At 47.0% G+C, this 249,545-nt stretch overlaps 7 protein-coding genes across 59 annotated transcripts in view; 4 read left to right on the top strand and 3 right to left on the bottom strand.

Annotated features, from left to right (window-relative positions):
- Nucleotides 1-2,235, top strand: part of sgpp1b (sphingosine-1-phosphate phosphatase 1b) — a 13,173-nt gene extending 10,938 nt beyond the window's left edge. Inside the window, exon 3 of the mRNA XM_048974079.1 lies at nucleotides 1-2,235. This exon is cut by the window's left edge and continues 981 nt beyond it. The gene's annotated coding sequence lies outside the window, so the exon portion shown is untranslated.
- A 144-nt stretch (nucleotides 2,236-2,379) lies between these two features.
- On the top strand, nucleotides 2,380-7,221 carry wdr89 (WD repeat domain 89). The gene is made up of 2 exons (XM_048974083.1): nucleotides 2,380-4,880; nucleotides 5,151-7,221. Exon 2 carries the CDS (start codon nucleotides 5,177-5,179, stop codon nucleotides 6,371-6,373), a length of 1,197 nt encoding a protein of 398 aa, XP_048830040.1. The 5' UTR covers nucleotides 2,380-4,880; nucleotides 5,151-5,176; the 3' UTR covers nucleotides 6,374-7,221.
- An 827-nt stretch (nucleotides 7,222-8,048) lies between these two features.
- Nucleotides 8,049-21,709, top strand: ppp2r5eb (protein phosphatase 2, regulatory subunit B', epsilon isoform b). Of its 3 annotated transcripts, none has more exons than XM_048974081.1 (14): nucleotides 8,049-8,464; nucleotides 11,270-11,430; nucleotides 15,353-15,549; nucleotides 15,665-15,766; nucleotides 17,375-17,467; nucleotides 17,689-17,819; nucleotides 17,899-17,958; nucleotides 18,550-18,658; nucleotides 18,906-18,959; nucleotides 19,049-19,099; nucleotides 19,385-19,504; nucleotides 19,703-19,830; nucleotides 20,358-20,459; nucleotides 20,635-21,709. In XM_048974081.1, the coding sequence occupies exons 2-14, from the start codon at nucleotides 11,274-11,276 to the stop codon at nucleotides 20,732-20,734; spliced, it is 1,404 nt and encodes a 467-aa protein (XP_048830038.1). In that variant the 5' UTR covers nucleotides 8,049-8,464; nucleotides 11,270-11,273; the 3' UTR covers nucleotides 20,735-21,709. The 3 variants fall into 3 exon arrangements, with proteins under 3 accessions (XP_048830038.1, XP_048830037.1, XP_048830039.1); XM_048974080.1 differs by having other exon boundaries at nucleotides 8,050-8,464; nucleotides 11,267-11,430; XM_048974082.1 differs by lacking the exons at nucleotides 8,049-8,464; nucleotides 11,270-11,430 and adding an exon at nucleotides 14,136-14,532.
- Nucleotides 21,710-36,972: 15,263 nt separating this feature from the next.
- On the bottom strand, nucleotides 36,973-75,721 carry LOC125708113 (potassium voltage-gated channel subfamily H member 5-like). Its single transcript, XM_048975634.1, has 11 exons — nucleotides 75,131-75,721; nucleotides 70,787-70,910; nucleotides 69,040-69,146; nucleotides 68,570-68,698; nucleotides 67,038-67,153; nucleotides 64,647-65,039; nucleotides 58,365-58,794; nucleotides 49,577-49,776; nucleotides 48,633-48,885; nucleotides 46,600-46,796; nucleotides 36,973-39,919 (listed from the first exon to the last, which is right to left on the bottom strand). The coding sequence occupies exons 1-11, from the start codon at nucleotides 75,201-75,203 to the stop codon at nucleotides 39,038-39,040; spliced, it is 2,904 nt and encodes a 967-aa protein (XP_048831591.1). The 5' UTR covers nucleotides 75,204-75,721; the 3' UTR covers nucleotides 36,973-39,037.
- A 9,442-nt stretch (nucleotides 75,722-85,163) lies between these two features.
- gphb5 (glycoprotein hormone subunit beta 5) lies at nucleotides 85,164-86,685 on the bottom strand. Its single transcript, XM_048974210.1, has 2 exons — nucleotides 86,512-86,685; nucleotides 85,164-86,052 (listed from the first exon to the last, which is right to left on the bottom strand). The coding sequence occupies exons 1-2, from the start codon at nucleotides 86,683-86,685 to the stop codon at nucleotides 85,861-85,863; spliced, it is 366 nt and encodes a 121-aa protein (XP_048830167.1). The 3' UTR covers nucleotides 85,164-85,860.
- Nucleotides 86,686-91,445: 4,760 nt separating this feature from the next.
- On the top strand, nucleotides 91,446-187,337 carry syne2b (spectrin repeat containing, nuclear envelope 2b). Of its 50 annotated transcripts, none has more exons than XM_048975648.1 (134): nucleotides 91,447-91,572; nucleotides 95,586-95,725; nucleotides 99,098-99,159; nucleotides 99,773-99,868; nucleotides 99,966-100,043; nucleotides 100,158-100,250; nucleotides 100,647-100,834; nucleotides 100,959-101,158; nucleotides 101,258-101,358; nucleotides 101,477-101,566; nucleotides 102,969-103,085; nucleotides 103,286-103,423; nucleotides 103,514-103,678; nucleotides 103,773-103,885; nucleotides 103,979-104,147; nucleotides 104,674-104,770; nucleotides 105,203-105,402; nucleotides 105,509-105,673; nucleotides 105,779-105,916; nucleotides 106,020-106,121; nucleotides 106,219-106,395; nucleotides 106,732-106,890; nucleotides 107,177-108,181; nucleotides 108,266-108,400; nucleotides 109,433-109,626; nucleotides 110,255-110,342; nucleotides 110,862-110,938; nucleotides 111,058-111,181; nucleotides 112,069-112,220; nucleotides 112,322-112,472; nucleotides 112,572-113,167; nucleotides 113,514-113,684; nucleotides 113,848-113,998; nucleotides 114,377-114,535; nucleotides 114,671-114,838; nucleotides 115,839-115,940; nucleotides 116,024-116,227; nucleotides 116,303-116,510; nucleotides 116,796-116,908; nucleotides 117,333-117,535; nucleotides 117,664-117,771; nucleotides 117,870-118,164; nucleotides 118,286-118,630; nucleotides 118,943-119,287; nucleotides 119,564-119,908; nucleotides 120,221-120,565; nucleotides 120,841-121,185; nucleotides 121,503-121,847; nucleotides 122,165-122,509; nucleotides 123,879-124,223; nucleotides 124,478-124,656; nucleotides 124,737-125,052; nucleotides 125,182-125,346; nucleotides 125,649-125,996; nucleotides 126,275-126,411; nucleotides 126,501-126,642; nucleotides 127,362-127,535; nucleotides 128,472-128,525; nucleotides 128,728-130,071; nucleotides 130,595-130,759; nucleotides 131,150-131,305; nucleotides 132,028-132,269; nucleotides 132,519-134,583; nucleotides 135,044-135,378; nucleotides 135,459-135,603; nucleotides 136,536-136,736; nucleotides 137,304-137,563; nucleotides 138,135-138,294; nucleotides 139,854-140,009; nucleotides 140,087-140,227; nucleotides 140,419-140,601; nucleotides 140,793-140,930; nucleotides 141,196-141,381; nucleotides 141,474-141,596; nucleotides 141,701-141,883; nucleotides 142,738-142,833; nucleotides 142,949-143,095; nucleotides 144,124-144,219; nucleotides 144,365-144,463; nucleotides 145,517-147,136; nucleotides 147,182-147,259; nucleotides 147,440-148,120; nucleotides 148,295-149,056; nucleotides 149,752-149,913; nucleotides 152,740-152,889; nucleotides 153,503-153,613; nucleotides 155,309-155,436; nucleotides 155,578-155,704; nucleotides 155,834-155,938; nucleotides 156,460-156,585; nucleotides 156,720-156,923; nucleotides 157,123-157,224; nucleotides 157,901-158,020; nucleotides 158,100-158,300; nucleotides 158,664-158,837; nucleotides 159,105-159,236; nucleotides 160,209-160,405; nucleotides 160,788-160,920; nucleotides 161,076-161,258; nucleotides 162,134-162,277; nucleotides 162,476-162,652; nucleotides 163,523-163,678; nucleotides 163,772-163,927; nucleotides 164,055-164,225; nucleotides 164,497-164,630; nucleotides 165,172-165,379; nucleotides 165,786-165,968; nucleotides 166,128-166,247; nucleotides 166,322-166,476; nucleotides 166,674-166,821; nucleotides 166,953-167,047; nucleotides 167,598-167,829; nucleotides 168,224-168,418; nucleotides 169,853-169,978; nucleotides 170,727-170,882; nucleotides 172,565-172,723; nucleotides 173,740-173,906; nucleotides 178,521-178,683; nucleotides 179,288-179,475; nucleotides 179,645-179,795; nucleotides 179,945-180,127; nucleotides 180,656-180,793; nucleotides 180,874-181,068; nucleotides 181,166-181,421; nucleotides 181,551-181,619; nucleotides 182,123-182,253; nucleotides 182,628-182,754; nucleotides 182,850-183,061; nucleotides 183,604-183,813; nucleotides 184,141-184,269; nucleotides 184,563-184,754; nucleotides 184,877-184,960; nucleotides 185,326-185,366; nucleotides 186,065-187,337. In XM_048975648.1, exons 2-134 carry the CDS (start codon nucleotides 95,638-95,640, stop codon nucleotides 186,273-186,275), a joined length of 29,094 nt encoding a protein of 9,697 aa, XP_048831605.1. In that variant the 5' UTR covers nucleotides 91,447-91,572; nucleotides 95,586-95,637; the 3' UTR covers nucleotides 186,276-187,337. The 50 variants fall into 50 exon arrangements, with proteins under 50 accessions (XP_048831595.1, XP_048831598.1, XP_048831600.1 ...); XM_048975660.1 differs by having other exon boundaries at nucleotides 147,614-148,120; XM_048975672.1 differs by having other exon boundaries at nucleotides 148,019-148,120.
- Nucleotides 187,338-193,374: 6,037 nt separating this feature from the next.
- Nucleotides 193,375-214,512, bottom strand: LOC125708125 (estrogen receptor beta-like). 2 transcript variants are annotated; one of them, XM_048975689.1, is made up of 9 exons: nucleotides 214,298-214,512; nucleotides 204,346-204,851; nucleotides 202,508-202,686; nucleotides 202,297-202,413; nucleotides 201,053-201,358; nucleotides 199,965-200,103; nucleotides 196,653-196,786; nucleotides 195,561-195,744; nucleotides 193,375-195,318 (listed from the first exon to the last, which is right to left on the bottom strand). In XM_048975689.1, the coding sequence occupies exons 2-9, from the start codon at nucleotides 204,774-204,776 to the stop codon at nucleotides 195,081-195,083; spliced, it is 1,728 nt and encodes a 575-aa protein (XP_048831646.1). In that variant the 5' UTR covers nucleotides 204,777-204,851; nucleotides 214,298-214,512; the 3' UTR covers nucleotides 193,375-195,080. The 2 variants fall into 2 exon arrangements, with proteins under 2 accessions (XP_048831646.1, XP_048831645.1); XM_048975688.1 differs by lacking the exon at nucleotides 214,298-214,512 and adding an exon at nucleotides 209,798-209,941.
- Nucleotides 214,513-249,545: the final 35,033 nt, after the last annotated feature.

A 249,545-nucleotide genomic window follows, 5' to 3' on the forward strand; every position in this document is an offset into this window, starting at 1 on the left:
TATTCCCCATGTGTCAGAGATAATCAACCTGAACCTCCAGTCTGCATTCAGATGAGTGCCCTCTGTTTCTGGGCAGCTTCAGACTTGAGAGCTGTGGGTGCTGTGTTCATCTTGCAAGCCCCCCCCCTCCCCCTCACTGCGCCAAGTGGGCTGCAAACGTTCACTTCCTGTGGATCAGCCGAACCACTTACTGCAGCTGGAGCTCCGTGAGGAAGGGCAGATGCAATGCTGAGAGACTCACGGACAGCATAATACATCACTTACATGTATACATATAATATACCACTATTCTGTGGAGTTTTTTTTTTTTTTATTGCTTTAAAACAAGCAGAACCCCCCCCCCCACACACACACACAAACCTCCCTCATAAAGAATGCCAATGTGTTTGGTTTTGGAGAACAGAAACCAACAGTCAGCCCTGCTCATCGAGCTCTTCCATGTTTTTTCTGCCTCTGGGGAAGGAACTGTGTGATGGGAGGTGTTGGTTCAGGGGCCAGCGGGGGCTGCGTGTGTCAGTGGGCCTCTGTGTACAGGTCCTGAAGGCCCTTGGCATCAGGAACAAACCCACCGACTTTACCGCTCATCGTGCACCGAATCAAAAATGCACGCTAGGCTAAAGCTAACCTTGCTGAACTTTGAACAAAAACAACAGCAAACAGAGATTAGGGTGAGCTGTTTGGACATGAGCAGATTCTCCCGTGGTGGGGTGGGGGGGGCTGCTGCCTTATTGTACTCCCTGTTTCCAGTCCTGGAGGAAAGGGAACTGACTTCCCTACTGAGAAATGATCTCAAGCTCCTCCACAGTTGTACCACTGTGCTAGCATCTTTTGAACTGTATTCATAAAATGTGTATTGAAAGGAGAGCTTTTTACTATCCTTTTTCTGATTCACCAATTTTTGTCCGTCCCTCCATAAGTATATAGACCCTGGAGGAATTTCCCTCTGTCTTCCCTGATTGCAGTGAATTTAGTCATAATTATTTTAATTTCTCAAGCAGCTGCGGCCGTGTAAGTCTTTTCTGTTTGCCTCTCTGCAGTTCCACATGACTGACTTATCGGTGGGAATATGGACCAAAAAAGATGATCCTTTGCTGTGTGCGGCTTGGATTAGACTGTTAATCTCACAAAGCCCAGTGCCTTTACTGTAACTCGCAACATCCAGTCGCGCGAGTGTCTTGTAGTCCTCTCTGAGGAGCTTGTGTCAGGCAGTGGACGGGTGTGATTCAGCCTCGTGTGTTTTCTTCCAGTGCTCATGTATTCAGTTTTGTTCTGGGAGTCCAGCTGTTAACTCTGATAACTAAAATTTAATTTCTGTTGTAGGGCTTTGTTTTAAAATCACGATCTTAATTCATACCCCTATATGATCGTATTCTTACATGATAACAATTTTGCCGTGTTTGCATTAGTGGGGAGATCCATCGCATTGAACCAGGCTCTCTCATTTCCTACTGTATGAACTGTATCAACAGATGACAGGACTGCATTACACTAAAAGACGGACTGTATCCAGGAAGAGCGGCCGGGTAGGAAACAAATCCAATGTGTGCAACGAGGTGAAAGAAAATGCTTTGACAACAAGGACAAAATGATTCAGACTCGAAGACCCATCTGGTGATGGTGAGGAAGAGGAAAGAAATTTTTCAGAGCCCAGTTCAAGCAATAACAGGCTCGTACTGAAAAAGGTGTCACATTCGCTTGTGTGGATATTTTTTTTTCTGATTAGTGCAATGAATTTGTAGCGAAAACATTGGTTCGAATGTGGTATAATTAAGAGCAGATGAGGTTTAAGTTTAGTATTTCTTGTAGTTGGAAATGAGTTTTGTTAAAAACCGAGTGTGCCCTTTCTGTTCCGCAAAGTTGATGTGACTCCCATTTCAGTAACAATCATATTGCTTGTTCTGTCTTAATAAAGACATTATGTAATGCAAATAATAATAAAGAGGAGAGATATGTATTAGGCCTACTCAAAAACCGTGAAAGATAATTGCGATCTTGATTGAGTGGAAAAAAAAGTCACGATTCGGATTTTACCCAGAATCGTGCAGCCCTGCTCACTTTTTCCTCTCCACACTGCGAATGACAGAGAACAAGGGATGGAATGCAGCTCCTGTTGTTCCATTTTCTCCTTTTATTCCATTGGCTTCTTTTCCAGCAGTGGAGTGACATGTTATTCAATGGGTTTTTCATGTGTCCGCCCGCATAAATAAACTTGCACAAATAAAAATGCACAATACATGTCAGCTTAAATTGTGGTCGTTATTCCACTCGTTTCAGCTTAGCGTGTGTCTCTGTCAGGGTGACCGAGACGAAAATGTTCTGTCTGTTTTAATGCTGCCTGCGGCCCTCCTGACCGCTCACTGCTTTGCCCCTCCATAGACGTCATGCTTTAGTGGGCAGATGAGGCTTTTTCAAGGAAAGCGGTTCTTCTCAGTGCTGTTGGCTCTGCTCCTGCATTTCTTTTCAATCTTTTGTTTTATCCACAGACGAACATCAGTGGGGAGTTGGACAGTTTTATAGTGGCTCTTGTTTCCCCACCTTTAGAAGGATTTGGTTCTATGTGTGTGCCATGATTTTAAGAGCAAATGAAAGTGTGGCAGCTTGGTGCACATCCCTTAATGACAATGTCTGCTCACTAATTATCTTGTGAGTTTCTTTATAATCATCTACAAAGAACCTGGAGCAGCTCAGGCCTACTTTTGTCGCTGATTATAATACTCAGTGTATGTTGGATGAGATTGGGAGTATTTGTGAAGATTGGGTGTGGTTCAATGCTGACGCGTGTGCTGGCCCGGCTTGCGTCCCTCTCCAAAGCTCAGATCCTCAAAGGCCACACCTATCCCCCTCTACTCCGACCCCCCACCCGAGGGTGTTTGGGTTTTGTTGACGATGGATGGAGGGCCTCTCCCCAGTGTGGCAGACTCAGGCAGGAGTGTTCCAAAAAGCCAGCCTGTAGCACTCAGCAGGTGGCTAACTGGTCAATGTCGCCCCCTTTTGGCCAGTAAAACAGCTACTGCACTGAGGATAACTTTCTTGTAACTCATAACTGCATCAGTATAGAACAAAAACTGGTTTACCAAACTGACCTAAGGGAAGGGAGGTGGAGTATCGTTACACAGCTAAAATGGAGGTCCAATACTGCAAACCCCCCCTGTGCAGCTGGGGGACTCCTTGTAAGAGGAGCTTCTGTTGGCCTTACAATGACAGCCCTGTCATTTGGCCCCTCCCCATCTACGCGTCACACATCCGAGCTCCGCTGAGCTCGTTTGGCCTCCATCTCATCAGGCATCTGCGTGGAGCACCAATGGGGGGCACAGAGCACATTGTCCAGCGCGCCGCCTGTACAAAGACCCCCCTGTCAGTGGCTGGGCTCTCCATACTGTCACTGCCTCCTACTTGCTGCCAGGACCCACATAGCATCATTACGGAAGGAAGAATAACTAAATAAAAGTTACCTACTATGTCAAAATAACGATAAACGTTCTGATTTTGATGTGTAGTGTCTCAATAGACAGCAGTGTTGCTTCACACTTCCACGGTTAGGGGTTCAAATCCCACATCTGCTTTGTGTTCGTGGAGTTTGCATATTTTCCCGGTAGGTATCCTCCTGCAGCACAAAGATAGTTTGGCAAGTTTCTGTCTCTATGGTGTTGACATATGCTTACGTGTGCAGGTGTATGACCTGAGATGGCAAGACTGGCATCTTGCTCAGGGTGTACTACAGCCATAGGCTCCAATCCCCTGTGACCCCACTTGGGATAAGTGCTCGGAAGAGAAATGGATGAATATATCGACCTTTCCTTGAAGTGACCTTTAACCATCACCTTCAGCCAGACATGCTAGTTTCCCTTTTCCTCGGTGTGGCTTAATCACGTTTATGACAGACAAATGGCTCACTTATTCATTCATGTAATGATTTACTGTTTTCTCAGAATGACCAAGGTCTCCATATTTCAGTTTATACACATCACATTTTATGGTATGCTCTGTAAAACATGACCAATGCCTAAATCCTTACTTAAGGGTTTATATACAATTATGGTTTATATGCATATATGCAGTTTTACAACTACGTTCAGACTTACTTCAATTATTCTGTCCTGTGTTTTAATGGTTATTTTTACATTGCGTTGTGACCCTGACCGAGATTAGAAGTTGAAAGATGGATAATTTTTGTTGAAAAATAATAAAACCTGCAAAAATTAGTCATTGCAACAAAGCCTTGTAAATCTGTAATAGGTTTTGCACTACCCGATTACGTCGGTTCTGGTCTCCATTCCCACTCTGTCCTGGATAAGTGGTTTGGTGATGGAACGACAACATTGCCGGATTAAATAAATTTGCAGTGTTTTGCTGCCGCCTGGCGTTTAAGTCTAGCAACTGAATTATATTTTCTCGTTGATTCTAGGTATTCGAGTATCCAGTATCGTTAACAGTGTAGCAGGGAAAACTATCCGCAGGGAAAACATTAGGTAGTTCACAAACCGCCGTGTGAGACGCTTACGTTTAAAAGGATCAAAACCTTGGATATGTATTTACCGTTCACTACCAGACTATTAGGTATAGGTCAGTGTGTTGTCTTTTTCCGTAGTTATATGTGTTATACCGAAACTGATCCTTCGTATAAATACAGTAATTTTAAAATAATGTGTTAAATAGGAACTCCGTAACCTTGACGTGAAGTTTCACAGGGGAGCACTAAAAATGTGACACACTGCGTAAGAAGTTCGTGGATTGATTAGTGAAAACCATGAGCCTCAGATAAGGGGAATGTGGGATTTTATTCAGTTATTTTGGAGGCCAGATGCATAAAATTTTATGGATTCAAGACCTTGAACCTTGGTCGTTGATTAACGCTTCATCAGAAACGTCTAAGATTAACGGTAACGTACTAGCATAGTAGTGTCTTCGAAAGTCATTGCTCTGACAGCAGACCGATCGTTGACATCACACGTTCATATTAGTGTTATGAAATTTAGTATTTTATTACGTGTTATGGCTACCACCGCGTCGGAAGGTCCTGCACTGTAATGCTTTTATCTTTATATTTTATATCGCATGGTCGTTCATTTTCATATGCGTGTGATAAGCAGACAGTTCATACTCAGTTAAATGAAATCCTGTAAGTATTGACCGATTTTCTCCCGTTTCAGAATAAGTGAGTAAGATAAGTGTCACCATGGAGAGCCTGGAGGTTAATTTCGATGCTCTATCTTTGGCCCGGCGCCTGCAGCCCAGCAAGCCCAGCTACGTGCTGGACGTAGCCCTTCAGACAGGACCTCCTTCTGGGGACAGACTGATGGCTGTTTGCTGCTCCAATCGATTGGTCCAGCTCCACAGTCTGCACAACCTGTGTCAGCTGCGAGAGTTTCAGGGTCACACAGGTACCATTTGTGGGGTGTGTTTCTCCCCCACCTCACCCAGCCTCCTGTTTTCTGGCTCTGCTGATGGAACGATCCGGGCCTGGGATGTACGTTCGCCCACCGGGAAAACCGTGCAGGTGTTTAGCAGCTCACAGTCGTATCCTGTGTGCAGCTTTGACGTCAGCTGCGGCGGCGTAGTTCTGTGTGGTGGCACGGAGCAGCACGACGAGGACAGCTTCCTGTTGTTTTGGGATGCACGTGCCGTGAAGGGTGCAGATGGCGGCGGTGTTCTGGGTGTGTACTCAGAGTCCCACAGTGATGATATCACACAGGTGTGCTTCCACCCCCGCGATCCCGACCGCTTGGCCTCGGGTTCCACCGATGGCCTGGTCAATGTGTTCGACCTGAGTTGTAGCTCAGAAGATGAGGCGCTTCTGGCCACCTGTAACTCTGGTTCCTCCGTCAGTTCTGTGTCCTGGGCGGGCCATGACTATGGACGTCTGCTATGCTTGAGTCACGATGAGGGCCTCTACCTGTGGGACCTTAGCCAGCTGGACACGGAGGAGCCCCTGACCGTGCTGAACCTCCCTGACGCCCGCAGTTCCACCCCTCTCCCCACCCAGGCCACCCTGGATTACTTTGTGGGAGGGGCCTGGGTTGAAAGTATGGAGAAACTGCTGGTGCTGGGTGGGACCCGCCGTGGGGAGGTCCACCTGCTGCACTGTGCCGACCAAGGCCTGGAGCTACTGAAATCTCTGCAAGGTGGCCATTCTTGCACTGTGCGCTGCTTTGCATGGGATTCTGTCGGGAATGCTCTGATCACTGGAGGGGAGGACTCCCAGCTGCTGCAGTGGAAGCCTGGGGCAGAGGAGTCTTCGCCACAGGGGAGGAGCACCCTGAAGAGCCTGTCTGGTCTACAGATCAAAGCCAGACCCCACTCAAATCTCAGGAACAGGAAAGGCGGCCATTTAAAGAAGGGAGCGGAGAGTGTGTGCAGTCCTCCAGACACATGAGGGCACTGTGGTACAGCTGCTCTTTTGGGGCAGTGAGGAAGGAGGGGGGGTCTCTGAATGCGGGAGGGGCATGACGCTGTGATGCATACAAGTAGGGTACTTTACCTCAGTGGTTTTGAACTTAAACGGGGGTCATGTCTACAGAACATAGTGCCTCCCACTAGAGGAGAAATGGACAGAGAAAGTGGCATTTGTCTCATCACTCCAGTGTCATGTGATATGTCCCGCCCTCCTGGACTGGCACTTTTAGATGTAATGGGACAGCTGGCCTCACTGTGCCTTGTGTCAGCATGTTGGGGGTGTAGAACCCTGAAAAATTAGCATGTCCTTTTAAGACCAGCTTTTAACACCCTGGCATCTTTTTAAAATCAACTTAAATCTTTTAAATTGTCGTATTTGTCAATGGGCTCTTTCATATTTTGTTTTTAAAGTTCTGGCTTTCTGCCCTTTGTTTTGAAAACACCCACTTGCTTTGCACAGGTCAAGGTTGGTGACCTTGGTTTGACCCCTGTGGACAGATGGGGGCCCTCAGCTGTGTAGGGCCAGGAAGCTGGTCGTATTTCACACCAGGAAGGTGACGCTAATGAGCCAGTAACCCCGGGCAGACTGTGTGTGCCGGCACTGCTATTCTCTGCCTGCAGGCTGAAATATGCTTTACATCTGGGGGTTTACATCTGGGGGGTTACCATTTGTCCTGTGTAGAGATTACAATGGGCTGTGTCCTGGTTGGTTGGGGTATGGGAGGGCTGACATTTATCTTCTCATTTGAATAAAAGTACGTCTTGAACACCGTGTCCTGTTGGGCTAAAAGTCTTTTTTTAATTTAATAAATTGTCATACTAATCCTTTTTGAGTTTGTGATATCTGGTCTGTGATTATTTTATGGCTTTTGCAAGAAATACAACGTAAATGGAAGGCTTTCAAAATAAAAATGTAAAAGAAGCACGTGTCGTGTGTCCCAGCGAGACTGGATGAGTGCAACAGCCTGGAATGCAGAGACATTCCCATGACAGCTCACACACGTCTTCACCAGGTGAGGTTCTTGGGTGTGACATATAGTAACATTTTATTATGCTCATAATAAATGAACACAGGAATTTCTTCTTAGTCAGTTACAAAGATAAAAGTATTTTGTTAACGTGTCAAGGTCAAAGTCAGTCTTCTTTCTAATCTTTAAAATCCATTTATTGTCTTATTTGTTGAAGAAGTCCGGTTATGTCAAAGCATTAAGAATTTACTTTATAATAATGAGTCTATAAAATATAGTCATCTGATTAACGTTAGGGGGCAGCCTAATATATTCTAGGTTGGTCACTGTGGTTTTCCGGTTCCGGTTATGTAACAGTTACAGTTTGCATTCGCCTTTCCTGTAATAAAATCCCTGTTTAATCTCCCAGCCGAACCATACCGCCTGCCAGGGCGATTCGCAGCCTGCATTTTCCCAGAGCGTTGGGACGGAGCGGAAAGAGAGCGAAATGAACAGTGAAATGCGGGGGGGCTCCGAACGAGTCGAGCCTCATTCCATACGGGGAATGTCCCACCTTCGCCTTCGCCCAATCTCATTTCTAGTCATCTGCTCCGCAACCGAACGCAGTTGTCCATCTGAGGGCGCCCCTGCAGATGATGGACGTGAATGACAACCAATCAGAACTCGCAATTCCTTCAAACTACCCAATAGCCAGCGCTCATTAGACGAGGCCGCGTAGTAAGGTAGGGTGTAGCTGTGTTATGTGTGCCATGGACTCAGCCCAGTAATATTGACAATAGGGCGAAAAGAGATCGCCCCGAATTAAACAAGAGTAAAAAAAGAGGAATATAAGAAAGAAATAAACGAGCGCTAGTGCTGCGCTTTCAGCAAGCTATTCCGCCAACGAGCCAGGCACGTGATTGAGCTCGCTTCGTCCTTTTATATGTTAATGGGACGCGGCGGATTACTTAGTTAGGAGGTAAAAGGTGCTGGCGGGTCTGGCTGTGTCGGAAAGGCCGCGGGGAGGGGCTGACCGCACCGGACCGAGAAACACCTTGGCGTAAATACCACGAAGCAGGCTCGCCCGCTGCCGTCATCTCCGCTCCGAAGCACGGAGGATCAAGGTAAAGCTGAGTCGCTCCGCCGGCTCTCCGTACGCGGCAGCCGCCGGCTATCACGCTTCGTCCCGTGGAAACGTGTGCGGCTAGCGAACCGGAGGCACCCGGGGGGTGGGTGAAAGCGGCCGGAAAGGCTGCGAGGATCGATGTCAGACATAAGTGGGTTATCCGCCTGTCTGGCTGAGGGACGTTTGCTTAGGCCTGCAGAATGACCCGTCGATTCACTCCCCACCTTAGAAAATGGTGCTTAAAACGCGTATTCGTTCCGGTCTTGGGGGTGTTAATGTCCGCTTACTGCGGCTTTTTCTTTTGCTTTGTACGTCCTGCGCCGCCAGTGTCTGGCGGAGGATGTGCTTCTCCGGGCCCCGCAGATTTGGCCCAGGATCCGGCTTCTTCCCCGGTTCCGGGACTCCTGGTTTTGCTGCATGGCGCCTGCCGTTTGCTCTCACATCCCCCCGGACGCGGTATTTAGCCAGCGCACCTCCAAATGTGTAACGAGATAGTTCGTTTAGATTATGGTATGCTCGTTAGACCGTGTCCAATGTAAATATACAATGTCTTTGTGTAAACTCTGTATTCAGATTAAAAATAAAAAAAAATTAAAATAAATATATATATATATATATGGCCGGCTGATCTGGTGGCATGTGTGTTAACCCGGAAGGAGGGGGCCACTACGATGTCAGGGTGCCTGTCATTGCCGGCCACCTCCCACGATACCGGCGTATGTGTCACCTCGGGGATTTAGGTACCATGGGAAGATGTGCTGCTTTTTCACATCTCCTGCGTTGCATTTTTGCACATTACCCGAGTTACTGCAAACGCGCCGGAAATGCGTGTGATGGGTTACAGAGGGTGAAGCAGCCAGTGGGCGTGTTGCATTGTGTAACCGACTTACCTTGGGTTGCACGTCGGGCTTCGGTTCAGGTGTGTACACGGACTGTTTGGCCCTGGCTCTTTGGTATTGGGTTGTGCAGCAGCCGAGGCGTTTGCAGATATGAATCGTGCCTTTGATTCCGGTTCCTGTGATTCCCCGGTGCTCCTTCAGAGCCGCCTGAATCGATCCCAAACTGACGATGGTGGGGAAAAAAAACAAGCCGTCTGAGCTGCTTTCTCCCCCGATGGTTCTGTCTGCCTTCTTCCAGTGAGAACTGGCTGCTTCTTAGTCTCCTCTGAATATCATTTGGTGTCATGGACAGCAGGTGGCGTAGTGGTTATGGGCCTGTTACCCAGAAGGGTGTACTTTAAAATCCAGCGCTTAACCCATACTGCTATGGAGTTTCTGAGTGTGTGTCTCTTTTTTGAAGTTGTGTGCAGTTTTTAATAGTGGCCAGGCCATTTGGATAAGTATCAGCTCTGTGACAGATGGTATTGGTGATAACTTTGTTTATAATGGTGTGTTTCCTGCGTATATGAATGCTTACTCAGTGTGGGATCAGCTGATTTGCAGGCATGCAAATGACCCCCCCCCCCCTCCACTTGCAAAGACCTGCTTTATGACAGGTGCTGTAAACTGTGTCCTCCTACTTGCTGGGAGGTTTCCCGCTGGTCTCTTTAGGGACAGGCTGTGATGTCCTCTGTTCTGTCCTATTCTGGGCTTCAGAAATATCAGATTCAGTCTCATCACTCTGACTTGTCAAGGTTCAGCATTGGGGGGTCTGTTAAATCTGGATTTGACAGCTTTACCCCTATGAGTGGGGCAGACCCTGTTTGGGGTGTGGGGGTATCCCATCGCTAGCTTCCTCCTAGCCCTGCATGTCTTGTGACCAAGCTCCTGCTGTTTCTGGTTCTGCCCAGGAGCCCCACTCATGGCTTCTGATCCCACCACCTGTGTGGAGGTTACCTGGGCTCTTATGTAATGGCGGTTGACAGACAGGTGACCAATTGTCAGCTGATTGCCACCAGTGCTGTAGCGAGACCCGGGCATCCATCTCCGCACGGGGGCTCGTGGAATCCCATTGGATCGCAAAGCGCTCTGCTGCTGTTGCCCCCATGGGCTACTTGCATGTTTGGTTTCTCTTTTGCACAACGTCCTGTCGATTCCCAGTCACGGCTTTGAACTTGGGACCCTGCATTGGGGGTTTTATTACGGACTGGGATGCTGATGTTTCCTGGTTGGAGGGGGTTGGTGTCCACAGAGGCCAGCGAGCGAAACGGAACGTGGCCGAAGGAACGTGGGATGAAGTCCCAACCATATCGTCTCCGTGCATGTTGTGAAATGGCGTTTAGTGGCGTCACCTGACTTTCTTGGGTCTGGAACCGCAAGGTATCCTTTGGACTCCTGAGAAGGAATCTGCTGGGCCTTGCTTCTCTCAGTGGAGCTTACAGGAGGCTTTCAGTGTTGCTTCTGGTACCTGGGGGCAGATTGCATTACAGGCGTGCAGCCCGAGAAAGGGGGTGTGGGGGGCCTGTGCTCTGCAGCGCTGTCTTTCAGTGGACTGCATCTCTGATCCAGAGCAGCGGGATTGTGGGAAGGCCGGAGTGAGGTGCGTCCTGCTGCCTTAATATTCCCACATTAAAGGCCTTTCCCAGTGCTCTGGATCTGTATGCTGTGAGGGTCTCTGATCCCAGGCCTTAGTTACGGGGCTGTTGGCGCTCTCATGTGCCATGTGCTGCCGTCATGGAACATTCCATCAGCGCCCAGATGCGTGTCTCTCTCCCTCCTGTCCACCCCCTTGGGATCCAGAGAACTGGGGCCAAATCCACCAGAGGCTTACGCTGTCACACTAGTTATGGGCTTTTATTTGCACCAGTGACTCTCTGTACGTGTGGATTGCTGTCACTGACCCCCCCCATCCCTTTTTCCAGCAGGGCTATGTCCTCAGCAGCCACCTCGCCTCCATCGGTGGACAAAGTGGACGGATTTTCTCGGAAATCTGTCAGGAAGGTGAAGCAGAAGCGGTCGCAGAGTTCCTCGCAGTTCCGGTCTCAGGGCAAACCCATTGAGCTCACGCCGCTGCCCCTCCTCAAAGGTAAGGCCAAGGAGTTGGGGCGCCCCCTTGTGGTCGGAGGGTAATTTGTTGTGTACAGAGCGGTGAATCGGTGGCTTGATGTATTAATGTCCAGTAAATGTGTGTGTAAGTTCGTTTTCTCACTGGCTCATTGTTAGGGCTTGTTTAGCTTGTGTCCTGTTCATATTGTATATAATAGTACTGGATTGGATCATTGTGTCGTGTATTTGTCTGTAACATCAGTGTGTGTTTTGGGCTATTTAAGCAGAAACCATGTAGCATTGCCTCTCCTTCATGCCGCACCCAGGTGCTTCCATGTTTGTGGGATTTGATTTCTGGCATTGTGTATCGTGCTCACTCGGGTATTCCCCTTCTGGCCAGCAGATGGCGTACTTCTTAAAGCCTTGAGCTAAATCCTCTGCTAGCAGTAGATGGCAGGAGAGTTCTGGACCTGTACATAAGATGCTAGCTGGTTGAGATGGTGTTCAGCTGCAGCTGCGTTGAGCACCATCTTCTGCGGGGTCACTGATTTGGCAAACTACCAAGGCTGCCCTCCTGGCAGATTGCCTAGGTTCTACGTGGGCTTCAGCCGGCCCTGTGCGGGAGTCGTGGAGGTGGGAGAAGCTGGGAGGGGAGAAGCTGTCTTAGGTTGTGCCCAGTTGGCCGGACCCTGGCATCCCAGTCACTGTTAAGAACATCTTCCCGCTTGAAAGGTGGTAGCCGCTCTTCCGTGAGCCTTTGTGTTGAGCAGGACAGCCTATGCATAGCTGGGGGTCTGAGGATGCACTTGGCTCTGGTAATGACAAGCTGGAGAAGGATTTGATGGTCTTCAGGTCACTCCTAGTCTGGTGTTTTTCTCCCTGCTAGAAACTCCATATGGTTATTGTGGTTGGGCACAGTGAACCTGCTCCTGTTCCCTCTTCTTTCCTGTTGAAAGCCCCAGTTCTGAGTGTGTTGATTCTCTGCCACACACTCGCTGTCTGTCTCTGAGTCTGGACTGATGTACCAAAGTGTAGCCTCCTGGTGTCAGATTTGTGTGTGTGTGTGTGTGTGTGTGAGGTGGGGTGTTTGGCTGGGAAGTTGCTCTACTGCCCCTCGTCCTCCACCCCAAGTCTGCATATAGTGGATGCGGTACGGAGCAGATGGAAGTGTGTGCCCTGTGTGTGAGGGAACCTGGGGGCGGAATGGGGCGGGTGCCGCTCATGTTGATCTCCAGAGCCCCACCCAGCCCTAGGAGTGGCTCCCCCCACACAGGCGTGTCTGTAAAGCTATAGTCCATTTTCGTCTGGCAGCCTACCTTACTGCAGCCATGAGTGCCCCCCCCCCCCCGTGACCTCACTGGCTTCGTCTGTCCAGATGGCTGTCACCCTGACCTCATAGACTGAAATAAAAATGCATGATGCAGAAATAGCATTTGGAATCATAGGCCCAGCAAGCAGAGGGACTTCCCCTTTTCCCAGAGGGCAGCTGTGCCTTCTCCCCACCTCTCGTGGCCGTAACCAGAGCCCCGGGGGTCCCTGTGAGCCTAGAGAAGCAGGTGGTGGCTCTACACCGTCCTGTACCTCGCTGTGCGGCACCAAGGCTGTTCCCAGTCAGGTCCCCCTCCCCCCAGCTGGACTGCTACTCAGGTATCTGATCTGGTGTTTCACAGCTTCAGGAGAGAAGTAACTTCTGGTTACTGAGTCTTTTCAGCTGGAAGGCTGAAACACCAGAGAGGGTGCGTGTATATACACAAGTTCCAAGTTGATAATTTGTGGGTTAAGGGGGCGTTTCTGCAGGTAAAGGCAGGCCCAGTCCGATCACTCCACTGGAACCCAGTGAGGGGCACAAAAACAGTGTGGCACAGCACTGAACACAGCCCAGATCTGTTACCCTGTGGTCTGTCGCTTGTCTCACTGAAGCCAGACTCTGATTCCCGGACAGGATAGCCTTTGTCGATATACGGGTGCATTTGCTGTGGCCGATATGCCAGTTCCCAGTATCCCTCAGCGTCTCTCCCATCCCCGATGTCCGCGTCCTTTTCCGGATTCCCGACAGCAATACGCTTCGATTGCATTTGTCTGCAGACGCGACAAAGCCTTTGCTCTGTGGGAAGCCCGAGGACGGCCGACAAAACACGTTACCTGGAAATGCTTTCAGCAGATTTCCGTGAGAGCGCCGCCCTGCCAGGTCGCCCGCAGGATACAGAGGGAGGATGTTTGTAACTTCGGCGGGTCACGTGACCCTACATGCTTACATCTGTTTGAGTACAGGAAAGCATTTGTGAAAGTAAACTGATTCTGTGGTCGGAGACGGGCTGGTTTTGCTGTGCCGCTTCTCAGCGTCGGGCCTTTTCTTGATGTACTTGCATGCCTGTTTTTGTTCAGGTCGTGTCCTTCGTTGCCGGCACGGCCTGTCCCGGTCATCCGCTGGCCTGCCTTTCCCTCTGTGCCGGTAATCTAACCCCCCCCCCCTCCACTAATGACACTCGCATCCACACCCTTTTTTCCCTTCTGACTAATAAAATAATTATCATGATCCATTGTGAGGGATCCCCTTCCCAGCTCGCACTCCCCTTTGTTCACCTCGATGTCGCCATCTGGTGGGCGTCGCCTTCCCGGCACACGTCCCCGGAGGTGTGGCGCTTTCTGTTCTCGAGGTGCACGAGGCTCACCGAAGTGAGCGCTTTATAAATTCTGAACGGACTCCCTGTTCCCTGCTGCTCCTCCGCCACGGGGGGTCTGTCACACGCGCAGGACGGGGATCGGATGTCGCACGCGGGCTGTAGTTACATCGGCTTAGGGTGCGGCCGTCCAGTCGAGGCTGGTAGCCTATTGCAGATGGTCGGCAGTTGGCATCAGGCCTGCCTGCCGTCCTCCTCGGCCCTGTGGCCCATAATGCCTCAGTAACCTGATCAGGGCTGTGCGTAGAAAGCTGAGGCACCAGAGGACCGTACGATCAAAGGGACCGCAAAGCCACTCCACGGGTTGTATTGAAAACACGGGCTAACAGCAGCCTAGTCTAGCCTCTGGCCTGGCTCTGCCGCCTGCCAACCAGCTGTTGGGCCCCTGCGTAGGAGCTCCGGAGTCAGCCCACACTGCTCAGTATGCTGGTTTTATAACGACTGACAGCTCGGAAAGGAAGGTACGCTGATATGTCTTTTAAGATGGTTTTTCTGTAGTGTCTGACGTCTTTAGTAATTGGGAATCCTGCATGTACCCATCTGCCAGGGAGTAGAGCTGGGAGCCCTTCGCACACTGGTAAGCGTTGGGATTTTTGGTGGGAAGGTTGCACAGAAAAGAGGAAAGGCTCCTGCAAGTAACTGAATTCCTCCTCTGGAGGGACGGCGGCTATTTTTAGCGGCGCACGAGGCCGTCGGGGATGGGAATCGGGAAAACCCCACAGCGGGACCGGTAGTGCGCGTGTGCAGCCGACTCTGCGTCATGCTGGAGAAGCGGAGCCCAGCTGGGTGGCCGCTTGGTTTGTTTGCTTGTCTGCCCAGCAGCCGCCCGTAACCCATCAGCAACTTGCTGCGTGCAGTCGGGGGACCCTCCCGGTTCGCTCTCACGGAGCGAGTGCCTGGTGGGGGAGACTCCGTATGCGTTGATAGAGATTTGGTGGAGTCCTGAGGGCAGGAACGAATGCTATTTTGGTTTCTGGTTTCTGTTGCGACCGCATTTTCATTGTGTGTGTGTGAGAAGTAGGATCTGCTTTGGGATTGAGCCTTTGCATTCTCATATTTGGTTCCTTCGCTTGAAATATATCTTTACTACGGGAGTCAGAAGACTGACGGGTCGGTTCCCCAACGCCTGCGGCACTGTGTTGCTTCATCGTAGCTCGGTAGGGTCGCACAGGTTTTGTATCCTCATATGTCTTTTCATCCTCCCTCCCCTGGTGCTAGCTCCGCCTCTCTGGTGCCCCCTGCTGGTGGTGACTTGTCCCCCCCACACCCTTCTCCTCACAGATGTCCTGGCCCCGGAACAGCCGGAGCTGTTCCTGAAGAAGCTGCAGCAGTGCTGCACTGTCTTCGACTTCATGGACACGCTGTCGGACCTCAAGATGAAGGAGTACAAGCGTTCCACGCTCAACGAGCTGGTGGAGTACGTGACGGTCAGCCGGGGCTACCTGACGGAGCAGGCCTACCCAGAGGTGGTCAAAATGGTGAGACCGCAGCAAATGCGCTGGGGCGAGACCTTAAGATTATACGCCAGGGGAGCCCTGTTCCAGACGTGGCTTCCCTATGATGATCACAGCTCCCTTGTCTTCTGCCTTCCAGGTGTCCAACAACATATTCCGAACCCTCCCCCCCAGCGACAGTAACGAGTTTGACCCTGAAGAGGACGAGCCCACGCTGGAGGCCTCCTGGCCACACCTGCAGGTGCCTCCACTGATCACATGCGTCTCGGTTTGTGATTTGCGGATAGGCGATCGACTGTTCTTCCTTGGAGTGCTCCAGTCTATGATGCAGTGGGACTGTTTAAAAAAATTATGCTTTATTTGCTCTTTGTACAAGTACATTTGAATGTGTTTTTGTTTATCCCACCTTGCTGCTCTTTTAAAGCTCATGGGAGATTTACTTGCACACAAATGTCACGAGGGAAGAATGAAAAATGACCGTTTCATAGGGCAGTTGCGATGAGTCCAAGCAGCTAGAGCAGGTGGGATTAAGACTTCTGATTGGTTGGTCCCACTTTTTCTAGTTACTTGGATCCACCTCCTCTGCAATCTGGTTGTTTTTGAACCAATCATTTCCCCTTCTGCCATCAGAACATTTTCGTGTAAGTAAAATTCCCATGAGCCCTTTGAAAGACATCAGCTGGGTTGGAGTTTGCCTTCTCTGTCTGTCGCTCAGCTCCTTGCCCTTGCGAGGCATCGTGTGGCTCAGTGGGTTTGGGGGCTGTGCCTGTGATTGCTGATTCGCATCTCTGGGTTGGCAGTGATTTAACTATTAAGTCCCTGGAGCAGGTGAGGTTACTGGCGGGGCTGGATGATATGGCAAAATATTTTATCACCATAAAATGATATAAAAAAGGTATCATCTTTTCCTGTCAGTCAGTATTGTTAATCATCACACGCTCTGTTTTTGCTTGAAGTTCTCTTACACCTGAGAATTGTCCTTACACAGGTTCTGAAAGGTGGCAACAAATTTAAAAGACTGCAAACTGAAAACTAATTTTAATAAATAAGTCTGCAGAAATACACTGTCATAGGGCATGACGGTAGAAAACGCTGACAGTACGGTGTGTGCTGCGTGGTTTGACTCTCGCTGTTTGTTTTACATCACATGGGGGTTTAACATTGCTGGTGGACTTACCACCTGTCCCCTTTGTAACCCATACAGGCCGTTATTTGCCTGCATTTTTTTTTCAGGTTGAACCTGGAAACCCTGACTTCTGTTTTGTGCTTGGAAGCATTTGCATTCTTTATCTTCTACTGTATGGCAAAGCGTCAGCTGGTAAAATAAGTTTGCAGTGTTTTAGTTGGCACCAGTATCCAGCAGAGTTTGCAGTACACAGCGCCAGACTGTTGCGTGTCAGACGTTAAACTGTAAGAAGTACCACACAACACCAGATTTACCTTGTTTATCCGCAGTATTAATGTTTTTTAAAAGGTGCCGAGGCTGCTGAGCTGTCACTTTCTCTACGGAAGTTTCCTTGCACTCATCTTTTCTATGACGATAGCATGCGGCGTGCGCTAACTCAAGCAACCTTACTGTGCGTTTGTTGCTCATAGGTTGTCCATTCTGAAAAGGCTACCATGTGATTGGTTGGAATTGCACTATGATTTAAGCTGACGTGTGCTATCAAGCGATGTTCTTTATTGACAGTTTGAATGTTATTTGAATTATTGAAATATCTTGAATGTTTGTTGCATCACTTAAAACTAATGCCCATAAATGCTCACCCCAGAGTGTGGCGCCCCCTGCTGGTGTTAGGTAATGCTGGCCCCCGTTGGTGTCCTGATCCCTCCCCCTCTCTCTTTGCAGCTGGTGTATGAATTCTTCATACGCTTTTTGGAGAGTCAGGAGTTCCAGCCCAGCATTGCCAAAAAATACATTGATCAGAAATTTGTGTTACAGGTGAGTGAGCAGGTGCCTCTCTGTCTGTCTCTCTCTCTCTCTCTCTGTCTGTCTCTCTCTCTCTCTCTCTGTCTGTCTCTCTCTCTCTCTCTCTGTCTGTCTCTCTCTCTCTCTCTCTCTCTCTCTCTCTCTCTCTCTCTGTCTGTCTGTCTGTCTCTGTCTGTGTCGGCGCCCCTGCTCCCATTGGTCCACATATTGCTCAGTTGGCCCCTCCCTTGCAGCTCCTGGAGCTGTTTGACAGTGAGGACCCCCGGGAGAGGGACTACCTGAAGACAGTCCTGCACAGAATTTACGGGAAGTTCCTGGGGCTGCGGGCTTTTATACGAAAACAGATAAATAATATTTTTCTACGGTAAGAGCTGCTGCCTTTGCATGTGATTCTTTAGGAACCCGGCTGCCTCTGACTCTCATTCCTGTTCCCACCCCGATAGTTTTGTTTATGAAACTGAGCACTTCAACGGTGTGGCTGAGCTGCTGGAGATCCTGGGAAGGTGTGTGGCCGCGCTCTGGAGGAGGGACATGGGCTGCCCCCCCCTTTGGGCTTGGGCTTGGTTTCCATCTGCTCTGGACGTTCAACAGCGTCTGATTCTGGGCAGAGAGGTTGGGCGTGAAGTCCGCTTTCGGACGTCTCGATCGTTCATTGGCCAGGGGAAGAGCCTAAGATTGTATGTGATCCCCTTTTCTACCGTCTATGATCAGAATGATAACAAACATGGCTTGCGGATTTGAAGGACGGTTAGCTGAGGAAGTCCGGAAATACCGGCATTTTATAGGGTCTCTTGCTAGGGGATTATAAAGACTCCCAGGTGGCTGTAGACAAGTAAAATGTTTGTAATTACAATGCAATACAGCTCCCTGTCTTAAGAGCAGCTTTGCTCAACAGCGCCACCCCAGGCCTGTCATAAAAGTGCATGGCAGCCAGGTGGAGTGATGCAAGAGGTTCGATCACCCGGAGAACGTGTCCACAGTAGGTGGAAAGCAGCACTTAGCCACACTTGTGGGTGAGGCAGGGGGTCACTGGGGCTGCTGTGGCTGCGGGCAGCCGTCCGCTCATCTGCGTTCCGCCCTCCCTGATCCCACAGCATCATCAACGGCTTCGCTCTGCCGCTGAAGGCCGAGCACAAGCAGTTCCTGGTGAAAGTGCTGATCCCCCTGCACACGGTCAGGAGCCTATCGCTGTTCCATGCACAGGTATGGCCCCGTGGGGATGATTTTGCAGGGCTGGGTAGGGGTTAAGGTCCTCATGCTAGGATTAGAGTTTTCCCCATAGAAATGAATGGAGAGTCCCCACAATGATATAATTACTAACCTGTGTGTGTGTGAGAGACCCCCGAGCTTTTCCATGCAGTGGCCGTGTCGCTTGTTGGCGTGTCTTTGCTGTACAGTCTAGCGCCCTCTACCTTCCATCTTATGAATTCTGCTCTCTTCTCCTACCCAGCTGGCCTATTGCATTGTACAGTTCCTAGAAAAGGACCCAGCACTCACAGAACCGGTAAGTACCCCACCCCTCTCATCTTAGGACCGCCGCCCCCCAAATCCAGCTTAGCCCCTCCCTCTGACCTGCCTCACATCTCCCTCCAGGTCATCAGGGGCTTGCTGAAGTTTTGGCCAAAGACGTGCAGTCAGAAGGAGGTACTGTGCATCCAGACCGGAACTTCAGGTCCATGTGGGATTGTGGGATTGTATGTGTGTATGGGGGGGGGGGGGCATGCCGTCCACACGAGGCACTTAACCCAGCTGCTGCCCGAAGGGGGGCTTTGAGATGCGTTCCCTGTGGTCTTTATAAATGCTTTTCGGAACATGTGCTTTTCCCACAGCTGCGACGGGGCTGAGGTAACGGCCTGGGATACCGCTCTGTTCTCTGTCAGCATGTGTGAGCCCCCTGAGGACCCCACCCTGTTCTGTTTCTGACCTCAGGTGATGTTCCTGGGGGAGCTGGAGGAGATCCTGGACGTGATTGAGCCCACGCAGTTTGTCAAAGTCCAGGAGCCGCTCTTCAAGCAGATCTCCAAGTGCGTCTCCAGCCCACATTTCCAGGTTAGACTGACCTTCTCCCCGAAGAGCTGGACTCTGCCCCAGCTGGCTCAGATCCCTGCTGCAGGTGCCCGCAGTGTGCCTGTTACCCGAAATGCTTCTCAGCCGTCCACACATCATGTGTTTAAACCTTGATAGCCGCTCTGTGGGCTATTGGAGGTATACAGTAGGCATTGGTAAAAGCCCCTCTGTCGCCCTCAGGTGGCAGAAAGGGCTCTCTACTATTGGAACAATGAGTACATCATGAGCCTGATAGAGGAGAATTCCAGTGTCATCCTACCCATTATGTTCACCAGCCTCTACCGGATCTCCAAAGAACACTGGAACCAGTGAGTAACTCCTCCCACCTCCCAGTATCTGCCTCTGGTTGGCTGCTGCTGGCTCCCCGCTCGTCTACCAGCCCCATTCTCATGACATTGTGGAAGACATCACCTAGAAGGCTATGAATAGGTTCCCCGGGCTTCCTTGAAATGTGACACTGTGAGACATTTAAAGATGGATTTCATGCACGTACCTGCCGTCTTCCTTTGGGTTGTTACTATCACAGGAATGGGTGTTAATATTTGCTGTATTCAGAGTTGCTGATGCTGACCAGTGTTGTGGATTTTCTTTCTGACCCAGTAAGTGTGCTGAGTTCCTGCAGGCGTGTGTGTACTTCACACGTCGGCCTCTTTCGATGTATCCAGATTATATTTCACGTGTTGAAAAGCTGTAGAAATGGCTACAGGTGAACATGCAGCAGGTAGCCGGTCCCCACTGGCCCTAACACCTTGTATCCAGTGGAAACCGTGACTGGCTCCTGAACATCTTTGCAGCGCCGTGTGTTTTAGCTCCGTCTCTGTTGCCGTCCTGCCAGGGCCATTGTGGCTTTAGTGTACAATGTGCTGAAAGCCTTCATGGAGATGAACAGCACCCTGTTTGACGAGCTGACGTCCACGTACAAGTCGGACCGCCAGCGGTAAGGAGGCACTAGGTCGATTCTGTGGGTACTGTGTGGGGGAGGGAGACGTGGTCGAGTCGGTGTGGGGCGGAAGCTTGTCGCCGCAGAGGGGATCAGACCACCACTGCATGTGACGTTTGTTTGCACGGAGGATTTGAGGAGAGACCATGTCATCCTGCTTTCCCTTCCCCAGTGAGAAGAAGAAGGAAAGGGAACGAGAGGAGCTGTGGAGGAAGCTAGAAGACCTGGAGCTGAAGCACGGCCTTGGCACCGACGGGATCATCCCCACTTAACACAGCGCCTCCTGCAGGCAGACAGACAGAATGACAGTTTGCCCCCCCCCCACCCCATATTGTGCGACTTAATTTACCATAGATTCACATGTCTATTTCGTTATTTCAGAAGCACTGTAAATATCTTTTTCTTTGTCCCTTAAAATGGTAATAAACCGAAATAACAAAAAAAAAATGTAAATGAGATGGTTTAAAAAAAACCTGAGAGAAGCAAGTTGGGCTGTAGGACTGGAGTTTGAAAACATCCATAAAAAAATTAAAGACAAAAAATAAGAAACGGGAAAAGCAGCTGATGGCGGCGCACTCCTCTGCCTCTGACTCTCAGTATGCCTGCCTGTTCACTGCTGTGGGACGTGTCCTGCGTAAGATGCCATTGGGGGCCACCTTGGATGCATGCTCCATTCCTTGAGCGCTTATTACCACACAGAGACTGCTGCTGGAAAGATGAGAATGGAAGGCCCCCCCCCTGCCTCAGGAGAGAGACCCTTGTGTTTGTTTGGGATTAGCGCAGTCTGCATCATCACTGCATCATCACTGAAGTACCCCCCCCCCCCCCCCGTTCGCTAAGGGCACATGGATATGCTCCAGTCACCCCACTCCTAACCCGCCCTGATCCTGGACTTGCTCCTCTGAACGGGGTACCGGTCTGGTACTGGCCCCACCTTTTGGGATCCTGCGGAAGCAGAATGTAGTAACAGCAACCTTGTGCCCAAACAGATCCCAGGTCAGTGCCATTTCATCAGCAGGGAACCTACAGAAGAGGAACTCGTCGTTCCCAAATCAGTGGTGGTCTGTCCAAGACTGGTATTGTGAAAAGAAACACTACTTGTGTCAATTCTTCACAGTATTAAAAACCTGTATAATGTTATTGAATGCAGTACATTGATATCTTGTATCTTGTAGTGATTTAGTTTCTATTTTCTTAGGAACTTTTGGAGGAGTATCCCGTATATAAAGTGGTATATTGGAATAAGAGTTCCTGGTATTTATGATTCTGTATTTTTCCTTTTTTATGAGTTCTTTTGATCATGTGAATTATTTTTAGTGGGGGGGTGGGTGGGGGGGGTGGGAGGTCACCAGGATTTGGGGGGGCATCAGCCGACTTGCAAAAAGTCAAATCTGCTTCCCGTCCAGACTTACTGTGTGCTTTAAGAAGGCCCAGATAGAGTAATTTAAAAAAGAAAGAAAAAAAAAAAAGTTGGCTAAAGAAAAATGTCTAATTATTTTAAAAAAATAAAGAGATATTAAATTAAACCTGTTTTTGTGATAAAACAAGGTGCCTAATAGTGTTATTTATGGGCTGTGTATCTTCTGACCACAGTGCTTATGTGAGTGTGTGAGAGGGTTTGGGACTGTCTGGGCCCTGCTCTATAATTTTCTAATGTATTTTTATATTTCATGTATTTGTATTTTTATAAATCCCTCAAAAGATAGAATAAAATAAACGAAACAAAACTTTGAAAAATGAATGGTTCCACAACATTAGGGAGTTTTGCTCTCATCTTGTAGCTAAAAGTGAAAACTGCAATTAAAGGAAATTTTTGTCCGTCTTCTAAAATCGGTGCTCTATAGCTTTTGTGGGAATAAAGTTAAGATTTTAGTGAAACGTCATTATTCGGCGTTGACCACGTGGTGACGGCATGCTGTGACCAAAACTTTTCTTCTGCGTAATTGACGTTTTAAATTTGAACATTCCGAAATGAAACCGTGCCAATATGGTTTTCCCCTTAGCATGCTGCCATCTCGTGACCAAAAGTGAGAATTACAATGATGTGGTAAATTTGTTTATGTCTTTTTAACTGAATAAAACGATTGTATTTTTGTCTGGGAGAGGCCGTCATGCTAACTGTAAAACCGTTTCGGAAAATGTGTTTTACAATGGGGAAAATTATATTACTCAATTTAAAAATGCTCAATAAAAAGTAATTAAACTTAGATAACTAAGTTTTGTGACCGTGCAAAGCTTAATTTTTTTGTTCCATTTGTATATGCACTTGGGAGTCAGTCCCTGCGTACTGAAATCCATCTGAATTTAATAACTTTACCTTAGGAGTTGATTAACATATCAGACATCGGCGAAGACTCCAGGGTGCCGATTTAACGAACTTCCATTTTGCGCGAGCTGGGGCCCTGAGCTATAACCGAGGATAGCGTTGCATTATTCCGCTCTTCACGATTGTTTTTAGTTGTGTTATCCGACGAAAGAAACTTTGACGGTATTAGTATGTCTTGTTGCTTTATTATGATGCAAAACCTGTAATGTATGTAAAATTGCAAAAAATCATAGTATTAAGATGTTCCTAAATTGATGATGACCATGATACCATCTCGTGACCAAAAGTGAGAATTGCAAATTTTGGCCAAAATCTTTTATTATTAAATAAAACTGCACTGTTTATTCTTGTAGGCGAAAGCACAGGTCTATTTCCCACATTTTTTAAAAATGTTTTACTTTGGACTATGTTTTCTAACGACATAAACGCCGTTATTCAAATTTAAGTGTAGAAACGTAAGAGATGGAAATAGTTTGTTTTGCATTTTACTTTGGTTGGCGAGAACTGTAAAAGCGCAAACACCTGAACAATCAAGCTCATAAACCGTGGGAAAACTGTTATGCGTTCAGCATGTTGCCCTCTCGTGGACAAAAACGAACACTGCGGTTTTATGGAAGTAAAAAATATTTATCCTTTAATTGTAATTCTCACTTTTGGTCACAAGATGGCAGCATCCCGAGTAAAACCATTTTACTTGGTCTGTTAGTGTTATTTTGGAATTTGTTATACAACAGGGAGAACCAACGTTATTCAATTAAAATGTGCAAAACAAAAAAATGATATTTTACAAACTCACCCAAACTTCAATTTATAGTGGAAAGGTTTGTTTTTGAAAGGGAAAAACTTGCGGCTCTGTTTTTTATTTTTTTATATGACAACTGAATTCCTCCTAAAATGTCAGTATAGGATTTAAAAGTTTGTTTTATAAATGTTCACTTTTAATGCTTGGTTGCTGGAAGAAAAGGTCATCATTAAAGATTCATAAGTTTTCATATCAGTACAGAAAAAAAAATCAATGATCCATACAGCTAATTTTTCATGGCTTTTGGTGAGACTGAAGGAAGAAACAAAAGTGGTTTTGTCCCGGCTACCTACATATTGACAGAATGTAAATGCATTGCTTCAGTCTGTCACATTCTGTGTTTTCCAGTCTGCAAAGGACTGACATTCACTGCACCATGTGAAGACCTCAGTAAAGACAGGACCTGCGCATTTGCTTCCTGATGTTATCAACAGCAGGCTGCCTCTCAGGTATTAGGCCAGACTGGACTTTGGCCTAATGATGTAATGATGATTATCTTGGAATCTGTGTGGTCTGTTAGGTAAGGAGAGGAGAGGTCAGTTTGTTTTTATCGTTGGGCATGTTCTCCTTCAACTACATCCATTTGATTTGTTATAATAATCATTCCTTCTTCATAAGCCTAGTATATGTTGATTCTGTCCTCACTTGGGATGTATGTTTTACATTTGATAATTTATTGGGTCCCTTAAGTGATGCTCATTACGCAGAGGTGAGTAGTTCAGGTCCACAAAGCAAAAATCCATACCAGGATCAACCGACCATAAAGAGTCACTGTCACAGTTAACTCAACTGGTTGGTTGAAACAAAATCTTGGTCTGGATTTTTACTTTCTGGACCTGAAAGTACTTACCTGGCCATTCATATTGACATCACTTAATGACAGAGTGAACAGGGGTGTATGGCAGGGTGATGCTGGTTTGTAGCTGTTTCAGGGTCACTCCCTGCAGCCTTATCACATTTGGGATCCAGTAATAGCAGTCAAACATCCCCTTTGCTTCCCTGTGGGTGGAGTGGTTGTTCTGAGGCTAGAGCTGTGTTTCAGCAATTGGAGGGCTGCTGGTTTGAATCTCATGAATGCCAGGAGTGATGATTCTTCATTGGACCCTTGAGTAAGGCCCTTTACCTGCTATTGTTTCCTTCAGGGCATGACGTTCATCTACATCCAGCTCTGCAAGCTGGTCCTCCAGCTTACAGGGAAAATTTTGGGGTTGGTGGCAAGATTGGCCCTTCCGTCCGAACTAGTGTGATGTTGTGGTGACACACCCTGGGTGTGGCATTGTGCTGTATCAGTGCACACTCCTCACCTCCTCCTTTGCTTCCTAGCAGGAAGGTCTCCACACACCACGGGGGTCTATAAGCCGGTGTGTCCCATTCTGGTTCTTGGAGACCACCAGACAGTCTATGCTTTTGCTCCCTTTCAGCTCCTGGAGCAAAAACGAGATCTGTCTGGTGGGGAGCTGTGAGGGAGCAAAAATGTTGACTGACTGTGGGTCCCCAAGGAGCGGATTTGGGAAACACTCCTTTAATTCATTGTGTAATGTATCTAATGACCCCTGCTCTCTACCTCTACATGAACCATATTGAGCCACCCTAGATTAATCATACAACGACTTTGTCTCCCTCGCTGCTGCATCCCATTGCTTCTAACAGGCCTGACTTCCCTTCCTGTCCTCACGCAAGGCTGCCGCACAGCATGGTTCCAGTGCTGCTCCTTTTGAATCTGTTCCACCTAATTTTATGCCGTAAAGCTGATTATACACTGGCTATTTTCAGGTCCTTTTTGCCATCAGCTGATGCTAGCAAAGGCTCCCTTAGTATATTTTGATTTTCTTTGATTGCCACTGGCTTCCAGTTAGAGCAGTGATCATGTAACTGTCTCCTGGCTCACTCACTATGTCATCAGTCCCCTTTCCGTGAGACGTCCCTCATCACCTACTATTGGACCACATGCCAAAAGTCTTCATTAAATCTGTGTTTCTACCATCAGGTTCCTTAACTCCATCACCAACCTCCTGTGCTTGGGCTGCCACCTGCAGAACATTCTGGAAACCCGCAGCATCAGTCTCCGGATGTAGGCAAGTGGCGTCATCTTGACACTTTTCGCAGTATGCATTCGCACCTGTGTCCAGGTGATGCTGTTACTTTGTGGTTTTCACATTTATTTTTAGCCTTTCTCCACGTCGCCTTGATGTACCCTGTATTACCTTTTATTAAGAACCAGGATAAAAACGATGGACATGTACCCTGTGGAAGGCGTCCCTTGTGCCTCAATGGAGTAAATCCCAACATGACTGTCACCCACCTGTGTTTCTGTGAACTAAGAACAAAAGAACATAAGATCAATTTTCCAAGGCAGCAATGTCCTCCTTAAGGTATGGTGACCAAACCTGCACATAATATTCTAGGTGGGATCTTACCAAGGAATTATATAATTGTAGCATCACCTCCCTTGACTTAAACTCCACACACCTAGAGATGTAACCCAACATCCTATTGGCCTTTTTTATTGCTTTCCCACACTGGCGAGAGTGGGACATGGAAGCATCAACATATACAAGAGATCTTTTTCGTAATGAGCTATTTCTATTTCAGTGGAACCCATAAAATATCTGTACTTTATATTTATGCTCCTTGCATGGATTACCTTACATTTATCTATGTTAAATTTCATCTGCTAGATATCAGCCCAGTCGCTAATTAAATCAAGGTCCCGTTGTAGCCTCTTTGCTGCTAGATCAGTATCTGCTACACCACCCACCTTGGTGTCATCTGCAAATTTAACCAGTTTACTGTATGTATTGGTGTCAATATCATTAATGTTAGGAATAACAGTGGTCCTTAAATTGAACCCTGTGGTACCCCACTATGAGCGCAGGCCCACTGTGACATTGTGCCTCTAATAACTACTCGCTGCTTCCTGTCTGTTAACCAGTTTTCAATTCAAAAAGCATCTATTGGCTCAGGCTGTTCTGTTCTGGTTCCTTGTATAACTTACTCCCTGAACTGCGTACTTCCTATTTTTGGATTCTGATTTAACGTACATTTTATTGGATGAGTCATTGAAATGCGATAATTGCTTTAGAATCTGTCCCTGTGTTGTGAGGCATGGTGGGAGTTTGCTGTAGGTTGTCCTGGCAGTTGTCACCAGGCGGTACGTCAGGCTGCCCTCCTTAGGTTGTCGTGTGGTGAGTGCGGTCTATAAATGACAGACAGGGTGGAGTTTTTACAGAAAGCCAGGTTAAACACTTCCTGCAGAATAATCACAGCCATTTAGGGTCTCACTTCATTGCAGCCTGAGCCGATAGATACTTTGCTCTGACTGATGTAACAGATGGACCAATCAAAACAGATGCAGGTTAATGACTTTGATTTAGCAGGCAGAGGGTAACGGATGCTCAATGTAAGTCAGGGACCCCGAGGGAGGAACGAGTGCGTATCCACATGGCCTGTACGATCACAGAGCCGCTTACAATGGCTGTACTACTGAACATTCAAGGCTGCAATTTTAATCAATATAATATTTGAACTGAGAGGATATGTGTAAGATTGCATGCAGAACAATGTATGAGATTATAATGTTAGGCCTGCACTAAAAACTATAGGTATAACCGTCTGTCTCTAAAGTTAAAAGAAAACAGCAAATGACTGTCTGGTTTGTTAGTTTCCTGCTGTAACAGGCTCCTGCCATGACTGTATGGCCACACCCCTCATCAGAGAGCCGCCCCCCCCCCCCCAGCAGACACTCCCCTCGCCCTGGTCAGCCTTCCTGGTCCCTGACACTCTCCTCCACTGCTTGGGTCACACTCTGCGGGCCTCCGGTGCACCTTACAAACCTCGCAGCTATCTCAGCCGCGCTTTTCCTTTTGTGCGTATTACACTGATACTAAAGCTGTCAAATTATTTTTTTTAATTTCACACCTACAATTATGTTGCAATACTACCCAAAAAAAGACCTCGTGATCTGTATATTCAGCTTCCTAAATTCGATCCTCCTGTTAAGCTATTTGTTTTCAATAAAAAGAAAGCACATATTGCGAATTACAATGTTTTTTATCCGATGAGCTGTCCGGCAATTTTTAAACACAAAATGAACCAAGTAACAGTGATTTCTCGCCCTTCCCCTCCGTCAGCTTCCCCGTGAGACGCTAGCCGAATGTTATGATTTTAGCTGTGAATTTTGGGATTCTTTGCAACGTCATGACTAATGCTTTCTCAAAGTTTATAGAGAGGAAGGAATACTATATTTTGCTCGTACTATTCACAAACTCGGTTACCAAAATTAATGCATGCTTCATCACAAGCAAGAAGTAACATGTTTTGACTTAAAATGAATGTTAATGCTTTTACTTTGATCGTACTAGTCGATACTTAATAATGAGCTTAAAATGCACCCCAGTGGTCCATGTCCAGGCATTCTGTAACACGGTGTGAGTGCGTGACTCCATTCTGCTCCAGGATGTTGACGTTGTTACGAGAGGGAATGCGGCAGCTCCTTCCTTTTTATAGCTCCTCCTGAGCTCCTCCTCCATCAGCAATCACCTTTCCATAAAACTGCCCAGATCTTTGCAGCTGTTTGTGGATCTGTTTCCAGCCAATGAGGTCACAGCACAGAGATCCTGCCTTTCCCTCCCGGGCTGGGAATCACCGGTGCTGCCCGTCCAGGCCACCGTCGTCCTCCTGACAGGAGCCAAGCTGCTGCATGCTTCACCAGATCAGCAGACTTCAGGGCTGCTTTGTGGAGACCCACATCCTGCAGTTAGGCTGGCTATCAGTATACCTTCTCTGACTGACACCAAAATGTCACATCCCACAGCAGGAGCTGACAATGAAATCAAACGTCCACCCCCATGCAGCAGAGATGCACCCTTCGTGGGGGTGTGGAGGGACCCAGATTCTGCAGGCGGCCAGGCCTTTGACAACGATGCCACCACATGTCACGACAGCAACGAAGACACCAGTTAGCAAGCAGGGTGACACCGAGGGATTTTCAGAGAGTGTGTGTGTGTATCATGTCAAAAGCATGTGTGACTGGCACCAGAAGTACGTAGGGGTGACACCATGACTCACTCTGATGACATCACTTCTGTGGGCGGTCAAAGGACAGGGCAATGAAGAAGAACCGGTCGGCATCTGAGACAGGAAGGATTGCTCTGGTTGTTTCCCAATCTGGTCTTCATGGACCCTCAGACAGTCGACGTTTTAGCAAAAATGTGGACTGTCTGGCATGGAGCAAAAATGTGGACTGTCTAGCAGGGAGCAAAAATGTGGACTGCTCATGAGTCCCTGAGGATTGGATTGAGAAACACTGCTCTGGGCAAACTGGTAAAAAAGCTTAGTGCTCAGCCCTGATTGCTCAGATGCTGTATGCATGTGCCACATCATAATGCCCACTGCATCTGCTAGCCAGTGAGGGAGCTCAGCGGGAGCCATGTGATGTTAGGGGCGTGGTCACCCAGTGCTTTAACAAATAGCTATTGGCTAGATCTTTGATAACAAAGAACTTAAAATGAGTTACTCATATCATGAAAAGAAGCAAGGCAAGCAGATTTCTGTTAGAATGGTTGTGGTAAAGCTAACTAGTTTCCTGACCCTGGTGGCCGTAGACCCAGTCAGGAAGGACATGATGAATGGTGGATGTGAACGATCATGTGAGGGTCAGGGAGCTGCTCTCTGGGGGTCACTGTATGCCAGGGTGAAAGCACACGGGTTTCATCATTCCCTTCAGTCTTATAATACCTTGCTAAGCAAGCTCAGGGGAATGGCGAAATCCTTTTTTGTGGCCCATCTTGTTGCTTGTAAAGGAGCCTGTTGCCAGGGAAACGAGCTGGCATTGCCCCCTCCCCCTGCTCCCCACAGTACCTCTCTGTAAAATGTGCGGGAACAACCAGTGACTCGCGTATGGCAGCTTGAAAGCACCTCTGCAGAAACAGGAGTGTGCAGAGAGGAAGGCTGTAATTATTGCTAATGAGGACATAGAGGTTCACAGGTGAATCGCCTGCAGACGCCCTCTGCCTCTCTGCTCCACCTTCTGGCTGCGGCTCCCTGAGCACACAGAATTAGCAGAGTGCAGTATTTACTCTCCTGAATGGGTATCATCTGTCGCCTTGACAAACCCTGCTCCCCTCTCTCCAATGACATGCTCTTTTCAGACCTTGGCTTCTCACCCATCAGAACACAAAGGAAGGTGACTGACACCAGTGGTCTTGACAAACTGGAGGCCTGACGACCCGAGTCATCAGTGCGACAGGCAAGTCAGCACGGTTGTTGAGATGAATCCTAAACTACTGCCCTGTAGTTTATTCTAACATCTTCTTACATGCCCAGTTACTTGTCCTAATACTTATTTTAATACTCTGTCGTCTCGCTATTACCCATAATACAGTACTGCCCTGTGGTTTACTCTGATGTCTTGTTACTCATCATACTGCCCCGTGGCTTACTCTGTCATCCCGCCGTTACTCATCATACTGCCCCGTGGCTTACTCTGTCATCCCGCCATTACTCATCATACTGCCCCGTGGCTTACTCTGTCATCCCGCCGTTACTCATCATACTGCCCCGTGGCTTACTCTGTCATCCTGCCGTTACTCATCATACTGCCCCGTGGCTTACTCTGTCATCCCGCCGTTACTCATCATACTGCCCCGTGGCTTACTCTGTCATCCCGCCGTTACTCATCATACTGCCCCGTGGCTTACTCTGTCATCCCGCTGTTACTCATTATACTGCCCTGTGGCTTACTCTGTCGTCCCGCCGTTAATCATCATAATATAAAAATAATTCCAAGTATACAGTGTGGATGCTTATTGATTTCTCTTCTATAAATAATCTGTGATTCTGGTAATTCAGGGAGAACTGCCAAGTCGAGGTGCCATTACTTCTCACTGTTCTTAAGCCACAAGCATAGTAAATACAATAAAAATGACATGTAGGGAAACCATTGACATGGAGGCATGTCCTGATCCAGAAGGTGTAATGTCACTTACTGTCACCTGCTGTGACATCATCAGTTGGCGCCTTTCACTGCGAGGTCTCCCCGAATGAAACTTCTGCACATGGCTTAAATACAGCTATCTCCAGAAGACAAGTGAGCCAGGGGGAAACTATGCTTAGTTCCATTGACCAGTGAGCATGGGGGTGATGGGCGGTAATGGAGGGTTCCAGCACCTTCGGGGTGTCTGTTTTCTTGTCGGGCACAAATTGCAGGCCAAGGTTTTGGAAGAAGACCCTCATTATTCAGACATATAAAGAAGTTTAGTGCTGCACTACTTAAAGATATGTTTGGCTAAAAAAAATCGTCAGTGTGGGAGAACAAGAATGAGCAAACAGGTGTAACTATGAAGTACAGGTCCCTCCCCAGTCATGGAGCACTATGAAGAGAGCTGTTTGTCCCCCCCAGAGGGATAGTAAATTGAGTTCCCTGGGTTTTGTCAGAAAGGACTTAAGGTTCGAATCCTAGGGGAAGTCCTGCGGCAGGTTTAGTACAAATGGTGGTAATAAATAACCAGCTGCGTACGAGTAAAGATTCCTAACTTTTAAGGAGGAGGGCCACTTAAAACGAGAATAAACGGCTGTGACAATCCAGTACTGCAGGGTGACAGCCGGGAAGTTGCGGCCTCTGTTCTGACGGCGGCTATAATTGGAGGACCGACGAGATGCTGCGCCCACAGAGTGCAGCCGGGGCGTTCCTGTGCTGACTCTGCGAGCGGCGTTTCAGGGGAACTGGGTGTGGACTGTCAGCTGAATGTGAGAGATGTGAAGATCACTCCAGGTCAGCTGAGGTCAGTTTGAGTGACCCAACTTTACATCATCGGCAGGAAGGAAAAAGACAGAGACTGCAAATGGCCGACTCTGTCACCCTCCGACTCTCTCACCCTCCGACTCTCTCACCCTCCGAGACTCTCACCCTCCGAGACTCTCACCCTCCGACTCTCTCACCCTCCGACTCTGTCACCCTCCGAGACTCTCACCCTCCGACTCTCTCACCCTCCGACTCTGTCACCCTCCGAGACTCTCACCCTCCGACTCTGTCACCCTCTGACTCTGACACCCTCCTTCTTTCCTGTCCTTCCTCTCCTCTTCAGTTCAGTTCTCTTCTGCCCAGTAGAAGAAGCTGATGCTTATCCAGAATTACCTACTAGCAAGATGACATGGATTCATCTTCTCATGGTCTGAAACCAAATCTCCAGCTCTTGTCAGGTAGAATAACTTTAGTTGAAAAAGTGAGATTTTGCCAACCACAAGGTCTCCCTTTAGTAGATTTTGCTGACAGGGCACCTATAAAATACTGGGCCCCCTTGAGTCCGAGTATCCATGTGAGCTGTCAGTGTCCCCCCCCCCCCACACCCCTGGTACTGAACATCTGCTCCTTTAGAATTCACCACCCCTCAAGCAGTCAGACACAGTCCCATCACCCTGAGAATTCCAGATAGCGGAATGTGTGCTCATTTAACACCCACCCTAATCGACCCACCTTTCGACATAACAGAGGGTGGTATGTTCTGCTTCAGAAGAGGCTGTGAAGATCCCGTAAAGATGGCGGCGTCAGTGAGGGCAGCCGGAGCAAACTGCCGTCCCCCCAGCGCCGCGCCCCGTCGGTCTGACGTCCCCCCGAGCACCACCCCCCGTCGGTCTGACGTCCCCCCAGCGCCGCCCCCCGTCGGTCTGCTCGTTGGTGCTCATTAGAAGAGGTCGACCCTTCATACTGAAGAATTGGGCAAACATTTCTACAAAGAGTACAAAGCCAGACGCACTGGATGAAACATTAATCACCCTCCTCAAGTGAAGCACTGCATAAATACAGAGCTCAAAATATCTGAGCATAATGTTGAATATTTATAACGTTATGTATCTATGTACGGTCTGCTGTAGGAAAACTCGTCTCTAGGTCAGCAATGCAAAAATATACTGGATGGTTTGGCTCAGCTATGAGAGAATATTCACACTGACGTAATGAGATGAACACAAATCCAAGTCTGAATACATGATTATCGTTTGTTTCTGTTTGCTGTGCTATTAGGAACAGATGGGATTCGCCTGCATCTATCGACCATGGCGGACGTATCGGAAGTCAGTGGGCTGAAGGAAAAAAATATAAATAGTTTGTAGAGCCAGAACAGGTTTGTGTTCGGCGAGAAGTGCCGGCTAGGATAGAGGCTCATTTTGCGTTCGACTGCTTCTCTGATCTGCAGCAGCTTAAAAGAATGCTTTCCGGAACTCTCTCCAGGTCGGCAACCGCTCCCGTCCATCACCCTCCCTGTCCTCAGGTGGTTCCATGTTGACACCTGGCCTCAGTTTCAGGGAATCCCCCGGTTGGCGAGCCAGAGAGCACCCTTCACCGCCTGTCGTAATGCACCTCTCCGATGAAAGACAGCCTTTCTCTCTGAGAGGCTTGACTCAAAATAAGCTACTGCTGCATTGTGGCAAACTCCCTGTGAGTCAGCAACACCCCAGCAATTATAAAAAAAAGTCATACATTTTTAGGGGTTGCCATCCCATGCTTAATAAAGACATGGTCCTCACTGGGTGGCAAGTGAGCATGACAACTGGGCTACAGTTTAACTAGAACCCGGCAGCGTGACAGACGGCACCGTGGTGAGATGTTAACAGTGACAGCAGTATGGCCTCTTCTGACACCCCTGTGCTGTTTCACTCGGCCTCCCTCGGCGAGTCGCGGAGATAAGAAGCTGATAAGCATCATGAGAGGAGCCCAGAGAGGTTGGGTCAGGCAGATGGGAAAGACGCCCCTGAATCTTAGACACGGTTCCAGCCTCCGTGTGACAACGACGGAAGCGGCGGTTCGACTCACGCAGACTCGGTGGGCTTGTAGTGAGCACATGCTATCCTGAACGATTAAGCAACCCGCTCGAGGGTGTTACAATGAACGGTGCCCACACCTTATGTCCATGTTCCACGCAGCGTAACAGGCGATAATGACCCATGTGGCCGAGATGTTTTGCAGAGCGCAGTTGATCGAACCTTGTCATCATTACACGTGAACCCTGATAGGTGACCCTGTCCCTCACATTGACTTAATGGCCAAATATATCTCATGAAGCCTCTATGAACTGATGACTGATTGCAGCGTGAAATATCTTTGCTGGAGCTATGGTGAGAGGAAGTGCTTAGAAACACAACAGACGCTTGGCACAGCTTCCTGGTATCCCAGAATTCCTTGTGCTATCGTGTTCCTTCTATGTCTGTGTCAGCCCCTGATAATTCAGAAACTAGACTTGCAGAGCTGTGAGAAAATAAGCCCTCCTTTTCCAGAGGTGGAAATTCCAGGCCCAGAAAGTAAAAATCCAGTCCGAACTTCCACCTCCGTCCTTTTCCAGTTAAATGTTGGTCTCCTTGCGGAAATAATAAGTACTGTGAGGAGCAGTTGGAGCTGATTGGTTAACGGGCTTTCTGATTGGCTAACGGGCTTTCTGCCTGTCCAGCACACGGACACCACTGCTGCTTTTATGGGTCTTCACTGGGTCCAGTGCACCATTATTATGGCACTTAATGTGCAGGCCTGCTTATCCGGGCTCTAATCCCATCTGACAGCTTCTGTTCCATGCATCGGGCAGGGGCTGGAGGACCTGTCAAGATGTCCAGTGGAGGAATGGAAACGTGGCGGGGGTGGGGGACCAAACTGCTCAATGGCCTTCATGCTGAAGCCCTAAAATGGATCTGGTGGAGGTGTCCATGGGACAGCCAGCACGGTAAGGAGGAGCGTTATGTAACCATACCAGAGGGCCTAGCACAGGTTTCTGGTTCCGTATTTGAGTTATCAGTGATGCCATTCCCTGCCTCTATCATGAATATTCATCATGTGTGATCTTCAAGGACCTTAAAGGGAAAGTTATTCCTGAGTCATATACACCTGCCATCTAATTTTTACCTGCATTAATCCTAATGTCCACGTCAATTTGTAAACACATTAAAACCGCATCAGGATTTTGCCCTTAACATCCATGCAGCTCTGTTCACATCCAGGGCTGACTTGATCCACCTCACTACTTCTCGCCTTCCCATCATGCAGTTCTCCGGCCAATCAGGCTCACGCGTGTTTTCCTGTGGCAGGTAGGAAAACCAGGTGCACTGGTCTGAATGTGCCCCTGTCAGCTGTATGGCCAGAATCACAAAATACAAACACCCCCCCCCCCCCCCCGTCACCACAGTGCATGCATTCCCATTGTGGTTCTGGTTCTGTCTGGATGAGCTGCACTTCACAATTACACAGCTTTTGAAACACAGGCTGTGCACTAGCCTGGACCCCTGGCTGTCTGACTGCTCTCCCAGTACTTTGTGGGGGTTCTGCAGGTATGGGACTGAAGAGACCAGGAAAGCCAGCTGTCAGCATGGGCCAAATATTTACTTACATTTATATTTACAATGTTTTCACTCATTGTGGTTCTTCTATACCATTAATGGTTTTAGCATTAGCTTGTTTTTAAGGCCTTAAGAGTCACTCTGGTTTATAATGTTTTCCCATGCAAATCCCCTGAATATACTCTCAGCCATAAAAATGCATTATTTGATGAAATCTGTCAGAGACCATCTCATTATCTCTCTGTAAAAGAGTCAGGCTTCGCTTAGGGGCTGCTGATAGCCATTAGCCTCCCTAAAGTGCTCCTGGTCTCCTTGACAGGTAGAACCGCAAACAAATTCTAGTGCAGGCGATCAGAAGATAGGCCACAGTATTACACACAATTGGTCTGTAAACTGCAACTTGAGAGCTCCTCAGCACCTGAGCAGGAGGAGGGGCTTCCACAGCAACGAATTACTGAACTCAAGGTGGCCAACTGTGGTCAGCTGGCTGGAGTTAGATTTTTTTAAATTCTTGACACAGATCTGCGTACACATGCACCTGCATTTACATGTATGTAGAGGTTATATTCTAGAGGTTTTGCAACCTAGCCCAACAATTTTGATGCAGCTAATTTTAGGTTTATAACGGAAAAATATAGATTTGGCGTAAGATTTCTAGCGTGAAGCGTGAGAGCTGGCAGCCCTCTGAACTGCAAACACCATCTATCATCATCGGTTTTTGACATTTTGACTGACTGAGAAATATGGTTTAAGAGGATGTTTAAAATACACCACTGACTGGGGTAAAAAACATATTTCGTATCCAGTTGAGTCAGCATGTAGCTCCCAAGGCTGTCCTCTGAGTAAGGATCTTTTCAGTCTGTGTTTAAGTTACTGTGGATTTGCCTCCTCTTCTCCAATCTGATCTCGTGTTGTATGGGTGTCTTTCCTGGCCAATGGCATCAACACTACCTGGCGGAGATGCTCAGATGAGACACGGGCAGAGGGTCTATCTGCCTTACCTCTCCTGCAGGGCTGCGTCTCCACCCTGTCACCCATCACCGAGCAACTGACGCCGAGGCAGCAGGAATCAGGTGTTTCATTGCGGAAGACATGCCCTTACTTTCCATAGTGGTATTTCAAAGGCAGAACGGTTTGCTTTTCAGGTTCCTTAGCAGCAGCCCAAATTAAACAGTGGAACAAAACAGTCACTCACCTTAATTAAACACGACGCCTGCTTGCATATTATTTATTATTAGTCGAAGTAAACCCATGAGCCTATGGCGTCTGAAGACTCTGCAAAGTGTGTTATTCGTGTCAGATTAATGGGTGATGAAGTGAAGACTATGACACAGATCTCTTACCTGTCCGTGTTTGTTGTTCCTTCTGTGTGTATCTTCAAAGATAAACTTCAAAATTCAGAGCTCTGTTCTCCATGCTTCTTGGAGCAACATGACTGACGCTGACTGAATCAAGCTCAGACAAATACCAAAACTTGCCTCCCAGAAATGAATTTATTGTGCTGAGACTCAAGGCCCGGGCCACAGTGGAATACATCAGGGTGCCCAAAAGTGCGCTTCCACTACATTTAGGAACTGGGAACTTTTTAGGGACTCGAGAACTTCTGTATGAATTGGGCCTGATCGTAGTTCCTGGGAGTTAGTTCCTGGCCCCTTTTTAAAGTTAAATATGCAGAAATATAGTGACAGCGTTACTAAAATGTTTCCATATGAACAAATTCACAGCCTTAACTGAGTGTCAGCTGCTGAGTCTCAAATCCTGCTCATTTTCTGCCCCGATTCTCCACAGGATGCAGAAAGAGCAGCTGTTTTGTTGACCCTGGACAGAGAGGATCTGAAATGTGCAGATACAAGCCAATGGAGACAGCTACCAACCTGCCAAAGGACCAGTCCCACTTCACCCACACAGCCACCAACATGCGACACATACCGGATAACACTGGGTATGTTTCAAGTTTCAAGTTTTATTATCACATGTGTTCAGGGACCACAGCAAAGTTCTTGTAGCACAGTTGCAGGGGAGGGGTGCATGGTGTGCAGAACAAACAGTATTTCAATACAAGACAAGACAGTGCAATATAAGGATAAGTAATGCAGCCTGGGGAAGAGGATGTGAAGAATGGCAACAGAACAGTATATAATGTTGATAAAGTGCCCCCAGCAAGGTAGTATACTAAGCAACCTGATGACTTTCTGGCAGTGTGGGAGGTTTGGGAGATACGGGTGGTGCTGGAGGTTCGGGTTGCGACGCAGTACATTTCAGAGGGCAACAGTGTGAAGGGTGTGATCTGGGTGGCTGGCGCCCCTGATGAAGGGGCTCAGCCCTCTTCTGACAGCAGGAGAGGTAGATTGTAAGCCTTCTAGAGAAAGCAGCTGGCATTTAGAGACTACGAGAGGAAATTGGAATTGGGGAACTGAAGCTGCTGACTGCCTCAATGGGATTTCCATGAATGAATAATGGGGAGTGAAGGCCTCTGATCTTCCTGAAGTCAGAGATGATCTCCTTTGTCTTGTTGACATCCAGGTGGCGGTTGTTTCTCGGGGCACCTTACAGTCGGGTTTTCTACCTCCATCCTGTAGGTAGCCTCTTCATCGCTGCTGGTGTAGACAGTGACGGTGGTGTTGTCCACAAACTTCGCCCAAGTCAATCCCCACCTGAAAATCGTGCCCCGTCCCTCAGTGCTTGGCGAACAGTGATGTTCACCCAGGGCTTCTAGCTGGGACAGGAGTAGACAGTCCAGAAAGGGACACACGAAACCTGATGTAGTCTGTCACTGAATCAGCATAGTCATCCATATTCATGTAGGACTCATTGAAAATGGACTAATGTCCAGTGCTGAACTTCCTTCATTGCTGGGCTGGACATGGATCAGTTCCTGCTTGTGTATGTGGGATACAGAAGCAGATGAGGAGTGGTCAGATTTGTGAGAGCATGCAAAGTGCTTTTGAATTTGGTGTAGCAGAGGTTGAGAGTCCAGTCACCTGGGGCAAGTTACATGCTGGTGGTATCTGAGGAGGACCATCTTCAGGTTGCAGTGACTGAAGGCCCCGGTGATGATAGAGATCGCTTCTGGGTACTGGTTGTCTTGTTTGCAAATGGTGGCATACAGCTCTGAGGAGCACTGAGGAGAAAACTGTCAGCAAGCACAACGGCCGGCAATTGATCGTCAGCTACTCCAGCACTTCAGACTATCAGGACTGGGAAACTGCTTCCATTTTGATGCACTGGTCATCGTAAATGAACACATACATGCCGCCTCCTTAGTCTTGTGGGTATTTGCTATGGTGCTGTGTGAGTGGTGGCTGGTGATGTTCTGGGGTTGCACAGCTCTGTCCGGAATGTTTGGTCCCAGCCGGGTCTGAATGAAGCAGAACACACTGCACTCCTGAAGGTCCCTTTAAAAGCCAGTAAAACAGTGTAGTTTGTCCCGTTTGCTTTCCAGAGACTGAGGTTATCCATCACAGCCTGATTAGCATGCTGCTTCAAGGCCCCCCCCCCCTGCCCCACCATTCCTCCAGGTCTGCCAATGGTTGTCATTGTTTAGTAGAGTTCAAGTGTTCCAGACAACACCATCCAGTGATTTGGGAATGTGAGGGTTTCCTGCAACTTTATATGTGATGTCCAGCAGAGTGTGACGGTCATAAACAATGAAACAAATAGTTACACATGTAAGAACAAAAACATACAAGAAAGGATGTATGATGGTATGGCGCCGTCATGAGAATGTGGGTACAAGTACAGCTTTGTTGATGGAAAAGTGTGAAAGCATGGAGCAGCTGAGCATGCCGTTGGGTGTGTTCACTGGATCGGTTTTATCAAGCAACCTGCACAAACCCTGAGGTTTCTTCATGGTAAATAGGCTTCTTAAATCTCTGGAAAACAATCATGTTCATACGGATACAGTATAGAACAAAAAGTGATCTGCTTTAAAATCCTTTTGCATGCAGCCAACTGCATCATATACAAGCAATAACTAGTGTCTTTGCAGGCCAGAAACCAGCTGGACATGCCTGTTGATATTTACTGTTCTCTTGCTCTCCGTATAAAAGTCACAGTTCTCATTTTTCCTCGTGTCCTTCACAATCGTTCATCTCATCCATGGGAGAAAAAGAATTCTTGCTAATGTCGCCGCTAAAAGAGGCCATTGTCCCAGTCGGAGTCAGGCGTGGCAGGCTGGGACACGGTGAAGATGTCCTGCCGACTGTTCCTGGTCCTGGGGTTGGAGGGCTGGGCTGGCTGCCTCGTCTCAGAGAGCAGCCTCAGGATCTCCGCTACCTGGGACTCCAGGGTGGCCAAGCGACCTGCCAGCATCTGGATGTCGCCCTTGAGCTCTAGTCTGGCCTCGTGCAGGGTGCTGTGCAGTTCCTGCTCGGGGATGGTCGGGCTGGGCTGGTGGTCCTCAGATATGAGGGAACTCGGCACCTCGCCAGATTTCTCAGTCCTGGTGCTACTGCCATCACAGCAGTCTGTGCTGTGAAGGGGGCTCTTTCCCCGACTGTCCTGCAGGGAGAGCTCCACAGGGCTGACCCTGGCAGTGCTGTTCCAGCCCCCCGTCGACTCCTCAGGGGATGTCGTAGCACTGCGAAGGCGCGTCCAGCCCCGGCTGCTAGCCGGCCTGCTGCAGGAGGGGCTCCGGGCCCCAGAGCAGTCGGATCCATTGAGACTAAGGCTAGGTTTCAGCTCCATGATGTCACGGTTGCTCTGCTTGTCCAACTCTCCGGCTCTGATGTAGGCCAGCGAGTTCTGCATGGGCGTGATCTGGGACACAGTGACCACCCCGGTGTGGCCTTGCATAGGGTACAGGTCCCGATGTGGGTGGAAATGCTGGTCCAGATGGTTCTTCTCCACTTCCAGCACTGCACCCATCTGTGTCCGGAGCTCCTTCTGTTGTTTAAACTTCTGGAAGACCTTCCGGACAGGGTGATCCACTGGGATGGTCAGGGTCACCTCATTCTTCTGCCGTTGACGCTCCTCCTCCTCCTTCTTCACATCACTGATCTTCCGGAAGATTATCTGAGTGGTGGGACAAAGACACAGAATGAAACAAGAGCTCAAAAAGAACTCCTCAAAGCTTCCTGCCCTGAAGAGACATTAAAGGATGACACCCAAAAATTAGCTAAAAGTGGGGTTGGGAACTTTATATACAATCATGGTTGTCATAGCCCAGGGGACTGCAGTCAGGGGTCATGTAACACACAAACGTATTTGTTTTAAAGGGACAGTCACAAGCTGAGGAACAACAAGGTCATCCTGTGTGTTCCTATCGTCAAGCACCATTTACTCACAAGGCTCAAAGCGTAAGATTATGCTACCATTACAGTTTTACTTTAATCTGCTGGACAGGAAGAGCTGACAAACCAAAAACAACCCCTCTGAATAAGGTGCACTGAATGACCTTGCAAAGTTGCATCACCAAAGTGTCCTAAACTGATCTGCTAAGTGGCAGCATCGTCAGGCAACGTCTCATGTCTCCACTGATAGATGGCCCACGCAGGTTTTAAAAGCCCTCTGGATGTTAGGTAGTCATGGCTGCGTGACAATTCCCAATATCAGTTAATCATGATCAACTACTATTGCCCCTATATAAGAGACCAATGACTCCAGTATCTGGGCGGAGAGGATCATCACTGTCATGTACACACAACGTTCATCACCAGTCAAGCTTTTCTGCTCGCCCCATGTGATCCCAGGTGGGGCTGCAAACACAGCTCCCTCAACTGGGAATAAGGTCAAGCGGAACCCGCGGATAAGTTCTTGTGCGCCCATGTGGAGCCAAATATGGCAACAGGCTCCATGTCTAACTCACATAGTGAGGAATCGCATGGCCAGAAACTGGAACAAGCCACCATGTCATTTGGAGACATGTGGTTAGATGCTGGGACATCCGGTCACACCTTGGTTTTGAAGGAAATGTGTAAGTAGGTCAGAGAGATGGTGATTACACGTATCCTGCTCACTAGTAGAAACCAGCTCTCGTCTTGGGCCTTAAAAAGACTGCAATAAACAGCAATGTGCAATAGTCACAGAGCTACTCCAAGGGTGGCACTAGAGATTTTGAGCCCCTTGAAAACATATCATAATGGACCTCCAACACAGACTAATCCAATTATCTTCCAAATTATTTAGGGTCCCTTGGAAGTGTCCTAAGAGCAGGTGAGGGGTTTTGTTGAGGGACTTGGACCCCTGACTAGGCTGCAGTGAGCTTCTCTGGGCTGGGCTCATCCATGCTCACGCCGCTCAGGCAGACGGGTAAGTAGGATGCTTGTTAGAATGCAGTCCTCCTTCTCTACTTTGTCCATCTGTCCTTTTACTGACATCATGGGCTGCCCTGTTTAGAGCAGACAAGCGGCCTTCCCCCGCATGCTTACTGACACGCTGTTCAGGTCATGTGATGACTGACATGACCAGTATGCAAGGCATGGGCATGTGTGTTCCTCCAGCAGTTTCAGGCTCTTCAACTACGGTTCTGAGGATGGGGAGCGAGCCAGTAGGATCAATGCCACTCAATACTGATTGATTCAGCATTAAGCTGCTTAAACGGCTTAAGCAATGTTTAAATCAAGAATGGTTTGTGAGAAAAGACGCCGGCTTAATTTTCAGAAGTATTTCAGAGAGATTCACCAAAGTAATTGGATTAATTGGAAACAAACAAATAAAAAAAAATACATGCAATGTGAAAGTGACTCATCTAAAAGACAGAAGTATATGATTTTCTGCTGTATCTGGCCTCAGGAACGTCCCCCTGAAGTCGGCAAGCAAACTGGGACTCCTCTTGCCTTGATATCATTTTTCCATATCAGGGAGAGAACAGGATCCAAATGTGTTACAGCCTTGCAGCACTTTGCAATGTTCACAAATGGAAAAAAAAACATTTTCCCCGAATTAAACTTTAATATATTCATACATTTTTAATAAGAACTTTTATATTACCAACATAGCCTAAAAATAATGTCACTCAAAAACTATGGTTGATAGCAAAATTGAGTGCATTTCTGAAATCAGCATAAAAGCACATGAAAAAACACCTGTCTTATTCTTTATTTTTTTTTCAGTGAGTAGAATTTTCTATGAATCATTCCTCTGCACCAATATACACGGTGGCACGCTTTCAGTTGGCCATGCAAGGCTGGAGTGCAGAGCGTCACCCGCAGGGTAACAAGCTGCCTGAGATCAGTCGCCCTACTGGTTTCCAGTGCTCAATGATCCCAGGCCATGCGCCATAATGACAGGCCAATTAGGTAACAGCCCGTGTGGTTTCAATGGCAGGGGCAGCGTTAAAATCCGGGAAGCACCTGATGATGACAGCATGTTCAAGGGGTGGGGCCAGGCTGAGACAGGCAAGGGAGGAATTACTGCAGTAAGCAAGGTGGTCTAATGTAACCAGAGTTGGGGGGTGGGGGGAATTAAAATCAGCAGCCACATTCTGGGACGATCCGACATGCTACCCTCTAGCACCCCCTACTGGCACCCTGCATCCCAATCTAGCCAAAATGCTCTTCTATCCTCTCAATAATTTGAGCAGCATAATCAGCTGAGTCTGCTTGACAATATGGCATCTGTGCAGTGAGTGTGGCCAGTGGTGAATCCTGTACTATAACAGCTACAACCTACAGCATGTAGCACTCATGTTGCTGCCCCGACATTCAGCATGTGAGTTCCCCCCCCCCCCCCCAGCCCTGACTGACATAGAGGCAAAGAGAGAGCAAAGGGGGGAGGACAGAGGAGCCCGGCACCCCAGCGCTCCTGCTGTTTGCAGCTCTATGCAGTGTTTCCCACGGAGACGGCCTCTCACTCTAATTTAATGTCAAGTGCTCTGAGCAAACAGCACAGTAGGAGGCCAGTGCCTCAAAAACATGCCACAGTGAGTTACAATCCGCTGTCTGGGCATTAAAATGAGCAGCGCTCCCACATTATCCACGGCTGACAACAAAAATGGAGGTAAGATTACTGGAAGCCAGGTAATTAAGTCTGCTATATGGCGCCATGTCGTTTTGAAACCGAAGCTCTCAAATGTGCAATTTCTTGCGAGATCTCTCTTGGATTCCTGTTTTTTCTGTCATCCACCGCGCCGGACTTCAGTGACTCAGTACTGTCAAGAGAGTTGCCAGAACCTCACTAGGAATTTCCGGAACCGGTTCCCCTCACCTATGCTCCCCGTCTTCGACTGAGACCCTCAGAATGGAAAAGTGCAACACCCCCACCTCGGGGGGAGGAGGGAGTTCCGTGCATTAAAGGTGAAATACGGCTCTCGGGCTGTGCGAGAGGGACCCCCCGACTTTCCTGTGGTGAATCATCAGTGAGCTCACAGATGCATCAGAAATGCGTGTATTTTAAAAAGGTTTCCAATCCCCACCCATCAGTCGACCCACTTCCACCCAGAGGTGGAGCGGCAGGATAGATATGGTGCTGCGCTCCCTGAACAGCATCTGAGTATCTTCGAAACTGACTGGCCCTCATAGCTTCTCCTCTATCTGCTACGGGCTCCAGGCTGAGACCCACTGGCAGTTACCGTATCTCCCCCTCCCACTCGCATCTCCATGGGAACACACCTCACTGCGTAGTCTCGCCCAACAACCATCCACTACTGTCACTACTGTTGCCAGTACTGTTTGCTTCTAAAAGAAGGACCTGTAACGGTATGGTCTGGCAGAATGGCAATTTCTTTTCACCTTCCTTCACAGGGATGGAGAAGCAAGTCTGGACACACCTACTCTAAGCTGACCTCGCGGTTATGTAATTGCTGCGACGGATAACCAGGCCCCCCATAATCCCAGGCCTAAACCCTATAGAGCTGGTTTGAGATGAGCTGCATCACAGAGTAAGAGCAAAGCAGTCTACTTTACTCAGAACTTGTGGAAACTCCTTCAGGACGGTTGGAGAAGCTTTCCAGGTGGCTACATCTGGCAGCTGGCTGAAAGAACACCAAGAGTCTGCAATGCTGTCATTTAAGCAAAAGGGGGCTATTTTGAAGAAAATGTTATTTTGTTGGACACTTCTCTTGGTTGTCGCAATATATAATATGTATTACTTCAGTGCCTCAAAACCTTTTACTATAAGGTAAATAGCATAGGTAAAATAGAGACAAATGCATTAAAGGCAGGTATTGTACTCCAGTTGAATTTGCAGTTTGGGCTATGAAGTCCTTCTTGCCATCATTCACTATCCAGGAGACCCAGTGGACGTCCTATTGACACATTTATGTGGAAGCAGCTGAAGATCTGCGAGTCGTGGTACATTTGATATACATCTCCGGTGCCATCTTTTCCATTACGCTGCGGAGTAATGGCTGAGAAGCCATGTGGCAGCCACATGGTGACTAAAACACAATCCAAACTCTGTCCCCGGTACCATCATGGTGAGCAGGGAGTCTGTCCTCACATCAGACAACAGCCAACACGCGCAATAAAAATCAATCAGTGCATCATTGGTGGACTGAAGAAACTGGAGAGAAGCTTCTAGAAGGGCTGAGCATTGTAGTACTTAATTGCATAGCAACTTGTCTGAATTTGTCTGCATTCCTCTAGTACCCAGTCTGATCCATGCATAACTCTTTTCATTACTGAAACGTCCTGTCAAGTGTAACTTCAAAAGCTTCCTCATTATTGTAACTAAGCAAGCATTTGTGTAGAAAACTGGTTATGCAAGGTTGTTACACAACCAGGTACAGGGAATTTATTCTGAATGGTTTTAAAATCTCAACTAGCCTATAATTGCAATCTTTGTACAGGTTAGGCTAAATGATCGAGGATTTCCCACATCACAGCTGCTGTGTCCATTTTCCTATAGAAAGGAGAGAGGCAACTTCTGAGACAGATTGACCTGCTGTGCCCTGTATTCTGGGTACTCACTCAAAAAACTGGCCCAAGTTTTGATTCACTATTTACGAGATGGGAATGGGGGAAAATGCGCAAATGTTCCATCAGTGACTTTGTTCTCTGGGTCTCGTTCCTCACCAACTTTTATTTGCTCCTTTACTACATCAGTCTCCATCTTTGTTCTTCTCCACTGATTCTTGTTGCTGTTGGCCGACAGCCTCAACAGCTCTCTGTGCTCGTTTGAGCAGCCTGGAGCATCTATGCACTGGTGAGCATATCACAGTCTTCAAGTCATATGGACTACCACCACTCTACAGAGTAAGTCTGTCTTTTACTACAGGAAAACCCCAGTATTTGGACGGTAATAGCCAGGGAGGGGGACTACCTGCTCCCCAGTAATAATGGATTACCTGGAACAAGAGGAACCTAAGTTCCTGCTGGCTCTGTTATCTGGCAGACTAATAGCAGCATCTGCCGTAAAACAAGGCTTAGAAGTTGTGCAAATATGTGAACAGGTAGTGTGAAAGCTCTCTGCGGGTGCTGGACAAGCTCCCACGTTTGGACTGGCAGTAATTTCGGTCTCATTGAAAGATGGTTTGTGTAGATGAGGTACCATTTGCAGCACATTTATGGGAGGGAAGCAGGGACACTTCGCCGCACATGCTAACTCAGGCCGAAGCCGCGGAGCCTCTGCTAAAGAGGGGCATCAGCTAACCTTGTTTAGCAAAATCTTAAGCCTGGAGTTGCCACATGGGATCGTCCCTTATTGAAAACTAAAACTCAGTCTGTCATGTTTTTTCCCCTGGGCCTCACAGAAAACAGCAGGGGGTTCGGTAATAACTCATATCCCAGGGGCATTTAACCATATTAATGCACCCCTGGACAGGAGAGCCCAGGGACTTGTGAGGGTGCTGGTTTGCCATGTCTGGGGGCTCACAGTGTTCTCGTAGAACCCAGCCAACACCAGCTTCTTTAATCAGACTCGGGTCTTCATTTCTGATCGCGATGAGGTGAATGAAGTCGGAGGCCTTTGAGGTTAGATGTGCGTTATGTGGGTAGGAAGGAGGTCAGACTGGGTCCCAGGGGAAATGGAAAACACGCCCCAACTGCAAGCCATGAGCTGCAATGAAAACCGTTTTCTTTCCATTTGCAGTATCTGTTTGCTCAAAGACCTATGAAATGGAATTCATTCCTTTATGCTTGGATGAGGAAATTCTGGGTGTGTATGTGACCACAGCGATTAAAGCTTCTCTGGTAACAGTGTAAAACAAAGGTGTTTTTATTGCAGGGATGATTTAAGTCAAATTATATATTGGGGAGTACACGTTCCCCCCCCCCGGTTCTTACGCCCCTGCTCTCTGACACACATCAGTTTCGGCAAACATTACTTCACAAGCACCATGAGAGAGATGTCACCCAATCATATTCCAGTATAAATTTACATATATTCCTGCAACTACTACCCCTTTCAAAACGGGCTAGTTGGCACCTACGTGACCAAACGGAAACCCTGTTAAAACATGACGGATACATGAATCACCTCACTAATGCAGGCTCCATTGTGTGAACCCTAAGTATGTCACATAAGCCGTAGTTCGTAACACCTCATTACCGTAGTGCTCTGACTAACGATGGTATCACTAAGCCTCTGCTGCCACAAACACAGGCTTTTTGATAAATTACCATTTAGGGGTGACATTGATTTTCCTAGAAAGACACAGGGCCAGACTGGGAACAGGTGAGGAGCAGAACGCAACAAAATATATTTTCCTTAAACCGCAGTATGTCAAATCGATGCAGCTCTGCAGGTAACCCAAACACACGCAACCTGTAAGGAAAGGTGTGTATGTGAGTGAGGGGGGGGGGGGGCTGTCTTACCCTTTTGCGCAGGTTACAGGTGAGGATCAGGTTTCGGGAGAAGGAGTGAGCGAAGGCGGTGTAGAAGTCCAGCACCTTCAACAGCGCCTCCCGGTGAATGACGTGCAGGTCACAGTAGGTCAGCGCCCGGACGTTGGCGCAGGCGTGGGCTAGGGTGGTTTCCTTCCAGAACAAGTCACCGAAGACGTCCCCTTTGCCTGGTAGGAAGATAGCGGAGAGGAAAGAGGGAAAAGGGACAGAAACAGACTAATGAGGGTCTGGATGCCTAGGTCTTAATCAAGGCTGAGCTACTAGTGCCTGCAGCCCACAGACCCCCTATCCCTGTACCAACCATAGCCTTGCAGTGTCTCTAGCTGAAAGGAACTCCTATGCTTTTAATGGGAATCAGACACCGTCATGTGCTGCTTTGGCATAAACTCGGCTGGTCAACCAGGATGTAGCTCCAGACTGACATACTGAGCTCATTACAGCAGATGGCTACGGCTGATTACAGGTGGTGTGCGGCTCAGCGGGTTAGGATCAGAAAGATTTGACTCCCAGAGTTGGCATAGTGATTTTTACCATTGGGTCCTTGAGCAAGGCCCTTAACCCATTCGCTCCAGGGTGCAGCTGATCCTGCTTTCTTAGTTGTGTGTCGTTGCGGATAAAAGTATCAAATGTAAAGGGATCAGATGAGAAAACTCATTCATCCCGCCTGCATAGAGTGATAGAGGCAACACTACTTTCCTCTTACAAGAAATGGTCCTTATGATCTGCATCATGGCAAAACCTCCAATTCATTTCTGTCATTTCTGAGCAGAACCATCAATTATTTTCAGCTGTATTGAGTTCTGCAGGCTTATTTTGGCCATGGCTCCTAAACTATTACAGATGCACCGATTGTATCGGCTAGCTATCGGTATCAGCCATTACAGCATTGGCCAACGGTTAACAATGAGCCAACAGCTGATTTACTGCCACTTGGTTTATAATTCCATGATAAATCCGAAAACAATGCAGAGACCAACCCCAAGGGTCTCTATGGAAGCGCTTCCCCCAGTGAGATGCAAATGAATGAAACCCAGACGGATGAAGACAGTCCAGCCATGGAAATCCTGTAACTGTTACACACTGATGTCAACGGCCTCTCAGGTTCTGACAGCTTGTGCATTTAATTTTAAGGGCTTGAAAACGTGCCGTAAAATCAAAAGCAAAGTGAAACATTTATCGTAGGAAGAGCATCAGGCCTTGGAGGCCCACCACTAAAGGAACAGCCCTCTGCAATCCGGTCTCTCCCACATGCCTCATCGTGCACAAGATCAACAAACCACAGGTGTCTCTTCTTCACGATGGCCTTTTAATGTCAGAGAAATGAGGATTGCTGACGTGGAACTGCCCTTTTCCACACTGCTAGCAGCCAACCCTCCTGCCCGCCCCGGTGCTGGCCACCTCCCCTGAGGCGACACAGACTCCAGGCTGGTGGCCATTAGCGCTGCTGATCGATGTTCTGCCCTGCGAGGTCCACCAGGACCACCGCTAACAGGTTTCTGATTGATGTATCAGTGCCAACTTAGCTGCCTATAGCCCGATGCTACACAGCATGGCTGCACCACTCCAGGAATGCCAGGCAGCCACATAGCTGCCGAAAAGAAGCCCCCCCACCGCACCCGGAGATACACTATCAATGAGATGGTGCTGGCTGAGGAAGAAAAAACAGGCCTGGAGCCTCAGGTACACACAGGACAGCAAGAGAGCTGATAACCAGACATGGCTGATGAGGAGCAAGCTATGGTGATGAGAAAAGCCTATTAGATCATTGGTGACCTCGGCACCTGACAACGTTAGACAGTGGTCCCACCTCCTCTGCAGTTTCGGTTACCCCGTGGTGAACTGCCATCTGAAAATGGTATATTTTAAAAACATAGTACACATAGTACTATCCCCGATTTCAGAAATCTGCTGGGGGCCTTGGAACATATCCCCCATGGATAAGGAGGGAGGGCTATTGTACTAGGTGATACTACAGTGTTTTTTCGAACCAGTCTAGCACGTACCAAGAATGGCGATGACCTCATCGTCCTGGATGACCTCCAAAGAGCCAGACACCACAAAGCACAGTGTGTCCACGCTCTCGCCAGCGTGGAAGAAGAGGTCGCCTGGGGCGCAGTGGACGGTCTGGAACTCCACGGCCAGCGAGCGGAGGCAGCCATCGCTGGCCAGGCGGAAGGCTGGGTGCTCGTTGAACACCTTGCGGTTCAGGTGGACGCAGATGTCTGCTCGCATGTCTTTGGGGCAGGTGGTGAGTACCTAGGGAGACGAAGGCAGAGCCGGAGTCAGGGTAGGCTCACCATGGAAATCGCACCAACATAACCTACCAAAAACGGCATGCAGCATTTACCTCTTGTGAAAAAGGAGGGAATGATCTTGAGCACCATGCATTGTACACCGATCAGCTGTTACGGCAACGTACCAATTTACACAAAGCAACAGCTGTCCACTCAATTACCCACAGTTCACAACCGCTCATTTCAGTTGTTAAGGGAGTAATGAATCACTTTTAGATCCACTTATCCAATGCCATCAGAATTTCTTAAAATTCCAGGATATATAATTTGGCAGGTCTCAGCTATGCATGCTGGTACGCATGCTGCTTGTGAGGCACGCCAGTTACCCCCACGCTGAGTCCATTGCAGGCACGCTCGCTCCATTAAGGCTGTTTATCTGCGTGAATACCTGCTCCAAGGCCTCCTGCAGACCTGCCTTCTGTGGACTGGTGAATCAGACTGCTTTACTGGAGCAATAGCAGATTCACGAGCCTACAGTAAATAGGGGATTGAGGAGGCCTACATGCATGTACACACATGTGAATGCCTCTAAATTTGCATGCTTCTATTTTTCTTTACAATTTCATATCGACTGACAGTGGCGTTTGATTTAGCCGGAGCTAATCAGGAGTGAGTGACTGACCCTTAGGATTCTCGCTGATCCACTCGCCTACCTTTTCAGTGTCGATGCCCTTAGTCATGGCCCAGGTGGAGACGATATAGTCCATGACCCTCTCGCTCAAGCCCTTGGGCACCTGGTAGAGTTTGAGGAAGTCACGTGCGTTGTTGAGCACCTCATGGTAACGGTTGGTGTGGGCGTACATTTGCTGGAAGATGGTGGTCACGTTACCGAAGATGGTGGCATACAGGAGGGCTGCAACACACACACATCCTGGTGACATATGGACCCCTCTAGCCTTGTCAGAAACTTGTGGTTTGTTCGGATTTAGCGCTGCAACCCATATGACCCAGTGTTGGAAGTTACAGTGGAACACCAACTTAAGGAAGGGGCACCAGATTTTTTCGATATTTCGATATCAGCTACTGGATATCATCACACAGCATTTGCCAGGCTTGTGCACATGTTTATGTAAAAAATTAAATGATGTGCACATCCCTATGCGTCCTGCTGCTCACGAATGATGTCAACTTCCGGACTTTGTTGTTTGCTTGAAGTTTAACGAACTTTAGCTTCGCATTAAAAAATTTTTGTTGAAAAAGACTTGTATACATGTATACTATGACAAGTGTGTGTAGATTGTGAAACAAGAGTTAATTGTAAGGTTGCCATACACCTGAGTTTCCCTGGATGTGAATTTTTGTTTTACAGGGTGGTCAGGGAAAACTCATTGATATTCAATAGTGAAATGCTACCTGATTGGCCGGTAAACATGAAATGAAATCACATTAATATTCATCAGAGAAGTGCTGCCTGATTGGTCATTGAACGAGAACATTCATTAATATTCATTGATAATAGATCCCCAGACACGTCCTCTTTTTCATATCACTAAATACATTATCATAGCGACTGGTCGAGTGCAACCAGGGAAACTCCGCCCAGATGTTATGTGAAATGGTAACAACCAGCAAGTTTTGAATATTGAAGTTAAAGAGTCATAAATTGCATGAAGGATGAGGACCAACATCAATCTTTCCAGTTAGGAAACAAAGCAAACTGGCCGGATCATTCGGTTTCCCTGAGCTGTTTACTGACAGGCTCCAGGCATCGCTCCCCTATGCAACATTACCATGGAAACATGACCCAAAATAGTTCTCAAAATAATTCAGTCTTTTTCTAGCCAAAGAGAAGGGAAAAACAACAAATTAACACTAACTCTAATGAAGCTGACAGCTGTTTTAGCCACATAATTTGGTCCTGCACTAAGTTTCAAATCTAGTCATCTCCTACGATAGATGTGGACAGTACCTGTTATTTCAGCACAGTAAAGCTCAGAGTCACACTGTAGTAATGCAAGTAATACTAGGAATGGCCAAGATCTTATAAGTAATTGTGAGAATGGGTATGATAATTAGTCTTATGTTGTTATGGTTGCAGGTTTTTTGTAATAGTTCATCTGCTGTCATTTACCCAAGCATAAAGGCATTTCACGTGAAGCAACTTGACTCTGACAATTAGCTCAAAAACATCAACCCCCAGGGGAAAAAGCTGACGTTGGCACATGAGTCATCAAAAGGTTCCATAAAGTCCACAAACAACAAGTAGTCACATGGCCTTACCCTCCCTTACAACAGGATGATGGGCCCAAGACCCTTATGGTCACCTTTCAAAGAAGCTACTCCTGATTGTATCTCAGTGGTATCCACGTGCATCAAAGGTGTGCCGACTTGTACTCATGAACTTTCCCAAGAACCCAAGAACAAGCTCTCTAATCAAAATTGCACCCATTCAGGACCCAATCACCTCATTCCTGTCCAATCAGAGAATGCAATCTTGTCCGGCCCATTACTAGCCAACCAATCGCTGCACCCACAAGTCACACTTTCAGTTTGAGTATCTTCAATGCACCACTGAATTCTTACTGAGGCATAACCAATGGAAGGGCCTTAAATTCCAAATGAATTCTGTAGGGTGTCTCTGTAGAAATACTGATCAGTAATATAATACTTGGGAAGGGCACCTGTTGGTATCTGGTCCCTGGGGTGCTGATCATTTTAATTATGATCTTCATTAGTCTTTCTGCTTCATCACTGAAGCGTTTGATTGTCATTTGATTGGTTTGCATAATAGTCAATTTGACACTGTGGGTGAAGATGAGTAAAATATGACCATTGGAAATGGACTAGAGCATGTCAGTATATCCGGTGTGATAAAGGAATCCAAGGTCAGCATAAGAAAAGCATTGACTGCTGCCGAAACAGAGAATACAGAGAAAGATCAATTTGAGTACAATGGTGGACTGAGGGTTGCTGGGAATCAAACTGTGTTCTGTATGTGCTAGTGTTGCACCAGCATAGCAACAGACGCATTTGGTCTGTAAGTCTCCCGAGGACCCAACCCAACCCACCTGACCGCTGCCATGCCAGGTAACTGTCTGTCAAGTCCAGCCACCTGCTGCATTTGATTGCCACCACTGTCACCCTCGCTGAAAATCTGCCGATATGAAAGTTCACGAGATTCCCAGGAGAGAAATTGCAAAGGGAGAGGCAAATCATTGGCTTTTCATACACAGACCGGGTCGATAGAGAATCAGATCAGAAAGGAATGAGTCAGAAAGACTGAAGAATGGCAATTACAGTGAGTACAATAATTATGGACATGATGAGAGGATCGCTGCTGAGTGACACCTGTGTAATTACTCCCCGGTTAAATATCAATCTCACATTAAATATTTGCTAGCGTGGCGTCATTAAATGGTGCCCCTCTTGCTGGTTCTGTTGTTCAATGAGATGCAGGTATAGTAACATAAACAGCGAAGGACTGGCAAGGCAGCCAGACTCAAGGCTTTGGGTCAAAGGCACGGGACACCAAACAGGCTGGTCTTCACAGGTCGCTGCCCCACTTCTCTCCCCTATAAGGCCAGCTTTGCCATCAACAAACAGGGTGAGAGACAGAGTTCTCTGAAAAGCAGATATATGCGGGAGATCTTATTGATGGAGTCGAACAGAAGGGAAGAAGAAATGAAGTGAAACTGACCCAAGTAAATGTGGCTGGTTGCCTGTTTCTGAAAATACGAAGCTCTGACTTTATTAACCGTAATCACAAGTGGGAACGTCTTACATTAACTGCCCCTTCGTAATGCATTCGTAATGCATTCATAAGCAGCATATACACTACCATTCCAAAGTTTGGGGTCACTTAGAAATGTCCTTGCTTTTGTCCATTGAAATAACAGTGGATTGATCAGAAATACTGTGTAGACATTATTAATGTTGTAAATGACTGGTCAATCTTAACTGGTAACGGCTGTTTCTTAATGGAATATCTACATAGGTGTACAGAGACCCATTGTCAGCAACAATTAGTCCTGTGTTCCAGTGGAATGTTCTGTTTGCTAATGCAAGTTTATCATTTTAAAAGGTTAAATGACCATTAGAAATCCTTCTGCAATTATGTTGGCTCAGATTAAAACTGTTGTGCTGATTAAAGAAGTAATAAAACTGGCCTTTTTTGGACTAGTTGTCGTATCTGGAGCATCAGAAATTGTGGGTTCGATTACAAGCTCAAAATGGTCAGAAACAAATAACTTTCTTCTGAAACTCATCAGTCTATTCTTGTTCTGAGAAATGAAGGCTATTCCATGTGAGAAACTGCCGGGAAACTGAAGATCTCATACAATGTTGTGTATCACTCCCCTCACAGAGCAGCGCAAGCTGGCTCTAACCACAATGGAAGAGGGAGGCCCAGGTGCACAACTGAGCGAGAGGATAAATATATTAGAGTGTGTAGTTTGAGAAACAGACGCCTCATAGGTCTTCAACTGGCAGATTCATTAAGTAGTACCACAAAAGACCAGTCTCAACGTCAACAGTGAAGAGGCAGCTCTGGGATGCTGGCCTTTGAGGCAGAAAATGCTGTATCTGAGAGTGGCTGAAAAAAAGAAAAGACACTGGACTGAGGAAGATTGGGAAAAAGTGCTATGGAATGACAAATATAAGTTTGAGATGTTAGGGTCGCGAAGAAGAAATTTTGTGAGAAGCAGATCAAATGAAAAAACGTAGGAGGAGTGATTGTTGAGATCTGTCAGCAGTCAGCTGGTGTTCTGTGTATAGTGGAGTGGCCAGTGCAGACGCCAGGTCTCAACTCTATTGAGCTGTCATGGAAGCAGCCTGACTGAATGGTACGTAAGAAGCGCCCATCGAGCCCATCCAACTTGCTTGGGAGATGCTTCAGGAAGCGCGGGGTGAAATCACGTCAGATAACCTCGACAAACTGACATCTGGAACGCCTAAGGTCTACAGGGCTGTAATTGCTGCAAACGGAGGCCTCACTGACCAAAGCGGAGTGTGAAGAACACAATTACTATTTTAAAAAAATTATTACTTCTAACAGGGGCGGCATGGTGGTGCAGTGGTTAGCACTGTTACCTCACACCTCTGGGACGTGGGTTCGAGTCTCTGCCTGGGTCACATGTGTGCGGAGTTTGCATGTTCTCCCCATGTTGTCGTGGGGTTTCCTCCGAGTACTCCGGTTTCCTCCCACAGTCCAAAAACATGCTGAGGCTAATTGGACTTTCTAAATTACCCGTAGGTGTGAATGTGTGCGTGAATGGTGTGTGAGTGTGCCCTGCGATGGGCTGGCCCCCCATCCTGGGTTGTTCCCTGCCTCGTGCCCATTGCTTCCGGGACAGGCTCCGGACCCCCGGCGACCCAGTAGGATAAGCGGTTTGGAAAATGGATGCATGGCTCGATTAATTCTAACTTTATCAATGACTATTTCCTGTTTATTTAGCTATGTCTCTTATTCAAACTTATTTCATGTATGTTTTCATTCAAGTGACCCCACACTTTTGAATATCTTAAAGCATTGCAATAATAATTCATTCAATGAACAAGACATGACAGCTGTAATATACATTAATAACAAACATAATAATTATATAATGTTTGTAATTGATGTATATTAAAGCTGTTAAGGTATTTAGGATGTTTAGGTGTACTTCCATGCTGCTTATGAATGGTCTATGAATGCATTATCAAGGCACACTTAATGTTCTACGAATGATTTATAAAAGCATTATAAAGGTGCAGTCAAGTCTATGAGACCATACCCTAACACAGAGCACTCTTTCTGCATACAGGAATACTAAAACAGATGAAACTGACTGCTGTGAGCTGGGCCTGGCTGTGCTGGTAAAGCTGTTACAAAAGAAAATACTGTTTGAGTTTGGTTCTTCTCACGTGGAGAAAATGTTTTGAGGGCAGAACGAAAAGTGATTGGTTCAGAAAGATAATAAATCAGATTGGAGAGGAGGTGGATCCAAGCAACTAGAGGAGACGGGACCAACCAATCAGAAGTCTTGTCACCTCCTCTGCAATCTGATTGGTCATCTCTCTGAACTAATTATTTTTTTCGTTCTGCCCTCAGAACATTTCCGTGTAAGGAAAACTCCCACGAGGTCACCGCTGACACTGCTGACAGGATACTAAGTGAGAGCACAGTGTTTGTATTTAGAAAGGATGCCTTTTGTTTGGTATATTATGAAAGAAGCGAATGGGCTGCTGTACCTGAGAGGTCTGAGTACCGTGATGTGACAGCAGGCCTTTGTTATCTACTAAAGTGACACAAAATGTATGAGATTACAGCACGGCACTTAGCTTAGCTACATCAGTGACATGGCCAGGCTCTCTCATTCACAGGTTTAGAGAGAACCTGCTCTCGGGGCCGTGGAGATTTGCCTCATCGGGGCTGAGCAACAAACAGTAATGATGGCTGGGGGGAAGACAGAGGACCAGCCCGTAGATGGACAGCAGACCACCGAGTCACATCAGATCTCCCTGGGAGATTTGATTTCCTGGTTTCTTTATGTAGGCCAACAGCAGCTGTGAGAAGCTGAGGAGATACCAGGTAGTATTTTACAGAGTCACACAGTCACCTGAATATTTCTAACACCATTAACCGTTAATTCAAGGTAGTAAACAATAGCTTAGATGTAACCAAAGAAACACGGCACACAGCAACTTAATTATTCCTGTAAACTCTAGCTACATACAGTAATGTAGCTCTATTCCGTACTCTACCATCCATCCATCCATCCATCCATCCATCCATCCATCCATCCATCCATCACTGGTCCATTCTCTACCCAAACCCAGTATTATACCCCCTCTGTCCTTCAGGATATGCAGGTTTTCGTTTTATTCCATTTATCTGGCTTTATTTGTTCACTTTAAAGTTTTTGGGATACTTTGGTTCAACCAAAATTCTGTCAAGAAACATTATGACTCGTATCATGTAATAATACCTCTGAAATGTATGTTACAGACTAAGACAAAGCGCCTGCCTCCCTTTGGTTCTCCAGAGGAAGTATTGGACTCCCTAGCTTAAAGGGAAGTCCCCACCGGTACTGGCCAGCCCCACCTCCGCCGGCACGAGGCGCCGCCCAGCAGTAACACCCAGCAGGTATGAATCAGCGATCATTCCTGTGCCGACCATGAAACACATGCGCCCGGAGGATCTTCAGGAAACTGAATGGCTGAAGCATATTATTAACAAGCTGAGCACATCACTCTGCTCAGGAACAAAGGCGAAGCCGGGCCAGGCATGACTCATCAGCAGCCCCTAGACTAACGTTTGTTCACTTTTACACCTCATCAGACATTTTCTTCCCTTGTTTCCCAGAATCCCACCATTGCTGGCAAATGGGTAAGATGCAAACACACCCTTACATGCTTCCAAACACTCACCCAGACACACAAACGGAAACTCACTCTAATAAAAGTACATAAATAAAGAGCCCATGACTACATAGACGGCTACTCAGCGGCACCGTAGAGCTCCGTGCCCACATATGCAAACACACCTACTCATATCGCCGTGATGCGTCACAGTGCACCAAGCGCTGAGGCTGAGACATAAAGGGAAACAAACGGCTGAGCGAGGGGGCAACTGAGATCAATGGACACTGATTCAGATCCACATTGATCGGTTGAGAGTCCATTTTGGCTGTTGATCTGCATGGTTGGGAATCTCACACTATCTAGGCCGGTGTTTCTCGGCCTGGTCCTTGGGGACCCCCAGGCGGTCCACGTTTTTGCTCCCTACCAGGAGCTGGGCGGGAGCAAAAACATGCACTGTCTGGGGGTCCCCAGAGACCAGTTTGAGAAACAATGTTCTAGGCTGTGGGCCTCGTTTGACCCGTCAAGTGTACGATGAGTTTATCTGCGGATGGACCGTTGTGGGGGTCACTGGGCTACATTTCCAAACATGTCTGCAGTGTGATATTTACAGGAGAGTCTCGATTAACTGCTATCTGATTGACAGGCCCTGTGCCTCATGCTACCCTCCTGCCTAATGGAGACGTCCTTCTCTGTGTGGCTGTTTACCACTTGAGTTAGATGACCTGAATGAATCCGAACAGGCCTTTGAGACGATCCTTTAGGGTCAGTTTTGGCTTCAGGATACTGAAATGCCCTCGTTCCATTAACCAGAGTCACGGAGATAATGGAGACTTGCAGCAAGGAGGCCAACTGCAAGGGTAGACTTTCTGAATCCTCTGAGCCGTGAAGCTAATGTTACCGGTGTATTTATTTAAGCGCCTATGTTTTCTCATGATAAGAGGCCTGTTGCCTTGCTGCATACAGTACTGTCTGCGTCTGCTCTTCTGATCCCTTTGTAAACTCAGAATGGTGATTCAGCAGACACTGACTGCTCCGAGGGGCTTCTCTTGCCTGCATCTTCATGCCCCAGAACACTTGGGCTACCGCCTCTGCCAGCCCCAGTCACCTGACAAGCCATGGTCACGGAGGACAGCTGGCGATAGCAGTGTCTGTGAAGGTGTGCCAGACTCGCAGCATTGGGGGGGCACACCTTTCTGCAGTAAGAAGCTGGCGGTGATCTGGGTGGTGTAGAGAACTACATCAAGATCACAGCAACTGCATGGGCTCCAGACCTGTCTATTCATTGATGACTGTCTATCCCAGGTCCTCCGTCAGAGAGGCTCTGTTCCCGTTTCAAGCATCTGCTTCAACTGACCTACTGCCTACCAGTGATTAAAAGGAGGCTCACTGATCCCCTTCCCAGGAAGGCAGGGCTGAGCATGGCTGACAAATATGCAGAAACGTAATCTGTACATGGTGCATTGGCCTTTCACGTGACTAAGGAACTTTAAAGTGAGGAGGGAACTTTAATGTGTGCGAGAAGGGTCTGGCTGCATCTCCCCTGTGAGGCAGATTCACCGACAGACTGGAAATCCACTGCTGTCAGTCAGAGTACTCAGCCAACCGGTTGGTTGAAAGTAAATCATGGTCTGGATTTTTACTTTCTGGACCTGAAATTGCCACCTATGCCAGGTGTCATCTCTGAGAAATTGATTGATAGCTATTGATTTATTGCGGCTACCATTGCAAATGGAGTTAGAATTAATCAGGTATACGCCCTCCTGTAAATTGTAAATGCATCAAGTCCATTGTTTTAAATGTTTCAGGATAACTGGACGAGTGTAGCTATGGTTTTAATAAGACTGCGGGGCATACCTTTACGAGATGATAATGTGTAATGCATGAAGAACTATGGTATAAGGGGTTTATCTGCTGTTTTCAGAAGTACCAGTTAAACTACCTTGAGGGGTCCTCTCAAACCCCAAACTCCATCCCAGCTCTGCTCCTGGGATATGGCATGCTGGTATGCTGTCCCCATGTGGACTGGAGTGGAGTGGCAGCCACCTTGCCACCCTGCCTCTGATCCCCCCCCCCCCCACCACAGAGTAATTATCATCCCCTCAGGAGACACCCGAATAAGTGTTGAAAGAACGTGGAAGGAGAAAATAAAGTGGTATTTACAGCCGATCATCATCATGGCCACGGAGAAGATCTTCTCGCCGTCAGTGGTGGGCGCGATGTTGCCAAAGCCGATGGTGGTGAGGCTGGTCATGGCGAAGTAGAGGGAGGTGATGTAGAGGGAGTCCTTGCTGGGGCCGCCCTCCCACCTGCCTGAGCCACTGGAGTTGTAGCGGTAGGGTGAGCCGATGCTGATGGCCAACTGGTACAGCCAGCTGTCCTGCTTGATGGTGTTGGTGTCTTCGTCGATGACCTCATAGTCGCCGATGCTGTACCAGATGCAGGCCAGCCAGTGGGCTACCAGTCCAAACACGCACACCAGCAGCACCAGCACTGCCGCTCCGTACTCCATGTAGTGATCCAACTTGCGGGCCACTCGGCCCAGCCGGAGCAACCGGACCACCTTCAGGGAGCTGAACAGGCTGCTCATACCCTGTGGGGGAGTAAGCATGAGGTCACATGGTCAGTGTCAACTGACAGCGCAGCACAGAAAGTAGAGGACGGCAGTCACACATCCACCTACACTCGCGCTAGAATCACTGGGTGGATAATGAGCCATTTACCGGATCTCACCCTTCCAGTCATTCCTGTACCCGTCCGATTACAGCCTGCAATGTTTGGACCCAGTGTGTGAGCTGGGCTTTGAGTTGCTGCAGATTCCTGCACGGGGAGCATTGCAAAGGTAAATTAAATTTACTGGTTGCAGCTTCACCGACACAGCCAAATTAGAAATAGTACCCAGCATGCATCTGGCCGATGTAACGCAGCTCAAGCCAGCTCCCAGCATGCCTCAAACCCGCGAATGTCCTGTACAGCTGACATAGAGAGTGCCAACATGTGGCTGTTTCACTGGCGTGCCTAGGCCGTGCTGGGATATCTATGGCCCACACACACACGCACACACACACACACGGACACACACGCTGTCTCTCTAAACAGAGACACATCACATCATTATAGCACTAAAACTCTTTTTGTCTCAGCTGGATTTGAAGATGTCCTACATCCCATTGACTTGGAACAGGTCCGTCCTAGGCATTCACTGGCAGATGCCCCCATTATGTCTAAACTCTGCCTTTTGCCGCTATTGTCTGAGATGGCTTATGCTCTTGTGAACTATTTCTCCGTAAGTGCTGATGTCTGGCCAGGCAGGCCTAGAAAATTGGACTGAAATGGTGATTTATTTCTTTTTGGTTGTTAAGGGATTTCCAGACAATCATCGGCACCGTCCTCGTTGTTAATTTGTGGATAAAACTGCGGACACATAGTGATCGCACTGCAATTCTGCCCAAGAACCAGAGCCAGACTAGAGCGCTGCATGCTGGGAAACATTTGCACACTTTTCATGTCCACCAAGGCTGTAGCGTGAGCCACTAAACAATGTGCATGACGGCACCAGTGAACCACAGCTGAAGTGTGGCTTCACCTATCCTGCTCTCCCGTAATCAGCGCACTATTTTTGCCCCATTCTCCTAAGCGGCGGCAATGTCGAGCAGACAAAGTGGAGGCAGACAATAGCCCTGTGCTAATATCTAATTAATGCTTGAACGGGAAGGCCCAGGGGCACGGTAAAGACAGCACAACGCTCCGCATTTAGCCTAAGACTCACAAAATAGTGTGCAAGCTATGAGTGCTTCTACAGTGGCTCTTAATTACCAGGCACCTATTTAATCTTAAGTATGTGAAACGGGGATTTTTGTGGCATTGTAGACGGTGTGTCTGATGTTGCTAAGAATGGATGAAGGACGTGCTGAAGATGCAGCCTCAACAGGCTGCCTGGCCGCTCTCTCTCACGTAGCAACCTCGGAGCATGTGCCACGGGTGAATTTTCACACCACTCACATGTGGCCAGGACTAACAAGCATGTAAGCATGGCGGGCTACGGGGCCAATGCGCACCCGTGGCAGCAAGGAGTCGCGCCAGACCCATAAAGGGAAAATCGGCCAATCGACTGTACCCGGGCTGTTAAGTACGCTAAGGTAATGAATATGAACTGATTGGACGAGGAATGAGATGGAGACATTGCCAAGGATCAGGGCTTCTGTGCCAAGGATCGGTGTCTGGGCAGATGGAGGTGCCATCGCTGCTTCATTGCGTTGCTCTCGGTGCACAGCTCAGGCAGACCTGTCGCTCTTGCTGGCTTTCCTTCATATGATGTCTGTCTAAGACGTTTCTACAAAAGGCCGGTGCATGTGCAGGTTTTTGGGATTGCCTTTAGGTCAGCTGTTCAAACCCAGGTATGAAGACGCTTCAGCCAATCATTTCTGATCTAATTAAGGAGTTGCAGTGAAAACCCATATACCCAATAGCCCTTTCTGGATAGTATAGGTCTAAGTTAATACCAGCTGAGATGAGCAGAACAGGGTAGGGCTGTCACGCAGACGCATCAGTTACATACACACATTTGCTGCATTCCCACCCTCCCCAACCACGCTCAGCCTGTGACCTGTAGGCTCCTTGCAAGTCTAATCCCCCTGTGGTTCTTCATTGAGATTGATGGTTCAGGTCCAAAAAGTAAAAATCCAGACCAGGATTTTGTTTCAACCAACCAGTTGAGCATGAAGAGTCAGTCACAAACAGGGAGTGACATAACTGGTACGCAAGTACGCATTCACCTTAAAAAGCGACACGTGCGGCGATCGATTGTTGTAACAGAGTGAATGCATACGTATTTTATGTGTGTATTTTATTGTATGTTTTATGTCATATCGGCGCAAATGCACATAAAATACTATACATTCACGCTGTTACAACAATTATAAGCTTTTTAAGGTGTGTGTGTACTTGCGTACCAGTTGTCAATCCCTGGTCATAGAGTGCGCAACTGGTTGGTTGAAACAAAATCCTGGACAGGATTTTTACTTTCTGGACCTGAACTATCCACCTCTGGTGATTCAAATCATTGCTCAGATTATGGGACTCTGGCAGCCCGACTCAGCAGCACAGTGATGTCAAATTAGTATTTCCATTATTTTCCCAAGGATCATTGCATCCAAACAGTCACTTTATGCTGCATTACAATCAGCACCTTGTTTGGCCGCCGTATTTTCGAGGACATGCAGATGTACGTGGGCAGCTTCAGCTGTAGCACTAGGGGAACGATCTGCTGTGAAAACCTGCACATATAAACACACACAGGCAGGCTTCCAGAAACAGAATATCAGACACAGGCTCTGAGCACGACCAGATGGGAAACGACCAGAACTGATTTTATCTGGCAAAAAAGACCTTCATATATGAAGAGCAGAACTCTTCTTAAGCATTGTCAATGGAGCGATTTGCTGGTGTCCATACAAAGGAGCAACACCGGGCCCCTGGCACAGCAGGGTGGCGGAGCTGCTCATGACAGCGCTCCACCGGCCAGCTCTTTTTCCACAAACCGCCCTCAGCAGGAGGTTCTAGCTGGGGCTCCACAAGGAAGAGTGTTTTCCAGTTGCCACAATGTTTGATCATATTGATTTCCCATGAGCCTCTGCACTCCATGACATCTGCCTGCGTCTCCTGAAGGCTCCTTTCGACACAGCGGGTTTCCGGGGGCACAAAGGGGGGAAGAGAACGGACTGCATAATGGCTGTTCACGTCTACTTACTGACCAGCTCTCTCTCTCTCTCTCTCTCTCTCTCTCTCTCCCTCTCTCTCTCTCTCCCCCCCCCAACTGTCTCTCCCTTGGTTTCTCGTCTCACAAACACAGCCGTCCACATTTGTGCTGCTGTCTTGTTGCATCTCATCTTTCCCCCCTTTTTTAACAGGGGAAGAAAAATGCAACTCCATCCCTAAGGCTACGTCTGGTGCAGGCTTGATGGCTCAGACACAAGAATGGCTCCATTATCCTCAAGTACAGTAAGTACCCCTGGCACACCACTGGCCAGTCACTGTGTCACTGGGCTCCAGTCCAGCTGGTGTCACACTGACCAGTGTCACATGTCCATACCTCAAACAGATGAGCAGAGAAAACTCCGGTAATGTGACCAGTTAGTGCAAATTGATACACACATTATATTTACAATAATCCTTAAGAAAGTTACACAAATGTTTGCATGGGCACCAGACAACAGATCTTGACGGTTGCAGTTGGGACCCTGATCTTCCAGTCAGATCCAGGCTTGTCGGATCCTGCATTTTGATTATTCCTCATTTTCCAGCTATCGGAAGTGAAATTTCCAAGATGACCGTGGCAGTTCATGTACGGTTCCAGTGTGTTGAAAAAGGGTTGCAACGTACCAGGCCAGTAATTAACTCTAGAAGGGCTTCCGTTTCTCTCTCTGGCCTCATGGGTTTGCTCTCTGTCCGCTCTCTCCCACAGATACAGCAAATGAACTTGTACATGTCAACTGCAGGGTGACCACCTGACCCATGTTGGGGGGATGGGTTGGGCTATGACAGGGTTTGTAAACTATCATGTCAACCATTTCAATTAAAAGGACCCAGATTTCACTTGAGCGCCGAGTTCTTGCTGTGTGCTGATTGGTCAGTCTCCTATAATCAGGCGCGTGTCACTGACGTTAATGAGAAACAGCTGGACGAGTCTTTCGATCAAGGAAACACACCAGTAAAGGTTCAAGATGAGCTAAACAATTTTTCAGAGCATGGGAGCCTTTCAGTTTTAAAGTAGCTTGTAAAACCTGAAGTAGCTTACAGTGTCCCTCCTGACATGGGTTAGGTGGTCACCCTAGTCAACTGTCACTCACTGAAGGCTGTGCACTGTGCAAACGCAGTGTCAGCCCATCGAGGCTGTGTGACCACAGATCACGCACTTAACATCCATGGTTGCATTACTGTATATTTGCTGCCAGGGACTGATAAATGGCAGATGTGTGTAACCTTGGAAACCACCAAAGCTTGCGCGAATCGCTAGCTCTCTCTCCCTGCTTCATTAGTTGAAATGCGCGGCTCAGGTGAATCGTCCTGTGAACAAAGGCAGAGTAGCTCCAATGCCGAGTTTAGCTGGAAATAAAGCCCAAAGGAGCCCACTGTGATTCACCAGCATGAAAATACTCGGCTGTTTGCATTTGCATAAAATGATGATGAGTGAAACATGGGAAGTTTCTTCCAGCTTGATTTAGCTTGATTTCCGGATGCAAGCGGCCCCAAATGCCATTGTGTCAGGCTCACCCCTTCATGCACATCCATGTCTGAACTCCAGGTGAGGCCAGTGATAAGCAAACACCCAGCCACCTTTCCTTGGCATCCCAAGTCAAGCTAACTTGACCATCATGAATTCCATTGCTTTAAGACCGTTACAGTCGACCTATCCTGAGATTCTGCATGGGCAGTTGTAAGGGTTAAGTAAAAGGACAAAGCCTTGCATGGAAAATATACTCATCAGCTTCTTAAAGGTCATACTGAAACAATGGTCTGATTAGCATAAGCAGTAAATTCAGTTTTTCGCTCCTCACCTTGCTACCCACAGCTCTGCACAGACCACACCGGAGGCAGGAAGGCACGTCCCCTCTACCGGTTTGAGTTACTCAGCTGCATGTTTATGTGTTTGTTGGTCTTTTGATTGGTTGAGATCAGCTCTCCCATCACGATTTAACGTGACGCTGTGATGCTCCACTAACTCCGGCGGTGCAAACTGCAGCCTTTCCACAAGACATTGGTTAGCTAATCTAGTTTTTCCCAACCCGGTCCTTGTGGGCCTCCAGACAGTCCACGTTTTTGCTGCCTCCCAGCTCCATACTGGGGATCCACGAGGACCAGGTTGGGAAACACTGAGCTAATCAATGGAAATCATATCACTTCTTTATATCGCTTCTGTCTCCTGAATCGATGGGTTTTTTAGAGCATGGGATTGGCCTCTTGACTATAAACGTCCAGGGAAGAGGACACAGTAAGACATATAGAATGACCTGTGGTTTTTTGAGGTAAAAGCTCTTAGATCGTTTTCTATGGATTTCAGGACACCTAAACAATGGCTGAAACACATTACCAGCAACAGGGAGTAGAACTGGCCATAAATCACTCTATTTGACGATATACATCTCAGATTTAGGGGAACATGATGAGGCGAGTGCAGCCTCTGTTTTTGTCTTACTACCACAACCCCATAAGATGAAGAATATTGCAGCTACAATGCAGGGCATATGCAAAGCGTATCATTTACAGACGTCCTTGGATTGATCCATTATAGCGGTAATTTTAAATCCATCTGATGAAAGCCTTTCCTGTGGTCACCAAATAAGCACAGGCCGAGAGTAATCTAAGTGCTGTGCAAAAATATAAGTATGTAAGTAGCTGCCCACCCTTAGTCCCTCGGAAAAAAAATAAAATAAATGGATGTTTTACCTCATCCACGTTCTCAAAGGCATTAATGATGTCGTAAGGCAGGCAGGACAGCAGGTCGATGACAAACCAGGTCTTTAGGTAGTTCATGCGGATGAGCTTGGGGTCCGAGATGATCTCGCCTCCAGGACCCACAAAGGTGGTGTGGAAATTCAGCACGATGTCCGCTAGGAAGATGACGTCTACTATGCTGTCCAGAACCAACCAGGTGACGTTGTTCTGCTTCGTCTTGAAGGACACGTTGTAGGGCACCATGATGGCTGTGTAGAAGGTGAGGATGAGGATGACCCAGTCCCAGGTGGCCTTGAAGAGGCAGTAGTGCAGAATGATGTGGGGGGGCGTCTTGGGTGCCTCCTGTTTATACTGGGGGAGGATGTCAGAACCCAGCTGGAGAACCTGTATTTTGGGAGACATTGATTTTTGTCAGCGATCATATATCCACCATGACATTCATCCATCCATCAATTCATTCAGTCATGTTCTGTGTTCATTTATTCACTTAACAGTTACAGCATTATAGTCTTAAGTTTCTACACATCTGAGGCAGGGGTGACATAGCCTAATGTAGAAATAGCAAACCACCACTGCCTGCAGCCTGAGCTTCAATAAAAGTGTCATGTCCTTCCAACCACTTATCATTCTTACACAGACCCTTCAATGTCTTCATACTAACGATTATTTGGCGGGCCAAGTTTGCCATTGTCCTACAATGATTTTGCAGAAAAACATGCCCAAAGTCACTTGGAAAAAGCAGACTTGGTAATGTGTCCATCTTGTGCTGCTGCTATGGTACAGAGTGGGCGTGTTTGGCGTACAGGCGGGGGCGCTGCTGGTCTGATGTCTCCATGCCTCAGGACTCCAGTGGCAGCGTAATGAAGTAAGTGGTGGTTGTATTGATACCAGCACATGAAAAGCAAAGGGCTGAGGCAGGGTGCAGAAGTCATTAGCCATCCTCCCTCTGACAGCTAAAACTCTGCTCTCTTACTGAGTTCCAGGACCTCGTGTGGAACTCATGTGGAGGCTTTCAACACCCAAGGAACTCTCAGAAGTTCTCTTGGCAAATTAGCCCCTGTGCTAATGGTTGGGACACACTTTTCGTACTATTCTCAACCCATATAACTCAAAAATAAGAATTTATCTGTGGACGTGTTGCTACGGAGTTTTATATGTAAAGCAAGCTGTGCATAATGGCTGTAAGACGTTATCAACTGATATTGCTAACAATGGCTAACAATTAACCGGGCTAGAACTGGATTTCATGATTAGTCGGATTATTTGTCGGATTTAAGGTAGTTCGGACTAATTGTAAGTGAACGGAGATAAAGGCCATTTAAACTACCTTAAATCCGACAAGCAAAAAATCTTGCTTTTTTTATGTGGGTCCATGGTATTGCTACTTTTGTGGCAAATGGAACGCACCATTAGCCAGTATCTAAGGTACAGTAGTGGCTGACTGGCGAGGTGAGAAGCAAGTGAGCTCCTCCCACTGTGACCTTTCACATCAGGGCACACGGCGACCTCGCGCTCAATCAGACAGAGCTGACACTGACGTTCTCATTTCCTTGTAAGCGGCACGATCTCGTCGGCAGCTGCCGCCCTCCCCAGCAGGAGTCAACAAATAACGAGACCCCTGTCTCATTTCACACAGAAAAGAGCTTTCTCTTTTAAACCCTGTTATGAGACTTGACATGCAATTGGACAGGAGCTGGGGAGGCGCCAAATGCCGTCGTGAATGACGATTACCCACAAAAATACGTTTCTGGAGAGAACCTAAGAGGACCGCCACTTGCTGGTACTCCAGGCTGAGCTTAATCTCCAAGTGTCGTCTAACAGAGGTATGTGAGCTGTGCAGGTAACAGCACTGCACCTCCTAAGAGTCCCTGGGTCACGCAAACGGAGAAGGGGAGTCCAAGGGGACAGATTCCCACACAAATAACACTTTTAGACATGTGTGACATGAGAAGGCAAGCAGATTTTGTAAATCCACGTTCATGATTCGCTCTCCGTCCATTTTCTGAAACCGCTTGTCCTAATTCAGGGTTGCGGGGGGTCGGGAGCCTATGGGCACAAGGCAGGGAACAACCCAGGATGGGGCGCTGACCCATCGCAGGGCACACTCACATACCATTCACTCACACATGCACGCCTAAGGGCAATTTGGCAACTCCAATTAACCTCCGCATATTTTTAGACTGGAGGGGGAAGCTGGAATACCCAGAGGAAACCGCATGATTACACGGGCAGAACATGCAAACTCCACAGAAAAAGCCATAGAAGAGCCTCAAACCCTGGTCCTAGAGGTGCGAGACAGTGATGACCACTGCACCACCCTGAAGGGCAGCTTCATTTATCACAGATATATTGCTCCCTGGGAATCCTTGCGTGCGTCTTTACCTCAGCCAGCCGCGAGTGCTTGTGGCTGACCTCAGTCTTGTTAATGGGCGTCAGCTGCTGCATGGCGCTGCGGCTGTTGGTCAGGGCCCGTGTCAGTCGTGCAAACTTGGTCCATCCTGCCAAAGACAACCGGCGTCACTCCGACTGCTGGGGTAACTAATCGGCATCGACTGAGTGGCAAATGCCCCCACAGGACACCTGAAGGAAGGACACCCTGATTTACATAAAGTGAACCACGCTGGTGAGCAAATTAGTGAAAAGTCAGGACGGGTGGTTCCTTTGTGGACTCAGCCTAACACAACAGCTCCTTGCTGCGCAGCAAACTATTTTGGAGACAAATGCTGTTTCAAGGAAAGTGCTGTAATTTTCTATTTATTGCGACTGCGGCAGAGTAAAAATCCAGTTATGTAAAAGCATCCCAAGGGGGAACGGAGGGTGTTTTTCCTGAAGCAATCAGCAGGAGGTGCCCACATCATTTGATGCATGAAAGCGCAGCCCCTAACGGGATTCCTCATTAAAGGATATCGGGAGCTGGAGTTTATACCGCATGAAAACTTCGGAAATCTTATTAAACCCCATTGCAGACAGATAGGAAGAAAGCCTTTCGCCGCAGTTAAAGTTGAGCACTATATTCGGTAATGGCTGAATTACAGAGGATGTGGGGAGGCAGGTACCACTATCAACTAATTACACACAGGACTACTTTGCTTTAAAAGTCCAGCTGCCTGCATGGCCTCAGTCAGACCAGAGTGTCTGGGAGCAAGCGATGTGAGATACGTCAGAGAGCCGTGTGTCGGGCTGCTGAGGGTCAGTGTTCACGCTGCCTCTGCTGATTACATCTATAGTGTCTGGAGAAGCTTGAGGAACATCAGAAGATGACAAATTCTTTCCTCGCCACACTTTCCTGCCCCTGTTAGGCAGCATGTCAACCCATAGAGAGAGTCGGGGTAGGATGTTGCTATGTTACTCTCTTATATTACTGGTCTTTCTGTTACTTTGTAACACAAAAATCCTAGCTTGTGTGGCCTCCCGTGATTGTGATGTAATTAATCTACCTCCCTATTGAGACCAAAAGGCAAGGTGCTATCCAATGCAGATCAGCTAAGAAAGACCGAACAATCAGGCTGTCACAAGCTAGGATATTCAAGGAACCGAGTCATTCATCAGCATCTCCTGGTTCCTGCCCTTTTATCTTGCGACGCCTGCCTGGATGTGATCAAACATGCTCTGCTGCCTTAGACTCTGTAAAACGGCTGGAATCACACCAGGTAGGAGAAGAAGGCTGAGGCAACGGAATCTAACACCAGCCATATTATCTGCCCTTTAAAAAAAAAGTAGGTTTCAGGGTGGTGCTGAGGGCAGGACCCCATCGTCAGGCAGCTGCACCATCTCAGACGGATGAGCGCCAGAGAGCCGACCCTACCGTCTACTGCAGACTGCTGGTATCTGCCACAACACTGGTGATGTTTTCAGCAAGTATCTTTGCTGCTCTCCCAAGTGAAGTTTCCCAAGCCTGTAGAAGCAGGACCTACCCTTGGTGGTCTCGTCCTCAATGGGATGCTTAAAGAGCGTGATGTCTTTGAAAGTGCACAGGAACAAAACCACCCTGTCATACTCGTTCCTGATGGGTGCGATCTGCATGTAGAACCAGACAGGATTCCCTGGGGGGGGGGGGGGGGGTGACAGATAAAAGAAGAATGACAGACTGAAAGGGGGATTTGTAAATATACCGTAACACTCACACAACGTGTATGGAAACATACAAACTGAAATCAGCTCCTGACAATGCACAGATCCTTTGAAGAAGAAATGTACAGAACAGTTATATCCAGAAACAACCATCTGTTCCATAAGATCTGATAATAGAGATGATTGTATATCTAATTTAGGAACACAAACCCAGAATAAACTCCTAGTAGGAACACAGTTGGGACACAATAACCAGAGCGGCTAAGGCGAGACGCTCTTGCGCACGATCCATGGCGCGGCTCTCGCTACTCACTGTTGGCCCTGTATAGCAGGATCTCGAAGCAGCTGGTCTCATGATTTTCAAAGGTCTCGCGGACGTTATCTATCGTCTTCCTGTCGGTCAGCTCTCCGTACATAAAACTGTGGGAGGAGGTAGAAATATGTGAGGCAGAAGGTCAAAGGGGCGTGGGGGTCACAGGTCGTGATAATGGTGGGGCGGGGCGGTGATGGAGCAGTAAATATAGTACGATTTGGGATTGTGGGACTGTGGGATGCCGGGGGACTCAACAGCGGGCATGTAATCCTATCGAAAGTTGCGTCAGAACAGCTTGCAGCCCGACTGCCTGAAAACCTTTATTCCCTATTTGGAAATTCATTGCCCCACCAGTGTCGCGTGACGCCATCTGATACTGAGGGAGATGGATCCTGTCCGATCTAATAGGCTTCCAGGAAGCTCCAGCAGGAGAAATTAATCAGCTGCTTCCAACAGGCAGCGGCATGGGCGCGAAGGCAGACGCGCGGGAGACGGGGCCGCCGAGAGCAGGATGACGTCGCCGCGCTGATTTACTTGAAATCCGCCGCCTTTAATTTAGCGCTCCCACAATGCCGAGCGAGCGTCTCGGTTAAGCTGCGCTGGCAGCAGTGTGTCGCCACAGACAATCTGTCCGATCTGTAAAGTCTCAAGGAGCTCTCGTTATTTTTTATTTCATTCAGGTGATTTTCAACGAAAATCCTGTTCCCTTTCTTTCCAGAAGGTCTGGAACAACAGACTTATTGTGTGCTTGCCCATGGATACAGGAGTCCAGTTTTATTTTATTATGGTCACAGTGGCCATACCGGGCACCTCAGAAATGGTGAAGGACAGAATTTTGGAATTTATAGGAAAAGGATTAGTTTTGTCACTGCATGACAGAGAGAGAGTTTCGTTTTCTTCCCAGAACGCTTGGTGACAATCAGATCAAATCCACGTCACTTTGTGTGTTAAGTATCTACAGCTGCAGTGTCTGGATTGCAAGATGGTACCAGTGAGAAAGACAGTTTGAACGCAGACTGCATAACCTCACACAGTAATGTCACACAGATATAAACCACTCATGTGAAACAATAATTATATCATGCAATATGAAGCTAATGACACGTAATGATTGAAGTGAGGTGAAAAGGCTGAAGATCATTTAGTAGATTAATAAAAATCCCGCGAGGTCCCCATGACAACAGCAAGCGAGGGCCTGTTTTGGCGTTGCGAGGGCAGTGACACATTGGCACACGGCCTCTGGGTGTTTCCTGCAGCATTTGCCCACTTGGCCTGTCTTCCAAAGGCAGTGAAGGTGCTCAGACATGTGCCAGTTTACGCCGCAGCACACTTAAGCCTGCAGCCGCCTGGCTGCCGTTTTGCTCGTGCCGTCATGTGACCTCGGGACCGGCCATCGCAGTGCCGTGACTCCTTGCGACGGCGTACCGGGTCCTCCGGGCTTCCACTGCTCCTCTCCCCATCGGGTGGGGGCAGCTACTATTCCCGTTTGTGTGGCATCCCTTGGCCAATTAGGCCGCACTTATGTAAAGCCTCACCTCGCCGCCACTCCGCGACGGTGGCAGTGGAAGGAGACGGATTAGCGGTAACAAAGCACGACGGCTGACTAACGAATCAGCTCACAGAAAACACACACACTGAGTGCGACACACAGGCTTCACTCACTGACGTGTTTACATGTGGTTCTACCCACCAAACCTGCCTTTGGTTTAATCCTCCCTAATGCAGTGTGGGAGAGGTGCGCCTTTACCTGCACGTGCTGCTCTTCTGCATGACTTCCGCCCGGTGGTACCCTGACAGCTTGCAGAAACTGTCATTGCTGTAGACTATAGGCCAGCCAACAATCTGGGCATTTCCCAGGAGGAAGCTGGTTTCTGAATGACAGGGAGGAGAGGGAAAGCGAGGTTACAGCTTCCAGGGTGATCAGAATTGTTGTCACGCAGGCTCTGTAACACGCAGGCAGACTGCGTCTCCCCAGCAAAGCAAGAGTCAGAAGACGAGCTGTTTGATTAACTTTGAGGATGGGGCTTCCCAGGGAACCGTGGTCATCGTCCCCATCATCTGTAACTTAGAATTCCCTGCTCTTCCACTGAAGATAAGACCACCACAAAAAGTAATGGGACGTGCTGTTGGATTCCATTCCATTCCAGGTGCTTGCCATCTTCCCCACCGTAGGGAGCCACATGCTCAATATCGTCAAGGGCAACGCAACGCTGTCACTAACACTGAGACTGCAGTTTGGCCTTGTATAGTAACACACTGACCCACAGACCTGGGAGCCTAGAGGGGCGTGGCAGCTGCAGTCGATCGAGGGTCAATGAGACAAAACAGACCCAAGCGACTGGGAGCTGGCTTTGCTATGGGCTGCTGTTTGACATAACCCCCTTTGCATTACTCACGAGTGGCCCGATGCGCACTTTAAAAACTCCAAAAATAGCCCCATGTCAATGCGTTCTGTGGTGGGGGGCTGTGCTAAAAACCAGGCCGCTCTTTGTTCCACTAAGCTGCTTTTCCACTGCGGTAAGAGACTGCAGCACCTTGTAGCAGGACGATTAAACCAGGTTAAAGGGACGGGTTGGGCTGGACAGAGCAGCAGAGCACCTGCGGTATAATTAGCACCTTTCCACTGTTACACTCCCATAGCAACACTCACCAATAGCAGCTCACTGTGCCAAGGGTCAAAGGTCAGGGGTCACCGCATTCTGCTTCCCACTGTTTTCCCACTTCGCTCTGCACGCCATAGGAACCAGCAATGGCTTCATGGCTTGCACACCTTTAGTTGTATAACTCAAGATGGCAAAATGTTTTTCACGGACAGCAGAACCTGAAGCTGACAGTCCACAAAGTAGCAGCTCCAAGTACCAGCGAGGCCGTTTGCGTACAGCGGCTCCTAGCTGGGACACTGGCCTGTTTAAAGAAAGGTGCCGCCCTGCTGGTTTCCAGGGGGATTTGCCTCTAATGCCCTTTCTGGCAGACAAACTCTGATAAAGCCGCCTAAGATCGCAGAAAGGAAACCCAGAGTAGATACAAACAAATGGACACTGTGTAAATGTTTGACACACTGAGGCAGATCCTAGGCTGTACCAGTCTTCATGCTCTGACAGTAGCGAGACTGAAACAGCCTTAAAAACGTCTTTGTAACAGTGGCGAAAACAGAGACGGGAGGATCTGTACCTACAGAGTCTGATTTATCTTGTAATCCTTCTAAAGCACCAGATCTCAGCCAACCAGGGGCTTCGACCGCAGCCAGTCACACAACAGCTGAGAGGCCGTCCTACGCCGCATCACACACTGTGACCACGAGTCAGAGTGCAGTAAAAGATTTACATGGGGTGTGGGGAGCCACATGCTTTTCAGCTCCCGCCAACTTGAGTCCGGCGTGGGTTTTCAGAGTTGCCGTGGTAACCAAAAAATAAAGGCGAGGGAAGGACGGCAGGCACCTGGTGGCACGTTGGAGACGCCTTTGCACTGGGGAACACTGAAACTGTCATGTGACATTTTGTCACCTTCCACACAGTGCCACTTCTGGTATATTCTGTTCCTCAACCCTTTCCTGCTGCCTTGTGGAATGGTATTGTCTTTAAATTTCTGATACCAATCCAACTTCAGTAAAACAGTAGGCTATTACTTTTCTGGCACCAATATCACCTCATGAGAAGTGGTATAACCTTAATGTAGTAATCATGCTTCCATCTCTGCTGACAGGAAAGGAGATAATCATAACTCCGTCTGTGAAGCCGCTGTTAATGCACTACGTTTGTGAGAATCAATATTGGCGCAACGCGTGAGGAAGCACTTATTAAGCTTCTGGATAAGGAACCGTCAAGCCGGAGCGGAATATTTACCGTGGCAATTGCTGTCGGCGTGGCCGGGGTGTGAGGCGATCTGAACCGTGCAGTTTAATGAGCCTGGTGCTGGAAATGAAAGCGGCCCAGTACGAAACTCAGCGTTTCCAATACTGCAAGCTTTCCGCGCCGTTTGCTGGCTCAGCTTGCGTGGAAACACCTCCGCAAGTAATCAAGAGTTTAAACTGTACGGACATTTCACAGCATCGGCAGGAGTCCAGAACAACCATTGTAATTACACAAATCTTAACGAAGATATTTTATTAACTGGATTTTTCTATACGCCTGCTATAGGCTATAATTACAAAGTAGTATTCTTCTGTTTAATTTTGGAGTGCAATTTGAATAGAGTGCGCGCATAATCATAAACTGCAATTATAAGGCTTTTAAGATAATAAATTTAATTATATATTAGGAGGCAATAAATGGTCGATTCCCAAGTGTATACAAAAGTAAAGAAATGTATAGAATAACGTCAATACTAGCTACTGCAAAATGCTTTAATATATGGGCTAATTATGGTGCTCAGTCCCGGTGGCTTAGCCGCGCTGGGGTAGCAGCCCTGCCCAGATTGCGTCCAAAGCTGCCTCCTTGCGGCGGACCTCGGGATAACCACAGTGTGTCATCATTTTATACAGGTTACGCCAAATAACTCAACGTATGCACTTTGTAATACGCTACTACTAAAGTACAGCTTACATGTAACACAGGCTATTTATTAAATCTGTACCGTTTTAATGCTTACACAAACAATGCTATAATTGTTACAAAATTCTTTTATCAAATATACGCAGTTAAACAAGACTATCATCGTGCAAAATAACCACGAACCATTCGTAGAAATCTAAATATTTCCATGGAAAACAATAAAATTAACCTCTACGTCTGCAGGGTCTCGGCGTGTCCGCCAGCGCAGTCGGCAGCCCCCATACCTCCGCAGACACCCACTCTATACCACCCATTTCAGCTTGTTTATGAGCAACGCAAAGTTCTCACCTTTTCGGGTTGCACACTCTGAACATCTAAAATTTCCGATGCGTTATTACACTGTTTGTGAATCATGTCTTCATTCATCTAAAGTCACATTTAGCGGGGTAGGACGGTTATTATATTAATATAAAGTGTGTCTGCGGTACATACAACGTGTTGACTACTGTGCCATTTGTCAAAATAGGCCTATGGTGATTTTCCCTAGTAAACAATATTGATTAAGAATTTTTATGAGGAACATGACAACTGAAATAATGTTGTTGTTTTTTTTGTATTTCTCTGCTTAGTATAGGAAACCCTGAGCAAAAGTAGTAAAGAATATTCCGTTTTCAATCTATGTTTACTACCGTTCGGGAACCCAGTTCAGACGTTCTATTTTACAGCTTTTCCTTTACGTTGCTTTAATTTTTCAATCTATAAAACATTTTAAGCAAAATACTGTTTGCGTTGTTTGTACCGAGAAGCACAAAAAAATACTTAATTTTAATATGGTATGGAAAAGTATCTACGTAGCCATGTAAGTTCTTGTCTTAAGCCTACACTTTTATTAAAATTACGCATTCGCGTGATTGCAGTTGTCACCTTAATATTTGTCATTTTAAAACAAGTTTTGATCCATTTTGGTAAACAATTGTATTCTTGAAAGTTTAGTAATCCTGCACCTACAATAATCAGGCAATTCGCAGAAAGAAATCTGTTAAAACACTTCAGGGTAAATTTTGTAACGAAATATGAAGATATATATATATATATATATATAATCAAAACAATACATCTATAACACGCCAATTAGGCTTAAGGATGACAAGACAGTACTACTAATAAAATCGCACGACGAAGTACAAAATCACTCCTTCATCCAGATTCAATATCGTAAGCACAATCACAGGCTTATATTTCCATCATAAAAATTAAACCGAGCGCAACAGTCTTGAGCCCCACCTCATCCTCCAGAACTGCATATGGACCTGTCACTTCAAACTACGCTGCTGCTTATCAGCCATCTACTGCTCAGCATCTGATCTCCGGTCAGGTCAGTATTCACTTAACCGCTGTCCATAATTTGTAAGACTGGCAAAGTTTATCAGCTGCCGGCAGTTTATGACGTTTATTGAGCACCAATGAAAAGATGTAGGACACATATACAGCCGTGACTGGCTTCTAAAACTAATTATAGGCGATTTACATTAATCAATGGAAGTTAATATTTCTCCATTCGTCTTCTCGTTTCATGTAAACTGAAAAGCTTATCTTCTTACCACTTGAGCGCCTGACAATATTTTCCAAAAAAGTGTTCTGAGGTGCGACCAGCCCTCTCTTTCCCCCGGGCATTCTGCGTTTGGACAGTGTTGGTCAGGATGGCTGATCTTGCAGGTGAAAAAGTCAAGATAGGTATGTTTCGGCAGGATGGAGAAAATCATGGTAACGTCGCACCGCGGCTGACTCCGGGTCTCCGCGCCACCAGCTCTCCGAAGCTCTGCAATGTACTCGACTCGACAGGCGAGCGCGCATGCGCGGCGCGCTTTAGCTGAGAAATTCCCAGAGCCGGAACGACATCGTTAATGGGGTTCACTGGTCTGAACCGATGTTTGAAATTTCAAGTTTCAAATTACAAGTTTTATTGTCACCCGTATTTGTGGAAATTCTTGTGCCACAATTTGGGGGGAGGGTTGCATGGGGGGATAGAACAAACAACGGTAAGCGTGATAGTAAATAATACATATGTAGTGCAATATGTGGATGGGACAGTTATTAAGATTATGAAAGATATCAAACGATATAAAGTGCTGGCAAAGTGCAGGAAGTAAATTAGCAAAATTGGTACAATACAGATACAAGTCGTTGCGTCAGTGGAGTAGGATGAATAGAAAGTTGAGATTTCAAATCCTGTGATTAGTAGAGTTGTCTCACCATTGGACCCTTGAGCAAGTCTCCAGTTTCTCCAGGGATTGGCTGACCCTGCTTATCGATTATATGTGGCTTTATTTACTGTACAGCACTTTCGTTCAGTGCTGGTCATTTAAAATGGTTTATACAGTAAATAAAGTTGGATTGGATTGGGATTGGCTTTGGACAAAATAATCTGCTAAATAAATAAAGGAACCTGATGGTTTGTGGGAAGAAACTGTCTCTAATGCAGGTGGTGCTGGCAGTGGTGCCTTAGGATCACAGTACAGGACTGGTCCTGAGGATCCAAATAAAACACCTTGTTGGCAACCCCCCCCAGGCCGACACGCGGTGTTATGTAGGCGCCCCCTCGGTCCAGCCGTTGATTCCTCAGCAATGAGGATCCAGCGAGCCGGATCACCCTCAGGGAAACGCGCCACATGGCCATAGTGCCGTAACTGACGTTCCCTCACAGTGCAGGTAATGTGCCTCATTTGGGATTCCCTGAGGAGTTTCTGAGAGCTACCCAAGGAAGACACACAGTACCAAAGGAGTCCAGTCTTCATCTCCGCTTACAGGACAGTGTCCATGTCTCACAGTCATACAGCAAGACAGGAAGTACCAGAACTCTAAAGACTTGGACCATCGGCCCCTTACAAAGCTACCCAGAGAATTACACACGCTGCTCTCCCATCCATCATCTAAATCCATCTAAATACTTCATAGGAAGAGTCACCACATGAATGTCGCTGCCGGGGTAAGTGAACCTCTCCATGAGGTTGACACCCTCTATGCAGACAGACGCACTGCTCACAGCTGTGCCCAAGAAGTCACGATGCATTTTAAGGCAAAACAGGGGAGAGAATCAGCTGTATCAAAGCAAATACCCAGATCACTCCAGAGAAAAGTATAGCACTGTATAAATAGGGTACATTAATAAATAGTAGATCTGAACAAAAATCTCTATTAAATAACAGTGAATATACCAAATCACCATGTGCATGCACACATAACGGAGGATTCCCTGTCCAATTTCTAAAGTGTATAAACAGGCTGTGCTCATTCATTAAAAACAAGGCCTATGTCCCACTGGGGGGGGGCTTATTTCCTTTTCCTTGTAAGTACTGATCCATCGGCACAAGTTAAATGGGTCACATGGGGCTTGAGGGTCTTGGGTGAGCCTACAAATTGCCATGAATCTCAGTTTAAGTTGTCAGATTAATTAGTATAAATATTGTTTCATATGCAAAGGATGAGTTTTGTCTTTTACTTCATGCATGAATATTAAGGTCACATTTATTCATCGTAACAATTTAGTTCCCTTAATGATCGCTTATTGATGTTATAAATCTAAATTTAATATGAGTTGAAGCATAGGCTTCCTGCTGTCATGTCCTGCACGTCTGACCCTCATGTCTTCTCTGTACTGTGGCCCTGATGAGCTGCACCTGATGCATGTTACCCCTTATTAGTCCTTGTATCTGGTCATTAACATTGAACCGTAGCGTTGCCCGTGCCCGTTCCTTGCTCCAGTCCCCGGTTTTGATCCCCTGTGACCTTTTTTATTTTCCAGTTTGTTTTTTAGTTCAATAAACCCCCTTTTTGTTTTGCCGCAACATCTGCCCTAGAATCATTCATTTCTCAAGTCATAACACCTGCTCAAGAATTCAAGGCATTTTATTTGTACACAGTCAGACTATAACTTGCAGGGAAGTGAAAAGTGGGCAACTCCACCATAATAAATAATGTAAGCAAAATGAAGACAATGAAAGTAACAATATAATAAATATGTAATAAATAAGAAACAGAAAATTATGCTGAAAAATAAAAGACCAGAGACACAGTTGAGGGGCATAAATAAGGAGAGAATATAAAATTAGAACTGACATTTAAATATTGAGTACTGTAATGTTTAGAGGATAGAAGCTTCAGAGCTCCTCAGTTCTCACACCCATGAAGGTCCTACGTCCACGACCCACCCTAGACATTGCGGCCCTGTTTACATTTGGTTTTAAAATGCATCTTGGGTGATAGGATTGCAAGCAGGCAGCCGAGACACTTGGCTGTTTCCAGTTCGTCTCCAAGATGTCCAGCTGACAGCCAGTGTTCAGATTTCATTACTGCCTATGTTACTTACACTATAAGGTCAATTGGTCCCATGCACAGTTAATGTGATGTCCTTGTCAGGGACAGATCAGGACACATTAGTGTTTAGACTACAAAAGATATGTGGTCAAATGTGGCCCAGCCCACCTTGGCAAGAGGTTGTTGGTCATATTTAGTGCTGTCCGCTTGTGATTTGCTTGCCCGAGACAATCCAATGCAAACAGGGCCTAATTGTTTTCTTAATTCTATGTGTTTGACTGAGCTTCTCTGCAGTTCCAGAACCCCATCCTTCTCCGATACCCAAAGCTAGTTAACGACGGTTTTCATTTGCCCAGTAGGTGACAAATATCACCATGTGTCAATTAAGGAATGTTTTATGTTGAACGGACCAGCAGAAACCATAAATATTTTGGGAAAAGGTGGTTGAACAGCATGCGGGAAACAGGAGCTGCGACTGTAACACTGCAGAGCTGTCGGTCGGCCGTAGGGTCAGAGAGCGGTGAGTTATAACACCAGATCATCTTTAACGTGGGGGGGGATGATGCTCCAACATGAAGTAACAAACTAACAAAATAAAGGCTAGAGTTACCCTTTAGGCATACTGCTGGGTGCACTGGAAATGTGAAATCACTGTGATGCGTCTCTCTTTACCAAAGTAATGTTATTTTGGAACATTATTTATTCATTGAGAGCACCGATATAAAGTGTCCTTTAGTTTTGAGGTAGTTTTAAAATGTGATTTTAAACAGTTTTTTTTTGCCAATTTCGTCATACGGTATACTTTTTTGTAGGACATGTGTCAACATCCTACAGTATAAAAATTCTAATCTATGGCATAGTGATCTCAGATTAGTTGGAAAAAAAGTAGAATAGTCGTGTTTTTCGGCGTTTATGCTATCTTCGGCAGATAAGCAATGTATTAGTGTTTAAGTGAATGAGCCAGCAAATGTCACATCGATCATCTTTTACTAACTGATGGAAGAAGGAGTTTTCCTCGGTCACTTCCCCCAAGCTCATCCTGCATGTTGTAGAACCGTGTCACCTGACCGAAGAACTATTGACGGTGAAGAGGCCAGTCGCACCTTGGCAACAGCTGGGTGCCATCACAGCTGCAGACAGAGTCAGACAGTGGGTCCCACAAGAGATGGAATTCACACAGCTCACCCCCCCACCCCCCACCCCCCACACCCACACACACACACACACACACACACACACACACACACACACATGGGGCAGTATTAGAACACTTTAGTTTAATATTGGTAGTGTGGATACAGACATGTGCATAATCTCGATGCCAGTCACATGAGAAAATGATAATTAGCAGGCCAGTGGGAATGAAGAGCTCATACTTAGGGAGTAGAACAAGCAGAAATGGGTGTGACCACAAGGGGGCGCTGTTAGTGTTGTGTTTATGTAGACTGCAGTTTTCTGACCTTGTGTCACTGATTAAATATTAGACTTAATTTAATTTGAATTAAATCCAATAATTGAATACGTCACATAATTTTAGTGGTAAACAACATTTTTCCCCTTTTTAAAACTAGCTCTTTGCTGCACGTAATTTCCAGTGTTTTACTGCAAATTTTAATTATCACACTGAAAGGGCCAATACAGACTAACTATTCAGAGAGGAAGTCTGTTAACGTATGAAAATTTTAACTAAACACTGCCTCCTAATCTCCCAAGCAACAGCCAGTTCTCAACGCATGAGGCTGAAGTTCCTAGTATTACAGCCAGGTGCTTGGGCCTGGTGTTGCCATGGAGATACCTGCTGATGGCGATCACCACCGGCAGCGTCTGTACAAGATATACACACGAATTACCATTAATGTCACCCTATTGTGTTTGTAGAAGCTGCAGAAATAATCATTTAAGCAATGACCTATAGCAAAGCAACTGCCAGCCATATGAATAACAGGTAGAACTGTGTACTGTGTAGGTGCTGTTCCAAGTGAGGCCTCCACTGTCAGTTATTACTTTATCAGCTAATCTTCTTATGTCAAGGCTTCAGATTAGTCTTGCGATTTGCCAGACTAATAGCTTTGCACGTACGGTTTACTGAGTATGTAAAACAGGCCAGACTCGTGTCGAAATAGTTTCTTATACTGTCATTGAAAGTTTCGTTTCAAATAAGTAAAACTCCCTGAATAGCAAAGCGTACAAAAAGGGGGAGGTTACTTACAGTCAAAGAGTGACGCAGAGAGCAGGCTCAGCCCCACTCCCTCATCGAGCCACTGTCCTCTCAGCCGGCTGTAGCTTCCTGCGGCCTGCTGACCAGCAGCAGTTAGCTGTGCTTCTGCTTCTTCACCTGGCTGGTAGCTGGCTGCAGATGTTAGCGAGCCGGGCTTGTACTGGCCGGCAGTGCGGGCCGGACTGTGCTATAGTGATGGTGACTCCACCCGCTTACTCAGGTCAAGAGGCTGTCTCTGTGCTCCTCAATAGAGTTCCAAGTTGTGGGACTAGGGGGTATATGCCCTCCTGAGGTTTTTAGCTTCAGTTCCTGTTTTCAGCCTAAGAGGAAAGGTCTGCATCAGACCCACCATTGTTAGGACGTGGCCCTGTTGTCCTTCCTCGGAGGATAGTGGTCTGTCTCTTACGCCCTGAACGGAGTGTCTGTGGCTTGACTTACGAAGCCTGACCAATAGGTGCGTAGCGCTAACAGCTGATTTGCTGTCTCTGTCCTGTATTGAGGAATCTGATTGGACGGTAATTTGTCTAGAATTACCGTAAACAGTACTGCTGCTTAAATTATGAGTGTTTGACACAAGAGAGACTTGATTGGGCCAAACTCAAAAAATCCAGCCGCGCTATTTGTACAAGGATCTCGATTATTATTTTGAAGCCGCCTTGGTTTTCAGTGCCTCTCTGATACTGTCAGTCAGGGCTGTGCTTGTGTGCTAGGTGTCCCCATAAGCACTGACATGAAGCAGAGACTGGGAAAACGGAGCAATAAGGCCTAATTAGTGGCTTTGGCTTTCAAATGGGGCACCCCGTTTTAATTGTGCACGGTACAGTGAGCAACATCTCCTTCTCCTTTCAACGCAGCTTAAAAAAGCACTCTCTCTGTCGCTGGGCTGAATGCGCGTAGTGTCGGAACACACGAAGCCTGCCTGCATTCCTGGCACGGTGTAGTTTTGGAGTTAATAGCAAGAAAAATTCTTTTGGCCGCGATAAGTAACAGGGGAGTAGATATTTTTAGCTGCATTTAAGCATTCAAGCGCAAAGATGGGTAATTTCAACACAAAGAATGCTTTAAAGCCCCCAGGCGTTATATCACTTTTATTTTGCCCTCTGCAGTGTCTTTTTAATGACGCCTCAGTGTCTGATGGTACCTGTGTTGACTGGACTGTTTGTCCTCATTCGCATACTATATAAGCAAAAACCAAATTGGGACGGCTTAGCTGAGTGGGAGGTTTGGTTCCAGTAAAAGCAGCCCAAAACCAGTGTGCTGCCTAGCAGGTCAGATAAAAACAGCCTTGGGTCTGGTGACTGGGACCTTACTCTCAAGCATCCCCATCACAGTATGCTGAATGGAGCTCCTATCTAAATGGGCTGAGCTGTAACTGGTTGCAGGGATGCCTGTAGGTCACCCTGTGGTAGGGGGGTGGCTGGCATTGGTAAAAGTTGTTAAGCTGATGCCTGTGGGCAGTCTTGGCTTAATGGTTAGGGAAGCGCACTTGTAACTAAAAGATTGCTGGTTCGAATCCCTGACCAGCAAGCTATCACAACAACACTACATATGGGTTAAATGTGGAGGGCACATTTTGTTGTTGTGGTGTGCCAGCGATTACCACTGATCACCAAATTCCAAAATTCTGAAGATGCGTCCCTGGGCAGTTGCCCATTCATTCCTAGGATCCACAACTAGACAGATTAGATCCTTCTCTCGATGTGGAAGGTTGGTCAAGAAGTATTAGGGGCAGATGAGTGCTTTGACCGTAATGACGTGTTCTCGTCTCTCCAGTCGTCTGTCTGATGCGGCTTCTCTCCTGGTGGGCAGTTCTGAACCATTCTGGTCTCTGCATTAGGGAGGAACATTGCTGAGAGATGCACCAGGGCTGGGCCTTTGCTGGTCTGCCTGGGGCAGAGGAGCCCAAGGGGGGAGAGGCAGGTCAAACTCCAGAACCTGCACGGCTTCACCTGAGAATCGTGGCTGGCAGCTCTGTTTTTATGCGATATCCCAGCCCGCACTAGCCTCCTCCCGCTCTGTCACATTGGCTACATCAGTGTTCATTCATTCAGCTGCCACGTCCCTCAGCCTCCCGTCCATACAAACAATTCTCACCCGCTCCCATTCCCCGTATCGCTTTTTCAGCACCATCTGTGAGTTGGCTGTTAATTAAAAAAAGTAATTTGCCTGCAAAATTGGTTTTCCGTCGCAGTCGAATTATGTCACGGCGGCAGTTAGAAGCGTTTTGTGGTTTCAGACATAGAAGTGGTCTTACAAACCCTGTTAATGATTTTTTTTTTGTTCTAGGAACGTTTACTGAGCGTTATAATTAAGATATGGAAATGTTCAAAGTGTCCAGTTTTCCTGATGTTTCCGGAACATTATCCCGCTGCTACAATTAAGAATAATAATGCATAAACAGATAAAAGGTATGTAAGAGCGGTGGGTAACATGGTTGAGCTGCCCCCCCCCCCCCCCCCCCAAGGGTCTTTGGTTCGAGGCTGAATGCCATGTTTGTATAAATATATCATGCTTTCATAAACTTATATTTTATAAAAAACAATATCGTTTGACATTAATTGCATTTAAAGGATGTTCAAGTAATGATGTTATTATACTAACATTGACAGAACCCTTATTAAAATATAATACATGGAATTGAATGTTACTGTGAGAACGTTCTCTGTCTATTTGGAGAGGACCTTCACTTTGGCTTAAGTTCTGGGAATGTTCTCTGTTATTGATGGGGAAGGCCAGAATCTCAGGGTTCTCCAACTGCAGGTCCTGGAGAGCTACTATCCAGTAGGTTTTCTGTCCTACCTGGCTTCTGATGAGCCACACCTGCTCCTGGTATGTACCTGAGAACAGGTGTGGTTCATCAGAAGCCAGAATGGACGGTAGCTCTCCAGGACCGGAGTTGGAGACCCCTGGTGTGGAGTCTGTGTTGGGTTTGCTGGCCAACTGCCTGCCCAGTGCAGCATCCCCATGGAGACATGTCCCCTGCAGTGCCTTGACCACGGCATTAATCAGTTACATCAACCAGGAGTGTATCATCTACTTCTAGAATTTCTCTTCACTGCCACAAGCCGATGACTGCTAAAAATACCAAGTCGATCTGGAAGCCATCCATAAGCCCACGCTTTGGGACACCAAGCAATTGATCGAATGATCATTAAACAAGAGCTAAGGAGGATCTAGACCTGCTCTCTTGGGGTTCCTTTGTGTCTCAAGCAGCTTTGGTTCATGGGAGGGAATGACTAATCATAGCCTGTTGTCCATCAGGCTTAGCGCCACTGAAAGTGATACGGTAATTACCAGCGAGGTGCAAATGTGATGGAAGGAGACACATGGAATAGCATCTGCCTCCAAGGGGCATCTGGAATATTACCAGATTAGAAGTTCTGAGTTCTCAAAGAGAACCAAATGGAAAACTTCAATTCTGTATGGGTCCTGCTAGTGCAGTTGCACAGAGGAGTTCAAAATAACTGGGCCTATGGACAGGTAGGGCACTCAGAGCGTGAGGTAGAACTCTGCCATATTTAACTGATCTACATACCTACGAGAACTGGGTCCAAGCAGCTTAAAATTTCCTCTGCTCTGGCTCTGAAATGCTAGCTGGCAATTTGCACAGCACTGGACAGCCACAGTGGAGAGTTAGCAAAGTGTATGTGGTGGGGGGGGGATAGTCTTTTTTTATGTAATCGCCTTTGTCTTTTTTTATATAAAATCTTCACATGCATTGTCGCCATCCTGTTTTAGCAGTTTGAGCGCGATTGTGCTGTAATGTACGGAGCTGGGCGTGTGAAGCCATGTTCCTCTTCTTTTTGGACGTTTGTTCAAATTGCAGGAATCCCTTATAATGCTTGTAGAGCAGAAGCACCTTCGTCTGGATCCATTTAGCAAACAAGCCCGGCACGAAACCCTCGAGTCGGACAGTTTGTTTTTACTCAGGTATTGATCGCACACCGGGAAATCGATGGCATGAAGGATGAAGCTGTAGGATGCTGACATATCCCAGCCTCTCCCTGTGCTGGAAATGTTTCTCAGTTCATTATTTGGGCAGAAAGTGACCACCTCCCTGGCTGCACATATTATCTGCATGTTCTGCTGCTGATGGCACGCAGAAAAATTGCAATATTTATGTCTGAATGCTGTAAAGGTCATGGGGACCCACAGATGGTCCACATTTTTGATCCCTCTCAGCATAAATGTAGACTTTCTGACCGGGAGCTGGGAAGGAGCAAAAATGTGAACCAACTGGGGGGTCCCCGAGGACCGGGTTGGGAGACATTGTAAAAAGGAAAAGCGAAATTATAATATGAGGAACACTTGTCTGTGGTGCACAGGAGGGCTGGACCAGAGTGAAGCATGCAGCTTGTATTACGCCGATGTATCAGGCTATAAATAGATTAGCGTGAAGTTGTCTTTCTTAAGTGATCCCTTAAATGCATCCCTGGACCAACCTTTTATCAACTCAGGTGAGGAAACTGGGACTTAGTTTCTTCATTTTATGTGCTGCACTAGCCTCCACCTAGTTGGCTATCTGTGACAGCGTTACGTCGCCAGGTGACAGACCCCTGCTGACCAAAATTCACTTGCCTGGTATTTTTCCCAGTGTTAATAACAGCCTGAATATCCATAATTCCCATAGCAGTTGCTGAGTTCAGCCCCTGACCACACTGATTGTTATTCTGCTTGCATCTGTATTTCCCCCAAAACATAATAAAAAAATAAGAAGATAATGAAGAGGATATAGTTTGGACGAAAAACAGACATGTAGGGGTTTCGGATTATTATTATTAGTAGTCAGAAATACAGTCAATGCCTACGTTTACTGGTTCATCTTTGTCAGCTTACACCATGCCACACCCTTCGCACTTAGTCAGAGACATACCTCCTCTCTCACACTCACCACTGTCACAATCACTCCAGGTTCGAGTGTGAAGCAAACGCGCAGCGCATTCCCCTGGGAGCATGTTTCCATGCGTCGCTGCACGTCATCACACAGCCCCTCAGGTCGAGCCTCAGTGACTACACAGGCTCACCCACGGGCATGGATTTCCTGACGATGCTTGACAGAGCTAAGCCCCTGAGCAGTGAAGGAATAAGTCCTTGCAGCAGTTATATATTTTATGTGCATTTCCAAGCTCTTTGCTCATGCACATTTGCTCGTTTTACAGCTTTCGGTAGCAGAGAAAAAGATACAGTACAGTAGATAGATCAGAAAGCAGAATCATAAAGAGAAAACTGACATGTGAGGCAGTGATGGAGAAACAAGGCTTAATAACACATAAGTGGATCATCGTGTGCTCTCAGTAAGCTTGTGGGAGTTTTACGTACACAAAAATGTTCTGAGGGCAGAACGAAAAATGATTGGTTTAGAGAGGTAACCAATCAGATTGTACAGGAGGTGGGTCCAAGCAACTAGGAGAAATGGCACCTGACATCTGATTGGTTGGTCCTGCCTCTTCTAGTTGCTTGGACCCACCTCCACAATATGATTGGTTATCTCTCTGAACCAATAATTTTTTTGTTTGGCCCTCAGAACATTTTTGTGTAAGTAAAACTCCCATGAGCTCTCAGTAGCTTCCTGGTTCAAATTACTTCCCATTGTTTACTTTCTTGAAGTCAGTTGGATTTCAGGAGGCTGTGACATATGGCAGGTTTGAAGCCCTGGTTCTCTTGACACCATCTATGAGCCCTTTGAGAAAAATGCCAGTGTTTTTAGTAGGATAGAGTCATAACTGCCTGTCTTCGCCAGAATGGACCTGACTGACGGTGACAGCGCTGAGCAGTGAGGCACAGAGAGAAGCGACGTCTTCAGATGGCGGTGATGCATTCGGTGGTCCTGGTGACACATACGCCGCAGTCGCATCTCAGGGCCACAGGATATACGTAAAAGGGGTCCACCTTAGCGGAGCAGTTGGGGAGTTTGATGGTCACCAGGCGGGTCTGATTGTAGGTGCACACACGCTGGTGTGATTCGATGAATGGGGGGTCCAGAACTGGCTTCTACGTGGACAGGAATACAGAGAGTCACATTTACACATTTCAAAACATCTCCCTCATTCATCCCCAATACTGTAGTGTAGCGGTGGGGAACCTGATCCATGGAGCGCTGGTGTGGGTGAGGTTTCTGGGATGGCCTCTCAGTCAGCCAATAAAAAATCTGCACCTACATCAACCCTTCATGGAACAGGTTCCCCTCCCCTGTCGTAGTGTCTACATGTTAGAGGTGGATACTTCAGGTTCAGAAAGTAAAAATCCAGACCAAGATTTTGTTTCAACCAATCAGTTGAGCATAAAGAGTCACAGTCACAGAAAACTCAACTGGTTGGTTGAAAGAAAATCCAGCTCTGGAATTTTATTTTCTGGACCTGAAATATCTACCTCTGTTACTGGCTCCAGGCTAAGCAGCTTTGTATACCACAGATTTAATGACTGACATCCTCCTATCAGCATTCTCCTCACCTCCCAGGTTTCACAGCGCCCCCAGCAGGCATCAGTGGTGATGTGCAAGCCCCCACAGCCAGGTTTCTTAGCCAGGAAGGTGAACTCGCGCACTGCACAGCCAATGAAGTGCCGTAAACTGGCGGTTGGGGCTTGTCTAGCCATCCCAGGGCTGAGGGCTGCCAAGAGCACCATGCTCCACAGGAATGTGAGACGCCACCTGCAGATGTGGAGGCCATACTGCGCAGGATGAGAATCCAGACAACAGGGGCCGTGTCACGTCACACTCACACAATGAAATGACCCTCTGCTCATTTTACTTTGCCCTGAGCCTTTGCATTTACAGCAACAGTAAAGAAGAGCGAATAAGCATTTTCTAGTGCTCTGGGCTCTACTATATAAAGGTGTGAGATGCACTAATCCCTAATAATGTCATTGCGATGGTCCCCAAAGCTCCAAGGCTCATTATTTTATGTTCCCTCCAACACAAAGTAGTGATAAATCATCAAGATCAGTTAACAGCAACGCACACCATCATCACTCAGCTGTAATGTGGCTGGTCTGTAACGCATCAGTCTGTTTCCACAGCTAACATCGCTGGCTCTTATTGGCCTGATGAGTGACAGAAGACACAGGCATTCGGCTAATCGGCGTAGCGACAGCTGGTCGGTAGCTTTAACAGAAGTTCGTTTATACTGTCAGAATAAAGGGTGCAGCCCTGGTACAGTTATGTACCTTAAGGTACATGGAGCATTAATATACCCCAATGATACGAAAATGTTCCTCAGAGTCTATTACTGTACCTTAAAAGGTACATTTTCTTACAGCTATGGTACAATTGCTAGACCCTTGAGGATTCAGCCCCAGTGACAAGTAACTGTACCCTCAAAGGTACAAATTGGCACTTTTTTCTGGCACTCCAGCAGGCTGCCCACTCCCCTGACCTCGTGTATTTCACCTATATCTGTAGCCGTATAAATGGTTATTAACATAAAAATAAAACAATACCAACTGCATTATCCACAGAATAGTGGGGCTCCCTGTCTGCACTCACCAAGGTGTTGCACTCCCCAGGGTGTTCATCTGTGGTCCAGAGCCCAGGGCAGGTTCTGCTGAACTGGATCTACTGCCAAAGAAGACCTGGCTGCAGACTCGTTCCCCGGCTTTGTTCCTGCAGTCGGGGTAGTGTGCCGTTTTATACAGGGGTGAGCTGTCAGTCAAGGGACATCCTAGGGCGGCTGTTCACAAAGGATAATAGTTTTATTATTGAACTTAAAAACACAGGAACATGCTTGTGCTTGGCTGATCTGATCACCGGCAGTGACCTCACTCTGCTAAATACCTCAGGTCCCAATTGCATTCTTCTGATTACAGTAAATGCCTTTATTTAGAGTGACATGCTGAGCTTTAGTGTCAGGGTAGCTCAGTGAGTAGCACTGCTGAATAGAAATTCCAGGCTTGGGTATCCTCCCTTCTATTTGATTTAGTTTCCATGCTCACCTTATGTTGCAAGAGTTTCCTGTGTATGTGCATGCATACACCCTGGATGACTGCATGCATAAATGGAAATGGATGTACGGTCGGACATGCTTAGAGTTTCATGCTTCATTTCCTGAAGCTACTCAGGTCTTGAAGCATGGAAGTCTGGAGCCTTGAAGCATGGATGCTCGTGCAAGGGAATCATAGCTCGATCCCTTCATGTGCTGTCGCCAGTGGCATCTTGCTGCTGTTGCATCTGCAGGGCCTCTGGATGTGGCATGCTGGCTCAGTTTGAGCATTTCAGTGGGACCACAGGCTCCTGACCAGCCAGTGTTAGAACGTGAAGGTATCTGGCCCCTTAGGCAGAGGTAAAAGGTCTCGACCACACTTGAGTGTGGTGTGTGGTTTGTGCGGAGTCTCCTGCCCTGCACTCCCATGAGCAGTTGAAGTTCCACATGTGGTAGCAAGCCCCAAACCCCCCTACTCTGAATCTACATTTTATTTCTACTCCCCCTTATTCTAGGCAAGGGCTCCCTCCCTGCCTAATCATGCCCTGCAGCCCTCCTTCCACTAGGGGGGCCTACCACAGCCATCCCCAGCATAACATTGCTAGGCTCATTAGCTTAATGGAGAATAAGCAGCACTTTTGTTTGCAACCAGCCAGAGGTAAAAAAAAAAAACAGAAATCCTCTATGCGTCCCCCCACTGAATGGTGCCGCCAGCCCCGAGGGTGAGGCCTGCCGCCTGAGGGGGGGGCTCACTGTTATGCTGTCAGTGGTGGGTCACCTGGAAACTGAACGGGCTCCCAGACACAGGGGGAGGGATCCAAGGAATCGGTGCCAGAGCACTGGGGCTGCCTTTGCTGCCAGGTTTGCCTGAATAACAACGTCTGCATGGCACCTGTGCCATCGTCAAGTTTGCCCATGAAACCACAGTGACAGATCTGATCACCTGCAAAGAGTCAGTGAGGATGACAACCAGCAATACAGAACAAGTATTCATCAACTTCAGGAAACGTGGTGGTGAACACACCCCTAATTTTCCAGTAGGAAGGACTGGCAGCTTCAGGGTTCCCTGGCCTCCACAGCAATGAGAACTGAACATGGTCACGTATCACCAACAAGATGACCCATGAGCTGAAAGAGAGCTGCTTCTTCTACAGCTTCTCCAGAAGCGCAGCATAGATCATCCTAACCTGGGTGGTCGCAGCTTGATACAGCAACTGCATCACTCACAAACACAAGGACCTTCAGAAGGTTACACAAACAGTCCAGTCTATCACAGGAGATGGTCTGTGTTCTGTTCAGGACATAATGTGAAAAGTGGTGCTTGAGGAGGACCCACAACATCTTCATGGACCATCTGGCAGGCAGTACTGGAGCATAATGATTCTGATTTTTCCTAATATATTGTATGTTTCTTCCCTGGTCTTTTCATGTAAACATGCCAAGGTTCAGGGTTATAGACCTTTACATCATTCTGAAAGTGGTGTGGCAAGTTTCCATTGAAACACTTTAAAATTATTAAAAGACCATATGACAGGGGTGGTAAGTAACAAAGTACTGTAATTAACTACTTTTTTCAAATAAGCTTTTGAGTATCAATTTTATTTAGAAACATGACTTTTACTCCACTGCTTTTGAAAGACAAATACTGTAGGTTCTCGTTACTTGAAACTGATGCATAGCTCTGAAGGCAGAAGAATTTTCTTTTCTGAAATGTGATAGACAATGCTGTGTCCATCACAAGAGAAAAACTTTTCACGATAATCTACTCCTACACTGTCTCAGTCAAGGTGCTGTTGGGACACACACACATAAACACACAGATTTGTAATTATATCTTTGTGGGGACTCTCCATTCATTTCTATGGGGAAATCTGTAATCCCAATATAACAGCCTTAACCCTACCCAACCTTAACCTTAACCATAAGTAACCAAACAAAATTTGAGGCATTTTACTTTTTTGATTGCATTCACAGATCTTTGTGAAGACCTGAAATCTGGTTCTCACAACGTTAAAAAAAAGCTGGTTTTTATATCGTGGGGAACATTTGGTCACTGGAACATTAAAAGTAAAAATGACAATGGCTCTAATTTTGCTGAGTCGTTTTGTGTTTTATGGGCATTGAAGCATATTCCACAAGCTTTTTATTCAACAGGTTCTATAAGCAAGTCAGTGCAGGTTGTTTCTGGTTCTGTCAATGTATTGTGGCAACAATAAAACGATGCATTGACATTACAAAAGAAAATGACTTTTGAATACTTAAGTATTTTAAAAGCAAGAAATGGAATTGTGTGCTTAGGCCAGTTCAGCCCTACGTTCACCAAAGGAATACGTGGCCATTGAAAAGACGATTGGCACGTTCGCTTGGTTATACTGACCTCTAGTGTTCATTTTTTAAAAATCATTAATTAATCCACGGCTAAATCAGGCAAATATGGTCGTCTTTAGTACCGGGTTACTCATATTTTTAGTACAATATTACCTATATGAGCAGGCATATTGCGGAAAATCTATAGCTCCTACTGAGCTGTTAAAGCATGAGGAAAATTTGATATTGACGCACGTGCATAATTGATTTACTGACTGAAAGAACCTTGAAAACTAGCAAACGGTCTAGTACAAAGTCAAGGTTTCATATAAGCGCCGTCTATAATAACTGTTACCTTGAAGCGTTGTCATGGTCACATTAGTCTGTGTTTCATTGCGAATAAACCCATTAATTATTAACACGTTTATTTCAAGTGACTATTTCAGGGTTGCCAACCAGTCAGTCAGCTGGTTTTAGTGAGTTTTTCAATTCGAGACGAGTCTGCACACATATGCACATGCATTTACTTGTACGTAACAGTTTTATTACCTTATAAATAGTTTGTAGTGTTTACAAACTACCGCAACGCCTTTGATGTAGCTGATGTGAGGTTTATAACTGGATTATATAGATTTGCCGTAAGATTTCTCGCGTGAACATGAGAGTCTTAGTAACTCTGCTATTTTTTTTCTGTTTAGACAGCTGGATATTTTTTATAAAGTAAATTGCGTTTAGAGGTTGATCGAAGGGTATAAGACCATCTTCCCTGCTAGGAGTTAAACGTTTCACCTATTAGTGACAGACAATTGCCCCCCCACCTCGTACAGTACAGCCTGCGAACAGCAGGTACGAGGGCTGGGAATTAAGAAAATACAGGGACTTCCATAACCAGATTAAACAGTCTGTTTCGTGGCTGCAAACAATTTATCAGTTTGTTAAGGGAAAAATAACTTCAGACAACAATTTATTGACGTTTAGTAAATGAGGTTATGTTTCCTCAGTAACAGCACGATCCGGCATCAGATATCCTGAGCCCGCCTGACACTGGAGCTCGCAGGTGGACGGCCAGCGCTGGTATCCGGCTCCTCGCTGATATATTTAGCGGCCTCCGCCCCCATGGAGGTGTGGGACTCTCCAAATTCGGCCACGGTGGGTGGGACTGTATGTGTCAAACATCCAACGCTGGCAAATCCAGTCCACTCCTTTACAAATCATATGGTTTATAGCTTGGCATATGTGACCGATTTGGTCAGCCGGACTTCGGAAACTCTTTCTGCCTTTAATTTCTGTAAGTATTCCTGATGGAGGATCAGAGGTGCTTTTCGATTCAGGTGTTTGTTTAGTGTTCTGGAGAACCGAGATATACTGCTGGATTTCTGTGCGGGATTAGCCGGGTCGTGACGTCAGGCCAGTTATGCAGACTGGGTTTAAAGTTTCGGCCTATAAATATAGCGATCTGTTTTTTTGTAGGAACCGTACTAACATGAACGTTTGGGCACTTTAATTGTTCGTTCAGTTCTACATAGTTATTGCTCCACTGGTATTATCTGTGACTCTATAGACGCAGATATGAATAATGGATTGAGAGTGGTGCTTTTTCCCCAAGGGCGGACTCGTCACCAGGACCGTGTGGGTGCCGGTGGGCTATTCTTAGGGTGACAGGGTCACATCATTGGCCAGTCCGTGCCACTGAGGGGTGCCTGGCATTAAGGTACAGCAGCACAGGAGGGCGCACAGAGGTCAGAGAGACACAAAACACTCTTCTTGTTGTTACGGATCTGATGTTGGTGACGGTTGCATTGTTTTCTTTTCGCCCAAATGAAATTGTGTGTATGTGTAGAACTTGTTTAAAAAGTAGATGGATCAGAGAATGATGTGCATTTATAAAGTGCCTGCCGTTATTAAGGGAGGTCACGTCCTTCGCCATTTCTGTGTGTCTGTCTGTGTCTTTGTGAATATGTGGGTGATCTTATAATGTTTTTTGGAGACTGGCTCTACCAGTAGCCCAGGGTGTAACAAAAATGTTGGGGGGGGGGGGGGAATCCCACAGTTCAGACTGAGCTGACAGGGGAAACTGTACACCGGATAACCTCTGAACCCCGGTCACTAGGCGGTGACAGACTCCGCATCACAGCTGGGCAGATGTGGCCCGGTGCTGCTTGGAGTCCGTGAGACCTCCTTATATGGGACTCCACGGCGCGCAAAGCAGATGCCCTTATCTTGAGTGGGTCCTTGTTTTTGTGAGTCTCATATTTCCTACATTCTGAAGGGCAGCAAGTTAGGGCGCAGTGGTTCTGTAAAGGGTCCAACAGCAACACCCTACCTGCCGATATTTACCCAGACAGTCTAGGATCTTCGGTGAGCCACAGTTAAAGTTTACTGCTGCTCTGTGTCCCTAACCTGACTTAAAAGGATGTTATTGTTGAATCTGCTAGGTGAGGCTTACATGCTGCTGAACCCATGAAGACTGCAATAGCCATGACTTTATAATGTATGGCTAATTGCGATGTAACTACGTCTATATGTGATTTTGTGGACTTTCTCATACGTTGCGTTGAGTTCCAAGGTCATCCGTCTTTGGCGCCTATGACAGCCGAGAACAGGTATCATATCAGTACTCAGTTGTCTGCGAAATGAAGCTGAATTAAATAGACAACAAAATATACATTTATCATAAGGGTGTGAATGAGGTTCTCTAGTACAACAACTTTCATTGGGGACGGAGTGGGATGGTTTGATGGAGTGGATCCCTGTCACTAGGGTCAGTCACCATTCAGCCGTGTAAAGAACAATCTGCAGCCTTCATGTTCTTGTAGCTGTGGAGTAAGAGTGAGGATCATGCAAGGCGTCACTCCCAACCCCACTATGATTGAGCACTTAAGACTAAAAATATCTGTAAGGAAAATGGAGCCAAGTCACTCTTGGGCTTTTTAATGCTTTCGCTGCCAGCTCTATGTTGGCTGCCCTGCTCATCTTTTATTAATGGGCCTGTAGCTCTGGCTACTCCTTATGTATTGCCATCACTCAGTTCAGTTTATTTATTAATCATTTAAATTAATTTGTTGCTTTAGCTGCTCCAAAGTGTTTAATGCAGCAACGTTGCAGTTCCACCTGAAAATGTACATATTATACTGTAGCATTACAGTTGGGCATGAACCCATCCCTAAATGCAGAGTAACAAAAGGAAAGAAACTCCAATATATATGTTTCACTTTATCCGGACGTGTTGGTGTGTGTGGGGCTGGCCTGGTGGATCTGGCATCACGTTGCCTGCTCAGTAGTCCCTTGTTTTCCATCCTGGAAATGGCATAGAACGTGCGGAAGTCATGATCAGTGCACAGTGAGTTTCTTGTTGTTTTAGCTGAAGTGGGAGTTGTACTACAGTAACCCTGTGAACCATTTGGCATTACAGCACTGCCACCTTTGCTTTCCCAGCTTTGGGAATGTAACAGGGTCCTGTGAAGGTCTTACCCTTGAGCATTTCGCAGGGATTGGGCAAGCGGAACAATGTATGTTTGTGTAACGGAGCTGAAATGTACTATCTTTACCCTGGGGGCGAACACCACTCACCAAACTGTAGTCTGTATGATGCTGAATATCAGCACTGACCAAGCAAATCTTGAAATGTTTATACCCAAATGAAGCTCCAGCCAAAAGAATCCATCCTTTCAGGGGCTGCTAAAGGCCTGGGGGAGTGGAGCCCCCGCCTCTTCAGTCAGGGCTTTGTGGACACATTGGTGTGGCGTGTGAATATTCATCTTCTGCCCATTAAATCGGTATCTTCTTTTAGTAGTTAGTGTTGTTCCAGTCCACTACAGGCTGCCCTTGTCAGGCTCAGTCTTTGCTTAGGAGTCACGAGTATGATGGGTGACTTTTATTTGGGGGGGAGTGGTGGTGGTCGGGGGGGGGTCAGGGGGTGGTGGCACTAGCAACGCTTGGGTATTAAAACAGCTGACTACAAGTTCCAGATACCGTAGATTCCACACATCAGAGAGGCAGAGAAGCGAGTCACGCCTGTAACTCAGGGGTGAGTGTGCTTGTTTATGCGAGAGTCTCTCTCTGTCTTATCAACTAAATACGGGGAGGCTTTTTATGGAGGCTGGTGGGATATTTTCATTTCAAAATAATGTTTACTCTGCCCTATTATAAAAGGGGCTACATCATGGGGTAATCAGTTAACGTCCAGGTTAAGTGTTGGTTTTTTGCGAAGTGCAAATTGTGCATACTTCCAAATAAACTTTTTGCTGTGTTTGGCAGGGAGGCAAAAGGCACAGTGGTCTGAGGAGTGTATTTGAAACTGGGAAACTATGGGTTGTGAGCCCAGCTTTTAGAAATAGGTGTTCTATATTTAGTCAAATGGAAGGATGTGAGCTGAAAGAATAGGCCTACTGCAAATACTGGAAATCATTTTTCATTTGGTGCATTTTGACTTCAGGCTGTTTTTCAGAGCACCACATACAGTATCACACAGTACACTAGGGAGGAATATAAAATGTCACCTTTAATCATCTTGGCAAGAATGGAAAGTTACCTTTTTTATTATCAGTGAGCTGGTTTCCCTGTGGTCCTCATTACATGTTGCTCTGTGGCCATTTAACACCCTGTGTCATTCACTCTTTTGCTTCATTGTTACTCGTCTAGCCCAACATTAAAAGTATTATAACGGTCTGGATCCTGAGATGATGTTTCATTATGCAGTGATTATACACCTTGCCTCATATTAAAATATTTGAAATTTTTGCTTCAGATATTTATAAAACAAAAAATGTAGTTGAAAATTTACCCAAAAAAAAACTATAGCCAAATAGAACGTTCCTACCCATACAGTCTGTCAGTTAAATAGTAACAGAATATATATTTATCATTAGGGGGTGAATGAGTGAGTCCAAATTAAGGGTGGTTTTTAAAAACACTCAATACATAATCTTGAAATGGAACAGTCATTAAAATTGCAAAGTTTGTAAAAATGTTTTGCCGAAACTTACAGGTGGTCTCAACTCGACTGCCACGATCTTTGCAATGTGATATCCATATTAAAATTGCACATTGTGCACTTCTAGTTTACGGTGTTTAGTGCACAGTGTTCTCTGAAATTCTGTGACCAAATGCTCAGGAGATGGTGAATGAGAGCACTGATTGGATATATGAGAGAACTAGAGAGAACCAATGAAACAGCTGGTGAATGTGTTCATCCATGTGTGGTATATGACACACTGATGTGATACTGCATTGTGTTACCTGTCCCCATGTTAACTTGTCTCTTTGCTCCTGTCTGATTGCACGTTTTCATGTCCCTGACAGGCATCCTGCAATGCACTCTGGGACTTCTCTGTGATCTTGTTTCCCTGGAAACATGGCATCGGACAACCGGGCAGGACATGCTGCTGAAGAGGCAGCTACTCTCCCGCTGGACATCGACAACATGCACATGCTTCTGCAAGGTGAGTCTGAGAGGGAGTACAATGCATGGGGGGTTTCTACTCAAATGCGTCTCTAGTGTAGCCTCTGCTGGTACCACAGGCATCAAGAAGGTTGAGATGTTATCATGCACAGGTCATTGGTGAACCTGGCACATACAGCTGCCTGAGGTCATGGCTAGAGGTCAAATTGCAGGAAATAATCTTTCTAATCTTTGGGGCTTTGTTTAAAGACTCAGAGCCACGTCTTTTTAAGTTTGTCCCACTGGGGGTCCATCAAAGTGCTGCCCTGTTATGCTCATTTTCACTGTTCAGAATGTTATTTTTGCGTTGTACTAAAATAGATTTACATGCTTCAATGTTCCAAAAACACATAATTTTTCTCATACTGTACATCGCTATTTACTCTGTCTATAACTCTGCCTTGAAACACTCCACTCCCAACAAATCCACCCACGATGACATTGGAGAAGAGTGGTTTCTGCGATGAGAGGCTCTGGGCCTTAGACTTTGCAGACCTTTCGCATCTACATAAAGCTATATAACAGACTAAAGCAGTGGTTCTCAAAGTCGGTCCTTGGGCCCCTCTGCCCTGCTTGTTTTCCTGCTATCTCAGCCCCACACACCAGTCCCAGCTGTCTTTCAGCTTCTGATTGACTGAACACACCTGATCCAGGTAATCAGCAGTGTGTGGGGCAGGGATAGCTGGAAAACAAGCAGGGCAGTGGGGCCTGAGGACCGAGTTTGAGAACCACTGCACTAAAGGATAGGGAAAAAGAAAAGCGCAGTGGGACCCTTTAAGTGGATTGATGCTAGGCTGTTAGCTGTCCTTCACATGCTGGATGGTCACGTAGCTCAAATGTTCAAAGCCCAATACAAATTCATGCTGGGAAAATGAGCCTTTCTGACTTTATGGTTGGAAAACGGGGGATAAAGAGCATGTGATGGAACAGGGATGAACACCAGACTGATAAACCTGACAACTGATAACATGTAGACTAAAATACCATGTCTCAGATATATGCATCACCATCAAACAACCACTTAAGCAACTCTGAACTTGGATGAGTAAAATGACAATAAGTGACCATCATGTAGAGAAGGCCATGTTGGAGTTCTGTCCATAATCAATTCAAGTTCTTATTGAACTCCATCTCAGGGGTTTTCTGTTATGCGTGTTATAACCCTCAGAGCTTCCAACCACAGGATGATACCTTAATCAACAAACACATAATGCTTTTAGAATAAAAGAAAAAAAAACTTTCTGTGTTGGGGAAGAAAAGGATCTTCTTCTTGTGCCCAGTGGATCTGCAGACCATTGAGATGTCACTGTTAATATCCATGAGACAAGTGGGATCCCGGTGTTGGGTTTCATGGAAGAGCTGCCTGAAAATAGCTCAGAGCGTGACCCCAGCAAGGGCACATAAGAGTTGGCGGGTAGGCACTTTAGTCGAGACCCTGTCCTCTTTCTCTGAATCAAATCTGGGGAGCTTAGGAAATGTCGAAGGTCTGACATGATTTATTAATTTTCCAAGACGCACGGAATATTTCAGTTTACAACCTGTAATCACGAATGGTGTTATTGTGATTTGTTTTTCTGGTCGTGAACAAGTTTCATCCTGAAGGTGACCTACAAGCCAAAAGTTACGTATGTGATTAACCAGTTAGGTGCTTTTGGTAAGCAATCCCTAACCTCTTAGGGTAACATGCCTTCAGTAAGTAGTCCATAACCTGTGAGGGTTACGTACCTTCAGTAAGCAATCCTTAACTGGTGATGGTAATGTGCCCTCGGTAAGTAATTCCTGACCGGGTTCCATAACGTGTGGGGTAGGCTGTCCTAGCAGCTCATAGATGCCTGCCACTGGCATGTAGCACACCTGGAGCAATTTTGGGTTTTGCCATTGAAAAAGAATGCAGGTCACTTCAGTCACACTAGGAGACCTAGGGAAATACTCTTTTGAGTGGTTACCCTGGGCTGTAGTTCCAGTCATAGTCTGGTGGTCAGTGTCGCCACTTAACATCTCGTAAATCTGTTGTTCGGCACATTCATATTGTGCACCTGAAGCCCAGCTGAATGTTCTTTGTGTAAATAGCACTCGCCTGCTATGTTACAGGCTGTGAAGAACCCAAACTCAGTGCACCTCGCACGTAGTGCAGCGTTGTGCCAAGCAACAAGCTTGTTGTTGTCTGCTTGCCATAGTTAACAACTGGTGAAGTTCATAAATTAAGATAATTTAGGGATTGTCATTAAATGCTATATATGTAATACACACACACACACACACACACACACACACACACACACACACACACACACATCTATCTCTATCTCTCTATCTATCTATCTATCTATCTATCTATCATCATCTTAGTGAATATCTCCTTTGTACTTGAACTTGCTTGTTTATCTGATTGCAATTCTCGGTGAATTATCAGAGATGAAATAGAATACGTATTTCACCACAGTCCTTAATCCCCCTACAGAAGGTCCACATTATTTTATATGCCAACAATCTGCTCCTGCAAAAAAAATGAAAATCATGCGTTTACGACTCGATACATAAAGCTTGCAGGTAGGCTTAAGATGATCAGAAGTGTCTCATCGGCTTCCCAGGCTGGTTGAGGGCACGTCTGAACCTCTGAGTAATGTATTCGCAGCTGGGATCCGCATCTTAACTTTAGCCCAGGCTCCAGTCTGCTGTGAAAAGCGGCTTAAGGATCAAATATTTTTGTCGCACTCGCTCCTCTTGAGCAAAAGCGGCGACAATCTCTGAGACGCCCCAGATTGTGTCCTTGGCCTGACATTTCACTACCCCTGGTTCCGGGTCTCTGGAAGGGACACCTGGGCCACGGGAGTTTCCAGAAGACGGGAAGTCGGGAGGCACGGCAATGGGTTTGCAACATGATGAAATGCCAGATGGCTGTCGCTCTGTGAGAGACATTTCAGAGCTTGTTGAAATTGACTTGCCTGTCAGCTCTGCTGCTAAAGAGAGTCTAATCAGACACTTGTAGGTTACATGGAGAGCAGGATCAGTTCCTGCCATCTTGTGCACATTGAAATGGCACTTGCTCTGGTATTAGCCTGTAGATCTGATGCAATAGACATGATTCAGCCGTTGGATATCATGAGGATAAAAGAGTTATTAAGTTAGGTTTTCTCTCAGGGTTACATTCCCGACCAGGAAGGATTTCCTATTTCAGTGCAGGTAAACGCATATCTACAGCTGTGGCAGAAAACAATTATGCAATTTATTTTCCGATTCCCTTGTAACAGCACAAAAGTTTTCAGGATGTTTTAGACTGTCCTCTCTGTATTGAGACCATTAAAAGCAATACAACTGAAAAGTTGCCGAGTCCCCCTGAAATGCCAGACTCTGATAGTTTTGTCCTGCACAGTTGAACAGGAGCAGATTCAGAAGAGAACATTCACCAACTGGATCAATGCACAGCTCTCCAAGGTTAGTCCCAACCAAAAAGAAGCATAATACCTTTTTAATCAGTTACTAAAGAAATAAGACACAGAATCATGAGATCAGATGACTAAATTGAGATGCTTTCTTCTGCTGCTGTATCAAATACCAAAGTTGTTTGTGAAAGACTGAGTCGTTGGTTTGATTAGTAGTAGTCCTGCATGGACCCCCCCTACTCTGGAAGGGGTCTAATGTGCATGTGACAGGGGCTGAGATATTAATAGAGTTCTAAGAGCTGAACATGCAAACCCAGAGCAACAAGAACCCCACCCCTTTGCCGTTTAACTGTTCTAGTAATACCTAGTAATGACTGTGTGTGAAAGAGTTTGATTTTCCCCTTGGCCCATGTAGCGTTACAGAATGCCATTTCTACTGGAAATGTATTTAAAATTTATGACTGGGGCTGCCTTTTCATTACCCCACACAGAAAATGAGCCACTCTGCCTTCTAAATTTTGTGGCAGTAGTAATTTCTGGACCTGCACCTTTTTCCAAATTTATCTGGGGTGGTAAAATGGGTTAGAGTTTGGAAGGATTGTAATTCTGCAAGTGACCTGATGGTGGCAGTCTAATGACTACTACTAATATCTGCTGTTCACCAGAGGAAGCCACCATGTGCAGTACTAGACCTGTTTAGTGATTTTCGAGATGGGTCTCGGCTACTGGACCTGCTGGAGGTTATGAGTGGTCAGAGGATGGTGAGTTCTGTGGGAGCATTGGGAGCAGGGTCCTTTTGATCTTCTTGGAAATAGGGACTGGGCATTTCCATAGCTGACCCCACTGTGCTGCTCCTAGAGTCGGGAGAAAGGCCGAGGTTTCTTCCAGGAAAGAAGCAACATCGAGGCAGCCCTGTCCTTTTTAAGGAGGAAATCAGTGAGTCTCACTCATTCCTCTGGTTTGATTCAGCTGCCATGGATGTCCTGATGGTTATGGGCATTAAATGTTACAGTGTGAGGTCATTCTTTGTGCTGGCTTGTGTGGTTGCAGATCAAACTGGTAAACATCCACATTCCTGACATAATTGATGGCAAGCCCTCCATCATCTTGGGTCTTGTGTGGACCATCATCCTCCACTTTCATGTGAGTGTTCTACTGTTGGTTCACATAATGTCCCTTGCTTGTGCAAATGGGGGAACAGCTGGAACAAGTAGTCAGGTTTCCTGTAGCTTAACATTGGACTAAATGTCTTGTTAGGGTACAGACAAACTGTGTAACCTTAGGTGTTTGTCAGGCATCTTTTTGACCTCCATAACTCTATCAGATTCAGGGTGCAAATTATATGTACGCATTATCTGCAATGGAAATTAACTATAGCACTACAAGTAATGTGTAGATCTCGAGGTTTTATTTGATAAGAGGTATTTTTTAAATTAATATTAGACCTTTAGTTGGGGGCAAAAGCAGCCGTTTTCTTTATATGTGGAATTGTGTCCCCATAAGTGTAACCCTTGTGTCTGGCTTTTCATGCTGCTCCAGATTGAGGAGCTGGCCAGCACGCTGTCCTTCACCTCACGCCAGTCCTCCATAGAGTCACTGGCCAGCCTGGACTCCAGCTCGGTGGCCAGCAGCGGCTCTGCCCCCCGCCGTGGCTCTCCGCTGCACACGCGCTTTCGCATCTCTGCCAAGAAGGCCTTGCTGCTGTGGGTCCGTGAACAGTGTCAGAGGTGAGCCCCTTGTCCTGGAAAGGTTACAGTGTTCTATTCGCTTCTTCTATGTGACGCCCAGCAAACTGCCCATGTCCAGCTCAGACTGCCTGGTCGAACACCTTCTGCTTTTTGTCATCGGCAGGGCCGGTTGTACCCTCAACGTCAAGGACTTTAAGTCCAGTTGGCGGAGCGGTGTGGTCTTCCTGGCCATCCTACACTCCCTTCGTCCCAACCTGGTGGAGCTGTCAAAGGCTTGGAACAGAACCAACAGGCAGAACCTAGAAGAAGCTTTCCGGATCGCGGAGAAGGAGCTGCAGATCCCCAGGCTCCTGGAGCCTGCAGGTAACCACAATGCATTGCACCTGGACTGGGGCTACAAAGATGGCTGACATTTTGTGACTCCATATGCTAACACTTGTTTCTGCTTCTGTCCTTATGCAGATGTAGACATTAGAGACCCAGATGAAAAGTCCATAATGACGTATGTGGCTCAGTTCTTGCAGTACTCAAAAGAAATGCCTGTGTCGGAGGAAGAGATGCAGGTATGTCTTTTGTCTCATGACAATAAGATATATCCCTTACTCCTCAGAGCCACCTCTCCCCCACTCTGTGGTTGTGCTCTCAGTCTTTGACCTTTAACCTATCTCCATTTCTGTGCAGACACATTACTTGACTCCTCCTAAGTGCCTCTCTCCTATCAGCCTTCCCACCCACTTCACCCCTGCTGTTGGTGCCTCCCCCCTGCGCCAGGTAGATCACCTGCATGGAGGCTGCTTTGCAACAGCATGTCATGCTGCACTGGATAAACAGATATACAGTCTTTGTGCTAAGGCATTACTTTTTCCATTGTGTCTTGTTCACAAGAAAAAGGGGGACAGCTCCTTTTGACCTTGTCAAACAGCGTTATGTTACTATGGAAAGATATGCTGCTCAGTTCTGTATTGTTTGAGGCAGGTAATTGTGTGGCATTTGTAATAGTCTGCTGTAGCTGAGGTGGTATCAGATGTTTGATCCAGGAGGACGGCATAGTGGCTCATTGTGAAGCTCTGTTGCCTCATACTTCCAGGTTTCAGTGCTGCACCCTGCTTAGTGTTTTTCTGTGTGTGTGAGTTTCTGTGCTCTCTCTGCATTGTGTGATTTGACTCTGGGTATTCTGGCTTCCTCCTGCAGTCTAACATATGCTTAGATTACCTGTCAACTCCAAATTGCCTGAATTATGTGATTGTGTCCGTGAGCCTACATTGTTGTCTTTTCTTCTGGCCTGGCTCCAGCTAGTACTGAATAAGCGATTGCAGGATGGATGGATGGATGGATGGATCAAAGACTATTAATTATTCTGTACCGGAGGTATATGCACAAATAGATAAGACCCTAGAATGGGTGTAATGTGTTGAACTAAGACTAGTGTCTCAGCACGAGTCCATGCAGCTGAGCCAACAGGTACTTAAAAATTCAAATAATTTCCTTTTATTGGGTATGATGTTTGAGGTCACTTTGGAGAAAGGGATCTCTAGTATGGAACGAGATTGTTTGTTTGTTTGAATGGTAGCCTTTACCGCGTTGTGGGTTGTTGACACAGGTCTGAACATCTTGTTTGTTGCTATCTGTCATGTGCCCTACCCTGATTCATCACCCCCACCCCCCTAATTCTCTGATTAGGCACATCTGCTTCGACACACCCTGGTCAGAGCATCTCCATATCATATAAGTGAATCTGACTCCAGGCATTCTGCTCCAGGGGTAAACTCTCTTTATGTCCATCCCACAGCCTGCTGCCCATAACGGCCGTTTCCCTCCCTCTGGATTGTCTTACTGCTTGTCAGTTTTATTCTTATTCATCATTGTTTTCTATAATTGCTTGGGTCAAGTGTAGCGTTCCCAAAAGTGCTGCTATGACTTTGCATCCATAATCCCCAGTCAAGTAGGTGATCATCCATTCATCAGAGATGGCTTCCTCTTAGGAAGGAATGGTGCTGGGTCTTGCCCACTTACCATGCAGAACTTCTACCTCCAACATTTTATAATGCTTGTTAACCCACAACAGCATTTGCAGCCTAACCTCCTAGAAAGAAACCTCTAGGAAATTAAGGTGAGTTTTGTAGGGCAATTATGCTACTAATATGTTCAGCCAATGGTGTTTCTGTCCTTAAAGCAGACCTCTGCCAATGAGAAGGCCAGAGAGGTGACTGGCTGGCTGCTGCAAGCCTATGAGGAACTTCTGGAGGGGTGGGATTCCACGGAGGGAGAGAGCTACGCCGAGAGGTACCACGTAAGTGTCGCAGAGGATACCATATATAAACATGTTGAAGTGAAGGGAGAAACACAGGTCAGCATCACATTTAGAATAAGTGAAATGTAACCTCTGAAAGATACTGTGGAGGTTGATCTAAATAGTGGAGGCCTCTGTAACCTAGCAGCCATTGATGTGGTAGGTTATTGGCTGACTGCCACGGCTTGTGCCACCTTCAGGTCTTCCAGACCTTCTTGACATCTTTTAATGAACAACGGAGGCCAGTTATGCCCCTGCTGACCGCCATGCGCCGAACCCCCCAGCTGAGCAAGGAGCAGCGTGCCCTGAGAAGTGCTTGGGACTCGCTGGCAGAGAAGGTCAGTTGACTGTATACTGGCATATGTGGTGGACATCCTTACTACATTGGTGCATGTGTTATGTTTGACCTGAGTGCCTGGCATCTGCAGCTGCGGAAATACAAAACGGAACTGGACCTGAACCTGCCTGCTCCCCTGGACTCTGTGGGCCACTGGCTGCTTCGTGTAGAAGAGGTGCTGGCGACAGAGATTGGTGATGCCCAAGACCATGACCAAGCTTCTCAGGAGGCTCGGAACAAGCTGGACCTTCTCAAGGTCTTTATTTCCACCTTCTTGTTCTTTCTTGTCCTGGTATTATCCATCTAGCTGGTGTTCTTGTTGCTTAGCCTGAACTTTTGTCTTCTGACAGACATCATTGGAGGAGATGGGTTTTCAGCTGAGGACTGTGAAGACTTTCCACAACATGGATGAATACGGAGCTATTTTGGTGCCCACAGACAAGCTGGATGAGCTGAAGAGAAGGTTGTATTTCAGTAAATGTACCACCTGCCCAGCCTTCAGCTCAATCTCATTACCCCAGTGTGATGGTTCTGTTACACCGTGCTTCCCCCACAGGTTCACTAGTATAAGGGTTACGGCCAAGTACCACAGCATCAAGCTGGAGTACCAGGAATACCGGCACATGGTTCTGCATCTGCTGAGCCGCATCACAGACAAGCTGCGGACCTGGAGGAGACCCTGCGGCTCCCAGGAGGCTGTGCGTGTGCTCCTGCAGGACTGGCATGTAAGTGACCGTCAGCAATTTGCCACGTCAGTCACCACTGTGAAGGAGCGTAGTGAGTTTTGCATTTGGCATTATTTGGCATATACCCTGAGTACGTTATTTTTAGATATGAAGAGTCCCACACCATTTTTTTGTTGGGTCTCAAAGCCCATGTGGGTGTTTGTGGCTTCAAAGGAAAAAAATCTGTTGCTGCAAGTGAGCGATTGTTTGCTGTGATTCTAGGCAGTGAGGTGGATGCGAGTGAGACATTGTGTTGAAGAAGGAATGTTTTGCGTTGATGTGCTTTATGGAACTGCTCAGAACAGCCTCAAACTGGCCACGCTTGTTCGTAGATTTAAAAACTGGGGTTTGTGGCAGAAGTCATGTGACGTGAGAGTCAGTCTTTGGTATTAATGTAAAACAGGCCAGCGTAGAATGCGGCGAAAATGCAAGTGACAGCGGTGGGGGCGTTTGGGTTGAGGAAACTTCAGCATTGTCAGCAGAAGCATGAAGCAGAAGGCCTTGTCTGCCCTGTATGTTTTCTAAGGACACTGTGGAGAAGGAGGATCTGCTTTCCCTTCTGGAGGCCAATCTGCAGAAGCTGAAGCTGATAGCCAGCAGATACACAAGCAAGTCAGCACTTGGTACGTGTGTAGAGTCTCTGAGGTGCTCCTGCGTGTGTCACACACTGTTCCCCGCGCTCCCTTGCACATCCATTTCAGTTAACATTTCTCAAAAAGTGACTCAAGCTGCTTGTACTGATTTTTGCTCAGTAAGCACCCTCACTTATAATAATGAATGACCTGTCTTTGTCATCTTCAGAGAACTAACATTTCACACTGAAATGGACGTTGTCAGTGTCCTGCTTGTAATTATAACAAGGCTCCATTAGGGATGATTGCAAAACAGGAACAACAAATGCAATCTCTGACAGGGTAGAAACTATATAGTGAGATTTACTAGGTGAAACAAGTGGGTCAAGTGTGATGTTGAATGATAGTTTCATCTTAGTGGTAGTAGGTTTGGTGGGTGATTTTGTTCATGCATGTTTTTTGTTTGCACATGCTGTCCCCTAGCTGCTGACAACAAACAGATCAGCCAGCAGGTGAAGGAGGCAGAGACTGAGGCTACAGCAAAAATGGAGGAAGTGCCAACAGCGAGGGCCTTCTTGGGACGTGTGCTGTCTGCATGGGACTCTTACCATGAGGCCAGCAGCTCTATACATGCCTGGCTGCAGCAGGACACTCAGTCCCATTTCCCCTCTCAGACAATAGAGGTACATATGGCATGATATGATAATTCATGCTTGGTGACACAGACGTACTGTTCTCTAGGGAAGGGGACGTCCTTTGGGTCAGAATGTGTGTTTCTTTGTTTTTCAGGGGAGCCCTGAAGCGACAGCCGAGTGGAGGTCCCTCCAGACGCAGCTAACCGAGGTGGGGGTTTTCCTGACTGAGGTGACCGATCCGCGGACGCGCCGTCTCCTGGCTGACGAGCTACATAAGGTTAACACGCAGTGGGCTGACTTTGTAACGAGAAACGAATTGGTAAGTATGAAACATGTCCTTCCTCGAATTCCAAGCTAGGCCTCTGATTTGGGCAGCTATGTCCCCTAATTCCAGTTCTGGCTGTCTCCCTGCTCCTTCACTCAGGCTGCTGTTTCCCAGCCTGGCAACAGCCAGGAAAGTCCCCAGGCTGTTCAGGCCCTGATGCGGGAAGCTGCCCAGCTGATGAAGGAGCCTGTGGAGGTGTCATCCGGGCCCCTGCGCACATACCGAAAGAGGTTGCAGGTACATATGAGAGAAGGCTATAATTCACATGGTCTCCTTACCAGTCAGCACCCTATAAATCCGGAATGGGTGGAACTCACAGATCCTTATGTCTGTGTTCTAGTTTATGTTGAAGAGGTTTGAGAAGGTAGACCTGGATGATCTTGTCCCATCTCTAGACTGTACTTCTGAGATGTTGCAGAAACTCAGACTCTCCCTCCCTGAGGTACTGGATCAGTCCCCTGCATCCGTTTCTTTGTTTGAGCTACTGTTACTCTTTATGTAATTAATCATGTTATTGGTGTCTGTATATGTATGTGTAGGTGATGCACACAATTTGTGAGGCAGAGAGTGTCTGTGAGGAGCTGCAGCGGAGTGTATCTGGACTAGACAGCCGGCTGGCTGAGTTGCAACTTTGGGAGGCGGAGGCCAGAGAACTGTACTGCCACCTGCTGGAGGGGGAGGTCAAGTACAGCAGGGGGCAAGATCCCAGGGCCAGGGTAAGCTTCCTTGAGTGCAATTCCGATCTTCAGAATTAGATGTGTTTGCATGATTAATTTTCTTTTTTTTTCTTATTTTAAGGCAAAGCCAGTACATTATATCTTATTGAATCTATAGTTAAATGCGGCATTGGAAAATTGCATTGACACAATTTTTTTTGTACTCTGCCCATGAAATTTACGATGTGAGTGACAACTGAGATGTAAGAGGTCTACTTTGTGAGATGACATATAGACTGTGTTCATCGCGGTTTCCTTTTAGCCCTTTCGTAATGCCGATTCCGTGGGGTCCCACACTTCGTCCCTTCTCAGCACTGCTTCTCTGATATCCACCAGGACATGATCTCTCGTGGACTGCAGCTGGAGGGTCAGGCGGTGACGGAGGAGCAGGACCTGCAGGTCATGGTTATGTCAGCGCAGAAGAACTCGCCATTGCAGTATCTGATCGCAAGTGTGATGCAGGATAGAGTGAGAGCGGCTGTGGTCCAGTCTCAGGTGCTGATTACAGTCCTCATAGTTTCTCTACTCTCAGCATTTTTCAGTGTAATCTTCTTCTGCTGTTTCTCCTGGGTGTTGCAGTTTTCGTTAGTCCCAGTCTCTTCTAATGACACAGATAAAACAGCTATAAGACATACTCATCTTCAAAGTTCTTGGTAGGATGAACCTTAAGAAAAAGAACCTTAACACTTACCACCTCTCTTACTGGGTTCTATCACTGCTGAGAACATCAGCCACAAATTATAATACAGCTCTTCACAGAAGGATTTCTCCTCCACCGCAGGAGGCTGTCGGGCTGCTCAGCTCTCTGGGATCCAGGCGAGACAGGAGTCCCACCGGAGATCAGCCACCACCTAAGATTTTTGTACAAATGTGCACTGAAGAAGGATCAGAAATGCCTGACCGTGTTCAGGCACAGACCCTGCAACCCCAAGCTCTGCCACAGGATGAACCCCATCTTTCTTATATATCTGGAGACCATGCAGAGGCACAGGAGGAGGCTCAGTCCACATCTGACTTTAGTACTCATGATTCCACAGAGCTCCCACCACAGGTCCAAACCTACTCGTATTTGCAGGGTATGACTGAGGCTCAGCTGCCTCCCCAGCTTCAGCCAGAGCCCATTCAGCCTAGTGTATTTACCCAGACCAAGAATCAGCAGCAACCTCAAACTAAATCTCAAGCCCAAACTGAACCCAAAAGTCCTCAACGACAAATTAGCACCAGACCCTGGGCTAATAAAAACCCCGAGAGCCAGGTCCACACTGCATCCTGGGTCTGTAACCAGACTCGGTCACCCTTCCCAGCTTCCTCCCAAACTTTGTCTGAAGGCCAGACCCAAGGTTACACTCAGCCACAGTTGCAGTCTGCACCTTGGCGCCACATAGAAGCTGAATCATCTTTCACAGCTTCTTCCATAACTCAAGCTGAAGCCCCAACACATGGCTATAATCAACCATGGGCTCAGGCTCAGTCCCAGGTTCCACCCAAATCCTTAGCCTTAACCCCACTTGGAGCACAGGCCCAAACCTTGTCTCAGCTATGGATTCAGAATCAACCTGTGGTCCAGGACCAAACCCAGTCCCGGCCCCACTGTATTCCTGCCACCAGGGTTCCAGTTCTCGCACAGGCCCCTCCCCGGGCCTACACAGAGGCCTATGCTAAGGCACAAGCGCTCGCTAGGGACAGATTTGAGGAAGCCAAACATTGTCTACAAGACCACATCCTAGAGACTATTATGGCATTCAATGATAAAAGTATCTCTGAAGAGGAAATTATAAAAAAGGAGGTAGGTGGTAACGTTTTAATCCCTTAAAAAAAACAGAAAGAAAAGCACCAGTGATATTAGAATGTGAACCCACTGTTCCCACAGGAGACCCTGAGGACACTGGACCCTGAACTCTTGGAGGAGTTCTTGAGGGCAGCAGAGGGTATGGAAGCCTTCTGCACCGAGGCTCAGCTCAGAGACCTGGAGTTCTTCACGCAGTCGGTCCAGACGCAGTGGGAGGTAGGGGTAGCCCTACATTGTGCACTGCTGGTCCTACTATAGCAGTGTTCCCCAGTCCAGTGTTCTGAGCAGTGTTCCCCAATCTGGTCCTTGGGGACCCGGAACAAAAAATGTGGACTTTTCTAGCAAAGAGCTCAGAGGGAACAAAAAACATGGACCAACTGTGGGTCCAGTGGACCAGATTGGGAAACACTGTGCTGTAGCAACCAGGAGTCAAACCTGCTGAAGCCAAAGAGAACATGGCAAGGCTGCCCTGTTCCTGTAACTGAAGGGACCTTCTGTCATCTCTGCATAGAGGCATGAGTAGTGTCGGCATGCAGAATGCCTGATTTTGTTACCTTTACTTCTTCGTGCATTCATGTTGTCATGTTCTTAGCTTGGGCTTGTAACATCTAACCAGCAATAAATGAATTCAAGGGTGACGTATGTGAATGAATTTTAATGTCAGAAACACAGACATGCAGCCACAGAAATGAAAAACTATGAAAGGAGGCTGAGTAAGCATAGTCAGTATTTTGCAATAGTCAAACTCTGCAGACTTCCTTCCTTAAATTTGAGCCCTAAACGTTTTTTTGCATTACATTTTAGACATAGCCGCCTTTTGGAAGCATTTTGAGATATGAGTGTCTTAGCACTGGTACTTTGAGATGCTAGATACACGTTAAAAGAGCCCCAGCGCAGCCTCTAGACACTCTCACAAGCAACAGGTACCGTAAGTCCTCTTACTAATGTAGCTGCATGCGCAGTGCATGACTGGTGTGAGGGCTGGAAGTGAGCATGGCAGCAGTGTGATGTGCTACCAGGTTTGGCACTATAGAGCCTGCAGAGGATGAGGTGGTGCTAGAGGTAGCTAAGCAGGTTTGGGGATCAGGTATGTGACCTAAGGGTTACATTGCATTGTCAGTTGCCAGATCCAGGTTAGTTTTAGCAGTTTTTGGTTGGGGAAGATAATGCTGCGGGGAGGGGTGGCTGGTGGAGGTATTTTGGAGAAGGGAGTTTTAATAGGACCTCAGAGATGTGTGTCTTTCCCAGGCGTGTCTGTCTGCAGAGGGCAGCCTGGAGCAGGCCGGGCGGCACCTGGAAGCCTTGCGAGAGCTGTGCGACACCCTGAGCCCAGAGGATGCACACCGCCTGGCCCAGGCCCAGCTCCGGGAGTGCGAGAGGCGACTGGCTGCCATCCAGCGCCAATTCAGCGGGGACAGTGACACACCCTCTGCAGGCTTAGGGTAAGTATGCGAGATGGGAGAGGAGCAGAATGGGGCCAGCAACTGCACCCTGTTTAGCCTCAGCTAGTGATACCCCCAGAGTAGCCAGCAGGTGCCATGCTGGTCACAGAATCGGACTTGGAGCGAAGGCGACAAGCTTAGCTTTTTCCTCTTGTGAACAAGAAACTTAAGCAAGAAATTTAAGCTTTCATAAAAGAATAGGCAAGTCTTGCATAAATGGCTGTAACGGAACAGAGCAATGTAAGGTGATGTTTCTTTTTGTAATAAATAAGGGAACGCGGCAGTCACCATTGTCTTTCATTACGAACAGAACATCATCATGAGGCTTTCAGGAAAGCAGGGCGTGTCGAGGCAACAAAAAAAAATAGACGAGAACCAGGGGAATTTGTGTCAGGGAAGGCTGGAACTTGCTGTTACACTCCGTTTTCTGGAGATAATTTATCAAGGTTGCAAGATGCATGGTTGTTGCCTGCTTAGGAAGTCGCCAAGCGATCACCACAAGCTGCAAACATAAAGAGCATGCTTTCACCTGAAGGGGATATGGCTTTGAAGAGTCTCTTCGTAGCTCCAGGTTGAAGACAGACATCTGGCAGTGTGGATCCTCCTAACTCTTATTTACATTTATCAGGTTCCCCACAGCGCCCATGGAAAGCGACCCGCAGCAGAAAGTGTCTGTTCTGACTGCCAGTTCTCCATGTAGCCCTGTCGGCTCAGAGGTACCATCACAAAATTCATTTCTAGTTCATTACATTTTTTTAGTTGGTATATTTTAAGCATGTTGTTGATTTAACTGTTTTGATATGAGATTTTAAATTGACCTGATGTCACTTTTATAGATACAGTAACACTTGATGGAGCACAAATGATTAGTAATTCAGTTTCTACCGAAGTTACAGATCATGAACAAATATCATCTACTGGGGATAAATGACACATCTCGATTTATTAATCAGTAGTTCCTTACTAGTTCCTTCAGTAGTTCACAACGGTTTACAGAATTAACAAATATGGTAGCAAACATAATAACTGCTTGGGATAAAGCTTGTGTCACGAGTCATTAATGATGACAGAATATGAGATCGGTGTATAACTAAGACTTAATTTGTGGTTAATATATAGGTAACAGCATAATACCATATCATTTGTACGCCATCAAGTACAGTGTTACCATAGTTACTGTCTGCTCATGCTTAGATGTGAGCAAACTCGAAATTTCTTTTGCTCTATTTTTTCAGATGACTGCTGGTTTAGCAAGCTTTGAACAGAGGCATCCGACTGAGAAGCTGGCTTCCAAACAGGAAATGCTGAAGAAGTAGGATTAATTTCTGTTCTGTGACAAGAATGTAACTCGTAGAACTTCTGTATATGGTAGAATCAGTGTTGTCAGTGGTGTGTGAAGTGAGACAGATAGCTAAGGTGTGTCTTCCACAGCTATCAGGCTTCCAGGACCGCACTCCAGGCTCAGCTGGCTAAAGTCCAGCAGCGTATGTGGGCGGAGCTTACACCAGGCCCCGCCTCCTTATCTGGCTTGCACTGCCTGCTGCAAGAAGTACAGGTGTGTTCTCTCCCCTCTGTTACCTTAGCCATATCATATTTACTGGAACAAATGAATTTGTCTTCATTTCAGCCAAGAATTAAGATTTTTTTCCATGTGTGAGTGGTCATTTAGTGAGTATAATTTTTTTTTTATGTGGGGGAGGGGAATTATTGGATTGATTCAGTTCAGCTGAGATGAATGTCACCAATAGACTGAACAACTTGCCCAGGTGTCTGCAGATAGCTGGTTGCAAGGAGTGGTTACAACCAAGGCAGACAGTGGTGGAGAACGTTGGCGTACAGCCCAACCAATACCGTACTGACTTTGATATTTGAATATTTAAAAATCTGATGATGTCCTGGCCAATATTCATTTTTCTCCAGAAACATAAACATAGGGAAAGTCTAACATTTGTTATTTGTAGTTATTTAAAAGTTCTCAGCAGGAAAACATGACATGAGGCAGTTTAAAAATAAACTTTTTATTTTCATAAATAATACTTTGAACAAAAGTACAATTAAATATATTAAAGTTTTGATAAATAAGAGCCAAGTGCATAAAAACACAAATGTGTATTGCAAACAGGGGAGTTGCAGTGTGCCCTCTGGTGGACGAACTACACAATGACAGCACTCAAAACATGGTTGTCGTTTATTGGTCATTATTAACACCAGTACTGATTTATCTGCAATTAGCTCATATCTGCTGATAATATCTGCATTCTGATTCATCAGTCGGGCTCTACTTTAGAGAATTAATTGATAAACTGCAAACTATGAACATGACCTCTGCACTGTGGAAGTCACTGCTGTAGTAGCAGTATACAGTATACACATTCTGCCATGTATGGCAATGTCTGTAAGTTTTGACAATGATTTAATTATTTTTGCTTTCTCCTGCTACAGAATCTGAAACAAGAGACAGAAGAGCTCTGGGCGGATTTCAAAATCCAGTCATCCCATTGTTCCCAGTTAAAAGAGGAGGGGCCTGCCCTGGAACAGGACCTGCATCAGCTGGTGCAGCAATGGGAGAAGCCAAAGATTGTTCTTCAGGAGAGGTATGGACTGGGAGCATGTGAGCTGGGACGCCCGCAGAGCTACTTCCCTTTCGTGTCTTGCCTTTAAGTGTCTCAAGTAACACAGACATGTCCCGATCTAGAATGAAATCTCTCAAGGTGGCCCTGGGACTGCTGGACTCAGTGGAGGGCAGATTCAAGCACATCGCTGAACGTCTCCACCACTTCATAGGGAGGCCCAGGGACATCAGTGCTCTGAGGCTGCCTGATGATAACTCCCTGCAGGAAGCGAAGGTGCCTCCTTGAAGAGAAACCAGGAAAACTGTTCAATGGCTTGATGTTCTGCTCAGCCTGGATTTTACGTTGATAAATGACCTGTTTCCCTCTGCACAGGAGCTGCAGGAGAGCATTCAACATGAGATGGATCAACTATCAAGTTTACATCGTGACGGGGGACAAGCGTTTCACAGCTTATATCCCCCGGATCGCCGCCCAGTAACTTTCCTGGCAAAAGGATTCAAGCAGAGTCTGGACCAGCTGAGGCAGCGTGTGAAGCAGTGTGAGACAGCTATACGGGCTTTGGACCGCTTCCTTGTGTCACTCCATGCTCTGGACCAGGACATTGGCACTGTGCAGACGTGTCTCAGCGACGATGTGGCCATTATACAGGACTGTCGTGCTCGACTGGCTGTGCTCCGGCAGAACATGCAGAGCGTGGGGGCCAAGGCGCCTGAGCTGGACCAGCTTCTGCAGGGGGCCCTTATGGTTCTGAACCCGGCCAGCTGTGCGGACGCTGTAGCAGCGCTGCAACGGAGGCTGGAGGAGGCAGACACAAATCTGGCCGGGAGACATCAGGAACTGCAACGGGAGCACGAGCGACGGGGCCTGGGGCTGAGGAAGAGGACCCTAAAGGGGGCGCTGTACGAGGTGCAAGCCGCGGCTGAGCGCCACGGCCTGAAGGAGCCCACGATGCCAGCTGTGCAGCAGAGGTATGTGATTGGCTCGAGGTAGCCATAAACAAATCCCTTTACAAAGGCAGGGCCATGGCTGTAAACTGAAGGTCGTACATAGTTTCAGATTTCACCCTTCCTGTTTTTAGTAAGCACCTGTGCAGTGAGATTTGCAGTGATCATAAGGTGATCCCCTGAAGGATCAGTCACAAGGCAGGGCACACCATGGAAGCATTTGTTACGTTACTGTCATGTTTTTATAACTGTGTAAGGGTTTTATTCTCTCTCACCATTGTTTGATGAGCATTTGCAAATCCTTTGAGGGAGCTTGCAGTCACATGAGGCCAATGTGAAAGAATAACTTAAGATCGATCCCGGCTGGCAGGATGCGGGCCCTGACTGACTTGGAGAACCTGTTGGCTGCATATCAATCCGAGCTGCAGAGCCTGCGAGATGCATCCGCGCAGCTGACGCCCAGAGTTGATCAGGAGGCCTATGATTCCATGAAGGAATTGGAGATTCAGTGGAAAGACTCGGGGAGAGCAGTGATGGAGCGGTGAGTGTTTAATAGGAGGGAAGGTGTGCAACATGGAGGTAGATGGAATCACAAGGAGCTCATTTTTCAGATAGACTGGTTAGTGCACTGAGACATGAATATCGTACCTGTACTATCCAGTACAGCAGGCAGCTCAGCTGGAACTGCTCTCTAACTTGCTCAGGCAGGAGCAGTGCCGTGTACTGATGGATCTCCTGAAGAAGTTCCAGAGTTGTCGCAGTGGCCTGAGCAACACCCTTCAGAGGGCTGAGCAGACCATCGGCGAGCAGGCCTCATACATGGGCAAAGACAACCTGCAGCGTCTTATCGCCACGGTACTGGCTGGTGTGGTGATGACCTGGCAGACAGTATGCTGTAGTGTGAACAGAGTTTTCTGTCAAATCGCAATATGTTTTATTCAGCACTGGATGGCAGTGTTCTTTACCTGGACACAGATGGCATAGCGTTAACTGCCTGGCTTTGCAGTTCTCAAATTAAAGGTGTTATTAATAATCATCACACAAGAGTTTCCAATATTAAAAGCAGCTGTACCCACTAGGAACTTATGCTGATCTTCCAGAAGAGCAGTACCTGATAAAATAACATCCGGGTTTTAACAGTCTCCATTTGCCTAATGTTACCTTTCAGAATGCTTTGCTCCTTCAGATTTTGTTGAGTGTGAGTTTGTTGAATTTTTTGAGTGTTTTACTTAGGTCCATGGTATCAAAGAGGACCTGGGGGCCCTTGGGGAAGGAGTGGAGGAGATTCGGGGAGTTTGCAGACAGCTGCAGTGTCATCTGAAGAAAATACCTGACTGCGCAGACGCCCCGTATGAGAGCGAGGCCAATGCACTGGTGGATCGCTGGTTGGATGTAGGTGGTTTCCTTACCTCAATGATTGAGTATGAAACACATGTGCTATGCTTTATGCATTCTCCAACGGAAAGTGGAGAGTTTGCATTGGTTCACTTTAATGGCAGATTGATTATCACAGCTCTGTTGTTTCAGGTGTCAGAAAAGACGGACACACACATGGACAACCTGCGGGTGGCACTGGAACTTTGGGACAAACTGCTACTGATTGGGAGTGAGGTGGACAACTGGATGGGGAGCAAATTAGCCATGTTTGCGGAGTCACAGCCCTTTCAGAATGAGCAGGATGTCGTAACCATGCAGGTAACCTGCTGCATGCCTCTGTAGTTGGGAGTCTGGCATGATTATTCACTTTGAAATTAATAAGTTGGCTAATAAACATTTAGTACAATAGAACCTTGGAACTCGATCTCCTCTTAACTCGACCAACTTGAACATTGAATGGGCCTGTTGAATTTTTTTTCGACTTGTACCTCGACCGGAATCTTGGAACTCCACGATTCCTTCTAAAACTCGAACGGGTCGAGACGCGTTCAGCTGCAATCATTCGGACCTCGAGTGGATCTGTTGAGAAAAATCTAGGCGTAACTTGACCGACAACTCGGAACCTGACAAAACATGACAGACCTCCTAAAACTTGCCTGGATCGATTCGCATTTCTCTGATGGGCTGAAACGAAGGCAAATGAGCTTACTGGGATGAGCCTACTGGGATGCTGATGCCTATGACTTGCTGTCATGGTACCTCTCAACCAAATTTTATGTGCAGCTGCTGTGTTCCCGTGCTTTGTCTACAGTACGTTTAGTGATACAGTAATCATGGCACTTAACAAAGTGAGCAGTGATAGTAGCAAACCAGAGAGGAAAGTAGTGAGAGTAACTGTAGAAATGAAAAAGGACATTATAGCAAGACTTGAGGGTGGTGCATGTGTGTTTGCTCTCGCTTTGGAGTGTGGGATTGTCATTCATTTAAAGTTTTATTACTTTTGTATGTGTGCTTTATCATGTGTGTATTAGTTTTATATTATTGTTAATGCTTTTATCATTAGGTAGGTAGGTATATAGGCTCAAATAGGCAGTCATATGGGGTGGATTAAATTCATTCATATTACATCTTATTGGTAAATTCGACTTGGACCTCGACCAAATCGCAACTCAACCAGCCTTCTGGAACGAATTAAATTTGTGTTCCAAGGTGCTGCTGTTTCTCAGATTGAGTGAGTGGCTTTTACAAGTTGTCCTAATTCATAAATTCTTGTATTTTCTGTGTAGTTTGTAATGTTAAGAGCTCGCTATGTTCCTAGGTTGACATTGTGAGTCAAGAAGAAAGTATCAACCATTTTCACAGGAAGTCTGCTGAGGTACAGGAGCTGCTTCAAAGCAAGGAGCCACCTCTGGAGTTACAGGTACATACTGATAATATGCCTTTGGAGCTGAGATACGCCCTTCAAACCTGTCACATCCAAGAACGATGCCTCTTTGCTCCCAGGTGATAGAGACCCAACTACGGAAGAAGCTGGAGCAAGTAAAGGAGCTTTTCTCTGAGAGCAGCGACGTCTTTCGGGACCTGATGGTGCTGAGGGAGAGGATCGCGGAGAGGATGGCAGAGTGCCAAGCGTCCCTGCGGGCAATCCAGTCTTCCCTTAGCATGCTCAATGCCACGGATGAGCTGCAGACACTCAGCCAGATACAGGTACATACCTTCCACTGCTGTACCCTGTGATTAGCGGTGACAGACACTGCAGTGATGTTGCTCGTGCCCTACCAGGTGCTGTCCACGCAGCTGCGGACTCAGATGGAGCAAGCGGATGCCTTACTGCAGGAAGTCAGCCTTATGGCCAGTGTGGCCAGCCCTCAAGCTTTGGAAGCCCTGGCTGCCGATGGAGTCCGGCTCAAGGAGAGCGTGCATGCTACCCAGGAGCTGATTGGTCAGAAGAGGGAGCAGGTGGAGAAGGGCATCCTGAAGGTCATTGATGGTGAGAATGCTTTTGTGCAGCATTTGCAAGAACCTGGGACATGACAAAGAAAAAAAATGATCCCTTTTATTAATTCCATTATGACTTTCCATTACATAATTAGTAGTTTTTATAACTTTGCCAAATTTTACATAAAAATTAGCCTCCAGGTGTAACAGTTAATGAATCAATTAAAGTAATCTCACAGTTCATAAAATAATTAAGGATGTAATTATTGTAGCTTTGTAAAACTGTCATTAGAGTGAGAGGTGCAGATGCTGAAAAGATGCGCTTTGCCCATTCCAGACGAGTGTCAGGCCTTTGACCAGTGGTTCCAGGACCTGCAGCTGTCGGTGAATGAGTACTTTGAGAACCCGGAGCAGAGGCAGGACTTGGAGGCATCTGTTGAGAAACTAGCTGTGAGTTGCTCCTGGTTCTGAACAGGTCACATCTCAACTGTCGTCTTACAGTTAACATATTTTGCTAGTTGGATCTGAAGGTAGGTGTTTTGAGGTTTGGTGTGTGGCTCAGACCTTCCTGTGACTGGAAGGTCACCAGTTCAAATCTCATTTTTGGTGGAATAGTTACAGTGCATCTCCATTGGCGTTTGAGCAAGGTCCTTATAAATAGCTGACCCTGCGCTTGGAGCTTCATTCTCGCCCGTATATATATGTGTGTGTTTCAAAAGAGGGCAAGGTCAGATATGTGGACACTAGAGAATTACAATATACCTATATGCACACTTTTGCAAATAGCAACTAAAGCATAATTCTATTGTCATTGACATGAAGATGAATATTTCCCCTTTGTATATACCCGATTAATTCCGAATTTATACGTCAGGACTTCTTAGCTTACCAGGAGGGGGAGAAGAGACTCAACAGTCTGAAGGAGCAGGTCACTAGAGCTCAGGAGCGGCACCCCCGGGGGCAGGCAGAGGAGCTCCATTCCTGGTTGGAGGAGCAGGAGGAGGAGCTGGCCACTTTCCGAGCCCACTGTCAGGACCGGCACATGCAGCTGGAGACCTGTTTACGTACACTTAACAGGTGTGTTGACGAGATCAAAATGGAAAGTGCCCTTGGGATGTAATTAGTGACGGCAGGGAGAAAAACCGCTTTTAAGAACCTTGGCTTTTCATAAAGGCAGCTTTCTGAGCCTTGGGTCTGATGTTCAGTTTGCAGGAAGAGTCAAGTCATCTCAGTGAATGGCTGCAGACCAAGGAACACAAGTCAGCACGAGGCTGCGAACTTAGCCATCTACAAGAGGAAGTACTCGGTCAAAGGTAATGGCAATAATGGTGATCACTGATTTACTATTATTGTTATTCATGGTTGATTACCTGTGATGATGGTACTACACATGGCTTTTTCCTTGGTACAGTGGCTCTTTTGAGAATCTTGCAGACCTGGTTGAGTCTGTGCGGAGGCAGGGCCTGCGAGGTGACCGTCTGCTGAGGGACAGTAATGACCTGCTGAACCGGTACCACAGCCTGCAGACCAAGCTGCGCAATCAAGTTGAGGCAGAAAATGCCCTGGCAAAGGAGATCCAAGCCTTCCAAATTCTTGCTGATAGCACTCGATTCTGGATCAAAACCCTGCAGCAGCAAGCACATGACTTCAGCACAGACGGTGAACGTGACAAGGTCCAGACTGAGAAGCAACTACAGGAAGTTCAGGTACAGATGAATATGTCCTCCTAAGCCATAGTATAGTCCTCCTACAAAAATGTGCTCTTCAGACGGTGCTGCTCTGCATTTTTGGACATCTTGCCTTCTCTCACTGGGCCTCTTTCTTTAGGATCTCCTCAGTCTGAGGGCGGAAGGAGATGCCAGGCTGCAGGACCTGAGGAGCAGTGGGCAGGAGCTGTCAGAGCAGCAGGATCTGGAGGAGAGCAGGAGGACTGAGGTCCTGCAGATACTGCATGATGCAGAACAAGAGTGGAAAGCAGTCATGCAGTCTGCAGAGGAACTGCGTAGTCAAGTAGAGGCACAGAGAACCCTGGTCATAGAGAGCCAGGCCTTCCAGAACCTGGCAGATGGAACTTTGGCCTGGATCAGAGACCTGCAGAAGCAAATGGAGGCTCTGAACAGAGGCAGTAAGGGCAACCAGGCAGAGATTGAGGAGCGACTGCAGAGAGTCCAGGTCAGGGGTCCTCCAGTGTTGGATAAGGGCCAATCAATACATTGCTTGGGTTTGATGAAAAACATGTTTGCAAGAAGCTCTTGTAGCTGAATTATTTTTAACAGAAATTGTTCTTTAAGGTAACCTTGTCCCTCTGGAACTTTCTTCTCTTCCTTTATCCTTGAGTGATTTTACATGACCCTTTTGAGGGTGAACATTCTTCCAGGACATCTGACATGATGCGGTCCTCTATAACAGTGTGCAGATTGGAGTGCATTGACCTCTCCTCATTTGTGGTTTTCTCATGTGTCCTCACTGGGCCTCCCTCCTCAGGATCTCCTCAGTCTGAGGGCTGAAGGAAATACCAGACTGCGGGACCTGAGGAGCAGTGGGCAGGAGCTGTCAGAGCAGCAGGACTTGGAGGAGAGCAGGAGGACTGAAGTCTTACAGATACTGCATGATACAGAAGAAGAGTGGAAAGCAGTCATGCAGTCTGCAGAGGAACTGCGCAGCCAAATAGAGGCACAGAGAACCCTGGTCATAGAGAGCCAGGCCTTCCAGACCCTGGCAGATGGATTTTTGGCCTGGATCAGAGACCTGCAGCAGCAAATGGAAGCTCTGGACAGAGGCAGTAAGGGCAACCAGGCAGAGATTGAGGAGAGACTACAGAGAGTCCAGGTGAGGGGTCCTTCAGTCTTAAATCAGGACCACATAATAGATTGCATGGGTTTTATTATAAACATGTTTGACAGAAACTCCAATGGATGAATTCTTTTGAAATGATTTTTAGCACAAAATGTTCTTTAAAGCAACATTGTATCTCTGGAACGTACTTTCTCAAAGTATCAAAATTACGGTACCTGGTGTGGTGGAAAAATGCTAAATGTGTGCTGATTTGGAGTGCACTGACCTCATCCCCCTTCTGTTGTGTCCTTACTGGGCCTCTCTCCCCAGGATCTCCTCAGTCAGTGGGCTGAAGGAGATGCAAGGCTGCGGGACCTGAGGAGCAGTGGGCAGGAGCTGTCAGAGCGGCAGAACATGGAGGAGAGCAGGAGGACTGAGGTCCTGCAGATACTGCATGATGTAGAACAAGAGTGGAAAGCAGTCATGCAGTCTGCAGAGGAACTGCGCAGCCAAACAGAGGCACAAAGAACCCTGGCCATAGAGAGCCAGGCCTTCCAGACCCTGGCAGATGGAACTTTGGCCTGGATCAGAGACCTGCAGCAGCAAATGGAAGCTCTGAACAGAGGCAGTAAGGGCAGCCAGGCAGAGATTGAGGAGCGACTGCAGAAAGTCCAGGTCAGGGGTCCTCCAGTGTTGGATAAGGGCCAATCAATACATTGCTTGGGTTTGATGAGAAACATGTTTGCCAGAAACTCTTGTAGCTGAATTATTTTTAACAGAAATTGTTCTTTAAGGTAACCTTGTCCCTCTGGAACTTTCTTCTCTTCCTTTATCCTTGAGTGATTTTACATGACCCTTTTGAGGGTGAATATTCTTCCAGGACATCTGACATGATGCGGTCCTCTATAACAGTGTGCAGATTGGAGTGCATTGACCTCTCCTCATTTGTGGTTTTCTCATGTGTCCTCACTGGGCCTCCCTCCTCAGGATCTCCTCAGTCTGAGGGCTGAAGGAGATACCAGACTGCGGGACCTGAGGAGCAGTGGGCAGGAGCTGTCAGAGCAGCAGGACTTGGAGGAGAGCAGGAGGACTGAAGTCTTACAGATACTGCATGATACAGAAGAAGAGTGGAAAGCAGTCATGCAGTCTGCAGAGGAACTGCGCAGCCAAATAGAGGCACAGAGAACCCTGGCCATAGAGAGCCAGGCCTTCCAGACCCTGGCAGATGGATCTTTGGCCTGGATCAGAGACCTGCAGCAGCAAATGGAGGCTCTAGACAGAGGCAGTAAGGACAACCAGGCAGAGATTGAGGAGCGACTACAGAGAGTCCAGGTGAGGGGTCCTTCAGTCTTAAATTAGGACCACTGAATAGATTGCATGGGTTTTATTATAAACATGTTTGACAGAAACTCCAATGGCTGAATTCGTTTGAAATGATTTTTAGCACAAAATGTTCTTTAAAGCAACATTGTATCTCTGGAACTTACTTTCTCAAAATATCACAATTACGGTACCTGGTGCGGTGGAAAAATGCTAAATGTGTGCTGATTTGGAGTGCACTGACCTCATCCCCTTCTGTTGTGTCCTTACTGGGCCTCTCTCCTCAGGACTTCTTGAGTCTCAGGATTGAAGGAGATGCAAGGCTGCGGGACCTGAGGAGCAGTGGGCAGGAGCTGTCAGAGCAGCAGGATCTGGAGGAGAGCAGGAGCACTGAGGTCCTGCAGATACTGCATGATGCAGAACAAGAGTGGAAAGCAGTCATGCAGTCTGCAGAGGAACTGCGCAGTCAAGTAGAGGCACAGAGAACCCTGGTCATAGAGAGCCAGGCCTTCCAGACCCTGGCAGATGGATCTTTGGCCTGGATCAGAGACCTGCAGCAGCAAATGGAAGCTCTGAACAGAGGCAGTAAGGGCAACCAGGCAGAGATTGAGGAGCGACTGCAGAGAGTCCAGGTGAGTGAGCCAGGAATTTAACAGAATTCATTTGAGTGTAAAATACCAAACTTTGGCAAGATATCATTTTTAGTGTCATAAAAAGTGACTGTTGTTTCAGTTTAATCATAACATTGGGATGATCGTCTGTCCCAGCTGATGAACTTGGTGTCCTTCAGGTTGTGAGTAAGGTGCTGTATAAATAAAACTTATTACCATTAATATAAAGTCCTTTACAGGTGAGGTGTAAGATGATGCACCAGAATAGAACTTGTGAGGAGTAAGTATTTTTCTGGTGGCCAATAAAAATGATTCTCTCCATGGGCCTCCCTCCTCAGGACTTCTTGAGTCTCAGGATTGAAGGAGACGCAAGGCTACGGGACCTGAGGAGCAGTGGGCAGGAGCTGTCAGAGCGGCAGGATCTGGAGGAGAGCAGGAGGACTGAAGTCCTGCAGATACTGCATGATGCAGAGCAGGAGTGGAAAGCAGTCATGCAGTCTGCAGAGGAACTGCGCAGCCAAGCAGAGGCACAAAGAACCCTGGCCATAGAGAGCCAGGCCTTCCAGACCCTGGCAGATGGAACTTTGGCCTGGATCAGAGACCTGCAGCAGCAAATGGAGGCTCTAGACAGAGGCAGTAAGGGCAACCAGGCAGAGATTGAGGAGCGACTGCAGAGAGTCCAGGTGAGTGAGCCAGGAATTTAACAGAATTCATTTGAGTGTAAAATACCAAACTTTGGCAAGATATCCTTTTTAGTGTCATAAAAAGTGACTGTTGTTTCAGTTTAATCGTAACATTGGGATGATCGTCTGTCCCAGCTGATGAACTTGGTGTCTTTCAGGTTGTGAGTAAGGTGCTGTATAAATAAAACTTATTACCATTAATATAAAGTCCTTTACAGGTGAAGTGTAAGATGATGCACCAGAATAGAACTTGTGAGGAGTAAGTATTTTTCTGGTAGCCTATAAAAATGATTCTCTCCATGGGCCTCCCTCCTCAGGACTTCTTGAGTCTCAGGATTGAAGGAGATGCAAGGCTGCGGGACCTGAGGAGCAGTGGGCAGGAGCTGTCAGATCGGCAGGATTTGGAGGAGAGCAGGAGGACTGAAGTCCTGCAGATACTGCATGATGCAGAACAAGATTGGAAAGCAGTCATGCAGTGTGCAGAGGAACTGCGCAGTCAAGTAGAGGCACAGAGAACCCTGGCCATAGAGAGCCAGGCCTTCCAGACCCTGGCAGATGGAACTTTGGCCTGGATCAGAGACCTGCAGCAGCAAATGGAGGCTCTGGACAGAGGCAGTAAGGGCAACCAGGCAGAGATTGAGGAGCGACTGCAGAGAGTCCAGGTGAGTGAGCCAGGAATTTAACAGAATTCATTTGTAATGCAGTGAATATTGTTTCAGTTTAATCTTTTGTTTATTATTTACTTTTTATTAGAGTTTTCAGCCATTAGCAGGATCATAACAATAAGAGGATAAACAGAAACTAGGTTTGCACCACATGAAGACAGAATGCAAAGATTAAAAATTGTAAAATTACAATATAACACAGCGTCACTACTGGAAAAGATAAAACAAATAAAATCACCCTACGACCTATTCAGAGACGATAAATGCTTGCCTCATTACCGATAATATTTATCTATTTTCCCCCACTTGTTAAAGGACATTTTTTCAAATTCAGCCACTTTGGCCAACTCAACAATCCTCCCCTGAAAGGATGGATTAGCCGCTGATTTTCATCCCTAAGAGTAACTTGTCTTCCTATTCTAACAGTAGTGTGAACCCGTTCAGCTACTGGAACAGGACAATGATCCAAAACTGAAGGACCCCCAAGAATATAAAGCTGATGACTGAAAGATTATGAATTTCAGTTATTTCCAGTAGGTAATCATGAACCATAAGACTGTTTTCAGGCCCTGCCCAAAGGACATGTATCAAGCTTCCTTTACATTTACATTTACAGTATTTGGCAGACGCCCTTAGCCAGAGCGACTTACATAAGTGCTTTAAGACGCTGCGATGAATTTTCCCGATACTAGCTCAATAAGGACCCAAGCTATGAATACCATCTATCTGAATACCATCTATCTGAATACCATCTATCCGAACACTGTTGAGAAAGTGCAACAAATTTTTGTATTTTTTTTTTGTACACATGCACACACACACACACACACACATGGAAAAGAGCTGAGTGAGAATACAATTTACAATTTGACATCTCCAACAATCACCTGAATTCTTCAGTTCAACCTTAAATAATCTACTAGGCGTTCAATAAAATAGATGAGGAATCTTATAGTCTAAATCTAACCATAAGGTTTCTAGACATTCTTAAGAGATTTTTTAAAATGTTCTCTCATTGTTCCATGACAGCCTCACCCGCACTGTCTTAAGAGCTGCAGTAGCTTTATTTTATAAATGATCTAACAGCAGTGAGTAATACACAGATATATTATGACTTTTGCCATAAATATTTTACATTTTAAACAACCACTCTGCTGCCTGTGGGGATGACCTGCGCTAAAAGCTCTCTTTAATAAATGCTGCAACTGTAAGTACCTAAAGAACTGACACCTCAGTAAATCAAATTTCTGGACCAGCTGGTCAAAGGACTTTGGTATTTCTTGCTCATGCTTATCTTCAACTGTTAACATTCCTTCGTCAATTTTCCCAAGTACATATGGGGCTTTTCCCCCGTTTCCCTCCTCAGGATTACTTGAGTCTCAGGATTGAAGGAGACGCAAGGCTACGGGACCTGAGCAGCAGTGGGCAGGAGCTGTCAGATCGGCAGGATCTGGAGGAGAGCAGGAGGACTGAAGTCCTGCAGATACTGCATGATGCAGAGCAGGAGTGGAAAGCATTCATGCAGTCTGCAGAGGAACTGCGCAGTCAAGTAGAGGCACAGAGAACCCTGGTCATAGAGAGCCAGGCCTTCCAGACCCTGGCAGATGGAACTTTGGCCTGGATCAGAGACCTGCAGCAGCAAATGGAGGTTCTGGACAGAGGCAGTAAGGGCAACCAGGCAGAGATTGAGGAGCGACTGCAGAGAGTCCAGGTGAAGCGTCCTTCAGTCTTAAATCAAGGCCACTGGTTGTATTTATGAAATATTTTTCAATGCTTCACATTTCTACTGTTTAATTGGCAAATGGAGTAAGTTTCCTACTCTAGAGTTTTATTTTTTTCTCTTCTCATGACCATGTGTGGTTTAATGTGACCATAAGGAGGAGCACTGTTCTAAGATCACTGACTTTGATATCGTTCTTGATATCATGGTTATATGACCACTCCTTGATGGGCCTACCTCCTTAGGGTCTCCTCAGGCTGAGGGCTGAAGGAGACGCCAGGCTGAAGGAGCTGAGCAACAGCGGGCAGGAGCTGTTAGAGCGACAAGGTCTGGAGGAGAGCAGGAAAAGTGAGGTCCTGCAAGCTCTGCATGATGGAGAGCAGGAGTGGAAAGCAGTCATGCAGTCTGCAGAGGAACTGAATAGGTACGTGCATCATCGTAAGCCCTGACTGTGCGCTCTTATGGGAAGAAAATTAACTGTGTGTTGTTTCACTGGCATGTCAGCCTTTTTCAGGGTGTGAGTGAGCGCCTGCTGGCCTGTCGGTGCCAGAAGCAGCAGGCCCAGACCCGCTTGGAGCAGCTCCAGAAGCAGACTGCAGGTGTCCCCCGCTTGTTCCCTTGGCCCGGGCTAGGGGATCGCCGTTTGGCTGCAGATCTGGCTCAGTCCCTGCTGGACTGCTCCATGGCGCTGGCTCCCACGCTTTCTACCCTACAGGCCCAGGGGGTGGAACTCTTTCAGCTCACTCATGATCATAGCTGGATCGACCCCTCCTGGGCTGAGCTTGTTGACTCTATTCCTCCTTTGGTGAAAGACCTTGAGGTGAGCGGTTTTTATCCAGATCCCCCCAAAAGCTGTACCTTGAAACCTGACCGGACAAACAGTCGCGTTAGTCACTGGAAGGGGGTTCTAGCGTGATCACTGGCAGGATTTTGTGTCCTTGATACGCAGGGGCTGTATCACGACCTGAAGGAGGGCATCTGTGTCGAGCGGGAGTGTGCCCAGCTCGTGGAGCAGCACAGTGCAGCCCAGGACTGGCTCCGTGACCAGGTCTCGGCAATCGGTGCCCTGTCTGACAGTAGACAAGACCTGCAGAGCATGGTCAATACACTGAAGGTGAGCCATTCTGCACCACATGCAAATGTGCAAACATACAGGCATGTATGGAGGAATGACCAGGCTGGGCACTATGCCAAGCAGTCAGAGGTAGATCTTTCAGTTCCAGAAAGTAAATATGCAGACCAAGATTTTTTTGAATTCTCTGTGACTCCACTGGTTGGTTGAAACAAAACAGGATTTTTACTTTCTGAACCTGGGCTATAGACCTCTGAAAGCATAATCACAGAATATTTTGCTTTTGTATGAACAGTGTTAATGATGTGTGTGTTGCCATCCCCCCCCCCCGCCCCCCCCCCCAGGCCTTGTTGCAGACTGCAGACAGGGAGGAGAAAGAGTTGAGGGACCTGGAGGTTGTGAAAGACTCCCTATGGGGTGGCTGCAGCCCCAGTGGGCAGATGACCCTGGCTGCGGAGGTGGGCCACCTGCACGAGCTCCAAGCCTCCTCTGTGGAGGCGTTGCAGGAGCGGCTATGGGAATGTGAGGTCCGGTTGCGGGAGCTGGATGAGCAGTTGGCCTCAAGAGTCCAGGCCTTGAGAGAAGAGACCTCCAGCCTGCAGAGGGTGCTGCAGGAGCAGAGTGAGCATCTGGCTTATAGGGGGCAGCTTGCAGATCTCAGCCAGGTCCAACAACACTGGCAGTGTCTGAAGGTACGTTGTGGATGCGGTAGTACACACAGTTCGGGTTGAGAAACCCCGCTGATGAGTACAGGCTAGGCAGAACAAGCAGGCAGGCCAGTGTCAGCCATCTTTACAGCCATGTAGGTTTTATTCGACATACATTGTTCATCATTTTATTTAACCACTGAATAGAAGGAAAGATGCATGTGAGCTCTTAGTTGCCATTAGCAGGGAATGGCTGCAGTTGTGTCACAGCAGAACATGTCCAGCGAAACCTCTTTCAGTGCTATGTGGTCTCTATCTTACAGGACTGTGAAGGACATCTGGAGGAGCTGGGAAGGCAAGTGGATAGACTGCAGCTAGCTGTGGGGTTAGAGGGTGCGGAGGGAGAGCTTCCCATGGATGTGGTCACCACTGTGGCTGCCCTGGCTTTGGAGCACGGCAGGTAGATGGAGTCTCATGAGAGCCTTTGCTGGCAAACAGGCCGTCCACATGCAGATGCTCTTCTGTGAAACGTCTATTCTTTGTCTACAGGCTCAAATCCATGCTCACAGAAAGGCAGGCTGACTGTTCAGGGGAGTCTGCTCGCTGTGTGACAGAGTCTCTCCAGGCTCTGGAGCAGTGGGTCCAGTCCACAAGCACAATTCTGCCCACTGAGTCGGCACTCTCCATCCAGGTGAGGGTGCAGAGCCAGCCTTAGTGCTCTGGTGTCGGATGGTATGTGGTCAAATAACTAGTCTTTAGATATTTTATCAAAAATGTAAGGGCATGCCATGCCAATGGCAAAGCATTCTGAAAAGCAACTACGGCCAATGGGAAAACGATCTGAAGAGCAACTATGGCCAATGGGAAAGCATTCTGACAAGCAACTACGACATACAATGTTTTTATAGATTGTTTAAGCCTGAGTGACTGGGGGCATTGACCTTATAGAGGAGCAGACTAACTGGAGCAATGTATGGGAACTGTGGAATGGGAAACGCTGGTTGCCATGGCATCGTCACGTTGTGCTTGGGTATTACAGCGTCTGGCCAGAGATCTCTGACAAGGACTGCAGTCCAGTTATTTGTAAAAGCACACACAGAATTTGGGAAGGTTTATCTGTGACTTCAACTCCATGGAACGCCATTTCCAGACGTTTGTTAAAGTCAGACCTCTTTGATTGATTATCTGTTTTTCTTTGTTTTTATGGATAAAGTTAGTCAAAATGTATGTGTGGTCTTTATTTATAAGTAAATGTTACAAATAATAAATCAAAATGAATGACAACCTGCTAAGGTTAGTCATAGTCGGGATGTTACAAGTACTGAACAGGTCTAAGCAGAAGATGAGGGCTGGAGGCCAAGAAATCCAAGTGTGAGCTATTCACACATGTGAATGACGTGTCTATGACAGGCGACTCTCAATGACGGAGAACAGCTGTTGAACAGCCTGCAGGGCGCACTGTCACACAGCCCATTCCTGATGAACCTGCTGGGTACTGACAGGGCGGGCCGGCTGGAGACGGCAGGAAACAGTGCCCTGAAGGAGGCCAATTCTCAGGTTCACGCTCTGACTCAGTGCCTTCAGGTGAACAGCTGACAATCACAGCTCGCCAGCATCACGTCACTGTCAAGTTATAATTTTATTTATAATTTGTACCCATCTAAATGTGTCATGAAGGCACCCCTACAACTGTTCCTTTGTGCTGAGAGTTATTCACATTTAACTATGTAGCACTTTTGCGTAAAGTAACATGTAAGTAAGCCAGATAATACATTATAGGCATACAACTATCAAGGAGCCAACCTTGGCGTAAGTGAAGTTGGGTTGAGTTTCCACTGAGTGATTGGTAACTAATGTAAGTTAGGATTGGAGCTAGAGCTGTATAATCCATTACAATCATTGTAAGCTCCTAATAGAAGATCTCTTTTTGCCAAGAAAAGCACGAGAGCTAGGTTTCTCTGAAACAATTGTATCATCTGGAATTGACAAGTGATAGCAGATCAGGAAACTCACCCCTGATCTTCTTTAAGCTTCCTTAATGCTATGTCATTCGTAAGTTCTATCTTTTAACATGATGTTATTCAAACATGTTCTTTTAAAATAGAACTTCCGAACGACGTAGCATTAAGAAGGCTTCAGGAAACTCACCCCAGGTTAGTTGTTGGATGAGCTAGTTGAGGTTTTTCCACAGGAACAGGGGTTTTGTGATGTTTCTTGAAGCTTAAATGGGACTCTGTTGGGACTGGTTGTCTATGGGTAGCTCATTGCATCATTGAGGAGCCACACATAAGAGACGTCTAGAATTAGACTTATTTTTGCATGGTGGAGGGATCTTCAGGTGGTGCTGGCTTGCTGACCATACAAGGTATTATCACATTATTACCAAATGCTTGTATGATTTGTCATGAACAGTATTATTTCGTCAGGCTACTCATGTAACTCAGTTTCATTCCAAGCAGTAGCTGGTGACATTTTCACGTCATTCATGTACCTTATTCATGTGGCTTTCCTGCCCACTAGGATCTTGCAAAGAAAGAGAAACTGGAAGAACAGAAAAGCCCAACTTTGACACAGGTAATGTTTACCCAAAATGAAAGATAAAGAGATCTGCTTGGTATAATGTACACACAAACTTTTGAAGATGTTTGCATACTACAGCAATTCATAGGGCCCATACTGATGGAGCTGGAGTGCTGTCCCACTCTAAATACAGCACACCTTGATAAAGTGGATCCACGTGGACTGAGCTTGTCTCTTATTGATGTGGTGGTTGTAGGGTAACCTTGCTGGTGAGGAGGCTGTGTCCACCGAGGCTGAGACGCCTACCACTGATACCACCATGGACCTCCCAAGGTTCCTCTCTACCTTGCCTCCTTTACAAGAGTCCTCGCATGAGGGCAAGCAGGTCGAGCTACATCCTTGCGAGATGAGCACTGCAGACACGCAGCCCAAGCCACCCCCACGCATCAAGGTCCAGCAAAAAGGTTCCACAGCAGTCGGTACAACTGTAAGCCAGCAATCTAATGCTACTGTCACAATAACAGATGCTCAAACTCTGGAGTTAATTACCCAGGACAGGACAGAGAACATATTCAGTTTTGACAATCAGGGCCTCGTAATAACGGAGTGCAGCACTGCAAAACGGGTGAGTCAAGACGCTTATACTTCTAGTCCTGAAGTGGGTATGGTCATCGATGGACAGACACAGCATGCTACCGCTCGTGACCATGATTCTTTGCCAGTAGATGAGAAGAATATTCCGGTTGCTCAGTCAGATAAGATGACTGGGCTTGTTCTGGATACTGAGATGCTACATGTTCAAACAACAGACACATGGCAGGCAGTAAATACTGAGTCTGTGCACACTGCTGCCTCTGGGACAGTGATAACTGACATGGCAGCCACAGACACTACCAAGGAACAACCTATTGTCCCTGATATATCTATGCAGCATTCCCATAGTATGGATAGTGTCAGAGAAGACGCACAATCCGCCTCTGCCCTTTGCCAGAAAATATTGCTAGATGTTAGCACATTGCAAGGGGAGACCACAGTTGGTGAGCAAATCTCGATTCCACCATTTGAGCAGGAGCTTGATCAAAAGACATTGGCCACAGCTTCACCAATCCCACCCACAGAGACACAGGAAATTGAAATGCTTCTGCACAGTGAAACTGAACCTCGGATAACGGAGCAGATGACTCTTGCTTTGGAATTAAATGAATCACTAAAGGAGGTACGTACATTAGCTGATGCACAGCATTTGAAGATTGTGGAAAGTTTGGACCAACAGGATGAAGGACAGTGCAAAAGTAAGGTTCAGGGTGACAGGAACTTTGAGAATAATGAACAGCCAACTGAGGAACCTCCTACTGCAGCTGGAACATCACTTAATGAAACACGGAAGACGAGAATCCCTGACTCTATACAGGAGCCACGTGTGGAAGATTCTGTGGCAGAGAGCATCACAGAGGCTGGAAATGAGTTGGCTCATGGACCGGAAGCCGCGTTTGTACAGGCTCAGGGGCCTGTACCTCCGCCTAGGCGACGATCGAAAGAGCAGAAGGTCCACGGGGAGTCTATGGTGAATGGGAAAGCAGAAATGCCTAAAATGCAACAGGTAATGCAGCTTGGTCTAGTGTTCTTGTTAGAAGAAGGGAAACCTTTGTTGATGAGTATTTTTTTATACTTGTATTTTTGCTTGACGTTCACGTCTCTGTTTACGACATGTTCCGTCTGCCTGATTAACTTTTTTTTTCAGCAAAACTTTTTTCCAAAAGAAAGAATTTGGTATCCATCAGTAAGTGTGACAGACCATGATCTGTGGTATATAGCTGGTCAATTGAAATTTGTTGAATCGCAATCGATATTAGAATTAGTGTCTGTCTGATTTGATTATCTTCAGGTGTATTGTTTTCCCCGCTTAGACCTCATGCTGCCAGAGAACATTTGAAAATAACTTGCAGAGTCTCAGTATCTTTTATTAAAATAAAGAAATTTCCTTTCTGGTGTGGAAGAAGTATTCTTGTTCAGGCTATTTGTATATTGCTAGGTGAAGATCCCAGCACCAGTTGGTGGATATTTTCAATCCCTGTTAGAATTGGTACTTAAATTGAGATTGAGTGTTTATGTACTTACTGCAGTCTAACGAAAGCCTGATGGCAGGTGATGAGATCCCTGCTGAAGGCAGGGAGGGGCTCAGCACAGAAGGTCTCCCACAAGAACCCTGCATTGAGTCTGCCATGCACAAGGTCTTTGTAAAGGTGGAGCAGCTGGTAGAGACGGGACCGAACCATTGTTTCATCTGGGTGAGTAGGTGTGGTTTAGAGACGAGTTAGAATTAGCCTCTGAAGTTATAAGTTATAATTGAAGTCTCAAGTTAAATTATGTCTGCTACGTATTTCAACAATAGTGTGGGCTCATTTTGGATGTCAGTTAAAAGGCCATAAATGCTGCAGTTTTCTTGAGACGAGTACTTTAGCCTAGTTGCTTCAGGATGCCAGTAGCCAAATGAATGATCACTAGCTAACAAAGAAAGAGCCTAACAGCACAAGGGGGACAAATGTGATTGGAGGAGAATTTTAAAACACATGTAATATTCTCATTGGCCAGGTGTTTGTCCAGGACAGTTTTAGTTAATGTGGCCTTGTCATGAAACATGACCGAAGTAGTGATTGGATCCCCTTGGGATATCGTAGGCGGAGCCACTAGGCGCAGGTGCAGACACTCTGGATATCTCAGAGAGAGACCTGGAGGCCCGACTGAGCAGGGTGGTCTTCACAGCCCTGAGCTGTCAGAATCGGCCTGCTGAGATTGATGCTGCTGCCATGGCCCAGCAGGTGGAGGAGGCTGAGGTGAGAGCTTCCCATTGGAAGACTGAAACTGCGCAGATCAAGGAGTGAGCCTCTGTCCATTGGTGATGCTTCTTTGTTTCTTTGTTGCGGTCACCACTCTCATTTGACTAAAGTTTCGGTCTTGTGTTAACTCTAGAACTGCCAGCGTATTTTCGACCTCCTGTAACCACCAGCAGCGTCGTACTTTTTTGCTTTTGCTAATGGGCCTTCGCGTTATCATCCCCTTCACCCATCATGAAACCAGCACAGTCATTAATCCTCGCAACTGCAGAGTTATTGACGCCCAATCAGAGCTGTAAAACCATGCAGTCGTGTTTATATCATATGCTCTTTTGATTCAAGTATTGGTTTTCATAGATTAATCTTATGAAACTGATCGTAATCCCACACTGGTAATACAACAAATGCCCTGCTTTAACATAAATACCAAAAGAACTGATCACTATAAATCGGATATGGGCAATCTTATTATTTCAGAAAGATGATAAAAGTGACATGGGTAATGTTTTCTATTTATTAATTGTATATCTGTTGGAGCAGCAACACTTCAGCCGAAAAGAGTTAATTTTCATTAATTAATTTCAATTAATAATGTACATTTTCAGATTGTTTAAAGTGAGTTGATTTGTACAAATTAAAGGACTTTCGTGCTGGTTCTAGTGTTAAAGATGCCATGGAAGTATTGCATGTGTGCATGTCATGCTTTCGGTTTGACACTGCAGGCTTGCAGGGTGTCTGCAAAGGAGCAGCTGGCCTCCTTAAACCTCCAGGCAGCGTGTGAGGGTGAAGGCGCAGAGACCATGCGATTCGCCGAGACGCAGTGGACCGAAGCCTTATGGGATGCAGAGGCTGCCGTTTGCACCAAGGACCGCCAGCTGCAGCTCTCCATGCAGCTTCAGAGGCTGGCCCAGGCTGCCAGGGCCACACTGGGCAGACTGGCGGCACAGTTTGAAGCCCTGACATCGTGAGTCCCATTTTTAAATGGCCTCTGGTTGCATTATCTGAAAACCTGTAAACCTTAAATTTGCTTTCAAAATGTCTTTGTTTTTAAATCTTTCGAGATCCTACAGTATGCGTTTTTTTTTCCCCTGACGTGGATTTTTAACTTGGGGTCACAACTTTGTTCAGATATTAAGCCTACATCCTACAAGAGATGTTTGGAGTACCCCACTGAGCCATTTGACTTTTATTTAATCGTGTTTCTGTTGTTCAGGATGCCCATGGAGAGCAGCTCACAAAGAGCAGAGGAACTAAAGGCTTTTTTGCAAAACATGGAGCATGAGAGGTCCGTGCTGGGAGAACTGCTGCAGATCCATTCCCAAATGTGGCCTTATCTGGGCCAGCCAGATCGATCAGTAATTCAGTCCCAGCTGGATGGGCTGCAAGAGGAGTGGAGGATCCTGAGGAGAGCTGTAGAGACCTCTCTGTACCGCCTCTCAGTCCTCAACCAGGAGGTCAGCAGTTTTCTCTTGGAGACCCAGGACCTTCACCATCAAATTGAGACGCTAGAGAAGATCCTGGGCCCTTCTCAGGCTACTCCTGTACAGTGGAACGGCAAGAGAGCTGGGGAGCTATTGATAGTGAGCGCGGACTTGGCGGCTGCCAGGCAGTGGTATCTGCAGTTGCAGCACACGGCCGAAGCTCTTGAACAGGCCTCTCCAGGTGAAATGGAGAAGAGGAATATTTCTGTGGCCCTCCAGGGTGTGAAGAAGGAGGTGGACCGCGTGCGAGACCGGCTCTCTGCACAAATGCCATGTAGCTGTGATGCCACGATGGTTAAAATCATGAAAGTGATGCAGGAGTCATTCACCGCGGTGAAGCAAACAGAAAAAAACACCGAAGCTGAGAAGAAGGTGGCCCTTCTCCCACAAGAGGCCCATCGGCAAATCAAAGCTTTAAAGAAGCTTCAGGCAGACTTTGCAGATAAGCAAGCTCATTTAGCATGTCTGGTGGAGGAAGTGAAGGAGCTGACGGCCAAACTGCAGGAAGCGGACGTTCCCGTGGTGCTGTCGTCGCTCAAATTCCTGGAGGATCTGTCTCAGTCAACTTCGGAAAAGCTAGCCCGAGCCTTGCAGATGGTGGAGTCTGGCTTGCAGGTGAGAGAAAAGATGTCTGTTCAAATTACAGACGTGGATGCCTGGGTGGTGGCCCATATCAGGGCAGAGGCTACTATGGAAGTCCCCAGTGACAGCAGGACGGTTGACTTGGATCATAGACTTTGGCAGCTCCAAGATACTCTCCAAGAGGCTGATAGGCAGGCAGCAGTCACAGAGGCCCTGATAATGAAGAGCAAGGACATCTCCTCAGAGCTTAGCATTGATGAAAACTGCCGTCTCAGTGCCAAACTCACAGGTCTCCAGGAGGAGATTAAGACTATTATCAGCCGTGAGAGAGCAACCCGCCTGGAGCTGGAGGAGTTGCTGAAAGAAAAGGACTCCTCACAGAAGAACTGGACCTCAGCTGAAAAAAAGCTTAGGCAGATATCATCAGACTTAAAAAAATGCGGGCTTCCCATAACTAAAGACTCACTCGTGTATTTGCAGCCCTTTAAACACATGATTCTAGAGCTGAGGTGCCAGGTGGACCAACTACACAACTGCTCTGATGACAGCAGAAAAGAGTTGCTGTGTATCATCGTTGAATTGCAGAACAAAATTGACAAAATGTGTGCGAAGTCTTCTGAACACGAGAAGTACTTATGCTACAGGCGGCAGATTGATGGCTTGAAAGTAAGCGCGGAAGCACAGGTCCTACAGATGAAGGACCAAAACTTCAATCAGGAGGACCAGTATACTGCTGGTCTGGCTCTCCTTATCCAGTTCCCACTGATGAAGAGGCTGTGTCAGGAAGCCATTGACCACCTTCAGGAGATCTCACCAGACCTATATCCATCCCAGTTCAGCTTAGAGAGGCAGAAGATCCAGGAGGCTTTGGAGATCTTCTCCACCTGGGAACTGACTGTCCATAACAACATCAGGATAGTGGAGTGGGAACTACTTAACGCACTCCACTACCCTACTGAACGCAGGGCCCTGTTGAGCTTCCTAGAGCAGGCTGAAAAGGACATGCAGAAGTCCTGCCTAGTGAGCCCCAATGAGGAAGCTGTCAACCGAGAGCTGAAAAAGTGCTTGGCTCTCCAGAAAAACATAGAGGCCAGGATTCTAGTGCTAGAGGCCCTGGAGCACAAGAGTGAGGCAGGACAGAAGGGACCATGGCAAACTGTTAGTGATGTGGAGCTGCAGAAGGAGAAGACTTTGAAGGCCTGTCACCTGCGAATGGTAGGGTACTTAATGAAAATCTGAGACACAGATCTGTCTTGAGCTTTTCTGTTGTACTTGTGTTATTAGCTCAGTTTCAGCTCAGTATTATAGATTTGACCTGTAGTAGAATCCAGTGGCAGCATGGTGGTGCAGTGGTCAGCACTGTTGCCTCAGACCTCCGGGACAGGCGTTTCAGTCTCTGCCATGGCTCCATGTATGAGGAGTTTGCATGTTCTCTTTGTGTAGTCATGGGGTTTCCTCTGGGTTCTCGGGTTTTACCCCCACAAAAACATGTGAATTGGAGTTACCAAATTGCCTGTAGGTGTGCATGTATGTGTGCCCTTCGATGGGTTGTCGTCCCATCCAGAGTACTCCCTACCTTGCAACCATCGCCTCTGAACTAGGCTCCAGCCCCCCCCACCCCCCCGACCCTGAATAGGACAAGCAGGTACAGAGAGTGAATCCAGTGTTTTTCCAGGAGAGCTTGTCACGCGCCCGGGAAGCATTGAGGAACTGCAATGCCACCTACAGAGGTATTATTGGGCTTCTCCAAGATGCCGAGCGCGTCGTCCTCCCTGGCCTCTGCCGGATCGGGCCCTGCAGGGATGTGCTTCATATTGTCCGGAATGCTCTGGTCAGCTTGAATGAGGAATTCCGAGGCCACGTGGAGCAGTTGCAGGCGCTGGTCCCTCAGCAGGCTTCGCTCTTCCACGACCAGGCCGAGCAGCTCCATCACAGGGTCCTGAGTCAGTTGCTGGTATGGCTCTCTGTGCTCCAAGCGCAAGGTCAGCTCCATCTGGAGGCCTTGGAGAGGTAAGGGTGGGAAAACATACGAGGGACGCTGCTGTTTTTGGAGCTATGTGATTACAAGCTGTTTGCTTTGCCGCCTCCAGGTGTACAGAAAAGCTGAGTGTCTTTCAGTTGAGGCATGAAGAAACACTGCAGCAGCTGATGGCCTCCGAATCCAGGCTTTCAGAGTGCATCTCAGACAAAGTGACCTCACTTAATGAGTGTTTGGACCAGCAAGAAAAATTACGGGTTTGTAAAATGTTCCAGTTTTAATTAGTGAAATCACACCCATTACTGTTTTAAGTGCAGTTTCAACAACTGTCCACTGGGCGTCTCTGTTCAGTCATATTTCCTGGGTTTGGCGGCTCCACTGCCTGAGAGCTGATGTCCAACAGTTTTCAGAATGGTTTAATTATCATCTGAAACACTGAGTGAAAGAGTGGCCTATATGGCTAAAAACCAGTGGCTCTTGTAAAATTAGTTGCTTGTTCTAATGGGGTTGAATTATAATTCAAGGTATAATTGTTCGTAACTGAGAGGAGATTCCATCTTGCCATTTTTTTGTGAAACATCTTGGGGCTGCAAAGGACCGTTTCACAAAAACACATGGCCACAAATATTTTGAACATGAGTTCGTCTTTTGAAACCCTTTCATGGCTGAACTTTCCGACTCCTCGGGAAAATCAGCAAGTGTCACAGCTGACAGTATCCAGTATGTCTGTGTTACAGACATGCACAGTGTCACTGGTGTGTGTTAACATGACACCAGCCTGTGGGACATTGCAGAGAAGGTGCAGAATGTGTTGCTCAGCAAGAGGCTTTGAGAAAGCCGGTCTTGGGGATACTGCTATGATGACAACAGGAAATCCACTAATGTTGGAGACCTTGGCCAGTTTGTGTCCTAAACTTGCCCATGCTTAAGCCAAACTAAGTTTTATGCTTCCATTGCTATTATTAGCTTGTAAATTTAATGCTGCACACAGTACAAATATGAGCATTATCTTTATATTGCATTCTGCAACAAATCATTCCAACAAGGCTTTGGGAAAGTCACTGGCTTGACTCCCAGGATCGTAATGTGTCCATCAGGGTAAATGGTCAAAATTCTTGGGTATTAATGCATCTGATATTTAAAAAATATTTTGTAACAGTCCCTTCGCCCATCCTACTCCCCTGTAAAGGCGCTGGTGCAGGAAGTGGACTCTCTGCAGGGGAGGTTAGCCGAGCTGCGGGAGTGGTGCCCACATCAGGGGTGCAGTAGGACCAGAGCAGAGCTCATTAACACCACCTGGAGGCGGTGGGTGCGACTGCAGCGTTCCACCCATAACCTCCGTACACGTTCAGAGCAACGAGCCTTAGAGTGGAGGAACGTCGACCAGAGCGTGAGTCACCTGACTTGATCGAACGACAACGTACCCATACGTTCAACTACAGCTTTGTTTAGCAGTCACCTTCTTAAGTCGACCACAGACTGCAGTAACGGGGTGAACATGTGACAGGATTAACACTGTGCTAACTGTAATTTATGCTGTTACGCAGTTCCATCTGCACTCGAGGTTTCCTGTGTTTTTTGTCTTGTACATTTTAAATGCTACCTTATAGTTGATTACTATGTTCTCCCAGTTGGCTGTGTCTGAAAAGGGAGAGCCCCAAACATCCCCCATAAATGGGGGCTGACTGTGGGCGAATGAGCTTTCTTTGGAAGGCGAATCCTGGGAGTAGACGCCCAGATCCCATTATGCGATCGTGAAATTTCTGGCTAAGTTCTGCCCCAGCCTTGCTTGTATTCCTGTCATATTTCCGGGTTAAGAGCCATGGCTGTTGTGGTGACAGGTTGCTGTCCTACAGCCCTACAGTATATACATGTGATGTCTGTGTCCGTGCGTGTGAGCGACTGTGCATTTTTCAGCCAAATGTTCTGTCACTGACGTTTGCTGTGTGTGGATCAGGTGGACAGGGCTGTCACTGTGCTGGACCAGTTGTGTCATGAGCTACCAGACAAACGTGGCCAGACGGCCTCCCTAGAGGAGCCGCAGGAGCTGCTGACACACCTGGAGCAGTACCTGGAAAGGCTGGACTGCGAGCACCGGGCCCTGACCGCCCTGGAACTGCAGGTAGCGCGTCTCCTGGGAGTCCCCGCCCACCAGGAACAGACTCCGCCCATCACCCTCTGCCAGAAGCTGCAAATGATGCAGGACCAATACAAAGAGTAAGAGGGATTTGTACATTTTGTGGTTTATGATGGTCCATAAGTCGGATGTTGGGAAACGAAGGACTGCCTGTACTCAAATACAAAACTAGCTGGCAATTCATTTGTAATAGTACTAACTCGTAATCTGAGGTTGATTTATGGTTAATTTGCTCTCTCTGTGGATCTCTTACACCAAGTAAAGAGGTTTTTTTTTTAGGTTATGGCTATGTTTACGTTCTGTAGATTATACGTAATACCTGTAGAAACCTGTAATGTAGTACGTGTCTGCGTTACTTGCGCAAGGCAATATTTGGCCTTAGAAACTTCATTTCCCAGCTGCCCTTCTCCTGCCTGGCAGAAGTGGGCTGTCTTTAGACTGTGATGGCCCAGATTCCAGACACCCATGTGTCAGACTCCTGCAGAGCCTTGCTGGTCAGGGACAGCCAGCATAGGACAGCACTGCGGTCACGTACCCTTCACCAGCACAGACCTAACAGCGCTCTCCTCTGTGGGACACATTGGTCTAGCCTGCCTCCAGGGCAGCTGTGTGTTTGCAGTCTGTGACCCCATGACCTCCTCAAATCCACAGACTGAAAGAGAGAGGCATGCTGGACCGGCGGGCTGCACAGATGGAGGTACAGGAGCGAGAGCGAGTGAAAGAGGAGATCCAGGGCATTCAGGAATGGTTGCTGAGGACCTCATCCCTCCTCTCCGTGCAGGAGCACACCCCTAACTCCCAGGAACTGCAGGTGTGTGAACTTTGACCCTAACCTATCATAGTAATCTTTGGGTCACTTTACGTGGAGTCATTGAGCACCAATGCATCCACACGACTCTACAATCTTTGTTGTCAGTTCGGTGTGCGTGTCTGGCTTTCTGTTGGTCTGTGTGAACGAGAAGCACTACTTTTGTCTGCTGAGGGAAGGAGGCATGTGCCTTCTAGAACCAGACAGTGTTTGTTTGTAAAGCAGGAAACACTGACCACAGCTTCAGCCTTTGTCCCGTTTTGTGTAAGTGGATCAGGGTCCTGGAACACGAATGCTCTGTGTCGTATTGTGTAAATACTACTTGTACCCTGTTGCCACTATCACTACACGCTTTGCTTTCACCAAGAGCACACTTTGGAGTTTGCCATCGAGAGCCCTGTTGTGTTTTAACAGAATATTTGCATTGTTTAGGACATACAGAATGTGTAACCTGCCAATTTTTAAACCAATTAACATGCCATTTTAATGAGGTCCGCGCCACATTGCCCCTTCATACACAAAGCGGCATTTGTGCTCTCTGTAACCAGTAAGGATAATCTCTGTCCAGAATTCACCGTGAGTCGGCTCTCGGGAAACACTCACCATCGTCCTGTTCTTTGTGCTTTTAACCTACTTTGGTAAATAAGAAGATGTGTGTGTGTGTGTGTGTGTCTGGGTGGGGGGTGTGCAGGAATGTATGCAGACCTTTCCAGGAGTCTTCAGTGTCACTGTGCTTCGTGAATCTGCCAGCTTCATGTTTCATGACCGAATGGAGGACGAGTGACGGTTTCTCCCAAGTCCCCCACCCCCCGACACACACACACACACACACACACACACACACACTCTCGCATTGTTCTGCCCTAAGGATGAGAGATGTGTTACTGAATCCAAAGTGCTGACTCCTGTCCAGAATCTCCCATCACCTTTTCATTCCCTGAAAGAATGGTGGAGGGGGGGGGTGGTCCTCCCTGAAAGGCCCTGCAGCGCCTCCTTTGTGTGCTGTGATGTAAGTGGATACTCCAGGGTCTCGATCCCATGACACAACCCCCTTCCCCCAGAAGCCGTTTTTGTACCCAACTGTATCGTCTCTTATAAAGGACAGGGCTGGGGGGCTGTGATGTCCCACCCAGTACACAGGTCCCATGTGCCTCGTACTCGGGTTTCTGGTTTCCAGTCTCGGTCTGGATGATGATCAGGAGCAGGAGACTTGTTAGCTCTTCTCTCGTAGCCTAGGGGTGAGCAGACTGGCCTCTGAAAGGCTGTGTCCATGAAAGCTTGATTGCTTGTGTGCTTTGGAGCTCTGCCTTCCCTCTGACAGAGAGAGATCGCAAGTCAGAACACAGCTTCAGAAGGGTTTACCTGTGTTCACTCGGTAAGCCGTTCATTTTCCTGTGGTTTTGAGATTGAAGGGAAGGTGCTGAATTTCGCCTTGTGTTTTGTGTGCATGTCCTGATGCACGTATGCGTGCCTGTGTGTGTGTGTCTGTGTGTTATTGCTGAATACTGTCTCCATGAGAGTGGTGACACACTAACTTTCTCATAACCACGTTGCTCTGTCAGGACATCCAGGCCAATCTGGGCTCCCAGAAGACCTTGCTGCAGGGCATCATGGATGGCCTGCGGATGAAGTACTCGGAAATGTACTCCTTGGTTCCTACGGAGATCGACGCGCAGCTGCAGGAGGCCACACGCTCCCTGCAAGAGGTGGAGCAGAAGGTGACATGGACGATGCAAGACCGGGTTTATCAATTATTAGATTCTGTTCTGGCTTGAACCCCTCTGGTCTGCCACAGGTGGGGGTGGTAGTGGAGAAGAACAGCCCCCTCCACAGGCTGTCTGACAGGGAGGCTGAGATCCGGGAGGGTTTGCAGTCAGTGCTGGCCCTGCTGGAGCAGCAGAGCTCCACAGCATCAGAGGCTGAGATTATGCAGAAGGTATCAAAGATCTCACTACCTGCTGCATTTAATTTAATGTATTTCATCTTTTTAAAATATAAATTTAAATGAAAATAAAATAATGTGGGTAAGTGAACGTTATTTATGAGTGCTTACTGTGAATCAGATACCTGTAAACAGAGCACTTGTGTATCTGCTTGTATTTGTGTGTGCGCGCTGTGTGCATGCAGCGTGTGTGGGACGAGCTGGATCTCTGGCACTCCTGCATGGCGGCACTGGAGGTGGAGGTGCAGGACCTGTTGGAGGAGCAGCCTGAGGAGGGCCAGCTGCTGATGGAAAAGTTGATGGAGACACGGCAGCTCCACCAGCGTTTTGCTAAACGGGCTGAACTGAGGACCAGCTTCCTGGGCAAGGTCAGTGAGACTACGTTTCTCAGCATGTCTCGTCTCGTTGGCCACTTGGCCCAGGCTGTCTTCACCATTCCTGTTCTGGTAAACTTGTTCTGGAACATAAGCTACTGAATTAATTGTATCTGAAATATGAAGTGAACGGTGCATGCATGTGCATGCACGGTTATTATGTCATCTGCTCCGTTGTCCTGTAGATCCACACCTCGCTGAAGGAACATGAGGAGATGATCAGGAGCTCCAACTGCTGGCTGATTGAGGCTCAGTCCTGGCTGGAAGCGCCATCTGTTTACATCACAGCTAAGTGCCTCAACAGCCATGCTTCCGCCCTGCAGGTCAGTCTGATACTTATATCCCATCGCTTAGCTTGCTATAGAGCTGACCTCATCCTGATAAGTAGTTGGCTTATTATGCTTTATGGCACTGTATGTATGCAAACACAGGATTATGTACGTTATTAGTTTGACTGTCTAGATGAGTGTGGTGCAGTTTAGTTGGAATGAGCTTGTATGGTCGAGTTGTCTAGTAAAGGTTCAGGAAAATTAAGGATAAGGCCCATATGGACAGACATTAGCAGTTCTGTGTTCCTGATCCGAACAGAGCGTCCTAAACGACTCAGAACAGGTGAGGAGGACGCTTCAGGCCTTCATGCTGGTGCTACAGGAGATCTCCGCAGTGTGTGACACAGCTGCTCTGGAAGAGCAGCTTGCCCAGGCTGACCAGAGGGTCGCCGCCATGCAGCAAAGCATTGTGGGTCCACAATCTGAGCTTGACCGTGCCGCCACAGTGAGTCTGTTAGGGAATGTCCAGAAATCCACTTCTTATCCATGGAGGTGGTCTGTTTGACTGGGGAGTTTTTTTGGTTTCACCCTTATTAGGAGGTGGACGCCATGGAGACGAAGATGAAGATGATGGAGAAAACCCTGGACGAGGTCAGGTCTGCCTTCTCCATTGAGAGTGTGGCCACCCTCAGTCCAGAGGATCAGCTTAGGGCACAACAGGTCAGTTGGATTCTGTTCTTTAGATGGTTGTAGCCCCCTGCATGAAGAGTCATGTTAATGGGCAATGCATGTGTGACTGTATGTGGCCTGTGATGTCACTGCAGGTGGCTCAAGACACACTCCAGGCAATGAGGAAAACGACCACTGACCTGGAGATGTGCAAAGGGAATCTGCGTCTTCCGGAAGGGGCCAGTGAGACCTTGAGCGTCTTCCAAACAGCCAAACAGCTCCAGCTGCAGATACAGGGCCTTGAGCAGGAACTCAGTGAGTGGAGCGCCACTCTGCAGGTAAATCTCAGTGTTTATTGCTAATGATGCCTCCTAAACGCACCTGCATTGTGCATAAAGGTTGATTACTAATTACAGCAGGGGCTCTCTAGCAGAGTCCAGGCAGCTGGACCCTTTGTGCTCTTTTACAGGAAAAACAAAAGTGAGGTTTCTGCTTCCCCTGTCAGTTCAGTCCAATTAAAGCTCTCGAGCCTCCAGCCTATTAGAGGAGTGACCACTTGTGGAAAGCAGGAGGATCTAACTCATGTTGGCTTGTGTCTGGAGGTACGACGCAGGCAGTGTCCTTGGGAACATCATCAAAGGCTCCTGTCAATGGCTGAGACCCTCAGTCCCAGCCTGGGCTAAGGAACCTGTCTGCTGGGCTTGCTGGTTGGGCTCTTTTGAGATAAGGTCCAGCCAGGCGATACTTGTAAGCAGATTTAAATCTCCTAAATTGCGGGCAGAACTGCGTCCCCACCCTGAACCACTGGGCTGTCTTCTCTGAGCAGTGCCCCGAATCCATCCGGGGGGTTCTGTGATTTTAATTACAGCAAAGGCGTCCTGCGCTTTGATCATTCGTCGCAATCTCCTGCTCGCTTTACCATGGTGGGAGCGGCACGCTTCCCCTCATCCTCCCCCCTCGGGCCTTTAAAGTTACCGTGAGGCTAAAGTTCTAGGGAGGGCCCGTGGCTTTGTCTCCAGCCCGGTGAAGGTCGTGCTGCCGGGACTGTGGGAGGACTCTGGGCTGGAATGTGCTCTGGCCTTGAACACAGTGGGGGGATGACATCATCTGGCCACAGTACTGTATGTGGGCTGGTGATGAACGAAGAGATATGTCGGATCAGCCATCGCTCTTGTGTTGCTGCTCTCTTCAGGCCGCTGTCAGCGTAGCAGCAGCAAAGCAGGATGAGACAGTGGCAGCGGGCAGCCCAGCAGTGCCAAGTCAGGGTCCTGTTTTGGAGGAATCCGAGGTGAGGAGTTTCTTCAGGGTCACCTGCAGTGATCGTCTTCTCCTGAGGCCTGGGCGATCAGTGGTTGTCGGCAGGTTTGTCCTCATCAAGGTCGAGCCTCGTTTCTGCCTTTCAGGAGAGTGAAATGGAGGAGGGTCAGATCCACATTGTGCACCTGGAGGAGGATGCACTGAAGAAAAGCGGGGCGTCACTCAGGGTCGTGGAGGAGTCAACCCCTGAGCAGAGGATGCACTGGAATGCTGAGAGGGTCAGCATATATGAGGTACCTCCCCATACCTTCTTCATTAAAATACCCTTAACGATGGCCACGGCCCAGATTTGGCCACAAAATCTGCCAGTCGGCGTGGGGGGGGATGAAACAGTCTGAGCTGGGATTGGCTGACTGGCAGCATATTGGCGGGTGACCCTGCTGAGGGACGGGATTTTCCTGCTGGTGACGTATTGCAGTAGAAGGTCCCTGTAGTGACGTTTTTCTGTTCCCTTTATTTTAATGAAATACACAAAGCAGGTTTGAAAGAACAAATCAGTCTTATCTGAGATAGACTGGGCAGACGTCTCTTACGTCTGAGTGAGCCGTCAGTCTCTCTTGATGATTTATGAGCTTTTTGTGCTCGTCATGTGCAGGATATGGCACAGTAACTGATGTCTGCTGTTGGTCCCTGGTGAACATGGTGGGTTTTCCACACTGTGCAGACCTTCCTGTCCATTCCAGGGGTAAACAGGAACAGGAATGCTGCCCTCCCCTTTAGCAATTCCCCTCTTTATTTCGTGCCTTTACTATTTGCCCTTTCTATTTTTGTCCACATCAAAACGGTCTCTTCCTGTTTCTCTATATTCTTTTGGCTATGATTTATGATTTATTTTTTTATATTTTATGATTTATTTTTCGTGCTTTTTTTAATGTTGGGTAATTTTTCCTTTTTCTTGTTTATGTGCCAAATTGTTATTCTTGTCTAGGTCCTGCAGGGGGCACCATACAGTTGTTATTTTTGGGATTTGTGTACGGAGATAGTAGAATTTCACATGTACTGTGTTAAAAACACCAAGTATTCTGTCAGAAATCTAGTGATCCAGAGCTTCTCCCAAGAAACACATATTAACTGCTGTCAAACATTGTATTTTTGGGGTCATGAGTTTGCCTGTGTTTTAGACGGAGTTTGGAGAAAAAACATTGGGTGCACTGGGTTGTGATGCTAAACAGATTGCTACAGAAGCCAAGCAGTGGGAGGTTCCAGTGAGGTGTGTAGGCATTGCCTGTGACCTTTGTCTTTCCCATACTCGGTTCCCCAGGATGCCCTCACGGGTGAGGAGCAGACTGCAGTGCCAGGTGGCACTGCTGAGCTCACAGGTGGTGTGACCGAGCCCTGCCCTGAAGGTGGAACCGAGGTAATAGTTACAGACATACAATAAAGTGCCCTGTATGCTTTCTTTTTGCTTTCCGTTGTAAAGAATTGTTCCTTTTGAATACCTGGTTTTTGTAAAATCAGCTTAGATCATTGCTCCACACATGACGCCAGTCTCCTGTCCCCAGGTCATGGCGGCAGTCCTGCTCCCAGCTGCTGCCGACGTGGAAGGAGCCAGGCCCGAGCCTGGAGCCACAGGCAGCCAAGAGTCCCTCTCTCAGTGCCTGGTAACGAACGCCCCCTCAGTAACCCTCTCCAGATCATCCCCCAAAGCACAGCAGAGATGTGTGCTCTCCTAGTCCACGGGCATAGCTAGGTTTACATGGCAACAAAGCTCTGAATATTAACGAGCCTTAAAGGGGCTCCTAGTGCCTTCCCCTCATTCCAGCACCTTTGGGTGTTAAGCGATGGAGGATCACGGAGATCGGCTGTCCTGGGTTTAGGCCTCTCCAAAGAACAAAGACTTTAAACTCAATGTGCAGTTTGCCAGTGTGTATAACCTGGATACAGTTATAATGATCTGACAGCTCTCACCTGTTTGCTTTTATTTATTTATTAAATTTTTTTATGATTTTATGTTTAATTTCTTTGAAATTTCATTTTTTTTTTTTTTTACATTTTTTGGGAAACTCAAGCTACACGAGCCTTTAATTTTAATTAATACTCTGTATCCAATAATTAAAATCTAAATATAATCCTGATTGTTTTTTTAGCATGCTTTTGTAAAGCCAGTTGAAATACTGTGCATCTTGTTTTATAACTGGTGTTATTTTAATTTTAATATCTGTTTGGGGAAAAAAGGATGATGTCACTAAGAACTTGAGTTGCTGGTGCCTTTTTAACTGTTTAGTTTTCCTTAATGTGCTTTGCTTGTTTAGGGGAACTTTTTAATACTCTAAATGTAATTATAAATAACCTACTGATGTACTGCTGCTTTGTTCAGGACCGGGGGGAATAGTTCACCTTCATTAGTGGTAATAAGAATGTTCCTCTCGGGGGCCTGAATGTGGTTCACAGCTTGCGGGGGTGTGTGTTCAGCCAAAGGTACCCAGTAATCTGAATGTTAATGGCTGTCCCTGTACGCTCCCAGGATGCGTGTTACTGTAGTGAGATGAAACGTTGATCTGTCATTGTGCATGCAAAGAGAACCTTTCTAAATGTTCATGTGAAGATTTCCAGGGTTTCATTATGTCTGGGGGGGGGGTGAGGGGGGGAGTTCAAATAATAATAAATGCAGCGAGTGATCTACCCCCTCCCGTCTCTCTCTCTCTCTGCGTCAGGAGCTCATGGGACACAGTAGGCTTGCATGGAGGGGGGCAGAATGCCAGCCAGGGGGGCTGAAGAGACACAGCCTGGGCTCTGGCGCTGTAAAGCCGCTCAGGAACGCCGCCACTGCCACACACACACACTTGGGTGCACGTCTGACGGAGGTCTGGCACGAGGCCATAGCCAGCAGAGACACACACTTGCGGGGCTCGCTCATGTTCTCCGAAGGCGGGGAAATGCCAGGCCACGAGTCCCCTGATGCCAAAGCCAACAGCCTGTCTCAAGACTGTGAAACTGCCCCTGAGGATCTTCTTTCTGGCCCAACGGCGAGGGACATGCAAACACCAACCAAAATCATTCATCTTCGCACTGATAACCGGGCTACGGCCCCTAGGACTCCTAAGGTGACTGTCACCGATTACCAGGCTACAGCCCCCTGGCTGCCTATAGAGACTGACACTGACCACCAGGCTACAGCCTTCATGTTGCCTATAGAGACTGACACTGACCACCAGGCTACAGCCTCCATGCTGCCTGTAGAGACTGACGCTGACAACCAGGCTACAGCCTCCATGTTGCCTATAGAGACTGACACTGACCACCAGGCTACAGCCTCCATGCTGCCTGTAGAGACTGACACTGACCACCAGGCTACAGCTTCCATGCTGCCCGTAGAGACTGACACTGACAACCAGGCTACAGCCTCCATGCTGCCTATAGAGATTGACAATGACAACCAGGCTACAGCCTCCATGCTGCCTATAGAGATTGACAATGACAACCAGGCTACAGCCTCCATTCTGCCTATAGAGACTGACGCTGACAACCAGGCTACAGCCTCCATTCTGCCTATAGAGACTGACACTGACCACCAGGCTACAGCCTCCATGCTGCCTATAGAGACTGACACTGACCACCAGGCTACAGCTTCCATGCTGCCCGTAGAGACTGACACTGACAACCAGGCTACAGCCTCCAAGCTGCCTATAGAGATTGACAATGACCACCAGGCTACAGCCTCCATGCTGCCTGTAGAGACTGACGCTGACAACCAGGCTACAGCCTCCATTCTGCCTATAGAGACTGACACTGACCACCAGGCTACAGCCTCCATGCTGCCTATAGAGACTGACACTGACCACCAGGCTACAGCCTCCATGCTGCCTATCGAGACTGACGCTGACAACCAGGCTACAGCCTCCATGCTGCCTATAGAGACTGACACTGACCACCAGGCTACAGCTTCCATGCTGCCCGTAGAGACTGACACTGACAACCAGGCTACAGCCTCCATGCTGCCTATAGAGACTTACCACCAGGCTACAGCCTCCATTCTGCCTATAGAGATTGACAATGACAACCAGGCTACAGCCTCCATTCTGCCTATAGAGGCTGACGCTGACCACCAGGCTACAGCCTCCATTCTGCCTATAGAGATTGACAATGACAACCAGGCTACAGCCTCCATTCTGCCTATAGAGACTGACACTGACCACCAGGCTACAGCCTCCATTCTGCCTATAGAGACTGACACTGACAAGGAGGCTACAACCCTCAGGCTGCCTATAGAGCCTGACGCTGACCACCAGGTTACAGCCTCCATTCTGCCTATCGAGACTGACGTTGACCACCAGGTTATAGCCTCCATTCTGCCTATAGAGACTGACGCTGACCACCAGGCTACAGCCTCCATGCTGCCTATCGAGACTGACGCTGACAACCAGGCTACAGCCTCCATGCTGCCTATCGAGACTGACGTTGACAACCAGGCTACAGCTTCCATGCTGCCCGTAGAGACTGACACTGACAAGGAGGCTACAACCCTCAGGCTGCCTATAGAGCCTGACGCTGACCACCAGGTTACAGCCTCCATGCTGCCTATAGAGTTTGACAATGACAACCAGGCTACAGCCTCCATTCTGCCTATAGAGACTGAGACTGATCACCAGGCTACAGCCTCCATGCTGCCTATAGAGATTGACAATGACAACCAGGCTACAGCTTCCATTCTGCCTATAGAGACTGACCACCAGGCTACAGCCTCCATGCTGCCTATAGAGTTTGACAATGACAACCAGGCTACAGCCTCCATTCTGCCTATAGAGACTGAGACTGATCACCAGGCTACAGCCTCCATGCTGCCTATAGAGATTGACAATGACAACCAGGCTACAGCCTCCATTCTGCCTATAGAGTTTGACAATGACAACCAGGCTACAGCCTCCATTCTGCCTATAGAGGCTGACGCTGACCACCAGGCTACAGCCTCCATTCTGCCTATAGAGATTGACAATGACAACCAGGCTACAGCCTCCATTCTGCCTATAGAGACTGACACTGACCACCAGGCTACAGCCTCCATTCTGCCTATAGAGACTGACACTGACAAGGAGGCTACAACCCTCAGGCTGCCTATAGAGCCTGACGCTGACCACCAGGTTACAGCCTCCATGCTGCCTATAGAGTTTGACAATGACAACCAGGCTACAGCCTCCATTCTGCCTATAGAGACTGAGACTGATCACCAGGCTACAGCCTCCATGCTGCCTATAGAGATTGACAATGACAACCAGGCTACAGCCTCCATTCTGCCTATAGAGTTTGACAATGACAACCAGGCTACAGCTTCCATTCTGCCTATAGAGACTGACCACCAGGCTACAGCCTCCATGCTGCCTATAGAGTTTAACAATGACAACCAGGCTACAGCCTCCATTCTGCCTATAGAGACTGAGACTGATCACCAGGCTACAGCCTCCATGCTGCCTATAGAGATTGACAATGACAAGCAGGCTACAGCCTCCATTCTGCCTATAGAGTTTGACAATGACAACCAGGCTACAGCCTCCATTCTGCCTATAGAGACTGAGACTGATCACCAGGCTACAGCCTCCATGCTGCCTATAGAGATTGACAATGACAACCAGGCTACAGCCTCCATTCTGCCTATAGAGATTGACAATGACAACCAGGCTACAGCCTCCATTCTGCCTATAGAGACTGACGCTGACCACCAGGCTACAGCCTCCATTCTGCCTATAGAGATTGACAATGACAACCAGGCTACAGCCTCCATGCTGCCTATCGAGACTGACGCTGACAACCAGGCTACAGCCTCCATTCTGCCTATAGAGACTGACACTGACAAGGAGGCTACAACCCTCAGGCTGCCTATAGAGACTGACGCTGACAACCAGGCTACAGTCCTCATGCTGTCTATAGAGACTATCGCTGAGAACCAGGCTACAGCCTCCTTGCTGCCTATAGAGACTGACACTGACCACCAGGTTACAGCCTCCATTTTGCCTATCGAGACTGACGTTGACCACCAGGCTACAGCCTCCATGCTGCCTATAGAGACTGACGCTGACCACCAGGCTACAGCCTCCATGCTGCCCATGGAGACTGACAATATGGAGACTGACGGTGACCACCAGGATGTTGCTCCTACACCCACACAGTCCTTTGAGACCTCCCACACCCATGTAGTGCCCGGCGACACATTCAGTCCTTCTCAGGAGGATCCAGTTGCTGCACCTCCAGCTGCTGACCTGGTAAGCACAACCTCTGAATGGTGATGCCGGTCCCCCTGTAGATCACTCCTACAGGCCCCCAGCAGGGCTGCAAGGCTTAGCCAGCTCCCCGCTGGTTATTGGACTCCGTAATAACCAATTCTTAATCAGCTTGCCCAATGCACACTGTCCTCTGTAATAGCCAATGCTGGCCCTAGTGGAAGTTGGGAACTGGGAGGGTTCCAGACGGGAATTGAGTGTCTTTAATATCAACCAGTCAATGAATTATACACCAATACACCATTTCTCATTTATTTATTTTTTTTAATCCTTGTAGCTGGATAGAAACCATTTAAAAAATAGCTTTGGTCTACAAAGTGAAATGAGACAGACAGGGAAAAGAACCACAAAATATAATTTGTCACAGTGACCCCCCCTTTCCCATGGGTCGAGTACTTTACCCACATGACCAAACACCGCCACTGTAGGTTCTTCCTTGTCATTAGTGGCCGGCACCAAGCTGTAGATTTCAGGAAGTGACTGCGTGTGGGTGGGGCACGTTTGTTTGTGTGGAAGAAAGAGCGAGCGAAGGAGCGAGCGAGTGAGATAGAGCGAGAGGGGAAAGGTGACGAGGATGATTCTTTGAGGTCCCGCTGCCTCATGTAGGCAGAGCTTGTGTCTGCCTGTATGAGCCTGTCTGAGGGTTTCCTCCACCCCCACTTATCTCCTTGACCCAGACCTCAAAGCAGCCTCACCCTGCCCTGGAGGGCCTCCAGGTGTGCCGCCACCAGGCCACCCAGTTGGAGCACTGGCTGGAAGGGGCCCGCCGCAGCCTGAGCGTACCGCCACCAGCCGCTGGAATGCAGGACGGCATAGAGCAGGAACTCCTCACCTGCCAGGTAAGTGGATCCGGAGGATGGGGGGGATGGGATATTGAAGTTCAGTGTCCCACAGGGCCTGAGGTCGCCATGGCATAGCTTCTGTTAGCAGGAAGCCCTGAGGTTGGAGGAGAAGGTAGCTGCTGGGGAGTCTCTCTTAACATCCATTTTCTCAGCGTGATCTTGGGCTTTGTCTCCCTGTCGCACGCACCGGTCTCAGGTTTCAGGCTTAAAGTGTAGTGTCACTTTAAAGGTGCGTTCCCTTCCTGACTCCGTCTACAAGGCACTTAGTCACGCTTTACCTGTCTAACCTCATTTGCTTGGTGACTCAGGTTCCACCTGTGAACAGGAGAATGGCGCCCCCACCCCCCTGCTCGTGGGAAATATATCTTCCTGCACGTGCTCAGTGTTGTTAATGATCTCATTTAAAAAGTAACCCCATTTCACTGGATCCCATGCTTTGGTGAATGCTTTTAGGCGCTGAATTACTCAGCCAGTCTGAACGTCAGCACTGGATGAAACCCTGGTTGAAGCTAAACTGGACTGAGCAAACATCATGGAGCAGCTGCGGCGGCCACTTTTGTTTGTTTTAAGGTTATGGGAGATCTCCGAGAGGAGTGCGTGCCTCTGTGTCAAAGGGAATCATTAACGCTCCCTGTGCAAATCCATGCAATACCGGCTCTCCTCATTGGCTTGTGGTAGGTTCTGGGCGGAGCTCTGCCCACATGGAAAGTATAGTGAAGCTATTTGCATTTTTTGAAAGCGTCACTAAATATTGCATTGGAACCAGTCTGGTTCACATGTAAATAAAGAGGACAGCAAGAGAGGCGTGTGCAGACAAGCTGGTAAGGCCTCGCATATAAGGCCAGGGGTATCGGTTAGAACGAGAGCAGGCAAGAATCACTGAAGGGACACAGATACCGATTCCCTATAATAACCAAAAAAATAATTGCCTATTTTTCTGGTGTCAGAGACTGACCAGAAGACACATTTTCATGAAACCACTGTGCAGTTCATGGAGGCTTTTGAAGCCAGCAGACCAGAAGGTTACACCTGGAAAGAATAACCACCCGCTGTTGGGCTGTTTTGTTTTGCTGCTGTAAAATATCTTAAGTGTTCTGGTGAATGAAAGGTTATGGGAAGACTGTGTGACAAGCGCTCTGATCTTAGGCCATGATGGTTTGATGGCTTCCATGTGAAAACATTGCTGACCATCCAAAAGGTAAACACAGCCTCAGTGAGAATGGGCATGATGTGAAGCCTGAACCCTTTACAACTTAAGAGATCCTTTTAAAGGAGATCGGATCAGCTGCAGACCCTACATGGTACCAGACATGTGTCTGAGTAAATATGCTTGTTTAATCAGCGCTGTTGAGTGTTGTTTCAAAAGTGGACCTTGACCCCAGGTTCTCTTTGGCCAGTAGCCCGGTGCCATTATCGCTATCACTGTCTTGCTCTTTTTCCGGGTTAGAGTTGTGGGGTAGAAGATAAGGAGCAGTGAATTTCTGTTAAATTCCTTTATTGCTTTATAAGCTGTTATCTACAGTATAATAAGGGATGGACATAACTGGCACGCAAGTACGCATTCACCTTTAAAAACGATACGTGCGGCAATTGATTGTTTCTAAAAGCACAAATGTGTACTGTATTTAATGTGCATTTGTGCTGCTATGACAAGAAAATACCTTGCATTTTAACCTATATATCGCAAATGAATGCGTACTTGCGTACCAGTTATATCCATCCCTGTCTATAATATATTATAGATACCTTCATAATGCATTATAATAGTCACTGTAAGAATTAATAAAGCATTGCAGCATCTTCAGTTGGCAATCTTAAAGCATTAGATACCTTTATAAAGCATTATAGTGGCCGGTATTAGAATTAAGGATGCTTTGTATTGCATTATGAAGATATGTGTAGTGCATTATGGAGTAGAGCATTCATAATTCATAATAAACATGGCTATAATGTAGCCTTTTTGTAAATATTTATAGCCATGCTTATAATGCTTTATGAATGCATTATAGTGTATAATTAGTGTTCATAGTATGGACATTGCATTCATAGAAAGTGTTACCAATTTCTTGTTTTTTTTAGTGCTTTTCCCAACATTTGGTTTCCCCAAAGCGCTTAACCAAACAGGTGTCACTTGTCGACGTGCCACAGTTTAGGGTAACAACAGTGTATTTTATGGTAGTGAATAAAGATGCAGAAGGAGATAAAACAAAACTCAGGAGTTTCATAAAGGGGAAAAGAAAACATATAGCGGTCGAAGGTCAGAAGGCTGCTGGGTCTCCTTGGGCAGCCTCACAGTGCCTAGGTGAGAAAGTAGCATGTGGTTTTGTGTAGTGTGGTCCTCTGTCGCGCTGTCTGTTAGTCATCATGCTGAGCTCTGCCCAGTATTAACCAGAATCTGATGTTACCTGTATGAATTAGAGTGTAACAACCGGCTTTGAACTACTTCAGATTGCAGCTGAAAATGGCTTTAAGTGCAGTGGCATTATAACATCAGAAAAGTGACCTGCAATTGATGGGATTGATAGTCAGACATGTAAATTTTGTTTATTGCACTGATGGTTGTATCCATGGGTTTGTGGGAGATCTTACTGATTTGCATGGTTCCCAGGCAGTGAGCTTAGTGAGTGACTCAGGGCCATAAACTCTGCCCTTTCCGCTGCTCGCGCTCAGGGTGGAACAAGGATTTAGTGTCATAGTTTGTCTTGTTACACTCTGTCATGCTGGAAGCTCTTTATGCCCTGAAACAAAGATCGCACAGTTTTGTCGCTGCTGTGCTTCATGCTAACATTAACGGCTAAGCCATCTGCGTGTGTGTCTTTCCAGGAAATGTTTCGGGAGATAGAGCAGAAGGTGGCGAGCCTGACGGCCTTGGCCCAGGAAGACACTCTGGAGCTCTCTGCCAAGCTGAAGCTTCTGAAAAACAGTCTGGTCACCTTCCAGGTGCAGCTTCTGGAGAGACACAGCCTGGAGCCGGTACTGCTGTGCCTGCATCCGGACGAACAGCCATGCGTTACTCCTAACACACTGTAGTGCCCAGCACCACAACGCATGCACCTGTTGCCACATTCACACACCCAAACACTCACACACCCACAGACACATGCTATTCTCACACAAGCAAGATAAAAACCACATCATCTTCACAACAACATTTGTGTTTCAGTGTTGTATGAAGCCAGTGTCCTCAGCAATGCATGCTCTGAACCTTTGTAAATTCATAGTGTGTGACCTTAGTGTTCAGGCTCAGGTGTGGAGAGAACATCAAAAGAACAGCATCTGCCTTACCGTATTTCCCACCTTTCCTGATGAAAACTGCTGATTCTCTCACAAAACCATTAGCACATGCAGGTCCTCTAAATTGGCCTCTGGAGAGATTCCATTTACGTATAACTTTGACAGTTTTTAAGAGAACACTGTAATATGTGTGACTGTGTTGATAAGTACCTACGCCTGGAGTTCATAGAGCTGCTAAGCCTGTGGCCCGATGCACAATATGAAATGATGAGAATAAAAAAAAGCAATAGATTCTGATATTTGAGCTCAGTTGCACAGTGATATATTATTGCAGCTTTGTTTTGCACTTCAGAATGCACAGTGCCCCCTAGAGGATGGGATGAAGCACAGCACAAGCGTGCAGGAGATGTTGGCCTCCTCTAAAAGCAAACTCATGCGACAGAACAGCCTACAGCAGCAAAGGGTATGAAATCGAGTGAGATTCAGTACTGGCTTCTGTTTTGTCGTTGCTGCTCATGGGATTTCGGCGTTTTTGGTGTGACAGTATTAACACAAAGCAAAAACATTAAAAAGACGCCAGAAAAACATCAAGACATTATTTTCTGTGTTATGTTCTCTTAAGGGGGCAGCATGGTGGTGCAGTGGTTAGCACTGTTGCCTCACACCTCTGGGACCCGGGTTCGAGTCTCCGCCTGGGTCACATGTGTGTGGAGTTTGCATGTTCTCCCCATGTCGTCGTGGGGTTTCCTCCGGGTACTCCGGTTTCCCCCCACAGTCCAAAAACATGCCGAGGCTGATTGGACTAGATAAATTGCCTGTAGGTGTGCATGTGTGAGTGAATGGTGTGTGAGTGTACCCTGCGATGGGCTGGCCCCCCATCCTGGGTTGTTCCCTGCCTTGTACTCATTGCTTCTGGGATAGGCTCCGGACCCCCTGCGACTCAGTAGGATAAGCGGTTTGGAAAATGGATGGATGGATGTTCTTTTAATGTGCTGTGGTTTAAAAAACGGAAGTGCTCCCTGCCACAAGGGGCAGTACTCGCCTCGCTGATCAATGCTGTACAGTATTCAGCTAGAGAATGCAAGACGGACCGCTAGGGCTGGGTGGTATATAGATATATTTTCAGACTGAGATTTAGCCTGACAAAATACTGTTTATATCAGTTTATCATGCATTAAAATTAAGGTTCTATTAAAGATTTTGAATAGAAACCAAAAGTACTCCAGCATGTAAATGCAGTAATTGTGTTATTAAAATTAATTTGAGGTATTGCATGTAAACGCAGCCAGCTAACATACACTCAAAAAAACCCAGATCTCTCACATGTCCGTCTCCTGCATGTTCTGTAGGGCTGGCCGACACAGACCAAAACCCATATCAGTAATTTTAGTCAGAATAGCAATACACAGTATTTTCTGTGAAGTGTGCTAAATGTTCAGTCCAGAAAAACAAAACCACATGGGAGGTATATCAAACTGTGTGGGCTTCCTTCCATATCTCAAAATAAAGACAAAAATGAATGTATGTCTATATCTGTTGCGTGACCATATGCAGTCAGTTCCTGAAATCTGCAGCATGTCACTCATTAGCATAAAAACGTTGCACTCAACTGTATCCACCAACAGACTCGTTCTTTTGTCCGTTTATGACCAGGCTCTCAAAACATAAGGTGAAAGTTTTTTCTGTGCATAAACAATCTAAATCTACAATGCAATGCACCGCGTAAGTATTTTCTGAATGTGACATGTGTTGACACTAATGGGCTATCATAGGTGTTGCTGTAAGGGGCACCTGCCCCTTCTGTACAGAGCATTTCTGCTCTGAAAACCACAGCACATTAAAAGAGCACAACACATTAAAAAAATTATTTTGTTTAATTTTTCGTCTTGAGGTTTTGCCGCCTTCTTGATGTTTTGGGTTGTGTTAATGTTGCTGATGTTCTGGGCGTTCGGAGTCACTGTAGTTTAGCTCAGCAGGTCATATGTGCCTTGCAAGAGGGACAGTAAGAAGGTTGTGGGTGGACTTTAGATATGCTGCCAGTAGGGTATTGGTAGGGTGGACGTGTAGTAGCCGAGTTGTTGCATGCTTGTAAGTTATCTGCATGTGATTGGGTGCTGGTAAGACTAGCTTCTGGCTTCTGCCTCATGTCTCTCTACAGGAGCTGGAACACGAGCTGAGTGAGCAGAGAGACCTGACCAAGGCCATCGTCCAGCATGGCAGGAGAACAAGCCAGCAGATCCTGCCGGGGGAGAGCCCGACGAAGGCACCCGCAACGGCCCAGGCCCGGTAAGGCTGTGATCTCTTTGTGTGACGTCATATATTCATGTGTTGAAGCAAAGCTGCAGTAGGTTGAAGGCATGGCCTCTTTCACAAGACGTTGATGCAGGACGTTACTTGTCAAGTAAAGACATCCTTGTGCGACACCAGGGCTCCTGATGCTTCTCCCAGGCAGTCCAATGTGGCTGAGAACCAGGACAAATGGACCCACCTTCATGGGCGCCTGACTCACGCATTTCAGGCCTTGGAAGACAGCATCCGTGAGGTTCCCCAAGAGGTCAGTGATAGACCCTCAGTCTCTCATCCCTTTCGATCTCATTTGAATGACTCCTTTATGAATCCAGCAATCAGTACAGTGCATGTGCTGCTGTCGGACTTTTGATTTGCACGCGTGTCTTGTTTGAAGGTGACGAGGACAGCGCTAGGTGCCGCCCAGAGTGTGCCTGAGATGACAAGTCATGTGATGCGTCTCCAGGAGCTCAGCCACGCCTTGAGTGTGTCACCTTCACAAGTGAGCTTTAGGGGTCGCTGCTTCCGCTTCTGACTCCTTGTCAACGTGATTCTAGTCAATTTATCTATGGCCGACTTGCTGTATAGGTGAGGCAATCGGCTAGGGTGCCATTTAATTAGGGGGAGCAAAAGAATGAACAAAAAATCTGAAAAAAATACCTCTAGTTGCATTCCGTAACATTCAGTATTTACACTAACTTAAATATTTCTTCACTTTTCTTGTGAAAAAGATGCAAGCTAGCTTGTTAGCAGCTGGATACCCCGTACTACTAAATTGTGTTTAATATAACTGACAAAATTTGATTTCTGCTGGTAGGGGGGAGGGGGGGCACTCAACGGAATTTTGCCCAGGGCCCCGGAACACCCTGGACTGGCAATGAATGTAGCCTCCCTATAGAAATAATGACATGCATGGTTACACCAGTGAATGAACTGGGATATTAATACTGCAAACGCGATGATATGAATTCGCAGAAGTGCAGCTGTGTTACTGGCCTGACCATCACTTGACATGTACCCCAGGCAAGCCTCACTCAGCTGGAGCAGGACCTTTTTAAGACTCTGTGCGGGGTGGACCTGTCCCTCTGCAGTGCTAATGACCTGCTGCTTTCTCCTGGCGATGGGCCTCATGAGTTGAAGCAGCTGCAGGTGAGACTCGTAGCCTCAGCACTATTATCCATGGTAAGAAGGATAATGGACGACAGTGAAGTCGGGTCCTTCACTTTACACGGCGATGACAATGAGGAAGGTGAGCAGTGTCAGTGCTCTTGTGTACCTGGCAGAGTCTGGCGGCAGAGATGTCTGTCCTCGGCGAGGAGCTGGGTGCCCCGCAGTGGTCAGAGGCGGACCGTGTCCTTGTACTGGTCTCCCCGGGAGCGTCTCTCTGTTTCAGGAGTCTGCAGGACCATCTGACCTCCGTGCAGACGGCCCTCTCCTCTCGACAGGCCCTGCTGCAGGTCCAGGGGGGACGCACAGATCAGTGCCAGGTTACAGCTGTTTTTCTACAAACCTCTTCATTTTACACAGGAGCTCACGCCGTCGGGTTCTTACTGATCATCAGCTTAATATTGACAGCAAACACTTACTGATCCAGCGATGTATCACACGAGCCACTCGTGGCCGCTTGCTGCACTGGCCTGTGAGAGTCTCACTAAATCGGTAACGTGTGCTTCTCTAACCCCACAGAAAGACATAAAGGCACTGCATGCTTCCCTGCTCGCTGAAATGTCCCATTTGCACAGAGCGATTAGCGGAGCCGCTGGCCGCAGCCTTACCGAACAGCTAGAGGTATGCTGTCTCTCAGCCTCTGGGCCCGATCGGACGGGGCTGCCTTCTCGGTCATTGGCAGGACAGAGCAGAGATCAGCATGGTGCTGGGCCAAATTCAGTGGCAGCACTGCGAGTCACACCAGCTGCTAAAAACTGAGAGAGGAATGGAGGAAGCAAATGACGCCCCCCCCCCCCACCCTATGTGCCTGTAATGAACTAAAATTACATTCACTAGGGTTCGACTGGCACCGGACACATACGTACTTCAGTCTAATCGAAATTCTCCGTGAAATGAGTTTTTCCCTGGCTGCAGGCCTGGGAAGACTACCTGATTGAAGCCACTCTTAGACAGGAATTGCTGATGGCCACAGAAATTAAAGTGAGCTCTTGATGCCAGATTCTCCCTTTTAGTGGACTGAAAACCTCATATATATAAAAGCTCCCTTTTCACTGGGCTTCTGTGTTAATGGTTACTTCAGTTGAGTATTTTACTGAGATGTGTACGCGGAGTACTAAACCAATACACACAAGATACGTAATGAGTACAAGCCGGATAACAAACCAGTAACACCGGATATTAAATGATAAACCTACCTGAGCCACAGCTGTGATGTCGAATTGGCTTCAATGTTTCATGCTGTCTTGATGGTGACCTTTGACCTCATCTCATGTGATCGACCTGAATGCATCTGCAGACAGCTGCACAGTTGCTGTCCGAGCTGCAGTCGCAGGAGCATCGAGTGTCTGTGGTGAGGGAGAGGCTGGATGGTCAGTGTCAGCCGGCTATTCTCCTGGAGGAGGTCTGCAGGCTGGAGGTACGGTTACGGCATGATGCAGAGTGTGCGCGTATGCGTGCGTGTGTGTCCATATTGACTGGTGTGTCTGGGTGTGCAGGATATGCTGGAGGGAGCCTGGGCTTTCCTACGTGACCAGCAGCAGCAGCTGAGGAGCGAGTGGTCTCTGCAAAATCAGTACCACAGGCTGATCCAGAGTCTGTCCAGGCTGGTGGAGATGGCCCGCGAGCATCTGTCCTGTAACTCGCTGTCTGAGCTGCGCAGCCAGGCGGAGCTGCGCAGCCGGCTGGTCCGACACAAGGTGAACACCACGCCTGACTGTTTATACCGTACCAACGAAGGCAAAACACAATACATCGCACGTGTAGCACGTATGTAAATGACGAATGTACTTCATTCAGAAAACAGCATAGTTGAACTGACAACTATGTTTCATCACAAGATAAAACTGAGCCTAAGAGACTCAATGTTGGCCATGACTCAGGCTTAATAAGATATGCAGTTACTGTGTTTTGCCTTTGTGGGGCAGTATACTTCTCATTAGCTCACTGAATTACTCCCATTTATGTTAATAGTACACATATTTTCACAATATAATATAATGATATATACAGCCTGTTGTCATGTGATTCAAACATCTCCCCCTTCTTACTGTGGCCCACAGAGACTCTTTCAGGCTATTGGCTCCCAGCTGGTGCTGCTGGAGCACCTCACTGCAAAGCTACCGGATGGTGTGAGAGCGGAGCTGGAGAGCCAGAGGGTGGAGCTGGAGAGGGACATGTGCAGTGTGCAGGACCAGGCTGTGGAGCACGGGTCCATCCTGGAGGTCCTGCTGCAGGTACAGGTTTAGTGATCTTCAAAGGTGTCTTTCAGAAGAGGCTGATTTACCCAGATAGTGTAACAATAGGGCTGTGACCCTGCATTAGCTTAGCATTGGAAAATGAATGGATGTTCTGGAATGATCTCCTTGACATCACTGTATCACAACTGTTTCTAAAAGTTAGCCTGCTGCTAGCCCACTGCTTATGCGCGTGATGGAGCAGTTGCACTGTACACCTCTGTAGCCACATCTGTGGTGTTCACCTGTCTATCTGGTCGGCTGCAGTCCTGGTTGCAGTGGGAGCAGGGCTGTGATCATCTGCGCCGGCTGCTCCATGACGTGGAGGCAAATGTGTCCGCTGAGTCGTTGGCAGAAGACTCAGAAGAACAGCTGCGTCAGAGGCTTGGCATTCACGAGGTACCACGTGGCGCCGTACCACATGCTGCCACAAGAGGGCTTATCAGTTAATGGCAACAGTCTTTGTGCACTTTAGTAGTCAAATACAACTTCTTCTTGTATACAAATACCCTAAGTTGACCAGGTACTTTCATACCCATCCCTGCAGTCTTTCTTTCATGTACTGCCCTTGTGGTTCCCAGTAATAATGAGGAAATCCCAGTGGAAACCAACAAAATAATCATGCGGATGGAGAGTTAAACCAGTTAGCGGATGACAGTCCTGCCCAAATTCTGGTTTACAGGCTAATTTCTACCATCATTTCTACCATCTACCATCACCATTTCATTGAATTAGCTTGTTTGCAGATTTTTCTATTCCCTATAAGCTGTGATTGACCCAAAGCGACGCTCAAAGCTAAGAATAAATGAATATAGCTAACGGAATGCAGGCATCAGTCCAGCCAGTAGGCAGTAGATTGCATATAATGTACATAATGTACCTATATAGCAGGGCCGGACACCCCTGCTTCCACAGAACAGTCGCAGGATGTATTTTCCAGTCTTTGTGTTAGTCTGCTCACATTGGAGGCGAAATGTGGCCGGCCCACTGTGGGCGAGAGATGTTGAAAAGCAGGTTCTGGCAGGCCAGTCGGTTTTCGGAATTGATCGCTAAGCCTGGATCCACTCTATTCCACACGAAATTACTTGGCAAAATGATGGGGATTAGGTGAGCACTGCATGTTCTCCCTTTTAATGTGTGTTTTCAGAGTCTTCCGGCGGCCCTCTTTTCTGCCCATGTTCTTCCCGCTTCCCAATTACTTCTCCTGCAAATAGCAAGCCTGAAGCAGCTCCTGGGGCGAACTCTCACGTTCTCCCTATTCAAAGCCAGCGTGGATAGGGAGTCTCTCACCACGCTGCTACGGGAGTGATTTCAAGGATGGGGATGGGGGGTGAGAAGGCGGAGCTAATTGGAGCCTCTTTTTTGTGGCAGCAAATGAAAAGAGTCCTGGAAATGAATACTCCCCAGCTCTGCCAGGTGCTGGAATTGGGGAGGCAAATGACAGCTAGGGGTTGCTGTGGAGCAGTGGGCACAGCCAGCTGTGAACTGGAGGCTCACTGGAGGGATGCACTGGGAAGACTAGAACGAGAGAGGCAGCATGCTGATGCACTTCGGAGCCTCTGGAGCAGGTGTGGTCCGCACACAGACGCACAAATGTATATAAACAAACAGAGATACAACTGTCACATTCATATCCACACAGACATGACTGCAACACTCAGCTGTCAGACTGACACACCTCCCGCTTTCACCTACCCAGGTGCACATGGTTTGTTCCCACTTCTGTAAATTGTGGAGGAACAGCCTATTCTGTTGGGGTTTTTTTTAAGTTTCTTTTCCCACATTTTCCACCCATAATTAGCCGTCGGCAGGTCTATGTAGAGCAGATACTCGCAGGACCTCATTTGTAAACAGATGACTCATGTTTCCCGTTTTCAGGCACTGGGATCTGCGTGTCCTGAATTGTGCCCCAGGTGACCGGGTAGTGATAGCAGTGACGTATTCCCACAGGTTCCGCCGTGATTCAGAGGCCTTACGAGAGTGGGTGGGCGGAGCCACAGGCCGTCTACACACATGGAGGAAGGACCTGGGCTTGGAGTCGCAGGACCCAGAAATTGTTCAGACTCGTCTGGGCCAGGTGATGGTAAGTTTAACTCAGTTAATTCCACCACTTGCCCACCAGCCTGTTTTCTAGTCTCTTGACTGTTTCACGATTTTAGTCCCTTTTGTAAGAGATTGCTATAGGTGGTTCTTTGCACAAAAGTGTATGTGTATCTTTTTCTTTGTGTTTTTGTGTAGGAACTGTCCAAGGCGGCAGAGTCCAGGTCCATCCTGAAGGCATCCGTGCTGAATGCCGGCTCGCAGCTGCTGCAGCTGAAGTATACTGATGTCACAGTCCTGCGTGCGCAGTTGACGCAGATGGAGCAGTCGTGGACTGAGCTGCTGTCTGACCTACACGCCGTCCAGGAGAAGCTGCATCAGGTACACAGGCGTCTGCATGCAGCGTCTGCTCCTCCGTGCCCTGGATTCAAGCCACCGTTTGACCTTTGACGTTTATCTTCCATGCCTCAGAAATACATCCGTGTTGAAATATGGCAGGAAAGCTCTGAAGGGAGTCTAAGGGCTCGTTATAAGCCAGAGCAGTAACTCATCACCGGTGACTCTTGCTGTAATCAAAAGTAGTGCTTGTCCTGGGCCATCTGCCCAAGGAAACCACGGGATGCTTTGGACGCCTGTTGTTTTCATTCAGACGGGGTGCAGTAGGTAGCAGAGCGCCCCCACCTGGCAAAGGGCCTGCATGCTGGGCTATTTCAGCCCTGACCTCGAGGGGGGCCTCAGTTTCACTCACAATAATAATAGTAATAATAATAATACATACATAATGATAGAGGTATGTGTCAGATTACGTTCTGTCCAGCAGGACGCTATGCAGCTATCATATAAACTGTATACAAACCAGTATGGTATATGGCACCTATACTGTACTGGTGCTGCCTAAATAACCAAGAAACTTTATGTAAGAGAAAGTACACATTAAGATAATGATACACATTACAGTAAATACATACATATGTAACATAAACGTTTATTATCTCTATCAGATATTGTGGGTATTATAAGTTAGTTATTTACTGTATTGTAGGGCAGTCGCTTAATGTATGCCAGCACTACAGCTGCTTATATCTGCTGTGGCTGTTAGCAGATTTTTCTGCTCTATGCTGACCGTCTGGGACCTCGTTCGTCCATGTGGTGGAACGTCGCGCGGAAGGACATTAAGCGATGCGTAACTCTAATGTGTTTTCCTCTTCGTGCTTCGCGTTCCCTCTCTGAAACCATGCTCTTCCCGCTGCTCTCAGCTGTTGATGGAGCAGCTTCCATCCCAGGAAGTCGTGCTGGAGCTGGAAGCCTGTATCCATGAGATGGAGGCCAAGCTGGGGGAGAAGCTGGACCGGGGGCCTGCCTCCTCGGCGAGCCTGTCACAGGTTCTCAAGCACTACAAGGTACCTGTTTGGGGGCCTGGAGCCTGGGCTTCCTCATTCTGATGGGCCGACATCAGACCTCCGTCAGCACTGACCACTGAGTACAGCTCACACTCATGTGACCACTGTGACTCTCACTGCCTGGCCCTGTGCTTGATTTCCCCCAGGTTACAGATATTTTGCCAAACAGACTGTCCTTTCTTCCCCTCCTTCCTGCAGGAGATTAAGATAGAGATAGCCGGTCACCAGCTCTCCATAGATTTTGTCAACCAGTCCTTGCTGCAGACCAGCAGCCCTGACCAACAGGCCACACGCTACCAAGTCACTCACTTTGCCGAGCAGCTCGGGGCCATCAACCACCGCTGGCTTCTCCTGCAGGGGGCGCTGGAGAGCAAGGTCAGATCATGACTGAGTAATGTAAAATGTTACTTGTCATGGTTTAATGACAGCCCACCTCATATAGCACTTTGTTCACATTACATGTTTAGAGATAGTTTTATCCAACATTCCATGAGTATTTTGCTGTCACCCGATCAAGATTCAATATTCAAAATTAAATTTTTCATTGTGATAAAGTGCCAGCACAAGATAAGGTTAGCAGCTATCCAAATAGTGCAAACAAACGCAGGGCAGGATAGTCAGTAAATATGTGCAAATCTGTGAATAAATATGCAACGAACGATGGATAGGTAGCTTATAATTCAGTTGTATGGTGGGGGTGGGGGGGAGAGGTGATAGTCCTTAGTGTGAGTCCTTCAGTTGATGGTCAAAACTGTTCTCAAGTCTGGTTGTATGGGCTTTGACTGCCCTGTAAATTCCTTCGGATGGTGACAGTTCCAAGAAATGGTGTCACGCATGTGATGCATCCCTGTGGATGGTCATGGCTCCCTGAAGACAACAAGCGTTACAGATAGTAGATAGGAAAGTAGCAGAGTGACAGTAACCTACACTGCATTCCTGACGACCCACTGCACGGCATCGCGGTACAGTTACACCATACAAGGTGGTGATGTTATAAGTTAAAATGCCTTCAACAGAGCAAAGGCAAATGGATACTGTTGGTCCAAGCTGATATTTTTATGTCATTTGATATAAAAAATGAGATCTGTGAGAAGAGAACAGGAAGACTGTATTTTAATATACAGTTCTCAGTACGGGGAAGTAATAAGAAGCTGGAGCCCTCTTGAGTCTTGATGTCGATGCTAATAAGCTTGTTGCTTTGCCGCGTGCAGCTTGATGACCGTTTCTACCACCGTTTTGCTGCAGATCCAGCATGCAGAGAACGTGCAGCAGACCTGCGCAAAGAGGGAGCGCAGGCTGCAGCTCCTGCGTAACTGGGTCAGGGCTCGCAGGGAGAGCATGCCGTTGCTGGAGAAACCGGACAGCCTCTCGACGGCACTGAGAGCCCTGAAGGAGTGTGAGGTGGGTGGAGATTCAAGCCGGCTCACGTCGCCTCATTCCCTTGGTATCTGTCCCTGGTACGTGGCGTGTAAATGCCGTGTGTTATTGCACCAGGAGGTCCAGGAGAAGCTGCCGCTGAAGTCGGCTGAGCTACAGGAGCTGAGAGATTGCCTCCTTCCCCGGGATGACGTGGGCCCACCACTGGCTGATGGATACTTTGTTTCACAAGTGGATGCTGTTGGAGAGGAGCTCACAGAGCTGAGGCACCAGGTAGCCATCGTCTCACCGGGATTCAGGTGTCCTTCTCTCGGCTTTTACCCTAGATGACTGGTGTCCCTGGTATCTCTGACCCTCATTTCTCCCCCCAACCTCCCTCTCCCCCCCCCACCCACCCCAGATCGGCCCACTAAGGCAGGGCCTAGAGCGGCTGCTGGAACTGTGGACCAGCTTCGAAGAGCGGCTGGAGGCGGCCTCCATCAGCACAGCCAGGATTCGCCACTGCCTGCACAGGAGCTGCACTCTCAAGCTGTCCCTCCACAGCGTCCAGTGCCATGCCCGGCAGCTACAGGTGTGCTCCACCCCTCCTTTACCCCTTTAACCACTCATTTATGAAATCGCTGAAGGGTTTTTTCAGAGGTGAAACCACAGAGTACATCCCACTGAAGGTGATCTAAACCTTGCGGCCTGGAATCCCAGCGGGGCCTGCAGTGGTCCTTAGAATATCCCCTGCCGGGTGAAACCATTGAATGGGGGATCAGCTGTGTGGGTCGCTTGGTATCGAAACCCCAGCTTATCAGTAAAACTCTGACATCTTCCCATGTGACGACTCCTGTTTGCAGGCCCTCCAGGAGGAGATGGAGAGAGGCGGGGAGACCTGGGACACCCTGACTGGGACCCTCTCTGCCCTCAAAGAGGTGGCAGCCCCACCCTCCACACTCCTCTTATCCCAGCGGCTGGAGGGAGCGAGGAAAGGGTGAGACGCTATTGCTATCAGCTGTACACGGCCATGATGAGGCGACGTAAAGCGTCGGGGAATGAGCTGAGGAAGTTTTACGACACTGTGATGAAGGCCCCGCATCCTCCGGGGAAAGCCACCCTGGTGTCTTATCCGGGAGGAAACAGCCCGCAGGAAGTCTGCAGCTCGCTGCTCTGCAGGGGGCAGTGCCAGCATCCAGACTGCTGCTGTCTGCATCAGGATATCGACTGCTTGAAACGCCTTTAAGAAATACCTTTTTGGAAAACCTGGAAACCGGGAATGCCCTAAATCAGTGGGAGGCAACCCTAATCTTAGAGTGCCGGAATCCAGCGGGTTTTCTACTCTACTTGGTCTCTGATGAACCACACTTGAGCTCAGGCAGACCGTAACTCATCAGGCTGGATAGAAAATCTGTTGGATACCGGCACTGCAGGATCAGGGCTGCCTACCCTTGCAAACTCACGTGTGTTTGTGTCTGTGTGTCTGTGTCTGGGGTGGAGGTGATGAATATGATTTTGTGTATTTGTATCCCTGCCAGGTGGGTGGAGGTGGCCCGGGAGCTGGAGGAGGAGCGTCAGGAGGTGGCAGAGCTGCTCCTGTTCTGGCAGCACTCTGCCCGTCTCTCCACCGCCTGCACTCACCGTCTACAGGCCCTCCGGGACCAAAGCCGCGTGGTGCTGGGGGGGCCGGCCGCCCACGATGGCGACGTTGCTGTGCCGCTTCAGGCCCAGCTGGAGGCAGTTATTGTGAGTACTGTCCTCAGGGGGGCGCTCTTTCCTCCTGAAACAATGCTGAGTGAAGATGAGAACATTCTGTTCAGCATCTTAGTTAAGGGGGATTTTGCAAAGAGGATAAAAATACCACAGTCAGACGCCTGACTCCGCCTCCCCATTGATATGTCTCCTTCCCCAGCCTGCCGCGCAGTTCCCTTTCCTGTGGTTTATTTATCTGGCACCTTATCTGACAGCTAAGCACTCAGGACCTACCCTTGAATCATAAAAAGTTCCATTCAAGACCGGTTTGTTTACTCATGATTAATCTACAGTGTATCTGATGGTACGCGGGCAATATTTCCTGATATAGTCAGGCTGACGCGTGACACCTCACAGGCCATTTCCAGCAGCTTGCCGTCTACGCTGGTTTCACCCCCAGGGTCTCCAGGAGAGCTTAGAAGCCCTGCGGAGCAGCCTGGATGAGGTCCTGGAGGCTGCAAAGAAGCCCACAGAGCTGATGGGGCCCCAGGCAGCTGCCTTTGTCCATTCGCAGAACCGCACGCTGTCCCGCGGGGTCCTACAGCTGGCAGAGGCCCTATCCAGGAGAAGGGAGTATCTTCAGGTACGATCAGGGACAGCGGCCATCTCCTACAGAGCTCACTCTTCCTCTGTCTGGGCCAGCTTTCTGTCCAGATCTGTAAAAGTCCTGAACCACAGGAGATTTTTACAACAAAGATAAAAATGGGTAAAAATGCATTTTACTGAGTGTTTTCGTGTGTAGGAGGAGTTGGACCTGCTACAGGAGTTTGGCCATAGCCTCGAGATGCGGGAGCGCCCCCTGCAGGTCTGTGAGAGCCGCCTGGCCGGAGCCGTAGACCCAGACTCCTCGGGCGTGTCCCAGGTGAGGCTTTGTCCCCGTCGCCCGTTGTGAGGCCAACGGTGAATGGTAGCAAGTGATGGACTCCATCTGCACAGGCTGAGTGGTTGGACCTGATTTCCCTCACCCCGGACCTGGATGCCCTGAACGAGCTGAGCCACAGGGTGGCACCGAGTGACTCGGACGTCCGCAGGCTTCGGGTTCTGAACAGGAAGTGGGCAGAGGCCTCCTCACGTGTCGTCGAGAGGTGCAGGTGAGGACCGGTGTGAACCCAAAAACAATGTGTTTAAGAGTGAAGTGGTGTTGCAGTGGCCCAGATTTGCTTTGGACCTCCATATGCTCTGCGCCTGTCTTGCTTGGCAGCCGGCTCAGAAATCTATGGTGAAAGAGGAGGTAGTGATTAATGTCGGACAAAAGGGGCCACTTGGTGCTCTTGTGTCTGTGCAACAGCCAGCTCCAGGACGAGCTGCTCCGCTGGCAAAACTTTCAGGAGAAGTGTGCAAGCTGGATGGCCTTCCTGCAGAGCATGGAGGACTGCCTGGCTGTGCCAATCGCCGGCTCCTACTCTGAGCTGCGGGCTCAACTGCGCGTGCATCAGGTGATCCCCTTTCCCATCATGCATGATGCTGCTTTTCATGGCTGCAGTACTAATGTTGAACAGCAGGTGGCACAGTGGATAGGTATTTGACTTCGAGTTAAATTACGTGTGTGTCTGTGACCTCCTGACAGAGGTTCCAGGTGGAGGTCTCCTTAGGGCACCAGATCCTGCACTCTGTTGTGAACGAGGCGCTGTGCGTGCTGGAGAGGGGAGAGGTCGAGGACAGGTGAGTTCACCCACTCTTCCGGCTAGTCCAGAAACCCGGCGGCTGATCTGCTGCGAGTATTGCCCTCCCAGGCCACTGGCTGCGCGCCAAGTCGCTCTACAGCGTCCTTAAACAGAGCTTCGCCCAGCTGTGGTGACCTTGTACCGCATACTAGGACGTCTGGCTAGAACACCAGTTGGGCCGGTGTTCAGGCCTTAAATCTGTCCAGGGCTCAGCCAACAGCCAAGGCTGAAAGGACTTGGCAGTGGTGAGTCTGTTCCCAGGTCAGGGGCGGGACACCCCACGGCTGACCAAACATGGACTTCGGCACGTCCAGCCGCATGGGACCGTCGGGGAGCTGAGCTGCGCATGTGACAGATACAGGGAACAGCGCTCTGCCGCTGGCTGCATGGTTGGGGGTTTGAGTAACTAAAAACGCTTGCGGTTTAGTCTGGGAAGCATTGCTGTGTCATCTATGCAGTGTCATCCGTGAAATACGGCAGGAGGTAGCAGGGTGGGGGGTCCCAATACACCTCGTTGACGGATGGCCCCCGCCCTTTGCTCCCTGCAGAAGCGACTTCCTCCTGAAGCTGTCCCAGCTGCGTCAGCACTGGCAGGGCGCAGTCCAGCGTGCCCAGCAGCGCGGCAGCCTGGTGGGGGCGCTGGTGAGCCACTGGCGACTGTATACCCGCAGTCAGGCCAAACTGCGGGGGCTGCTGGCTGACACGCAGGCCCTCCTGCCCCCCGCTGGCCCCGTCCACTGCAGCCCCGAGCAACTGCAGAACTCTCAGGAGGACCTTAAGGTACGTCACTGGGGGGGGGGGGGGGGGAGGCTGGCACTGCACTGGGCCAAAAGCTTTATAACAAAGAACTGTTTTAATGACCTTGTTCCATCCATCCATCCATTCATCCATCCATCCATTCATTCATCCATCCATCCGTCTTCTGACTGTTTATCCTGGTCAGGATCCTGGAGGGATCTGAGGCCTGTAGGCAGCACATGCTTTTCTGTAAAATATCCAATTATATGAAAGGGTACAAATTTAATATAATTCTGTTTGTATCTATATTTGTATTAGTAACAGTGTGAAAAAAGAAAACAATATGAATGGTGAGAGTGCCATGCGCCTCTGGAGTTCCCCACTGGGGGGCACTGTGCTTGGCTGAGCACCGCCGTGCCTTTGCTGTGTCCTGCAGCATGCAGAGATGCTGCTCCAGCGGCAGCAGAGCACCTACGCGCAGACGCTGGAGCTCGGTCAGCAGCTCTTCTCCATGGGAGACGCAGAGACGCAGGCACAGCTGCGGACGGAGCTGGGCTCCCTGCAGGAGGACTGGGAGAGCACCAGCTGTATGCTGGGAAAACGGAGGACTCTCTCTGACACCATACTGCAGGTACGTCTCCATGTTCCCGTCACCAGGCAGCGTATCCAGAAGTCCATATGGATATCCCATAATGCACTCCTACGGTCAGTGGGTTTTATGTCGGCTGCGTGTGAGAGCAGGAGACGGTGGTCCTGTGGGAGTTAATGCAGCAGCAAAATTGCAGTGCGGGGTTTAACTTTTCTGTTAGCACAGCATTAGCATCCAGGGTAGGCTTGTGTTTGGTAACAACATATTTCTGGAGCGTCCAGAAAGAGCGGCAGCACATATTTATCACAGAGATGCTTTAGTGGGAAGGAGGCGGCTAAACACAGCCTGCCACAGGAGTATGAGAGTATCGTGTTTCATCTGACTGCTGAGGTGGCCTCTGTCACCCAAGGGGCCCACGAGCGACAGTGAGATGGCGTGCGGCTTCAGCCTTACACTGCAGAGTCTACTTCTCTCCCTGTCCCACATCCACCAGGCAACTGTTGTCACGGGAACAGATCACAAAGCTTCCCTAATCATACCAAGGACCAGAGTAGATTTTGACATTAGCAAGAATGAGGCAGTGGGGGGCAATCACAGAATGGGAAAGGGGCATTCTGGGAAAATGGCTGTGTGGAACAAATTATAATAAATGAATAAAGGCACAGTGTCATGTTCAATGACCTTGCCTGTTTCTACAGTGTGACCTGATGTAAATACAGTAAGATGATTAACCATTGGTTGCTTATCCCATATCACAGTCTTGCCCCTCCCCCAGCAAAGACAGGCACCTCCCACAGCTTCCTGGTCACTCAATGCTGCTGGATCATAAAGCTTCACTGAACCGGCAAGCCTGAAGCCAGTGCAGTGCGAACCTGTGATGTCAGCCACACAGGAAATCCAAGAGAAAGCTGAGATCAGGACAGCTGGGTGATCATCTAACGCAGAGGACTCTCACAATAGCATTGGTGGGGGAGTTATCACAGTGAATTCCCAGGGTGCTTTGGGATGAGCATGGATGTACGTGCTGTTTGGGCTCTGGGGCAGGGGCTGAAAGCTTTGCCCCATTCCGACACTGTGATGAAGAAGCACGAGCCACCAGGAACCGTGGGTGGCATGGCTGGCATTCGGGAAAGCAGTGCATTATAGGTGTTGTCCTCCTTTCTGACGGAAAGCAGGCCTTCATGAAAACTGCTTCTCGCAGGTAGGGGGCGCTGTGATGGAGATGGAGTAGTGTAATGCCTCTTTAACCCTGGCAGCAGTGGTAGCTGGATAAAGTGGGATGCTATAGAACAAGGTTTCCTCACAGGACGGTTAATAAGTTCCCGCTGCGGCGTTCCTCTGATTAGGTTTTCTGACACCGTAGAGACAGGAGGGCATGGGCCCAAGTCCATCTGGGAGACAGGAAGTTAACGGCAGAATAAGAAAGAATGAGTGAGAAGCTGGTGAGAAACGGCTCATTCCGGCTCCTTCCCACAGACCTGGGAGCGGTTCGGGGCCGGACTAGCTGACAGCGAGCGGGAGCTGCTGCAAGCAAAGGCCAAAGCCGCGGAGCCGCTGCCAGGGGCATGGGAGGAGCTGCAAGTGGAGGAGCAGCTCACCAAGGTGACCCTCGCCTGGCCCACACACGCGCGCTGCCCCCCCCCTCCCCCCCACCCGGCGGTGTGCAGCTGGAGAGCCTTCAGCTCTGCTCACAGGCTGTACCTCAGCACACAATACCAGCCCTGGGGTAATCGCAGTCAGAACCTGGCGGCGTATTTCAGGTAATGCTGGTAATTGAGGCCCTCAAAATTGCAGCCCGTTACGCAATGACACTAAACTGTCAGAGTTTAGAATGAGATGGTGTCCTTATGGGTGGGGTGGGGGGGGGGGGGGGGGGGGCTGGTCCCGCTGCACAGCCGCCTGCTGCCCCACTGGCCAGGTGTGGGTTTCTGGTTCCTGCACTCAAGGCTGTGGATCCTGACAGGTTTTTTTTTTTGACATGATCTGATCCATCTTTGGCAGTGTCTCAGTCAGCGACTGTAGTGTTAGGAATTTGTGGAACCAGTACTGTATGAGTCTGGGAAAGGGGCAGCTGTCGCTGGCCAAACGTTGCGTCCAACCCAAACAAAGCAGCCCTCCAGCGCCAGGACACTAAAGCAACCGTTAGTGCAGAAAGTAGGTTCAAGCTCACTCTCCCTCCTTTGAGTCATTATGGGTTTAACTCTCCCCCCTCTCCCCCCTCCTTCGCCCCATCCACTTCAGCCCGCCCCTCCCCTCCCCCACTCCGTCCCGCAGGCCTTAATCCTGCCGGCTGGACGCTGGGGGAGAGAGAACTGGCAAAGCGGCTGACTGGTTGTGCTGTGTGATGCAGGAGGTCGAGGGCTCGCTGGAGGACTGGGCTCGCAGGCTGACGGAGCTGGCCACCATGAAGACGGACCTGTCCCAGTACATCATGGCTGAGGATGAGGCTATACTGGGGGAGCAGGTGGAGGGCCTGCACCAGCAGTGGGAGGACCTCTGCCTGAAGGTAGGAGCTTTGCCCTGGGGGAGTTGCTGCACCACTGGGTGGGGGGGGGGGGGGTTTGTGGATTTGCTGGAGGCTGCCAGGTTGGGTTAGCATGGAGCGTGTGTGTGCGTCTTCATAATAGTCTGTGTTCCTGCCAGGAATGTAGCTGCTGAACTGCTAGGAATGCGTGCAAATGTGAGTTACCCGGGACAAGTAAGCCAACTCCTGCAATAAATAATGGAGAGAGAAATGCTACTACAGGGGCTGCGGAGCTCAGGACTAATCGGGGGGGGCGTGTGGGGTTGTGCAGCTTAACACAAGTGTGTTAAGTGCCTGTGTAATTAGCACAAAGTTAAGACTTCATGGGAACAGTTTTAGGTAGTGAAGGTTAGAGTGTGAAAAGCGTGTAGAAAAGGTGCAGAGAAGTGGATGTGAGTTAGGAGAATTATAAACAATGGATTTATTACAGTAGAACAATGGGTATTTTGCAGTTGCTATTGTTCTAATATGGAGAGTGCATGATTTTCCTGCCTGGTACCGTTGGGAATCACTGCAGGGGTTCAGTTACACCATTGGCCGCTGTGAGCGGAATCACTGCTTGGGGTACAACTGAAAACGGTTTAGTCCCAAAAACACCAGAGAACAGCTTAGGGTATAATCTGATTTAGACAGCGTAGGGTCACCGGGGAGGCTCAGCTTGTCAGGGCCCCAAGGCACGAGCACTCACCCACCCCCCACCCCCGCTCAACAGGTTGCAGAGCGAGATCAGCCGTGGAATGGCAAAGCAGATGGCAGGGCCAGTGGACCTTTGTTTGGGGGTGTGTGAGTGTTTGGGGGGGGGGGGTGTCACACGTTAGGGATCACAGTGACTCACAATAGCTTAGCCCAGCTGCTGGAGGAGACATGCAGTGAATGGCTTCACCAATTTACATCAACAGACGGACGCTTGATCAAAAGCGACTTAAACTGCTTGCAGCTTCCTCAGCCTTGTTCCTTCGCTGTTCTACATCTCTTACAACAGCCATCCTCAAGCGTATGATGACATATGATTGTTCAGATTGCTTTACCATAGGGAAATGCCTTTTACACAGTGTGTATTTGTTGAAATTCACCGGTGTATTCGTGGTGTGAAAACTAGCGCTCACCCGGGATGCAAGGGCATAGGATGGAAGTGTGAGGGCTGCAGCTATCTGTGCTAAATGCTCATCCACAGAGGGGGGAGCGTTTACCAAAATGCAGAACTGCATGCAAAACTTTTCCAGCAAAAAAACAGAGCGAAGAGGATGACTGGTGGTATGTAAACCTTTTTCAACATACACCATTCAGTCTTCTTTCTGGAGATATTTTTTTCTGAGGTTCTTGTCTCATTCCTCTCCGAGCACCAGCGCAGTCCCGACTCTAACTTGCATGTTCCTGAGAAACAGAGTAAGATTCGCAGCCCTGGCGTGTGTACAAATAAAGACCAAGGTAGCCAGGCTTGAATGTATCTTGACGCAAAGACACATGGGCACCATCTGTACACATTTCGATTAACAAGACCTCTTAACTCTTTATGTCTGTATTTATTGGTCTGGGTGTGACTTTTGAATACATTTTTTAATTCCCTATCCTCGTTTAATGGTGCAACTCATTAGTCCTTTCAGCTGGCCCTGTGGCTCTGCAGATGTCGCCCGGCACATCCTCTATTTGCTCTGTCCCCGCAGGTGTCCCTGCGCAAGCAGGAGATTGCCGACAGGCTCAACGCATGGATCATTTTCAATGAGAAGAACAAGGAGCTTTGCGAATGGCTGACGCAGATGGAAAACAAGGTAGCGCACAGCACGGACCTCAGCATCGAGGAGATGGTGGAGAAGCTGAAGAAGGTGAGGAGGGCTGTCTGGGTCGCCCAGCCCACCCGCGGCATCAGACCTGCTGCAGCGGATGCTCTGTGGAGCGCAATGCTAGGACGTGTGATATATACTAATAGGAAACTTGTTGACAGAGGTGGATAGTTCAGGTTCAGAAAGTACAAATCCAGACCAAGGTTTTGTTTCAACCAACCAGTTGAGTGCTCTGTGACTGTGACTATTCATAGTCAACTGGTTGGTTGAAACAAAACCTTGGTCTGGATTTTTGCTTCCTGGACCTGAACTTTCCTCCTCTGCCTGTCTTTGACTCTCAATAACATACACCAAAAGCTGCAAATTATATTTCAGCATAAAACAGCAAATGATATCACTTTCATGTATGTGGCAATTAAAAACCACAATCAACTTGTAGTCAGAGTACTATTGTTTATCTGGAAAAGAAGAAAAATAAAACCTCAGTCAGGAAGATAATAAATAATATAACCGCAAGTGGATTATGGATTAATGGTTAACCCATGTGATTTCCTCATGCCATAACAGATTGTTTCTAATCATAATCTAATTTTGTGAACAATCTAATCTTGTTCCTGTACCCTGAGGATAATCAGGCTGAATGATGTGTCAGCAGGTTGTTAGTGAGGCAGAAGATTTTATGAAAAAGATTTTAAAAGTTTTCACAGCCAATGCTAGGTCACGATTATGGGTGATGTCACCGACACCGGCCCAGCCGACCAGAGTCCAAACCCAGGGGCTTAAACAAAGAATAACACTGCTGTGCTGAATGATCAATGAGTGGCCAGCCGGGTCACAGAGGGCGTAATTGATGTGGATCTGTGCACATGGGCCGGCCAGGTCAAAAGGACCCTATCGGTTATTTCCAGCTGAATAGGGGTGGGGGGGGGGTAGCAGTGTCCCTTTGTGAGGACAGTGCTTCCTCGTGTGTCTGTGCCTCGGGGGTCGGCTGTGCGCTGACGTGTGTGCGAGTGACAGGGCGCTCTATAACAAAGTCGACCTCTCCTGACCCTCGGCAGGACTGCATGGAGGAGATCAACCTTTTCAGCGAGAATAAGACCCACCTGAAGCAGCTGGGGGAGCAGCTGATCCAGGCCAGCGACAAAGCGAAGGCGGCCGAGGTCAGCGATAAGCTGGCGGACGTCAGCGACCGCTGGCAGCACCTCTTTGACCACATAGAGGCCAGGTGAGTGCAGCAGGAAGGTGGCGGCGGAGATTCTGATTGGAGCACCTTGCCAGTGCAAAAGCCACTCGGGTGGTGGTGGGGAGCCAGCAAAACACTCTCCGGATGTGTGAGACCAGCTGGGTCCGTGCTGGAATGCTGCAGGCTCTTCTGGGCCTGTTGTTCACGCATAAGGAAGAGGGCTTGTCCTGTTTCTCAGAAATCTCTGTGTGGAGAATCAACCATTAAGGTTGATGACTGTAGGTGAACTGGTAATAATTTGGCCTGGATTGTCCTCCATTTAAGGAGCCTGTTGAGAGAGAGATGCAGGTGTTCGGGTTTAACTTGCCTCTTTTTCTTTGGAGATTCACTCTTGAATTGACAGGCAGGTATATTGAAAGTCGTGTCATTGCCTATATGAGTATCTGCGTATATGAATGCAGTTCCCGTTCTGTGTGTGGAGTTCGTGCCTAAGGAGTGTGGAGAAGTCTTTGATTTCCCTGCTCTCTGCGATCATCTTGTGCCACATGCCTCATCAAGCCTCATTGATGTCATCGATCTGCTACGCTTGCAGCCCTTATGGCTATTCCAGCTAACAAGGTTCAATGGCCTTCTTCGACCCCGCAGAGGAACACAGTGTCCAGTCCTCCAACCGGCACGAGAGCTAGGTGGCACTTATGAAGACGTTTTTTTTTTTTTTGTTGATGCGTCTCGCAAAGAAATGGGCATGGTTGCAAACCTGAAAGAGCATTAGGGCCCCAGATTTTACACATGTCTGATCACAGCTGAGGCAGGTATAGCTGGGGCAAAGCTGACCCCCAAAGACACCCCCCCACTATGACCAGATGGGTGACGGGGCCGAATCCCGGGAATTATAGAAGGACAGCAACTCGTAGGTGAGCCAGATGGCTTACCTCCTATTCTTGTTTGACAAGGGGGGAGGGGCCAGGCCATCAGAATTAGCATGGAGAGGTCGGCAGGGCACAATGGATGTGCCCCAGCAAGGGCATTAAGGGTGGTGGCACATGGCACTCATGACCATCTGCTTGGCTGGGTTTCCATTCCCCGAATCGTTAGTGCAAGCAGCACAAGAAACACCTATACTTCAGATCATCATTACAATACCATGTCCAGATATCCTTTACCCTCTCTGGACATGCCGGACTTGAACATCTATGATCCTCAGTCAGTTGTGGACTGTTATGTAGAGTAACTCTATAAGGGCAAAAAAGTCTTGCTGGCCTGTGTGGTGATCAGGTTATGCGTGCATTGATTCAGGTGGGACCCTTTCTAACACACTTTTGTAAGAGATGACAGATTTTATGATACTGTCAATAGTAATTAGCTGGCAAACAAAAGGGGTTAGGGTTTGTTCCAGTGCTTGATTAATCGATCGTTGTTTTGTTTTGGCTTACCTTGTGTTCTTACCTCACAGACAAACGGCTCCTTCCACACCTTTCTGTTTTCTCATCACGCATTTGTGTGAATTTGCTGAAGGGTCTGATTCCATTTCCCTGAAGCAGACACTGAGCAAGGTGGACTGAGCTTCCCAGAACCAGGGCATTTCCCTCTGTAAACTGCAGAGCCTTCAGCCCGGTTCTGGGGGAGGTAGATGAAGGTCTTCCGCCAGTGCATTCTGGGATGAAGGCAGTCAATTGTCAGGGATGGGGCTCTACTGCTTTGGGAGGGGGGGTCTGCAAAAGCCACAGCTGAAGATTGCTGCTGTCATTTTCTTTTGTCCCAGAACAAGGCGGGGACAAAGGCCTGGGGTCCTGCAGCTGCTGCCTGCTCTCGGACCATTGTAGTGGTCTTCCTGATACTCCCACTGCCACCCCCACCCCCAGAGTATGGCAGATGTGTTCTTTATTGTCCCTCCGCCTTTTGGAGATTGGAGATGGAGCTGACTGCCATGTTGTAATCATTGAGCAGGTGTGAGATGGGCAGGGAACCGCTTAAATTGTACAAATTATGGTTTGGGGTTTGTCTCCAGTGAGAATCTGTGTTAGGATTGTTAAAATGACCACTCTGCTGGGTCTATAGGCTCTTCTTTTTAAGTGTTGCAATTTGGAATGCTGTAAGAGCCAAATAAGGAGTGCCATCAGTTGAGAAACGTTGCCTTTGTTGAGTTTTTATAGCCGTGGCAATAACTTGTGCTGAAAGATCTTGGTGTACCACAGATTTCTTGGTTACCATGGTGATTTTCAGGGCTTGGATCTTGAGGCGGGAGTGGGTGGGGCCTTGGAGTGAGAGTGGCGGGTTGGGGGGTGTGTGAGTGGTTTCTGGTGGGGGGTGACTTTGTTTGGAGTCTGTCCAAAACCCTGCTGGCCCTTCCTTCTCTCGCCAGGCCCTGTGTTTCGATGTCTGTGGGAATGCTGGATGGACTGTTGGAAGAAAAATAGGGTTTGCAACGGAACTGGGTTTTTTCAGCCTTTATTAATGCAGTGGGGGGGGGGGGGGGGCAAGGCCTGGTGCTTGGGAGCCCACTGGCCGCTTTTTAGATAAGACGTGAATCTCACTCCTCCTTGTTGACAGTTTGGGGTCCTGTGTCTACCTTTCACATTGGTATCTGTGCAGACCATGAAAAGTAGCTTTCAATCAGTTAATCCTGCTATCCTTGGACTTCCTTCAACTGACTTAGCCCTCATCTAATCCCAGCTCTGCACGCCACTCAGAGCCTTTTCTTTATGCTGCCTCCTTGCCCGTTTCTGAAAGCAGCGTGGGCTAATCTACACGCCAGGTGCTTGATGCCTGTTTGACAGTCCTCACAGTGCCAGTCAGCTTCGGCTAGTGATGACGTCGTCACGGATCCCGACAGGGTAGCTTGTAGTGAGGCTGCACGGCTTAAAGCACTGGATGTGCAGCTCAAACTGCCTGAACGCTGAAGAACATGTAGTTTAATATCTTGGTACCTGAATTTTTATTATGGTGATGTCCAGCGAGTTTTCATTTGGTGTCCCCATGGCAACGGTTCACACTACATTCTGCAGGGCACTTTACTTAACGGTCCAGGTCTCAGAGACAGTCATAGATAAGTGACTTCTAAGGGATTATGATTCCTAAAACTAGCAGGAGAAAGGCTACATATTTTTTCCTCTGAGTCCTGTCGGCTGATGATATTTTCAGGTCAGATCTGAACACTGGTCTTAAATTGCTTTAAAATTAGTTCTCCTGCTGAGTCAAGATAAATCGGCGTGCATTAGACAGGCGTGACTTTTTTTTTTTTTTGCAAGATCCGGCCTCTTCGCTACTCCACGCATAAATAATAGGATCATAGTGAAAGAAGATCAAATCAATTTCATACCTCTGTGCAGAAGTATTACATCACATCCAGTCGCATCTTACATAAGAGGCTATTATCAGCCTCTGTGGGTCCGTCTAAGCACAAAAGAGCCCCTCCCCTTTTACTGAGGCTGTTTCACAGCCCCCCGCAGCAGCATTGCGCGTGTCTGTGCACGTGTGTGCAGGCTAAGCAGGGCCTCTGGACTGGCACGGGGGAGGGGGGAGCGGGGAGCGTGCAGCGTATCTCTGCGCGCGACGGAGACGGAGCTGTAGGAAAGGTAGCGGTGGATGGCGAGCGCCGCATAGCCCTGCCAGCTGTAAGTAGCCACCGGGGCGCCGCATCCAGCATCTGGCACGCTCTGGCACACTGGCGACAGCTGCGGGATTAGCGGCTTTTCACAGGGAACGTCTGTACGTGTCATGGGGAGGGGGGATGGGCGGCGTTATGTCAGCGTGAGCGCGGCACCGGTAGCCAGGGGAGACCACCGTCCTGCTTACGGAGGAGCATCCTCTGTGAAGCGCAGGCAACCCTCGCTCCCGACAGTGTCGGCCAGCCCCTAGCTGTGCATGAGCACGGCAGCAGACCGGCTGCAGGGGCAGTCAAGATGGCTGTCACCGCGGCTCCCCGATGGACACTCAGCGCCGGCTGCTGCCGTAGCTCCGGCTCGTGTTACGCGTCGTACCCGGGCTGCTCCGATCGCACGCGCTCTCCTGTTACACGTCACACCCGCGTCTTTGTTCCACGGTTGTCTCCTCTGTTTAGATGTAAGCGTTACATCTCTGTGTCTGCTACCAGATAATCATGCACATCAGATCTTTCCTGCAGACTTGCCCGATCTGAGCAGGGAGACATGATTGTGGTGACAGCTGCAGAACCTGGCTGTTTTCCCCTTCTGGGTCAAAGGTCACCTCTGCAGTATTAGGATCCTATATGCCAGGGTTTCCCAACCCAGTCCTCAGGGAACCCTGGACAGACCATGTTTTTGCTCCCTCCCAGCCAATCAGGAACGCCGAATACCTACAGGTGCAGGTGCACTGGGAGCTGAGAAGAAGCAAAAACATGGACTGTCTAGGGTTCCCCGAGGACTGGGTTGGGATACACTGCTATATGCCATGGTGTGTCTGAGGTTTAACTTTGTTAAAGAATTCATTAAAGGACAGAGAGCAGGTAAATAATGATGTGCAATATTAGCAGAACAGGTAGCATAGCTGTTAAGGATGAGTTCCTGTAAGGAGGACAGAGTTTCTGTTTTGCTCTTCTGAAATGTGTTTTTGCTGTTATTTGAATTGGCCCTGTGGCCAGCAGACCCGTGGTGGATGAAGCTGCGTTTGCTTAACACGGTGTCTGCATGTGTTCAGGGTGCGGAAGCTGAAGGACACGCTGGTTACCGTGCAGCAGCTGGAAAAAAACATGAGTAACCTGCGCACCTGGCTGTCCCGCGTGGAGGCGGAGCTAGCCACCCCCGTGGTCTACAGTGTCTGCCACAGTGACGAGATCCAGAGGAAACTGGTAGAGCAACAGGTGGGTACCAGTCTGAACCTGCTACTCTGAGACCCGCTCAGGGGAAGATCATCGACAGGAGAGACCCTACTTTTCTGTCTGCGGTCTCAGAATCAGCAAGAACTTCACCTTCACGGCGGTAATTTATGAGAGTCCTGTACCTTTGAAGAGTCCTGTATCTCAGGCAAGTCCTATACCTTAGGAGAGTCCTGTATCTCAGGCGAGTCATGGACCGCAAAAGAATCCTGTACCTTAAGCAAGTCCTGTACCTCAGGCGAGTCATGGACCGCAAAAGAATCCTGTACCTTAAGCAAGTCCTGTACCTCAGGCGAGTCATGGACCGCAAAAGAATCCTGTACCTTAAGCAAGTCCTGTAACTCAGGCGAGTCATGGACCGCAAAAGAATCCTGTACCTTAAGCAAGTCCTGTACCTCAAGCAAGTCCTGTGCCACAAGAGTATTCAGTTGAGTCCGGTACCACAAAATAATGCAGTACCTCAGTCGAGTCTGGTACCACAAAAGAATCCGCTACCTCTGAGTTACGCTGGGCGAGGTGTATGAACTGCTGGTCCTGGTCTTGGTTTCCTATCTACCATTGTATTTACATACCATGTTTGCGCGCGCAGGAACTGCAGAGGGACATCGAGCAGCACACGGAGGGTGTGGCGTCGGTGCTGACCCTGTGCGAGGTGCTCTTGCGCGACACCGATGCCTGCAACACCGAGACCGAGAGCGAGTCGATCCAGGAGACGACGCGCAGCCTGGACCGCCGCTGGAGGAACATCTGCGCCATGTCCATGGAGCGCAGGATGAGGTGGGTGCGTGGTGCGCTGTCCACTCACATGTCCTCATCCGTCAGCTCCCTCCCGCAGGTCGTCCCTGTCGCATGTCTGGTTTTCCTTCAGCTAGTAAACCACTTCTGAGTCGCCTTGTTGCTACCCTGTCTTGATCCTCACTGGCTCGCGGCTGACATCTGGCTGCAGGATCGAGGAGACGTGGAGGCTGTGGGTCAGGTTTCTGGACGACTACTCCCGTTTCGAGGACTGGCTGAAGATGTCAGAGGTCATCGTGGCAAACCCCAATTCTGCAGACATCTTGTACACCACTGCCAAAGAGGAGCTGAAGAAGTTTGAGGTCAGTGCCTTTTGTGTGGTTTTTACTGACATATATTTAGCTGCTTTTGATAATTTATTAAGGAAATAGTTAAGCTCTGCTGGTTGCATCAGTGTCAGATGAGAAGCTGATCTGGGGTCAGTGACAGAAGGACCCTTTCCTTCCCACAGGCTTTTCAGAGGCAAGTCCATGAGCGCCTCACACAGCTGGAGCTGGTCAACAAGCAGTATCGGCGCCTGGCTCGCGAGAACCGCACTGACACAGCCTGCAGGCTCAAGCTCATGGTCCAGGAGGGAAACCAGCGGTGGGACAGCCTGCAGCGACGTGTGACCGCCATCCTGCGCAGACTCAAGGTGACACAAGGGGGCACTGTTTAGGAAATGTCAAAAATATTACAAAGGGGAGTATCACTCATGGAGGACATTGTTCGACTATATTCTGCTGCTCAGAGAAGCACAGCATAGCTGACTGACAGGAGTGAGGACTGTTGCGCTTGCAGCACCTGTATGAAGACATGCAGAATTGGGTAATTCAGTTCCAGACAGTAAAGGTCCAGACCAAGATTTTGTTTCAACCAAACAGCTGAGCATAAAGACCCACAGTCACAGAGTATTCATCTGGTTGGTTGAAACAAAATCTCGGTCTGGTCCTGAATTACCCAACTCTGGACACATGCAACCCATGATAATTGTGTATCATGGATAGTCACATATCGGGCTGGTGATCCTGCATATTACACATTACAGGAGAGTCTCTGTTTGCATGTGAGTCAATCAGGAAGGCTTAATCACTTGCATTTAAAATGGCTGATAGTGCCATAGGGTGTCACTGTAAGATGATTATATAATGACCCCACCCCCCATTCCTGTTCTTTTCCTCAGCACTTCACGTCTCAGAGGGAGGAGTTTGAGGGCACGCGGGAGGGGCTTCTGGTGTGGCTGACTGAGATGGACCTTCAGCTCACCAATGTGGAGCACTTCTCAGAGAGCGACGTCCATGACAAGATGCGGCAGCTCGACGTAGGTCCTTCATGCACTCATTGACGCACGCACACACGGAGACGTGCATGGCGCTGCTGACCACCCCTTCCACCTCCCAGGGCTTCCAGCAGGAGATCACCCTCAACACCAACAAGATCGACCAGCTGATTGTGTTTGGGGAGAACCTGATCCAAAAGAGCACGGCGCTGGACGCCGTGCTCATCGAGGATGAGCTGGAGGAGCTGCACTCCTACTGCCAGGAGGTGTTCGGCCGCGTGGCCCGTTTCCACCAGCGGCTCATCAGCCGCCGGCCGGTTAGTGTCCCTCCAGGTGTCCCAAGCACACCGTCCGTCTGAGTACCCCCTGACGTGCCAGACCCCCTTGGTCACCTTATGGCCTCCCCTTTCCCAGATGCTGGAAGAGGAGCGGGACACGGATTTGGAGGACTCCATGGAACTGTCTGGGGACTCCTGGCAGGAGGAGGGCTTGGCTGTAGTGGGCCGCCACACCGTGTGCCAGGTGTTGGCGCCACCTCTGGAGCCCTCGGGCCGGGAAACGCCCGCCAGTGTGGACTCCATCCCGCTGGAGTGGGACCACACGGGCGATGTGGGCGGCTCCTCCTCGCCCGAGGACGAGGACGACGTCACCTTCTACAGCACCCTGTCAGGTAAGCCGCAGGAGTGCCCAGAGCTCACGCCCTCCACCCTGGCCTGCATCCGAGTCGACGCTGTCCTGCAGCACCATCGCTTGGCTCCCACGGCCTCCATAGGCAGACATCTCCCTTCTTCTCTTGCAGATGTAGAAATCACTGAAAGCCCAGAGTCCTTTGTACAGGCGACTGCCAAATCTCTGCAGGCAGCCCTGGGTAGGCACTTGCCTGCTGCATGTGTCTGTAACATTGTCTGGTGATGACCTGACATAAGTCAACACCCTCATCATGCCATATCACCTGACCACATCACCCTTACTGTCGCACCATCACCTCCCTCTATCCTCCCCCCAACGACCCTACTGATCTGTTTTTACTGATTCTGCCATCAAGTCCCAGGTCTCCCGGTTGGTCCCCTCCAGTGTAGAGCTGGGGGTTAAATGCCAGCATGGCTCCTCCCCCCCCACCAGCTCTGCTTTATGTTGCCATGTGATCAGGGGAGTAGAGGCTGTCCTCAGCAGCTCACCTGGGCCATTGTGCGACCTCCCCATCTCAACTCGTGATGTTGCATTAAGAGAACAGAGAAGCCGCTGCATTGATCCGCTCTGCATGCGCTAGCATCTGGCTGTGGCTTGTGTCCAGGACTGCATTCAGCAGTCGGGTTGGGTCAGACCAAACGGCCAGGTCTGGGTCTCACTGCGAGTTCCGTTGGCTTTCAGGGAAGTCCATGAATGAGCCTCCCACGTGGCACACACCAGAGTCCCGCAGAAGGAAGACTCTGCTCAGAAACAGCATCCAAAGGCTGGCGTCCCATGACCCACCACACAGCACACCCTACCAGCAGGGCTATGTGAGTCTGCCGCTCCGCAGCTGGTCTGCTCCTGACTTTCCTATTTAAGCTTTGATCTCTGGGCAAGATGCACAGTGTATAGTCTATTATCATCATGCTGACATAGGTTTAGGTCAGTGACTCCCAATCCGATCCTCGGGGACCCACAGCCAGTCCACATTTTTGGTCCCTCCAAGCTCCCTGCCAGACACTCCACATTTTTGCCTTACCTGGGAGGGAGCAAAAACATGGACCATCTGTGGGTCCCTGAGGACCGGATTGGGAAACACCGGTTTAGGTGATAACGTGTTGCAGTGTTTTTCGACATGATAGTTTCAAAGAATGACCAGGGCTGTTTATTGAAGTGCAGTACGGTGATGTAATGCGCCGCACAGGCCAAGCTGATGCTGGAGTGCAGTGGGAGCATCGACAGCGTGAAGCGTGTGAAGAGGATGCTGAGCGGCAGCGACCAGGAGGGGGAGCCGGGCCTCACTGGGCTGGTCAGCGTGGACAAACAGACAGGTGCGGACGCCGGCTGGCCTGGACCTTCGGGGGCTCCCTGCACGCTCTCCTCACAGCCGCTCAGGTCCTGATCCACACCCTTCCCACATGCACAGGAGTGATCGAGCGCTGGGAGCTGCTAGAGGCACAGACACTGAACGCCGAGCTGTGCGGCCAACAGGACGCCCAGCAGGGGCAACAGCGAGCTTGTGACTTGAGCGCCATCACAGCCTGGCTGGGCCAGGTGCTGCCTGAGCTGGAGAGTGAACAGGGACAGGAAGTACCCAGCAGCATCCAGGACATGGAGACCAGCATCAGGAGACTCAAGGCAAGACTGTTACTCTTTGTCCAAGTTGTGGTTAGCCTACTCAGCTAACCCTAACCATAAACCATTATGGTTCATTTATGCAGTATTGAGTACAGGTGGTACATCCCCTGTCAGTATCGACTGATTATCCAGTAACTTATTATTTAAACTATTCATCCATCCATTTTCCAAACCACTTATCCTACTGGGTCGCGGGGGGTATGGAGCCTATCCCAGAAACAATGGGCACGAGGCAGGGAACAACCCACATTGGGGGGCCAGCCCATCGCAGGGTTATTTAAACTAAATCCTTAAAATTAAATCTGAAGGATTTGTCAATCCTGGTGCAAAATATATTAAAAACTCTTGTTAGACAGAAAGCCTGTTGTCTTCTTTTTAGAACATTTTACTGACTCTTTGAGTCATTCTTATTACATCAGACTTTTAAAACCTAAATTACATAAGAAATCAATGTTCTTTCAGGTCAGCTATGCAAATAATTAAATGTGCGATAATTTGACTTCTGACCTCCGCTGTTCCATCTCTGCTCTTCCCCTTCGCAGGAGATGCAGAAGGCCTTTGAGAACTACAAGGCAGTGATGATTTCTGTGAACCTGGGAGCCGGCGACCTCCAGCAGACCAGCACCGTGGACGGTGGGGAGCTGCAGGAGCTCCAGCAGAGCTTGCGTGACATGAACCGAGACTGGGCTCGGGCTTGCGCCTGCCTGGAGGGCTGGGGGCAGCGGCTGCATGCTGCCCTCATGGAGTGCCAGGTGAGTGGGGGGGAGGGGGTTACAGGGCATTACGAGCTTCTCCGCGAAGCCAGTCACCTCCTCAAGCACTACTGCTCCAATGTCGGTTCCTCTCCAAAATCAGCTTAAATGGTTCAGTAAAATAATCACTAATGTACTAGACTAACTAATTCACATCTAATTCATGCCCTGATCGATGAATTCTTTTCCTTGTCTTTGTAATGTCAGCAAGGTTAGTTTTACAATGCTGTGCCCATGTTAGTATGAGAGATTTTAGCAAGTGCCGGCTGTACGAGGGCACCACCTGCAGACCCCGAATAACCTTTCGCCCCCCCCCCTACCTTTCAGGAGTTCCACGAGACCCTCCATGGCCTGCTTCTGCTGTTGGCTCACGTGGAGAGTCGGCGCTACAGCGTGGACATCCATGACCCCTCGCTGGAGCGCCACAGGCTGCTGGAGCAGCATGCCACCCTCAGGGTGAGGGGAGCATCGCAGTGCATTCAGGCCGCCCGACAGCTTGGCACTAGTCCAGCTCAGGGAACACTAAACGAAATAATAGACATCTTGACAAGTGAAATCAGAGCATTGTAGTCAGTGTATTCCTGTTTCCATGGTGATGAGGCTTCCTTGGGAATCCATAAAGATATAACTGTACAATCACTGTAACTGTACAGACTAACTGGCCACCGAGGGCCGCACATTTGGCCAAAGTCAGACTGTGTGATACTTCCGCCATGTGTTTACGGGTGCGTTGTCCCCCCTGGTGGCAGGGTCTGGAGGGGGAGCTGCTCGGGCGACGGGAGCAGGTACGCGCTCTGCAGGAGATCTCTTCCCAGCTACTGGTGGATGCAATGGGTGAAGAGAGCACCGAGGCCAAGGAGAAGGTGCATGTCATCGCCAACAAGCTGCGGCTGCTGCTGCGGCAGGTGGCCCACGACCTGTGCATGCTGGAGGCGCGGTTGGTACGTGCCCGCTGCCACCGGAGGCAGCGTGTGTAGCCGCTAATCGGATGGCGTCGTGCTTTGTAGCACCGGGTGTCAGTGTTTCTGGTTCAGTGTGAAACTCTATCGCTGTGGTCTTTTAGGAGTCCTGGTCTCCCAGTTCATCCACAACAGGAGGCGGGTTCAGCGACCAAGGACCAATCGGCATCCAGTTTTCACGTCCTAAGGTATGTAGGTCGGATGTCTCCCTGAAGCAGACTGAATCCTGCCATCCTCTCCCGCAGCCCATTTTTGCTGACCTATTATCAATCTAGGACAAGGGATGCAGCAGATAGTTGTAGACGTTGATTTGATTATGTAACGTTGTATATGCCAGAGACACTATATCAAGCAGTAAATGAAGACACCTTTGTGAAGGATTTCAGGTACATCTGGTTTTGGACCACATCAGTGTGTGTTAATGTAGGCCGGTAGGTGGAACAGCACCAGGCTGACACAAAGCTGTGGGTTACTCTGCAGGAAGCGATTAAACTGAGTACCAAAGGTGGTGTGTGTATCTTCTGAAGTGGTATCATCTGCTGTGTGTCCACAGGAAGCAGGAGCCACTGAGGCGGACTCCCCGGTCGGCCGAAGGTACACGCGCCCCTCCAGGGGGGCTCCCTCTTCTCAGGAACCCGCTGTCTGTCAGCATGCCACTTCCCGAATCAGAATCAATATCAGATGCTTCGTTTGTCAGGAGGTCCAACATGTCTGAGGAAATTGCGGTGGTGAATTGGTTACACCACACAGCACTTAACTTAAAAACACTACACGAGATATATAACATTCAGACTATAATATACACAATATACACAGTTTACAGCATGATACAACAGAGGGACATTGTAACAGACTGTACACTATATAGAGGGATGCATTGGAACAATTATTGCACTGTGATTCCAAGAAGAGTAGTGTAGAATAGGAGAGCAACATAAAAAAATAAATAACAAAAGGTTTTGCAGATATCCTAAAACTTAATAGGGCTGAAAATATGAATGGGAATGCTAATCATGTTAAATGTCTGTAAGTCAGCTTGGACATCCATGCAAAGACATCAGAGTTGGGTAATTCAGGTCCAGACCAGGATTTTGTTTCAACCAACCAGTTGAGCATGAAGAGTCAGTCACAGAGCACTCAACTAGTTGGCTGAAACAAAATCCCGGTCTGTACTTTTACTCTCTGGACCTGAATTACCCAGCTCTGAAAGACACAGCAATGCTGTGCCTGTATGACAAAGCCATTGACTTCCTGTGTCTGACTTCCTGTCTCTGGCTTCCTGTGACCCCCAGGGCCATGAAAAGGGACCCGTCCCCGCCACGCTCATTCTTCTTCCGCGTGCTCCGTGCCGCCTTCCCACTGCATCTACTTTTCCTCCTGCTGCTGGTGCTGGCCTGCCTGGTACCTCTGTCTGAAGAGGACTACAGCTGTGCGCTCTCCAACAACTTCGCCCGTTCATTTTACCCCATGTTACACTACACCAATGGACCCCCTCCCACGTGAGCCACGGAAATCCCTACGTGGACCCAGCCGTGTCCCCAAAATGTGTGAGACAACCATTGCTGCCCTATAAGGACTCGGGATGGGACCTTTATGTGGGACGTCTCCATCTTCACAAAAACAGAACAAATATTATTCAGGCAGTGAGTTCCCTTCGCAATTTTTATGGCCGAAAGCATTTTTTACAACCGTGTTCAAACTGATCATTTGCTTGTATTCATTTCTGAATGGAAATGAAGTAGAATCCAGTCTTTTTTCATTTCTTCACTTTTACAGGAAGTTCTAAGGGGTGGCTGTTGGACTATAATTGTGTCCACACAGATTACAAGTGTATCAATCATTCTTTTAACGGAAGTTACAATTTTTACCCATTTTAGACTTTTTATGTTATCATTTATGGGTTTTAGAAGGCTAATCCTCTTAGATGTTAACCGTGAAGTTTTACTGGGTAACTGTAGCCTTAGAATGACAGAATGCCTTTTGAAGCACAACATGGCCAGGGAGACGGAACATGCTGCATGTGGCATACAGATCAGAGTGTTAAGGCACACATCGTTTCAAAATTATTTCTTGAGTGTGTTCTATTTATGAGTGCAAATTTTGTATTAAGGGGAAGGTGCTAAAATGTGTGTTATCAGTATGTGTCTGTGAGCTGAAGACAAAGCTGTTGGATGGAATGGATGCAAAGGGGTGAGACTACAATGTGCCAGAAGTCATGGTGGCGAAGGGCAATGCTAGATGTTTGTGTGCCCGCAAAGAGTGACTGGATTAGCCATCAGAACGCCCACTGCTGGCTAACAGAGGCTGATACATTGACTCTCCCTTGAATTCCATTCATATTCGAGCAGCAAACCTATTATTCAGACAGGAGAAACCGTGTGTCTCTCAAGCTTGTTGGTTGTAAATATTACTTGTGTGGCACTTTGTGTACGCCTGAAATAACTAGATGAACAAATTCTAAATAACAGTGTGTATAGTGTATGACTTTATTTTTGAATCATAATTTATGGGATGTACAGTGTAAGCCCTTTTTACTCAACAATAAATATTGTTTGCCATGAATAAGTGGCCACCAGATTCGTCTTTAGGAAAGACAGGGATGAAGGCTGTGTAGAAGTGGACGCTTCAAGCAATTTAATGAAGCAACCGGTAAAATACACAGCAATAGGGGGAAACCCAGAATCGTGGTCGAGGGGCAGGCATGAGGACGGTCTCCGGGAGAGTCAGTCCTACTAGGAGAGACGGGACGGTACGACGGGAAGACGAGAGGAAGGGAGGGACGACGTGGATGGGGCAGGCAAGTCAGGCAGGAGGAGGAGGAGGGGGCAGGTCGACAGGCAGGACAGCAGGGCAGGACAGAGCAATCGGGGAGAACAAAAGACAGAAAGCACATTGGGAACAATGGCAACAATACTTTGCGTCGAGCCTCTGGGCTCGCCAGCTTAAGAAGTGGAGTGATTAGCTAGTTATTGTCTGCGGGTGCTTGGTCCTGCCCGTGTGGGCGTAATATCTATTTGGTTTAAACCAAGTTTAAACTGAAAGGCACAGAAATGTCTGTACTGTAGCGGATGAAGATCCATAATGTGCTGCATCTTCTGAACCAGAGAAATTAAATTATTTTTAAATAGTTTAAAAATCAACTGATATATAAAGGAAAATACCCAGCTGTACAACAAGAAGCCAAAAAGTATCTGAAAGGTCTGATTTTAATTACACCAGACTGGTTTATTTGTTTTTCATTTAAGTTTACTTTCTCTTTTTCATCTCATCCATCTTGATATCTACTGACGCAATTCATCGTTAAAGGGCATCTTAGGAAGCACAGTGGTGTAGTGGTTAGCACAGTCATCTCACATCTCTGGAGATCAGCGTTTGACATTTGCGGATTTGCATGTTCTCCCTGTATCAACTTGTCGTGGAGTTTCCTCTGCGTTCTCCAGTTCCTCCTTACACCAAGAACATGCTAAGTCAGGGGTGTCCAATCTTATCAGCAAATGGCCGGTGTGTATGCAGGTTTTTGGGGTAACCTGTAGGTCAGCTGTTCAAACCCAGGTGTGAGGACTCTTCAGCCAATCAGTCCTCTAATTAGCAATCTAATTAGGGAGTCGCAGCGAAATCCTGCACACACAGCGGCCCTTTCTAGGTAAGATTGGCCACTCCTCTGATAAGGAAGACCTTGACCGTTCAGGAGAAGGTAAAACTCCTGGATATGCTTCGGGAAGGAGAGCGTTACGCGGACATCGCTCGCCATTATGGCTTGAATGAATCGACGGTAACCCTCAGGAGAGCTGTGAATGCTCTGCTTTGCTGTGCAGTACGTACTCATCACCTTTGTCACCTACATGCGTACTTCATCCTGTGCTGCACAGCTAATTCATCATCATCATCATCATTCAAGTTATGCAGTGTATCTTCACTGGTGAGTACCCATACTGAGCATAAAATGTTTTTATTTTTACAGAAAGAGAGAGAGATGTGTATACATATACATTACTAGGGCTGCAACGATTCATCGAGTAACTCGAATAACTCGATTGCAAAAGATCCTCGATGCAAATTCTTTGCTTCGATGCTTCGCGTAATCCGCACGACTATGTACTGCTTAGTGATCACCGTGTTTCACCCGGAGGATTATTACTGTCACACAGTGTGCTTACGCTGCATTACGTGTAGCAGGTTTGATTTGATGGCGTAATGGAGGAAGACAGGGAAAATAGCGAGGAAAATCAGAGAAGAAGAAAAATGTCTAGAGTTTGTGACCATTTCAAACAAAAGAAAAGTGAAAATCCTGTACAGTGTGTCCATTGCAAAACCGAATTAGCTTACCACAATAGCACAACGTCAATGATTCAACATCTCAACAGAAAGCACCCAGTCTATGCATCCAGTCCACAGAGCGGAACCAGTATGCAAAGTAAGCGCGAGTGCTTCACTCACATTCGCGGCCAAAATTGGCCTGCGATAGAAATATATTTATGGGCATATGTGTGAATAAAAAAGTGCAACAAGATTCAGGCCAAGCAGCCCCTATTTCTCCCCAAAAAACACTGATAACACAACAGCAGTGAAAATGATGCTGTCATAGTTTAATTAACATGGAGCTGGAGCCTGTCTATACACTAACAGCAAAGAGTAAAGAGACGGTGTTCAATCATTAAAAATGTTCCTAAAAAGGAAACCCATCAGCTGTTCATTTTAAGAGACCCGTCTATTTGTGCTTTTTTGAATAGTTACTATTGCTCTTTAATAAGACAAAAGCATTTCTTATTCGATTACTCGATTAATCGATGGAATAATTCATAGAATCCTCGATCACTAAAATAATCGATAGCTGCAGCCCTATACAATACTTATTATTATTATTATGTTACTGATACCCTTAGCCCGACATCCACATATCATACTGTATGTGTTGTTTTAATAAGTTTACATGTAGGCCTAGTTAAAGCGTGTGGGAGGGGTATTTTAAGGCTTAAACTATTATTTTTTTTGTTTTATTTATATGGTCTTTCTCAATTGCGGATTGTCACCTATCGCTTTTGGGTCTGGAACGCCTCGATAGGCGGGGGATCACTATATGCAGTTTTATGGTGAGATTATACTTCTGCAGACTGATATCATGGTTTTTAGTATTCCAGTTTGCAGTGTTTTAAATGCAACTGGAATCATCTGGGGGTGGTGCAGTGGTTATCCCTGCTGCTTCACACCTTTTGGACCAGGGTTCAAGTCTCATGTGTCCAAGCTCCAGGTGTGGAGTTTATATATTCTCCATGTGCCATTGTGAGGTTTCCTCCTGGTACTCTGGCTTCCTCCCACAGTCTAAAACACGCTGAGGTGAATTGGTGTTACCAAATGGCCCAAGAGTGTGGCCCATGAGTGTCCCCTGTGATGGGTTAGCACCCCTACTCTCCACGCCCCCTGTGACCTTAACTAGGGCAAACAGTTGCAGAAAATGGATAGATGAAATCTTCTGCAGAAGAAATGTTACAAGGGTTCATGATCATTTATTTTTAAGACTCTCCAACACCAAACATTTGATGTGAGAATAAAAATGAAGAATACTGGAATGTTTACTCATCATCGGTCTTGTTTTCAGACTTGAAGGATTTCCTGTTTCGTAGCTGTTAATGGACTAATCCAGCTTCAGTCTGCCCAAATTCGGCTGCTCTCTGCTGCCAGTGAGCTGCCCTGTGGTACAGAATCCAATCATGAGCCTCTCACCTGTGCTGAAATGAGGCCATATCCATCTCCGTCTACTCGATCACAGCAGCCTTGCGAGTGGTGACTACTGAGTGGTGAATGATTGGGTGGATGGGTGGGTGTCACAGTAACAGTAACACAGATATAGTTAAATTCCTAGCGAGTATTGTTACAAACCTGCAAAATTCCTTTAAAGGACATAGTAAACAGATTTAATTCAGCTGGAAAACCTAAAAAAACATGGTTTAGATTCTCCATATTTGGCATAGTATGCATGGAATTTTCAAAACAGAATGATTCCAAATTCAATTCACATCCTTCCAATTTATAACAGCATGGCTTTAATTTAGTGGTAAAACGTTTTCTTACTGCACAATATCTAGAATTGAAAAAGAGTGTGACTGCTGGGATAAACGTTATATAGAGAGACAAAAAAACATACGGAAGCGAACAGACTCTGCTCATTCAGCTGTCACGGAGGGTGTGACGTCACTGCGCATGCTACGTCTCCCCCAGTACACCTTGTACTCTCTCAGCGCTGGCATGGTGCAGCGTCACAGTTTGTGCCTGTTGTTTTTGCAGTTAGTGATATCTGTTTTGGTTCTTTCCTGCCTTCATGAATAATCTTTAAGACAGGGACGATTTCTGTAATAGCGACGCAGTCTGCGATGACAAACGTTTTTAAATTCTTTGTCGGATTTCTCTCTCAGGTGGAGCAGCGGTGATCGTGCAAACGCTCATCGAAGCTCTATTTTACAATTTCAGAATTATTAATGGCATCGTTTTTCTAGATTACATTTAGCTAATGAAGTGTGGTAAAGTAAGCAGTCCGGAGCAGTTGTCATGTACGTGAAGATTTTAAAAAGGGATTAACTTACCCACACAGTATCGGAGCGAAACTAATAACTTCCGTAGTCAAACGGCCATGAGACGGAAAACTAGGTCCAAGCCTGGTAGTTAGGCTATCCATCTCCCCGAGGCATTTTCACCTTATACAAATGCAAAAATTGTACACGTTTTGCTTGTTGGTATTATGCATATCTCGGCAGCTATGAATTTGGGCTTGCCGAATAATGCATCCCCCTTTAATTGTCTTTTTTACACACTGTAGAATCAAATGTGTACCAGCATGTGTTTTAGGCGGTTTTGGCTTAACTATGCTACAGTCATCTTAGCTGAAAAGAGGGGATACAAATCTTGGCTGCTATAAAATCGAGCTTGCCAAATAATGCATCCCTAGTATTATTGTTGTGGTTTTTCATAAACCTTACATTCAAATGGTGCCACTAGTACATATGGCAGAACCATAAGCTCTGCAGTGTAATATGTCCTCCATTAACGTTTCCTTTAAGATACGTCCAGATTACATTATGATATCTCCACATACTTTTGTCTGGAACAGAGGCTGCTAACTAGGTATTTTGTACCTGTTTCACAAGAAAAGTGATATATTCAAACTGTTGTAAATAACTAATGTCATGGAGTGCGACCAGAGGTATTCAGATTTTTTTTGCTCGCTCTTTTATGCCCTCTAATCAAATGGTGCCCTAAGCGATTGCCTATGTCGCCTACAGAGCGGGCCAGCTGGCCCTGCCCCTACCCCAGTGAAGCAAAAAAATCCCACCATCAACTCCCTTTAATTGTACATGGCATGAGAAATTCCTGGAAGACCAGACAGACACACGGCAGTGGGTCCATGGTTTATTCCAGCCTTGCCATCATGTGGACAATCCAGGAGAGCTGTCCTGGGCTGTGGCCAGACGAGGCAGCTCTCATAGTTCTCCTCGGATCCGCCACAGTCCGTTTTCAGAGGGCTAAGCCACTTGTCGTTTCAGCTGCTGACCTTCCTTAGTCATCAGGGACTCAGTAACTGAATTCAGAATAAAAGCAAACATCTTATGTCGGCAGTTTATTTCCGAAGTGTATGTTTTCTCGTGGAAATCGGTAACCAGGTGTGTTGTGATCACTCACTGGTGTGTTACCGTTCGTGATGCATGGATTTTTCAGTCTCATTTGGCAGTTCCCTGTGAACCTGTTCTAACTGTGGAAAAGCTCTGGATGTGTATGAAGTGGAGTGTGAATATTCTCCCACCTGGATGACGAGACAGCGGCCATTCTGCACTCGCCACACGGTAGCTAAGGTGGCGAAGGGGCAGGAGAGAATTTACCGGTTAGATACAGGGGATGATTAGGAGGCCAGATTTGTTCGGGCCACAGTGGGCGATTTTAGGCAGGACATCGGGGGTACCAGCCCTGCTCTTTCAGAAGATGCATTGGGGTCTACACTGACCACAGGATAGGCTAACCTGTTGGTCAAATCAACACCCTCTTCTATCACAAACCCAGCTTTCCTAGTACTGGCCAGGCCCAAACATGCTTAGCTTCTGATGGATTACCTGGTCTGAGCTGCAGGCAGTATGGCTGCTAATAGTGCATAAGCTAGTAAGTGTTAGGGGGAATGATATGTAGTGAAGCCTTTATAGTGCTTTGAGTTTCACTGCTCACCGACTATGAATTTTTGCCCCCATTTGTTTGTAACAGCATTCATTATTCTTATGCCAAAAACTGGTCAAACTTTGAAGATGGTGATATTTTTTAATGCAAATAAATATGTTTTTTTTTAAAAAAACAAAAATCCAGCCTGATTTTCTGGGAAGGGAACATGTTTTTTTGAAAAGGACAAAGCATCCAGATTCCCAAGAGTTTTCTTCTAGGACAGGAATCACCGTAGAGGACTGAGCTGGACGACAAGAAGCCCTCCCATGTGCTGGGATGTAAGTTACTGTATACCTGCCTTTTTTTTTTTTTTAAATGCGAGCAAGTGATCACATGGTTTAATCTGCATTGCCAAAGACTGTTGTGAAGGCAGCAAATTTGTGTAGCAAATGGTCACACATAGAAATTAGTGTGGTATTCTTTATTTTTACCAGACAACAGAAAGCAGACACACACCCAACATTTGTAGCTCCGTGTGTGTGTGTGTGTGTGTATGTGTGTGTGTTTACTATTAGACCTGGGTATATGGGCACATAGAGACAACCACGTATACAAAACACAGAACCAAAAATGTTCACAATACTCCCGGAAAGGACCATCAGCACATCGACACACGATGATGATTTTGCTTTTTAGCCTGCTGCAATGCTGATGCAGAAAACTGAATTTTCACGGAGACAGGAAGGGACAGAGTAGTAAAGGCTCCGTTTAGATTGAGGGGGTTTCTGATTTCGGAGGGTAAGTATTACGATGTGAAAAACGCAAGTGGCAGTTGTAGCAAACATCAAAAAATAAGCAAGCAATCCCTTTAAAATTCAGCAAAAAACTGAAGGTTAAAAGAAAAGCATGGTTGCATCTATTTACAGGACGTTATTGGGAAAAGCAAGCTATTAAAAATACAATTACTGGCAATTTATACATTGATACTTTATGATATTCTTTAGTTATGGAATCAGTGTTTACCGAATATATCAGCTAACAAGGGGAAAATAGTGTCTTTCTTCCAAAATTTTATATTATCTTCCAAAATAATGTTAGTATTGTCAACATGTCCCATTCTCATGTCTTAGCTCATTAAACTAGACATATTATATAAGAACCATTATTTATCCATTGTGCAATTTGCAGTATACATACAGTGGTAAATAAACAGACTCTTAAATTTATTTTTATGCATAGTGAATTATACAGTGTATTTTAGCTGTAATAGTTCTTAACCCAGAATGTGAAACTGTTCAAAGTTTGATACATTATTTTTTGTGAACAGGATAAATGGGACCATTCATAGTCACAATCACTAATAACCTGCAACACACCTGTCTTCTCACAGTACTATAGATTAGGGGTACCCAATCCCCAGTCCACAGCAAGAATTCAATCCACTATATATTTTTAAGTCACACTTTTTTTTTTTTTTTTAAATGATCACTCACATGTTTTGATTGTATTGGAAAAAGATGGAAATGGTTAAACACATTAGTTCTATCTCGCCAAGTAATTCACTGCCCTGCCCTCCAGTCGACAAGTTTTACTAGTCCGTGCCATTTATGCACAATGTGAACCGGTCTGTGGTCACGAAAAGGTGGGAGCCCCTGCTATAGATGATTAGTGTGCCATCTGATTGACAGCCAGCCCCCTAGGTCTTTGGCTGCACTAATGCTAGCATCACTCTTCTATTCGTAGTGGGAAAATGTACAGTGGTAAGGAACTTAAATGACCAATGGAAGGAAGTAGGATACTGTAGACATGTGAAACATTGGCTTTTTGTTTCTTCAATGCTGTTATAATAATGAGATTTTCTTAGTACAGTTTTGGCAAAGTGCAGCTTTTGTTGTTGAGCAATAATTTTATTTTTCCACGTTTCCAATTGCCAGGTTCCGTAACTGAAGATCGTACAAAGCACTTCATGTTCAAGGGTACTGGGGTTATTCAGGTTGACCAAAGTTCATTGCTGGCTGACGTTTTTGACAGCAGGTCCCAGTAGATCCGGACATGGGTGAACCTGACTAGTCTTCAGCACCTTTATCTACAAACAAGTGAATGCGGAGCTTTGGGGGGAGGGGGCTGTGAGGGGATGGACCGAATATTCAGGTTGATTAGCTCGTCTGATGTTTACTCACTGCAGTCGACAGGGGCCCATGGCCCCGGCCCCTGAGGGTTGTTCGGGGTCTGTGGAGCAGACTTGCTCTCGACTGTAGAGGTTGGCTGGTTTTTTGGCTCCCCTGTTGCGACCCTATGGTACACACGGGAGCTGTGCGTGGTGTTGGCGTCCAGCATCTCCAAGAGCAGGTCGTACAGTGGGACGACGTTCTTCATCTTCATGTTGGACAGGTGCTCTATCCCTTTGTTGCTATGGGATGGATCGAGGAAAAGGGAATCAGTACACAGGTACAAGCACTTGGGAGTCCTCCCAGGAGAAAGTAACACTAATGAGTACTTGGGAAAAATACACACTGAGCCACACGAGAGGATTACAAATACGTGGCATATATAGCAAGAGTCTAGCTATATGAAACACTGCATTTCCAGCCTCTATTCTTTTGGATCCCAGTGTTCTCCACTGTAATTTCCACTGCTTGGGCCCTTGAGTACCTGACATGGCGGATGTGCGAAAGTAGCATTAGCAGATGGGCCAAGCGAGTGGATTGCTGCTGGAAGGTTAGCCCTTTTCTGGAGATGGCCCACACCAGTGCGTCGGTCACTGCATCCAGCAGTCGCAGCAGCTTAGCCCGGCTCTCCAGTTCCTCGGGGCTCTCTGGGGAGCTCACACACATGTCTGTAACAGAATACACACCATCCACTTGGCCCTTGTCCATGCACAATCCGCATTCCCACTCCCAAAAGGAAGTTGTGTAGATTTCCCAGCTGGCAAGTCGGATGCACAGTTGCGGAGCCATCGAGAAAATCACGCACATACACAAGTCAGCAGCACCTCTAGCACAAGCAAGCCAGCAGAAGTTCCACCCCAGAAATTTCCTTAAGTTTTCGTAACATATGTGCTGAACACTAGATGGCAGTGTAAAAGAAAGAACACATCAGAAGATGATTAAGTCTGAATATCACTATAACTCATTACCTTGGAACACTACAGTTTCAGGATGTGTTTATTTTCTTAGCCTCACTTCCTGTATTTTTTTTATTTTCAGGCTTAGAAAAAAAGCGTTTATTTGTACAAAAACAATATTGTGCTAGCAATAACTGAATTCAATCCAATTAATTGTCTTCATATTTATTGCACTAATGCAACTTTTTCGCTAACATCCTTAGAGCCATTTGGGACGGGTGACAAAGTAAGACCAGACAGGAACCTTCCAGGCCTCATCCCACTGCTCAATGTTGGGCTGCCAACACATTCAAGAAAATGGAAAACAAACAAGCTTAATCGCTGACTTGCATAGAAGTTGCACAATTTGTTCTTTCGCATCAGAGAGCAAATAGTAATACTGGCTGAGGTTTTGCCACCATCGCCAGGCATGTGTCCTGGTTTTTGACCCCAATAAGTTGATAATGAGATCATTCACTTCATTGGGGGGGGGGGGCTGCCTGACTTGAGATCATGGTACAGCTGTACAACCAGGGATTGTGGATATGAACCAAATAGGACAAAACCAGAAGATGTAAATGAAACCACAAAGAGGCCACTTCTGGAATGTATGGGATGACGTGCATAGTATGCAGCCTTACTGGAGTTCAGGAGGATCAAGGCCTTGAGACAGACATATTCCTCCCGCTGTAGCTTCAGCTCCCGGAAGCGTGCAGTGGCAGCCAGCAGCATGTCGAAGATCTCCATGATCCCTTCCACGCAGCTGCCTTCATCCCTAGAGAGGAGGAGGGATTCCGGTTACACCATTCCCAGCATGCACTGCTAGCACCCCCCGCCTGCATCGACAGTCACTTCTGTGCAGACTTGGATAGAAAACCCAGTGCAGATGCGAATGTCCTGTTTTATCACTTATCAGTTTTTTAAGTGTGCATGACTGCAAGTCACAGAGCTCTTGGACACAGGTGCAGATTTCACCTTAAGCACCTACTTAATTTGGGTAGCCATGTAAGTCAAGGTTATGCTGGCACACCAGGAAAAGGGTCAGACGAAAAGATTAGTTAATCTGACAAACAACTTGGGTAGTATTTATTGCTAAAATATCCTGCTTTCTTCTTCAATCACACATTGGGAATAAAAAACAGGCACTAAGAGTCTTATTTTTGTTTTGAAACCCAGGAAACGCTAATGCCACAGAGATATATATGCATATCCTAGCTTTCTTCAGAATCAGGAAAAATACGTGCATGTTATGGGAACATGCCAAGGTTAGTTAAGCCCGAGAAGATAATCACCCTGCTTGTGCAGGCTGTGAAAGCCAATCCTTCACCATTTGTCTTCTGAGCACAACAGGACAGGGCTACATGCTCCCAGAATGCCCTCCTTTAGCCCAGTGGCCAGAGACAGCTATGTTGCTGGTTGCTAACATTCTGCATTAACGATTAAAAGTGGAGGCCAGTTAATTCCCCAAATCCTGAACTCCCCCCTGCAGGATCTCTGTCAAGGCTGCTAGATCCTTTAGCCAGACCTAACCATGAAAACACATGAAAACTGGCCACATATGGTTAAACCAGTCGCAAAAATAAAAGTGTAATGCTGGTGATAGATTATTAGTTTAAATTATTAGTCTGGAGTCTAAACATATTTGTGACTCACATGACTCATTATAATGAATTCAATAAATATAAAGGGAATAATATTTACATTAGAATAATGCCAGATGGGCTGCTGATTGCAGGGACACTTATTGACTTGTGAACTGAGCACACGGTGAAGTCCACATCTTTGTCTACCGACTCAGCATTCACTGCAGGCTGCCAGCAGGTAGAGACCCAGCAGGCTATCTGACCATGAGAAAAACATCTCACCAGCTAAAGACTATTACTGATATGAGGGGCCTGTTTTTCTTGCGAGAAAGAACACTATCTCGGTGGTTCGGCACTGAACTTATTGAAAACGGTGCTGCGTCGTGTTTAAAGAGACGCCTTTATAAACATGGGTTACTCCGGTTGGAGACTATGAACAATAGATACAGAAGTTCAGTTACTTAAACTGCAGATATATGCAGTGAGCTTTCTCCCCGATGGCACGTCACTGGCTAGCTTTTTCGACATGATTCTCGTTTTCTAGCTACTGGGTGGCATGATGCATGTTTATTTCAGCTGCACTGCGTTTAGTTCACAACAAATAACGATTTATTTTTCGTGTACCCTTCACGAGTTTATCTATACTTTTTTGCCTTTTGAAAGTCAGCATAATTTGAACTAGAAATTTGGACAGCTAACGCGCGTTAGGTATAATTCAACTAAGACACTGGCGAGTCTTTTTCTGAAGTTTCTCAGCTCAAAATCTCAAATCTTTCTGCGAGGTGGGGTTGCTCTCATATGAAGGGGCGTCTTTTACACCAGTTTGCCATTCACAACTTGCCGAGTCATAACGGTGTACAGATGCCAAGTAGGATAAAACTCATCAGTGCAAGGCTGAGCTGCATAGCTACAAAATGTTTTCCTGGGTAAAACTCCCACCCTCACATATTCTCTATATTTCATAGGCAGGTGTGTTAAACATAAATACTAAGTTTATCATCAAGACTTTTCCTTGGTTAATTTGTTCTGTAATACAGATACAAGACAGTGTTACAGGCTGCATAATAGATAATATATTGACTTTGAAGGACTTTGTCTGAGGATCTTTCTTGTGCTCCATCCATCCATTTTCTGTAACAGCTTATCCTGTTCAGGGTTACGGGGGGGGAGGGGGTCCGGAGGCTATCCTGGTGGTTACATGCGCAAAGCAGGGAACAAGCAAGGAACAAGCAGGGAACAACCCAAGATGGGGCCCCGACCCACTGCAGTTCCTGTGCACCATCTTGATCCTATTTTGCTTGTTTGTGAGATCAGCTTCTCTGTACTGTTTCCTAAGGATTGCACCCGAGAATGATGCACATGAGTTGGTTCATACGTCACGGAAAAGTGGGTGTGCTGTGGTGCGCATGTCGTGCTAGCAGACCATCCTCTATCCTAATCGTTCACACTCCTAGTGCCAAAGCACCAGGCGACAGTGTACTTTGACTTACGACCTGGGGTTGCACTGTACTGCAAAGCTGCTCTAAAGTCATGCTTATGAAGTGTGGTATGGATGTTATAGGAATTTTACTATAATTAACCATGCGCACAGTACACAAGGCGAAGTTATAAACGTTTATGAAAACATTTCGCTAAACTGAAATTAGATACGAAAAAAAAAAAAAAAAACTACAACTAAATGAGTACCAAAACCAACTGAAAAAAAACAAGCATCAAATACTTTCCTTTACCGTTTTTACATTTTTACCAAAGTAATGATTTGATTATCTTTGGGCCTCGAGCCATAGAAATATGCGACAATACTGCATTGCAACATTTTGTTATAACTAGCAAAGTCCTACTACTTTATCTATCCTTAGCAATAAAATTATTAAAACTAAATTTAATAACTAAATGTGACCCATCACCACGAAATGAGTCTTAAATCACACTGGTAGAAATATACCCATAAGACTCATTTTGTGGTGATGGGTCTCAAATAGATCACATAAATTACAACTTTAAAATAAAAATGAATGAAGCGGCAATCAAAAACTAAAATACAATATTAAAAATATAATCGAAAATATAAAAACTAAATAAAAAAAGCTTTTAAAAAGCACTTAAGCAAAAATGTACACAGGTATATGGCGTGGCAGTATAAATGTTAATTATACTTCTAAATTATTACTCTTGTAATAATTACAGACAATTTACAATTAAAACTATTCGGAATGGGGCTATAGCATAGCTAAGTTTCCTGACAAAAGGCAGTTATGGGGCTTCTGTGAAACTCTGTGCTGGACCCCTCAGGGGTATAGAGAGCAGAGCCACTGCAATTCCCAGGGTGCGTCATAGGTGGTGAGTGCTGGTGGCTGGGATGGTCCATACCTGTTGAGCTTGAGGTCGGGGGTAAAGATGAGCTTCCCAGGGTGATCCACAGACCGCCATACTAGGCCAAGCATAAGCACCTCCAACCAGCAGCACTCAAGCAGGTGCACCTGATCTGACAGGCTGAGCTCCACAAACCCTGCAAGGACAAGTACTGACACTTTCACCTTGTGAAATATACACATTGTTACAATGAAACTACTAACAACACTGAGAGACATTTGGTTACATACTTACGTGACAGGACATTAATGTTTGCAACAAACTCCAGGATGTAGTTAACATACTTTCATACTCTCAGAATCGATTTGGATTTGTACTGGGTTCAAAAATGCATTACGGTTTGCGCTGTAATCTTCTAGTTAAGTGCTGGAAAAGCTTTATAAGCTTTTAGTGACCTGTAGGTGAGCCTCACTATTATCTACTGAAGCCTTCAAAACGGTACCTTATAAAGAAGATTCGCTACTTCCTTAAGGGGTAAAGGCACATTTTCATTAACAGGATGGAGTTTCATTTTCACATTATCAGGCCTCAATGTCAGAAAGCATTCTTCCGCTATTTACAATGACACAGTTCTTCAAGCCTTCTAGGAGAGAACCCCTGTACTTGTTACTCACACCTGTGTGTGATGGGCACTCGCTCATCCTGTCTTCCTGAGACGGTCTGAGATGTGATTTGTTTTGAATGGGGATGGAACAATACCAGTAGCATGTAGAGAAGGTGACTGTCTCCACACCCCTCTGAAAACCAAAGTCTCAACTTCCGTTAATTAGCCACCTGCCATAAATGCTTAAGATGAGGTTATATTTAGCCGACAGGGTCCAATCCCATGTAATCCCTACAGGTCTGTTAGGCTAAGGAATCACTGATGACCTGGGATGTGAGATGAGGTTCAGCTCGTTGGCTTCTAGAAATAATTTTTTTACTCTGTTGTCTAAGTAGACTACAGTCTTTCCATTCCAATTTGCAAAGGCGCAAAGGAAATAGAGAGCAGCAATATAAAAGATATGGAGATTTCCATTTCATTTCCATTAAAATCATGGACATACAGATATATATTACACTCACATCTATATTAGGGGACCTACCAGGGATCTTTTTGGCCCAGCTGATCATAAGGACCAGCTCCTTGTCAGCCAAGTTGGTAAGGGACATCATGACGCTGCTTTCAGTGAAAGGCTTTTTCAGATCCTTCATGAGGTAGATCTCTGGTGGCTCTGCCTCCATAATGCAGGTCACCAGCTGTTCAGGGGTCAGGGCTAGGGTCCCCTTCATCACTGGCAGGCTACTCTCCAGCCGCTTCTGTGTTCTGGACCCCAGTGTACCCAGATATCGGATTTGAGGCATGCGTCGGTGCCGGACTCCACGGTAGCTACAGCGTTCACGTCTCATACCTGCGGAAAGGATTGCAATTAAGGACCCGGACTCATGACCAACTTTTTCATACAAAGGAAGAGAATCCTCCCACACCATCATTATGCCAATTTCATACAATGGAAAGGCACCTTACCGCACTTCATACACATGAAGGGAACCCTACTGCTCCTCATAATACTCACTTCATACACATGAAGGGAACCCTACTGCTCCTCATCATACCTGCTTCATATACATGAAGGGAACCCTACCGCTCCTCATCATACCTGCTTCATATACATGAAGGGAACCCTACTGCTCCTCATCATACTCACCTCATACACATGAAGGGAACCCTACTGCTCCTCATCATACTCACCTCATACACATGAAGGGAACCCTACTGCTCCTCATCATACTCGCTTCATACACATGAAGGGAACCCTACCGCTCCTCATCATACTCGCTTCATACACATGAAGGGAACCCTACCGCTCCTCATCATACCTGCTTCAAACACATGAAGGGAACCCTACCGCTCCTCATCATACCTGCTTCATACACATGAAGGGAACCCTACCGCTCCTCATCATACCTGCTTCATACACATGAAGGGAACCCTACCGCTCCTCATCATACCTGCTTCATACACATGAAGGGAACCCTACCGCTCCTCATCATACCTGCTTCATACACATGAAGGGAACCCTACCGCTCCTCATCATACCTGCTTCATACACATGAAGGGAACCCTACCGCTCCTCATCATACCTGCTTCATACACATGAAGGGAACCCTACCGCTCCTCATCATACCTGCTTCATACACATGAAGGGAACCCTACTGCCCCTCATCATACCTGCTTCATATACATGAAGGGAACCCTACTGCTCCTCATCATACTCACTTCATATACATGAAGGGAACCCTACCGCTCCTCATCATACCTGCTTCATATACATGAAGGGAACCTTACCACACTTCATCATGCCCACTTCATAGCACTTCCGCAGGCGACAGGCCTGGCAGCTCTTTCTTCGGTTCTTGTCTATAGTACATTGATTGGTTGCTGGGCAGATGTAATCATTGTGTCCTAATGGAGGCATAATGGTACTTATCAGTGTAAATAGCTATTCTCCCCTCCATTTAGTTTTGAGAGGCTCGACCCCAAAACAAGGCGGTGATACCTTGGATGCTTCTCTTGAAGAAGGCCTTGCATCCCTCACAGGACCAGACGCCATAGTGGTACCCTGAGGCGTAGTCATGGCAAACGGCACAGAAATGCATGTCAGCCTTCCCCTCCAAGCAACCCCCAGAGGAGTTCACTGCATCATCAGCATCCAGCCCACGTGGCCCTGTCAGCTTGCTAGAGTACAGGTGGGGCAAACAAAAAGAGGACAAGGTATCACAACATCATACTATGTGCGCCATAAGAGGGAACAGTAATCCAATCTCCTTTTACTGAACCACTGGTCTCTCCTGTGCTTGGTACTGTGTTTCACAGTATGAATATTTTTTTTAGAACACAAATAATGGTTGTCTGGAATTAACCTATTAAGGAATCACCAAATGAAGGACTTACACAGTGAGTAGGACTGATGGTTCTGCTACTATTTGTACTGTTGGCACAGACTTGAGAGCACATTGGCAGCTCTCTGTTTGTTGCAAAGTCCAATTTAAGTCAGAATGATCAGAACAAAATTTTCTTTACACAAAGACTGCAAAGGTTTTGGAAAAAGGCCTTTTTGCAATGCGGTTGAGGTAAAATCCTTAGGCTTCCTGAAGGAGTACCAGCTAATACTACCATTACTTTGTTATTATATACTCAAATGAATGAGGCAAGTGGAATCACTTAGTCATTTACAAATTACTTTATAACCCATGATGTTCTTAGCAAATTCATGGGCATTTGCCTCCAAGCCACTTAACACAGTTGAGATCTGGCAAACTGCATCTAAAGAGATGCTCTACCAGTTAAGTTATTTTTAGGGTGCTTTTCCACTGAACAATGTACCATGCTATTGGTATGGTGCTTTTCCCTTTTCCATTGACTTTTGGTTGAGTACCAGAACAAAGAAAGAAAGAAAAAAAAAACATAAAAATTTGGTACTGGACCCAAAGTACCAAAACAGCTGGGGCACTTTTTGGTCCTTTGGTATTTTAGAATGGGACTTGCAAACATGTTCCGATTACTCATGCAAATAGCCTGCCTCTGAAACACAATACAAAAAGTTACAAACTGACAAAGTAATGATAAAGTTTAAAGAAAAGTAATGTATGCATGGACAAATTGAGAGACCCATGAAACTGTGATCTAGTCGAAAGAAATATTCGCTATAATGTACCATGGCTGTACGATGTACAGTTTGTTGAAATAAATACTGAGATATTTATAAAACAAAAAAGGAGTTCAAATTAAATTTTGCACAAACCCATCTAGGAGTGATTTGAACAGCAAGGATCAAAATGATTACGATCAGCTCAAACAGCACATGCAGATCTCATGCAAATGCAGTGAACTTTAAACTGACTTTTTGAACATATACTAGATGCTCTTGAAAAGGAACAATCATTAAAATTGTAGTGCTTACTAAGTTTTGGTCTCGAGGACAATGTGAAAGTCTTTCAGTGAAAATTAACCCCCCCCCCTGCGCTATAATGTCTGAATGACACTGAGGTATGAAAAAGTCTGATCTAAACTCAGCCGACTACCACGGTCCTTGTGATGTGAGAAATGCATGTGGATAATGTGATGTCTGTATTAAAGTCGCATGTCACCCAGCCCTGCAATATTCAGTATAAAATACCCCGCCTCGTGCTGTGATGTCATTCAGTGCTGGTGCCAGTGTTTATGGCAGTTGAAAACTAACACCTTGAAGTACCCTACTTTTGGTACAGTAACAGGTGCAGTGCAAAAGTGACCTTGGTCAGTGCAAAAATTAATTTTTTTACATTTAAGAGAATTAATAAGTAAACCATGTAGCTCTAATGGACTGAACCAGCCTTTGAGTTTAAGTTGCATTACCTGGCCTGAACAATGATATGGTCATGGGCCTTGGTCTCCACCCATGGGGTCTGGGGTGGGTCGCTGTATACCATGGACTGTTGGCAGTGCAGAGTAAGAGGTGGGAGGTGGCTGGTGTGTCCTGGGTGGCTGTGAGGTGGCCAGTAGAGGGCAGGGCTGAGAGGAGGTCGCACAGAGGGACTGTCAGGGATGGAGGATCCAGGATAGCTTAGCACAGATGGATTGTAGAAGGTGAGGGTGGGGTAATCGTGGCCGTTGTCCGCGTAGGGTGAGGGAATGCACACGGCTCGGTTCTCCACATCGAGGCCAGGCAGAGGGGCTGCATAGATGGTGGGTAGTGCCCCGGGGGAGCTGCTCTGGCCTCCCACCTTGCTGGAGCCCACTTCCTGGAGCTGCAGAAGTGGCAGGTCACCACCAGGGGAGCTGGCCATGGCAAGACACGTAGGACACTTGCAGGCAAGTGCTGTTCCTAGCACATCATCCACTGGGCAGGGTCAAGAAGAGTTCTAATGCAAAGAGGATCCGACAGAAGGCAAAGTGTCATGAACAGCACCATACAGAAAGAACACACACACACACACAATTATAGCTGCGCACTAATAATGTTCGATATACCGGTATCAGTATGGTATTATGATACCAAAAATTGAAATGGCACAATTTTATCATTTCACAAATTTTGATACTTGATGAAAATGTGCCGTGGACCTTGTTTTATTGCTGCCTGAACCTATGAAGCACTTCGGTCAACTATAGTTGGTTTAAATGTGCTGTACAAATAAAGTTGAAGTTGAAGTAAATCTCTATTGCACATAAAAAAGAAGCTAGAGTCAGTGTTTCTTGTTAAGACCCTGTTGTATTATAGTTTGCATTGTGCTTTTCGCTTCGACTGTAAATCATGCAAATACGAATGTGATTCCACATTGTATTAGACTTGGGTACTAATATCAGTCGTGTTAGAGATTCACAGTGTGATATCACGTGTTGTATCAGCACTATTTGTATGTAGATGGAAACCACTGTTAGCCACTGTCCCACATTAGCCGGCAAAAGTGAGATTATTATTTTGTTATTTTAGTTTTCAACCAAATGAAACCGGTGAATCCACAGACCAGACTACGTCTAACACCTGTATTTCACTCACCCTGATTTATATGAGGGGTTTAAAGATTGTTTGGTGTGCATGATAACAGATGTTAGATACTGATGGAATTTAACGGTTACTGTTTTGTGTTTCTGCGTGAAGTCATGTTTAGTCTACTTGCGAGTTCATTCATATCCCTTTTGTCAGTGATGAGAAGTACTGTAGACTAGGCTAAATGACAAAAGGAACACACAAATATACCCAATGTCAGTGTATTATTGATGAAGTTTTGTAGCGGCTATGGTGAAATTGATATCAAAATATAAATACTGAATGGATTATATACACATATGTAAAATATAGTACATTAAATATATAGCATCATTTTTTAAGAAATTCTAACTTACGAGCAAGGTCTTGCAATACGAGTATTACGTCTGCCGAACGTCACGTGATCACAACTGAGCCGATAGTTCTTATCTCTCTCTCTTGCTGTGGGGTTGTGGGTAATCATCTCCCATGCTCGGTCTCGGTCTGCGTGCCTCATTCGTATACGTAGTTACAATTTAGTAGAAAAGCACCACCCGAATAAGGGCGTAGCAGTACCCACAATACAAGGTACCACTGTATATTTAATATAATATATTTTACATAAGTGTGTATATGTGTGTGTGTGTGTGTATATATATATATGTATATACCCATGTATTTTATGCTATACAGGGGTACCAATGCTGCTTTCAGTCAAAAGTCACAATTTTGGTATTGATGCTGGGCCTGTCACAATAATCATGTTATAGACATTGCAATATATAGACATAATCTAGACCTGGCCATCCAGTAGATTCAGGTACTCAGCTAACTTCACTTTACTGCTGTATAACGTTGCAGGATTGCTGTAATCATGATCCAAACATTCGCTTTTATAACGCAGAGGAAGTTTTATTGCGTTAACAGAGCGCTGCGCTATATGTTTCGGTACTCGGCGACCCCGCTTGTTTCTTTACATGCTCTGCCACTTCGTAGCTGAGTTTCTGTTGTTCCGAAGCACTTCCACTTTGCAATAGTACCACTTACAGCTGACCGTGGGAATATCTAGCAGGGAGGAAATTTCTCAAGCTGACTTACCGCGAAGATGGTATCCTACGATAGTACCACACTTGAATTCACTGAGCTCTTTAGAACGACCCATTCTTTCACAAATGTTTGTGAACCTGACTGCATGGCTAGGTGCAGTCCGCCTGTGGCAATTGATCTGAATGAAACAACTGAATTCATTGATAAACAGGTGTGTCCTGATACTTTCGTCCATGTAGTGTATACAGTCATTAAGCTCTAGTTAATGATCCCCACACACACAAACACACTGCAGAGTGCAGTCTGCTCGCTTTGCTGTGCTTTACGTCACACCGGATCTCCACGTGTCATCACAACTGCGCCATACGTGGATGTTTTTTCCTTCGCGAGATTTACGTGATGCTTCATCTGGCGTAAAAGCCCTGTGAATGAAACCAGCAGCTGCTGCCTGGTGCCACCTGCCTCCCATCCGGATCCCTCTAAAATGGACTTGGGTGTTATTGGAAACCAACTCTTCTGTGGCTGCCCATTCTTATTCATCCAGTGCACCTCAGAAGTCGCATCCAAAGCCTCGCTGCAGGACACAGCCAGAAAAGGGGCTCTGTCCATCGTCGTCTGTTCCAGTTACCTTTCATATTTATCCGTCCAAGAGTTGCTTAGCAACTGTGGCTCATACAAGTTGCCGGAGCCTTTTGCAGCTTTGAGAAGTTGGTTACAGCACCAACCACCTGAAAATACCCATTCTGGGAAAGGAAAATTATCCTTTAGATAGCGGTGAATATTATAGTAAAAGTGTAAATGTGAAAAAGGGACGTGTCACCTCATTGCTCAGTTTTTGAAGAAAAAAATGTAAAACTTGCTGCAAAATTAAAGGATGAAATGCATCACTGTCTGAATTGAGGGAATGTGATTTCATGTCAGAAAAGAGGCAAATGGTGATATTAGGACCTGCAGCACGCCAAGGGTCAGAGTGTGATTCCAAATGGCACAAAGACAAAGCTAAAAAAACCCAGAGATCAAACTGAGCTCCAGATCAAACCGTTGCAGTGCTGTGGCACTGTATAAAAAAGTTATGATTTTATTTTCCTGCCAGTGAAGTTCAGGAAAGTGACTACTATATGGAACAGTCTGAAACATCAGAAGTTAAAATCTCTAGCGGGTTCTTCCTTGTCGCGAAGACCTTTATGTACCTGAAGCCAGACCGCAATTAAGATGTTTGGCTTGAGTGGCCTTGCGTAACATGGCCCAAACAGTTAATAAAGAAGTTAATAATTCCTAGAGTCAATAAAGCTGCCAGATGACAGAGGAATTGCTGCACAGGGAAGAGGTGGTATTCACCAAAAAGCTTCTCGGTGACAATAAATGCAACATTTAGTAGAGCTGATATCAGTGCAGCTGACACTGAATATTGTCAGATGTTCCTGAAGCGGTTGTGAAGTACCCTCCACTGAACTGTGGCAATAAACACTGTTCTGTTTGTCTATATAAGGCAGCGTTTCCCAATCCAGTCCTCGGGGATCCACAGTCGGTCCATGTTTTTGCTCCCTCTGAGCTCCCTGGCAGACAGTCCACATTTTTGCTCCCTACTGGGAGCTGGGAGGGAGCAGAAACATGGACTGTCTGTGGGTCCCCTTAGACTGGATTGGGAAACACTGATAAAAAGAAGCCCTCTTTTCTCTCTGTCGTCTGGAAGAACATTTCTGCCTCTAAGTGCCTTCAATCATTAAACCCTTCAGTTACTCAATGTTCAATGTGACAGTAGAGCTAAGAGCAAGAATTTTACACTACATTTGTTAAAAATTAATCACTGTAATTGAAAGTTTTTATAGATAGCCTATCGGTAGCCAGATGATACATACTGTTAATTAGGCATGTTGTGAGTGCACTGGACAGAGAACTGTGCTATGAAAAGAAACAGCAAATTATGTTACTGAGAAATGCACCTGGGCACTTGCAGGGAAAGAAAACAGACTTCCAAGTACCAGAGGACAATCCAGGAGCGGAAATCTAAGAAAGCTAAATTTACTCTGTACAAAAAAGGGCTATTTGGTATAGTTTCCTACAGCAAATAAGACAAATCAATTTGGCTGGTTTTCCATGTCAGGTGACCTTTGTTATTGAGGAGTGGTGACCACAGACAAACGCTGTCTTAGGTCAGTCTGACTGCAAGCCCCATATTTGGGAGGTCATGAGGGGAGCGCCCCATGCAGGAAGCTTGAGCTCATTACTCGAGCATGTGCGGCCAAGCCAACGCAAGCGGCGCAAGAGACTTCCATGGGCTGCTACCACCACACCATGACCCAAGCGACACCGCACTAAACGGGAAGGTCATCGTGAACCCAGTGAGGCAGAGACAAATATCGAGATGGGAATATAAAACATTAACGTGCGTCTGAAGCTGGACATCCAGTGGTGACCCTGAACTTTGTTTTGGCTGTCCGATGCAGCCAGACAGACACTGTATTTACTCTTGCAGGATCAAAGGTCATAACTTGCCTTTAAATTGTTGGTATGACATTTACTCAGATCGGTTAAGTTCACCATGTGCACAATTCCATCCTGCATGCAACTGTTGTTAAAGCATCCATATTCTAGACGTCATCAAAACCAACATACTGTTCCCACAGAACAAAATAAGTAGTTTCTGGGGGTTAAGACTGGACAGGTGAACTCTTCTCAAGATCCGTGGCAGAACAATACCTGTTCTTTGGGAGCTCAGAACAGTTCGGCAGATGTTGCCACGTCTCTGCTCAAACTTGAGATGAAATTTACTACTACTTAGCACATCTTGGACCTGTGCAACATCCACACAGGTTGGGAACAAAACAGGGCTGGGTAACATTCTACTGTGAGCTCAAAATAGTTACGCGTATTTGAAACTGAGCAACCGGCTTCCACCGGCATTCAGGAAAGAAGAGAAATACACGTAACAGGCAAAAGTCGCGGCCCAGGGACGTTCTAACCTTTACTTTGTGAAATCTTAATCAAACCTTCAGCCTGAGGGAGTTCAGGGTCTCCTTAATGTGTGCCAAAAAAACATCTGGTTCGTTTCATAACGTTCAATTAAAAAGAGCTGAAACTTCTTATTACTTTCAAAAACTTAAATCAACATAGGCTGCATATACGCTTTGACAACGCAACACTATTCATAGAAGAGATGAAATATCAACATCCATCGAGCAATTAAAAGCCTACAGTTAATTTACATGACGCAAAAATATACTAATAGGAAATAGAAATGTCACAGCAGGCAGAAATATCACTAGATAAAATGACATATAGTTCACTTACTTTTTGACACAAGCAGCTGCTGAAAGTCAAACCGATCACCTCGACGAGAATGATGAGATCTGCCCAGAGCTGCCTGTCCTTTGGACAGAAGGCACACCTTTTGAATCGGCAGTCTGGCAGATGTCCACGGCAAACTGACTGCGGCAGCAGGTGAGAGGCTTACGCCAGGCCTAGTAACCAGGCCGGTGTGTTCTGAACAGCAGCAGCAGGCTGCTTCGATGGGTAAAGTGGGGTGTATACAAAGCACAGGCAAGTGGTGATTTAACTGTGGGAGCAGAGCAGTGTGACAGCGCACAGCGTCTCCGTTCCAAAACCACGACATGCTGGCATGAGACCCCAGGACCTCGATCCAGATTTGTCGCCATTCAAGCATCATAATCTCAGAGCCTTTGCGGCTGACCTGAGTAATGCACATTACATCTCTCTGCCAAGGCACTTGCTTTGCATACGCAGCCGAAGGCGGCACCACTGGGTAACCCGCGACAAGACCGGACCCACATGGCGCTGCTGCTCCAGCTCGCCCGCTGACAAGCACGTCGCAGGATCAAGTGTGCTTATTGCGATGCTGCTGTAGTACATTCTCAAGCTGGGAAGGAGTAAGCCTTTGCATTTCTGTTTGTTGCCAGGGTACGCTGTTTTTTTTTAAATTTCTCCTTTTAAAAAGTGGCCACCAGCCAGCCGCACATTCCTCTGAACAAAAGGCCAAGGCTGAGCCGTTACTCCCCATCTGGGGCTTTGCTGGGTCCTCGGCGCAGGCGGAAACAGACGAGAAAAGGCAACCCAGTCGGTGAGGAAAAGCACGCTTTGCTTGGGGTTTGGGGGGGGGGGGGGTGTTGATTAATCTCAATAGGGCTGCCTGTTTATTTTAAACGGGGCAGGAGGTAATTTACCTGCCGTAAGTGCTGACACCCCCAGGCTGCAAGCTTCACTTTTGGGGGATGGGGGGGGGGGGGGATGAACCTTTTAAGCCAGGGTGTCCTGGGTACAGTCCATCAGAACTTTGAAAACCAGCTGTCTCCTCACGTAAACCCGTTTGTCCAAATCTAGCCCTCAACGGCTGCCTAGATAAACAGAATACATACAGCTACTGAATGGTGTTTTTCACCATGTATCGAATAATAGAAGAAATGGGTTTCCCTTAATACCGGTAATTTCACTCGTTTTTATGACCGCTTCGGTCAAAGTATTAAATTAAAGCTTTTGGCCGTTTGGTTAACTGGTTGGCTAAAATGGACCACATTCTGAACAGACAATGGACAGAATATGGCGTGTTGTACATTCCTCTCTCCTCTCATCACACGCACAAGACGACGACTGGCCTTTGCGCTGTTAGAAGACCTGTGATTGTTAAGAAGGTGTTTCCTCCTGTAACACTCCCTGGTCTCCGACGGGACTTTCGGATGTGTCGTCTGCTGCTGGAGTGAGGAACGCGGCCAGAAAACGCCAAAGCGAACAAACAGCAGCCGACGTTCATCAGACACCCACAGCTGACAGTCACAGCTGACAGGCTGATGTGGGGTTGATGTGTTGAGCATTCTGGGTAGTTGTCCGAGTGGCAAACCGTGACTCTCTATCTCACACTGTTCAGGTGACTCCCCGAATCTCTCTCAGGCTCCTTGTCCCAGCCAGGACACCTCCCAGTCGAACCTCACAGCGGCATACTCCTCAAACGACTAGGCATGTACTCCGAATAGCCCACGCCCAAAACTATTGATATGCAGAACAGACAAGTACACATTCAACTCTAAAGCTGGTTGAACCGTAACCTTTATTTAATATATTGGGACTGGGTTGTTAACATAATCAGACCTCTGCATGCCTACTGGGAAATCTTTATGCAACGAACTATGGATTTGGTGGATGTAGATTTGTTTTAGTTACATGGTGTACGGGTTCTGGATAATGGAATTACAAAATGGCCCATAGAGAACCATGACCTTGGCGTATTTGGCACTTGGTAACAAAAAGAACCTCTTGGTGTGCTCCAGTGAGGGGTATAAGGGGGGGTATAAGGGAGGGAGGGGGGCGTGGTCTCTTGGATATTTTCTACCAAACCGGACACAGTCTTTCTAAGACTGCTTTTGTAAGGGGAGGGGGAGGAGGGACAGCCTCGATGTTGACCAAGTGGTAAGAATAAAGACACTCATACAGACTTAAATAACACAGCACAATAACTAACTTTCTGACCTCACTGTAGCCCCACAGGGGAGCACAACAAGCAACTCTCCCCTCATCCGAAAACCACAACAGCAGCAAACAGGAAATGAGGAGCTCACGTCCTGCGATTGGTGTGTACGTGCCGCGGATTCACAGGCTGGTACATCCACACTTTGCTGGCTTTCATTACCGCTGCACATGCTAACTAACCTGGTGGGCACTGCCTCTTTTCAGTGGGATGTTGGCTTTATTTTGGCAATTGGAGTTTATTCGGGGTGTGACGGCATCATCTGATGCAGAGCATCACCTTTTTCTTTTAAGAATGTATTTTTTTTCTACACATAACTGCCAGAAACAATTATAAACGGCAAATGATTAATTAATATGGAGCATGATTCTGAAATACATCAGCCAGTAAATTAGTTAATTTATTGCAATAATGTGCTTCTGTAAGGCACCCCTTATTCTCCCCCCCCACCCCACACACACACACACACACACATCACCCTGGGAACTGCATTGGGCTCAAATAGTCAGGAGCATCTAAAGTGTATAGAAAAATGACAAATCATTCATTATATTCTGGAGGACCTCATTCCTGTTTAAAAGTATGTGGAGTGAGGCATTTTAAGAAGTTTATATGAATATTAAACTAAAGAATTTTACATAATTCCTTTTTGCTTGCAGTTAGAATACATGACAACACAAGCAAACAGCAAAAAACACGGAAAGGTAGGCAAATATTTTGTAGCGAAATCAAGCTGAAACGTTGTTTTGAGAATTAAGCGAGGTATTAAAAGCGACGCATTAACCAGCCACACTGCGTTTGACATTTCCACATCAAACCAAGTTAATTATTTGCAACGGGAAACGTGAAAGTGTTTTTCACGCCAGGAGTTTATTTTATGTTAATGAGAGAGTCAGCTTTCGGACGTCAACGTGATTGAATCTTCTATCATCACGCATACTGATGACAGACAATGTTCCTCCATTGCTTCTTTTAGCATCATATAGCTGAGCCTAACAGTATCGGTAATGAATTCACAGTCAACTTATTCCCAATTTACAAAAAAAAACAAACGAAAAACTTCATAAAAAGAATTATAATTGTCAAGCGATATGTTTGGAACAAGCATGGCAACTTTTTCCTCCTAATGTCCATCGACTCTGCTAACTGCTGTCTACCAATAATCAAAAGACAATAGTATGCACTTCAACCCAAATGTCGCGTTTCACAATGAAACACAATTTAGACTTTTATTAAATCTTCTAAAGTAAGGACATCTTAATTTTTATTCGTTTTCTACACAAGTGCAATTCCCACGTTTCGCTGGTTGGATGTTCAGCTGTTTGTATTTTTTAATTATTAAACCAGAGCACATTTTGACATACTGTATACCAAAAATGGATTCGCAGAGGTGCTCACTTATTCAATTTGTCTTTATGGAAATAGTCCATTTCAATTAAATCAATTTAGTACGTGCAACTTCACGTAATAAGTTCTCACTTCAGAAGAGACACAACGTACAATATATCGGCAGTGCAAGTTAACCTTTACACCCCTTGAGGTGTAACGTACTGGATTAATATTCACACGTTATTTCAGTTCCTTCTCGACAATAACTCCGACAGTTATGTCAGTCATCGAATCTGAAATTGCCTAAACAATTTCATTTAGATATCTCGAGTACTAAATGGGGTAATATGTAAAATAATGACCGAAACACATCAGCCATTATGATTAATTACTTAAATTCGATGCATTTAGGTGACGTAAATGGCACTGCAGAGCGACCGCACGACTTTTAACACGGGCTAGACGGACATCCTGGTGAATTAGGTGCTCACTTATGACATTAGATACTTTGCGTTAATAACATTAAATTTAAGGTCAAATTTGAAAAGTATTTGATTTGAAGTGTTACATTTGAAATTCGAATCTATTGTGGAATATAGAATACAGAAAGAACTTTACTGAACACAACATATATAAATGGAATAATATATAATTGTAGTTGTCAACGGTGAGAATCCTTCGGGGTATTAAAGCAACAACGAAATACGTATACAACACTAAGAATTAAGAAAGAATAATTTTCCAGGCACTAACCATGGAGTGCGGCTGCAGGAAATACTACAAAAGCGTGAATGCAACAAGTTGAAACAACTTAAATGAAGAGTTTGGTTTTTTTTTATTTGCTCTACGCGGAACAGGGACTGCTCTTGTGACAATACCAGATGTTGAGCGGTTTATTTAATTTTTTTTATCAAACCAACCTGTCTTCGTGCATCTCTGCAAACATCTCTTTTACGCAAGGACCGTCGATCAGTCGGACGAAATACCTGTAGCTGAAGACAGCACTTCTTCTACAAAAGCCGCAGTGTTCCCAGTTTACAGATGCTTCGCGCTGACACCGAGTGCAGAGAATAAACTCCGACAGCGATCATGATGCGCCCGTGTGAAGGTTAGCGGCGAAGCGTCTGGCAGCTCTGCGAAGCGAGACGGCGACTGTGCGGCTGGATTTTAGCGCTCATTTCGTTTTTATGCTCGCTTTGCTCTCCTTGCCTGAGAAATTTCATACTTCAACGACAGTTGCCGACGTCAGTGACCACACCCTCCCAAATGCTCCTCTATCCTTTGCTTTTGAGTAGGTAGTTTGTTTATTTCTTTTGTTAATGTTGAGAATATGCCTCGTTGTAAATTTAACTTTCTGAAACGCACTACCATAGATGCACACGAGGCTTTTGGAGGGGGAAATTAGCTAAGATCTAGTGTCATTACCTTTATACATTGTTTTGTAATATATGATAAATCTCTGGTATACAAAATGACACTTTAGCAAAAACCGTAAAAATGCAGAATTATATTCAAATACATTTAGGTATTTTCTGGATTTTTTTGGAATCATACACGCCCTGTTGTTAATTTTGCTTAGCAGAACGTTTGTTATGTTCCATCTGTTATATAAAGCACAGTGATTATTCAGATATACCAATTGATAAAAGAGTATGCGAGTTACTACATTGCGTTAAACTGAACTTGCACACGTTGCCTTTCCTGAACACCTGAACCTGGGCGTATTCCACAAAGCGGGTCTTTTTCCATCAACTTAACTTATCTTAAGCAAAATGTAAGGATTGTCCACTAGGAATGTCACTTACCTCTCTTCCTATTGGACAATTTCCACGTTTCGCTTACGTTATCCAACTAACTGGGGAATTCTACTTTGTGCAACACCCCCCTGTTCACAAGTTAACTAAACGTTCTCAGTTGCGCCCAGTGTTTATTTAAATAAACAAACAAACAAATATGTATGTGTTTATTTATTGAGCAGGATGAAGCCATATTTAATATTGGGGGTTACACAACTTAATTTAATAATTTTAATGTGTAGATCTATATATATATATATATATATATATATATATATATATATATATATATATATATATATATATATATATATATATATATATACTGATACAACCTGCCTGTCTTAATGTAACTATTTTCCATATTTCAGTTAGAAGTTGTGGTTATATAGGTGTCAGCTGAGTCATACAGCAAACAGCTGGTGTCTTGTACAAAATGGAAAAGCATAATGCTGTATTAAAAAGACTCTGCAAAATGTGTATAGTTTCCTGGTCTCTGCTTCCCAGCAGAACTTAAAAAAATAAGCAAGCCAAGGAAGAAACATGTTTGCTAAAGCCATGTATAGAGACAACTGGACGACACACAAAATACAAGAGTAGTTATTGCATATTACAATAATGGTGTGTAAATTGTAAATCAGTGAACAGTACGGTGATTACAGAATGCAGTGTTCTGCTAATTGCTGCCTGACAATGTGCATCCCAGGGGCCGAGCGGTTATGGAAATGTTAAAATGTTTATCAACTGCATAGAAATCATGATTTGCCTTAGCTAGGTTTTAAAAGGGAGCAGGTGGTTTTGGGAAAACAGCGCCGTGACTTAATTTAGTGTTGAATTTATTTAATTATTTTAGGAATTATTATTTTCAAGCTGTTCAAATTAAACTGCACCATGCATTAATTGAAGGCCCCACTCAAGATCACACTGAATGGTTTCAAAATGCGTAGTGATGTAGTTTGGGTAGGACAGTGCACGGAAATGATGATGGTCAACAAGTAGGTTAAATGAAGGGCAAGTACTGGCAAATATCTGAAAGCATTTGGATCGCAGTCGAAATCAGAACATTACAACTGTTGCTTGTATAGATATTCCTCTAACAATTTAACTATGTAGCCATTATAAACAAACTTAATAAAACAGATTAGATCCTGATTAAAAATCAATTTAATTCTCCTTTGGTTACACTACAATTTAGAGTCTTCACTTGTGAAGTTTTTGCATTTGATGTTTTGAAAACATATTATGTAACATGTACCCTAATCACAGTCTAGCCTTAATTCTATCATGAAATACAAAACACAGTTATGGGAAATATTTAGCTGATTTCACCCAACAGATGAGTCCCAGTGAAATCTAGAGCAAGATGGCTTCGATCATTTCAAGGGCCTTTATACCAAGGTAAAGATGGAGTGTTTTTTTCAGTCCACTGCACCACCCAGCAAGGCACACAGTACGCCAAGGAAGAGAACCACCTGTTCCCACTTGTTCCGTCTTTCTGCCCCAAACTTGGATTAATTTGGGACATGCGGTGACGTCTTCAACCCTGCATGTTGTGTATGTCTTTGCCCCATACTCAGGCAAAGACACAGTCACGCTAAATCGTTCCTTAATCATTTCTAATCTGTGTTTGGTGCTGCTGTGTTCTGTGTACAAAGAGTAATGGTAGCAAATTGGGACGGACTGCAGCCAGCTAATGGCACCTGTCTATTGCTGCGCTAATGGAGAACATTAGGCCTGGATATTCAGCTTGTCTATATGGGAACAGGGGCTGATTTCTGCACACAATTCAAGAGAAAGTAAAGCATTTATCAAAAAAGGGTCCTGCGCTCTTTAATCTGGGAGAACTTTGACCGGTGCTTCTGTATGAAGCTTGTACAGATGACAGTTCACTTCTTCAAATTGTTTTCAGTTTTGCTCACCGGTGAGAGGAGGTCATTTTGATAGCTAATGTTTGGAACTCAGATTCCTAGAAAGAAGTAACTGAATGTAGCCAGGTTAGCATGTCGACATAGCCATTGCCAACTTGCCTTGACAAAACCCAAAAGGGAGACCAGCATGATTGGGAACTTGACTGACAACATCTGAGTCACGCTGTTACCAAGACAGCAGTAAAATGCGAAGCATGGCTGCCTGGCCCTATTGAAACAACCATCTGAAAACCAGCTTATCATGGCTTTGATGCTTAACTGCTTGGGTTACCAGTTGATCATGACCAACTAAACCAGGTAGAATGACTATCATAAGCTGGTATGACCGGCTAAACTTACCTTAAGCAGGTCAACTATCATAAATTGGTCAACCAGCTTAACGAGCAGAGGAGAGTCTCCATCTGAGACGGGTTTAAACCCCCAGCCTGTTATTGCAGCCTGTTAGGAAGTTCTTTCTGTCATTCAATATGCGACTTGCACGCCGCATTTCCCAAAGGTAAGCCTTTACACGTGGTGCCCACTGAAGCAGTAATGTGCTGTTAGAAATGCGGCAGAGTCAGCCACTCATTGCATTTCACTTGTATGATCACGTCTGCCACGTGGTGATGCATGCCGTCCTGCTCTGCAGAGCACCTCTGCTCACTGTACGCGATCAAGGTGCCCTACAGCTACACTCAGCGCGCAGATAAACAAACCAACGGGAACAAAGCGGGAGCTGACATTTTCACACACATATCAGCCAGGGTGGGCAAACAGTGTAACTTCAAAGCTGCACAGTGTCCTCCGACATAATCGTCCTACTGTCAGCATTATTTACTGCTTGCTGGCTATTGCAGTATGCGTGGACGCCCCGGTGTCCCTGGGCTGACAGGTCTCCAAGATCCACCCCCCCCCCCACCACCACTGATATGATGTCCCAAGGCAACGCAACAGGTGCATGGCATGCAAGCAGCAAACTTTTATCCAAAAGGACGTGACCACTTGTGTTTTATATGAATCACTTCAAGTGGAGTTTACATGTTGGTCTGCAGTGTGCTGTGTCACAAATCTGCAAAGTGCACATTCTTTTTTCTTACATAGCAATGTTTATTTTAAATGTTATGATGCACATGACCTTTTAGAGAAGCATACTCTACATGCTGACTACCCGCACCTCCTTGGCCCATGGCTACTCCACGCGGCATCCATCCAACTACTCCATCCTCGCCTGTTGCCATGGGATTTTTCCATGTTCTGCAGATTGACTGCAGAGCCAATAATACATTTAAAGTGAATCGATGGGAGATCTTGTGAGCACAAACACCTTCCATTTTAAGGATGTCTGAATAACCAGCAGAAGCCTTAACCCCTAAAACCCTGTCTGCTAAAACGGATAATCATTAGTAAATATGCATATTTATCTCTTCTGACATTTCACACAGCTGCAAACAGGAAATAACTCAATTACATGATGATGCCAGGGTTGCCACCTGTCCCATATAATGTGGGACGCAGCAGTTCTTCCATTAAGGGATGATCCTGTATTATAAGAGACGGGTGGTGACTCTACCCAATGTTCATGCACCTTATGCTTTCAGGTCCTGTGGTCAGGCAGCCATGCCATGAAAGCCAGTTTTGCCATACTGGTAGTGCACCTGACAGAGGTGGATAGTTCTGGTCCATAAAGTAAAAATCCAGACCAGGATTTTGTTTCAACCATCCATTTGAGTACTCTGTGACTTTTTATACTGAACCGGATAGATTAAAAAAAACAACAAAATCTTAGACTGGATTTTTACTTACTGGACCTGAATTATCCACTGGTACCTGAACTGCATCAGTAATATATCTTATTTCACAAATGAATAATAGGTACGTGTTTGATAGACGGCTGTGTGACGGAATAGATGGATACCATTGGCTTGGGCACCGACGCGAAACAGCATCTCGCATGGGAAGAAAGCCCGCAAACAAAGTCTGGAAGATTATTTATTGCGAGAAAGAGCGTCACACTCTGTTCATTTTGTCTGAGGGAGGATCTATCTGTTTCAGAAGGCCAATTAAATCGTCCCAAAAATGCCCTATTCATCACTTGTGAAATTAATTTATCACAGTGAAATCACAAGATACATTTTTCCCCTCCCGTGAAGGCCAGGACCAGGAGAGATTAGGAAAACCTTGGCTCTGAAACACGATCGCAGACACATTAATGTACGGCCTGTTCTCCACTCTCGCAATAGCTCACATTCTTCCCGCAATGCCTGATCCATGGCGGTTGGCATTGAACTCACGCCCACCCCCATCCCCATCCCCCCACTCCTGATGTTTATCGCAGATTCTTAGTACAGATACTCCTTCACCTCTATAACGAAAACAGCTTTGGTGCACGGCCTACGGCGCAACAGAGACCATGATTGTGATCGTCACTCTCACTTTTAACTACCCTAGCAACTTCAACACACAGATACAGCCTGAAACTGAGGGTGAGTTGGGGCAGCGGACGAGAAGGGACACCCGTGGGGGTGAGGGGACACCCGACGGGACAGAACACGACTGAACATTGATCGTGCTGAGGCAGAATGGAGCTCTCCCTTCCACTCAACCTGCTGGAAGACTGGGACCGACCCTTCAGCAAGCAACTGGGAACGGAATGAGCTGCCCAATTCTGATATGGGTTTGGGCAACCAGCAGGTACAGCCTGGGGTTATATTCAACTCGGGGCTCTACGTTGCTGAAACAGCTCTCCCACAGAGAATACCCCACAATTCCCTGTCACAAACAAAGCAAGCAAGCAAGCACAAAACGAAGAAAAAAACTAATTTTATTAACCACACTTGGGCAGACAGGGGACAGCAATTTACAAAGACTGCAGCTGGTGCCATAGAGAGGAGTCCCAGACAAGCTAACACTATATAAACTCCTCCCTCCTTCTTGGATCTATTAAAATCTATTAAGAAGTTTAATATGGCAACTAAATTGTACTGAAAGAGGATTTTACTATGGGATGGGCCTGTTCCTCATTTTTTTGTTCCCAAAGAAACAGCTCCATTTGAGAGGCCTTTTTTACGGTGCTCAGATGAGCTCTGAGCTCTATACCCATCTAGAGGGATTAGCTTCCAAAGACGCCGCACGACTCAGTGAACATGCAAAAAAATCAGGGTGACAACAAGTAGTTTTCAAAACGTAGAAGACTGGCTGACTATACTTGCAGGTGGAGAAGAGGCCGTAGCAGACCGAGCAGACCGTCTTCGGCAGAATGTGCTACTCAAGCCTACCATCCCATTCACACACTCCACAGCCCGACCCAGCGGAAGTCTCCCAGATCCCAAGCTTAAACCACCACACATGTCGGCATAACACACGCAGAGTTACAGCAAGCGTCAGCGTTCCGGAGATGTGAGTAATCTTTCTAATCTCTAGTTTTAAGCAATTACCCGATTTTTGAAAACTCTGCAAATACTCCCTTTATTAACCTCGGTGCTTATAATTGAGAAACAACGCCTACTTAATTGAGTCAAACGTGGGATTTTTATGTGTGGATGAAGGCTGCGATTTGACATGAAAGATGGATTTAATGCCGGAGGATCCAGCACGATGCTGTCTCCGGATCTCTTAAAAGAACCAGGAGATGGTTAATGCACCCGGAGACGTGTCCCTTGCATTCAGGCTTCGCGAGGACAATGGGCATCGCGCAGGAGCGAATGTGGCCCAGGTGCCCACATTGTCAGCTCTGCACCGACTCTTGTTCTTTCCCACACACAGCCTGCCTCTTAAGGCCCAGATGTGGTGGAAATTGAAATCTCCCAAATCCAATCCGGAATTGTCCTGAATACAAAGAGGTGCTTTTAAGGCAGCCGAACGGGGCACTTTTTGCGCTGGGTGAGATACTTCGGCAGTGAAAATGGAGCGCCCCCAATTTAGCCCCTCTATTAAACCCCGCTTCTCCCCCTCAGTCAAAGGCATCATTTTAGGGAGGCGTTTTGAAGGCTGATTGTCACACTGGGGAGACCAATCCAGACTCAGATGCAGCATTTATTTTGGCAGCATGCTGATTATATCATAAAAAATGGAAACGTCCATCAATAGCTATTTTTTCTTTGGGTAATTAAGCCTGCTAATCTTCCTTGTTAATGACCAGACCTAAAGATTGTCAACGCATTGCTCACTGATTCTTACAAGATACGACGGTCTAGCTCACATGGAGAACCACCTGTAACGCATTCCATCCTGTAACACGTCCCATCCTGTAACACGTCCCATATTGTAACACATCCCGTCCTGTAACACGTAATGTCCTGATCTGGCAGATGACACGGCTCACACTGAGCACCCCGCATCCTCAGAGGTTGACTCCTGAAGAAGCCCCCACTGGAAGGGGGTTCATTAGCCTTTCTAAGGAAAAAAGCAACGAAAATACACAGCTCTGCAGACAGAGACCGAGTCTTACACAAAAGCCATCTTGAGTGTGCAATAGAGAGGTGTGAAAAATACTAAGAACAGAACAAGTAATGAAACAAAAGGGCACCACGGATGTTCGATTTCCTTAAATAACCACTGAAAGGTACTCAGACGCAAGTATTCCTAATGCAGGTTGTTTAAAGGAAGCTTAAGCGTAAATTTGAGTTTAATGATGACTTTCAGCATCATAAAGCAGGGGGGGGGGGGGCGGGCTGTCCTAAAACCATCCTCCAGTGCACAGAACACCACTCATGTGCCCAGGGCTGTTTTTCTACTTTGCCCTGCGATAATGAACACACTTAAGGGAGAACAGCCTAGTTACAGGTTGTAAAGGAACAACAGCGCCTCCTACTGGAATCTTTTGAGATAGCACTTGTTTCTCAAACGCAAAATAGAAAACAGCTTCATTGGCAACATTTTTTAAGTGTGTGAAGAGGATCAAGGTCATCAGTCTGGTGGTTGTCCTTGAGAATCCTTTTCATGTGTTTCCCTGTTGGTCTTCATCTATCTGTAGACTGTGATTGCATTGAGTTGCTTTGATTATTGTAGTAACCACAGTTCTAAACCTATTCACTCCTGCAAAGAAACCTGCATCGATTAGCCTGCCTCCCCCCCCCCCCCCCCCCCACCCAAAATAGGAATTATCCCCTTTTCTCTTTGGTTGGGCAGAACCACCCATCACACTTGTTGGTTTATTCTCAAGACTGCCTCTTCTCACGATTTTAATTCTGTTCTCGGTGCAGTGAAAAAGCATGCACAGTGACAGTTCTGTCAGACATGGCGCCCTGGGGGAGATCTGAGCCAACTGCTCAGATGTTCAGTTGTGAAGGCACCCCTTGAACAAAGCCGTCCTGAGCAATTGCCCGTCTTGCCCTTGCCAGGACCTGCCCATGAGCAAGCCACTAAACATTGTCAGGACAGTTTTATTTTACACCCTAAGAAATCCCACATAAATTGATCTAGTATCTGGACACAGTAATGCCCTCCGTGTGTCCAAACATGAACTGAATTGCCTGGGGGGGGGGGGGGGGGGGGGGGGGCTGAACAGGGAAGCCTCTGCTTAGCTCCTGACGCAGGATTCATCAGAGCTCAGCACTGGCTGTTCTGAGTCATGAGTGGTGTTTCTGGGAAGCGCGGGTCAAGGTTCCCGGAATCATGACACTGCCGCTCTGCTCCACATATAAACACCCACCACCTATCAGGGAAATTTTAATCGTGGGCAGGATCACAGTGCCGTCACAAATGAGAAAACATAGATAAGGGCCTTTCTGCCAGCTGAGAGCACAGTCGATTTGCTCTGACCCAGCTTCTGCACATTACCCACTGTGAATCTGCCTGGGCAATGTACACTTGAAGGACTGCAGATTGGTATCAGATTACATAAATAATGCTTAATAAAAGATAAAATTTCGCCTGTGGCAGCAGCATAGATCCACCCCGCCACTATCACGGAGCTCGCATGCTGCACGACTCAAGGAAGACACAAAAGAACAGGGCGGAAATGGCTTGTTGCAAAACAACGCCGCCAGCTAGATCTGGACTTACACATGTGCCACCAGCGGACTGCAATCGCGGACTGCATGACAGCCTGGTATTTACATATGCAGAGTAACAGCAAGCGTTAGCATTCTGGAGATCTGAGTAATCTCGCTAATATTTAGTTTTAAGCAATTACTCTACTTCTGCAAACATTCCCCCTATTAACCTTGGCTGTTATAAATGAGGAGACGATCTGATTTAATTGGCGAAGGCGAGGGTTTCAGTGTGAATGAAGACTACGACTGGACGTACGGAATGGATCTAAAGCTAGAGAATCCAGCACAAAACAGGACATCAAATGAGAAAGAAACGAGATAGGTATGTCCGCCCAACCTGTCCTATTGCACCGACAATGGACATTTCAATTTCTTACGATTCCATAAAGCGACACTGCAACGTAAGAAATTGTATTTAAAATAAATTACATTCACATTCGAATGACAATCTAAATGTAGAAATCCAACCTTGGGGACAGTTATTAAATGGATACGTGACAGGCGTATGTTACTGCCACAGGCTCCTACCTACCTATGGTTCACGGAACATTGACTGGAGGCCCTACTGTAAAACTCTGCCCCTTTTTTGGGGTCCCAAAGAAGAACTTATAGCACTGTGCCACCCCCTCACCTGAAGTTAGCATTAAATGTCCATGAGATCTGACTCCAGTAAGCCCATTAAACAGGTAAGTGTGCGGCTGTGTATGAACAACAGAGCAGGAAACACGAGATCGGCACCACATATCCATGACCTTCTGGGAAAAGCATCTGTTCCTGAATTAGCAAACAGCAGAAGAAGTTTCTGTGTGTAGACTTAAGTTTTAATTGCAGCTTTATGGTCTTTTACAAACAAATCTGGAATGCTTTATTAATCAAGCAACTTTCTTAGTACATCTGTGAAACATTCTGTCTATATGTAATGCATACAGTACAATCAGCCAATCAGTGTCTTATAGTTCATAGAAAATCGCGATATAGACCACACCTACTCCACATTCTACCTATCAGGTGTGTCTTCGGTATCCGAATATACACCTGATAGGACAGTACGCCGGTGAGTTCCAATCCCATGGGGGTAAACTCCCAGACGGGAAGCAGGGTGGAGCCTCTCCATCAGCTGTATGTTATTTATGTTGCAAATTCAGTCTCAAGAGTAGCACCCCCCCCCCCCCCAACTGTGTTAGTCATCCAAACAGAAAAACAGCAAATCTGAAATGAGAGAAAAATCAATAAGAAGTTATTTTAGAGGTTTTTTCTTAAATTCCCGCACGACAACAATCTGCCCCCATTGCTGCCAGGAGGGGGGAGGTCATCAATTAAATTCAGTTCTGTGTCATGAAAGTTACCTTAAAAAAGACACGTATGATTTGTTGGGGACGTCATTATATCCAGTTACTGAGTTACTGTAAAGTTTACATTTTGTGGACTATGCTAAATTTCAGGACTGACTCCTTGTGCGTGAAGAACTTCATTATGTAGAAATTGTAAAGACTGTAAAGATGAGTGAAGCCCATAATAATCAGCTTGCATCCCTATGTGTACTATAAGGGGGCCCTCACCCACTCACTCCTCATCCCTCTCCAGAGCCATGTGACACACTGTCTTAGTGTAGATCCAGGGTGCAGGCCCTGTTCCTATGGTTACTGCCCCCTGACAACAACGGGAAGGTTGTTATTGGTACATACTCTCTACAGTCTCCTCCCAACATAGGATTAACCAGACGACTGAGGTTCCAACAGGACAGTGAGGCAGGCCTGCTCATCACACTAACCACTCCCTCTGATGCATCATAATCAGGGCAGAGCCATTCTATTTTGCCACAACTAGCTCCAGGACAGAGCTGTGTTTTTTTTTTTTTTTTTATTTTAAAGCGTGCTATCGAAGGCTGCCAGCAGGGGGCAGTGTGGCCACATGAGTCTGTAATAAAGGCCACAAAAGGCTCTGCCACTTACCAGCAGCCTGCCTTCATATAACAAGAACCCAGAATAAATGAAAGAGTCTTCAGGGACCATTTACCAGCATGATAGTGGCGTTCGGATAAAATGTACATAATGGATACAAAAGCAGCACGATTACCCATTTGATCATTTTAACCCTCATTTTCAATACGCAACGTAGCTAAAAGAAATCAAGTCAGTAGACTGATGCCACCACCTCTAAAGCGGGCAGCGTGTCCTTTCCATGCAAACCAAAGCATATGTGTGCATGAAAGCCTGGCCACTGTGCCAGTAATCCCATCTCCTCTCTGCCCAACCCCTCCCGACCCCCCACCCACCCACTCCCAACCTCACTGGCCAGGCTAATATGGCCCTCAAGTGCTTTTAATTCTACAAGAGCCCCTGGAAAAAAAAAAAAAAGAACCAGTTAATTGCAGCACTTACGGCAGCCACCGTAACCCACCTCTGCCATTGTGCGAGTGTCCATGTCCCGTTGCCATGGAGCAGGTGGCATGGTGGCACGCCAGGAAGGATTCGGCCCGTATGGGTTCGATGACAACCAGCAACGGCAAACCTGAAACCAGACCGCTTCTCTCGATGTTAGTAAGGGAGGGGGGGGGGGAGGGGGGGGTTCCTCCGCCTTCCAGGTGTCACCTCACCAATGTAATCGAGTCATGAAGAAGGCCAGGGCCATATCACATAATGCAATATCCTCTTAAATAAACCCAGTTTGTGTGTTTACCATCCCAGTTACAAACTAGCTGAAGCAGTTTTTGCTTTTAAAGGAGCTCTTATGCACATGAGCATCCATTTAATCTGACTGGATTGGATTGTTGGACTGTGGAGGACCCTACATTTAATAACCCTTTGGTCCCCATCATCGGCCGCCAATAACAGCTCATCTATTTGGGAGCACTAGGGTCATTTCATCATGAGGGACATGAAATAATTCACGTGCTGATTGGTTGTAGTCTTGTGGATCGAGACTGATTTGAGCACAGGCCAACTCTTCTCCCGTGTCAAGCACTGAAATGTTCATGTTACATTATTTAAGCAAAGCTAGCAGAAACATTTTTGCTGAAGTGAATTAGCGACCGGAGAGCACAACAAAAGGCAGGTTCCTATAGCGACGTGTCACCCTGCAGTTCGCGCGATCCAGCTCACTGGCGAGCCTGTTTAAACTGGACCGTGCCCTGCATGGAGCTGGGTCTACGTTTAAACGTTAAGCCACCTGGCCTGTGCCGTGCACAACACTGTAGGAACATTGTGGATGGTGAAAACTCAAAGCAACTGGCAGCTCCACACCCATAATTACACATAAGGGAGGTTATAAGAAAAGGTCGCCCTCGGGGTAACTTCTTAAAAACAATTATGCATCACTGCCATCATACTGGTCATGGTATTTAACACATCAAAAACACCGCAGGTATTCAAATGCCAACCAGAAGCATAGGAATTCATCCTCAGTGTTTGAGGAGCCAAACTGAAAGGCAAAAAGGCTTAAATTCGTGTCTGAATTAAGGCATTAAGCCATGATAGTTAAATCACAAGCCTACTGTTTGACAGTTGATGGTTTTCTGCCCCTTTTCCCCCCAAACACCCAAGCAGACTGCAGATGAGACAGGAAAGCTGCTATTGGTAAGTCCCTCCTGTCTGACTGGTGTCCAGCAACGTCCATGATATCTCTCTGCATGGTCTAGTGGTCCACTGGCACTCAGCGATGGGGGAACCCAGTGGAACCCACACAATCGGCAGGATCCTTTTTGAAGTGGGCAGAACCTCAGCACGCTGACCTGATCTTAAGGAACATCGAGGAGCCACCTTTAAATAGTCTGACACACTGAAACGGCTCTAAATGGGAAGGCGTGGAATGTTATATACGACTCACACAGCCGCTGACTGCAGGCACCATGAACAATGAGTTTGCATTGCAGCTCATATTAAATGCCAGTACCCATTTGGCCAACGCCATCGATGTTCGACTGTCTAAAATGCTCGTCTTATACAGGGTTTTTATGGATATGCAAAACATTACCGTGTTTCTCTGTCCTTAAAAGACTGGGCGACTCACGGGGCTCAGGCAAAGTGGCCATGTTGTCTCCTCTCTGAATCTATTGTGCCTTCATATTCTTGTTTGTCAGACACTGGAGCAACCAGTGAGGGACCAGCAGACAGGAAAGTGGGAGAATCGGAGTGCCCTGAATAGGTGGGCAAAAGAAAGGACTAGCTGTTGTACCACAGGAAAGGCCATCTAACCATTAAGATGCACGCATGGGTGTCAACTTTGGTCACGAGATTTTCAATTCCACACAAGTCTGCTCACGCACGCGCACATGTGTGTACACACAGTCTGTAGGGTTTGCAAACTACACCAAAGCTTTTGATGTAGCTAATATTAGGTTTATAATGCAATAATATAGATTTGCTGTAAGACCTCTTGCGTGAGCATCAGCGTCAGAAAGCAGGAGTGTCACGGCAGACGTCTGAGAGCCGGCATACGATCCTATATACGAACCTCACAAATCGCATGCAAACATTTTAGCGGACATGCATTAGCTAAGCTGAACGGTCCTGGTGCTTTTTAATAAAATGCCTTTAAAGACGCAGCCGAAGCTGAAACATGCTCAGCTTGTGTGACCAGGACGCAGAGAAGCTGCCTTTTCACCCTGCAACAACAGGCATTCAGACTTAACGCTAAAAAAGAACATTAGCTAACAGTGTCAGTGTCACTGTCACCGGCAGTCCATACTGAGCCCCACCCACATCCCCAAATCAGGCTCAACTTACCCACTAGCATCCAACAATGGCATGTTTTCTTTAAAAGGTTCAGTTCACATGGTGTGGTGTGAGACTGGCTTTCATATCATGACAAAAGGCGTAACAACGAGTGCAAGAATATAATTACGGTGTGTGAAAAATGACAGCAATTTGCTGCCGATGCGGTATTCCCTGTTCCTGAACAAGAGGATCACCTTGTGCCAGGATGTGATTCAGCGCAGCACTGGACACCGTTGTGTCCGGCAAGTTGCTGTGGAACGAGGCTCAGGGCACTGGGCCTTGGTACCAGTATCGGAAACTGGGTCAGGATTTCTTGGGTAGATTGTGAAGATCAAGAATAAAACCCCTGATTCTCAACACAGGGACTCCCTGAGCCCAAAGCTTTACTGTCACACAGAAGCTACCACAGGTTTGCTGAGGATACCGCAGTCATCTTATCGCCAATAAGTATGAATCCATATATCTGAGGAAGGTGGTAGAGCCACAATATTAACTTCACCCTGAACCAGTTCAAAATAAAGGTATTGTGGTGGACTTCAGGAGTCACACAAGGCTGCAAACTTCTACTGCACTCCCAGTGGTATCACACTACAATATATTAGAGCTGGAAGGTCATATGGAAGTTGGTCCTAAAGATCATATGGAAGATACTGCCATCCGTAGACCAGATATACACCAAAAGACAAAGCACATGGTATACGATGGGACCCAACACGGGTACATGCTGTTTTTTCCTCCCAAGTCAACTGTGATCCATTGATTAGCAGCCCACAAGGGACCAATGAGCATCTGACCAGCCTCCCAATGGCCTTACGCATTATCGATGGCAAACGTGTACCACTGTAATACTGCTTCAAGCAAACTGATCTGAATAACTTGCAAACATGTTTAATAGGCCTATAATCGGTATTGCTGTTCAGAGACAGCATCATGCATCAAATCCGGGTGCCAACCCCTTAATTAGCATACCCCCCTCCCCCCCCCACCACCCCTCCTCAGCTTCCCAGAAGTAAACAATGTCCCCGCCCCCGGCTCACTTGCAGATGCAATAGCAGTTGAAGTACTGGATGGCGTTCCCGGCTGTAGTGGGGTTAACAAGTACAAATGGAGCTTCATTAGGACGTATAGACAAAGAGGTGGAGAATAATGGCATGTCCACCCTCCTGACCTTCATGCAGATACGCATATAACCCCCCAGTATTATTTCAATTCACACTTTAGAGCTCTGAACTAAGGCTGGGATGCTGGGATTCTTCAGCTCACTGGTGTTAATGACAGGCAGTAGAACCCTCTGGATTTTTGTAATTAGCACAGCAACAAAGATTGTAAATTCTGATGACCCCCCCCCCCCCCCCCCCCCGCCAAATGTGATCTGAGCCCCTGTCCGCCCCTACTTTTGAAGTGGCATCGACACCAGCGGGTTTCACCTGAGTGAGACAGGGGTCTTTGTGTCAGAGCAGGACCACCACAGTGACCTCTGGGCCATCTCTCACACTGGGGCTCTAGAACAATGGATCTCTATGGAGTCTCACAACTGTGAAAACTCCGCCCACCTCCTTAATGGCAGCTTGGGAGGAGGGACCTGGAGATCAGCTTTCGTGGCACCTGCCCCATACACACACACACACACACACACACACACAGACACACACACACACACACACACACACACACACACACACACATGCATACATCTTGGCGTACCTATCTAAATTTCTATTGGAAAATCCTAATCTCAGTCATGACACCCTTAACCCCCACCCTGCCCTAACCTTAACGGTAAGTAACCAAACAAAATACAAGACATCTGGCATTTTTACTTTTTTGATCGCATTTACAGATTTTTATAAAATGAAGGTGATCCAAATGGGGATCCGAAAAATGTCCCCTAAAGTAAGAACGTTTTTACCGCACTTTGTGGACTTTTTTCAGGTAGCCATTTGGATCACATCAATTCCCAAATGTGATCTATACACCCCCCCCCCCCACACACACACATACACACACACAAAGCGTCTGCCTTACTCCTGTCCTACACCTCCACACCCTTCCACAACATATAAAAACATAAAAAACACCCATTCACACAAAAACACAGAAACCCATGTGCTTAATACACCAAAGATATTTGGATTCGTGATACAGAGTGATTCCAGCTAACTGGGGAATACAGTGATGGTTGTTTGCCCCCCTGCTACCAATAATAGGCTTCAAATAAACCGGTCGGCAACATGACTCCAGTGCTGTCTCCCAGATTTGCGGGCTAAGAATGTCAATCATGGAAAAACAAATGATAAGTCTTGTGAGCTTGTTGTGGAATCACTGCCGGGAGACGCTTCCCCTAAGATTGCAGTGTGGGGCAGAACCGCGGCTTTCAGCTCTCATGTCAAACAGGGCGCCATGCAAGCCGCCGTGCTCTGGGGAGACAAACACGAGGAGTCAGAACGCGGTGTGGCTGAAGGGGGGGGGAGAAAAAAGAGTGAGATCTCTGATCACGTATAGGGGAGAAACAGAGAGAGAGAGAGAGAGAGAGAGAGAGAGGAAGGAGAGATTGGGAAAGAGAAACAGAGGCTGCTCTGAAAGAAAAGATCGGGGAGAAAAGAGAGACAAAAGAAGAGGTAAAGAAAGAAACAAAGGAAGAAGTTGCATTGTGGTTTGAGGATGCCCGGGGGGCCTCCTATCGCGGGGGGGGTTTGGCACTTCCTCACTCATTGTTCCTGCCTTTCATGTGGTCCGGGACACCAGGGAAAGGGAAAGACGGCGAGATGCCGAGCTCCGGGCCAAGGCCTGCCACCGTGCCGCCGGCTTGTTTGCACGCGCTTTCATTACTACGCCTTTCCCGTACACCAGTCTGCTGGGGTCGCGCATATATTCCACCACATCAGCTGTCTTGCAGTTGCTTAATGTGTCCACCAGTCTACACTCCAGGGCAAAAAATGGGCCAAAACCAAAATCGCCCGGTAAGGATCCAGACACCCAATAAAGAACATTTGCTCTCACACTGGGCACAAACTAACCAGGAAACATTTAAGAAAATCAAAGGACGAAGATAACTTACATTACATATTTGTCTAAATCTCGTTCATGTCCTGACCAATTAATTACTGTTGAGACCATTAATATCTTAACATTTTGCAATTTTGAGTTTGGCCCATTTTTTTTCGCCTAAGAGTTACCCACAATGCCTTCAATTGGCACAATTGATAACCTCCAATCAGTCCCGAAAGCCTTCCACATTACCACTCTGCTAGTTTTAGACCGTGATGGTGTTGTACAATATGATATATATGCAGGGTTTCTGCAGACTAGGACCTCAGATAATTTGGTGAGGATTATATACATGCTTATATACTGTCGTTCATGTCTCTTTTGTACAGGTTCACGGTGTTGTCTGGAATCATTAAGACATGGGTTGACTACACAAAAGCCTTTATGGCTATTGTCGCAATAAGAGGACGGTAGGATCGTTTTACTTAACCCGGGACAATAGTTAAATATCAAATTGTGTTTTCAGTTTAAGCTCAGGTCCTCAATCTCCTGTTCTTTGTCAGGACTTGCTCTGTTGTCAGAGTGATTTCAGAATTTTAAGGTGCCCGCTGGATAAGATTAACAGATTCTCATGTTGGGGGAAGAGCCACTAAACACAACAGGGGAGAGGGGGGTGCTTTCAGCATCCATCCTGGCCCTTTGTTATACAGTAAGGAACAACGCCTGCGAGCAGATAAAGTCATGAAGCGGTCACTAAAAACAAGCCGTCGGCAACCTTACGAACACACCCTTTGTACCAGGTACCTTTAATGACCTGTGGAAATCCCTTACACACACACACACACACCACAAATACAGACATTATGACTCGAAGCGAAGACTGTTCATTTTAATTTCATCAAATCCACGTGACACATTCCCAAACGTGCCTTTGGATGAGATGCGCAGGAATGCCGAATGCTAAGCGTGTTAAACGTTGAAAGACAGAATCTGGCTCCGTGCAGCTGATTCAGAGAACCCTTTGGCTGGTGAGACTACGCCTCTGCCAAAGGATCTGCATGAGAAACAGACTATGTATTTTCACTGTCAACACTACCCTCCAGTTCATTACACCATTAATCCTCTGATTTTTAAAGAGCCGTCTCCTGTTTGCTGCTGTCGGGGTCTCAGGGCGGGGGAGTTTGGCCTTTCATTATTTCCGCTATCCACCACAGTTAATACACCACTGCGTCTTTAGCCAATCCCAATGTGATGTCAATGTTCTCCAAAGTTCTTTCGGTTCCTGGAGCTTCTACCTCTGGCCACAGGGTGCCGCTAACAGCAGAAATGGACTGTGGGAAATCTGGTTGATGCTGTACTTCTGTCTGGAGGTGGTGAGCTGTTGCCATTGTCATCTCATTGTTACTCTTGTCACTGAAGCCTCAGCTTTTCCTCTCAGCTGTTTCACAAGCCCTCACTTCGAATTCATGTGACAATTGCTTCAAGGGTCCAGAGTCAAACCATCTAAGTAATGGACTGGACTCCTGGGAAGTAACCGGGTCAGAGGTTGATGCCCTCTTGGCCCTTGAACACTCACCCAGTAGTTGGAGTCAATTCGGTCAATGTGTCGACGGCAGCCTTGACAAGCTGCAAGCTAGCTGATGGGCAAAGCCATAGCCAGACACCTGGGGTCCGAGACCGAGGTTGTCAGATCTCACAGAAACGGCACCTAAGGAAGCAAAAGGGTGGCAATAACAGATATTCCAGTAGAGAGCCAATCATCAGGGAGACATGGCAGGCATAACATCAGAAACTAAAAGGTGTATAATAATTATTGGCCTTTGCCAGTCCTCCCACCAGAGGGCGCTCTTACATGACGACTGAGGTCAAGTCCCAGGCAGATGGCACACATAACAGTAATCATATTACAAACAGTCATCTTGTGAACTATTCTGTCAGCAGCTGCTTATCCTCATATTAAGTTCAAATATAAATTTGTGCCTTGGCCATTACCAAAACAAGCATTTAATACAAATCATTTAAACAGACCCCTCCAAGATAATATTTGTTTATGCCTATCTGCTGGGTCTGCGAGTTTCAAGCGTGCAATCTTAGACGAGAGCTTGACTGTGACACTGAGGCAGCAGATGATAAGCAGTGACTCCTGGGTCATTTATTTAAGACTCTTTAATAGGTGAGGAGTTCTGCTGAGCCGACGTAATGTCTGCTCAGCAAACGGACTCTTAGGTCAAGTGTAGCGAGCGCAGTCTCCCCATCGCAAAGTTACGACATGTGCCTGTAGTCGTAAATGCAGTACCTTGCAGGAAAACACTCTACTCTCGAAGTAATAAATGTAAGTCACTATTCCCAAGATCGTAAACAAGGATGACAGTAGGGCGTGAAGAGGACTGTTGCGGCGATAGAAGAGAGCCGAATCAGGTGGAGCGAACAGCAAACCCCCAGGAGCAAAGCGTCCCGCGGGATGTTCATCAAAGCCACGGATCGTGAGGCTTATATAAGGGACTCCTGGGAGGTCCCATGGGATGAGAAGCTACAGCATTAAACCAAGACCCTTACAGGACGGGCAGGAATAGACAAATGCATTATGAGGGATGCAGGATGACAGCAGGAAGCTGTCAGATACTGTGCAAATGAATTGAGGGAGATCTGTGGATGGGGAAGAAAGGTCAGATACTGGTCACATGGAGCCTACATAGGGGGCACACACCAACACAATGGTGGGAAAGCCTGGGTTTCTTCTATGCATGACTGAGAAGAGAGAGATGGGAAAGGAGTGGGGGGGGGGGTAGTAGCCAGGATCTGAAAATATGGGGGTCTTAAGAAGGGGGTGGGGGTGGAATAAGAAGCCGGCTGTCAATCTGTCGGCTGTGATACAAATGACATCCCCATCTCAATGGCAACTGAGCCCCTCTGCGTCACTTGCCCAGACATAGGTTATGTGTTTTTTAAACACACGAGGCCCCCTCTGTCTCAGAGCCGAGGCTGCTGCTGGCTTAGGCAAGTTCAGGCATGTCGGCTGACCTTCGTTAATATTGAAATAAGACACATTGGGTATGCGTGGGTCTGTGTGTGTGCACGCTCATTTACAATGCGGTCCAGAACTTCTGACAGACACTCAGGTTGTATTTGTCCACCTAGTTTCTTTAGGGTTATAAAAATATGCAAACATTGCAACCTGAATTTTAATAAACAATATTTATTGAAAATGAGGCACAAACCTACTTCATAAATACTTCAGTACGCTCCGGATGTATATCTGAAACAAAGTTAGATCCCAAATAATGTGAAAGCTGCTGTTTTTTTTTTATCAAGATAGTTGTAAGGGTGTGTGCTGTAAACAAGTTGTTGGGTGAAAGTTAGAAAAATGATTTTCTGAAAATGATTGTCTATACAGCTTACTCAGATTGTCAGGTGACTTGGTGACGCATCACCTGACCAAGCCCAGACAGAGCAGGGACAGGAAGTGAGGCGGGTGCACAGCAGGTGCGAGCAGGAGACAGTGAAACGGGGTGAACTAAGCACAATGACATCTACTTGGCATTACATAAGAAGAGGGAGCTGAAGTATGCTCATTTGAACAGCATCCATCCTATAAGCTGCACCACACAATGATCATGTTCCAGGTCTTATCTTTAGATGGAAAACAGCACACTGCCTCTTAGATGATCCAAAGCTAACATTTCACAGAGCTCGTAAAGACTCCGAATCGAGTTTCCATCATTAATTACACAGGTGAGGTTTGATTCAAATATTCCTTTGGGAATAGTAGCTTATCACCCTGTTATTTCTACTGTGGCATGTCAAACACTGCTGCTATTTTTACACACAGTAAACTCTGTAATTCAAAGAACTCACGTCCACGCGAAGTACAGCCAACGCAAAGTGAAACTTTCTTGAGCCGATCTGCTTTATGAGTGCCTGGAATCAGGCTGCCCCAGGGCTTGGGGCAGGCCGTCACACCCCCTCTCTGCACACAGCAAAAAATGCCCAAGCTTGACTGACGCACCTCATGAAGACACAACATGCCCGGATACTCATGTTCCGCCCCAAACACATTTTTCTGTCTTTTCCTGGGTATGTTCTGATAGCTGGAGGCTATGAGTTTGAAGCAGAAAGCCTGCTCCTTCCTGCAACTATGATGCATACAGTGCAAAGCAATCATTCTGCTGCGATCTTACTGGACAGACTGTTGTGGGAAGGAGAGCGTTTAGGATCTAAGGATTCCTTAATGCCTACCTACCCCATGGAAAAAAACCCAACACACCATCCACAAATCTTCTTCCATCTTAAGATGGGGGGATGGGGGTCTACTAGGAGACTTGGAATGGTGAGTTCAAGTACATTAACATATAATCCATTTACTTGGTTAAAGGTTCTGCTAAAATCAATCACTGTTACACCTTTATTGTTCTACATAGGCACTTTATGGTCATGTCTATTGCCATCAGAGAAGCTCAAATCTACATAACATTTCAACATATGTACCAAGCAGACTAATGATTAAAATCTTAAATCCTGGTTAACTGTACATATTTACGCACTTTGATCTACTGAATGAAAGGCTTGTTTCTTAACTGTTACGCCACCTGCTGTATTTCAGATGACAAAGCATATGAGTGGTGAACAGCTGTCTCTAGGCTTCGCTCGCATCCCGCCTAAACCGCTGTTGCCTCATAAGACCCCAAACAAAGCTTTGACTCACCCTTTCACCACAGCCCAGTGGCCAGCTGTCGCAAAGACGATGGTGCAATGCGTGTCATCCCACTGGCCTGGCTTTACCCCCTAGTATGCAGCCCTGGGGTTTGGAGAGTATGCAGATAGCTGGTTGACAGAAACAGACCATTATGATAGCCAGTCTAGTTTAACAGAAGGTCTTCCTCCTGCCTGGTGTAATCCATCGACCCCCCCCCCCCCCTGCCGCCTTGACTGGACTCACACCACCTAGTGTCAAATCGCCAATGAGAAAAGTCTCACACTGCAGCATTGTCTGTATTGTCTCCCCGTCTGACATCACACCATGATTTATTTTCCCCCACATGCGTGAAGGGCCTTTGTTGGACTTTCTGAGGTCTGAGGCACACGAGGCAGCTACAACCCGCACTTTTTTTTATCGTGGAAGACTAAGCCGGGCCCCTTCCCACCACTGTCGGAATGACAAACGGATTGCAAAGAGAAAGCTTGTCCAGTGGAAAGTTGAGCGATGTTACCAAGCCTCTTCGGGTGCTTTTGCACCACACCAAGTACCGTGCTTTTGGTACAGTACTTTCGGTACTTCCGGTTGACTTCTGGTCCAGAACCAGTACTGAAAGTTCCAGTACCGAAAGTGCCAAACTAACTGGAGTACTTCTTTGGTACTTCGGTACTTTGGGTTGGGACTTGAAATGCTGCCTCTGAAAAACAATACAGTACAAACACCTCCTTAAAAATAGCTACAAACTCAAAAAATAATGATAAACAAAGCAAAAATAAAAAATGTGATTTGGTTGTAGTAACATATACAGCAAACAGATCCGGATGGCACGACAAGAAATTAAAAAGTATTTTGTTGAATACAGCATATAGCGTGCTGCCCTAGCGATGTGATTTTGTTGCAATAAATATTGGGGTATTTATAAAACAAAAGAGGAGTTCATAAATTTCTCACAAACCAGTGTAGGAGTGATTTAAACAGCAAGGATGAAAATGATTATGATTGTCTCTGAGAATGCAACACTCATGCAAAAGTTGCAGAGGTAAACATTAAAACTGATTTTGATTGAAATTTCAAAGCTTGCTAAGTTTTTTTTTCTAGGACTGAGTAACAGAGTAAAAATTGCAAACCCCCCCCCCACATTATAATATCCGTATACAGAATTGAAAGTAAGAAAAGCCTTCTCTTAATCTAGCATACTAGTGATGTAAGAACTGCATGTGCATAGCATCATCCAGCCATACAATATATTACAGCCATTTTTTCGAATTCACTACAAAATACCCCGCCGCACGCTGTGATGTCATGCGGTGCCAGTGCCAATTTTTACAGCAGTGGAAAACCAACACCTTGAAGTACCATACTTTTGGTACTTTCTTGAAGTACCAAAAGTACTGTACCTGGTGTGGTGGAAAATAGCCCTTACTGTTGGCATGCCCTGCCACATAGTCAAGAATTCTGTCAGGGATCAGGGAAATGGTAATGGGTCTAATGAATTTAGAACTTTGGAATAAGCAGGGTTATCAATAACCAGAATTCAATATAGCTACAGCTCTTTAATTAATATGAAGGGTTTCTTCTGGATGAGCACGAATCAATAACTGACAGACCCATGGTATATTAGTCCCATCGCTATAATTCACCAGAGACCACAGTGCTGTCCTGATGATCCATGTCTGTACCCTGTTTACCAGTGGTCTGTACCAGGTTGGCAATTGTTTTCCCAGTGGTTGTCAGTAGGGGGAAACCTTTGCATGGAACAGATTTAGCCTTGGGGCACAAAATTATTGCCCCCATTACGATATCATGAATCCGTTTGACCACTTGACTCGTATTTCGGTACAAAGGATCAATATAACGGAATGATTTCATCCTACAAGCTAACACCTTGCACAGGTTGTGTTTGCACAGGAATTACAAAAAGGACTTATTATTACATTTTAAAACTAATTGTATACCAGCATCAGGTAAGCAATTATGCCAGAAACGTGCAACATAATCAGAGAATATTCCAAATCTGAGACCATATAATTAGTACCATGAATTTTGGGAGTTCAATTTGCATTGCAAACAAACGCATCTCACCTATTAGAGTCAGCCAGACACGGACTAACTTCATATCTTTAACATCTACAACGACTCTCTGTTTTACATTTTTGTATGTATGGCCATTCCCATGTGATGTGTGTTGGTAGCCTAAAATTTTACTGACCTGTGTGTCAGGTTACGTCAAAGAGTCACCACTCCACATCCCACTCCACATCCCACTCCACATCCCACTCCACATTCACCCACTGATTTCTTTGACTCTGGCACCATTCTGCGGGCATCGTCCTCCCATCACCCTGCTTTACTCAGAACAGTTGTGTCTGGGTGGCAGCAGTACAGTGTGTCCTTTACACCCCCCATGTCCTATTCCCAGAATCGTCCCAGACCAGATCCGGCGCCGATATCTCCTTAACCGAAATTGGCTGTAGTCCTCCACTTGGCAGCCACTCTCTTGCTTGCTTCTCACACCACTTCTATCTCTGCACCAAGCCTCATCCACATACCCATCTCTGGGGGGGGGGCATCTTCCTGCCAGTGGTGTTCACCATGTTTCTGCAGCAAGGCATTCTGGAAATCCATTTCAGAGCGGTATTGCCCTTCTCCACCAGCAGACTGGACTCCTGCATTGTTTGGTTGTGTCACACCAGTGAGGAACAAGCCACTTGCCCACATTATTTGGTATTAAATGACGTTTACTGCCAGTGTTGAAAGATTTGGAAGGTCAAAGGCAAATACCTAGATCATATCAATCAAGCTGAAGCTGTACATGACGGTTTATATAGAAGTAATAACTGATGAAATTCCTAGCGTTATAATCAATGATGGTTTTGTCACTTGCTGATCCCAACCCAGTCTGGCCTTCAGACTCTTTAAGTTCTCTTATCTTGTCCTCTGCTGCTTTATATCACCTTGCACTTCATCTCAACACCAACCCAGTAAACCCCTAACAGTTGTCCCTCAGTGATGTGAACTAGGAGAAAGGTTTCCCAGGGGAGAAGCTCTTCCCCGAAATGGAGCGGAAAATGACAGAAACAGCACCTTTATGCCCCCCCCCCCATTACAACACAATGAAAGAACACTGTAAAGGAAAACAACAAATATCTATATCCCATCCATTTTCCAAACCGCTTATCCTACTGGGTCGCGGGGGGTCCGGAGCCTATCCCGGAAGCAATGGGCACGAGGCAGGGAACAACCCAGGATGGGAGGCCAGCCCATCGCAGGACACACTCATACACCATGCACTCTCACATGCACACCTACGGGCAATTTAGCAAGTCCAATTAGCCTCAGCATCTTTTTGGACTGTGGGGGGTGGGGGGAAACCGGAGTACCCGGAGAAAACCCCACGACGACATGGGGAGAACATGCAAACTCCACACACACGTGACCCAGGCGGAGACTCGGAAACCCGGGTCCCAGAGGTGTGAGGCAACAGTGCTAACCACTGCACCACCATGCCACCCCCTATCTATATCCCATTAAAAACAACTAGGTAACATCAGGCCATGTTTATAAAGTACTGCAATGTAGTTGGTTAAACGCACGGTCATTTAAACAAAACTTTAACGTTACGCACAACCTCTTCAGCAGATCCCACACGATGAAAGTCACATCAGCGTCAGGGGAACATCGTGGGTCACCATTTAAGAGCACTCCCCCAACGCTGATACCTACCTGATACATAACGTCACTGACAGCACTTGGGGCCGGACTCCTGTTGTCGATATGGAAGGCGGCACGAAAGAGGCGCCAGTCACAGAGTTGTTGCCCACTCTTGGCTGTCAGGGCTAGCAGGTGACTGACAGCCTCTCCTTAACACCTGACGCCCTGCCTTTTAAGGAGTTCTCCTCGCACGCCTTCCGTCGCTCATTTTTCTTTTAGCATAGGTGTCACAGCTACCTCCGCCACTCACTTTACGGTTTTCGAAATGCTATTAGTTCGCCGATACACTTTAGAAGTGGCTTCGTATTGTAGGTACTGACATGATCAACTGAAGTACTGAAGCCCTACAGGAGCACTACAGGCGGAGTGAGAGAACAGGGTGTATACAGTGTGCAGCAGCTGCAAAAACACAAGGATGACACTGACCATCTACACCGTACTGACAAATACAAGCTGGACCCAACTACTGACACCATTACTCAGTTCTACCAAAGAGACTCCTGGCCCTTAAATCTGCAGTTAAGTTTATGGCATGTTTCTCCTTACAGGTTCCCGTCTCATCCAGAGAAAAGCTGAAAACTCTCGCCAGAGTTACCAAGTAACAATTTAAGTGTTAAGATTAAGAACTAAGAAAACTACGTGGTCAAACCAAAGGGATGCATCTTGTTTTTTTGCACAGTATTTATAGGGAAGAGAAATTCAGTGAATCTTAAGAGAGACCTCTAGAAGCATACAAGTATGAAGGATCTCACCCTTCTATTGAACAGTAGATCCACAACCTTGCTGTAGATTGTCCATCTGACCCCTATTTGCAGTCCGACAAAAGCCATGAAATCAGATGTTGATATAAACAAATCATGGCACGAGACCTCAAGAAGGCTTAGAGGCCCAGACAGGACCAACACCCCTGCAGGAGCTGGATCAAGAATATCCTGAGGGAGGATCATGGGTTGTTAGCCTGATAGCCATAGCTAATTATAATCAGTATTCATTATACTCCCTCTGGTGAGACGCAGTGAGGTGTAAAATTGTCCAGCATAAAGCCACACATCTGAAGCAAACTCTGCAGGCCCCATTATATGATTTGGGCAAACAGAACATCATTGTCCCTGAAACACCACTGACCCTCCTGTTATCCAGTCACACATGCGGTGGCTGGCCATGACCTAACACACCTTTCAGGCACTGTGTATAACAGAAATTGTTCAGGGACTGGTACTTACGAGGTCGTCCTTATAGGCCACGGCAGTGATGTCAGCCTTGCTAACAATACCTGGAGCCTGACCCCCAATAAACACAAATTCACATCTGCCACTGACGAAAAGGCGGGGCTTGTCCGAGACCCCGAAGGAAGAGGAGAAATGGGGATACCCAAGCCTTGAGTAATGATGGGATACATATGGAATCCATCCATCCTGTGGGAAAAGATGACAAAAATCATCTCCCTCACTGTCCCCTAAATTATTGTGTGTAAATTCACTCACTCAAAGGTAAATGTACCAACAATGTCAGGGATACTGCACTGTGGTCCCCAACTTCAGTGCAAAACACAGTTTAATGCACACTGTACCATCATCCCCGCCTTTCATTGTGAGGATTCCCTCCTCCCTCCACATCGGCAAATTTTATCCTCAGGAACCCCCTTGAAAATATTTGACCTCCACCCGCCCCCCTTGAAATGTTTTTACAATTCAACTACTGGGGATTATCTGTATGTGTATATATGTAATAAATACTGTTATTTACTGTCATGTTAATCCTGGGGGAAAATAATTGAATTGAGACGATATCCAGCATTACTAGAGCCCACCCCGAAGTGAGTGCTGATGCCATGCAGCAACCCAAAGTGAGAGAGGATTAGAGTCAACATGCCCGGGGGGGGGGGGGGGGGGGGGGGGGTGTTGGGGGTGTGTGCAGCCATCTGCTGCGTGGGCGTTTAGTTATGAGGACTTCAAGGTTTTACCTGTTCCTTTGGCGGGAAGCACATCATAAATTGGAGCTGACCCCCGAGGCCTTATTCAGCACGGTGTTCCTTCAAGTAGGTCTCCTTTACATCTACGTAAAGCACTGTGACTCACGCGGCAAGCATGCCCCATATCCCGTTTTTTTATTCTGTACGTGTAGCTCACAACAGGCTAGACCTCACCGCATCACCTGAAGAAACTCACCCTGGACACAGCATCTGTATGGTCACCTAAGCCTGTGCCCTTTCCAATGCGGTCTGACCACAGAGCGCTCTGCCCCTCTGAGCCACTGCAGGAGCAGAGGCCGGATATGCCACTCAGCCCAGCACCAGAGGCCCCCCTAAAAGGAGGAGCCCCAATCAGAAAAGGCCAGATTTAGATTGACCTTTTTTTGTCCGACAGCACCGATTGTCTTCTTCCGACCTTTTGAGTCATGACCTGGCTATATCCGTCAACAAGAGTGGAGACGACGGTTTACTGAAATAAGTACATTACCACCTTTGGCAGTGGATGTCAGCCTACAGTTTTAAGTGAATGATTTGCCCGCCTGACAAACCCCTCAAGCTGCCATTTTCATATCGTTTGTGTTTTAATCTGGATCAAACGGCAAAGGCATTTCCGTGATGCTGATATGATGGTGAACATTTTTAACTCCACATGATAAAGAGATTTACTGTCAGTCTACAGTCAGTCCCCCCCCCAGAAAATCCCTTCTAATGCAAAGAGTCACCAGTGACATTCTTCAGCACTTTTAATCTCTTTCTGCGGCTTATTTTTATTCGGGCTATAAAATCTAGCCACCCTACCCCTGCCATATCACTACTGCCCCATGGAATAGAAATTGCTCTCTTCCCATGTCTGAACATGCTATTGATGTGCGTGGGCTTAAGGGGTGAGTAACAATCCCTTTGTCAACAGCTTGTGGCAAGAGTGAGAGTACTCCTGGGGTGGGGGGGGATTTCCTGTTAAACCCTTTAACAGAATATTTGATCTTAGATCCCAGCCAGATGCAACTACCAAATGTGATTTATATCAGGCTTTACCAAACACCACCAAAACACTGAACCATATGCATAAATGAAGATTACAGGAGATGTATATCACAGTCCCGTTGACACGCCTCCGTGTTCCCTGCCATTCTCGGGTAGCTTCCAGAGACTTAAAAATGGGCTCGCTTGGAAGGTTAGTCCTATGTCCACAAGAGGACTGTGCCCCTTCAAGCCAGCTGGTGCTCCCAGGCAGGGGCTCCTGCGAGATGTGAGGCGTGTCGCTACGGGGGTAGCGTCAGCCCGCAGAGCGGAATGTTCCGGCTGTAGCAAAGCCAGACGGAGAGACATGGACTTACTAGCCAGTGGTCAACAGCGTTTCAGTTATCGAAAGACTTTTAATAGAAAATACTGCGATCACCACTAGCGCAAACCTTTCCAGCTTCCTAAACTCGCGCAGACAGAAAATAAACAGGATAGTATAAGATCAAACCACAGTCTAAGTCTGCTGTAAATAATCAGCTGGGGTCTTTGAAGAGATCCCACTGCTTCCACTTGAGGAGTACAACTTGTGTTATAGCAAAAGACCAAAAACTAGACAGGCGTCTGCGAGAGCAGCATGCTTATAAGGACCAGACATTCCAGTAAACTCAGGGTCAGAACCCATAAGTAGTGGCTCAGGCTCAGTGCTCCTCAGAACAAGCAGGGGCTTTGCATTTGCTCCTAGATAACGGCTGACTGGAGATATTATGCAGTGATTTGACCCAAAAAACTGTCCCCAGTTGCCCTCGTGTCTCAGCTTCTCTAATTGACACACAAAGTGATGCACTGGCATGCAGCCAAAAAAAATCAAAGGTGTCAATCACAAAGAGGAAAGGATGGCCAACTGCTAAGAAAAACCTGACAAGAAATAGAGGTTGTCTCTAGAAAACTTCTCCAATCAGGACCACCCTGCTCCTGAGTGACATCAGCAGAGCTGCGGGGACAGCCCTCTGTCGGAGGAGAAGCATGGTTTATTAATAGCAGACACTGGGAAATAGCTTTAGAGACTTGTTAAGTGCCACCTCTACAAACAAAGTCTGGAAACTGCAAGGCAAACTTCAGACTCATTGTCCAAAGGCAAGATAAGAGTCTCTTATTGGCGTCTCCCCCAAGGTGGTGTCCTACAACTCACCGTCATGGCAGGATGTGTGAGGCTCCGCTGCCCACGATCTCCAACACGGCATGGGATGCACAAGACTGTGCAGCAGATCTCAGCGTGATGCATCCTCAGGAAAGATACCTGCTGAAAGTAATAAACATTTAGCCACAACAAAACACAGAAACAAATACCGCACACAGGCCACTCACACAAGACATTTCCTCAGACACCACGGTATAATGAGACCTGCTCCATGTGTAATTCCTAATGGAAAACCCAGCAACTGTCCTCCAGTCTAAATGGCCAAAAACGTGGCCAATTGTGATCTGCGGACAAATTTGTGTCAGATGTGTACTGACCACACTTTGTGCAGGTGATATATTGAATTGTGGTTGGAACACCCTCTCTTACAGAAAAATAGTAAGGCTTTGTGCTACGTTCTCGTATTAGCAATGTCATAAATATAGTTTGCATTCAGTATGCATAAAGATCACTCACAGAGGGGCAGGCATGTGATTCAGAGCTACACGAGGGGGTCAAAGGTCAATGACACCCCTCAGCCTCGCATGCATTTTAAGCATGCCGACCTGTTTGTCCTATGATCATGTTCTCTGCTCTGGTTGTAAATAGGTAATGATATCGTATTCACTCACCCATACCATTTCATGTATTTACGGTTGTTTCCCCCCTTCCTCAGTCCAATTATTGAGCTGCTCTATAAAATAAGCCATTATCTTCAGCTAGACTATACAATTATCTCCTGCCCAACACACACATGATTAGTATGGCAGTTAAACTGATCTCGGAATGGCCATAGACACAGGAAGTGGGAGCAAACCCCAGTTTCTGGAAAACGCACCATTAGACTTTTCAACTTAATGAACATTTTCCACCATCTTAGACTTTTGTGCCTGTCTTACTCCGCCAGGCTCTGACTCACTTACAGGGAGTAAATATCTGCAGTAAACCCTCCTATTTTACCGTAGAGGTCTAGCCATATACATAAAGGGCAAGAGGAGGTCACCCGCAGACTACCCCCAGGAGACTTAGGCTGTCCACACCCCCAGGGCAGCTGCTGTTTCTTCTTTACCAAAGGGGGCTCCATGGTGCCACTGGAAAGAGACGACGACCCACTACAATCACCGTGTGCTCTGCCCTCTATCCTTGACATGTCAGTCCTCTTACAGTCCTTGCGCACATAACATTCTTAGCAAAGCATTCCTTTACACAGTAATAAATTAGCAGCAAATAGATTTAAATATTCCACTTTCATACAAATCACAAGCTGAACTAATTCTCATTTGGCTGAAGCTCAAACTCTTGCATTTGAACTTTCCTTCTCTGACAGATCCATTAAGTGTTTATTTCACCATGCCAGCACAAGTTGGCCAATGTAGCCAAGACATCATGATATGACTGAACAGGTGAATCGCTGCTGCTCCTTCCGGGGCTGATGGGTGGTACAACAGAACGGGCATCAGGGTCCATCTCAGCTGGCATATCAGGGAACAACGATGCAATGCCTGGGAATCCATCAGGACTCCTCTTTTCTAAGGAAGCAGTCAGATTTTCTATTGAGCTGCTGTATATAGTAATACAAGCTGCCCGCATAATAATCTCTATATGCATAGTGATGTTACTACTGGCGACACTAGTCTCAAAATGTCCCCCAGCATCATCCATAACTGGGTCAAATTAAGCAAAGGTGTCCAGGGCGAAGCTTCTACACTGAAACCAGAAAAAGTGTGTTTGTGTGCTACTTATAAACACCCATCTCTGGGTAGGCAAACACTGCGTGGACAAGCTCATCGTCCTGCCACCCCCTTCCCATGATTTTACTAGGCTGATGGGAAATCTTAAAATAATTCCAACAAATATTTCCTGTGACACCTGCCAGTAGACCAGAGGACAGTAGCGGGCCTTTTATAAACAGCAAAAATTGACAGGCCACCACAGATGCGGCTGCTATATTTAGTGTATAGCTAAGTGAGTAAGGGATCAGTGCCCATGTCCAGATGGTTGTGAGTTCAAGTCCTGTGGCCAGCAAAGTAATCATATCACTGTTGGGGCCCTTGAGCAAGTCTGTTAATGAGCATAGATGGGGGAACTGGGTGTCAAATGGCTGGGGGGACAGTGCTTATGTGCTACGCCATACGTACATGGCATTGCTCCAAATTCAGCTGGTGAATGAGACGTTATCCTGCAGCTCAGCTACACAGCTTGAGAAAAGTAACTCAAGCACTTAACAAGTGTAGCCCTTCTTCACTCCTGGGTGGATTCCTTGTGAGGAGAGTTTAGAGACTATAAAAGGTGCCGTTACATAAGCCAATCTATATAGTGGCTTCATCTTCTTACCAGAGGAATTCAGGTTCAGAAAGTATAATCCAGACCATGATTTTGTTTCAATCAACCAGTTGAGTATAAAGAGTCACAGTCACAGATAACTCAACTGGTTGGTTGGAACAAGATCTTGGTCTGGATTTGTACTGGATTTGACCTGAAATTTCCACCCCTGCTTCTTACTAAAATAATTACTATCCTGCTCTAAATGTAAGTACCCAATGACCAGTGTCTCTCCCATATCAGTAAACACTTACCAGCCCTATGGGTGACGTGAGGGTGACATATATTGCTACTGAAGCAGAACAGGGAGGAATACCTTATTAAGGCATTAGAGGCTTTTAATGACTGTCATCGACATTCACCTAACCTCATGCTAGTAGAAACAGCAGGTTACTTTTGAGGTTCTTGACCATGTCCTTTGGAAAGTGAATACTTGCTCCTGGCAGACAGGCCTCCACCCTTGTTACTTACAGTCCTGAATGTACATTTATCTATGAACTACAGAGACCCCGCAAAGACCTTTCACAAACCCCTCACCGTAAAACACAAGTAAAAATAAGCAAACAGAAACCTGCATGCAAAAAATTTCCATTGAGGCAAGATGACAGATGGACACGTGATATTAAATGGGATGGGGGGTGTACGATGTACCTTGTAGCTAAGAGGGGTTACAAAGTGCACAGCCCAGTCTTAGGCCCAGGAGTCAGAGTGGGAAGAGTGGTCATTGTTGTGTCTTTCCCAGACACCCTAATGACACCTCTCCACTACCCAGTCGAGCAAATAACAGGGAAGACTAAATCCTGACCTACAGGAACATCATAATACCGATAACGTCAACTACCTGCAGATACGAATTCAAAATCAAAAGGCATTCACTATCAAGGGAACCTTACTCTGCTTCAGTTAATGTATAACTGCACTAATAATTAAATTGTACCTAATTGTAACCTACTGGTGCAGCGTAAAGGCTTTAAAACTGACAGATTGACATGGGATGAAGAGACTAGGAAACAACACCCACTTGCAGTTCTAGTCGGTATAAGCTGTGTGAACAGGGACAACCAAATTAATGAATGGTTCCCAGGACCTCACCCTCCAGCCAGAGTGTTCTCCAACTCAATGACCTCATAAAGCAAGTCCGTTTTTAAACACAATGACCCAGAAACACAGGGATGAACCCGTCATCTAATGACTTTGCCTTGCTTCCTCATGGAAAGTTGCTCAGCACCTATTTCTGCTTGATCATTGGCAGCGTGCGTCTGTCACGAGCGGCCTGCTTGCTTAGCCTCTGACATATAAGCCGATCCTCACTGCAGGTTTGCCTCTCGTATAACTTGAAGGCTGGGGGGAAGCAGACGTCTAGCGGCACCCCAGGCATCAAGTATCCCCACCCACTGTTGTCTGGCATCAAAGAATTGCCCGGGGTGCCCTTCCCACCCCCGTGCTCTCAGCTTAAACAGGTTATGTAAGCATCACCAACTGCAAACGCGGCCACCTCCCCTGCGGATGCCCTACTGCCAAACAACATCCCGGCAAGTCGTGCCATGAAGACAAGAAGCAACGTGGCCCGACGTGCCAGAGAAGCAAGTGGACACACATACCTGGTACATGGTAGGGAATGGTCTAGAAATTCTTTATTTACACGTTACCAAGGGGTTAGGGTTAGCCAAGGAGTCTCAAAAGAAGAGAGCGCAAAAAGTCTCAAAATGCGCAGAGGACAATAACATAAGTGATCACAGACAGCTCCATCCATCCACTCACACACTGACGGGCAATTTAACAACTCCAATTAGCTTAGGCATGTTTTGGGACTGTGGGGGGAAACTGGAGTACCTGGAGGAAACCCCCCGACAACATGATAGTACTTTATTGATCCCACAGTGGGGAAATTGCGTGTTAACACAGCCCCAGGCTGGGAGCTGAGGTAACTGGCTGCCTACCGTGGCGCACATAGGGAGAACATGCAAACTCCACACACATGTGACCCAGGCAGAGACTCGAACCCGGGTCCCAGAGGCGTGAGGCAACAGTGCTAACCACTGCACCACCATGCCACCCCCACGCACAGCTCAAAGTCATTATTAACGCCATTTAACACTTATAAAATACATCAGCAGCTCTAATACATGATGAAGTCAAAGACCGTAATAGTCCAATATGAAGAACTATCTAGATGTCGATAGCGTGTCAACAGGACAGGCAGAGCTGGCTGCACATCGGTAATCGATGATATCAGACAAGTAACACTTTGTCAACATCTGACAGTAACAATAATCGCCTTTGTTCGGTGAGTAGGTTTCGGTTACACACAAAGAAAGACAAAGATTTACGATTTGGCTTTCGGTTCAGCTGACGTTTATGACGCAGTTTAAAAAACACACTCGGGTGTTACTTTTTAACTCCTTGTACGGTACAGGAAGATGTCAGTGTTAACGTCAGTTACAATGGCAGTACCTGGCCATCGTGGATTAAATCGTAATTAAATCCAACAATCCTGATCGTTTTCCACAGAGACTAACAATGATGATCAGCACCACTAACCCTAACCCCCCACGCTGGGTAGCAACTTATGGTGGCTGATTATCGAATTATCTGAATCTCGTTTTTTTCTTGCGGTCATGTTTTTCTTTCAGTGAAGGATTGGGGAGGGGGCGGTTGATGACTCAATATTGTCATTTATCACAGTATATCAGAGAATCTAGAAAATGTGACCAGAGCTACAGCTAAGACAAGACAAGAGGCCTAACCAGACTCTAGTCAATCTCAGCAGGCCTGCTTGAAAGCATGGCCTCCCATCACTTCATGACTTTACTGCTGTTGCACATCTCCTTTTCCTGCCCCCCCCATCCCTATACATATTCTAGTTCTATAGCCACATCCTTTTTCTGTATATATGCAGTTGAAAAATGATTCTGCAGTCTTCTTGTTCCTGCTTTAAGCAGTGGAGAACCCCTCCCAAATAACTCCATCTTTTGTTCAGGGTGCCACACCTTCCCTAGTGAAAACAGCTGCATCAACACCACATCTGTTCAATGAGATGTCATGTCAGAGCACAGGAACCCAACCCATAGTCAGAATTCAGCTCTGGTTGTTTTTACAATGTTGCTGCAACTGTGCAGCTGCCAATGAATTCTTCATCTCTCCATCGCTTCTCATAGACGAACAAAGATTAACATGCAACCTTACAATTATCATCATTACAAAGGAGTTTGGCCATCGTGATGTTACAGTGAACGTAGACGGTGGGAAGGCGGGGAGGTATAGTGCAAGGAGCGAGAGGACCTTTCTCAGCTCTTTAAGTTTCCTAATTTTTCATTTTTTATGGCGACATAGGCTTTTCCCTGACGGACCATCATTATGCATTATGATTTTTCAATTTATGCAACATACATTCTATACCAGCACTGAACTAACTGAAAAGTTCTTAATGTTGGTCATACAGGTCCTGTTACGTTCTGTCACATTCTGAAATTAGCAGTGGTTTGCTTTGTGCACGCGAGTATCATAATTCATAGGGGATGATACCATTAACTCATAGCCAGCAGGATTGGGAGATCCTGACAAAAGCTGTTGACAGTTCCATTTTCAGATATAGCTCACCCTGGGTTCAATTTCTGCCAGTAGGCCTGGCAGACGGCTCCCGAGCAGAGGCCTGCTCATTCAGAGGGATGCACATACTCTCTGGCAGCCCGTATGTCAGGCCAAAGGCATGAGACAGGGCCAATGGTTCTGAGCACTGGATGGGAACCAGGGCAGTGTGATTACGAGAAGAATGACAGTCATCATCACTTCCCTACGTGACAACAATAGGCCCTAATGTGTGATTGTTTTGCATCTCATGTGAACCAGGAGGAGGTTACTGGTAGTGCTGTCCTTTTTAAACTCCTAACCCCCCCCCCCCCCTGCCAGTCCCACTACTCCCTTTCAATGTATCTACCAGTCCTGCTCGGTCATCGTGTCAAGCCAGATCCAAGCTCAGATTGTTCAAGAGGTGCTG

This window comes from Brienomyrus brachyistius, chromosome 14 (genome assembly GCF_023856365.1).
Source record: "Brienomyrus brachyistius isolate T26 chromosome 14, BBRACH_0.4, whole genome shotgun sequence".
Lineage (NCBI taxonomy): Eukaryota > Metazoa > Chordata > Actinopteri > Osteoglossiformes > Mormyridae > Brienomyrus > Brienomyrus brachyistius.

What these genes read in the sequence shown, in the direction of transcription:
- wdr89 (XM_048974083.1), top strand. Translation starts at nt 5,177, where the DNA reads ATGGAGAGCCTGGAGGTTAATTTCGATGCTCTATCTTTGGCCCGGCGC.
- ppp2r5eb (XM_048974081.1), top strand. Translation starts at nt 11,274, where the DNA reads ATGTCCTCAGCAGCCACCTCGCCTCCATCGGTGGACAAAGTGGACGGA. An exon ending in GCCGCTGCCCCTCCTCAAAG is followed by an intron (nt 11,431 to 15,352) that starts GTAAGGCCAAGG and finishes TTCTCCTCACAG; the next exon opens with ATGTCCTGGCCCCGGAACAG. An exon ending in TACAAGTCGGACCGCCAGCG is followed by an intron (nt 20,460 to 20,634) that starts GTAAGGAGGCAC and finishes TCCCTTCCCCAG; the next exon opens with TGAGAAGAAGAAGGAAAGGG.
- LOC125708113 (XM_048975634.1), bottom strand. Translation starts at nt 75,203, where the DNA reads ATGCCCGGGGGAAAGAGAGGGCTGGTCGCACCTCAGAACACTTTTTTG. An exon ending in CCTGCTATACAGGGCCAACA is followed by an intron (nt 68,699 to 69,039) that starts GTGAGTAGCGAG and finishes CCCCCCCCCCAG; the next exon opens with GGAATCCTGTCTGGTTCTAC. An exon ending in GGCCATGATGATGATCGGCT is followed by an intron (nt 49,777 to 58,364) that starts GTAAATACCACT and finishes TGTGTGTTGCAG; the next exon opens with CCCTCCTGTATGCCACCATC.
- gphb5 (XM_048974210.1), bottom strand. Translation starts at nt 86,685, where the DNA reads ATGGTGCTCTTGGCAGCCCTCAGCCCTGGGATGGCTAGACAAGCCCCA. An exon ending in GGCGCTGTGAAACCTGGGAG is followed by an intron (nt 86,053 to 86,511) that starts GTGAGGAGAATG and finishes CTGTCCACGTAG; the next exon opens with AAGCCAGTTCTGGACCCCCC.
- syne2b (XM_048975638.1), top strand. Translation starts at nt 95,638, where the DNA reads ATGGCATCGGACAACCGGGCAGGACATGCTGCTGAAGAGGCAGCTACT. An exon ending in GGGACTCGCTGGCAGAGAAG is followed by an intron (nt 103,424 to 103,513) that starts GTCAGTTGACTG and finishes TGGCATCTGCAG; the next exon opens with CTGCGGAAATACAAAACGGA. An exon ending in AGTCGGCACTCTCCATCCAG is followed by an intron (nt 126,643 to 127,361) that starts GTGAGGGTGCAG and finishes TGTCTATGACAG; the next exon opens with GCGACTCTCAATGACGGAGA.
- LOC125708125 (XM_048975689.1), bottom strand. Translation starts at nt 204,776, where the DNA reads ATGGCCAGCTCCCCTGGTGGTGACCTGCCACTTCTGCAGCTCCAGGAA. An exon ending in CATATCATTGTTCAGGCCAG is followed by an intron (nt 202,687 to 204,345) that starts GTAATGCAACTT and finishes CCTGTACTCTAG; the next exon opens with CAAGCTGACAGGGCCACGTG. An exon ending in AGTGGGCATGATGAAGTGTG is followed by an intron (nt 201,359 to 202,296) that starts GTAAGGTTCCCT and finishes TCCTTTCCGCAG; the next exon opens with GTATGAGACGTGAACGCTGT.